The following is a 271,801-nucleotide window of genomic DNA, read 5'->3' as shown; positions in this document are numbered from 1 at the left end:
GTTTTGATGATCAGAATTAATTCATTTCTCTTCCTAGCAGCTCTCATGGCTTTCTGGTCTTAATAGAGCTATGAATCAAGGCACAGGCAGAGGATCCAAGCTAACCCAACCTGACTCTTATGCCTAGGGCATTAAATCTTGAGTAAGTGGGAAAAGAATAGGGAAAGATGTCTGGAACTCTGAAAAATTAAAAGATAAGATAAAAAAGAATTCTGGCTCTTCGGCCTTCCCACCAATTCTGTGAGCTCCTCCTACACTGCCTCCTTAGGTAGTCAACCCATCTCTTTTGCATGCAACTTCATAACTAAAACTGTTACGGCCACCCAGAGGAGCCGAGCAAACATGTCCTCTTGACATTGGGTTAAACCACAGCTTCAACAGGCGCTAGTTCTTCTTGTCAGACTCTCTGATAAAGCCTCGTGAGCTCAACTACCTCACAAGCCCACCCAGACTCAGGAGAAAGTCACCCACTTCAAGGGAACAGATAGGCCAATGCTAGCCCAGGGGACAAGCCAGGGCTGAGGTGCAGCAGCGCAACACACTCAGCTCTCCAGGCCATAAAGACAGAGTAGAAGGAAAGCTTTCATCACCAGGCTACAAGCACCCCTGCCATAGTCATACTCCAACCTAGAGAACAAGCTGCTTTCCTGGGCACAGGCAGACACATCTTCCTGTCAAGATGTCTCCTGGATGCTGAGTCATTAACACATGAAGTGAGCAAGGTTGGGCTTGGGAACTCATCTTGCTGAATAGCATTTTCACTCCTGTTGACATTCCTAACAAACAAGTTCAGAGTGTCAATAACCAGAATTACTCAACAAGCACCCTTCAGGCGATAAAGATGTCCTCTGTTTACTATGCTCCTCTACTCTTTGTAGTGAGGCACTGGGGGCCTCTTAAAGGCTTGCACCTGTGACCTCATCTACTGGGCCTGAGCCCTAGCAGGCAGGAGGTAGGACCTGAGGGAAGCCGGGTTGGGTTGGCTGTAGATGAAGTGTGGCCTTGTCCTTCCAGGGTCAGTCCCAGAACTCTGGCACTCCCCAGACTCATTTAGAAAACAAAATCCTTTAAATCCTTAGCTGAGTCTCATTGAGTCCTGGGAAGTCAAATTTCAGAGTTCACTGGAAGAAGTGACCCCAGACTAGGGATAAAAACTACAGCACTGTGGCAAGCACCTGAGGCCCCTGCTCCCGGCCAGTCCTGCCTCCTCTTCCCACCAGCGCATGCACACCTCTTTGGCCACACCCTTCTGCCCTGTTCCCTCCTCTCTAGTTCTGTGCCCCTGCCTAGGGTTTTCTTCCTCCACATCTCTTGTCCTTGCCAATCCCAAAGCCACCTCTAGAAGGTTTCTGAGCCATGTGATCCCTTTTTCTCATAGGAAGTATGTCTCCCTTGGTTTACCCCATATATTTCCTGTCCTGCTTTGGGCTGTGAGATCCAAGGACAGGCTAGCATCTATTTACTGCCCATACCTTGATGGGACCTGCTGACATCAATCAATGTTTGCAGACTTGGCACAAGGGGCATTTCTGGCCTCTCTCTGGCCACCTTACTCTGCCTACTGTCTGGAAGCTTCACAGCTACCTGGCTGCTAGGTTCTGACCCTGAGGCCAGCCTGTGGGAATCACATGGGGCCTGGACTAGAAAGCGGCATTTGGTGCCTCTTACATAGAGCTGTGGTGTCTGCAGCTGAGAGAGAGGCAGGGGAGAGCCCTGATCCTCTAGCTAGTGAATACGGAGAGCGAGCATGGCTGCCTCCTTCTCAAAGACTTATGCTCTCCTTGCCAGCCCATTTCCTTAGTTTCAGGGTTGTGGCTTCTGGAGCTCCAGATGCCAACTCATGGATTGGGAACTCTTGTCCTGGAGATGTCTGTTCCAGAAAAGAACTGAGCTGAGGTAAGGTGTAGGCTGAGCTAGTAAACCTAGCTCCAGGAGTGTGTCACAGCCAACTAGGGACAAGGAGAAGCCCTAAGAGGCAGGAGAAGAATGCAAGGGCCAGGAGCTGTGTTGAATGCCGGGCCACTGTTTTGCCCACAGATGCTGGGAGGCAGGCACAGCCTGGCACAGCAGAGGTGGCAATGAGTGAGTGAGTGATTGCCTGGCTGGGATCCGTGGGAGGGGACAGAAACTGGGGTCATAGGCAGAAAGAACACGCCTCCCTGCTGCTGCCCAACTGGAGACGGTTAATCTCCTGCAGGGCCCATTGAGCCCAGCTGCTCAGAACCCAGTGCCAAGCATGGGCCCCACAGAACCAGCCCTCCCCGTGGAGATGCTGGGGTCAAAGCCTATGCTGGAGAGAAGGGGGCTACTTCCAGGATTATGTGTGAACAGTCATGTGAGCTGCTCTGCATGTGGCTTGGAGGCAGCTCCCTCTGCAATTTGCAGAAGCTTGAGGGGGTCACACCCCCACACCAGCAGCCACAGGGAACCTACCACCAAGACCACCTCTCACTCAGATGATGAATTCTCACAGAGGGTTATTTTGTTTCTCCCCTGCCTTTTCAAACAGGAGAAACTGGATCTGAGTGAGAAGCTAACAGGGTGTGTGTGTGTGTGTGTGTGTGTGTGTGTCACCCAGACACCAAAGCTGAGCAACTCCCTCAGGGTCCCCAAAGACTACCTGAATCCTTGGCCTGGCCTGCCCTCTTCTCTCTCGCTCCTCCTTCCTGCAGAGGCTTCATAAAGCTATAAATAATGAGATGGTCTAAGAAACTCTGAAATCTGAGGGCTTTGCACTGGCCATGCTTTAATAAGGGCCTGGCCTCCCTGCTGGGTGCAGACACAGGGATCAGCCTCCCAGGAGGGTGGTGACAGCTCAATCCAGCCAGCCCTGGGCCCTGGCAGCTCCCCAGCCGGGACTGAACAAGTGGCAAGTAAGCTTAGCTGGAGTCCCTGAGTCACAGCCAAGATGGGAGGCTACCAGGAGGATGTAGGTAGGATGGAGCCTGCTCACTGCAGGACCGGGACTCAGGCCTCCTCTGCTGGGGTGCTGGTCCCAGAGAGCAGGTATTGGCTCTCAGTGCTCCTGCTGGCTACGTCCTTGTCCAGGGTTCCTACAGAAGGCAGAAAGATAATCAGCCAGCCCAAAGGAGGCAGAAGAGGCTTGGAGACCAGGCATGGGGACAATCTCTAACAAACGCTTGAGGTTCCGTTTGCATAATAAATCCCAAATCAGTCCTCTTTAGTGCCACCACTGTGGACTTGGCTCCTCCGGTAAGTGTCCAGAGCCTTCGGAGACCTCTCTGCCCCAAGTCTGGCACCCTGAATTCTGTTCTCAATTCAACAGCCCTGGGGATGAAAGGCCCTCAGGACCTCCCCTCTGGAAACTCACAGTGCCTCCTACCTCACTCTCAGGGAAGGCCACAGTCTGTCCAAGGATTTCCTCTGTGCTCTGCTTCCCTCACTCCCCCTATCACCCCCCTCACTCGGGCTACAGTCTCACTGGCCGCCTTGTCAGTCCTCAACACAACACACCAGGCACATTCCCACCACTGGCACTAGCTGGTCTCACCTCCTAGAGTCCCTTCCAAGAGACTGAGTCCTGGATCACCCCCTTTTCCTCTTTGCTTTTTCACTTCAATGTCACCACTGCAATGAGAACCATCTGTCCTTGTCAACCTTTTTCCCTGTCTTTTGTCTTTACAGTAGCACTTACATTACCCTTTTTCTGTTTCTGATCTGTAGCCACTAAAGCGTCAGCTTCATGAGGGCTCAGACTTGGCCTAATTCTGTCTCTCTCTGACAGTTGCTACCTTGCCTGGCATAGGGCAGGGCCATAAGAAATGCTCTGGAATGAGCCATCCAGAAGCAGAGGCAGTCACTCCCAGTCCAGAAGCGTTCAACCTGGAGCCTAGCTAGGGGATGAGGAGTGGGAGCACCTTTACCAGATCGCCTGGCCCGGGCCTGGTCTCCTTCCAGGTGCAGTGCAGTCAGCAGGAAGCAGCCGCCACCCAGTATGATGGCGAAGGCACAGCACAGCAGGCTGTGTTGCAGGCCAAGGAAGCGCTGCAGGTAGGAGTTGGGGCGCTCAGCCTGCAGGACACTGGAGATCTGCCATGAAAAGAGGGGTGTTTGCCAGGCCCACCAGGTGGCCCCAGGACCTTGTCAAGAACAGCACCTCCCAAATTCCTCCCCACTGCACACACTCAGACACTCCTTACAAGTCCAGCGAGGTAGGGGCTGCCAGCGTCTCCCAGGATGTGGGCCACGGTGATCTGGAGCGCCTCTGCTGTGCCCCGGCACCTGGGCACCACTACTGACTGCAAAACACACGCACCCAGAGGTAAGCTTCCCAGCTGGGGAAGAAGGAAGCCGCTCCCCCTCCTCCTGTATGCCCCTGCCCAGAGGGAGGGATTACTGACTTCCAAGACCTGAGTCCCACTCCAGGACTCAGGTCCCCCAAGGCCCAGACACCTCCCCAGGACAGGCATAGTGGGGAAGGAGCACTGCACTGAACAGAGACACTAGTGAGAGTTTATAGTTGAGCTGGGAGGACCTGCATGGCTAGGACCACAGTGGTAGGGCAGTATCTCAGTTTCGAGCTCCAGAGATCAGTTCAGATAAGTGTGCCCAGTGCAGGGCAGCTCACACAGCTCCATGCAAGAAGGTAAGGACATCAAGAATGTGGCTTCTGGAGTCAGACAGTCTGGGGTCCACTCCCGATCCCTACCCATTAGCTGTGCATCTCTGGGCAAGTCGCTTCAGCTTTTCCTGTCTCCTCTCTAAATGGGATAATGATAGTACCCACCTTGAGAACTGTGCTCAGTGTCATTCAGTTATACTCAGACGCTTCTCATGAACACCCGTCCTGCTAGCAGGATGCCCTGGGCATGTGTGCTTCCTGCGTGGAAGGCCTGCCCTCACTGAGCCAACAGGGGAAGCACTATTTATCACTTATGACTTACCCTTATGTCGTCTCCTCTGTGAAGTCCTCTCAGGTGCAGGGGCCTGCCTTTACACCACACACACACATACACACACACACACACACACACACAGAGAAGCACCACATTTAAATGAGTGTATGCCCCCTGGAACTGAGAGGGGTCCTTTCTTGAGCCATTTTCTTATCTTTCATTAATAGCAAAACCCCTTATTTCTCCTGTGTCTCTGGAGTACTACAATAAATTAGGAGCAGGGGGCCTAGTGAAAATCTGCTAACCAAGTCAGCCAAGCAGCCCATCCTGGAAGACTAGTCTCAGAGATACTCCGCACTGTGGCAGCCACCAAGGAGATGGTTGTTCTTGAGTCCGGTCCCCCAGACCTCAGGGGACCGGACTCAATAATAATAATAATAATAATAATAATAATAATAATAATAATAGCATTTAATGACTGCTTCCTGCATGTGCTTTTATATATCCACTCCAACAAGTCATAAAAGAGATACGATTATTTCCTGCATTTTATATATAGGAAAACCTTCCACAGAGCAAGTAATTAAATTGCCCAGAGCAGCCCAGCCAGGAAGCAGCAAGGCCCAGCCTGGATGGCAGACTCTTTCCTCGGAGGGACTGGCCTCCTGACCCCTGACCCTCTGCTGTTAGGAGCAAGGGGAGCTGGCATTTTCAGCCATGTTGATGTGTTCATTACTCAGCATCTGAAGGTAGACAGTGAGGCTAAGAAGACAGAGCAGGTTCTGGTGACTCACGCCTTTCACCCCAGCACTTAGGCTCAGGCAGGTGGATCTCTGTGTGTTGGTCTACACAGTGAGTTCTCTGACAGCCAGGGCTATATAGTGAGAGCCTGTCTCAAGAGAAAGAAAAGAAAGAAAGAGAAAGAGAATAAAGACCAGTGGAGATGGTACATGCTTTTAATCCCAGCACTTGGGAGGCAGAGTCAAGCAGATCTCTGAGTTTGAGGTCAGCCTGGTCTGCAGAGCGAGTTCCAGGACAGCCAGGGCTACTGTCTTGAAAAACAAAAGGCCCCTCAGTGGTCTTGCCTATGGGCAGGAGAATCAGTGTCTTATAGAGAGGGGTCAAAGGTGACATAGGAAGGTAGAAACCCAAAATTATGACTCTGGATTCCAGAACCCTACCAGACAGACACAGGAGGTCAGCTAGAAGAGGGGCTTGTGGGTGGGCAGGGCAGAGCTGGGGAGCCACTATGGGCAGTCACATGGTATGTGGGAGGTCACTGGGGCCAAGGTTCTCTCCCCACATGGTAAGGAAGCTGGGCACCCTGCCACCACCAGGACCTGCCAGCACTGGAGGAGGACCCGACCACAGCTCTGCACCTTCTCAGGATTTCCTTCTCACCCCATAATTATGTGATTAGTCATTGGTGGTTCTGGGGAGACAGGCTCAGCTTTGGCTTCCTAAACAAGGCCTCAAGGACCCACACAGGTCCGCTTCGGGCTGGGGCTGCAAGGTAAGGTCCCTGCAAGCTCACTCCATATCTTTTTGGTACAGGGAAACATAGGTCCCACCTCCCTGCTTCCTCTGGTGCCTACAGCTCTGCAAAGGCTGGGCCTAGCAGCACCTGGCAGGCCGGAGGGTGGGTAATTTTGAAAATGAGTGGCTTTGGGTTTCCAACATTCCAGGTTCACCAGCTTCTGAGACAAAAACACCTGTGTTGACTCTCCCTTCTCAGAAAAGCAGTTCCCTTTATAGCTGGGGGCGATTGAGGTGCAGCCAGCCACCACCTTATGGGAAGCTGGAGAGACAATCTCTATGGACAGATTTCCTGGCAGCTTGCCCTCTGTGCTCCCCAACTCAACCCCTGTGGCCAGACACCCCTGGAGAGTGGTGATGCTGCTGATCCTTGAACATCCTTGTGCTCGGGGCTGGGAGGAAGAGAGAGCCAATGAAGACCAGCCTGGGTGGGCAGCTGGAGGCTCCTGGAACACATTCAGGGACACAGAGAGACACCTTCTTGGTCTTTCCAGGAGAAAAAAAAATGCCTAAGGCATAGTCAAGCCAGGAGGAGATGTGTGGGGAGGGTGTGGGAGTGAGCTCCTCATGAGGATGCGTGAATGAGCAGAGGAAGAAGTTTGGAAGGAACCTGTGGGCTGGAGCAATGACTGCAAACCCATAAGCTATGCTGGAGACTGCTGGGTCTGGCCTCTGTGGGAGGCCCACTGGAAGTGCGGCTCCAGGACCCACTCTCCACCCACCCAGTCAGACGCTGAGGATGAGAGCCCGCAGTCAGTGGCCAGCTCCTCCAAGTTGTCTCAGGAAGAAGGAAGTATGAGAGCCCATTGGAGTAGGCGGCCCTTGACAGGTCTCTCATCTGAGAGACTCGATTCTCCCAGGTGGAGAAAGCAGTGTGCTGAGCAGGACTGCTGGGGACTGGATCCACCTCCTCAGGAACACAAATGGTACAGGCTTAGCTCCTTGCTTGCTTATGGCCTGGAGCACAGCCAGGGATAGCTACTTCTCCATCTATTGTACATTTGAGCTAAGTGAGAGGTCAATGGGTTGGCCAAGACCTCTATCTCAGCTGGTGGGTGGCGAGATAGGTATAAAGACCAGATTTCTAGAATGCCCTCAAGTTCTGTTGTCCATTCTCTCCCCTCTCACCTACACTCAGGCTCCAGCTCCCCAAGAACACACAGGCTCTCTACCTGTTTCCTTTTAGACCTCTTGGCTCTCTCTCTCGATTGAGAGCAGTCTCCCGCTGCAATACCCTCACAGCAACCCAAAGGAAGTTCAGCTGCCGCTTAGGAGCCAGTACAGCAGCCCTTCCACCACTTCCTGCAAACCTGTCCCCACATAAGTTCGTCCCCTGTCCTGTTTCCTCTATGGGACCCCAGTCTCCAAACCTGTCCCCTGCAGCTTGGCTTTCTGCCAGGTGTGCAGTGTACTCTCTCCTGTAAATTTATACCCCTACACTGGACAGAGAGCCCCTTCTAGGCCCTGAAACCATGCCTCCTGAGCCCAGTCCTGGTTTTCTGCCAGAAAGCTAGAAAAATGGGAGCTGAAAAGGTTTCACTCCTATCACCCCCAACCCTGTTTAATATAGAAAGATCATTGTGGGCTATTGGGCTTAGAGCAAAAGAGAAGGCAGAGAAAAGAGCATGGAGCTGGCTAGAGCAGAAGCCTCCAAGCCATGAAGGGCTTGGAGAGTTGTAGGCTGGGCTGCATGTGGTCAGCCCCCCCCCCATAAAGTCCAGATTCTAGCTCACCCCCAGAACTACCCTTTTCCTCGTTCCAAGTTGTGGGCACACTCCTCTTCAGCCCTACAAAGTGCCTGGCTCTGCCAGGTTAATGATTCCAGCAGAAATAGACTTAGCGATGCCATGCAGCCTTCACATATCTTCCGAGCTGTCATGTGGAAAAGAGATCCCAGCTGGGGGTGAGCAGAGGAAGCTGTGGGGGGTGGGTTCAGTACCGCTTGAATCGCCTGAGAGGGGATGAGCTATGTGGAGGGTGGATGTTCCCTCAGGCGGCCTCATCCACCCCACTAGGCAGGTAATAATTAGACTTTTCTATGGGCAAGGGAACTGAGGCCCAGGGCCATTTGCCAGGTCTGTGGCTGAGTCTGTGCTGGAGCCCCGGTCTCCAGTGCAGAGGAAGGGTCAGGGAAGGTTGGCCATTTCTGCAGCTGATATGTTCCCTAGAGCCAAAGACAGGGCTGAGCCTGGGCCATGGCAGGCAGTGAGCGTCCTATTAACATAGTGTTCAAGCAGCCCTTGCTGTCTGATTAAATGACATTCTAAAGTGAGATTCTAGGACCTCAAGACCACTTTAGGAGACAGAAGCTGAGCATGGAAGCCTCAGGGCCACAATCCCACCCATTAACCCCTATGCCTGATACTGGGCTAAACTTTCTACAGGTCATCTTTCCCTCCACTCTCACAACAATGGTGCTAACATTCTATCCCCATTTTTCTTATCAGGAAACCAAACAACCTGCCTGAAGTCACATGGCTAGTGAGTGACAAAGGGCAGGTGGAGGGCTGAGGCTCAGGTCTGTCTCAGGAGTGAGTGGCAAAGGGCAGGTGGAGAGCTGCGGCCCAGGTCTGTCTAGAAGTGGTTGCAGCCTGAGCTCCTCCTCCAGACAGCTTTCTCCCTGTGGCCAGGCCTCCCAGAACCCTCTGCCCTGTGCTAGACTGTACTAGTCTGCCAGGAGCAGCAGGAGGGCACTCAGGGCGCTCTTGGCTCAGGAGCCCTGTTATCAACAGAGGTTCAGACTTTCACAATGTCCAAAGTCCCCGTGTCTCCTCAGAGGCGGCTGAGAGGCTGAACACAGGATGGAGCTGGAGAAGGAGCGGCTGGACTCTGGACACCAAACTCACGTGGTGGGAACAGCGTTAGGTCTCATCTTAGCCCAGCCAGCCCTTGACATAATCCATGGGGTGGGATGGGCTGGAGCCAGGAAGGTTTCGTGGTTAAGTGCTCTAAGTCAAGCAAGCCTCTCTGTGACCCTAAAGTACAGAGCAAGGAGCCCACTTACTGAGAAGTAGCTTGCTGACAAAGCAAAGAAAACCTACGCGCCATTCCTAGCTCAGAGCCTTGGCATTGAATGACCTTGGCGCACACCTGCCCTCTCTGGGCTTTTATGCTCATGTGCAGTGGTAGAGGAAGCAGTTGAGACTGTTAGGAAGGGGGTACTTTGTCTACAGACACTGTGAAGTGACCTTAAGCTCCTGCCTCCGAAGTCCTCCCCAATCCCCAGGCTACTCAAAAGTTCTAGGTCCAACATGCAATCCATACCTACCAATAGGATATCAGCAACTACCGCCCAGTTGCAAGACAGAAGGAGCTCCCCGAGGGCCAGGAACACCTGTGGACAGAGGATGGCCTGGATGAGACTGTCCCCACCTCAGGCACCCATCCCTCCCACAGTTCCTCAGTTGCACAGAGAGGAAACTGAGGCTTCCCTGAGGAAGGCATTGTGGAGACTGGTGGGTAGAAGGGGTCTGGAATGGCAGGCCCCAGGACAGATTGGCAGGTTGCCACTGAGATCTCAAGATAAGCAACAGTCCCCTGGTTTGAGAACTCTGGTTCATAGCCCCCAAGACCCAGCCCTTAGGGGTCACCCAGGGAGCCCCAGAAGGAAGAAACAACAGGAATGCCAGAGCACTTCCACATGTGTGGCCTTGGGACAGAAAGGCCAAGGTCTCAGCTGGCCCACCTTCTGTGCGTTTTCTCCTGATGACTGCATGTACTCGAAAGGCTCCTAGGAACCTCTAGACCGGCTTCTCTCAAACACCTCTCCCAACCTCACCCCCCCACCCGGGCCCCCAGCAAGCGGTGGCATAGCCATTGTGCAAACAAAGGTAATTCCTAGCCAAGGCCAAGGCTTTTCTCAGGTCATAGCTGACCCAGGGCAAAGCCAACCCGAAACTCAAGGTTTCAAGCCCGTTCCAGTGCCCACCCCATCCCATCCCCCACCCCACCCCCGCCTTGCTCCCAGTGTCCTCTACTCCTGGCTGGCCGTCTCACTCAGCCCTCTGTACCGTGCTACCTGGTGCCAGCGGATTAGGACAATCCTCATTCCCCTCACTCAAGAAGAGCTTAATGAAGCAACCAGAGAAAGAGGAGGAAAGGCTCCCTTCTCTCAGCTCTGGAGAGCTTATTGCCAGGGTGGTATTAGTCATTCCTGGAGTCACGGGGCTATGCCCAAGGCAGCACAGGCTTGGGAACCCAAAGCTTCATATCCCAAAGGCAGAGAAATGAGAAAAACAGCACCAGAAAGAACACCACCTACTGTATGCTGGGCACTGCCACTCTGTTGCCCCCCTTGGGTCAGGTAATTTGATAGGGTTATCATCATACTGTGTCACAGACCAGGGCACCCAGGCTCAAGGGCCACCTTCCAGAGAGGCTCTCTCCTCCATATCTTGCCTGCACATAGTGAGATCAGGAAGGCCTTTGGCCTAAAGAACTCCCAGGGGCCTCCAGTGACTTCTGTGCTTTAAAGGCCAGTATGGGGAATCAGATGGGGAGGGAGTCCTGGACAGAAGGGACCCTGGCAGAGACATAGGGGCAGTCAGATGAGCTAGAAAGAGCGCAGGAGCCCACTAGGCAAAAGCTTTACAAACAGTGCCCAGCAGACAACCCTGTGAGCAGCAGCAAGAGGCTGGCATGCGCCGCCACGCTGGGTGGGCCGGAGAATGAGCCAATCTGGTGAAGAAGAGAATAGACACTAAGCGGCCTCTGTGAGCTCTCTACCTAACCTGGTTTCTTGTGGCTGTTGCTTCTGGCCCTTCATGCCCCAAGTACCAAGGAGGCCCTTGAGGTCAGGGTGGGTCTCCTTCTAGGCCTAGGAACAAGGGCTGGGAACCCACAGTAGTGGGAAGCAGGAAGTCACTGGTGGGCAGGACGCGGGTGAGGCCCAAGCAGGCCAAAGCCCTGCATTCCATTTTGACAGGGCCTGTCTACCCAGATTCTGGAGCACATGAAGGCATGGCCCAGGGCACCTGCCCTCGCTGTGGTATCCTGCATCGGTGCTCGTCTACCACGGCCAGAAGCCTCTTTCTCCATGTACTTCAGCCTGCCTCTGAGTCCTCTCTTCCTCCACACAGACTGGATACCTACAGCTACAGGGACATACTCTCCTGAGCGGTGTCACACACCCACCCCTGCCCTCCCCACACCCACAGGACACACTGAAATATACTTTCCCTTTTTCCAGCTGGACGAGGGTGGATCCTGGTCCCAAAATAGAGCCCCTCAGAGAGAAGCTGCCGCCACAATGGGGCCTTTCAAGATGATCAAGCTGCCTAGGGGTGCCAGGCTTCCTCAGACACACCTGGAAACAGGCACCATGCCACCAAATCCATCACTCTACTTGCGGCTTTGAGGGGCAGAGGGCCATGGAGACAGCCTGCCTTCTAATCCCATAATTACAGTCTCTTGAGTAGTGAAAGCCCAACCTTATGGACTCAAGGAGTGGCATTGCCACAAAGGGTGGGACACCTGCTGGGGACCTTGGGAAGGTCCTGCACACCTGCCTCTGGGCCTTGGTTCCCTCTCTGCATGGGGATGTGGGGGAACCTAGACAGACATATGGTGCTTCTGCAGCTGAAAACCTGGTCACACACAGTTGTGGCCTTCACAGGCAGGTACAGCCCAGTCCTCACTCAGTGACCATATGATATAGTCAGACTTGGCTTCAAATAAAGACCAAACAATCAGATGGTGTGTGCCTGTAACCTCAGCCATGCCTATAACCTTAGCACATGCCTGTAACCTCAGCCATGGTGGTGCATATCTGGAACTTTGGCCATGGTGATGTGTGCCTGTTACCTTTGCACATGTCTGCAACTTCAGCCATGGTGGCACATGTCTGGGCTATCTAGTGAGATCCTGTCAAAAGAAAGAAAGAAAAAAGAAAGAGAAAGAAAGAAAGAAAGAAAGAAAGGAAGGAGAAAGAAAGAGAGAGAGAAAGGAAGGAAGAAAGGAAGAAAGAAAAAAGAAGAAAGAAAGAAAAGAAAGAAAACGAGAGAGAGAAAGGAAGGAAGAAAGGAAGGAAGAAAAAAGAAGAAAGAAAGAAAAGAAAGAAAGCGAGAGAAAGAAAGGAAGGAAGGAAAAAGAAGAAAAAAGAAAAGAAAGCAAGAGAGAGAAACAGAGAGAAAGAAAAGAAGGAAGAAGAAGAAAGAAAGAAAAGAAAGAAAGCAAGAGAGAGAAAGAAAGGAAGGAAGAAGAAGAAAAAAAGAAAAGAAAGAAAGCAAGAGAGAGAAAGAAAGGAAGGAAGGAAGGAGAAGAAAGAAAGAAGAAAGAAAGAAGAGAGAAAGAAAGGAAGGAAGGAAGGAAAAAGAAGAAAGAAAGAAAGAAAGAAAGAAAGAAAGAAAGAGAAAGTAAGGAAGAAAGGAAGGAAAAAGAAGAAAGAAAGAATGAAAGAAAGAAAGAGAAGAAAAAAATGAAGGAAAGAAAGAGAAAGAAAGAGAGAGAGAAAGAAAGATAAAGAAAGGAAAGAGAGAGAAAGGAAGGAAGGAAAAAGAAGAAAGAAAGAAAAAGAGAGAAAGAAAGAAAAAGAAAGGAAGGAAGGAAAAAGAAAGAAAGAAAGAAAGAAAGAAGAGAGAAAGGAAGGAAAAAGAAGAACGAATGAAAGAAAGAAAGAGAAATAAAGAAAAGGAAAGAAAGAAAGAAGAGAGAGAAAGGAAGGAAAAAGAAAAAGAATGAAAGAAAGAAAGAGAAATAAAGAAAAAGAAAGAAAGGAAAGAAAGAAAGAAGAGAGAGAAAGGAAGGAAAAAGAAGAAAGAAAGAGAGAGAGAGAGAAAGAAAGAAAGAAAGAAAGAAAGAAAGAAAGAAAGAAAGAAAGAAAGAAAGAAAGGGAACAAACACACCAAGGCTGGCCAAGGTGGTTCACCAGGTAAAAGCACTTGCCAGCAAGCCTGATGACCCCAGGTTCTATACTGAGTTGGACACCAAGGGTGGAAGGACAAAGAGGATCAATATCTGGAAGCTGTCTTCTGACCTCCACACATGCGCCATGGCATAAGCACACCACACACACACACAAACACCACACACACACACACACAAACACTACATACACACACCACACACACACACACACAGACACACACACCACATACACATACACACACACACACAAACACCACACACACACAAACACCACACACACACAAACACCACATACACACACCACACACACACACAAACACCACACACACACACCACATACACATACATTAAATAAATATAAATTGTCTTTTAGTCTCTAATTTTGAAGAATTTGTTCAACTGCTCATCTCTCAGGTCCAAGTCCCTCTTGGACAGCCACATATATGTCACATTGGCATGTCCCCTAACTTGCTTTTCCTCAACCCTTCCTCATCAGCGTTCCTGCCCAGTGTGGCTGACCCAGCCAGGACACAGGACACAGCCGCCAACTGCTGCTGAGATGCTTTCCCTTAGGTTCAAGGAGGCAGACAAATTCCAGCACCGGCTGGCCCTGCATGACTCCTCAGTCTGCACCCTACATCCTCCTGTCCACGGCTCACGGCGTGATCCAGACCTCTCCATTTCCCAGGCCCTATCATCTCCTCTACACCTGCCTGGAGGGAGCTTCACAGGGGAAATCTGAGTCTGCCTTGGGCTCCTCCTCGGGGTCTGGTGGCTTCCCTGCACCCTGACTTAACTCCTGATGGCTATGAGGGCCTGAGAAATGGCCTGTGCTGGAGAGCCCCGGACCTCTGACATTTCATCCTTGAGCTGCGACAGCATGATCATACTCAGACTCCTGTGCATACAACTTCATATGTGCAGTGCATCACACATGTGCATGTAAGCTTCAGTGCACATGCACACACAACACTCACAAATCACATGTACACATACATGCAGGTAACAGAGGAGATACATAAAATGTCAAAGCAAGCATGGCACCAGGAATAGAAGGCTCCCTGTAAGGTCCGGCCACTTGGGAGGCCGAGGCAGTTGATCACGAGAGTCCAAGGGTTTGAGTCAGCCTGACCAACATGGCAAGACACCATCTCAGAAACAAAAACCAAACTTCACAGTGAATGCACAGCCACAGACTGAACAGTAGCTGCAGAGAAGCCTCCCATGCCCACACAGCATTGTGGTCTCAGAACAGGGCCAGTCACACACTCTCTCACACACACCCTCTGTACACATCCAGGCACAAAACATACACGCACTCGTGCCGTCACACACGTGCAACTCTCATCACAAAGGTAGGCACGCACACAGGAGGGAAGAGGACAGTACATCCTGGGCAGGGTCAGCCCCCACAGCCTGTGTCTTCAACCTGAGCCCACCTCAGCCTCCAAACTGAGCACTGGCTGATCTCTGAAGAATGGATTCTAAGACCCACTGGGAAGGAAGAAAGCCACTGTCCCCTCTGGACTCGTGGTATCCAGGAAAAACCAAGCAACCTCCCCTGCTTATGCAGAAATGCCACATGCAGCATGGCTGAGTCAGGCAGGACAGACTCAGAGTACAGTCTGGCTGCCAGCAAGCAGCCATGTGGCTGGCATGTTCTATCTGTAGGCCTGCCAACCTGTAATGGCAGGGACTGGCATGGAGCACAGGGCACTGACTGGTCTTCAGAGGCCATCAACCACCCAACCACCTGGTAAGCTGGCAGCCAGAAAACAAGGCCACATGCTCTGAGGTCCTCCTGGAGAATCTTGTCAGGGTGTGAGCTTTCCTGGTGGGCTGCGCTGCCACACAAGGAGAGACACCTGCTGGATCCTAGCAAGAAGATGCCTCTTTCAGCCCCACTGAGGCAGGCCTGGGGGTGGGGTGCTGATTACTCAAGGTCAAAGAGCAGAAAACAAAGGGTTTCCCCCAGAAGTCCTCAGGGGTGGTCTCAGGAAGTAGTAGGAGAGTTCTGAAGAGCTGAGGCAGCACTTTGAGCAATGTCTGTCCCAGAAGATGACTCTCAGATGATCCATGACCACAGCTCCAGGAGACACACACCCTGGTTCATCCCACACTGCCTCAGGAGTCCTCAAGGTCAAAAAGGACAGCCACCACAGCCCACTCTAGGTGCCTCAGAGATGCCCATGCTGGCTCTGCTCCATTCTACCTTGGGTAGGGAGCAAGTTCAATGTCAGGATCAAATCTGAGTTGGAAAGGGCCTTAGAGGTCATCTGGGGCAGCTCCCAGGTCAAGATGGTGGCTAAGCTTGCACCATGGACTTTCCTTCTCTCCAGAAGCCGAAAGGCAGAGAAAAGCATCTTCACCAAAGACAGGAGCAAAATCTAATGAAATAAACATTAAATGCTGGCAGGCATGCAGAAAAGCAGATGATTCTACAGTGTCTGCTCCTCAGTCTCCCCAGAGCCGCTCTACAAAGCCTTCCTCTCTGGAGGAGGATACAGCTCATCAGTGTCTTTAACAGAGAGCCGGTGGGAGAAGCTGCTGCAAAATGGGGAACCTGAACTTTCCTGCCCCACCTCCACCAGCAGGCAGCACCTATCCCAGAAGGGGCTGCACCCATCAATTACACAAGGAGCCCCGCTGACTAGGAGCCAAGCCTAGGTACCCCAACAAAGACTCCTTTCTACCTGGTTCTGTAATTCCCTCAGAAACTTCTACAACCTAATGCTCAACTCAAACTGCAGCCCCTGTGCAGAAGAGGACAGCGACAGAGAAGCCTGGACTGGAGTCAAGAACTCTGAGAGCACAGCCAGTGTAGTGTCTGAGCAGAGCTGCTCACACCTAGGACAGGGGAATGTGCTCTGTACACACCACAGGAACTACGCAGACATACAGGAAGGAAGGACGGAGGAAAGGAAGTAGAGAAAGAAAGATAATGAAAAGAAAGAGAAAAAGTATAGGGCAATGGGGGAAAAGGTGGAAAGAGAAGTTAGGAAAACCCTGTCTACAACCATCCTCAACGTACCTGCTCTCTCATAGGAAGGAAAGAGGGCTAGAGAGATGGCTCAGTGCTTAAGTGTGCTCTGCTCTTACAGCACCCATCAGACAGTTCATAAATGCCTGTAGCTCCAGCCCCAAGCAGTCTGGCAAGGGACCCTCTTCTGGTTTGCATGGGCACTGCATACGTCTCCACACAGCATGCAGTCCCACGCACATGGGCACTGCACACACGTCTCCACACAGCATGCAGTCCCACGCACATGGGCACTGCACATGTCTCCACACAGCATGCAGTCCCCACACACATAAAATAAAAATTATATTTTTTAAGGAAGGAAGGGATAGAAAGAACAGCAAACAAAGAAGAGAGAGGGAGGGAAAAGGAAAGAGTTAAGGGGAGGAAGTAGGAATAAAGAAGGGAGGGGAAAGGGAGAGAAACGGGGGCAGAATCCAACCTCGAAGGCAGTTGGTAGGAGAAGGGACACAAACAACCTTATCACTGTTTCAAACTGTGGAATAATTGAGAAGGATATGACACAGAACATGCTCACAGATAAAACCAGCCCTCAGCAGGAAAAGACACAGAGGGAGATGACTTACCTGAGGAAATAAACCAACTGGAGGAGCAAAACCACCACCAACAGCGACACAGAGCTAACACAGTAAAAACAACCTCACTTCCCGGTGGCTGCTAAGAGGACAAAAAACAAAAAAAAATCATAGAAGTGGATGGCATGGAGGATAGATGAGGATGAGCAGGGCGAGGGCGAACCAGCGCGAGTGAGGTATAGAGACATGCCACTGAGGAGCTGCCCACTCTTAGGGCCAAAGACTTACAAGTCTTCTCACATTCTTCTCTGTTGATGTCTGTTTGCCTCATGCAAGTACCAGTCCCAACCATGACCCAGCATAAGGAAAAGAAAACTGATAAGCCTCAGAGACACTCCGAGATAAAACGAGGAAGGACCAGCTGCGGGCCTGCAGCGGGAAGAGCTGTCATGACCGGCCCTGAGATGCTGTGATGCACCTCTGCGCACACTTCCTGGCTGTGGGAGTGGCTTCCTTAAGTCCCTCTCCCCCTGAAGTCAGGTGTACCTGGCAACTTGCTTTGAATGAGTAAATGACAGCAAAGGGGTGGGCTAACATTTCTGTGAGGGGACCATAAAAATGTCATCTCTTCCTTCTTAGTCATCCTGTCCTGTCCTCTTTGCTTTGATGAAGCAAACCGCTAAACAAAGGAAGCAATCGATGGAAAGTGTAGCTCAGTGGCAAAGACTGGGCCTATCTTGCTTGTGCCTATGATTGGTCTCAAGACTGTAAAAAAAATCCACATATATAGAAATTGAGAGCCAACAACCAGTAAGGAAACGGGGCTCGCCACCCAAAGGTCTGAATCCTGCCAGTAAGCACTCGTGAGCCTGCAGCCTTCCCAGCTGAGCTTGCTACAGTAAAGAGACCTTGAGCCAGTACCTCAACTGCACCTTGAGAGAAAAACCCAACTAAGCTGTGTTAGTAACCCACGCAACGATGAGACCACAACGCTTGTCTTATAGTGCTGTGTTTGGGAGTGATTTGTTACATAGCAATAAAGACTAATACACCCACAAAGGTATTGGATTTCAAGAACTAAATGAAATATCTTGTTATCCACAAGCCAGAAAAAAAATTAAAAGGGTCAACATTAAGAATTTTAAAGATCAAGGCTAGATGTGGTTGCATACAACTTTAATCCCAGCACTTGGGGAGTAGAGGCAAGTGGATCTCTGTGAGTTCAAGGACAGCTTGGTCTACATAGTGAGTTCCAAGACAGCTGGAGTTACACACCCTGTTTCAAAAAGCAAAAAAAAAACTTAAAAAAATTTTTTTTTAAAGGAGCTGGGCACCAGGGCACATGCTTGTAATCTTGAGTACTCAGAGGACGGAGGCAAGAAGATGATCACTTTGAGCTTGAGGCCAGCCTGGACTATGTAGTAAAAAGACAGAGAGAGGAGCCCAACTTTCCCTAGAAGCATTAGGCCTGGGGTTACATACAGTTAAGCATCATAAGAAGGTAATTGTTACGGATGCTAATTGGGGGGATAGCGAGTTGGCTCAGTGGTTAGGAGCACCAGCTGCTCTTTCAGAGGACCCAGGTTCAGTTCCCAGCACCTACGTGGTGTCTCACAAACATTAGTAACTCTAGTTCCAGGAAACCTGACGCTTTCTGAGGCCAGTTCACCACAGGCGCACATGGCCCACATATATATGCTTAGGAAAAACACTCATACACATAACATTTTAAAAAGAGAAAGAAAAAATTTTTAATTTTGGTGCTTGGGCCACGGCTCAGTCAGTAAAGTGCTTGTTGTATAAGCCTGAAGCCCTGAATTCAGATGCTCAGTATCCATGCAGAGAGTTGGGTGTAGGGGCTTCTAAGCACTCCCAGAACTCCAAATGCAGAGCTGGGAAAAAGGAGGACCTTGTTGGCAAGACGTCCAGCTGAGTCAGTGAGGTCCAGGTTCAGTGGGAGAGCCTGTCTCACCAAATAAGGCACAGAGCAACAGAGGAAGACAACCTAGGGCCTCGAATGCACACAAAAATGAATAAATAAATAGTATATTTAGGGAATGCTAATTTTGTGATAATTCTTTGAGATGTACTTCTTGATATTTATTTCCTTTGAATAAATTCAGCTATTTGGCAGCGAGCCGCTCAAACATTTGAGTGGCAGCTGTCAGGCCCTAGGAGCCCAACTTGCAAAGCTTAGGAGCTATATAACTATAACGCTGGCTGCTGCTGCTGCTGCCACCGCTGCCTCTCACTGGTGCTTAGACACCAAGCGTTTCACTAGCCGGGAGTGACCCACCCTGGCTATCAAAGGCCAGAGCAACGTTCCTCCATGCCTGGCTGCCTGCAGCAGGGAATGTCAGCTAAGCAGCCTGTTAGCAAACAACAGGGCTGCCTCCAAGACAGCCTAGTCATATCTGATTTTTGTTTTTGGTGGTGGTGGTGGTTGACCCGATTTGGTTTGTTGTTGTAGCTGGGGAGAGTGGTTTTGTTTGTTTGTTTGTTTGTTTGTTTTTAGATAGGGCCTCTGACAACCTTGATCAGGGTAGCCAAGGATGACCTTGAACATCTGATTCTCCCATCTGACAGAGGGCTGTGCCAATATTAAGTTTATGTAGAGTTAGGGATCAAACCCAGGGCCTCATGCATTTTAGGCAATTACTGTCAACTGAGATACATCCCCAGGCCTGGCCTTGCTGTTTTCAGTTAAGATCTCACTAGGTACCTCTGTCTGGCCTGGTAGTCCCTCTCTAATAGGATGGCCTTGGATTCACCCCTCCTGCCTCAGCAATTCTAAATGCTGGGATTAAAAGTATGTACACCACCTGATTATTTTAAGTCCTCTACTGCACTCTGAGAACACTCCATTTCAGCCGTAATGAGCTGGAGCTCTAAGCTAGGACTCCTGCTCCAGGAACCTGGGTCAGCAGCCCTGGCCACTCCGATGACCAGCTGACGCTGCGGCTCTTCTCTCAGGAAGGAAGCTCATGCCCCACGACGCTAGGCTGATAGCCTGTCCAGATAAGGCCTCTGTTGGTAGAACTTGAAGGTGTGCTGTGAATGCTGCAAATGATACCACTCCACTTTGCTGGCTACACAGGGTTGTTTGGCTCACTTTGGGGGACGCCTTCCCACGCCACCCAGAGAAGTTAGGACACAGGCCCCGTAGGAGGCTTCTCAAGTGCTCTTCCCTTGCCTTCTGGTCTCTACCGTGGTTAAAGGAGACTGAGTGGGTAACTTGATGATGATGGCGGTGGCAGCAGCAGCAGAGGCAGCAGAAGCAGTGGCCAAAGCTGTATGGTGGCAGGGGAGCGGCTGAACAGTGCCAGAAAATACCAAAGGCAGAAATGGTAGGGATCACAGGTGGTGGAAAAGGCAAAGGATGATGGGAATCCAGAGAAACAGAAGCTATGGAGCCAGAGGTCACATTTGGAGGGTCGTTGTCCCCTGAAGAGGTTCAGGGAGATGTCAAGGTTTTAAGAGCCCAGGGTCCCAGCATGCAAAGCTTAGGAGCTATATAACTATAACGCTGGCTGCTGCTGCTGCTGCCACCGCTGCCTCTCACTGGTGCTTAGACACCAAGCGTTTCACTAGCCGGGAGTGACCCACCCTGGCTATCAAAGGCCAGAGCAACGTTCCTCCAGTCCGAGCACCCAGTCCTACATCTCTGGCTTCTATGGCCTAGATGAGCTTGTGGGCTTTACAGCTCTTGCAATGGTTCTCAACCTTTCTAATGCTCTGACCCTTTAATGCAGTTTCTCTCGTATTGGGGTGACCCTAACCATAATTTGTAAAAAATTTGTCTTAGGGTTTTTGTTGTTGTTGTTGTTATTGTTTTTTTTTTTTTTTTTTTTTTTTTTTTTTTTTTTTTTTTTTTTTGAGAAAGGGTTTTTTTGTGTAGCCTTTGCTGTCCTGGACTTACTTTGTAGACCAGGCAGGCCTTGAACTCACAGAGATGGCCTGCCTCTGCCTCCCCGAATACCGGTATTACAGGCCTGCACCACTGTGCCCTGCTATAAAATCATTTTCATTGCTACTTTATAACTGCAAGTTTGCTACTGTTGTGAATCGCAATCAGCTATGCACGATAAGAGAGGGGTCCGGACCCACAGCTTGAGAAACAATGGCTTAGCGTGGTAAGGCCTTCTGTCAGCTCAGCCCCTGGCCTGTGGTACCCAAGGGTTTACCCATGCAGGGAGAGCTACTTCTCAAGTATTTGTGGTGTCCACCCAACTAGAGGAAAACTAATGAGACTCTGTCTCAGAACAAAACCAAAGCCCCAACTATGTTAACCCATTTAAGCCTGAAACTCACCCACTTAGAAGGTGACAAAATAAAGAGCTCAGTGACAGAGAATCTATATACACAGACTGATAATGAGCACTGACTGCGTTTACATATGGGACCACTGTCAGCAGCTACAGTGATTATCCACAGAGAACAGATTGTGGATGTTATAACTCTAGAAAATGTAAAAATAAAAATAACAAAACTTGGGAGGTTATGGAGAGGAGGGGAGAAATTCTCTTTCGTAGCTGGTATTTGTCAGTAAATCCAAACTCTACAACTGATTTGAGTTTAATGCTTTTGCCTTCACCTCAGTTTCTTCAGGTAGAACCATGTGAACAACACGTGCTCTGTGATCCTGTTTCTGGGAGGCGTCTAGCAAAGGCAAGCTACAGAGACTAGGTGCTTGCCGGCGACCGCCTAGACCTGAGGGGAAGCACACGCTTTAGAGACGGATGCACAATGGCTAACGCAGCTTCTAAGAGCTTAGTTTGGGTTTTACAGTTTCGGAGGTGAGCGTCCGTGAGCGTCTCTGTGGGGAGCATGGCGGCAGGCCTGGCGTTGGAGCTGACATCTTTGACAGCAGCCACGGCACAGTGTGCGCTACCCGGGAGTGCCATGGGCTTCTGAGATTTCCAAGTCCACCTCTAGGAACACGCCTTTCCAGGGGCCAGGGAATAAGATGTGGTGGTTTGGATGAGAATAACCCCTTTAGGCTCACGTGTTTGAACATTTGGTTCCCAACTGATGGAACTGTTTGGGTAGAACTAGGAGTTCTGCAAATTGTTTCCTAACCTCACATGCACGTCATAGCATGGGCACACAGGCTCACACATACATGCACATACAAGAAAGAAATAACTGCAAAGAAAAGGTGTTTAAGGTGCTGGAGAGATGGCTCAGTGGTTAAGGGCACTGGCTGCTCTGCCAGAGGACCTAGGTTCTATTTATAGCACCTACACAGTGGCTCTCAACTGTCTCTAACTCCAGTTCCAAGGGATCTAACATTTCTGGTCTCTGTGGCCACCAGGCACACACATAGTGCACAGACATGCATTCAGGCAAACCAACCATACATATAAAAAATAATAATAATTTGTGAAAGTTATTTAAAATCACATGACCCCAGTTGAATGAAGATACTTTTGACTAACTGAGGACTGTGACTCATGCCAGTAATCTCTGATGTGTAGAAGGTTGAAGCAAGAAATTGCCACAAGTTTGAGATCAGCCTAAGCTTCATGCTGAGTTTCAGGCCAGCCTGAGCTACAGAGTGAGACTATGTAGCCCAGCTACATATAACAAACATGTAAATTAACATATAACAAAATAACAACAGCAGCAAAAGTATCTCTACTGAACCAAAAGGAACAGAAAGACAAACAGAATGATGTTCAGCTAATAAAACAACATACATGGATGCAAACAGGCCGATATGTTAAGAGAAACTACTCGGAGCTGAAAATGTGTATAATTATTAGTTTCTTCTTTGTGCTTTCTAAATTGTTTTATTTATTTTCCTTTTCGAGATAGAATCTCACTGTAGTTCTGGAACTCAGTAGCAGCATAGAAGAGCAGGCTAGCCTCAAGCTCACAAAGATCTGCCTCTGATTCCTCCACCTCCGCCTCTCAGGTACTATCACACCTGGCAACCACTAAATATTCTAAGTTCCCCCCAAGTGAAATATCGATGTTGGGACTGGAAGGATGGCTCGGTGGTTAAGAGCACTGGTTGCTCTTGCAAAGACCTGGGCTCAGCTCTCAGCACCCACAAAACTAACAACTATCGATAACTCCAGTTCAAGGGGATCAAATGTTCTCTTCCGGCCTCTGTAGGCACCAGACATGCATGTGGTGTACATCCATCCATCCATGCAGACCAGAAACTCATATACATAGTATATGTAACTTGATACACTCTAGTAGTTCAGATTGTTGGCTGCAACTTGGTTTTCACAGTGGCAGTGCCATGGACCCCCGGCCTGGGGGGGCCTGGAAGGTTATCCCTGTGCTGTGGCTTTCCCAAACTACACTCACTTCATTCAAACAACTCCTGGCTTCAAGTCAGCAGCCTAAACCTCTGTCCTGACACACGGCACATGCCTCTTGGCATCTTCAGCTGGATGTCCCAAGAAGCAGCCTGTACGGGCACCTTGACCACCTTGTTGACTGGATTTGGGATCACCTAGAAAATAAGCTCTGGTGATGTCTGTAAGGCTGATTCTGGAGAGCTCCAAATGAGGATCATATGGAATGTCAATAGCACCCATCCATGGCCTGGGGTCTAGCACTGAATAGAAAGAGAAAGTGAGACCAATTGGTGGCACACCACACCTAAAACTCTCAGAAGGCAAAAGCCACCTCTGTGACTTTGAGGCCAGTTTGGTCTACATAGTGAGTGTGAGGCTAAGCGAGGCTACACAGTGATATTCTGTCTCCGCTTGGAGGAGGAGGAGGAGGAGGAGGAGGAGGAGGAGGAGGAGGAGGAGGAGGAGGAGGAGGAGGAGGAGAGAGAAGATGAGCAGAGCACCAGCACTCATCTGCTTCCTTACTACCAATGTGGTGTGTGCTGGCTAATTATTTCATCCACTTGACACAGCTAGAGTTCTCTGGGAAGAGAAACTTCAACTAAGAAAATCCCTCCATCAGACAAGACAGTAGGGCATTTTCTTGATGGATGTGGGATGGGGGAGGGCCCAGCTTACAGAGGTGATGGCACCCCTGGGAAGGTGGTCCTGAGTTGTATAAGAAAGCAAGCGAGCAAGGCGTGAGGGACAAACCAGTGAGTAACACTTCTCCTTGGCCTCTGCTTTGGTTCCGACCTCCAGCTTACTGCCTTAAGTACAGTCCCCGCCATGAATCCCTCGGTGATGCAACATGAAATAAGCACTTCTCTCCCCGAGTCGCTCTTAATCATCTTTATCACAGCAGTAGAGGCGTAAGTGAGACAGTACATCTGGCTGCCTCGTGCTTCTGCTGCATTGCTTCCCCACCACAGTGCAGCCTTAAACCGTGAAGCAGAAAATAAGCCCTTCCTTCCTCACCGGCTGTTGTCGGAGCAACAGAAAAAGCAACTAACATACATCCCAAATTTAACATGCCTAAATTGGAAGCCCACAGAACTTCAAAAGCAGCTACCCTGCCCTCCCTCAAACATCCCCTCAGTAAACAGCAACTCCCTGACTCCAGTGGCCCAGGCCCAAGCCACAGAGACACTCTGAACTCTTTCTCTCACTCTACACCCAATCTGGCAGGAAATCCTGTTACTCTACTTCCATAACACACCCAGAACCTGACCACTTCTCCACACTTCCTCGCTGGCCTGCATCATTGGAAAAACCTCTTCATTATTTCCTCTTCCTGACTTTGACACCTCCCATTCCATCTTAACACAGCAATCAGAATTCCCCCTGCATTCTTTATTTCAAGTTTCCCCCTTATCTATTTATCTGTGCTTGTGCAGGCCCACAGAGAGAAGTGTGTGCCTACCACAAAGCCAGAGGACAGCATCGTTCTCCTCTTCCGCCGTGTTGGTAAGGCTTAGCAGCTCTTTTACCTGCTGAGCCGTCTCACTGGCCCCAGAGAGAGGTCTGTCAGCTGTGTGATTGACAGCTGCAAAATGGCCCCCATTAATCCTGCGGCATCGTGTTCATGCCTTTGAATTGTGCCCTTCCTCGGTGAACCTGGGTGGCCTCTACATCACCTTAGCCAACAGAAGAAGGCAGAAGTGATGTTCGCTAAAAGGCTTTGCATCGTCTACTTTGGTCTCTTAGATACTGTTCTGAAAAGAAGCTAATCTACTCTAACAAAGGGTAAAGAGTCATATGGAAAAGAGCCTCAGGAGACCAGTGTGGGAATTACAGCACATGTCAGGGCCGTGCAGCCACATGAGTGAGCACAGGCAAAGATGGATGGATGGATGGATGGATGGATGGACAGATGGACGGACAGATGGACGGACGAATATAACAACAAGGTTGAAACCATCCTGCGATGAGAAGCAATTATTGAGCGCTAGGAATGTGGCTCAGATGGTGGAGTACTCGGCTAGCAGGCACACAGCCCAGCATTGTCTAAACTGTGTGTGCTGGTGCACACCTGTGATCCCAGACCTTGGAAGTGTAGGTGGAGGCGGGAGGATCAGAAATTCAAGGCTTGCTTGGCTACATAGTCAGTTCAAAGCTGTCGTAGTCAAGGTTACGGTTGCTGAGATGAAACACCAGGGCCAAAGGTAACGTGGAAACGAAAAGGTTTATTTCACTTCCGTTTCCACATCACCTCATCTTCAAAGGACATCAGGACAGGCACTCAAGCGGAGCAGAAACCTGGAGGCAGGAGCTGATGCAGAGGCCATGAAGAGGTGCTGCTTACTGGTTTGCTCCCCATGGATTGCTTAATCTGCGTTCTTATAGAACCCAGAACCACCAGCCTGCGGGTGGCTTCACCCACAATGGGCTGGACCCTCTCTCATCACTCACTAATTAAGAAAATGCCCCACAGGCCTACCTACAGCCTGACCTCACTGGGGCATTTCCTCAGTTGAGCTCTCCTCCTCTCAGATGACGCTTGCTGTGTCAAGTTGACATAAAACTGGCCAGCAAAGCGGCCACATGAGACTATCTCAAAATAATAATTATAATTACTGTAGTAGGCTCTTTTAAGCCATTAAATTTGGGAGTGATTTGTTAGGCAGCAAGAGATACCTAATTAGATCACCTCATTTGGATGCAGGACACATTCAGTGGTCCTCACTTCAAATCTGAAACCAAAGTCATTGTAGGTACAAGGTCTTACATGATCCACACCCCCACTTCCTGGCATTACTCTGAGCACATGTCCCACCTTGCCTTGGCTCACCCATCCCAGGCACGTTTCCGAGATTCCCATCAGTCACGTTCCCCGGAGTCTGGAGACCTGCGGGTTCCCTGCAGATTGCTCTCCCACTTCCGCATGACTCCATCCTTCCCTTGCTTCTGGTCAGTTCTGAAGCATTCATCATGGGGTCCTTCTATCCCCCAGCCCCTTGAATGTCATCCTGTGTCCTTTTCTCTACTGTTACCCCCACAGGTCACATCCTTCTCTGACATATATTTCTCTGACTCCACGTAGAGTGTGTGTTGTTTTGTTCACACTGGGACATACTTGATAAGGACAGGAGTCCCTGCAGCTCCTCCTGGCTAAGACATGGCCTCAGATCTACTCCTTGAAGACCTTGGACACATCAGTATATTATTCTCTCAGCTCAGAAAGCCCAGCCACAGTTGAACCCCAGGCCTCTCCCCTGTGAGAGTGTAAGAACAGAGTGGGGCCAGAGGCTCACACCTACTGGGCTTCCTGTCTATGTGCCCAGACTTGCTTCCCTTCAAGGCAAAACCTCAGAGAGACTCAGAGGGCAGGGGACAAGAAGACCTGAGCCACAGCAACCACTTGTAGTTTCCCAAGATGATAATATGTTGTTATCACATGCTTTTCAGGTCATTGATCCTCCCATCAAAGGATAAACTCTAGGGATCTGGAGAGATGACTCAGCAGTTAAGAGCACCAACTGCTCTTTCAGAAGACCCAAGTTCGATTCTCTACACCCACCCTGGACGGCTCACAACCACGTGTAACTACAATTGCAGGGAAACTGACACCTTTTTCTGACCTACTCAGGCACCCACCATGTGGCATATACTCTCTCTCACACACACACACATACTTATATGTCTATTTTTTTAAAACAGAGTCTGGGGCTGGAGAGATGGCTCAGAGGTTAAGAACACTGTCTGCTCTTCCAGAGGTCCTGAGTTCAATTCCGCAACCACATGGTGGCTCACAACCATCTATAATGGTATCTGGTGCTTTCTTCTGGCATGCAGGTCTGCATACAGACAGAACATTGTATACATTATAAAGAAATGAATCTTTAAAAAAATAAAATAAAACAGAGTCTGTTTCTCCAGCCTGCTATTTTGAGAAAGAAGTCAGAGTACAAGAGAAAGTATCACTTTCAAAGAAACTTTTCAGGAAAGTTTCATATGAAACTTTGAAGCATATGAAGCAAGACAGCTTCACCTGGCCAGCTATCCCTGGCTGCCAGTGCTTGGAATCTGGCCACCATGTTGTGAGGGAACCCAAGCTACACAGAGGGGCCATGGGCAAGTACTTTAGCTAAGTTCTCATCACCTGCCAGACAGCTCTGGCTTCCGGGATCCAGCCCTCCCATCTGCCTACCTGACTTCAGATAGAAAAAAAACGATGTCAGCTCCTCCCATCTCCAGCCTAGCCTTACCCAATTGAAAACTCTGTGAGCATAAGAAATGCTTTTGTTATTTTGAATGGCCAAATTTCATTACATAGCCATGGTAACTAGAACAGGCTCAAAAGTTCATTTATCTCCTCAGTGTGAGCACAGGTAAGTAGCCTCCCATCTCACTGCTGAAAAGCCGGAGGATCAGCAAGGTCAGGATCTTGCCCTGGGTAACACAAGCAGGAAATGAAGAAGCAGGAGTGACAGCCGGGTCTTTTAGATCCCCAGTGCGTACTCTTTGCTGTGCCCCAACACTGGCTACTTCATCCTGAGCACAAGAGCAAAACCCACCGAAAGTGGGGCTGCCAACCTCCAGCCGCACCCTCCAGCAACGGCTGAGCCCGCATCAGGCTCAGTCCTCCTGAGGACAACCTCCTTCTCCTCTGAAGGGCAACCACTCTGGGAAGAAGGCCAAGCAAGGGGTGTGAGCCAAGACCTGCTGGGCGTGTGTCTGGATCCTAATTAACGGCCGGGAAGTCCTCTTCCCTTGCCAAGAGGCCTGAAGGATGGGGGACGGAGTCTTCACACCTGCAGGCAGGCCGCAGGACCTGAGCTCCCACAACAGAGGCCCAGACCAGACTTTATATGCTCAGGAAATTTCATTCCATGGAACCCAGGAAAACTTGGTTTCTACCAATTTGGGAGCAGACACACTGTACTGCCAAAACCCCTCCTTCCCACGCAATGCAGTTACAGCACCTAAAATAAGAGAAGAGCTATGTTCAGCCACACATGCAGGCACACCCCCTGCACACGATTATCTGCAATTCCGGTACTCATGCACAGGCAGGTAGACAGTTCTAGCATAACTCAGTGTGTTAGCTTGATATATATATAACCAGAGCACACATGTGCGTAGGATTGTACACACGCAAGAGCACACATGCATACACACACCCTATTCATTTCAGGGTATATTCGCGCTGACGTGCAGGCACGCACCAGTGCGCATCACACGTAGACACAGTGGCGTGCGTGCCCCCACAAAACAAATGATTTTTGAAAAGAAAATAAGAAATAAACCCAAACCTGTAAATTGACATGTAAAAAGGGAGAGAATACTCAACTTACCAAAAGTGGGAATGGAGAGGACTGGTGTCAGTCCCACAGGAGTCAGAAGGAAATAAGGGAATACCATAGGCATTTATATACCAAGAAACTAGATTAGACTAAACATAAAGATCCCTGACACAATGAAAAGTGCTTCTCCTTGCAAAAGATGAAGACATTACAGAAAACCACGACCGATCAAAATGCAGAGTTGTGGAGCCCCATTCCGATTGACACATCCGCACACAACTCCCACACCTAAGGCTCAGGGAGCGTTACAGAGGAGGGGCTGAAAGCGTGACGGTCCAGAGGATCAGGTACCGTGAGACTGTCTCCCGGGAGAATCAGAACGTCAGAAAGTCTCACTAATATGACTCCCTGTGCTGAGCCACACAACAGGCACGCTAAGGTGGATGGGGAACATTCATGAGGCCTCAGCCCTCCACGGAGAGCTACAGGCAACTGAGGAAGGCTGAGAGCAGGAGGCTGTTTTATTCATGGCTGTATCCTAGCATTCGAACAATACTAAATGGCCAGCCCTAAAAACATGTGTGTGCGTGTGTGTGTGTGTATGTGTGTGTACAAGTGCTATTATGAAGACTAAGCAGGTTATATATTTATGTATGTAGGAATACACACAGTGGAAGGACAGGATATTCTAATCTCAAAAAGTAAAAAATAATTTAAAAATTAGTGAAAACTGATTTAATTTAAATTTTATTAAAATTTAATAAAAATTAGAAAAACTAGTGAAACTCAGTCAAAAAGAAACAGAAAAATCTGAACTGACCTTCAACAAGTAAATATCGAGTCCACAAAAAAAAAAAAAAAAACCTTCTCCCTAACAAAATCCCAGAACCAGATGGCTCCACTGATAAATTCTACCAAATGTTTAAAGACAAATTAACACAGATTCTTCCTAACTGCAAACACACAAAAAAGGAAGAAACGCTTGCTAGGCCAACCTGAAGCCATGGCCCTGCACACAAGAAAAACACAGATACAAATACACACATCCCTAAAACTCTTATCCACACAGATGCAAAAATCCTACCAAGTCACTCCAGCAACAGAGGAAATGATTATATGCTGTGACCAAAGGAGAATGCAGCCCAAGAACGCAAGGTGGTGAAGATGTAACTGTCAGTCAGTGTAACACCAGAGGAACAGACGAAAAGGCATAGCCACCTGCTCATCTCCATCCCTAAGCATACAACCCCATCCACTCTGTCCACCTGAGGTCCAAAGGCCCTCATCATTCTCCCTGTGCTCACCTCCCATTCTCTTTACACTAATGAGCTAATGGTCTCCTTGCCATTCCTCAGACCCTCTAGGCACACCCCTGACTCAGGCCCTTTAGAGTTGCTGTTCCCTATTGTTAGAATTCTTCTATCCCAAATACCTACACCATTGACTCCTTCATTCCTAGGAGGAGAAGAAGGGGTGCAGCACTTTCCCAGTGAGCCTCCTGGCCTCTGTGTGACAGGAGTCTCCTCTCATGGACACTCACCCTCTCACTATTCCTTCTCCGCTCTACAGTTTCCTACGCATTTATCATCGTAAAATAGCGTAACGTTTTCGCCTACGTAACTGTTTGTTTATTTGGTTGCTTTGAGATGAGGTCTTGGCATATGGCCCCGCCTGGCCTAGAACTCCCCTGCCTCGGCCTCCTGAGTGCTGAGATTCCACAGCTCCCCCACTAAGCCCTGCTTCTCCTCATGTATCTTGGTAGCTGCCTGTTTCTCCAGGCTAGAATGTAAATTTCCTCGGGACAGAGATACTTGAGGCGGTTTTATTCATGGTTGCATCTGTACCGTTTGAACTAGTAATCCAATGGCCAAAACTTAATAGGCTGGAATAGGAAAATGGATACAAACAACTTATCCTTCAACTGCTCGCCCAGCAAGCAGTGACTGATTCCCACCTTGCTCCTACATTCCCGATACTGCATTTGGGACTGGAGAGGTGAGAAGAGAAGGAACCAGGCCTGGGCCCTGCTAGAATTGAAGGCTGGGGCTGTAGAGTATCTCAATCACACTGGGTGTGGTGGCACATGCCTTTAATCTTAGAAAAAGCAGACAGCTCTCTGAATTCAAGGCCAGCCTGTGCTGGAAATGAAGATTCAGGGCAGAGAGAGAGAGCGCGCAATAAAGCTAACAGTGGAGGACTAGACCACTAATAAAAGACGCCTCCGAAAAGAGACAGTGCTAAGCTGGCCCTGCCCTGGAAGCCAAGAATGATTAGATACATGGACAAGGAGGGATGATGAGTGGATTAAAAAGGGACCAAGCACTGGGCATGCTCCAGGAATGAGGAAGGGCGGAAGTGCAGAGGAGGCGGGCCCGATGAGGCTGCCAAGGCGATTCACGAAGAGCTTTAAACGCGAGGATGAAGAGTTGGATCTTCTTTCAGAGAACCAGGGAACTGGCAAGGCTTTAGAGCAGGCAAGGCTCCAGAAGCTTCCCTGACCATGTGGGATGACCGGATTACATCAAGTAAACAGCAAGAAGTGGCTACTACAGAGGGCAGTTGTGGGAAAAGCTTGTAAGGCTGAAATCGGGCAGGGTAGAAAGTATGGGCAGGTGGACTGGGGCAGGGTAGTAAGCTTCATGAATGAGGGTTGGTAAGGGTAAGGTCCTCAGCTTGTATCTTACACAGAACTTCCAGTAGGCACCAGAACAGCAGCACAGACAGAGCTGTGGAGACTAAGGGCTCACAGAAGCACTGGAAGACTGGCACCTCCTCACTCAAAAGCACCTTCCTGCCCCCTCAACCAGGGCAGCCTGGAAAAGAGTTAAGAGTTCTCCCTGCTGGATTGATCAGCTGAGACCTGATATCACTTCTAGATGAGACACATAGCTCTGAAGCCTGCAGACTGCAGGACATCTGTGTTCCCCAAACAGCCAAAAGGCAGTGTGCTGGAGCAGAGCTGGCTGGCTCAGGAGCACGCCTCTGACAGGACCCCCATCCACCTAGGCCTCTGTCTATCTGCAAGCTTGGTCCCTGCGAGTCCCACCAGCCCTCACCAGTCCCCATCACCTCCTAGACAGTAACCACGAACACATCTTGGTGCCCAGCATGTGCCCGCTGCTTCTCTCCCACAGAATGACAAGGACACACACGTGAGATATCCAGGCCTGAGGCAACATTTGTTTGTTTGTTGATTTCTCTGGTCCTCAGTTTTCTAGTCTGTCAGATGAAATGAGAAAAACCTTCCCACAGCAATGTCAAGAGTCATTGAATGAGAGGAATGGCAGGCCTCTTTCAGTCTCCAGGAAATTCAGAGAAAATTCCCCTGTGCTGCCTAGTTTTATGTCAACTTGACAGAAGCTAGAGCCACCTGAGCCGCCTCCATCAGATCCAGCTGTGGGTAAGAGTGAAGGGTGTTTTCTCAGTCAGTGACCGATGCAGGAGACCCAGCCCACTGTGGGAGGCCCAGCCCACTGTGGGTGGGGACCTGAGCTAGGTCCTGGGTTCTGTATGAAAACAGACTGAGCAAGCCATGAGAACAAGCCAGGAAGCAGCACCTCTCTATGGCCTCTGCATCAGCTCCTGCCTCCAGGTTCCTCCTCTGTTTCAGTTTCTGCCCTGACTTCCTTCTGTGATGAACTGTGGCGTGGAAGTGTTAAGTGAAATAAAGCTTTTCCTCCCAAGTTGCTTTTGGTCATGGTGCTTCAACACAGGAATAGAAACCTGGAGACAGCCCCTGAAGAGGGCCCAGGTGCACCTGGAGGCTTCGGCAACAGAAAAAGATCTTTTGCCAACTGCCCCCCAGTGTGTCCAGGAGCAGGCTCCATATCAAGCCTGGAGTATTTTGGTTCTTTTTTTTTTTTTTCTTTTAAAAATGTATTTATTTTATGAGTATGCGTGTTCTATCTGCATTGTACGTACATCATGTGCATGCTGGTGTCCAGGAGGCCAAATCTGAGATGGCTGTGCCCCACCGTACGAGGGCTGGGAATTGAACCAGGTCTTCTGGAAGAATAGCCAGTGCTCATAATTGCTGAGCCTTCTATCTAGCACATGCAGAGTTAATATGAGGATTACAAAGATCAAACTCAGGTTGTCAGGGTTGGAAGCAAGTGCCTTCATCCACCAAGCCATCTTACCGGCCCACACGGCGTTTCTTAAAAGAGACTCTTTCTTGGTAGGCAGTGGTGGCACACGCCTTTAATCCCAGCTCTGGAGGCAGAGGCAGGGGGATCACTACTGAGTCCCCTTGGGGAACTCAGGGTGGAGTGCTAAAGGAAGCAGAGTGCACCACGGGAAAAGGAGAGCGACCAGGTGGGTTAGAAGGACAGCATGCAGGGAAGTCATGGAGGTCATGAGGGCAACCTAGCACTCACTACCCATAGGCCAGGCGTGTCCTGCTGGAGAGCTCACACCTGCCTGGAGGAATTAAGCAAGGTCAGAGCCACTCCAAAACCATAAAACTGTTCCCAGCCCTACCTCCTATCCCTCAGAAGGCAATGGCAGAAAAAACTCATTCTCAGGAACCCTTGTCCATTTTCTGCCATCCTTCACCTGCTCAGGCCTGCAGGAGTCCAAATCATGAGCAGTGGTGTCCATGGCAAAGGACTGAGCACTCCATGGGTCCCCAAGGGCAATTTTCTGGGCCTGGATAACCTCTGCTTTATTCAGAGGCAGAGTAGAAGCTGTGATTTAAGGGGAGCCTGACATTTTAAGTCCTCAAATGTGACTGACCACAACAGGACAGTCACCTGGACTGGTTGGAGAAGAGTAAAACCATCATTAGTTTACTCTCTGAGTCCAGCCAGCTCAGTGGACCAGATGCCTATGGGCAAGGGTACTGTGTCCAGCACCCAGGGGCAAAGCTGGTATTATCCTCCCAGGAACAGCAAGCCCTTCCCATTTGGCAGGACAGGGATGGGGAAGAAGGATGGGACATTGAATTATGACAGTATGCTTGATAGGATAATATGGGAACACTTTGGAGGAGGTGAATATGAAGGCAGGAAGAACAGAAGTTCAGACACATGAAGAGGAACAGTGCCCTCAGTGAACAGACACTAGCAAAGGCTGCAGCACACCTGTCCCAGGGGCCCAGATCTGGAAATCTTATGTTGGCCGTAATTGTCTTTCCAAGCAAGGTCTGAACCAGCCATGACCAACCTTCCTCAGCTGGAACTGGGGGAGCATTCCCAATGCCTCCCCATGCTTACACCACACCCTAGGGCAGATAAACACCCCCATCTCTACTCGAACTCCCAGCCAGTAGTATAGAGGGACTCAGTCCAAAGCCAGAAAAGAACTTGGGGTCAAATCTAGCCCTGGTCTTTTCTGGGCAGCCCCCTGTGAGCCTCTGTGTACTCACTAGAGAATCCATCTGGACTCATGCAGTAAGACACAACTTAGTGTGCGCCAGTGTTCACAAGGGCCCCTCCACTCCCAGCGGGGACCTCACTTACATAAGAAGCCACGAGGGTCCTTGAGGCCAGGATGAGAGCCAGGTAGAGGCAAGGAGCAGTGGCAAACAGACTGGAAGCACAGATGAGGGGCTCAGCCCTGGGGTTCACCTTCTTGTACCTTCTGGAGGCCTCTGCCCCCAGGATGACACCAATAATGCCCGTTGCGACAGTCAGTGCTCCAAAAATCAGGCTGATAGGAAAGAGCAAAGAGGACCAGGTCAGAGCCGCATTGCGTCCTCCTCCTGCCTCCAGGGCCAGGACACCTGACCCAGTTACAAGGCCGGATGCCGTGCAGCAGGAGACAAGCGCAGAACCGTCCGGGCATTGCACACATTCACCAGTTTTGTTGTTTGTTTTAGGGGCTGTTTGTTTGTTTGTTTGTTTGTTGAGATAGGGTCTTGCTATGCCTTGGCTCTCCTGGACTCACTTTGTAGACCAGCTGACTTTAACTCACAGAGATCCACCTGTCTCTGCCTCTTGAATGCTGGGATCAAAGCGTATGCTCCCATGCCTGCACATCCACTCTTGAATCATATCCGTCTACACCCTGGCCCCACATACCTTCCAAGCAGCCCCCATCAGCACTGCTTTCCTACCCATTCTTGTACCACTTCAACCCACCTATCTGATGGAGACCATCTCTCTGCACAGGCCCTCCGAAAGTGTTTCTTCAGACAGGATTGACGATGTTCCAACCGCACTCTGCCCAGCTCCTCCATGAGCTCTCAAACACCCAGAGGCCCAGCCCCTGCCCCTGGTCCTCAGGCCCCAGCTCTACACTCTTGCCCTCTGCCCTGCACCTTCATTCATTTCTTCATCTGGAACATTCTGCTGTTCCCTTGCTTGCTTTATTCTTAACTTTCCAAACTCCTATTCTGTCCACATGATTCTCACAAATATTCCCTCACTGGGGACACCATTCCCCAGTCTCTTGCTGGCTGCTTTATTTTCATTGGTCCCTGTAGCACTATCTACCATCCGTTCCCTGCAGATTCCTGAAAGCTATGAGCAGATCTGGTCTCCTTCCTGCTCTCTATGCTGGGAACGCAGAGCCTAGAACACAGGTGACACGTGCTAAGCAAATGAACTCTGACTTTCACCCAGAGTCCCAGACAGACAGATGCAAGGCCAAGAAGATGACGGCTGATGAGCCGACAGCTCCTAGACTCAGAGCCAGGATCTGCACAGATACTGTCATCCTCCTGCCCCACTCACGCTCCTTTTAAGGAAGTTTCGAAGCCTTACTGAGCAGTGACCAGAGTGGACTCAACAGCCGAGTCCAACAGCAGGCTCCCTGCTGTTCTCTCTCCAAGCCACTGGCCCACATGGCAGCCTACGGGACCGGCCCTGATGGCCGCCTTCTCTCCCAGTCCCTTACTCCCTTTGCACAAATGACACAATTCTCTGATCCTGTCTCATGGTTTCTGGCTAGCCTCTCTTCCTTGCTCTGCACTGTTCTCTGGAGCTCTGTGGCCCCAACACACACTTGCCTCCCCGAGTCATGCCCCCTCTCAGACACAAAAATTACAGTTATATGAGATAGCCAGCGCCCAACTATTACCCTCATGGGGGCTGAGGAGGATGGCTCAGTCAGTTAAGTGCTTTGTCATTCAGGTACAAAGACCTGAGTTTGTTCCTTAGCGTCAGCATACATGTCAGACAAGATGATGCCATGCTTTTATACTCCAGCACTGGGAAGGCAGAGACGGGCAGATCAGTGAGGCTTTCTGGCCAGCCAGCCCTGCCTAAAAATCAAGGTGGGCAGCTGCTGAGCTCTGACCTCCATATAACCCACCTACTCACGTAAAGTACATGACATGTGGGCTGGCAAGATTGCTGCCAAGCCTAGTAATCTAAGCTTGGTCCCCGTGCTCACATGGTGAAAGGAGAGAAATGACTATAGCAAGTTGTTCTCTAGTCTCCACACACATGTGAAAACACACACATGCACATACACATAAATAGTAACAGGGTATTTTATTTTATGTGTATGGGTGTTTTGCCTGCATATGTCTGTGCACCACATGCATTCCTGATGCCAGTGGAGGCCAGAGAGGACCCCAGAGCCCCTAGCACTAGAGTTAAAGACAGTAGTGAGCCACCATGTGGGTGCTGGGAATCAAACTCTGTCCTCTGGAGCAGCCAGTGTTCTTAACCACTGAGCCATCTCTCCAGCCCTTGTCACAATATTTAAAATAAAAAAAATTTTGAAAAGAATGTAGCCATGCAAGACCGGCAGCAGCAAACTGATTGGTGAGGCCCCAACAATCAACCTCTGGGAGCCGTCTATACCCAAGCTGAGAACCGATGGGGACACTCACGACGCAGCATGGAATGTGGAAACAGAGAAGCCCGGGGCTTGCCTCAGACTGCCTGGCGCAGCCTTTCCAGGGCAGGGCCAGAGCCCACCAGCTCTCTCCCACCAGGCAGACGTCTACGTTCCCCTGAGCAGCCTCCTCAGCCACACTCTGCCTCCAAGAAGTCAGATCTGAGTAAGTGGTGCCCATCTCTGAGCCAGCGGTGGTGGGTTCTGAAGATTGTCAAGAGGCAAGCTGATTAATCAGAAAGGCATCAGAGCCCATTCCCCACATGGCTCTGATGCCCGCAGAAAATATGCCTCAGCCTCTGAGACCTTCGGGCTCCCGCCTCCCAACACAGGGCCCTGTAACTCCACTTGCACACTCCCAGAGGTTGGACTCTCACTACCTGCCATGCAGCCATGCAGCTCCTCTGTGTCACTTCAGCTCCAGAGCTGGAGGTTCTCCTGTGGCTGCACAGGAAGCTCCCTGCCTGTGCTGGCTAAATTTTTGGTCAACTTGACACAGATAGATAAAGTCCTATGTATATCCGGAGGCCAGAGGACAACATTCCGCAACCTCGGCTAAGAGAATACCTCAATCAGATTAGCCTATAGGCAAGTCTGTGGGGCATTCTCTTTCTTTTCCCCAAGACAGGGTCTCACAATGTAGCTCTGACTACTGTTCTAGTACCCACTGTGTAGACCAGGCTGGCCTCAGACTCACAGAGATCCACCTGCCTGTACCTCCAAGTGTTGGGGTACCCACTATGCCAGGCTCTTTAAAAAAAAAATTGTTTGTTTTGTTGTTGCTTGTTTCTTGTTTTCATTATTTTGTTTTGTTTTGTTTTGTTTTGAGACAGGGTCTCATATTATGTAGCCCTGGCTGTCATGGAACTCACTATGTAAACCAGGTTAGCCTTAGACTCATACAGATCTGCCTCTCAAGTGCTGGGATTAAAGGCTTGCACCACCACTCCTGGCTTATTTATTGTTTGTGTGTGTGCTCCTGAGTGTATGTATGTGCACTGGTAACTGTGGAGGCCAGAAGACGGCGCTGAATCCCCTAGAGTTAAACACAGCTGTGAGCTGGCATGTAGGTGCTGCAAACCAAACCCAGCTTCTCTGCAAGAGCAGCAAGTGAACACTGAGCCATCTCTCCAGCCTCTGGCACTTTCTTGATCAAGGATTTCCATGGGAAGGAACTGGCCCACCCCAAGCAGGTGATCCTGAGCTGTGTAAAAAGGCAAGTTGAATGAGTCCTGGCGAGCAAGCCGGTAAACAGCACTCCTCCCTGGTTCTGCTCCAGCTCCTGCCTCCTCATCCCTGCCGGCATTCCTGCCCTGACTTCCCTCAATAATGGACTGTGACATGGAAGAGGAAGATGAAATAAACACTCTCTTTCCCCAGCGTGCTTTTGGTCGTGGTGTTTACAACGATAGAAAGCAAGCCTGGACCCTCCCGCGCATTCGGGGCTGATCCTAACCAAAGGGTTGTAGTAAGCCCAACACAAGGACTTCCGACATCCTTCCATGGCTAAAACTGTCACCTCACAAGACATTCCAGTCTAAACCCAGTGCAGTGGCGCACGCCTGTAATCCCAACACTCAGGAGGCAGAGGCAGGCAGATCCCTATGAGTTCAAGACTAGCCAGGTCTACAAAGCAAGTCCAGGACACCAAGAGAAACCCTGTGGGGGGGGTGGATATTCCAGTCTCTGGTGCCTTCGCAGATATGAAGGAGCTTTCCTGGGATGGCTACCCTCCCTCAGTCAGGTAAGCCCTAAAAGTCCTCCCCGCTCACTGGGCAACCTCCAGCCCAGAAGGACAATCATGTGACTTTGAAAGCAGAAATTAAGAGAGATGTGACCAAGAAATACTACTGATGACAAGGACTTAGGAGAGGCAAAGGCTCCACAGAACTCCAAGGAATATGACCCTGCAGACACCTCGATTTGGGCCCACTGGAAGTTCCACCTCTGAAATCACAACAAAACTAATTTCTGGGCTTTATGTTTTGTTTTTGAGAAAGGGTTTCTCTGTGTAGACCTGGCTGTCCAGGAGCTCACTCTGTAGGCCAGGCTGGCCTCAAACTCAGATTCCTCCTGCCTCTGCCTCCGGAGTGCTGGGATTAAAGGTGTGCACCACCACTTCCCAGTAAACTCTGGGTTTTTTAATTGGGCCTATTTAAGCACTGGGGCTGGAACCCAGGGTGTGTGCTTTAGCCTTTCCTTTTTTTTTTTTTTTTTTTTGGTAGAGCCTTGTGTGGCTCAGGCTACCAGGCTAACCGAACAATCCCTATGTAGCTGAGAATGGCCTTGAGCCATATACATATTTGCTTATGTGTGTGTGTGTGTGCATTCATGCATGCATCTGGGGCTGATCCTAACCAAGGGGGTTGTAGTCACCGCAACACAGGACTCCCTACCACTTCCAATCCTCAGAACGGCCATAGTGCACAAGTGGAGGTTGGGGGACAACTTGTTCCCAGTTCTCTCCTTCCACCAGGTAGGTTTCCAGGGACTGAAAATCAAGTGAGTCTTAATGGCACGTGCCTTTACCCTCTGAGCCACCTTGCAGGCTCCACCCCTGAGCTGGGTCCTCTCGCCGCCTCCTCCCAAGTGCTGGCACTAACGGTGTGGCCTGCTGTGCCAGGCTTGTGCAGGCTCCGCCCCTGAACTGGGTCCTCTCGCCTCCTCCTCCCAAGTGCTGGCACTAACGGTGTGTCCTGGTATGCCAGGCTTGTGCAATTCTGGAATTGAGTGCAGGGCTTGATGCACTCTAGGGAAGCACTCCACTGCCTGAGTCACATCCCCAGTCCAGGCCCACAGGTCCGCAGTTTTAGACCATTAAGTGTGTGGTCATCTACTGTACTAAGCACAAGAAACAAATATACCCACCAGTTCTCACACCAGTGGTGTGAAGGAGCATCAAGCCTGAGAGCAGATGCTGAGCAGACAGTGGCTCCTACAAGTGTCAGTTCCTGAGTGGACCATGGCCTCTTTGGGGCTGTTTGGTACTCCATCTTTGCCTCCAGAGAGACAATTGCACAGGGGAGCAAAGGCAAACCTCACATCTCTGTGTGCTTGTTCACAAGATTTCTCCGAGCACCTCCCATCGGCTGGGGGAGACTGACAGCTGGGGGGACCCTGTGCAAGCGACTGGCAACACCAGACAGTCTTCAATGGCAGCAGGACCTGGGCTTCAGCCAGCTTCGGCGTCAGGTAAGTGTGAATCCGGCTATTGCCTGTTAGCCTCGCGGCCTTAGACAAGCCACTTAACCGTGTGACCCCACCTCGTTTGTAACTCAGAGGCAGTGGGAATGCCTTCCTCTGCATAGAGGTTCTTTATGGAAAACTCTTGGCACAAGCCTGAAACAAACATTTGGCACTGGAGGTGTGGCTCAGTGATAGAGCCCTTGACTAAAATCTGCCAGCAAGAGGCTAGGAATGTGGCTCATCAGTGGAGCATTTGCCTAGAATTCACCCCAAAGAACACTTGCCTAGAATGTGCAAGGCCTTGGGATCACTCCTCAGAATGGCAAAATAATAATTCTCATCATTAATAAATAGTGATGAGAAAAGGATAGGAAAGTATGGGCAGAGTCGCACTGGGGCAGAAGCACAGACATTCTGGCCACCACACCAGTTCCCTCTGGACATCAGGGAGTAAACCTGAGGCAGAGAAAGGCTGGAGAAGAGGAAACAGAAGTTGGTGTGATCAGCAGAGAACCAAGCAGAGGGAAAAGGGGGGCTTTCGAGGTCCGAGGAGGGCATGGAGAAATGCACAATGGTGAAGAGCACCGGCTGCTCTTTCAGAGGACCCGATTTGGGCCTCAGCACCCACATGGCCCATTACAATCATCTGTAACTCCAGTTCTGGGGGTCTGATGCCCTCTTCTGGCCTCCTCAGGCACTGTATGCATGTGGTGCACAGTATATGCTAGCAAAATACTCGTATACATAAATTTTAATTTAACAACTTTAAAAAAAAGTCCAAGAAACCAGCAGGATCAAATTTGAAAAAGGATACAGGAGAGAAAGCATGCCACTAGGGGAGGGAGCAAGAAATTGGGGTATCAAGAAGGAGGAAAGACAAGGGAGGTAGGCCTAGATGTTTTTAGGTCATCAGGAGGTCACTGGAGTCTTTGGAGAACCTGGCTAGGGACAGCAGAGGAGCCCAGCAGAGCCAGTAGAAGTGAGGTGACACCTCTAAGAGACCCCTCCCATGCTTCTCCTAGGGGTCTAGATGCACTGGTGGAGCAGAGAAGAATGAGCACATCCTGACATCCCTAAGCCAGACACATGAAGAATCTTCCCAGTGTCTCAGTTTGCAATCTGTAAAATGGGGTGACAATTGAGTACCATCGAAAGACGAAGGGTGATCACCCAAGATTCCTGTCATCCCCTGAAGACCCACAGAAGCCTCACATTTGTTTCCCTCTGGTGCCTTCTGAACCCCCACAATATCCACAGGAGTAGGAAGACAGGGATTCCAGCACCCAGAAAAGCCAAGGAAGATGTCTGTGGCCACATAGAACAGCAGACTCAGTCAGAGCTGGACTGTTGGCCTGCCCCTGGGTCCAAAGCTCAGCCACCTTCACAGACTGTCTGGAAGGCTGGGCATGGGGCCCACATCCTCCCAAGAACTGCCCCCAGAAAGGCCTATGTGCCCTCTGGCCTGTCCTCACCTGTCCTGGCTGCCACACGGCTCCTGGAAGCAGGGAGACTGTAGCCCATGGACCACGCGAGCTTCAAACAGAAACTTAGGTGCCCAGAAGCCCAGAGCTCCGGTCACAAAAGCTATGGCCGTCACCCCAAGGGTTGAAAACACAAAACTCCAGCTGCAAGAGAAAGTGTCTTAGCTGAAGCCAAGATAAGGCCAGGACTATAAGGGCCTGGCCACTGCCCCAGGCAAGCAGTATCCAGCTTCCCTAATGTTCTGAGCTGCCCTCACGCTCCATGCTGCAGTGAGTCATGAGGCCTGGAGCGAAGTGAGGAGCGCCTGTCCTGCTTCCCTTCAGGACAGCTGCCAGTGAGCTGCCGTGCAGCTTAAAGAGGTGGATAGCAAACTCCAGCAGCCTGGGGAAGCAGGAGGGTCTGGAAAAATATGTCCACTGGATAAGGGAACACAGCACAAGCAAGGCTAGAGCTCACACAGCCTGCCCTACTGTCAGCCATATTCCTGCCACATGCAGAGGGGACCAAGTAACGGAGGGGCATCTCAGTAAGAGTAGAACTCAGGGAAGGAAGAAGGCCTCGAACACCAAGGTCACCCTAGAGTCAGAGAGATGGAGGTTGGAGTTGTTGGGCCAGAAAGAGGTTTCTTAGGACTGGCAATAGAGAGCAGGGACACTTACTTTCTTCCCAAGTACCTGACATCCTCACACCAGCTGCTCCTAGGAGCCCCCACAGCCACTGCTTCCTGCTTCTCAGCTGCTCCTCGGGGTAGGTCTGGAACCAGCAAGACGAGCAGAACCAAGGCCACAACATCCAAGCAGGGCATGATCTAGGAAAGGAGGGCCGGGGAGCTCAGCGCCAAAGAGCCCAGAGGGCAGGAGATGGCCGGCCGCAGGTCTGGCCTCCAGGTGAGCCTCGGGTCCCATGTGCCGGCTATACATACAGCCGGCACCTACTGTGACCTACGCAACCAGGCACCTAATGGTCTCCTTTGTACCTAACTAATGTCCTCCTGCCCAGTACAAACTCTCCTCTACTGGGACCAGGAAGCCCAAGATGGTTGAAAATGGGAGCTCAGACCACTGGGTTCTCACAAGCCCTCTTCCTGGCTCTGCCACACCAGGCCTCTCTGTCATTTTTTCCTAGCATCCCTGCCCATAGGACATGGATCTCACTCCCTACACCCTGGGGAAGCTTCAAACAGCTCGGACTATGAAAAGGCTCCTGCTCAAGGCAATCAGCCTGGATTTCTTGAAGCCCTGTCCTGGCCCAGGCCTCTTTCTCTGCCTTCCACGGCAGTTCAGCAGAGATCTGCCTGTAGGAGCAAGGCCCAGCCGCCTCTGCTACCCACTTGCTTCCTCTTCTGAGTGGTCCATGTCCCTTCTAATGAGAGCCACTGACCAGCAGAGCCTCCCAGATGTTCTCAGTTGTCCTGACTGCATTTTTCAAGTCACCCCAGATGGCAGTCCTTAAGGCTGCTGTGCCTGGCCTGGGACCTTCTAGTCCATGCCCAAATAATTCTTACGAGTCCACAGGTAGCTTTAACTTTTACAGCAAGACAGGCCGAAGTCCCAAAGAGGATGGCAACTTGCTTAAGGCCACGCAGCCAGCAAACTGAGCAGCTGGGATTTGACCCCAAGATCACAATTTCCAAAGCCCATGTTCCTCATGAGGGCCCAATTGGCCAGTAGCCAACACCCCCAATGGCGCCAGGTACTATGCCAAATGGCTAAGGCCACAGGCCAATGGAAAGTCCCAGCCGCCCCAGGGGGTAAAAAGGAGGAACAAAAAGGAAGTGAAACTCACTCGGAGGGCCCAACGCCAGTTCCCTGTCAGCTCCGCCACAGCCGACCCCAACACATAGCCCAGGCCACTGCAACGGTGGGGGAGAGAGATGGTAGTGAGGGGTGGAAGGCAGGGCCCAGGGCTGGCTGACTAGAGGGACCTGGCTATCCTGCCAGGAAGACAGCTCTCTGCAGCCTCAGAGCCTGTTCCCTGAGAAAGGCGCCTGGTTTGGCCCCTAGTGACCGCTGGCTCCTAGCCCAGGCCCTGTGCCATTCCCTCCATATAAGGATCTGCATACCCCACCATGAAACCCACCCCCAGTGTCCAAAGCCCAGCCCAGAGTCAGGCAGGGTCAGGAAATGAGGGTCAGTGCTCAGGGGCCTTTCGGTAGGGCTGCAAAGCACACTTCCTCACTAGTCTCCCGGAGCTGCCCTCCCCAGTGGGCCACACTGTCTCTGCACACCGCTTCTGGGAGTGCACTGACCTTCAGGGGCATAGTTGTCATCTCTAGCCTCCCGCAGCCCACTGAGTGACAGCCTTGTCCTGATTGACAGCCAAGGAAACAAGCTCCGCAGACTCAGTGGTGTAAGGAAGGAGTAATGATGAGATTCAGATCCCAGCCCTCCTGCTTTGAGAGTTCCTATGTCCAGCACAGCCCCTATTCTGTTTCCTTCAGCCTCAGTTTACCTCTTGGGGAAGTGGATCCAGGAGTGATACCAACCTTCCAACAGGGATGAAGATATAAAAGACAGCCAGTACACAGGTCCGCTGGTCCTTCACGAAGAGGTCACCCAGGACTGTGGGTGCGACGGTGGAGTAGCTTGCTGCACCGATACCCACGAACCCCCGGGACAGGAAGAAGAGCCAGGAATACTGGACAAACCAGCATAAGACCATGGTGAGGTACAAAATTTTCCCATGGGACGAGGGGCCAAAGGATGTGTCAGAGGGCCAAAAGGGATCTCATGACGAAGGCCCACAGAGAAGGAGGTAGAAACCAGGGGTGCAAGCATCCCTCCATCCTGGCTCCAGGCTCCCAAAAGCACGTGTGTCCCTCCTGGTGCTTATTGCCACTGCCTGTACAGAACATAGCAGAACCCTTCCTCTGGCTGTCGCTGTTAGGAGGAGCAGTTTCTCAAGACAGTGCCTGTTATACCAGCCTCCCCCGACCCCCGACCCCCAAAGAGCCCACCTAAGAGGGAAGTGAAATGGAGGGCCAGGAAGCCTCCTGTTAAGAAAGTCTAACAGGCTAGGCATAATGGTACACATAATCCGAAGCACTAGGGAGGCAGAGGCAGGCAGATGTCTGAGTTCAAGGCCAGCTTAGTCTACAAAGCAAGTTCCAGTGAAGCTAGGCTACATAGAGAAACTCTATCTCAAAAAAAAAAAAAAAAAGAGGAGGAGGATGAGGACCAGGAGGAGGACAGAAAGAGAGAAAAAAGAAAGAAAGAAAGAAAGAAAGAAAGAAAGGAAGGAAGGAAGGAAGGAAGGAAGAAAGAAAGAAAGAAAGAAAGAAAGAAAGAAAGAAAGAAAGAAAGAAAGAAAGAAAGAAAGAAGGAAATGTCTAATGGGCCAGGTGGATGTGGTGATTTCAGCACTTGGGAGGCAAAGACAGGCAGATTTCTGTGAGTTCAAGACTAGCCTCTTCTACATGAGGAGTCCAACCCAGCTAGAGGTACATACCATCTCAAAAACAACAGTCAGGTGTGATGGCACAAGCCTTTAACTCCAGCACTCAGAGCAGGAGCAAGCAGATCTTTGTGAGTTTGAGGCCAGTGTGTTCCAGGACAGCCAGAGCTATATAGTGAGAACCTCTCTTGAAAAAGTTAAAACAAAAACGCAAAACATGTCTAACGGCCGCCTTACTCGGGATTAGAGGCTGGACCACAGCTCCTGGCCCTGGCAGTACAATCCCACTGCTGGTTTGGGCCAGAAGGAAGCTCTGAGGCAGCTGGATGAGGGAGGAAGCAGATGGGGAAGCAGGGACTGGGCAGGGATGTGGGCCCTACCTGGGAGGAGATGAAGGAGCTGCAGAGGCCAGCCCCTGACCACAGCAGGATCCCGAAGCTCAGCGTGGCCTTGCGGCTGTGGCGGTCACCCAGATAGCCAAACACAGGCGCAGACACCAGCAGGCAGCCGATGAAGCCTGGAGGAGACACAGGGGCAGCCTGGATCCTCCAAGAGGGTGGCTGGGCAGACAGCCCTGCTGGCCCAGGGAAGAGCCTGGCACAGATGCCACAAGCTGGCACCTTGGCAGTGGGCCCAGGGCAAAGAAGGAAGAGATAAAAAGTTGTCTTATATTCCTGGTCCATTATACAACCCATGGATGGCCAGAGTGTACGGCACTGATCAGGGGCCAAATCTCAGCTCTGCCTCATGCTGTTTTGTGGCCTCTGAGCATCACTCCAGTCTTGGGAACCTGACACTCTCCTTCAGACAGCAGGAAAGGAATGTAGAGCCACCAGCACAGAGTGGCTGCTAGCCTTCCGGATATGCGAGAGTTCATAACTTCTATGAGCTTGCTGCAGGAACCAATCTGTCACTCATACACCTGATGCTGGCAAGAGGAAAGAGATGTCAGCCCTTTAGACCAGCAGAGAACGAACCTGAAATAAGCACATGGACTACAAATCAGTGATGATGCAGGAGGCGGGGACAAGAGCTGGTGTGACTCAGCGCACACACTGGACGCCTGTCTCTAAACCAAGATCTCGTATAGCTTCGGCTGGCCTTGAACTTGCTGAGTAGCCAAAAAAAACCTTGAGCTTCTGATCTCATGTCTCCACACCCCACTTTAAGGCATTGCTGGGGACAGAACCCAGGGCTGTGTGCACCCTGCACAAGCACCTTACCAAGCGAGCTACATCTCCAGCCTTCTGTACTGCCACAAGCCAGGCACAGTGCATGCTTGTAATTCCAGGACTCGGAGGCCGAGACAAAAGGACCAGAAGCTCAAGGGCAACCTGGGTTAGACAGCAGGGCCTTGCACAAAAACAAGGGGCCAGCTGAGAGGCCTCAGTAAGTAAAGGTGCCACCAAACCTGACCACCGAGGTCAATCCCCAGGAACCACATGGTGAAAGGACAAAATCAACTGCAAACTGTGCTCTGACTCCACACTCACACTGTGTCTGACTCCACACTCACACTGTGTCTGACTCCACACTCATACTGTGTCTGACTCCACACTCACACTGTGTCTGACTCCACACTCACACTGTGTCTTATGCATGCGCATGCATGCACTCAACACACAAAATGTAATGTTTCTTTTAGGTTTTTAAAACTTTTATTATTTTGTATGTATGGGCGTTTTCCCTGCATGTAGGGATGTGCATGTCTTGTCTGCAATGCCCGCGGAGGCCAGCAGAGGGCGCGGGGCCCCTTGAACTGAAATTACAGATGGCCGTGGACTATGCTGGGGAGCTGTGTCCTCAGAAGAGCAGCCAGTGCTCCTAACTGGTGGCCCGCTGTTCAGCCTATAACATTTTTAAAGGCTGTGTTTGCGCTTCTGTGAGAACAAAAGACCTGGCTAAGGGTTTGCCCAGCTGTGTGGCACATGGATAAACTCAAGTATGATTTCTGTGTCTAAAAGAAAATCTCCTTCTCCCTTGGAGGATGGCGAGTCCTGGCCTCCAAGTTGGGAGAGCTACCAGGTAGACAAATGGAGACCTGGAACCCCACTCTCTCCTTCACCTTATCCACCATCAAAGAGCCAAGACCTTGGAGGACCCCAACCTGGGACGCCGTTCACCAGCCACAGCTGACTGACATTTCCGGCACCTAGTGACGAATGCCCGGCTCAGGTCCCGGTCCCTCCCACAATCCCTCACCTGCTGTGCCACTAGGTTAAGCAATGTGCAATTGTGGAAATGAGGCCGCTTTTGACCTACAAAACCAGCAACTTAATATGGTTCAACCTAATGCTCCACAGAGAGTGATCTCCGATGTCAATGCTGTTTGAAATTTTAATAGCTACTTCCAAAATAGGGCTCCAAAAGGGCCCTATCAATTTACACTTGCATAGGTGCACATTGGAACTCTTGCCACCACTTTACATGAGCTAGAATTTTATTTTTGTCTGTGTAATGAAAAACAAATGGTATCTCGCTGCTTTTATTTCATTTTATTTTTTGAGACAGGGTCTGAGGCCCAGGTAGCCCCTTCTCCCTCTGTAACTGACAATGGCCTCAATTCCTCCTCCTGCCTCCACACACTGGTGCTCCACCCCCAGTGCTCTCCGTGATATTTTAGTTCCTTTCTTCTGTTTGAGACAGGGTCTCCCTTTGCAGCCCTGTTTGGCTTGGAGCCCTCTGTGTAGCCAGGCTGGCCTCGAACTCATAGAGGTCCACCTGCCTCTGCCTCCTGGCGTGTGTGCACCGGTCCCAGTTCATGATGTTATTACAAATCTGTGGGGTTTTTCATTCCCTCTAGAACTATTTATTCCTTCATATGCTGCCAGTTGACATTTTAAATGTTTTTATTAACCAGGCATGAAAGCACACATCTGTAGTCTCACCTCTGGAGAACTAGAAACAGGATGGATCAAGAATTCACCATTACTCTTGGCTATACAGTGAGTTCAAGGTCAGCCTGAGTTACACAAGACCTTATCTTGTGGATCAGAGTTAAGAGCGCTTGTCGCAAAAGCCTCAAGTTTGATTCCTAGCACCCACATCAGGCAGCTCACACATTCTGTGACTCCAGTTCCAGAGACTCCAATCCCTTCTTCTGACCCCCGAAGGCACTAGGCACACACACAGTACACACACACACATGCAAGCAGGACGTCACACACATGAAATAATAACAAACCTTCAAGAATAGATAAAGCTGGGCATAGTGGCATAGACCACTGGTCCAGCACTTGGGAGGCAGAAGCAGGAGGACGACAGGGAGTCTGAGGCCAGATCGCTCTACACTGGGAGTCCAGGTCAGCCCATGCTACGTAATGAAACCTTGCCTCAAAAAGCCAAACAGAATAAAAGTAAATACACCTTTAATAAAAAATAAAGAAAACACTTGTAGCTGAAGTTCAAAAAGCAATTACATCCACACTGACCATGCACAGACGTTTTTCCTTTTTATAAGCCCCTAAATGAAACACTGTGACAATGGTTTACATAGATTTATGTTAGTATCCCGAGTCATCTGCAGATGACCTGAATGGAGAGGGAGATGTAATAGGGGATCTGTGAACACTAGGCTTTTCTTTTTTTCTTTTTTGCTGTTATTTTGTTTTGTTTTTTTGAGGCAAGGTCTCTGTATACAGTCCTCAGCTGTCCCAAAACTCACTCTGTAGACCAAAGTAGCCTCAAACTCACAGAGATCTACCTGTCTCTGCCTCCTGAGTGCTGGGATTAAGGGTGTGTGCCACTGCACCCAGGCACTCCGCCTTCTTATTTTAGACAGGATCTGTCACACTGTGTAATAAATCCTGGCTGGCCTGAAACTCACTAGGTAGGTCACACTGGCCTGGAATTCTTGAGCCTTTTCAGACTGAGCAGCTATAGGGGTCCTGGAACTGGTCCCCAGAAGATACTGTGGGATGACTTTATTTTTGTTGACAGCATCTCCATCAGGAACTCTGAGGGGCAGATGGAGTTCAGTTTACGGGAAAGGCCTGCCATGAAACCCAAGCGGGAAAGTAAGCATTGCTTTGCCAAACTAACCCATGAAATCAGACAGTGTGGCTTGCCTTTAAAACTAAAAGCAGGCTGTTAACAACTATCTCAGAGACTACGATCTCATTTCTGAAGTTGAATTCATAGATAAGTAGCAGACAGCCGTGAACAGAGCTGCTAGATAACGCTTGGCTCCTTTCCAGGGGGGAGTGGCGTGGTGGGAAGATCACAGGAACATGTCTGTGAGTGAGCACTCTGTGCCCCGGCCTTCCTGCGAGGAGCACGTGAACGCAGCTCCTCTTTCCACTTCAGACAATGGACAGGTGGTTGTGCGGGAGTGGGGCAGGGGCGGGAGACAATGGCAAAGGGCTTTGTTCCAGCCCGCTCACGTTAGGAAAATGACAGGCAGTGTTGACTCAGTGTTCCTAGGGGGTCCCTGTGCCTAGTTTGAGAACCTACTACAAAACGGTGTGACAATGGGCAGTTGTAGGGGCCAGGTTACAGAGAAGAGCCCCAGTGTGCATGAGGTGTCACGTGCTATGACCATGGGTGTCCCTGTCCACATACACATAGGCTTGCACTTATCCATGCTTGTATGGAAGCTTAGCCTATGTTTCATGATCCCACAAGCCACCCTTGGAATGGGGCTGCTCCCTGACGATGGATTAGGAGGTTCTCTGTGGCCATTCTGCGTCCACCTGAGAATGAAGGACTGCCTCTTGGTGAGCTTCTAGCTGGATTTCTCAGCTCTGTGAGAGAAAAGCACACACTGGGGTTTCTTGTTTCTCTATGGACTGCTCGGCTGAGCTGCAAGCAGAACGGGAACTGGGAACGCTTAGGGGCCTTCCCCAGCCTGTCTCCCCCAGTGCACCCTGCAGCTGACTCCAGCCCAGCTTTCTCCCTCCAGAGACAGGAGCTGGAGCCAAAAGGGCCCTCTGGGAGTCCAGGGTCTAGGACTTGTTCCTTACCTGTCTGCAGCAAACCAGCATGGCTGTCACTGATGTGAAAATACTTCTGGACATCCAGTAACACTCCTGGGGACAGATGGACAGTGTTAAGGAAACAGGACATAGCCTGCTGGCCCGAGGCTGCTTCTTCTGACACTGGGCAGGCCCACGTGAGCAGCACAGCACAGGACATAGTAGCTGGGCCCACTGCCCTCGTCTCTCCCTGCCTGTAAACCACACAGCAATGGCAAAGCAGCAGAAAGTAAAAAGATGTCTACACTGAGCACACAGGAAAGCCAGGCATGGCAGCACTTACCTGTAATCTCAGCACTCAGAAGGTGGAGACAGGAGGATCAGGAGCTGGAGGCCAGTATAGACGTCAAAGCCAGCCTAAGCTACATGAGACCCTGAATGGGGGAGCCAACACAGGCTTCGCTGCCAAGGCTGTCTAGCTGTAAGAGCAGGGACTGCAACTCCGACAGAGGCAGCTCCACACCCAGCATCACTCCACGTGGGGCTCCTCAGACTGTCCCACCACATGAAGCCCTATGTCCACCTCTCCAATAGCCAGCAGCAGCCAGTGGATGAAGATCAAAGAACGAAAAGCACCAGGTAGGAGAGTTTATTTATTCATCTACTTTGAGCCCAATCACGAAAGCATCCAAACATACATATCTGCACATCCTTCTTACCTGGAAAATTATCATTTTGAGAAAAGACAATTCTCACATAGCCCAGGCTGGCCTTAAGTTCTGTATGTAGCCAAGGATGACCTTGAACTTCTAATACTCCTGACCCTATCCCAAGTACTAGGATTACAGGTGTGTGTCATACTGCTTCTGGGTGCTGACGGTGGGACCCAGGGCTCCACACGTGCCCAGCTGCCTCCCGGCTGCTACATTCTCATCCCTTTCTCATCTTCCGGTGACACCAGAGGCATAATTATTGCAAAGAAAAATAAGCAGCATAAGTTAGTGTAAAAAACAGGTACCCAAAAGTCCTCGGAGTATGCTTGTTTCCATTCTTAGGAGAGAGTCCCCGCGGCCCTGTCTTTCATGACCTCCACCCTTAGGTTGAAGGTGAATGACACCTCTTGTTTCCCAGCGGAAGAATCTTCAGTGCCGCACCACTGCCTAGGCCCAACAGCCAACAAGTGCCTCCCCCGACCCCCCACATACACACACACGCACGTGCACGCGCACGCACACACACACACATACATACAAACACACACATGCACACACTCACGGCCAGTTTCACTTCTCCAAGTCTTCATTCTCTGAGGTGACCACAGCCAACAGAAGTCCCAGGGGGGAAGTGACCTGGTGGGCAGGTCTTGGGGTCTGACAGCTCCACTGGGGGCCCTGAAGGCAAAGAGAGACAGAGACAGAGACAGGCATAGAGTCAGAGAGACAGAGAGACAGACAGAGAGACAGAGAATGCTGCAGGCTAAGAGAGAGAGTGGGCAAAGGCTCAGAAGACTGCCAGTGACCCTTCACAGCAGCCCTTTGCTTTTCTCCCCTCCTGCTTCTCCAAGCCCCCGCCCCGGCCTATACTAAGGCCCTGCTTCCTCACTGCCACCTGAGCCCCTTCGGAAGCCCCAGCTGAACTCCCCAGCTTTTCTTGCATCTTTCAAAGTCTCAAATCCTAGTATATTCTCCCACTTAAGTTTTTCTCCCATGGTCCCCATTGCCTGGACCAGAAAGTACATGCTCAGGCTGGCATCCAAAAAGCCTGCGACCTCACCCCAAACATCCTCTGGGGAGTTATTTTCTGCTTTCCCTCCCTCTTGCCACTTCTGAGCAGTGCACTCACTGCCTTGGTTCACCTCGCTCTGACCCCTGCCCTTCCAGCCATCCCAGTCTCCGAGGCCAGGCCGGGCACTCCCCCTCTGTGAGCTCTGTAGTCCTCAGGGCTGCTCTGCTGACACTCTCTCCACTCTGTCTCACTTCAGACTAAGCCCCTCTGAGTTCCTCAAAGACACAGCTCTGCTCTGGTAATGCTGCAGCCTCCAGACTCTCATCCATTCCACAGAGGTTCCCGGCTAGTCTAACATCTGGCTTGGGCATGGCCAGTAGCTGCAGGTGCTCCCCAGGCTGCCTGGCTCCTGTACTCCCCAGGCTGCACCAGCCCCTGCCTCTCTGCCTTGCATGGTCATTATTGGTAAGCTACTGGTCCCTGCAGTAGGAAGCACCTTCTGAGTTCCTCCGGGGTCCACAGGGAGGTCCTGCTCACCATGCTCACCCAGGAACACGTGGATGATGGAAAAGAAAGGTCAGCTACGTGTTGCGCCTGTATCTCAGCACTTGGGAGACAGAGTGGGAAGATTGGGAGCTCAAGCTCATTTTCAACTACAGTGAATTCAAAACCAAGAAAAGAGACATTAGCCAGTCAGGAGGGTGCTCATCCAGCATACACACAATCCTGAATCAGTCCTAGAACTACACGCTGCTGTGGTGGCCTGCAATCCCGCTCTCAGGGCTGAAGGTCACACCTGCAATCCCGCCCTCAGGGGTGAAGGCAGGGATATCAACTGTTCAAGCACACCTGCAGCTACACAGTGAAGGTGAGTCTCGCCTGCGCTACTCAAGGTCCTGCCTCAAGAAAGAAAAGAGGGCTGGCCAGGTGGCTCAGCTTGTGAACACATTTGAGCTCAAACTCTGGTTTCAAGGAAAGATGAAGAGAACGGGCTCCACCGAGCTGTCCTTGACCACCACACAAGCACCTGGACATGGTACATGTCCACATGTGTGCATGCACACACACACACATCTGCAAACACACATGCACACACATACATACTTACACACAAGTATACACACTCACACATGCACACACCCATGTGCACGCACACGCAGATACACACACAGATACGCACATACATAGATACACATATACACATACACGTTCACACGTGTGCACACACACACACACACACACACACTGAAATATTTTTAAAGAAAGGGCTGAGTGTGAGCTGCTGAAGGAATGAATGAGTAAATGAATGAATAACTGACTAGGTGGGAAAGGCAAGTGGAGCCCAGTCACCAAGGAATGCGTAAGTGAGAGAACAGAGGTGCGGGTTGTGCCCTGTTTTCTGTAGGAGGAAGGCACACTGCGCGAGGCAGGCCACCAGCCGATTGCTCCAGAAACAGTCAGGAGGAGCGGTCCTCCCTGGGGAGCGGAGCCGGGAGCCCGGCCTCACCACCTCGCCTGGCTCATCCTGAACCCGAGGCCTTCCTGCGGAGCACAACCCCATCGGTCTGCGCCCGCGTTCGCGCCTGCCACCCGCATGGTGTGCCCCACTCCGGCCTGGGACCGCTCAGGAGAGGCTGGTGAAATCAGAAGTGTGCTTCAGGAGAAGAAAAGGCGCTGGGAGGAGAGCCGCTAGGCCCGCAGTCGCGGTTCTGCAGAGTGGGGGTACGGGAGATGCCGCCCAGGCCACCCACCCTCCTCACCTGGGATGATGAACCAGTTCATGTAGTTCAGAAGGTTGATGTAGCAGAGGACAGCAGCAGCCAAGAGTGCTCGCCAGCGGGGCAGGCTCCCGGGGGCAGATGTGGAGGGAGGCCGACACCCATCTGAGGCCAAGGCCCCGTACTGCCCACCTGGGCTCGGGGCCTGGCTCTGGGGCCCCCCTGTCGGAGGACTGACACACTCTGTGGACATTCCAGACAGTGCCAGATGCAGCTTCTCAGCCGGGACGGGCGTCGGACAACGCCACCTCAGCTCGGGCCCCAAGGCACTTCCTGTGGCTCCAGCCTCCCAACCTCAAAAGCCTTTAACTGCTGGTCATCTTATCGCAGGCTCTTGCTGAGCACGCTTGCAACCGTGCTGCTGGAATTTCATCACCTCCAAGCCCCGTTGGGGAAACAGGGTCTCGCACTGGTGGTTGGATAACTCTGGCCCCCTATCTAGCCTGTGGCTGCAGAGCTGCAGTGAGAAAGGGAAGCTCCTGCGACAGGAAACGAAAGGAGTGTCCCCAGGCCCTGCTCACTGCAAACTGGCCTGCCTATGCAAGCAGGCCATGGACTGTGAGCAGGCCGTGAACCAGGTCAGATACAGAGGGTGGTGTCGGCTGGGAGACCACTGGGCTATGGTAAGAAAACTGCCAGAGGAGCAAGATAACAGCCGAAGCTGGAAACACAGGCAGCTTACGTAAAACCGGCGGGGCTGGCCAGACGGCTCAGCTGTGAAAGCACCTGCCACCACGCCGGCCTACGAATGTCTGATCCCCAGAGCCCGTACTGGTGGAAGGGGGAACTCCACAAGGTTGTCCTCTGACCTTCAAACATAACGCGTACCATGGCACACACGTTCAAGTGCAGGTACAGGAGCGCTAGCTCTCTCTCTCACTCTCTCTCACACACACACATTTTGACGTTGACTTTTAACAAACCTACTTTACTTAGGGTTATTAAACGCTTCTACCTCCCTTCCGCTCCCCAACACTAGGTAGGAGGGAAAGAAGGTTAGGAGGACAGGGGTCAGAGTTCTCTCTGCAACTTCCCGCTGGGTAGGCTCATACGATTCCTTAGGGGCAAGACGGAGACCAGTCGTCCAAAAATCCAGAAGTCCAGGTGAGCATCAAATCAGCAAGCAGTCCTCCTCCAGGCAGCTGCGCCTCCTTCCTCTGTCTTATTTATGCCCCTCAAAGTCCTCAGAATTAAACTAATTCCTCCTGGCAAAGACCACACCCCTCACAAGACACTTCACAGGTGTGGACAAACTAAAATCTTCAGCTTGGAATTTTAACAAAAACATGTTAAACCATAAACCAAAACATCCACACCACACACATACCACACATGCGCACACTTTCACTCACACTCACACACACAAAATAAACAATGTAATGAACACGTTTTCAACAGGGAATGATGTCTAGGGAAATGTTTGAGGGTGGCCTGACAGTGAGCCCAAAGTGTGTCTACAAATTGATCACCAGAGCAAGGGTGAAAAAGTAACTGTACCAAATACCTAGAGCCATCAGTAGGGGTCCCTGCCTATACTCCCAGCACTTGGGAAGTGGAGGCCAGACTGTCAGGAGTTCAAGGACATCCACAGCTACATGGTGAGTCTAAGGCCAGCCTGGGCTACATGAGACTCTGTCTCAAAACAAAAGAACATTAACAAAAGGTAAGTGCACAGGGCCAGTGACATGGCTCAGCGAGTCAAGGCACTTGCTGTGCAAGCCTGACAACCCAAGTTCAATTCCAAACCCCGCTAAAGATGGAAAGAGAAGCAACTCCACAAAGTTGTCCTCAGATCTCACACGTGTGCCATGGTACACTGTCTGCACACACATCCTGCACACACACAGTAATTTAAGTGTACAACAGCCGGGCATAATGGCCCATGCATGTAACTCCAGCCCTCGGAAACAGGGGCAGGCAAATCTGTGAATTTGAGGGCAGCTGATGTACAAACATGGAGAGCTCCAAGTCAGATCCACGTAGGGAGACCTGGTGTCAGAAGAAAAAGTATACAACAAAGGAATCCGACGTCTCGCTTCAAGGATGACGGTGGCACTGGGTGTCTCCAGGCAAGAAGCCCGGCACAGGTCACAGTGCAGGGGTCCAGCTGGATGTGCATGACAGAGATTTGTCTGCCTCTGCCTCTCCTGAGCCTGGAATTAAAGGCATGTGCCACGATGCCCAGCTAAAAAAAACGTGTGTGTGTGTGTGTGTGTGTGTGTGTGTGTGTGTGTGTGAAGGAGGAAGGTTTTGAACACCACTAGAGGTTAGAAGACAACTTTCAGAAGCTGATGTTTTTCCACCTTGGGATCTGGGAATCAAACTCAGATCCTCAGGCGAACACTGCAGACACCTCTGTCTGCTGAGCCAGCTCACCAGCCTGCACAGCCTGAACTCAGAAATGAGGAGACGTTAAACAAACTCAAACACCTCTCTCTCTCCCTCTCTCCCTCTTTCTTTCTCTCTCTCACTCTCTCGCTCTCTCTATTCCTCTCTTCCTCTCACTCTCTTTGTTTTGCTTTTTAATAGGCTCAAGCTGGAAATATGGCTCAGTAGTTAAGGGCGTTTGTTCTTGCAAAGGACCTGGGTTCAATTCCCAGCACCCACGTGTAGGCTCACAACCACTCATAACTCCAATCTCATGAGGTCAGACACTCTCTTCTGACCTCTGTGGGTACCAATCACACACATGGTGCACAGACATGAATGTGAGCAAATCACTCATACACATTGAATAGAATAAATAAATCTAAAAGAAATAAAGTCCCCCTATACACTGAAGGTTTGGCTCGAATTCAAAGGTCCTGTCTCTGTTTCCCAAGTGCTAGGATTGCAAGCGTGCACACCACAGCCAGTTTCGGACGACCTTTTTTAAGGGATTGTGTTATACCAAAGTATCAGTGGCTGACAGTGTAGCTCAGTGGTACCGCAGATGCATAGCAAGCCTGAGGGCCTGGGTTCAACCTCCAGCACAAAAAATAAAAATAAAATAAAAAAATAAACCAAACAAACCACCAAAGTCAGCTGGGCACAGTGGTGCTCTCCTTTAACCCCAGTACTCAGGAGGCACGCAGATCTTGAGGCCAGCCTGGTCTACAGAGTGAGTTTCAGGACAGCCGGGGCTACACAGAGAAACCCTGTGTCAAAAAAAAAAAACAATTAATAATAATTAATAAAAATTAGGAGTAAAAATAAACATTCCTGGGGGAAAGGTGTCAGCAATCAGCTCTGAAGAGGCTAAGGCAGAGCAATTACTAAGACTTTGAATCCAGCCCGGGCTACAGAGTCAGCTCTGTCTCCAGAAAACAGACACCAGGGGCTGGACATGTGGCTTAGTCAGCTGAGTGTTTGGCCAACAGGCATGAAGCCCTAGGTTCTACACCCAGTGCTGCCTACGCTGGGCATGATGGCTCCTACCTGGGACCCCAGCACTCTGGAAGTGGAAACAAGAGGGTCGGCAGTTTAAAATTATCCTTGGCTATCTAACAATTGGAGAGCAGCATGGGCAGCCTGTGATCCTGTCTCAATATATATATATATATATATATATATATATATATATATATATATATCACATATGCGTGTGTGTATATAGAGAGAGATAGAAAGGGGAAAGGTCAAGGTTATAGGAGACTAAAGAACACTGAGGGACTATTTTATATTAAAAAAGATGAAGAAGCTAGGTCGTGGCGCACATCTTTAATGCCAGCACACAGGAGACAGAGGCAGGCAGATCTCTGTGAGTTCGAGGCCAGCCTGGTCTACAGAGTGAGTCCAGGACAGCCAGAGAAAAACAAACAAAAAAGAGATAAAGGAAGGCTGGGTGTGGTGGTGCATGCCTTTGCTTGACAGGAGAGGCCAGCAGATATCTATGTTCAAGGCCAGCTTGATCCACAGAGCAAATTCCAGGACAGCCAAGGCTGCAAGGAGAGACCCTGTCTCCTATCTCCAGAGACAGAGAGACAGAGGGGAACTGACAATTCTGTGCAACCCAGGGCCCTCACCTGGCTACTGTATAGCAGGGGAAAACTCAGTGCTGGATGGATGGATAAAGTTAGAGAATACGGAAAGTAGGTCAGGAAGAAACTCCTTATTCGCGCAGTGAGCGTACTTAGGTTTAGAGCATCGTGTAGTTATGTAAACAAGTGTTCTTGATCGGAAGTGTCTACGGGCTACAGTGTCTATGACGTACTCTTTCCAGTGGTGCTGGAAAACATTAGTGAGCAAATGGGGTGCAGCTCAGTGGTTAAGGGTGATTGCCACCAAGCCTGGCTCCCTGACTTCAGTTCCGGGAACAACAAGATGGAAGCAGAGACTCTCACAAGTTGTCCTCTGACCTCCACATACACACACCCACACAAAAAATAATAATAAAAATACAATGCAAACATGTAAAAAATTAAATAAAGTGAATGAGGCAGAATGTTAGTAATAGATGAACCTGAGGCAAAAGTTACATGGACTTCTCTGTTTATACGGTAATTCTCTGTAGATTAGAAATTCTTTTTTTCTTTTTTAGAAATGACTTCTAAGTAAAAGTTCAGCCGGAAAAATGACAGTCCTGTTTAAAAAGTGAACAAAGCAGATGCTCCTCTAAAGATGCACAAATGACCAACAAGCTCTTGAGAGGTTGTTCAGAATCCTGTAGGGAAATGCAAGGCCAAACCACCAGGAGAAAGCACATCACACCCACTGAGCGGTGCAAGAGAGGGGAAATTACAAGCGTGGGCTAGGCTGCTGAAAAGCTGGCAACCGTGGCGATGCAGCCACAGTTAAAAGACTTCCGTGGTCCTCAAAGGCTGGCCATAGAATTGCCATGGGATCCAGCAGTGCCCTTTCCACAAATGTACCCCAAAGAATTAAAAGCAGGCAATCAAAGAGATTTCTGGGCAGCCAGGTTCACAACAGCATACCTAGGCATATAAATAAACGTGAAAATATAAAGTGAAACCAGAGCTAAGAATGCAGCTAGGAGCAGAGTGATAGTATTAACATGTGCACAGCCTGAATTCAGTCCCAAATAGGAAAACAAGGAGGGTGGGTGGAAGATGGGGGACAGAAGGGGAAAGAAAAGATGGCTGCTGCTGTACCTCCGTGGTAGAGTACTGGCCTAGCATGCAGGACGCCAACCCCAAACCCCACAATAGCGCCACTGAAATAATGGGTGGAAACCATGTAAAGGCTAACTAAACAGCTGGGACCAGGCAAGCTCGGGAAACACGACATCATCCAGCCGTGAACAGCAGTGACGCAGCCCATCACAGACGTCCTTGAGAACACCGCTGAGAAGCCAGTCACAGAAGGCCACAGCAGGCATGACTCCTAGGAAACACCTTAAACGGGAAAGTCCACGAAGGCAGCAAATTCATGGTTGCCAGGAGAGAGGAGGGGAGGGGAGCGAAGAAGGGAGAGAAGGGGAGAATGCTTAACGAAGTCTCTTTTGAGGGTGATGAAAACGTTTTGGAGCTAGCTATAAGTGACAGTGGCACAATCCTGTGAAGTAGTAAATGCCACTGGATTGTGTGCTTTAAAAAGTATTTGCAGGCTGGGTATGGTGGCACAAACCTTTAATCCCAGCACTCAGAAGGCAGAGGTAGGTGGATCCCTGTGAGTTCAAGGCCAACCTGGTCTACAAAACGAGTCCAGGACAGCCAAGGCTACACCAAGAAATCTTGTCTTGAAAAATAAAAATAAAAATAAAAAACAAAGCAAATATTTTCTGGTTCTGGAAATAGAATCCAGGAGCTAAATATGGCTCTACCACTGGGCTATCTGTCCAGCCCACATTATATAGACATATGTATATATGTGTGTGTGTATATATATATACACACACACACATATATACATATATATGTATATATGTATGCTATAGATAGATGATGGAGATAGAAATGTGTGTGTCTGTCTGTGTGTGTGTATGTGTACATATAAACATACCTACAATGTTGACCAGGCTAGCCCTGCTGGGGTCAGGCATTCCCAATGCCCCAGCCTCCCCTGTAGCTGAGACTACAGCTGTGAACCTCCATGCTTAAGACTTTATGTTCTAAAAATTTTCCCACAGTTCTTGGAGTTGTCTGTTGTTGTTTGTTTCTTTGTTTGTTTTGAACACAGGGACTCATTATGAAGGCCAGGCTGTTCTTCAACTCACAACTGGCCTTAGACTCCTTAAGTACTGAGATGACAGGCGTGAGCCTGACTCACCTCCACCCTCTGAAATGTTACAGCAGACCACCGTGGCAGCACAGGCCTGTGACTCCAGCTCCTCCGGGGACAGGGGTTTCCCGAGCCCAGGAGCCTGGGGCTCAGTGCACTCTGATACTGTCCACACTAAGTGTGGCATCAACGTGGTGACGTCCTGGAAGCAGGGGCCATCAGCTGAGCACAGACACTGTGATCGAGCACCATACTCCGGTGTGGGGACACGGGAGACTTCATTTTTCTCTTTTGATTAAAGTATTTCATTGAATTAACATTGTTATGTATTTTTATTAGTCCTTTGAGAATTTTGTACAATATTTCTGTTTTTGCTTTTGGAGTCTCACTGTGTAGCTCTGGCTGTCCTGTAACTTGTTATGTAGACCAGACTGGCATGGAACTCACAGCAATCCCCTGCCTCTGCCTCCCAGTGCAGGGATTAAAACTGTGACCACTGCACCTGGATGCCTGCTCCCTGTGCTTTATGTGCTGATTTGTGCTAATAACATTTTGTTTGTAAACCTAGCAGAGGTGGTGCTCGCCTTTAATTCCAGCACTGCAGATCTCTAAGTTTGAGGCCAGCCTGGGCTACAGAGCAAGTTCCGGAACACAGAGCTACACAGAAAAATCTGTCTTGAAAAACCAAAAAATAAAATAAAAAAGCGTCTTGGGGTGCAGCTCAGTGGCTAAGCAATGCTTAGGATGAGAGGCTCCAGGTTCAACCCCAGCATCCGAAGACCAGTAAATAAAGCAAACAAACTGAATTCACAAGACAGTGAGCTTTTCACGGTGGCAGGTCTGGATTCAAATTTTGCGGCTTGCTAGATGTGACCTCTCTGAGCATCCTATGTGACGGAGTAGGCTGTACTTCCGAGGTTCCCCATGAAGATGATCCATGACAAACACAAGCACCATTCCTAGCAGAGCCTGACCTGGAGGAAGCACTGAAGAGTGCAGGAGACACTGGTGCTGTGTGATAATGATGGGTTCTCGGCATCTGCCACTCAGTCACGTAGCCCTCGTGATCTGGATGGGACTCAAAGAAGCTCAACATCAGAGCCTGCAACTGGGGCACAAGCAGACATCCTGGCTAAGATGCTGACCCAGAATTAGTCTCACTACTCTGGCCTTGTGATTGTAGGCAAATCATTAATCTCTGTGGGTATTTCCTCATCTGTAAAGTGGAGATAACACAGGGTATATATCACGGGGCTTTTGCGGTGTAAATAGAACAATGTTTAAAGCCTGTCTTTTTGTCACGATACCTTGCTATTTTTTTTCTTAGAAAACAGAATCTCCTGGGTCAGTAAGATGGCTAAAGAGGTGCAAATCAATCGAGCTGGCTGAGTTTCATCACCAGAACCCATGTGAGGTGGAAGGCTGAAACAGCTTCTCCAGCTCTCTGCTCTCCACACCTGTGCCGTGGCGCCTTCACACCCATAGGCACACATACACAGACACACATTTTTTTTTTTTTTTTCATTTTGAAGAAGGGGCTAAGGGGGCTATGGCTGGGATACAAGTAAATGACCCGTTATTAAAATAAAAAATAATAAAAAAAGAAAGCACAAGGCCAAGGATATAGTCCCCAGCCATGCCAGGCTCACTGCCAAAAACTTTCTTATAAAGATTGTAAGAGCTGTTGAATGTAGTGGCCCATGAATGTGATCCCAGCACTCTAGAACTAGAGACACCTCGTTGTAAAGGTCTCCTGCAGAATAAATGCCTTTTGTTGTCTGCATGCTAAAAAAGGAGGGGGGGGCTAGAGAAATGGCTCACTGGTTAAGAGCACTTGTTGCTTTGCAGAGGATCTGACTTAAATTGCCAGCATCCACATCAGAGAGCAAAAAACAGATTCTAACTCTAATCCAGGAGTGGGACGCCCTCTGCTGGCATTTTTGGACACTGCATAAACACAGTGCACATACATATAAATAAAAATAAATTTAAAAATTTTTAAATAAATAAAAATAAATTTTAAAATGTTAAAAAGTAAAAAAGCTAGGAGTGAGTGGAGCATATCTTCAATTGAAGCACTTGGAAGGCAGATGCAGACATCCTTTTTGTGTAGGCCTTGTCTACGTACTGAGTTCTAAGCCATCCAGGGCCACACAGTGAGACACCATCTCAAAGAAAGAAATAAAAAGAAGCCAGGCACAAATTCCAGCACTTGGAAAGCAGAAACGGGTGGATCTACGTGAGTTCCAGATCAGCCTATCTACACAGTGAGTTCAGAGCTGTAACGTGAGACCCTGTATCCAAAAAGGAAAAAGAAAAAGAGAAAGGAAGGAAGATGAAGCATGGCCTCAGCCAGGTGTGGCGGCTCGTGCCTGTAGCACTTGAGAGGTAAAGGCTAGAGGTAAAGGATCCGGTGTCACCTCTGACTACAGTCAGCCTGTGCTACAGGCGGCCCTGACTCAAAACAAAAGAAACATCTCTAAAGCAACAACAAAAAACAAACAACAGAAAAAAGCAGTCTTCCAGCTCGACACAAGGATTCCTGTTTATAATCCCAACTCTGGGGAGGCTGAGGCAGGAGGATGATTTTGCATTCAAGTCCAGCCTGGGCTACTCTGTGGGATTCTGTCTTAACAAACAAAACTTAAAAGGAAGAAGTCTCCTCTCTTGCCCATGTTGGGGTTTGGTGGCTAGTCACTGGCGTGCACCCCAACACTGGTCAGACAGCAGCCTGGCTGTCCCTGCTTCCTGGGGACACCACACTGACTGCCTGGGATGGAGAAAGTACTGTGTAGTGAGAGTTTCGGTCTTTAAAACCCCAGTTATGTTAGGTGAACATGTTTTTGTTTTAATCTCGGGTGTGGGATATGGGGCAGCTTCAGATCGCGCACAGCCGCTGACTGTTTGCCGCCTGCATGCTCTGGCAGGGGCGTGATTCTGCCAGCTGAGACAATTTAATCCAGGGGGCTCTAGAGAGGGTATAAAAAGATCAGAGCCCCAAGAGGGGAGGTGTGGTTTTTCTGCCTGCTGGTTCCTGCACCTCCACCTCCCTCCTCCTCCTCCTGTTCCTCCTGCTCCTCCCTCCTCCTCCTGTTCCTCCTGCTCCTCCACCTCCCTCCTCCTCCCTCCTCCACCTGTTACTTCTGCTACTGCTTCTGCTCCTCCTTCCTGCTCCTCCTGCTGCTTCTCCTTCCAACCCCTGCTCCTCCCTTCTACTCTTCCTCCTCATGCTGCTGCTGCTGTTGGTTTGTCAGGTGGTCGAGAGGAAAGAGACAAGAAGAAATGGGAGATATCCTGACGAGAAGATTGGACTTGCTTCAAGAAACTCAGTGCCCTTAATCAGCAGGAAGTAGTCTAGAAAGATCTCAACGTCCCCTCTCCCCACTAACCTTCTGTCTCTCCTACCTAGTGGTGGGCATTGGGAGGGATTGGGGTGGGGAAAATTGGTAGATATAAGAACTAAAATAAAGTAGCTTTTAAAAACACCCCCACAGTGTTGTTTTTGTTAAATAAGATGGGGTTCCCCCTCACACATACTTTGGTCTCGGGCCCTAACATCAGCGACAAGCAGTAACAGGCCAGAGGCTGAGCTCTATCATTAGTACAAACACAGAAAGACAAGGCGCATGAGGACCTGCCTGCACTCACACGCTTGTGCAAGCTACGCAGCAGCACTGTCTACTGAATTTCAGAAGACAGCAGCCCCATCACGGTCATTCTGTTCAGCCACTCTGTTGTGAGAGACTAAAGTGGCCTCATGAGAACAAAGTCCCAGGAGTCAGTCAGGTCAGGGAGGTCAGCTGCTGTCCAGGAGAATGGCCTGAGAAGATGACCTTAGATCCTGGCGCCAGCTGTCCCAACACAGGTTCAGGGATGGCCCTCTAGGTTTGACATGAAAGAGGCTTTGCTTAGAGGCATCTTGGAAATTCCCTGAAGAGTAAAAGGGCGAGCACACGCACACACACACATACACACATGCACACATAAACATGCACACATACACACACAGAGACACATGCACACATACATGCACACACACAGACACATGCACACACACAAACATGCACCCACAGAGAGACATACACACACATGCACACACACATACATATACACACAGACACATGCACACACACACCAGGACTGGAGGATGACGCAGAGCCCTGGATGTGATGCAGCCAGGGTTCTCACACTGTGAGGGGACGTTGAATGTTTGCCTCGAGGGCCTCAGCTTCCCTATTTGAGCCTGAGGGCACGCTGGTGGAGGACTGTTTAGGCCTGGAGGGTCCACTTGGTCTATGGACATCTGAGGCTCCCAGAGGAAAGACATCCCTCAGGAGCTCCCAGCAACATCCATTCTGCCCGTGTCTCCCAGTGGGGACAGGAAATCAGCTCCAGCTGCCGTTCAGCAGCACACACAGGTGCTACTACCAGGAAGTCCTGCTTCCCAGAGAACAGAGCTGTCCACACGGCCATTAACAGAAATCAGCACTTCAAAAACTGAATGCATTTATGTAGTTGGGGGCAGGCAACAATTTCAGACGAGCCCCGCCTTGCTGAGGTCTCCCTGTGTAGCTGCACAAGCTACCTTCGACGTGACTCTCCTGTCCCCCATCTCACAGGACTAGTTCAGACATGTGCCACCCCCCCAGCTTTTGTGGTTGTTGTTTGGTTTGGTTTGGTTTTTCGAGAGAGGGTTTCTCTGTGTAGCCTTGGCTGTCCTGACCTCACTCTGTAGACCAGGCTGGCCTCAAATTCAGAGATCCACCTGCCTCTGCCTCCCGAGTGCTGGGATTGCAGGTGTGCACCACCATGCCTGCTGCACAGTTTTGTTGTGTTTTGTTGTGGGGGGTTTGTTATTTTTTTACATGGGTTTCTTGGCTAGACTGGTGGTCAGGTTGGGCAGCTCATACCTTTATCTGCTGAGCCATGTCCTCAGTCCTGGAAATATTGCTTCAAGGAAGAAAGCGTTGGCCTGGGGAGACAACTTGTGTAGGATCTGAAGCTCCCAACACAGAGGGACTGGGGAGGAGTGTCTCATGCTGGCTGCCAGTCCTTGTGGGATGGGGCAAACTCATCAAGCTATGTGATACAAGGCCCGTGGATTTGGCACACTGAGAAAAAAAAAAAAAAAAAAAAAAAACGTGCTCAGAAATTGCTTTTCCTTAAAAGTACATGTGTATTTCTGGTATGTACCCAAAAGGATGGAAGTGAAGCCGGGCATGGTGGTTCACTCCTATAAACCCAACATTTAGCAGGCTGAAGCAGGAAGATCCAGAGCTTCAGGACAACCTATGCCTGCCTCAAGAAAGAAAAAGTAAATAAATACTGATGAATGGATGTTTATATGTATTACATTCATATGAAATGTAATATATATAATTATATTTATATGAAATGTAACATATAAATATAATAGAATAGTATTCAGCCTTAAAAGGGAAAGATTCCAGCACAGTGGATTATATCTATAGTCCTTGCCATTCAGAAGGCTGGCATGGGAGGGTCATCTGTGTCTCCCAACTGACAGCCTGAGCACAGTGAGACCCTGTCTCAAAAAGAAAAGAAGGAAGAAAGAAACAAAGAAAGAGAGAGAAAGAGGGAGGGAGAAAATGCAGAAACATGCTATAGATTTTTTTTATTTAATTTCTTTATTTTTAATTAATTACAATTTATTCACTTTGTATCCCAGCTGTAGCTCCCTCCTTCATCTCCTCCCATGTCCCTTCCCAAGTCTACTGATAGGGGAGGCCCGCCTCCCCTTCCCTCTGACCCCAGCCCATCAGGTCTCATCAGGACTGGCTACATTGTCCTCCTCTGTGGCCTGGTTAGGCTGCTTCCCACTCAGGAGGAGGTGATCAAAGAGCAGGCCAAAGACAGTCCCTGTTCCCCTTACTAGGGAACCCACTTGGAGACTGAACTGCCATGGGCCACATCTGAGCAGGGGCCCTAGGTTATCTCCATGCATGGTCCTTGGTTGGAGTATCAGTCTCAGAAAAGACTCCTGTGCCAAGATTTTTTGGTTCTGTTGCTCCCCTTGTGGAGCTCCTGTCCCCTCCAGTCTTTCATTCCCCCCTTCTTTCATAAGGTTCCCGGCACTCTGCCCAAAGATAGATGGTTTTAAAAGTTGTCAGTTATCAGCTACTTGGTGGTGGTGGCAGCAGCACACACCTTTAATCCCAGCACTCAGGAGGCAGAGGCAGGGGAATCTCTGAGTTCAAGGCCAGCCTAGTTTACAGTGAGTTCCATGACAGCCCAGGCTACACAGAGAAACCCTGTCTCCAGGAAAGTAAGTTGTGAGTTGTCTCAGTTGATACAATAAGCTTCAGACACATCCCATCAGATGAATCTTAAGGACCTTATTGTGCTAAGTAAAAAATAGTTTATCACAGGAGGACAGTCCTTACATGAGGTCACATATATTTTCTATAATGTGCAAATTCAGAGACTGAAAGTAAAATGAAAGTTGTCAGGAGCTGAACCTTTGGGGATGGGGCAATCACTGTTCAATTGGTTGCGTTTCAGGCCCAGGACAATGAGAAAGGTCTAAAGAAACAAGTATTGACTATTGCACAACACTGACTATGCTGTTAAAGGCCATCAGAATCGAGCTGGGTGTGATGCCACATGTCTTTAATCCCAGCATTCAGGAAGCAGAGGCAGAGAATCTCTGAGTTCGAGACCAGCCTGATCTACAGAAGGAGTTCCAGGACAGCCAGGACTATACAGAGAAGCTCTGTCTCGGGGGAGAAAGAAAAAGAAAAAGAGAACCATGAAGTACAATTAGTGGCAAAGACCGCCCTAACCCACGGTGGCTGGAACCCAGTGACAAGAACAGTGGGAACTGAAGCTAGTGGAGCTGGTCACAGAGCCATGTCCTAAGGCTTTTCATCAAACATGTAAGAAAGGAGCAGGCTCCTCCCGACGCATATCTGTGTGTATTCATCAGAAAAAAAAAATTGTCCAAAACCTTTCCTGGAAGTCTCCCCCTCCAAGCGGCTCTCCATCAGAGCGTGTGGAGGAGGATGGAGCCATATGCTAATGTTCAGGCAGCGAGAGAAGCTGGGAACGTGGACACCTGCAAAGCCATCTCTCTCTGTCTGTGAGGAAGAAAATGGTTATTGGATAAGTCAGATGAGATGACCCATGCCTATGATCTCAACACTGGAGAGTTTGGAGGTTGGAAGATCAGAAGTTCAAGGTCATTCTCAGACACAAAGCAAGTTCAAGGCTGGGCTTCCTTGACTCAAAAAAAGGAAGGCCTTTAGAGGTGCTGGAGTCAACATTTACAAGCTTGCTGCTTTTGCACAGAACAGGAGTTCTATCCCCGGCACCTCCATCGGGAGACTCACAGCTGCCTGGTAACTCCAGCCCCATGGCATCCGACACCCACTTCTGAACTCCAGGGCGCTGAACTCACATACACAAACCCACACACAGCCAAACACATAGTGGGCTGGAGAGATGGTTCGATGGTCGAGAGCACCGGTTGCTCTTCCAGAGGACCCAGTTTCTGTTCTCTGCTCACACACACCAACCTCCAACCACCTGTAACTCCAGCTCCAGGGGGATGGACGTCCTCTTCCGCCCTCTTCCGTCCTCTTCAGATACTGCATGTATGGTGCACAGACATATATGCAGGCAAAATACAATACATACAAAATAAAAATAAATAAATTTTAAATAAAAATGGGGCAGGGAGCTGTGCAAGCCTCACGAACCCTGGAAGCATGTAAATGTGGGAGAAGAGCAGTGACTCACAAACTTCTCCTACTGGCCTCCACATGCACCGTGCGGCATTTGTGTACACACATAACGTTTGTACATACAGAGTAACAGGAAATAATTTTTAGTTAATAAAAAATAAAATCTCGTCAGGTGGTGGTAGCACACGCCTTTAACATCAGCACTCAGGAGGCAGAGGGCAGCCTGGTCTACAGAGTGAGTTACAGGACAGCCAGGGCTACACAGAGAAATCCTGCCTTGAGAAAACCAATAAAATACAATAAAATCTCAAGACAGATTCATATATATACATACATATATATATATATATATATATGAATGTGGATGTGGGGCACATGTCTATAATTCTACCACTTAAGAGGCCATAGCAAATTGATGGAGAGTTCAAGGCTAGCCGCAGCTACATTGTGAGTACTTCGAGAGACAAGAGGAGAATAGAGAATGAGAATGAATATATGTCCGCTGAGTGAGGAAACTTATTCTTCAGGTGGAGCCTACGGAAGCCTGAGAGGGTCACTTGTCTACAACAAGGAATGCACAGCCACATTCCCAGGAAAAGGAGGTGTGAACCCAACCTTCTAAAGCCTTTAACTCCAGCACATGAGAGGCAGAGACCAGCCTGGTCTATAGCGAGTTCCAGGCCAGCCAAACTTGAGGTGTGGATTCCCAAGGAAGAAATTTGAGGTGGCAGAAACTGGATGTGTTTTAATCAGGGTTCCTGAGACCAGGGTCCTCAACAGGGCTCCTGTTGGCATAAAGCGTACAGCAGAAGCAGCTACTGAATAGTGAGGCTCAGAGGCCCTCACACCAGGGTAGACTGCTTAATCCCAGGTTTCAATCGCACCCAGCATCCTGCGATCATTAAAGGCAACACAGATATGAACTAACTACTCTTGGCATGGTAAAACGTGAGAAGATTTCTTGGTAGATTCAGAGTGGTCTCAAGATGCTGGACCTCTCCCTAGGAAGACCTCTGTAACAGTGAGCTGCAAACTGTGAAGATCAGAACAGTGGCCATGTTGTCTACCCAGAGGTGAACTTGACTGCATTTCTATAGTGCATGCGCACGAGAAAAGCTTGAAAAGATGTGTCCCTAAGTGTTCACAGAACCTAACCCAGGCACGAAAGATGAGGGATTTTTGTTTGCTTGTTTTTTTTTTCTTTCAACAGTAGCAACAACAGCAATAATAATAACAATAACAACAACAGGTAAGGTGATACACGCCCTTAATCCCAGCACTCAGGAGACAGAGGCAGGTGGATTTCCGTGAGTTCAAGGCCAGCCTGGACTACATAGAGAGTTCCAGGACAGCCAGGGCTACTATATCATAGGAAGATATTGTCTTCAAAAAACAAAGAGAGAGAGAAAAGAGAGAGATTGAAAGAATCCAACATTCTTTCCTAACAGCTGGGGAGATGGCAGTTAAGAGCACTGGCTACCGTTGCAGAGGACTCAGGTTCCGTTCGCAGCGCCCACATGATGGCTCACAACATCCATAGCTCCACTTCCAGCGTATCAGTGCCCTCCTTCGACAGGCCCTGGGCATACACATGGTAAACATACATTTATGCAGACAAAACACACATAAAAATATACTTTAAAATCTAAATTAAAAAACCATAATTAGGGGTGACAGTATGGCTCACTGCATAGTGAGAACCTTTCTCAGAACTGAATAAACTAGCTGGGCTCAGTAGCACACGCCTGTAATCCCAGCACTTAGGGAGGCAGATGCAGGTGGATCTCTGTGAGTTCGAGGCCAGCCTAGTCTACACAGTGAGTCCAGGATAACCAAGGCTACACAGAGAAACCCTGTCTCAAAAAAAAGAATAAACTGGGCATAATGGTATAGATTTTTAATCCCAGAACTTTAGAGGTAGAGGAAGGCAAATGAGAGTTTGAGGCTAGCCTGGTCTACAATGAAAGCTCCTGGCCAACCTTGGCTATACAATGAGATCTGTCTCAAAAAAGTAATAATTCATTAATTAAGGTGGGGCACCATAGCTGACTTCCTTATCTTCTCAAACTCCGGATACAGAATCACAGAAACAAAAGGTTCCCATCCACCTCTCTCCAACACAGCACATCCTGGAACCTGCTTGAATCGGAGGGATTTGAGAATGTCACCTTTCCACTCAGTTGCATCAGCCGTGTACTCCCTAACCGAGTGCTGTTCTCCGCCATGGTCAGAGAAGCTTCTTCCTGAGGCGGGCTAATTCAGAGACTCATAACTGGTCAAAGCGCGGAGAAGTGACCAGAAATGCTCAGCCCCCAAAAGCCACGTCAACCCGCTGCCTCATTTCAAGGCTCGGGGGAAACTGCCGAAGAGGGGTTTCAGAGACCGTCCGAGCAGAAGGGCAGGAGGAAGGCTGGGAAGTGCTGTCTCACACAGCGCAGACGTGGTGCGACTGTTACCGTCCTAGAAAGGAGACTAAGCCGGTCAGATTCCAGCACAGGTCAGGGAGCGGCTCACCAGGCCCCACCCCTGCTGGAAGAGCTGTTGGCAGTTACTCAGAGTCATTTTTCTTTGGGAGTATAACCAAGGCTCCAGACAACGCCCCACAGCCGAGGGCACACAGGCCCTCCATGAGCTATTAAAAAGCAAAAGGCGTGGAGCTGGGAGGCAGGTCCAGGGAATTAGAGGAAGGGAGGAAAATAAAGGGTGGGTATGATCATTAGAAATATATGAACTTGTCAAAAATTGTAAATATATTAATTAAATTACATGTACCTCTAGTTTCTGTGAAGTTCACAGCCAGACTCAGCCATGCAAGGCCCCTCCTGGGCTCCCTTGCTACGACAGCTGTGGGCTTCCTAGTCAGCCCGAATCTCCCAAGACTTAGATATTAACTAGATTCTCTCTGTCTCCCCTGGTTCTCTCACCATACAGGTGATGTCACCAGCCACACTGATGGCCGCCCCACTGTCTGGACCTCTGGGTCCCCTTGTAACCAATCATCTTACCTAAGCAATCCCATGGCAATCACCCACATCAGCACCACCGTTAGACTCATGACTTAAAGCACATCCTCCCTTAGACCAAAACTCCCATTCTCCTCCCTGCTCCATGACACTCTGATTAGTCCCACTTCTCTTCATGGGACCCTTGAACCTCCTAAGTCCATTCCATGTTCCCTAGCCATCAGGACCTTTGCCAGTTCATGGACCTTCCCTATCGTCACCCATAGCTCCTCCCCCACACTTCTCCCTTGGCTGATCTCCAAAGCTCCTGCCCCAACCCTCCACTTCACACCTTCACCCTCACAGCTAGATGGAACGAAATAGGAAGAACAGAGCTCGCTTGCAGGGAGCTTATTGTAAAGTCATCCCACGGAGCTCCAGCAGGTGCAAGGCCGTGCCCGGAAACCCGTCCTCAGAGCCCCTCCCCGTCTCCCTGCGCCGCATGCCCCAGCCTCACACGTACGGGAAGAAAGAGGACAAGCGCCAGCGAAAGCCTTCACCTTCCACCTCATTTTAGGCCCTCTCTGTGTTCACCTCAACTCCCACCTCTCTCCCCTCGGTGTCACTACTCTGTCTCTCCACTCTGTTGGTCTCCCTCTTCCCACAAGTCATTCAACAGACTCAGTGGGACAGTATCAACCTTAGCTCGCATCTCTTGGTAACCAGGCTTCAGCAGCATCACCTTCTGTGGGACAGGGATGGAACTCAATCGGTAGAATGCTTGCCTGGAGTACATCAAGCCCAGGTTCCATGCCCAGCACGACATAAAACCAGATTTGGTGATGCATGGCTGTCATCCCAGCAGCTGGACGTGGAGACAGGGAGATTAGAAACTAAAGGTCAGTGTCTGTGAAGACGGCTCAGTGGTTAAGAGCACTTGTGCTCTTACAGAGAACCTGACTTTGGGTCCCTGAACTCAAGTCTGGAGACACAACTACCTGAACTACAGCTCTACATCAAATGCTCTTTCGGACGTCTACGGGCACTGATACCCAAGTGTGCATGTAGAAACAGACACAGACAGGCAGACAGACACCACACACACACACACACACACACACACACACACACACACACACACAGAGTTTAAGTTACCTCAGGGGTAGAGACATGGCCCAGTGGTTAAAAACACTGGCTGCCTCCTCTGTAACCCGGCAAGGCCTCAGGTGGAGGGATGGAGACACTAACCCAGCCACAAAACCGCTAAGCTGCGGTCTGTCATGCCTTCATGGTGTGCCAGGGCTGGAGCCCAGCATAATCAACATCAGAGAGACTAGAGGCGTCATCCAGCAGCTAATGAGGCAGATGCAGAATCCCACAGCCAAATACTAGGCAGAGCTTGGGGAGTCCTGCGGAGGAGGAAGAGGAAGGATTGGAGGAACCAGAGGGATCAAGGACACCATAAGAACATGGCCCACAGAGTCAACTGACCAGGACTGCAGTGAGCTCACAGATATCAGGGGACCCGTATGGGCTGACCTAGGTCCTCTGCGTACATGGTATGGTTGTGTGGCTTGCTGTTCTTGTGGGATTTCTAACAGTGGGAGAGGGAATTGTCTCTGATTCTGCCTCTGGGACCCTTTTCCTCCTAAAAGATTGCCTCATCCTTGATGTGAGAATGTGTGCCTGGTCTTATTGTAACTTGTTAGTCCATATTTGGCTGATGTCCCTGGGAAAGGCTTCCCCTCTTTTCTGAGGGGAGGTGGAAGTGGGGTAGGTCTGGGGAAAGGAAAGTGAGGAGGGGAATGGGAGACTGCAATGGGATATGATATGTGAGAGAAGAATAAACAAACCAGTGAGCGCTGGCTGCTCCTCAAAAAGAACCCGGTCCAACACCACGAAGTGGCTCACAGCCAACCAATTCCAGTCCCGCAAGATCTACTGCCCTCATCTGGCCTCTGTGGGCACTGCATCAATTTGGTGCAAAGCGCCCTTAGAATACAGTTCTTGGCTACATGGCAAGTTCAGAGCCAGCCTGGGCTATATAATACCTTGTCTCAAAAATAAAATAAAATAAAAATAAATAAATAAAAATAAAAATAAAAATAAAAATAAATAAATAAAAAATAAAAATATAATAAAAATAAAAAATAAAAATAAAATAAAATAAAAATAAAAAATAAAAAAATAAAATAAATAATAAAGATAAATAAAAATAAATAATAAAAATAAATAAAATATAAAATAATAAATAAAAATAATGAATAATAATGATAAATAATAAATAAATAATAAAAATAAATAAAAATAAAATGATAAATAAAAATAATAAATAATAATGATAAATAATAAATAATAAAAATAAATAATAGAGATAAAATAAATAATAAAGATAAATAAAAATAAATAATAAAAATAAAAATAAATAAAAATAAAAATGAAAATAAATAAATAAATAAAATAAAATAAAATAAAATAAAGGCTACTGGTGGTGTTCTATCATAGCCTTAGAACTGTGACAAATACACCTAGCACATGAGTTCAAGGCCAGCCTGGTGGGCTATAGAGCAAGACCCTGTCTCAAGTAGCAGAAATGTGTGAGCGGATAGTCCTCCCTTAGAGCTCCTTCCATTCTCAGGAACCCATTTTCATGGCTAAATACATGTTCTCTCTACTTTAAAAAAATCAACTCATTAGTTCTCTCCTGTCTCAGTCAGGTTTTTCCCCCCACAACAGCTCTTATAAAGCAAAGCCTTTTAGCGGAGTCTAGCATAGTTTCAGGGGTTTAGTCTATTACCAGCCTGGCAGGAAGCATGGCAGCACGCAGGCTGAGAGTCCTGCATCTCCCTCCCAAAGGCAGCAGGAAGGACAGAGACACTGGGCCTGGCTTGAGGATCTGAAACGCTAAAGCCCACCTCCAGTGACACACTTCCTCCAACAAGGCCACACATCCTAATCCTTGTCAAATAGCAACACCCTCTAATGACCAAGCTGCCAAATACATGAGCCTGTGGGGCCATTCCTATTCAAACCACTACGCATCCCCTTATTTTTATTTTATGAGAATGGATATTTTGCCTACATACAATGTCTGTGTACCGTGTGTTGTATTCCTGGTACCCATAGGGCCAGAAGCTGGCATCCCACCCCCTGGACCTGGAGTTACAGACAATTGTGAACTGTGTGTGTGTGTGTGCTTAGAATCAAAGCCAGGTGCTCTCCAAGAGCAACCAGTGCTCTTAACTGCTGAGTCGTCTTTCCAGGCCCCATTAGGCCCTTTCTCCTTCCACCTGCTTCAGATCCTACCTTTAAAACACACTTTGAGTCCATTATTTCCCCTTCCATCCCACTAGCCAAGTCCAGACCACCATCATCCCTCGCCTGGACCGCAGGATGCAGACTGTGCTTCCCCTGCCCATGCGGAGGGACCTGCGCAAAGGGACGTTCGGTGGGCACTTCCCTGCTCCACACACTCGCCAGGGAGAGAGGACAACTGAAACCCTTCCTCGAGCTCCCGGCCCTAGCAATGGACCCCATGTCCTAGGCCCCCTGCAAGTATGACGCCTTTCACCCTGCCCCAGTGTGCTGTGTTTCCACTATGCCAATGTCACCTTCTCTACTTCCGGAACAGGAAGCTGGTGTCCTGTTTCAAGCATCTCAGTAATACCTTCTGCCCAGGAACACCGCCTTCAAGAAGCCTCCCCAGCATCCCGTCAAGAGGTTCATAGATTCATTCTTCACACAGCTCCCTTCACTGTCCGGCACTTTTTGGCACTTTTCATGTTTGCCTGTTTTTCTATTTTCCTTCTCCCCTAGTCAGTTGTTGTGGTGCCTTGCTGGGTCACCTGCACCATGGTGCCTGACATTCAGGCTGTACTCACTCACACTTTAGGAACCAAGGGGGCCAGGCGAGGTGGTACACACCTGTAATCTCAACACTCAGGGAGGCAGAGGCAAATAGATTTCTGTGTTCGAGGCCAGGAGACACGAGACTACACAGAGAAACCGTCTCAAAACAAACAAACAAACAAAAAGGACAAAGGGAACAAGGGGAGGGAAGGAGGTGGAGAGATGGCTCTGCAGTCAGGAGCACTGGCTTCTCTTCCAGAGGACCCAGGTTCAATTCCCAGCACCCATGTGGCAGCTCAGCACTGTCTACAACTCCAGTTACAAGAATCTGTCACTCTCTTGTAGTCTCTGCAGGCACCTGGCACATAGGTGGTTCACAGGCATACACACACGCAAAACAACCACACACATATTTTAAGTTTTTTTTATTTTAAACTTATTTATTTCACTTTTATATGTATGAATGCTTTGTTTACATGTATGTATGTCACCTCTCATGTGTCTGGTGCCCCTGAAGATCAGAAGAGGGTGTCAGAGTCCCTGAAACTAGAGTTACAGGTGGTTGTGAGCTGCCATGTAGATGCTCAAAAGCAAGCCTAAGTCCTCTGTCAGAGCAACAAATATGCTTAACTAATGAGCCAGGTGTCCAGCCCCAGTTATTTCCTATCTATTTCTCATATATATGCACATATGTGAACATATATGTATTCTTCATGTAAATATAAAGAATGGGGGGATAGTGCTGGAGAGATAGTACATTGCTCAAGGGCACTGGCTGCGCCTTCAAAAGCAGAGGTTAAATTTCCAGCGCCTACACAGTGGCTCACGCTTATCTGTGACGCCAAGATCACAAGAGATCTGACACCCTTTTTGGGTTTCCTCAGGCCTCAGACACTTCATGACACACATAGTTCACAGACATGAGACACAAACAGGTGGGACATCCACACACATAAAAATGTCTCTGACAAGAATAAAGGACCAGGCATGGCTACGCACACCTCTGCTTCCAGCATTCAAGAGGCAGAGGCAGACGCGTCAGAGATTCAGAGCCAGCTGCCAGCACAAAGCAAGGACAAGTGTCAGTCTGGGCTATGAGGCTCTGTCCTTTAAAAAAAAGAAAAGCTGGGCACCAAAGCTAGGCCTCTAATCCTAGCATTTGGGAGGTAGAAGCAGGAGGATCTCTGTAAGTTCGAGGCCAGCCTAGTCCACATAGTGAGTTCTGGGACAGCCAGGGCTGTAAAGAGAGACCCAGTCTTGAAAAACGAAAACAGATACACACACACACACACACACACACACACACACACAGAACAACAAGCTAGTGAGAAAGGGAGAATCCTCTGCTGCCAAGCCTTACAACTCGAGGTCAGTCCCAGCGACGCTCATGGGGCCGACAGAGAATCTTCTCTGGAAAACTGTGCTCCCTGGCCACTGTGGCCACTGTGGCCCACTCCACCATCACTACCCACCACTCACCAAATCAGCTAAACAAATACAAGGATGGAAAAGAAAGGCTAGACCAGACAGACAGCACAGGTTAAAGGCACCTGCCTTAACACCTAACAACCTGAGTTCCATCCCCAACTCCACATGAAGATGGCAAGCAAGAGCCTACAGAGCTGGCTCAGAGGATAAGAGCTCTTGTTCTTGCGGAGTACTGAAATCAGGTTCCCAGCACCCAACTGGACAGCTCACTAACTTCAGCTCCAGGGCATCCCGTGCCCTCTGTAGCCATCTTCATGCACACGCGCACACACACACACACACACACACACACACACTTTTAAAAGAAAGGGTTTTCTTTGTTGTTATGTTTTTTTATATTTGTATATTTGAGTTTTTGTTTGAGAAAGGATGTCTATGTGGTCCTGACTGGATGTCCTGGAATTCAATATGTAGACCAGGCTGGCCTCAAACTCCCAGCAATCCTCCAGCCTCTGCCTCCTGGAATTAAAGTTGTGCTCCACCACTCCCGGTCCTTAAAGATTATTTATTTATTTATTTATTTATTTATTTATTTATTTATTTATTTATTTTAAAGAAAGGAGAGATTAGAGCTGGGCATGATGGCGCATGCCTGTAATCCCAGCACTCTGGGAGGCAAGAGACAGGCAAATCATTGTGAATTCCAGGCTAGCCTGGTCTACAAAGCAAGTCCAGGACAGTCAAGGCTACACAGAGAAACCAGGTGTTGAAAAGAAAAGAAAAAGGAAGGAAGGAAGGAAAGAAGGGAGGAAGGAAGGAAGGAAGGAAGGAAGGAAGGAAGGAAGGAAGGAAGGAAGGAAGAAGAGATCTTTTCTCAAAATTAAAAAAAAAAGAAAAGAAAAAAGAGGAAAAGAAAGGAAGGCTGAAGTTTCAGCACAGCGATGGCACTTGCCCAGCAAGTCCATCTCAGCGCTGCAGATACTGCTGGCCATAAAGAAGAGGGTGTAGCTTCGGGAAAGCTAGCACCGCCTTCCGCCTCCTGAACCAAAGGTAAGAAGTCCAATGAAATGGCTGCCTAAGTGTGTTGCGTCTCAGAAACCTTTAAAGGTAAATCAGAGCTATGTTGGACCGTGACCACCAGGTGGCATCAAAAACTAAGGAGCAAACGCGAACCGGCAGCCAGAGAGTGTAGTGGGGTCTGTACACCTGCCTGGCTCAAGTCATTGGAAGGCACAGTGCGTGCTACATAGTGGGAGTCTCCAACCACAGCCCCCCAGGTGCTGAGGTAGAGCTTTGACCCAGGCTAGACTCTGTACCCCAGTCTTTCCATCTGTCTATCTGCTGGGCACAGGTAGCCTCATTACCAAAGCTCCTCTACCTCAGAACCCTCCTTTGCATCAGGGTCAGTTTGGGACAAGGATGCTGGGAAAAGAAAACAGGCCCCCCCTTTCCTCAACCCCTGCTTCAGTAGTGAGGAGTGTAATGGAAGTTTTGGTTTCCTTGTATGTTATGTAAAGTGCTCTTGTTTTAATCCCAAATGTGGGATTTTAGCTGAGCTATAGTTTGGCGTGATCTTTGCTAGCTGGTAACAGCCTTCCACGTGCCGCACAGACAGGGGCGTGGACTAGGACTCTGAGAGTATAAATATGAGGCTGAGAAGAGACTGTGAGGTGTTCAGTAGAGTTCAGCGTGTGGCGTGGAGCAGTTCGGAGAGACCAGAGACAGTGTGCTGGTTTGGAGCAGACAGACCGAGAGAAACGTTCAGGATGCAGCAGCACGGAGGAAACTGCTAGCTGGTGTAGAACCCCTTGACCCTGACTAGTCAGGGGAAGTAAAGGGGTCTGGACCCCCTCTCCCCACTAACCTTTTCTCTCTTCTACTTAAGGTTGGGGGGTTGGTGGGAGGGAGGGAGAGGCCTAAACCCCCACATAAAGGAGAGTTTAAATGAGAGCACCACCGGTGGCTTTCCGTTACAGAGGCCTTGTCTGTTCCCGGTCGGCTGTGGTGCTCACGTGAGCCTTCCAGAACCGGGCGCAGCATTAATACTGTGAAGCCCAGCAGGAAGCAGTCCTCACACAACTGACCTGGAAGGCAGGGAGGTTCTTTCTCTTTCTTTCTTTCTTTCTTTCTTTCTTTCTTTCTTTCTTTCTTTCTTTCTTTCTTTCTTCCTTCCTTCCTTCCTTCCTTCCTTCCTTCCTTCCTTTCTTTCTTTCCTTCTCTCTTTTTTGGTTTTTCAAGACAGGTTTTCTCTGTGTGACAGAGCCCTGGCTGTCCTGGACTTGCTTTGTAGACCAGCCTAGCCTCAAACTCACTGAGTTTGCCTCTAACTCCCAGGTGCTGGGATTAAAGGAGTTCACTGTCACCACTGCCCAGCCAGAAGATGGACTTTTAAGTGGTAAATGTTATAAATCTGATGCTCTAGTAAAAGTACTTAGATAGTAATTATGCTCACAGTTTTGGCCAAAGATGTCCATTATAAATTGCTCTTCTCTGACTTAGCTTCCCAACCTCCAGACGGGCAGGGAAGTTTTGTTAGCCTGAATGTCCTTTATATCCACCATAAAAGTCAAAGACTCACTTATCTAGCATTCCTGCTGGTGGGTGAGTACACCAGGCCCGGGAGCACTCCGGTCTCTAGTGAGACTCAGAGCACTGGGCTCATGCGGAAATACGGAGCCCTGGAGGCAGAGGGAGTGGGGACACTTAAAGCTGCTAGATGTCTTGCCCCCTCTACCTGCGTAGCACTTGAGAGGACCCAGGCTGTATAACCTGTGTCCTGTTGGTATTTTTGTCACTTGACACAGCTAACGTCATCTGGGAAGAGGGAACCTCAACTGAGAAAATGCCTCCTTAAGAATGGCCTGTGAGCAAACCCATGGGGCAGTTTCTTGATTAATGAATGACGTGGGAGGGCCCAACCCACTGTGGACAGTGCTAGCCTTGGTCAGATGGTCCAGGGTTGTATAGTAAAGCAGGCTGAGATAGCCATGGAGGGCAAGCCATGAGCAGAGTTCCTCCCTCGCCTCTGATCTACTCCAGTTCCTGCCTAGGCCTCCTCTAAAGACGGACCATAACCTGCAAGTCAAATGAACTCTTTTCTCCCCAGGTTGTTTTTGATCATGGTGGTGCATCACAGCAATAGAAACCATTAAAAAGACACAAAACAAAAAACAAAGGAACTAACTATGGCAGAGCCCCTTGACCTAAACATTCGCTAGGGCCCGCCTTCCAGCATTGTTGCACTGGATTAGATTTTAAACACATAAATTTTGGTTATGAGAGCTAAGGATGCAATTTAGTTGGTAGAGCATTTTAGGTATTTGCCTAACAGGCAGAAAGTCTTAGGTTCCACATAAATAGGGCATAACAACACATGCTTGTAATCCCAGAACCAGAAAGAGAATCAGGAGGGTTAGTGGTTCAAGGCTAGCCTCAGCCATACAAAAATGTTAAGGCCAACTTGTGCTCCATGAGACCCCATCTCACATACACACGTGAGTTGCATCCCCAAAATAAAATGGGGGCTAGTAAAATGGTTCAGTGCACAAGAAATATCAAACCTGAGTCACCTCTATCATTTCTATTCAATACTATAAACGGGTGTTTGGAACCAGAAAGTCAGAACATTTTCTCACTCCCACTTTGTTTGCCCACCCACCCCCACCTCCACTACAGCCTTCATTACCACGAGGCGCCTGTGACATAATGACCTCGAAGGTGGCGCTTTCCTCCTAGGAGAGTGACCCCTCTCCTCTTCATCCTTCACTTCCTGTACACCAATTCTTTCCACACTAACCAGCTAAATAAGGCCAGGAGGTCCTCCCAGAGTCCCCACCTGTTAGAAAAGAAGCCAAGGGCACTTCCTGTCTTGTATTCACTCTTCTGAACACACCCTCCTTTTTTTTTTTTTTTTAATTTTTTTTGGGGGGTTGTTGAGACAGGGTTTCCTCCCTGTCCGGGATTAAAGGCAACCCCAGCAGACCCTCTTGGCCAAGAATAAAGTTTGCCTCGTCAAGACACTTCTGCTGAAGTGGCAGTCTCTTTTCTTGGCAGTTTCTATCAGTTGATAAAGATTTGCTGTCAAATCTGATGACCTGAGACCCACATGGCAAGAGAACTGACTCTGGAAAGTTGTCCTCTGATCTAGGCACGCATGCACATGCTTGAAGGTGCAAATACACACACTAAATAAATAAGTAAATGTAATTTAAATATAAGTAATGATAAACTGGTGTTAGGCCTCAGAACCCTGGGGTAAATGGCTGGGGACCTATAAACATATCAAGGTGGAGGATGGCCAGCTCTCCCAGCGGCACTCCGTACCCGTGGCTCCGCCCATCACTTCTCGCCCCGCCCCCTACCCTAAACCCTCCCAGAGGCAGGGCTTGGGCTTCCTTTTGCCCCTGCACCCCTGCCTGACGCCTTATAACTCAGCCGTTTTGGCTATCCCGCTCTCTTGGTCTCTCGGCCCTGGCCACCTGGCGGCTCCTCTCTTGCTCTCTCGCCCCCTTCTCTCTACTCATGGTCCGGCTTAGTCTGCAGGCCATTTTCAGCCTGGACTCTTCCCCCCTCTGCCTGCTTTCTCGCTTATAGCTACATTTAAAAAAAAAAAAAACTTCTCCATGGAGGTGAAGAGATGGCTCAGTTGCTAAGAGTATTGGCTGCTCTTCCAGAGGTCCTGAGTTCAATTTCCAGCACCCACATGGTGACTCAACCATCTATACTGGGATCTGATGCCCTTTTCTGGCATGCAGGTGTACGTGCAGATAGAGCACTCATATACATACAATAAATAAATTTTAAAATATATATCAAAAATTTAAAGGTATATTTTTAAAAAACTCCATATTTTAGGAGTAGTCATGTCCTCCTTTTATTTCATTCATTCGGTTGACACATTTAAACTACAGCAAATACAGTTTATTTATTCTCCTAGTTTCCATTTGAAACCACTAAATAAAACTGCTGTATGCTTTCTTTCTCTGCTCAGAGCTCTCTCTATCTCCAGTAAAGGCCTAGAACTTGCCTTTAGATCCACCTGCCTCTGCCTCATTAGTACTGTGTAAGAGGCATTGTGTCACTATGCCAAGCTACAAAAGAATTCCCTTTCCTTTTTAAAGACAGGATCTTACTATGTAGCCCTGGCTGACCTAGAACTCATTACATAGACAAGGTTGGCTTCAAGTTTGCAGATATCTGCCTGCTTCTGCCTCTCAGTACTGGGATTAAGGACATGAGCCATCACAGTGGGCAACAAATAAGATTTTTTAAATCATTCAAGTAACTGTAAATTTTAAACAAGTAGAAGACCCTGACAGTGGTGGAACCCGTCTTTAATCCCAGCACTCAGGAGGCAGAGGCAGGTGGATCTATGTTCAAGGCCAGCCTGGTCTACACAGGGAGTTCCAGCACAGTCCGGGCTACACAGAAAAACCTTGTCTTGAAGAAAGAGAGAGACAGAGCAGGAAGGACTAGGCAGAGACAAGTGTCTACCCCACACTCCATCTTTAGCAGAAAAAAGGGAGTGGCCTAATCCCCTAAAAGCCACCTCATGCAGGCGAACATTCACGGACATAAAATAAAAATGAATACATTTTTAAAATAGCAATGTCCCTCTTGCAAGTTAAGGAGGGTTCTGAAGGCTCAGAGTAAGGACAAGGTGGTGCTGGCTAGTTTAAGTCAAAGTGACACAAGTTAAAGTTGTCTGAGAGGAGGAACCACAATGAAGAAAACGCCTCCACAAGATGGGGCTACAGGCAAGCAGACAGTGCATTTTCCTGGTGATTGTTGGGGGAAGGCCCAGACCACCGTGGGTGGTGCTGTGTCTCTGCTGGAGATTCTGGGTTCTATAAGAAAGCAGGCTGAGAGCCAGGTGCCATGGCATCCCAGCACATAGGATGCAGAGGCAGGCGGATTTCTGAGTTTTAGTGAGTCCCAGGCCAGCAGGGCTACAAAGAGAAACCATGTCACTAAAAACCAAACAAACAAACAAACAACAAACAAAAATACAGGAGGGAAGGACAGACAAACAATAGACTGGGCAAGCCAATAAGCAGCCCCCTTACATGGCCTCTGCTACAGCTCCTGCCTCTAGTTTCCTGCCCTGGTTGTGTTCACATCCAGACTTCTTTCAATGATGAACTGTGATATAGAGGTATAAGCCAAACAAGAGGTTTCTTCCCCAAGTTGGTTGTTGGTTATGGTCAAGTGGTTTTTGGTTTAGCATAGCAATAGTAACTCTGACTCGGACAGTGGGGGAGGGGCGGGTAGCACAGTGTGTGGGATGTGGAATTGTAACAGGTCTGACAGAAATGAGGATATTCGAAAGAGACACTTGTGTCTTTCACTCTATCAGAATATTGAAACAATGGACCCCAAAGAAATGGGGACTTCCCCAGGCACCCATTCTGGAAGAAGCAGGTACCCCAGGGAATTCAGGGAGCTGTCTCCAGGTAAGAGAGCTCCCACAGTTCCAGCAGCTCACCTTAGGGGGTGTCACTGAAGCCCTACCTAGGATGGCTGAGAGGTGGGCGGTGCCTATCCTTGGCTCAATATTTAAATTTGGGGTGGAAAGATGGCTCATGGTAAAGAGCACTTACTGCCTCCCAAAGGACCCGGGTTCCACTCCCAGTGCCCACATGGTGGCTCACAACCACCCTGTAACTCTAGTCAGGGGATCCATGCCCTTTTCTGGCTTCTGCACACACCAGGAACATATATGGTGCACAGACACACATGCAGGCAAAGCACTCATGAAACACATAAAATGAAAAATAAATAAAATCTATAAAATAATGATAATGATGGTAAACAGCCTTAATTCCATCTCAGGACCCCAAAGATAGACTTGAGGCGGGTCACTGGATCCCTTTGTTTCTCTTCCCAGTGTGGCTATATTGAGTAAGGATTTATTGTTTTGTTTTTCTACTTTTTACTGTGACTTTGGCTGTTTTGATTGGCTTCTTGAGGAAGGAGAGTCAAACTTGACTTCTTGGGGTATGGCCTGTGGCCTCCAGTTTGGTAACAAGAGTAAACGCTGAGAGAAAAGGAGTCTTGCTCCCCGTTCCTCTAGCAAGCACTCAGGCTGGAAGTCCTGCTTTATCCTGTGGGGTGAGGGGCGTAGGTGCCTGGGTGCTCTGTGTGTGAGCATTTGCACCTGCTCTCCTGGCTGTGTGTGGAGGAGTCGCGGAGAGCAGCAGAGACTCCTGGTGCTCCAGAATGCCTCCCAGCCGTCCTCCATGGCCTGCCCTCCAGCCTGTAGATCAGGACTCAGGGTTGGAACCTGCCTAAAGGACCACACTATGTGAAATGCCACTTACACTGTCAGGGATAGACTTTTTGCCACTACAATCCCTTGGGTTTTCAATCTGTGACATACTGATAAGTGCTCGGACAGTCTTGAGCAGATTTTGCTGAGACGAGGACTTCGGGGCATGACCCACCCACCTTCCACACCCCAAACAGTCTGACACTCCACCAAGATAAGAAAAGTCTAGTTTGGCAAGGCAGTAATGGCACACTCCTATAATCCCAGCACTCAGGAGGCAGAGACAGGTGGTTCTCTGAGCTACAGGCTAGCCTGGTCTACAGAGCAAGTTTCAGGACAGCCAGGGTTACACAGAAATCATGTCACTAAACAAACAAACAAACAAACAGCAGACAAAAAGCAAGCAAACAAACAAAGTCTACCCTGATAATGTTTTATTTTTGTTGTTGTTTTTCAAGACAGGGTTTCAAGATCTGCCTCCAAGTGCCTGAACACCACCACCCAGCTGAGGTTCTAATAGTGTGTGTGAGACATTTGTAACAAGGGGATTTTAGGGGCATCTGGGGACTTTGTTTTAGATTTTACTGGGCTAGAGATGGGCCTCACATATGCTATGCCAGCAATGCACTCAACTTGGAGTCCCTTCCAAGTTCTCAGCACCTGTGTGTCGCATCAGCTTGTCTTCTCACATCCTTTCTTCTCGTCACCTTTTGTTGTTTTTGTTATTATCTGGAAGGGTTGGATTTTATTTTTTTGAAATAGAGTCTCTCTGTGTTGTCCTGGCTGCCCTAGAACTCCCTAGAACTCACAGAGATCCACCTGCCTCTGCCTTCTGAGGAGCACCGGGATGAAAGGCAAGGCGTGCTGCTTTTCACCTGGCTGGATTGTTTGTTCAAGGCTCTCTCCTGCCCAGGATGACCTTGAACATAATCCTCTCCTCAGCCTTCCTCCCAAGTATCTTGGTTATAGGCATGAGCCAATATGCCTGCCTTTTCTCACCGCCTCTAACAGAGAGTACAGGGCTAGAAGGATGGTGCAGTGGTTGGCAGCACTTGAGGACTTGCAGAGGACCCAGATTTGGTTGGCTCACAACCACTTGTAATTCCAGTGCCAGGGAACCCTTGGCACTGCACAGAGGTGGTGCACATACAGACAAACACACACACGCACACAAATAAATAAAACTGGAGAAAAATGAAAATATATTTTGGTAATTTATGTGTATGCCTGTACATATGTCTCTGTACCCCATGTGTGCATATGTGGTTTTTGCCTGCATGTATGTCTACACGTGCCTTCTATACCTAGTCCCTAAGGTGGCCAGCGAGGGCTTCTGATCCCCTAGAACTGGAGTAATTTACTGTTGTGAGCTGTCATGTGAAGGTATGGAACCCTGGTTTTCTTGAAGAGCAGCCAGTACTCTTAAATGCTAAACTGTCTCTCCAGCACCCCAGAAAATAATTTTTATTATTATTTTACTTTTTGCTTTTTCAAGACAGGATTTCTCTGTGTAGCCTTGGCTGTCCTGGACTTGCTTTGCAGACCAGGCTGACCTGAAACTCACAGAAATCCACCTGCCTCTGCCTCCCTGAGTGCTGGGATTAAAGGTGTGAGCCACTGTGCCCAGCTTAAAAAAAATTTTTTTTTAAATATTTTTTTAAGTAAAAAAAAATAAATAAAAAACAACCAAGATTTACTAAAAGTGCAGTTCTAAAGCCTGGCCTAGTGACACACACCTGTGATCCCAGCTCAGGATTCCAAAGCTGATAGAGTGTTTTAGGCCAACCTCAGCTACCTAGCAAGACACTGGTTTTTTGTTTTTGTTGTATTTGTTTAAAAACAATAAGTAAATTCAATTTTTTTTTTATTTATTTTTGAGTGTTTGAGGAGGGTCTCACCTACCTTGGTGCATGGAGCCGAAGGACACTCCCAATCGTCAGTTGGAGTCCCTGGATGAACCCAAGGGGTCAGGTTTGGCAGCAAATGCCTTCATCCGGCGAGCCGTTTCACCAGCCAGGTCTAGTTATGACTGTGCCTCTCAGTACTGCACCTATTTTGTCATGCACAGGAGGCAAGCGCTCTTGCACGGAGCTTTAGCCTCGCTCGCAAGATCTTGCGGTTGAGAGGGACTGCTCATACCCTTACCACTGGTGTTTCTTACGTTATTTTTTTTTCTAAAGATTCCCTGAAGTTCTTTACCGGCTTCAGCTTCGCGGCTGGCACTCTGTAAATTTTGAAGGCAAAAAGACTACGCGCTCCTGTCCCACGCTACCAAAAGAGGAAGGAAAACTCTTCAACCCACGGATTTGGGGCCTGACTCTGCTGACTGAGATGAGGACCTGAGGTGAAGGGCCCGAAATCAAACATCTGGTGAAAATGATTCATTTTGATCGCGTTCTTTCCAACTCCTAGGCCCTTGGCAGGTACCCGGAGCCCCGGCCCTCCAGATGTCCCTAACCCACCTGTGGCCCGGGCTCTCATTTCCCTTTCACCGGTCTGATTCTTCACCTGCAGACTCTGGCTGGACACAGACTGGTCCTACCACGGGGAGTTCCGTCCCGCAGTAACTGCGGAGGACTGTAAACCCGCCGCCCCTGCTGACCCACTAGGGAGTGGACCTGCGCTGCGCGCTCAGGCGGGCCGGCGCCCAGCCAGTCCAGCCGCCACCTATAGGTTTCTGGCAGCTGGCCCGGGCAGAGTCGAGTTATCCACTTGACAAGAGAAAACCCCGGAAACTTCCCTGGGTGGTTCAGGCTTCTGGTGTCCCCACCTGCTTCCTTTATCATGCTAATTAACTGCCCGGAACACCCTTTGTCAACTGTGAAGTTATGCAAATGACTGAGGGTGGTATTGTTATTACTAAAAGGCATTTGGGGGCAAAACTGCTTTGACTATTCTAGAATCAAGTCCCCTCCATTCTGCACGTGTTGGGGGGGGGTCTGCTCTTCGCCCCACCCTCTTTGAAAAGCTATTGTATGGGAGGGAGTGCTCTCCTAGCAGTCTGGGTGTTCACAGAGGGAACTCAGTCAAATAAGCCACGGCCCTTCGCCTTTTTTAAGGTCTGACCTCTAAAATCGCTTGCTTCTAGGTGACACAGATTCCCTAGCCTGAAGAAAGGAGAGCACCAAGCCAACGGTAATGTACCTGCTCTAAAGAACCAAAGCCTGGAGCAGGGGCATCACCAGTCAGAGCAGGAGGGAAGCAGGGAAAGAGGGGAACAGGGAAGGGAAAGGGAAGGAAAGTTGGAGAGAGAAGAAAAAATGTATTGTGAATGGTCTAACTTGAATTTTGCAATAAACAAATATATATCTCACAAATGGATAGCAGAAAACTTTATGAATGAAAATTTAAGTTCACCTAACTCTAAAAGAGACTTTACTGCCTTGAACATTTGAAATGTTCATTTTGGGTGGGGCGGGGGCAAATGCGGACCTTTACGTATACTAGACAGGTACTTTCACCTAGGCACACCCTCCCTCCAGCCTAGAATCCGTGCCCCGTCATAGTCTCACTCTGTAGCCCTGGTTGGCCCCAAACTCACTGCAACTCACTGCTGGAGATATACCTGCCTCAGCCTCCGGAAGGCCGGGAGCAAAGGCGTGCGCACCAGGACTGACTGCAGCGATTGCTTTTTGTGTTTGGGCACACACGGGGGGGGGGGGGGGTGCTAAGTTTGGGAGCATGTGTGGACGCCAGAGGTCAAGGGCGTCGCCCTTCGTTGCTCTCTTAGAGCAGGGTCTCTCAGCGCGCCTGTGCTAGGTCAGAGCTCAGCCCCACAGCGGGCGCTCTTATTGCGCTTGAAAACAAATCTTTTGAGACTGGGAACTCTGGGAAAGACAAGAAGGTAGAAAAAGAGCGCGAGAGAAAACAAAAACTCAGAAGCTGTAAGGACAGTGGCCCAGGGCCTGGCCTTCCAGCTCCGAAGGATCTGTGCCCACCAGGCTAACGGTCACTCTCCACCCCACCCGTCCTGTCTAGAGGGACATCAGCATAGAGGAGGAGCCCAACGTGGTAAGCCAGGAGGGAACAGCCCTGAGTTAACCTTCCTAGGAGCTGGGTTGTGTCTCTGTAGAAGCCAAGAGAAGGACACACCCCAAAGCTGATGTGGCCAGGTTAGCAGTATTCACTACCCTCCTTTGGACATGTGACCATTCCAATCCGATGGCCTCTAGAATAGTCAACTAAATCACATTTTTCTTGATCCATCCTGAAGACAAGTTCCAACTCAACTCCTGCCCGAACCCCTCCTTGTCCCAGGATCACTACCTTACGAATTTATCCCTGGGGAGCATTGATGCGCCCTGCATTACCCCCTCCCCGTCATCCTCCCTTTCCGCCCTTACCCAGCACACTCATAATAAAAGCAGGTCTTGTCTTGCCACACCCTCCCCAGCTGCAGAGCTTTCCATCTTTGCCTCAGCCCCGAGGAGCAGAAAAGCAGGACAAACCAGGGCAGCTGAGTAAGACAAGCTTCTTCTAGTCTAGCAGGAGACACTGTTACTCCAGGAGAGGGAAGAGCTGAGGACCAGGCTCCCAAACAAGGGGCTCTATGACTCATCTTGGGGTAGCTGCCAGACTTTACCCAGTTACAAACAGACCTTGGAGTTTCTATTAAAAAAAAAAAAAGTGTGAAGCAAAACTATAAGACATGCTGGGTGGGTGTGGCCCACGCCTTTAATCCCAGCGGAGGGAGAGACAGAGACAGGTGGATCTCTGTGAGTTTTGAGGCCAGCCTGGTCTACAAAGGTGTCCAGGACAGCCAAGAGCTCTTGTTACACAAAGAAGCCTTGTCTTGGAAAACAAAAACAAAAACCAAAAAATCTATGAGACATGCAGAGCAGTGGTGGTGCAGGTCTTTAATCCTAGCATTTGGGAGGCAGAGGCCAGAGGATCTCTGTGAGTTTGAGGCCAGTGCTACACAGAGAAACCCTGTCTTGAGAGAAAAACAAAACAAAACTGAACAACAACCAAAAAAAAAAAAAAAAAAAAAAAAGGATGAGAGGACATTTTCACCCGTCATCAAGGGGCACGACAAATACTAAGAATGACCCCAGCAGGTCCCTGACACAGACTCTAAGGGAGGCTAAGTTCATGCTGCAACTGTCAAGTTAAATGCCTTCTTTCTTTGCTTGTTTGTTGTGTTTTTGTTTTGTAGTTCTGGGGTTTATACCCAGAGCTTTGAGCATGTTAAGCAAATGTTCTGTCACAGGATTGTGCTCCCAGCCCACCTACGTATTATGCTTTCTTAAAAAGAACGAGGGGCTGGAGAGAGGGCCCAGTAAGGTGCCTGTCAGGCATACGTGAGGACCAGAGTTCAAATCCACAGCACCCAGTCCTGGAATTAAAGGCACGTATCAGCATGCCTGACTTTTTGGTACTTTAAATTTTTTTTGTGTTGTGTGCCTGTAATACCAGCACTCCAGGCAAGCAGATCTCTATGAGTTTGAGGCCAGCCTGGTCTACAAAGTGAGTCCAGAAGAGCCAATGCTACACAGGAAACCCTGCCTCGAAAAATATGCATAGCTATATTACATTTATAATTTATGTATTAGATGTATATATAATTTTCAAACAGAAGCAGCTGTCCAGCCTTGCCTGAGCCAGGCCCTGTCCTCTCCTCAGTTCTATACAATAGGACTTTGGAGGGAGAAGAATACCCTGTCTAAATATTCCTGCTAATCAGCCATTAGTAGCAGCCACGAGTCAGCACTTGATGGCATGGGGGACAAGGCAAAAAGGAAAATGTCATAGGTGAAATCAGAATGTAGTCCAGCTCACTTGTCACCTAACGGGCAGAATCTCTCCTCTGGCTCTGGACAGAGAACTGGACTGGAAGACCCAGGACCCTGAGAACTTGTGCAGGCTTCCCCAAGCTTGCCCCTGCCTCTGTCCATGGGCCCTTGGGTGGCCCAATGAAAGAGCAGAGGCCTGCAGGAGCAGGGTTGTGGCACCTGGGTATGGGCTGTCCTGACCACACGCTCATCTTAGCGTGAGCGTACCTCCCCCTAAAGTAAACAAATAAATAGTCCTGTATGATGGCTCACACTTCTTTTTTTTCTTTCTCGAGACAGGGCTTCTCTGTGTAGCCTCAGCTGTCCCGGAAAAAGCTCTTGTAGTCTAGGCTGGCCTCAAACTCACAGATCTGCCTGCCTCTGCCTCCCATGTTATGAGATTAGAGGTGTGTCCAGCGGATGACTCACACTTTCAGTTCCAGCCCTTGAGAAGCAAATCTCTGAGAATTTGGGGCTAACCTGGTCTATCCAGCAAGTTCCAGGCCAGTCAGAGCTACATAGTGAGACCCTGCCTAAAAACCAGTAACAATCAAAACCAAACAAAGCCTGAAGTAAATAAATAAATGTAATTAAAAAAAAAAACTTTCTGTAAATTGGGTGTGATGGTGTATGCCTTTGATCTCAGCACTTGGGAGCAGAGGCAAATAGATCATATCTCTGAGTTTGAGGTGAGGTCAGCCTGTTCTACATAGTGAGTTCCAGAACAGCCAGGGTATGTTAGAGAGACCCTGTTTCAAAGAACAAACAAACAAAAAACTTACTTTAAAATGTAATTACAGGGCAGAAGTTAAGAGGACCCAGCTGAGCTCTCCCCCGTCCTCACATCAGGCAGGTTCCTGCTTCCTGTAACTGTGGCTCCTGGGGATCCAAGGCCTCTGGGCTCCATGGCACCTGTACTCACAGCACAAGTCCACCACGCATTCACACATAATTTTAAAATAAAATAAAAATAAAGCCTTGAAAATAAACAAACAAACATGTAACTAGAATCACGTGCTCATTGTTGTCTTGGGATGGGGGCATGCAGGAGAAGGGGTAAGCATCCTGGCCTCTTGGCTTCCTCTTACTTCTACACTAGGCTCTAGCTTTCACCTGCCTGTACCACAGTGTATTCAAAGGAGCTGGCTCCATCCCATGCTAGAGAGCCATGATCCTACCCATCAACCTCTTCGAGTGAGGTCTCTTTAACGGTGTCTGTGCAGGTGGCTGGCAGTCTTAAGTGCCAGCTCCCTTGGGTCTCACTGGGAAATAAGAGAAGATGATGGGAACTCAGAGAGGCCTGACCTCGAAGGAGGCTTCGTCCTTCAAAGGTTTCTGATAGACTCAGTATTAGGCCTTTCTCTTGATATTGGAGCAAAGGGAAAATATTCATGGATTGGAAGAGGAGAAGCACCCCAGTCCCTCACCTTCCTGGGCTTCAGACGCAAAGGACTGAGTGGGTTTTATTTCATTTTCATTTCAAGCTGAGCAAGCACTCCAACTCCTGTGTGAGAGGAGCCCTGGCTATCTGACCAAGGCACTCCCCTGCCTGGGGCCTCATTGGCAGGAAAGGAGCTTGGCTCAGAAAGATGCCTGTGATCAGGTATCTCCAGGCGGCTCATGTACAAGAGGCCAGTCAACAGGCTTTAGGAGGTGGCCTTCTGCCACATCTGCAGAGATGAGCTTTTCCATTCTTCTTGAGAATCCCATCCAGAAGCTGAAGATTGCACCAAGCAAGCTGGGGCTCCTGGGCATACAGCACAGGTTCTCTGGGTGGCTTTCACTCACAAAGCTGCCAGTGGTTCAGCTCCTGTGTGAGGCTGAGAGAGAAGCCAACAACACAAGAGCAAGTCCAGCAGTGCCAGAAGTGCCAAGGCCTGGGATATCAGAACCTGGATTGAGTCAGACAAGCCTGCCTTAGCCTGAGGTCAGGAAACCCAATATATTGTGTTTGCTATAGCAGTAGGGTAAAATGTGGGGTATCTCTAGTTGTTTGCAACCAAAGAATGGACACATTCTACTCACATTTTAAAAATAAGTTTTTTTAAATTACATTTATTTATTTAGAGTTGTGGTTATTATTTGTTTGGTCAAGTTTTCTTGCTTTCTCTTTGTTTCTTTTGAGACAGGGTCTCAGTCTGCAGCCTGGGTTGCCCTGGAAGCTCCTGAAGTACTTCAGACTGGCCTAGTGAGCCACCTGCCTCTGTCTCCTGAGGAAGTGCTGGGATTAAAAGCATACGCCACCATGCCCAGCTATTTGTTTATTTCTCTTGGTGGGGTAGCACACGCGAGCTAAGGTGCACATGTGGAGGTCAGAGAACAGCTTGCAGGAACTGATTCTCTCCTCCCACTATGTGGTCAGAGAGAGCAACCTCAGCTTACCAGGCTTAGTAGCAACTGCCTTTACTCACTGAGTCATCTTGCTGGCCCTATTCATATTTTTAATAAGAACTTGACAGTGAGAGTTTCATAAACTCCTATCAAAATAGCTTAGGCAGGGGCTAGAGAGAAGGCTCAGGGGTTAAGAGACTTCCTGCTCTTCCAACACAGTTGGGTGGCATACAAGCATGTGAAACTACAGCCCCAGGGAATCCAATGCCTCCTTCTGACCTCTGGGGCACACAAATGCCAGGCATGCGTACACACACACTTTAAAATAGATCTTAAACAAACAAACAGGAACCCCAAAAGGGCACAGTCTGGTCAAGCCTGGCCCAGCAGCTCAGCTGCTGGGAGGATGACAAGCTCAAGGCTAGCGCGGGCCCCAGAGTTGAACTCAAGGCCAAACTGGAAAACTGAGTGAGAAGCAGTCTTAGAATAAATAGCTGGATCCTTAGGGCTCATTTGCCACTCACTCTACCTCAGTCTGTGCGCTCCAGGCTAAAGGAGAGACTGTTTGTTGTTGTTTTACTTACACTTTATTTACTTTGTATCCCCCCATAAGCCCCTCCTTCCTCCCCTCCCAATCCCACCCTCCCTCCCCCTTCTTCATGCATGCCCCTCTCCAAGTCCACTGATAGGGGAGGTCCTCCTCTCCTTCCTTTTGATCTTAGTCTATCAGATCTCATCAGGAGTGGCTGCATTGTCATCTTCTGTGGCCTGGTAAGGCTGCTCCCCCCTCAGGGGGAGGTGATCAAAGAGCAGACCAATCAGATTATGTCAGGGGCAGTCCCTCTTCACATTACTATGTAACCCAATTGGACTCTGAACTGCCCTGGGCTACATCTCTGCAGGGGTTATAGGTTATCTCCATGCATGGTACTTGGTTGGAGGATGAGTCTCTGGGAAGACCCCTATGTTCAAATTTTCTGGTTCTGTTGCTTTCCTTGTGGAGTTCCTGTCCTCTCCAGATCTTACTATTTCCCAGTTCTTACATAATATTCAATGCACTCTGCCCAACAGTTGGCCGCAAGTCTCAGCGTCTGCTTTGATAGTCTGCAGGGCAGAGCCTTTCAGAGGCCCTCTGTGGTAGATTCCTAACTTGTTTCCTGTTTTCTTCTTCTTCTGGTGTCCATCCTCTTTGCCTTTCGGGATGGGGATTGAGCATTTTAGTCAGGGTCCTCTCTCTTGATTAGTTTCTTTAGATGTACAGATTTTAGTAGGTTTATCCTATATTATATGTCTATATGAGTGAGTATATACCATGTGTGTCTTTCTGCTTCTGGGACAGCTCACTCAGAATGATCCTTTCCAGGTCCCACCATTTGCTTGCAAATTTCATGATTTCCTTATTTTTCATTGCTGAGTAATATTCCATTGTGTAGATGTACCACAATTTCTGCATCCATTCTTCAGTTGAGGGGCATCTGGGTTGTTTTCAGCTTCTGGCTATTACAAATAAAGCTGCTAGGAACATGGTTGAGCAAAATCCTTGTTGTGTACTTGAGCCTCTTTTGGATATATGCCTGGGAGTGGTATGGCTGGGTCTTGAGGAAGCGCTATTCCTAGTTGTCTGAGAAAGCACCAGATTGATTTCCAGAGTGGTTGTACAAGTTTACATTCCCACCAGCAATGGAGGAGGGTTCCCCTTTCTCCACAACCTCTCCATCATGTGTTGTCACTTGAGTTTTTCATCTTGGCCATTCTGATGGGTGTAAGGTGAAATCTCAGGGTTGTTTTGATTTGCATTTCCCTAATGGCTAATGACGTTGAGCATTTCTTTAAGTGTTTCTCTGCCATTTGATATTCCTCTGTTGAGAATTCTCTGTTTAGCTCTGTTCCCCATTTTTTAATTGGATTACTTGGTTTGCTGCTTTTCAGCTTCTTTAGTTCTTTATATATACTGGATATTAGCCCTCTGTCAGATAAAGGGTTAGTGAAGATTCTTTCCCAATCTGTAGGCAGTCGTTTTGTTCTGATGACGGTGTCCTTTGATTTACAGAAGCATTTCAGTTTCATGAGGTCCCATTTATTTATTGTTGCTCTTAAAGCCTGTGCTGTTGGTGTTCTGTTCAGGAAGTTGTCTTCTGTACCAATAAGTTCTAGGGTCTTCCCCACTTTTTCTTCTAACCGATTTAATGTGTCTGGTTTTATGTTGAGGTCTTTGATCCACTTGGACTTCAGTTTTGTGATAAGTATGGATCTATTTTCATTTTTCTACATGTAGACATCCAGTTAGACCAGCACCATTTGCTGAAGATGCTATCTTTTTTCCATTGTATGGTTTTGGCATCTTTGTCAAAGATCAGGTGTCCATAAGTTTGTGGGTTTATTTCTGGGTCCTCTGTTCGGTTCCATTGATCCACCATTCTGTTTGTATGCCAGTACCATGCAGTTTTTATTACTGTTGCTCTATAGTACAGCTTAAGATCAGGGATGGAGATACCTCCAGAAGATCTTTTATTGTAGAGAATTGTTTTAGCAATTCTGGGTTTCTTGTTATTCCATATGAAGTTGAGAATTTTTCTTTCCAGGTCTGTAAAGAATTGTGTTGGCAATTTGATGGGAATTGCATTGAATCTGTAGATTGCTTTTGGTAAGATGGCCATTTTTACTATGTTAATCCTGCCAAGCCATGAGCATGGGAGATCTTTCCATCTTCTGATATCTTCTTCTAATTCTATCTTCAGAGATTTGAAATTTTTTTCATACAAGTCTTTGACTTGGTTAGGGTTACACCAAGGTACTTTATGTCATTTATGGCTATTGTGAAGGGTGTTGTTTCCCTAATTTCTTTTTCAGCCCTTTTGTCTTTTGTATACAGGAGGGCTACTGATTTTTTTGAGTTAATTTTGTATCCGGCCACTTTGCTGAAGGTGTTTATCAGCTGTAGGAGTTCCCTGGTAGAATTTTTGAGGTCACTCAGGTATACTATCATATCATCTGCAAATAGTGATAATTTGACTTCTTCCTTTCCAATTTGTATCCCCTTGATCTCCTTCAACTGTCTTATTGCTCAGACAAGGACTTCCAGAACTATGTTGAAGAGATATGGAGAGAGTGGGCAGCCTTGTCTTGTCCCTGATTTCAGTGGGATTGCTTTAAGTTTTTCTCCGTTTAGTTTGATGTTGGCTATAGGCTTGCTGTATATTGCCTTTACTATGTTTAGATATGTGCCTTGTATCCCTGATCTCTCCAATACTTTAAACATGAATGGATGTTGGATTTTGTCAAATGCTTTTTCAGCATCTAAGGAGATGATCATGTGTTTTTTTTTTTCTTTCAGTTTGTTAATATGGTGGATCACATTGATGGATTTCCGTATATTGAACCACCCCTGTATACCTGGGATGAAGCCTACTTGGTCGTGGTGGATGATATCTTTGATGTGATCTTGTATTCGGTTTGCAAGTATTTTGTTGAGTATTTTTGCATCAATGTTCATAAGGGAGATTGGCCTGAAATTCTCTTTCTTTGTTGGGTCTTTGTGAGGTTTAGGTACCAAGGTGACTATGGCTTCATAGAATGAGTTTGGTAGTGTTCCTTCTGTTTCTATTTTGTGGAATAGTTTGAAGAGAATTGGAGTTAGCTCTTCTTTGAAGGTCTGGTAGAATTCTGCGCTGAAACCATCATCTGGTCCTGGGCTTTTTTTGGATGGAAGACTTTCGATGACCGCTTCTATTTCCTTGGGGGATATAAGACTATTTAATTGGTTTACCTGGTCTTGATTCAGTTTTGGTAAGTGGAATTGATCAAGAAAATTATCCATTTCATTTAGATTTTCAAATTTTGTGGCATATATACTTTTGAAGTAAGTCCTAATGATTGTTTGGATTTCCTCAGTGTCTGTAGTTATGTCCCCCTTTTTATATCTGATTTTGTTGATTTGGATGGTGTCTCTCTGCCTTTTAGTTAGCTTGGCTAAGGGTTTGTCTATTTTGTTGATTTTCTCAAAGAAACAGCTCTTGGTTTCATTGATTCTTTGAATTGTTTTATTTGTTTCTAATTGATTGATTTCAGCCCTGAGTTTGATTATTTCCAGCTGTCTACTCCTTTTTAGTGTGTCTGCTTCTTCTTTTTCTAGGGTTTTTAGGTGAGCCATTAAGTTGCTTGAATGAGCTGTCTTGAATTTCTTCTTGAAGGTACTTGAACTTTCCTCTTAGCACTGCTTTCATTGTGTCCCACAAGTTTGTGTATGTTGTGCCTTCATTTTCATTGAATTCTAGGAAGACTTTAATTTCTTTCTTTATTTCTTCCCTGACCCAGCTGTCAGTTAGTAGCAAGTTGTTCAGTTTCCATGTGTATGTAGGTTTTTTGCTATTTCTGTTGTTGTTGAGGTCCAGCTTTATTCCATGGTGATCAGATAGGATACAAGGGATTATTTCAATCTTCTTGTATCTGTTGAGGCTCGCTTTGTGACCCACTATATGGTTTATTTTGGAGAAGTTTCCATGAGGTGCTAAGAAGAAGGTAAATTCTTTTGTGTTTGGGTGTAAGGTTCTGTAAATGTCTGTTAGGTCCATTTGATTCATGACCTCTGTTAGAGATATTGTTTCTTTGTTTAATTTCTGTTTTGTTGACCTGTCCTTTGTTGAGAGTGGGGTGTTGAAGTCTCCCACTATTAATGTGTGGGGATCTATGTGTGGTTTAAGTTTTATCAATATTTCTTTTACATTTGTGCACATCTTCTTCCCTCCCATTGTTTATAAACCCCATCACACTGGATCAGAGATACAGTAGGAGCAGAAGTCCCCAAAAAAGAAGAAAATGATCTCTTTCTATTTGGGGCATAGCTGTTCAGGATTGTGATGTCTTCCTGGTGGAATTTTCCCTTGATGAGTATGAAGTGTCCTTCCCCATCTCTTTTGATTAATTTTGGTTGAAAGTCTATTTTATCAGATATTAGAATGTCTACTCCTGCTTGCTTCTTGGGTCCATTTGTTTGGAAAACCTTCTTCCAGCCCTTTACTGTCAGGTAATGTCTATCTTTGGCTGAGGTGTGTTTCTTGTATGCAACAGATTGCTGGGTCTTGTTTACGCCATCCATTCTGCTAGTCTGTGTCTTTTTATTGAAGAATTGAGTCCATTGATGTTGAGAGAGATTAATGACCAGTGGCTGTTAGATCCTTTGATTTTGATGTTGGCTGTGGTCATAAGTTTGTGTACTTGGTTGCTTTTTGTTTTACTGTAGTGAGGTTAATTATTTCCTGTGTTTCCTTGAAAGTATCTAGTTTTCTTGGGTTGTATTTTGCCTTCTAGTGTCTTCTGTAATGCTGGATTTGTGTGTAGGTATTGTTGAAATTTTTTTTTTTTTTTTTTTTTTTTGTCATTGAATATCTTGTTTTCTCCATCTATGAGGACTGAGAGTTTTGCTGGGTATAGTAGCCTGGGCTGACCTCTGTGTTCTCTTAGGGTCTGTATGATATCTGTCCAGGCCCTTCTGGCTTTCATAGGCTCTGTTGAAAAGTCAGGTGTGATTCTAATGGGTTTGCCATTATGTGTTACTTGGCCTTTTTCCCTTGCAGCTTTTAGTAGTTTTTCTTTGTTCTATATAATTATTGTTTTGATTATTATGTGGCGGGAGGATTTTCTTTTGTGGTCTAATTTATTGGGTGTTCTGTAGGCCTCTTGTATTCTTATTGGCCTCTCCTTTAAGTTGGGGAAATTTTCTTCAGTGATTTTGTTGAAAATATTTTCTGGGCCTTGGAGGAGGAAATCTTCTTTTTCCTCTATTCCTATTATTCTTAGGTTTTGTCTTTTTATGTTGTCTTGAATTTCTTGGATGGTCTGTGTCAGGAATTTTTTAGATTTAACATTTTCTTTGACAGATACATCGATTTCTTCCATTGTATCTTCCACACCTGAGATTCTTTCTTCCATCTCTTGTAGTCTATTGGTTATGCTTACCTCTATAGTTCCTGTTTTCTTTCCTAAGTTCTTTCTCTCCACAATTTCCTCTATTTGTGTTTTCTTTAATTTTTCCAATTCTGTCTTCAGGTCTTGAGCCATTTTGTTGATTTCCTTCACCTGTCTGACTGTATTTTCCTGTTTTTCCTTCAATTCCTTCAGTTGTTTGTTTGAACAATTCTCTGTTTCTTTTATTTCTTTCAGTGATTTAAGTGTTTCCTCTCTAAAGGCCACAAACTGTTTGGCTGCAACTTCCTGTATTTCTTCATGGATGGCCATAATCTGTTTTTCTTTATCTTCCTCTATTTCTTTACGGATTGCCATAATCTGTTTGAGTTTATCTTCCTCTAGGTCTTTACACATTTTATTCGTTTCCTCTGTTATCCTCTTCATGAGCATAGATGTTAGGTCATCTTCTTGAATTTCAATTATGCTGGGGTGTCCAGGGCTACTTGCCCCTGGATAACTGGGTTCTGGAGATGCCTATTGCTCTGTCTTTTGTTGATTGAGCTTTTATGCTGGCCTTTACCCATTGGGCTATCTTAAGTGTTTGGAGTTAGTTTCTGGTGGTTCCTGGGATCCTGTGGTAGAGAGAATCCCCTTGGCAGAAGATGGTTTATCCTGAAGGAAGCCTCCTCAGCTTTATGGGTATAGTCACTGTATGGCGGGTGTTTTTCAGGAGTTGCTGCTCACCTCAGGCATAGAGATCTGAGTGGCAACTGTGGTCCTTGTTAGTCGAGAGGGCTCTCCTCTCATCCAGAGAAGTCCTGGAGACAGCTGCCCTGCTTCTGGGTTTCTTGCTATAAATTTAATGAGCTGCTGCTACAACCTGGGTGTCCTGTGGTTTGGTCGGTTTTGTTAGGGATAACTGGTTGCCCCTTGGAGCAGTATCTGTGGGTTGATCTTGGGTATCCCGGGCTTTTGTAGGTCTGAGGTTGGGGCTCTATGCCCAGTACTCAAGCGGTAATCTGTAGCTGGTGAGTACCGCTCTCCTGGTAACAGCAGGCTATCTGGTGCCCAGCAGGTTCCTGGGTTGGGCCAGTCTTTGGGACCTTTTCCAGTAATATACTGGGAGGCCTAAGCCCCATCCCCTTTGCTCCGTTCCCTGTGAGGATTTCTCCCGACAGTGACCCCAAGTCTCTGGTGTCCTGGGGCGCACAGTTCTGTCTGTGAGGAGTGGTTGGTACAGTGCAGGTCTCTGGGCTGGCAGTGTACCTGCCCACTAGTCTGCAGGAGCTTTTCCAGGGGTAGACTGGATGACCTAATTCGGGTCCCCATTTCCTTCCTTCCCTGTGGGGTTTACTCCCGACAGGGCCTCCCAATCTCTGTTGCCATGGGGCGTGCAGCTCTGGCTGTGCCCGAGAGCTGAGCGCACAACAACTCCCTGTGCTCATGGCTTGAGCCCAGTTCAGCGATGGCGGCTGGTACCCAAAGGTCTGCGAGACCTTTCCCAGGGAAAGCCTGGGTGACCCAAGTCAGCACCGTTTCCTTCCTTCCCTGTGGGGCCCTCTCCGGGCAGGGGCTCCCAGTCTCTGTTGCACTGGGGTGCGCAGCTCCATCTGTGCCGGAGAGCTGGGTGCGCAGCCCCCTCCATGCTCACGGCTTGAGCCAGTTCAGTGATGGCGGCTGGTACCAGCTGGTCTGCGAGACCTTTTCCAGGTAAAGACTGGGTGACCCGTGGCCAGTCCTGTTGCTTTCCTTCCCCGTGGGTTTTTCTTGAGACTGGGACTCCCAGACTCTGGTGTTTTTGTGCCCACCGATCAGCCTGGGAAGGTGATCAGGACATGCGTGTGGCTCTGCTCCGGCGACCTAGTGCCTGCTCGACCCGGGATCTCTTCCAGTTCTGGTGGGTGACCTGAAAGTGGACCCGACTGATTCCCACGCTGTGGGGGTTTCCTCTTACCTGGGAAACACGATCGCTGTTGTTTTAGGGCCCAGAGTTCAGTCTCTTGGTCGCTGTACAGAAAATGTTATCCTGCTCCTCAGACACAGTGTTCCCCTGGCGCCGCCATCTTGTCCCCCCCCTTGTCGTTGTTTTTTAAAATAAGGTGTTAAGATGGGTGGTGGAGGTACACATGACTTTAATCCCAGCACCTGGGGTGAAGCAGAAGCAGGTGGATCTCTGAGTTCGAGGCCAGCCTGGTCTATAGAGAGAGTTCCAGGACAGCTAGCGCTACATAGAGAAACCCTGTCTCAGAAAAGAAAGAAAGAGAAAGAGAAAGAAAGAAGAAAGGAAGGAAAGTGTAGAGGGGCTGGAGAGATGGCTCTGTGGTTTAGTGCACTTGTTCTTGCAGAGGTCTTGGGTTCAGTTCCCAGAACCCATAAAAGAGGCTCACAGCCATTCATACTTCCAGTTCCATGGAATCGGACAGCCTCTTATGAGTTCTGTGAACCTCAGGCACACATGTGGTGCACAGACATATATGCAAAAACAAAAAACAAACAAACAAACAAACAAACAAAAAACCACCTGTACACATACAATAAATTAAAATAGACAAATAAGGTGTAGGCTGGAGCAATGGCTCAGTGGTTAAGAGCACTTGGTGCTCTTCTGGGAGATCCAAGATCATCTCAACACCCATATCAAGCTGCTCACTGCTCCATGTAACTCCAGTTTCAGGATCTCCACAGGCACCCTCACAGACACGGGTGAGGGTAATCACAAACACACACACATACACATAATAGTGTACTTAAAAATTTTTAAAATACTGTAATAGTGTAATTAAAAAAGAAAAAATTTAAAGCAACAAAGAAGACATCTGTTGCCAAGCTCTGGACTCCTGGCTCATATGCTCACCTGTGCATGTGTTGCTATAAGAACATGGGTACACATATGTGGACACATACATACCATATACTATAAACATACATAAACATTTAATAAATAAATACAAAACACCAAGACCAGGCATAGTGGCGCATACTGTAACAGCCCTAAAGAGGCAGAGGCAGGATGATGAGTTCTCGGCCAGCCTGAGCTTCATAATGACACCCTGTCTAAAAATGGAGCAAGTATGGGGCTGGAGAGATGGCTCAGAGGTTGAGAGCACTGGCTGCTCTTCCAGAGGTCCTGAGTTCAATTCCCAGCAACCACACGGTGGCTCACAACCATCTATAATAAGATCAGGTGCCCTCTTCCAGAGTGCATTTGTGCATGCAGGCAGAATACTGTATAAGTAAAACATCTTTTTAAAAAAATGGCACAAGTACTTCAAGGAAAATATGTAGATACCAAATACATATTTGAAAAATATATTTGGGCCGGACAGTGTTGGTGCCCACCTTTAATCCCAGCACTGGGGAGGAAGAGCCAGGTGGATCTCTGTGATCTCAGAGTGAGTTCCAGGACAGCTAAGAGTACACAGAGAAACTCTGTCTGATGCCCCCCCCCAAAAAAAAATAAATAAAAAATAGATCTGGAATTAATCAAAGTAAAAGGCATTACTATAAAGTCAAATTAAAATGTCATACAACTAGAATTGCTAGAAATGTTGGCATTTCTTTATGGAGTGTCTCCTACTGGTGTTATCTCCAGAGTATTGGGATTATAGGTATAAACCACCACACCCAATCCTCACTATTTCTAAAGTCACACGTGCAGAGCAACCTTGCCAGTTTTCATATTTCACCCCCCAAATAATAGAAGCATAAATTAACACAAAATGGTGCTCACAGAAAGTTCATTATTGATAACCCACAACCAGAAACAATCCAAACATCCACTAACTGATGTCGGGATTAAAAACCTGTAGCACCTGTCGTCAGAACAAAACGATTGGGAAAGGATCTTCGCCAACCCTCTATCTGACAGAGGGCTAATATCCAGAATATATAAAGAACTAAAGAAGTTAAAAAGCAACAAATCAAATACCCCAATTAAAAAATGGGGTACAGAGCTAAACAGAGAATTCTCCATAGGGGAATATCAAGTGACAGAGAAACACTTAAAGAAGAAATGCTCAACATTCTTAGTCATCAGGGAAATGCAAATCAAAACAACCCTGAGATTTCACATTACACACATCAGAATGGCTAAGATCAAAAACTCAAGTGACAACACATGATGGAGAGGTTGTGGAGAAAGGGGAACCCTCCTCCATTGCTGGTGGGAATGTAAACTTGTACAACTACTCTGGAAATCAATCTGGTGCTTTCTCAGACAATTAGGAATAGGGCTACCTCAAGATCCAGCTATACCACTCCTAGGCATATATCCAAAAGAGGCTCAAGTATACAACAAGGACATTTGCTCAACCATGTTCCTAGCAGCTTTATTTGTAATAGCCAGAAGCTGGAAACAACCCAGATGTCCCTCAGCTGAGGAGTGGATACAGAAATTGTGGTACATTTACACAATACTACTCAGCAATTAAAGACAAAGAAATCATGAAATGTGCAAGCAAATGGAGGAAACTAGAAAAAAATCATTTTGAATGAGGTATCTCAGAAGCAGAAAGATACACATGGTATTTACTCACTTACAAGTGGATATTAGACATACAACATAGGATAAACATTCTAAAATCTGTACACCTAAAAAAGCTAAGCAAGAAGGAGGACTCTGGTTAAGAAGATCAATCTCATTCAGAAAGGCAAAGGGGATGGATATCAGAAGAGAGAGAAAACAAGGAACAAGACAGGAGCCTATCACAGAGTGCCTCTGAAAGACTCTACCCAGCAGGGTATTAAAGCAGATGCTGAGACTCATAGACAAACTTTGGGCAGAGTGCAGGGAATCTTAGGAAAGAAGGGGATGATGAAAGACCTGGAGGGGACAGGAGCTCCACAAGGAGAGCAACAGAACCAAAAATCTGGGCCCAGAGGTCTTTTCTGAGACTGATACTGCAATCAAGGACTAGGCATGGAGATAACCTAGAACCCCTACACAGATGTAGCCCATGGCAGCACAGTGCCCAAGTGGGTACCCTAGTAAGGAGAACAGGGACTGTCTCTGACAAGAACTCATGGCTGCCTCTTTGATCATCTCCCCCTAAGTGGAGAGCAGCCTTACCAGGCCACAGAGGAGGACATTGCAGCCAGTCCTGATGAGACCTGATAGGCCTGGGGTCAGATGGAAGGGGAGGAGGACCTCCCCTATCAGGGGACTGAGGGAGGGGCATGAGAGAAGAGGGAGGGAAGGTGGGATTGGGAGGAGATAAGGGAGGGGGCTACAGCTGGGATACAAAGTGAATAAATTGTAATTAATAAAAAAAATAATTAATTAAAAGCAAAACAAAGGAAAAAAAACTTGTGGCATGTCCATACAATGGAGTAGCACTCAGCAATGAAAAGGACAAATATCTCACAGAGCAGAATACTTCAATCTTCTAATTATGTTAATGACAGCCTACATTCTATTTTATTTTATTTATTAAAAAATGTAAGAAAGGATTAGTAATTTCCTGGTGCTGGAATGGAAGAAAAGAGGAGAGACTATAAAAGAGACACACAAAAATATTTAAAGATAATGGAGGAATGATCTTATTGGGATGACATTTTCATGTATGTATATATGTCAAAACTCATGACATTAAAATTACACTTTAAGCCAGGCATGGTGGTGCACGCCTGTAATCTCAGCACTTGGGGAGATAGAGGCAGGTGGATCTCTGTCTCAAAAAACCAAAACCAAAACCAAAACCAAAAATTACACTTTAAATATGAGTGCTTTATTCTATGTCAATTGTATTGTAATCACATAATAAATGTGACGTGTTAAGCACATCCTTGGTGCATGCAAACACTGAAAGTATATAAAGAAACTGCTTCTCATGTGTTTAAGCAGAGGGAGCGGAAATGTTCAGCAGGAATTCCAGAAGCAATAAGGAACTGTATTATCTCATCTACATGGAAGGCCAGAGGCTATGGTACAGTCTGATTGACCCCACTTCTAACACCAGACAGTGTATTTACCTACAGTTATGGAAATTGTCATGGAACTCAGCTCCATCTAACAAAATCTACTCTAACCAGTTTTTAAAGGTATAGGTGGCCCTCACAGTTGCTGACTGGGGGTGGGAATTTGGAGAACTGGGCACAACCGGGTATAGCCAGGAACAATATCTAAATTTTATCAGCAGAAAGCCTCCATTTGTTTATTTTATTTTATTTTATTTCTTTTGTCTGTTTTTGAGACAGGGTCTTTCTGTGTAGCCTTGGCTGTCCTGGACTTGCTTTGTAGACCAGGCTGGCCTCGAATTCAGAGCAATCTGCCCCGTCTCTGCCTCCCTGAGTGCTGGAATTACAGCCGTGAGCCACCATGCCCCGCTTATTTTATTTGTTGAAACTGGTTAATTAATTTAGTGCTGTGCTTGAGATGAAACCCAGGGCTCTGAGGGTGCCTGGCAAACGCCATGCAGAAAGCTTGTGTTTTGCTCTCGTTATTCACTCTGTAGCTCACACGGGAAAGAAGAGTTTCTGCTCTCAGGGTCTCCACTGCCATTGTTCCTCCAGCGCTGCTTTCGCTGCTTTCATGGCATCCCGTTTCTCCTGCAGCTGTCCTGAGTCAAAGACCGCTGTCTGCAATTGGATGAGCCTGCGCCACCTCCTGGGGCTCCCAGCTCAGAGGAGGGAGGGAGAAGACTGCTTCGCCCTGGAGGGGTAGAGCTTATCTGGAGACACTATTGCTATAGGAGGACTTTCTGTATTGGTGGTCACATCCTAATAAAGACTCACACTCTGGGAGAGAAGATTATTTATTGTCGCTTTACAGTTAAGGAAACTTAACTGTAAAGCAGGCCTGATGCTACCCACCATGGTTACAGCAGAGCCTTCCTCTTGGGTTCAGAAATTCTTCCTGCCTCAAAGGTAAGATGAGTGGAGAAAGCATGGCCCACCACTGCCTGCTCTCTCTTAAGTCATGGCTCTTCCCTTGATCCAAAGTTCTGGAATGCAGGTACAGACAGTCCACGGGAGGGCCTGGGGGATCAGCCACATAAATTAGAAATGGTAAGCCAGCATTTTAATTGTCCCTAAACAGTGTAACACCTCCAGCTCAAGACAAGAACTGAACTACAAAGCCTGGCATGATGATACACACCTTTAATCTAGCACTTAGGGGCAGAGGCAGAAGCAGGCAGAACTCAAGGCCAGCCTGGTCTACAGAGTGAGATCCAGGACAGCCAGGGATACACAGAGCCCTGTCTTGGAAAACAAAAACAAACAACAACCTAGAATATAGAGAAACACAAATAATTTATTTTTCCTAGCTATACATTCTCTTTATTTTTATACAAATAAGTATTTTTAAAATATTTGTTTTATGAATGTATGTATATGAATGTTTTACTTGCATGTATCAATGTATATCACACGTGTGCCTAGTGTGCTTGCTGTCAGATCCCCTGCAACTGAAGCCACAGACAGTTGTGAGTCACCACATGGGTGCTGGGAATTGAGCCATAGTCCTCAGCAAGAGTAGCCAGTGCTCTTACCTGTGGAGCCATCCCTCAGGAAGCCTCAGAAGCAAACAGGACACATCCACATGTGCAGAAGGGCATGCCAGGCTAGGCCTTCTCCTTATTCCCATTTAAAAGTCTCTGCCTTGGGGCTGGAGAGATGGCTCAGCGGTTAAGAGCACTGTGTGCTCTTCCAAAGGACCCAGGTTTAATTCCCAGCACCCACATGCCAACTCACAACTGTTTGTAACACCAGTTCCTAAGGGATCTAATACCTTCATACTAATGCACATAAAATAAAATAAATTATTTTTTAAAATAAATAAATAAAAGTCTCTGCCTCTGACTCAAAGATTTAAAACTGAGTAGAAGTGATAGAGTGTATATCCAACTTTGTTGCATGGCTTCTGTGATTTGTTTTTGCTTCTTTGAGACAGGGTCTCACTGTGTTTTGTTGGTTTGTTTGTTCTTGCTTTTTTTTTTTTAAAGATTTATTTATTATTTATACAGTATTCAGTCTGCATGTATACCTGCACGCCAGATGAGGGCACCAGATTTCATTATAGATGGTTGTGAGCCACCATGTGGTTGCTGGGAATTGAACTCAGGACCTCTGGAAGAACAGCCAGTGCTCTTAACCTCTGAGCCATCTCTCCAGTCCTGTTTTTGCTTTTTTGAGACAGGGTTTTGCTGGACTCACTTTGTAGACCAGGCTGGCCTAGAACTCACAGAGATCTGCCTGCCTCTGCCTCCCTGAGTGCTGGGATTACAGGTGTGCCCCACTGCACCCAGCTAGGGTTTCACTGTGTATGGCTGACTAGAACTCCAGAGATAGTTCTAGTCTAGAACTCACAGAAATCTACTGCCTAGCTGACAGTTTTGTCAACTTGGCACAGTCTAGAATCCTGTGGGAAGAGTCTCAGTGAGGGATTGGTCAGATTAGGTTGGCCTTTGGTATGGACACATCTGTATGAGTGTGTATGTGTGTGGGAGGGGTGGGGTGGTTATCACGATCATGTTAATCAAGGTGGGAAGACCCACCCTCAGCAGGGGATCTGGGCTGTGTAACAGTGAGGAGAGCACCTGCATGCTCTTTGCTCCTGATAGTGAAGAAGGTGCATAAGTGGCCAGCTGCTTCCAGTTCCCCACAGTGATAGACTGTGACCTGCAATTGTGATGCAGACTCTTCCTCCTCTCCTTGTTTTTGTTGGGATGTCTTACCGAATCAATAGGAGGCTAATAGAAGTGTTTCTTTGCCTCTGATATGAGTGAGCCAACCACAAAGCTAAAATTCTTGACTGGCGGACAGAAGGCTGCTTGAGATAGAATGAGGATCACTAGAGGCTTTCGTCGATGCTTACTGCTGCATCTGTAGTTTACTTTGGGTTGTCATAGATACAGACCCTGAAGATACAGACCTAAAGATGAGTACAAGAGGTTTCTTCAGAAGGTGGTGCCAGGTATATTGGTAGAGGAAGGGAAAGTCTTCCCACAGGAAGCACAATGAACCGGGGTAAGTAGAAAGCACAGAGAATATCGAGGGGCTAGAAGGACATGTTCATTCCCCTTTGATATTAGCCCACCTTGCTAACAGTGTTCATTCCAGCCAGAGAAAGTTCTTTACACAGTGTGGTAGGAGCAATGTACTGCCTTGAAATGCCCAGGGCACCTTTCAGCACTTTCTGCAACTCCTTTAGAAAAGTTATTCGGAGAAAACTGAAGAAAAAAAAAAAAAGGTACTGGGAGGGTTTGCGGAAAGGAGTTGGGCATTGACAGAGTCTTAGCCTGTCTTTTAGACTGGCCTAGAATTTACAAGTGTAGCCTAGGCTGGCCTCATTAACATGGCAATCCTGCTTTAGCTTCCTGAATGCTGGGATTACAAATATGTACCGGCTACTGTACCTGCTTCTGTGTGGATTTTGTTTGGGACAGGGTTTTCATATAGAGGGTCCCAGGGTCTCCCTGGCTTGCCTGGTACTCACTATGTAGCCCAGGATAGCTTCAAATTTCCAGCAATACTCTCTGAAATTATAAGTATAACACTACGTCTGGCTAATGTTCTTATTTGGACAACAGGGTTATAATACCAGACATATTTCCATATCAGCTAACAGGAAAGCAGGTGCAGCTGTAATGGCTTACACTGAGTGTTTTGGAGAGCATTTGTCAAAGGGAGATGAAGATGGGCATACTTTTGTGTGCAATTTCACATGTACTTTCTAGATTATGGTGCTATGCTGGGGACACCACTCTGCAACATGAGTCCTGTTGAAGAGCAAAGGTGCAAATTTTCTCTCCTTCAGAGGTCACTGGTTTCAAGCCTTTGATTTTCTTCAGTAATAATTCTTTGATAGCAAGATTTATCTCTGAGTGTCAAAGTAGAAACTAGGTCCTGAATGTTCCAGGGTTGCTGTTTACTTCCAACCTTGTCTCATTTGCATACACCTGCTGAATGAATACATGAAATATACACGTGTTGAATGAATAAGGAAATGACTGGTTTCAACCTTCAGCAACACGACTGTCATCCTATGTGAGCTGTCTTTGATCTCCCTGAAGGAAATGGGTCTAAGGAAACAGGATCTGTTGTTTAGAAATATTAGCTTCCACAGCCCCTGCTCTCAGGATTGAGCCACTAAGGAATCACAGCGTTTTTAGAGTCAACAGATGATGAGTGTCTCTTGCTAAAGTGTCTGTGTGAGTGTGGGCAGGAAGGTGCTATGCTTAAAAAGAGATAATCAGAGAAGGGTGCCCCACACCTCTAGTCCCAGCATTCCAGAGGCAGGACCAGGAGGCATCACTTTGAAGCCATTCCGGTCTACGTATTGAGTTCTGAGTCAGTGTGGAAGACCCAGGCACTAAACTAAACAAAACAAAAGGCTGACATATACCTGTAATCTCAGCACTCAGGAGGTAGAGGCAAAAGGATCAGGAGTTCAAGATCAGCCTTTTCCACATGAGACTCTGTCTCAAAGAACAAGATGAAGAAAAGAGTCTGGGGAGATGGTTCACTAAATAAAATGTTTGCTGTGCAGAGATGAGAACATAGGTTCAGATCCCTTGAAACCCCATAGAAAGGAAGCTTGAGCTGCTGTTACCCCAGCACTGTGCACTTAGGTGGCACAAGTGGATTCTGGGACTCTGACCAGCCAGCCTACCCAAAAGAGCAAACTCCAGGTTCAATGAGACCCTGTCTCAACAAAAAGATGAAAAGCAACCAGGCATGGTGGTGCATACCTTTAACCCCTGGTCTCAGGAGGCAGAAGCAGTTTGATCTCTGTGAGTTCAAAGCCAGCCTGGTCTACAAAGAGAGTTCCAGGACACACACAGAGAAACCCTGACTTGAAACTACTATTCCCCCCTCCTCCCCGCAAAATGGGAAAGCAGTTAAGGAGGAAGACATTCAACTTCCAGCCTGGACTCCACATTAATTGCTGTAGATGACAGCAGCAGCAGCGTGCGCGCGTGCACACACACACAGACACACAGACACGCACACACGCACGCGTGCACACGTGCACACGCACACACAGAATCAAGTCATGCCACACCTAGTATTGACTTAAATAAAATTAGTAGCTTTTTTTTTTTTTTTTTTTTTTTGCTAAGACTGGCAAATACCTGGGACAGTGAAGTGACCAGACCTTAGAGATGAGGGGCACTTGGGATAAAACTAAACAAAACTTCACAAAAACAAAACCCAAAACTGAAACGGAAATGTGTTTAGATGGCAGAAACAAGGTCCCAAGGGACAAAGCTGCTAATGAGTATTTATGGTGTCTATGGGCATCTGTGTGCCTTACTTTATCTTGACCTTAAAAGGATCAAGGCATGGTGCCATAGGCCTCTAGTCTCAGCTACTGGGAGGTTGAGGCAGAAGTAGAGGCAGAGAGTTCAAGGCTAGAATGGACAACTTACAGAGATCCTTCCTGTCTGGAAAAAGAAGAGAGGAGGAAGACAAAAAGGAAAAAATAGGTTTTCTCAGATGTGTGCCTACTCCAATTTCTCTTCTTCACAGTCAAAGAGAGGAGAGACTTCTCTCTAGACTCTACATGACTTCATACTGCAGTTAGGCTAGAATCCACTCTTCACTACGGTGTAGAAAGTCTACTAGGTTCACTGTGGTCTAGAAACCATACTGGTCTTTTTTTTTTTTTTTTTAATTACTTTATTTACATTTACATTGTTTGCCCTCATATATATCTGTGTAAGGATGTCAGATCCCCTGGAACTGGAGTTACATGGCCATGTGGTTGCTGGGATTTGAACCTGGATCCATTTGGAAGAGCAGCCAGTTCTCTTAACCACCGAGCCATCTCTCCAGCCCCACCATCCTGGTCTTAATCTATTAATGCAGAATTTGATTCTCTAGTGATAAACTAAGCTTAGATTCCTAGACATATCCAATTCAGACACCAGGGTTTCTTTTTGCATACTGTCACTCATCTTTTTCTTTAAGATTATAGGAACTAGAGAGATGGCTCAGTGGTTAGGAGCACTTCCTGCTTTTACAGAAGACTTGATTTCAATTCTCAATTACATGGCTTACAACTCCAGCTCCAGAGGACCCTACGCTTCCGGTGTCTGTGGACATCTGTGCTCATGTACCATGTACACATACCTACATGCACACATACACACATACACACACACTCTCTTTAAACTAATCAAAATACAAATTTTAAAATGAATTTACTAAATCTTTTTTTAATCCTTGATTTTATTTACTTGAGATAGTGTCTCGCTATGTAGCTAACATGGCTTGAAACTTGTTCTACAGCCCCACATTTTTTGATGTTGATGTTGTTTAGTTTTGTTTTTGTTTTTGAAACAGGGTTCTTCTGTATAGCTCCTCTGTCCTGAAACTCACTCTGTAGAGCAGGCTGGTTTCCAACTCATAGAGATCCTCCTGCCTCTGCCGCCCAAGGGCTGGGACTACAGGTGTGTGCCACCACCATCCAGCTTATTTGTTATTTTTGTTGCTGTGACAAAATATCTGAAAAAAGCAACTTAGGAAGGGTTTCATTTGGCTCTCAGTTTACCATGGTAGAAGAATGACAAATGGTCGACTGAGGCAGCTCGGCACACCTCATCCACAGTCAGGAAGCAGAGGGGATGAAAATTGTGTTTGATCTCTTTCTTTTCTTTTTTTTTTTTTTAATACAAAAATTGTAGATTGGTATAGTGGCACACATCTGTTTGTTTGTTTGTTTGTTTGTTTACTTAAAGGGTGTGAGTATTTTGCCTGCCTGTACATGTGCACTAAGAGTCTGCCTGGTGCCTACGGAGGCCAGAAGAAGCTGTTGGGTCCCCTAACATTTGAGTTACAGATGATTGGGGACTGTCACGTAGGTGCTGGGAGCTGGTCCTTCTGCAACAACAGCTAGTGCTCTTAACCACTGAGCTATTTCGTCTCTTCAGCTGCAGGAGGTGTTTGCTCCCCGAATTCTTTTCCATCTAGTCCAGGACCCCTGCCTTTGGGACAGTACTGCTCACACTTAAAAAGGTGGGTCTCCCAACCTCAGTGAACTCAGCGTAAAAACTCCTTCTTGGACATGCCTTGAGATTTGTCTCCTAGGTTATTCTAGAGGTTGTCAAGTTGGCAACATCACACCTGGGCAGGCTTCAAACCCTCAGTCTCGCTGCCTCTGACTCGAGGGCTAGAGCTATGTAGGTGCCATCACAATTGATTTTTGGTGTGTGTATATGTGTAGTGCGCTAACCATGTGGAAGTTTCTGTGTTCTTTCAAAACACCAAAAAGGAAAAGAGCCTGAATACTTCATGAACTAAGTATTTACTATAAAAAGTTAGGAAACAACTAGTAAAATGAGCCTTGTGAACAATGCCGAGACATCTGGGTGTTCATAAACAAAACGTTAAAGCTAGACCCTCACCTCACAGCATATGTAAAACAACTAAACATGGAGCGAACACAGATCTAAGTGCCAAGATAATAACACACCCCTAAAGACAGCTTTTCTTCTTCTGTAACAGAAGATTTAAAGTTATGTATCTTCAGTCATTTTTCACTTTGAAAGTTATTTTGAGATTAGGGTCTCATTCTCTGTAGCTCAGGCTGATCTGGGACATTCATATAGCCCTGGTGGTTGGCCTTGGCTTGAATTCATGATGATCCTCCTTTCTTGGACTCCTAAATGCAGGTGTGATGGATCACCAGCATGTGTTTTACCTTTTAATTTTTAAAATCTTATTAAAATTAACAATGGGAGATGTTTTACTCTGGCTTCAAGAACACCCTGGCATGCCAGTCTGTACCACCCTCAGTACACAGTCTATAGTGATTTGAGAGATTATGCTGTCATTAATTTTATAAGTAGGATTAACTTGGGAGGCAGAGGCAGGCAGATCTCTGTGAGTTCCAGGGCAGCCTGCTCTACAGAGTGAGTTTCTGGACAGTCCAGAGCTACATGGTGAGGCTCTGTCTTGAAAAAAACAAAACCCCAAAATTTTAAGATTGACTTTCTTTTTTTTCTTTTTTTAGATTGGGAATCAATTTTTTCACCCAGACTGGCCTGGGACTCACTATGTAACCCTGGCTGGCCTCAAACTTCTGTTTTTTCTGCCTAAGTCTCTTGAATGTTGGAACCTCAGGTATAAGTCACCAGACATAGTTTAATGGATATCTGTTGGATGTCTGATCTATAACATTCTATTAAGATCTGAAAACAGAGAGGTGTTAGAGAACTTTGCCAGCACATGCTTATAGACAGTTTAAAAGGAAAACAAAGCAGAAAACCACAATTGTAATGCTGCTTGATAATGCTAGGATAAGAAATGTAATACATGGTAGAAATAGAAGGCAGAGGGAATCAGATAAACTTTGCAACCAAGAAAGGCATGTTAGGGGCTGGAGAAACGGTTCCGTGTTGAAGAGCATGCACTGCTGTTGCAGAGGACCTGAAGCTAGTTCCCAGCACCCATGCTGGGTGGCCCACCACCACCTCTAAGTCACTCCAGCTCCAGGAGGGTCCTATGCTTTGGCTTTCAAGGTGATTTCTACTCACATCACAATTGTGCTGGTAAGTGTAAGCCAACACACACACAGACACACACACACACACACACACACACACACACACACACACACACACTCAGGCACTAGGGAGGAGAGGAGAGGCAGGCAGATCTCTAAGTTTGAGGCCAAACTGGACAGTCAGGGCTACCCAGAGAAACCCTGTCTCAAAACAAAAACAACAAAAACAAAAATCTTAAAAAAAAAAAAAAAAAAAAAAAAGAGGCCAGGGCAGTGGTGGTGCATACCTTTAATCCCAGCGCTCAGAAGAGTGAGTTCCAGAACATCCAGGGCACACAGAAAGAAACCTTGCCTTGAAAAACCAAACCAGACAAACAAATAAACAACAAAACAAAACAAAAAAGAAGCTGCAGAGATGGCTCAGGGGTTAAGAGCACTAGCTGCTTTTCCAGAGAATCAGGGTTCAATTCAGGGTTCAATTCCCAGCACATGGCACATTGTCTGTAACTCCAGCTCCAGGACTTCCAACAGCTTCACACAGATGCATATGTAGCAAAACACCAACGCAAATAAAATAAAAATCATTAACAAAAAAAAAAAAAAAAAAAAAAGAAGCAGAAGAAAGGCATTTTAGGGAAGTTGTTTCCTTTACAGATTGGGAGGCTCTACACAGGTATTTACAGAAGAGTGTGCTAGGACGCTGGAACAGCAGAAGGACACACCTTCAAGGGAGGGAAAGATGTGCAATGTATCAGGAGCAGAGTGTGAGGATGAGGTCTACAGCAAGTCAGGATGGAGACGCAGTTTTGGGATACTCGATGGTAAAAGGCTTCTAAACCATAATGGAGAACTTGCACCTTGTCACAAAATCAGGGCTAGGGGAATTGGGAAGATGGGGAGGAAGGGAGATCGACATTTTAAGTGGGAGTGAGACAATGTCAGGCTTTCATTTGAATACATATGCTGTGTCTATAAAGGCTGGAGAAAGGAAGAAGCCCTGGGCCAAGCCAGTGGCCAGCAGACTCCTCGTGAGGTAGTGGAGGCCATTCAGGTTTGGACTGAAAAGAGTCCCTGGAGCTGGGTGCAGTGGCGCACACCTTTAGTCCAAGCAGAGGACCGCTGTGAGCTAGAGGCCCATGGCGATGACCTATCCAGCACCGTCTAACACCTACTTGATGTCCTGCCTTCCTCATGCCACCAAACAGCCTCCCCCAAAGACAATCTCGTTAGCCATAACCACACCACACCCTATTTCAAGCCGCCTATTCTAACCACCATTTCCTGCCCTTCTAGACCACCTGAATGTTCACAGATCTCCCACAGCAAGTCCCTATTATCTGCACCAATTTTTCATTATCCACCACCTCCCTCTTTTTCTTTTTTCTCTTCCTAGCTTAGTTCACTACTATAACCCTCTACCCAACAAATCCACAAAAATTTACTTATCTTTCCCTCTCACCCCATTTTACTTGTCTGGCTGACCCTTAACCTTAATAAAGTTGTCAGCCATGGCTCCGCTGAGCAGTCATGTACGGAGGATTACTGGTAAACACACCCTCAAGACTTCCACTAGTTCTGTTGTTTGCATTTTCCGCTCATGACGTAAGCCTCACAGAAGCAGTCAGTCACTACTGAGGTCACCACTACCTTGACTTACCTTCAGCCTAGCCCACTCTGCTCAGATTTTTAGAAGTTAGTCCAACCCTTCTATTACGGTAAAAAAGTAACCTCTCACGTTCTACACTCAGTACACACTTCCAAAGCTCAGTTTCCTCCATCTCTCAGGGCATGTGCAGTTCACCGATCTTCCCTTTCGAGAAGCATTCTCCTACCTCGACTTTTGTGATAACTGCTATACACTGGACTTTGTTCTCTTGCAGATTTTTGTCGGCCACTGCTGGCTCATCTTTCTGATCTCTGAATGTCTGAGTGCTTCATAGCTTCAGCTTGGTCTTCCTTCTTTTTCTTTCCTTCTTTCCTTCTTTCTTTCTTTCTTTCTTTCTTTCCTTCCTTCCTTCCTTCCTTCCTTCCTTCCTTCCTTCCTTCCTTCCTTCCTTCTTCCTTTCTTTCTTTCTTTCTTTCTTTCTTTCTTTCTTTCTTTCTTTCTTTCTTTCTTCCTTCCTTCCTTCCTTCCTTTCCTTCCCTCCCTCCCTCCTTCCCTCCCTCCCTCCCTCCTTCCTTCCTTCCTTCCTTTCTTCCTCTTCCTTTTTCCTTAATAAACAAAATAAGAGCACAGTGTAGTGGTATGCATAGTACTCAAGAGCATCCCAGCCCTCAAGAGGCAGAGGGAGCAATGTCTCTGAGAGTGTGGGAGCACTCCAGTCTACATAGTGAGTTCCAGGTCAGTCAGAGACACACTGCCAGAACTTGTCTAAAAGAGCCAAAATAATAATGATGGTAATAATATATATTGTATTATTATATAGTGTGGTGTGGTTATGGCTGTTGAGACCGTCTTGTGGGGCAGCTGGTTGGTGGGGAAGCGTGAAGAAGAGAGGACATCAAGTAGATGTTAAGCCAGGGTACTGGCTGGGTCATCTCCACGGTGGGTAAGTCCCCTAAAGGACTGGGGCTGAAGTATAAATATTTATTAATTATTTAATAAAATAATTACACAGTATATATTTTATATATGTGATGTATATAGTGTAAAACAGAACATGTCCCTCCCAGAACTTCCTGCTTCATGGATTCCACACACTCTGTGTGAACTGGTCTCTGCTTGTAGCCCCAGCTCAGAGCCTCTTGTTCACTGTACCAGAGGAGCTGCCTACTTTGCTAGCCTTTTTAAAAATCTGGATAAACTGAGCTCTGAAGCACTTCAGAATCTTCACAGTTGCTATTTCCAGTTTCTGGAATGTTCTTTATTAAACTCTTCAAATGCTACCTCTTGTTTATAAACTAAGCCCAGGATCAATGTCCTCAGAGTGCCCTCCCTTGATTACCTTATCTAGAAGAGACCCCTTTTTAGAGACAGGGTTTCTCTGTGTAGTCCTGGCTGTACTGGAACTTACTATATAGACCAGGCTGGTCTCGAACTCACAAAGATCCACCAGCCTCTGCTTCTGGAGTGCTGAGATTAAAGGTGTGCACCACCACTGCCCCACAAAGAGACCTCTCTTCTAATGTGCACTTGTGCTATTCATGTCCATTATCTCAGTTCAGGTAACTCAAAGTGACACATTTGTCATTTGTTTTGGGTCTCACTATGTAGGCCTGGAACTTGCTCTGGCTTTCTACTCACAGAGATCTGCCTGCCTCTGGTTGCCAAATGCTGGGATTAAAGGCGTGTGCCACCACCACTGGTGCTACCGCCAACATTTAACAAGTTTGCTTGTTCACTTCGGTTCTGAGTAACCCCTCCTTTAGCTGCCAGTGCCCTGAGAGTAGAGATGTGGCCTGTCTGGTTCACACATGGGCCTCAGGTTCTGGAGGCGTCTTCAGCTGAAAGCAGGCACGTAGTCAGTGTTTATTAAACAAAACCACTGCACATGCAAATGAGCTTCTGGTAAGAAATAACGGCTAGACGTATGGACTTAGAAATATTATAAAAATGTGTCTGAAGTCTAGGTATGGTGGTACACATTTGTAACCCCAGGTTAGGGAGAGACAAAAGCATCTGGAATTTGAGGTCAGATTGAGCAGTATAGCGAACTTCTACCTAAAACCAAACCAAAACAAAATAAAATACCAGTGAGCTGTTCAGTTGATTTCAATGCCCTACGACTCACATGGTAGGAGGAGAGAACAGACAGCCAACAGTTTCTCACCCACATAAATAGATAATGTAATTTTAAAATTTTGCAATACACTGTAGATTAGTGAGTTTATTTACCTAATATTGATGTGTCTCTTGGTTCTATCACTAGTATATATAATATAAATAACAAACTAGGAAAAGAAAACAGTATGAGCCATAATACTGAAACATCAAAACCTACCCTTCTAAGAATGGAGCAAGAACCTCAGTACCTGGCAGCACTTTTGTTTTTCTTAGAGAGACATGAACAGATATGTTCATCCTAGACAGGCACCAATGTCAGAGTAAAGAAACAATTCTGTCCAAGACATGGTGACCAAATAGCCTCTGTGGTGACTTGCAGGGACATGGGCAGCTTATGGGTGGCTGTACCACAGTCTCCTTGAAGAAGGGGAGGCCTCGTGGGACACCTCATTTGTCCTGCTGTGTCTTGTGAGTCCTTGCCAGCTTCAATGGGGAAATGTTAGTAGGCCCATCCTGTGAGAGTCTCATTCGGGAACTTCACAGTTCTTTTATTTCAAAGTGGTGACGGCCATGTGCCTGCAGGACAGAGCTCCACAACAGTGTGTTTATCTCTGGGAATGGGGAAGACCAGGGTGTTACCCCACCCTGCACGTCTGTACCGAGGCCAGCTGGAAAAACTTCATTAATACATCACATTAATACAAATTTATTGATTTATTATGTATTATTTAACATGTATTATTTAAATAAAGCTTAGTGAGCTTGTACAATCAATATAAAAAAATCAATTGATTTTGAAAGCATTTTGAAACAGGGTCTTGCTACACAACCCTAACTGCCAGGAACTAGTTCTGTAGAGCAGGCTGGCCTGAAACTCCCAGAGATCCCCCTGCCTCTGTCTCTCAAGGGCTGATATAGTAAAGGCATGTATTGCCATGTTGTCATTTTTAAAAATTCTTTATTACCGTGTGTAGGAGTGGGCATGTGTGTGTGTCTATATATGTATATGTGTCATGGTATGAGTCACAGGATATCTTTGTGTAACTGTTTCTGTTCTTCCACCTTTACATGGGATCCAGGGATTTACCCACTAAGCTATCTTGTCAATTCCTTTCAACTTATTTTAATCAATCAATCAATCAAGCAAGCAAGCAATTAACTAATTTAGAGATAGGGTCTCACTTTGTAGTTCTGGTTGTCCTGGAGCTAAGTACCTCAAACTATCCATGAACTCAGAGGTACACATGTCTCTGCCTCTGAAGAGCTATGATTGTAGGCATGAACCATCACAGTTGACTCAAATGCCAGTTTTTCATTGGGTGTTGGATACTGAATACAGGGCTTTTTTGTTCTAAGCACTTGTTAAATCACAGAACTGTGTTCCCAGGGGCACAAAATTCATTCTGAGCACAAGCACATGAATTTAACAACAAAGACATATACACTAAGGAATATTACAATTTTAAAATATAAAAAGTAATGTTTTTAGCTGATTGTGGTAACACAAGCTTTTAATTCCAACATCGAAAAGGCAGAGGCAGAGGCTGAGAGGCAGAGGCAGAGGCTGAGGTAGAGGTAGAGGCAGAGGCTGAGATAGAGGCAGAGGCTGAGGTAGAGGCTGAGAGGCAGAGGCAGAGGCTGAGAGGCTGAGGCTGAGAGGCAGCTGCTGAAGTAGAGGCAGAGGCTGAGAGGCAGAGGCTGAGGCAGAGGCAGAGGCTGAGGCTGAGAGGCAGAGACTGAGATAGAGGCAGAGGTTGAGGTAGAGGCAGAGGTTGAGACACAGAGGTAGACAGATCTCTATATAAAATAAATGGTTTAGTGAACTTGTAGGATCAATGAGTTTGAGGCCAGTCTGGTCTACACAGAAAGTTCTAGGCCAGCCAGGGCTATATAGTGAGTCTCTGTCTCAAAATAAAGAATAAAGGGGCCTGGAGAGATGGCTCAAGTGTTTAAGGGCACCTGTGCTGTTTTAGATGCCTGAGATTCAATATGGAGTCCTGGAGCTGGAGTTACAGGTGCTGGCTGATACAGGTGCCGGACTGAACCTGGTCTTCTGGAAAATATCAACTGCTCTTAAGTGCTTAACCATATCTCCACCACAATTATTTTATTTTAAACTATATATGTTTATGTTTGTTTGTGCGTTTTTTGGTTCTTTAGGGACAGGGTCTCACCATGTGGCTGTGGCTGTCCTGGGACTATGTAGACTAGGCTGGCCTGAAACTCAGCAGTCTGCCTGTTTCTGCCTCTGAGTGCTTATATCAAAGGCATGTGCCACTTCACCTGGCCTAATTTTCAAATTTTAATATTTATTTATATGTTATGTGTATGGGCGTTCGTCCTTCATGTGTCTGTGTACCCTGTCTGTTTGTGCCTGGTGCTCTTGGAGGCCAGAAAACAGTGTCAGAGCCCTTGGAACTGGAGTTACAGACAGTTGTGAGCCTTCATGTGGGTTGGGACTCAAACTTGGGTCCTCTGAAAGAACAGCTACTGCTTTTAACTGCTAAGCCATCTCCTCACTTCTAAACATAAAACTTTATCCCTGCTAGATTGGTATTATTTATAGGTGTTTAACAACAGAAACTTGGGTGTAGTCCTGAGGTAGAGCACTTGCCTATCACATGTAAGCCCTGGGTTCAATTTAAACACAAATAAATAACAAAAACCTTTTCATATTTACATACTCAAGATTTGCCTGAACATCCTTATCAGAATTTATATGCCAGTGTTCTCCAGCAAATAAACGTATTAAAAAAAAGATTTAATTTTATATCTAGGACATACTATTCCCTGTTATTTTTATAAAATCTGTTCATTTCTCAGTTTCTCGCTTAACCTGGCTATCACACAAATAATTAAGACCTTTATATTTGTTTAATAATAAGCTTCATAACACAATAACTGAGCAGTTATTACTCTACTCTTAACATTCTAAGCTAATCTGGTTTTCTCAGACATACTTGCACTTTGTAGCTTTACTTGCTCTAACTCCTCTTCTGAGATCACCTGGACCTCTCCTGGCGAGTGAATCCCCTACTTCTTCTAACTCTTCCTCCCCTGATTGGCAGGAAGTCAGCCCTATTCTCTCCCCTGCTCAGCCACTGGGTGTAAGCTGCTTTATTGGCATATCAGGGGACAACTGGGGATCAGTGTTTACACAATATTGAGACAAGAGATTTTCAGAACAAGGATTGCAACCAGATATGAGGGGTACAAAAATCAGCATTTGCAATAACCTTATGCCTACAGGTCTCAGAATGGGAGAAGCAGCTAAAGAAAATCCTAGGAGCTGACCATATAGTAAGCATGGATCTGTCAATCAGCCCAGACTAGGTAATATAGTGGGTTCCAGGAAGAAGGATTCTAAGAAAAAGATGCCTTAATAGGATCATGCACTACTCTGGGCAGAGTAGTGAAGTAAAAGAGATAATTATATTTAAGGTACTGCCAAAAAAAATATGTATATATATAATTGGAAACTGCAAGCCAAAGACAAATTCGTGTACAGAATAAATGTAATTACGATACATTACAATAATTGGCTCTCCTTTTCCAAATTTATAAAGTCAAAATAGTATAGAAACAATTTAATGAAATAATTAAATATGATAATCGAATTTAGGGAAATGAAATATGGAAGGTAATATAAGACATTTAAATCTACTGATCGCAGCAGCAATGAACACATGAGGTCTAAACTGATGCCTGAGAAAATGATCATAGGACTTCGCCTTATTTATTTATTTATTTACTTACTTATTTCACGCGTATGTGGGAGGGAGATACACATGTATGTGGTGGTCAGATGACAACTTGCAATCTTTGGTTCTCTCTTTCTATCATATGGGTCCCAGGGATCAAACTCAGGTCATCAGACTTGCTGACAGAACCTCTCGACTGAGCTTCTCAATGCATTCAAGCGTATGCTTTAGAGAAATGAGGTAATTAACACAAGAATATACTCATGAAATGAAAAACACTGAGCCATGGCAAGGATTTACAAATGAGAACGAGCTACTATGCAGCATTTTTGTTTTTCACTATAAGCCATCATACTTTGATTATGAATTATAACTGTGTCTTGCTTCAGTATACTTTTAAATAGTGTTGGGGGTGTAGCTCAGTTACTAGAACACTTGTCTAGCAGACAGGAAGACCTGAGTTAACTCTTCAGTGCTGCCTTAAAACAAACAACAAACCAAACCAAACCAAACCAAAACGAATAAAAGATCCTTTATTATTATTATTATTATTTTTGAGATAGGGTTTCTCTGTGTAGTCCTGCCTGTCCTGGAACTTGCTCTGTAGGCAAGGTTGGCTACAAATCCACAGAGATCCACCTGCCTCTGCCTCCTGAGTGCTGGGATTAAAGGTGTGTGCCACCAACATTTGGCAAGATACTTAAATTGTAAAAAAGTTTTTTTTGTTTGTTTGTTTTTTTTTTTTTTTTTTTGCTTGTTTTATGAGACAGGGTTCTTGTGTATCCCTAAAAATGATTTATTAGGGCTGGAGAGATGGCTCAGCAGTTAAGAGCACTGGCTGCTCTTCCAAAGGTCTTGAATTCAATTCCCAGCAACCACATGGTGGCTCACAACCATCTTTAGTCAGATCTGGTGCCCTCTTCTGGTGTACAGGCACACATTGCAGGCAGAACCTGTGTACATAAAAAATAAACCTTTAAAAAAAAAAAGATTTATTAGCTAGGTGGTGGTTGTGCATGCTTTTAATCCCAGAACCTGGAAGACAGAGGCAGGTGGATCTCTGAGTTCGAGGCCAGCCTGGATTACAGAGAGTTCCAGGACAGCCAGGGCTAAACAGAGAAGCACTGTTGGTGGCAGGGAGTGGGGGAAGGAGGGGAGATTTATTTATGTACATGAGTACTTTGTCTGTGTAGTTGTATGTGTACCATGAGCTTGTCTAGCAAAGACATAAGAAGAGGTCAGATCCCAAAGAACTGGAATTATGATCTGAGCTGCCTTTTGGGTAATGGGAGTGAAACTTGAGTTCTCTGTAAGAGCTGCACAAGTTCTTAACCTCTGAACCATTTTTCTAGCTTTGCCCTGGCAAACAAAAGATATTTTAAAATGAACATTCTGGTCTGGAAAAGATTTTTTTAAAGTTTCTTCTTCTTCTTTTTTTAATTTTAACAACTATCATTTATTTATTATTTACAGATCATTCTGCCTGTGCATCAGATCTCACTATAGACTCACATGTGGCCACCATGTGGTTGCTGGGAATTGAACTCTGAACCTTTGGAAGAACAGCCAGCATTCTTAACCTCTGAGCCATCTCTCCAGCCAGATTTTTTTTTTAATTTTTTGAGATAGGCTTTCAGATAGTCCATCCTGGCCTCCAACTCACTTTACATGTTACTGAGGAGAACTTTGGACTTCTGTGTTCCACCTTCAAGTGCTGGGGTCACAGGCATGTGCCACCATGCTCAGCTGAGGGGAAGTGTTTTCTGAAATGAACACATAGAAAAAGTAGTAGATCTTCAAGGACATCTTCCCCATTTCCGTAGGTAAACATTTTCAGTGAGATGAGACAGATTGCAGTAGGCAGCATTTCTGATGAGTTCAAAAAATTCTCAGAGAAAAGGATCTATTCTTTCAGCCTACCATTATTTTTACTGATTTTATTGATTTTTCTCATTCTGACATAAAAATTATTTATTTCAGGCAGAGATAGCATACCTCTAATTCTAGGACTTGGGAGGCAGACACAAGTGGATCTCTGAGGCTGAGGCCAGTCTGGCCTACAGAGCAAGTTCCAGGACAGCCAAGGTGACACAGAGAAGCTCTATTTTGAAAAACCAACCAACCAACCAACCAACCAACCAACCAACCAATAAATAAATATGGGTATGAGTGTTTTGCCTGTATGAAGTATGTATGTATGTATGTGTGTGTGTGTGTGTATGTGTACTATATGTGTGCCTGGTGCCCAAAGAGGCCAGAAAAGGGTGTTGGATTGATTCCTTGGAACTGGAGTTACAGACTGTTGTGAACCTATATGTGGGTACCGGGACTTAAACATGGGTTCTCTGGAAGAAGGGCAGTGCTCTTAACAACTAAACCATCTTTCCAGTCCTAAAACATACACTTTTATACCCAGCTAAGGTGGTTATTATTTCTGAGTGTTTTAAACTAGGATCTGGGATATAGTTCTAAGGTAGAGTACTTACTATTATGTGTGAAGCCCTGGTTTCAAACCATAAAACAAACAAATAAAGACATTTTCACATGGTTAAGTATTTTTAAGATTCACCTACACATCCTCATCAGAATTTATGCCAATGTGCTTCAGTGAAATAAAGGGGGTACATAGAACAAACATGTAAACAAAACACCCATACACATGAAATAAAATAGACATGCAGACCAGTGGAATAAAATAGAGGACCTAAAAATAAAACCACCGAATGTAGCTACCTGATTTTTGACAAAGGTATCAAAAATATGCATTAGAGAAAAGGCAGGCTCTTCAACAGTGCTGCTGGGAAAACTGTTATCCACAGGCAGAAGACTAGAACTAGATAAGCTTCTCAGTCTGTACTAAAGTTTATTCAAAACAGATTGAAGACCTTGATTTAACAATCATTATTATCATTATTTTTTTCTGAGACAGGGTCTCACTAAGTAGTCCTGGCTGACTCACAGAGATACACCTTCTTTACCTTCTGAATGCTGGAAGTAAAGACATGAACCATTATGCCTGGCTCTTTATTTTATTTTTATATTTTCAAAGACCTAAATGTAAGACCTGAGACTCTGAAAAGATTTTGAGATATAGAGATATAGGGCTTTCTGAAAGGATTCCAATAACCCAGAAAATAGCACAAATTGACAAATGAAATTAAAACAACAGAGGAAACAATTATAAGGGAAGGGACAACCTGTAGAATCGAAAAAAATCATTTCAGGATATATATATTTCATAGATAATAGCTAGAATCTATAAAGAACTAAACCTAACCCAAAACAAAATTGCCCACCCCCCAAACGAAGAAAACTCACCCAATCAATAAACAAGAAAAATGGCTGGGTGCAGTGGTGCATGCCAGTAATCCCAGCACTCTGTGAGTTTGAGGCCAGCCTGTTTTATGAAGCAAGTCCAGGACAGCCAAGGCTACACAGAGAAACCCTGTCTTAAAAAATAAAAAAAAAAATTTTTTTTCAAAAGAAGTACAAATGGCCAATAAATATATGAAAAATTGTTCAAATGTCTTTACTTGTCAGGGAGATAAAAATCAAAGCTTGAGACTCCATCTCTCTCTAGTAAAATAAGTATTATTAAGGAAACAACAAATGGGGTGAGATGGTAAAGGAACTTGTCAGTACCTCTGACTACCATCTCTGGAAAGAAGAACCGACTCCTCCAAATGTACTCCACAGTACATTTGTTTTCTGACCTTTACAGATGTACTGTGGCATATATGCATCAGCATGATTGTGAGAACAAGCACACACTAAAAACAAATGCTGTTGTAGGATGGGTGGATAGGTTAGAGACCCTTATCCTGTTGGAACATAAATTAGTGCAGTTGCTGTGGAGATCAGTTGGGAAGTTTTAAAGCAAAGGAACCTAGAGCCAGGTGCGATGGCACACGCCTGTTAACACCAGCACTCAGGAGGCAGAGGCCAGTGGATCTTGGTGAGTTCCAGACAGCCAAGGCTATGTAGAGAGACCCTGACTCAAAACAAACAAATAAACACACAAATCAAAAACAAACCTGAAAAATAAAGGGGCTGGAAAGATGCCTCAGTGGTTAGAGCACTTGCTGCTCTTGCAAAGGGCCTGGGTTTGGTTCCACCTGTCTGTATCTCCATTCTAAGGGACTTTTTTTGACCTCCAAAGACAGTGTCCACATATGGTGTGCATCCATCCATGAAGACAGTCACATACACCTAATAAAAAGAAAAAGTAATTTGAAAGAAAATGGATGGACCTAGAGAGCATCACACTAAAGAAAACAAGCCAGACTGAAAAAGACAAATGTTTTTTTCTCACATATGGAATCTAAATTTCTTTTAAAAAATAATTTATTTTATGTATGTTGGTGTTTAGCCTGCATTTGTGTCTGTGTGAGGATGTCATATCTTGGAGTTACAGACAGTTGTGAGCTGCCATGTGGGTGCTGGGAATTGAACCCAGGTCCTCTGGAAGAGGAGTCAGTGCTCTTAACTTCTGAGCCATTTCTCCAGCTCTTAGAATCTAAATTTTAACAAAATTAAGAAATGAAAGTAGAATGGAAATATTTTGGAAGAGGAAGGGAACCGGTGCAGAGGGATGTGGGACAAGAAGATAATCAAGGATGTGTATGAACGTCATGTATGAAAATGTCATAATGAAACTCATCGCTCCGTTTAATGAATACATTTAAAAACAAAAATACAGGGGCTGGAGAGATGGCCAAAGATTAAAAAAATTATTGTTCTTGCAGAGGACAGGATGGTTTCCAGCACCCATATAGTGGCTTAAAACCCTCTGCAACTCCAGTTCCAGGGCATCTGATGCCTTCTTCTGGGTTTTGGCCACCAGGCATATACATGGTACACATAAATTCACAAGGGCTCATACACACACATTAAAACAAACAAAAACTTTAAAAACAAAACCAAAGCTGGGTGTGGTGGTACCCAACTTTAGTCCAGTCCAGGCAGAGGTAGGCAGGTCTCTTAAGTTGGATGAGGCCAGTCTGGTCTGCAGAGCAAGTTCCAGGACAGCCAAGGCTACACAGAGAAATCCTGTCTCCTGGGGCAGGGGTGAGGGTGGGGGAAGAAAAAAAAAAACACAACAAAAGAGAAACCCTGTCTCAAAAAATAAAATAACCACAACAACCTCCCCCACCCCAAAAAAACAAAACAAATCAAAACAAAAAAACCCACAAAACACTGGCTTATTCCCTAGGTGGGTGCTATTTCAAAATAACAGATTCTCTCAATGTTTATTTGTGCCTTTGGTGTGGTAGAACAGGGCCAGGGAGGTTAACTCAGGGACTTGTGCCTGCTTGTGGAGTGATTTTTTGTTACACACCTGTTGGAATTCACTTCTCTTGTTCCCTTGGAGCTCACAGAAGTTGCAGGCTTTTGTGGGTAGAAACATCGCTGACTTCCCGTGCGGAACTTTTGCTTTCTACGGTCCAGGTACGGGGAACTAGGGACTGAATAAACACTTTTCGAAAGAACAAACAAAATGGGCTGTCATGTTTTCCTTCTCTCTCTGACTCTTCATTGCTACGGAGTAGACAAAGTACCAAACTGCGAAATGGGGAAGACTCTGAGGTTGATTTTTCCCTAGCCTTGGGTTTTACAGCGTGGACTTCACATAGTGGATGCCTGTCTGGATGAGTTTGATTATGAATCCCCATCCCCAGATGGAGACTGGACCTAACTGCAGCGAAGGGGTCCTCTGTCCTTCCATCTCAGCCAGTGCTGGGATTAAGGCGGATACCACCACGTATCAGACTGTAAACCACAACTCCGCATTTTACTCGCAGAGTAAATCTATCTAACCGTGCTCTGCTACGAGATTCACAACGCTATTCCAGGACATTACCACCGAGCACTCTCGCCCTCTCGGCTGCTTAAAATGGGGCTCGCCAGCACTGAACCCGGCTTTGTAACGATGACTACCTCGCACCCTCCGGACGCCGGGTTCTCGCCAGCGTCCCCGCGGCGGTCCTGCCACGCTCAGACCGCTGCCTGCGGCGAGAGGCAGCGTCCTGACCCTCTGACCTCTCTGTCATGGCGTCCGCCGGGCGTCCACCCGCCGAGGCGAGCGCGGCGAGCGCGGACCTTCCCAAGATGGCGGCGGGGCGCGGGGGGCGGGGCTCCGCCGGCGGAGGCGGGGCGGCGGGCCGAGGGGCCGGGCCGGCAGGCGTGCCGCTCCTCAGGCGGGCGGGCTCAGCGCGCTTGCGCGGCGCGGCCCTGCGCGCAGTGAGGCAGTGGCGGGGGAAGGCGCCGGTGGGGCCGGCGGGCGGGCCGAGGAGGGGAGCGGGCGAGCGAAGTCCCAGTGCGCGCCGCGGCGGCCCGGATACCCTCCCCTTCCGGGCGTGAGGCGCCGAGAGGAGAGCCGAGCGGAGCGGACTCGCACGGGCGGCGGGGCGCTTCTCGGGCCGCGCCGGACCGGCCTCCCGCGGCTTTGGCGCTCCCGTCGCGGGGCCCGGGTTCCTCCGCACACCGAGCTCCGGCCGCCGCCGCCGGAGCTCGTCCCCGGTCCCTCGGAGCCCCGGCGGCAGCCCGGGCTGTTGGTGGGGAGGATGACGGAGCTGCAGTCGGCGCTGCTGCTGCGGAGACAGCTGGCAGGTGAGCGGCGGGGCGCCGGGCCGCGATCGCGGGCTGCCGAGCCCCTCGGCCCGCCCGGAGGCCGGGGGGCGGCGGGCCGCGAGGGCGGGACGCCGCGGGTCGCGGCCGGCCGGCGACAGCGCCGGCCCGGCGGCCGAGGGGGTTGGGGGCGGGGACGGGCCGGGCGCCCGGGCGGCCGCCCCCTCCCCCACGGCTCTGGGGCGTTGCGGGGGAGGGGCGTGGGTCCCGGCCGGGCCGACCCTCCCTGAGGGGCGGGCCCCGGGCTCAGGTGCGCGCGCGGCCGCCGGCCCGGGCCGCGGCGGGGGGGTAGGGGGGGAGCGCGCCAAACTTCTGGCCCGGCGGCGCGGGGTCCGCGGAGTTGGGGCGGACAACAAAAGCGGCGGCGGCGGCGGGGCCGGGCTGGCGCGGGGCGCCCGGGGCTCGGCGGGGAGCGCGGCTCCGCGCCGCCCGCCTCCGCCGGGCGCGAGCTCGGGCCGCGCCGCGCGTCTCGGGGACGGTGGGCGCGGGCCCCGCGGAGAGCCGCTCGCTGAGCGGCCGGGGCTTTGTGCTCCGTGCGGCTCGGGCTCCCGCGCGGGCCCGCGCCCACCGGGCTGCGGCCGGCCCGGGGCCGTTCCGGGGCGGCGGCCCGGTGCCTCCCCCGCGTGCAGCCTCCGGCCCCATCCCCCATTGTCCCGGCCTCCGGCCGTTTGCGGCTTCCAGGTTGACTTTTTAGGGGGTTGGCTGCTACTCCGCTAGGACTGTGCGAGCGGAGCATGCGCGCTGGAGGCGTACGTGTGCGCAGGGGAAGGGGGGAGGGAGGAGGCGGGTTGGTGGCTTCACAATGCCGCCCCACGTGCTGCCAGATTTAAAGAGAAATGAACCGGCGCTCACCCCCGCTGTCCAGCGCCAGGCGTGTGCCCTGCTCGGGGCAGGCGATCGCGCCCCTCCTGAGTTGGTAGCCAGAGGCCGCCCCTCCCCTCCCGCCCCCCTCCCCGCCGCTCCCCTCCGATCGGAGCGCCGAGAGCTGCGAGGAAGATAAAGGAAATAGATTTCTGTGAGTTTGAGGTGTCAGTTAAATCGCCTTTATGGCTTCTTAAGGAAAAGGTCGACAGGGGCTGTTCCGGATTGTATAATTAGGTTTATTATTAGATCGTGAGCTGGCAGGTTTGGACAAGTATTAAAATTCTAGATGGAGCAGTGACTTGAAGAGAGTGGAAAAGTTAGGATACCCATCAGAAATATTATGTGCGAAAGAAGCGAAATACTTTATGGCATCTTGTGGTCTTTTCCTCGATTTATTTTGTTTTGGGGGAAGGAATTAAGACTTTTTTCCCTTAAGAATTCTCTGAACTCAAGGTCTGCCTGATCTATGGTAGAGAATTCCAGGTCAGCTATGGCTATGTAGAGAACCCCTGTTTCAAAAAACGAAAACAAAAAAAAGCAACAAAATCAAATTTGTCAGATTAAGTTTTTATTATGCGCCAAGTTATTAAATTGTAACCACTAAATGTTAGAGCAGCAGTCTTACATTTTAAAAGGTGCAAAAGATTTTTACAGTTCAACAATACCACTATGCTAAAATACTACCCATTTGTGAGTATATTCTTTTTTTGGTGGGGGAGGGGCGGCAGGTTTTCTCTGTGGAGTCCTTGGCTCTCCTGGAACTCACAGAGATCTATCTCTGCCTCTGCTTCTTTCTTTATCTTCCTCCCTCTCCTCCCCTTCAGGGTTTCTCTGTGTAGCCCTGGCTGTCCTGGAACTTGTTGTGTAGACCAGGTTTGCCTCACTCAGAGATCCGTCTACCCCCTTTTCTTGTCTCTCAAGTGCTGGGATTTGAATCTTTGTTTCTCCCCAGTAGGTTTGTGCAATTGTTGTTTCACAGATAACAGTAAAAACATTTTCAAAGGTTTTTTAACCAATGCTTGATTTTTTTTTCTGATGAGGTATTTTAAAATATACAGTAAGGGAGAATAGAAAATGATTAACTTTCCATGCTATCTTATAAAGTTACTTACTTTTCAAGTAGATTATTTTACAGAGACAGTATAATAGTTTGTCATTTTTGGGAAGTTTTAATTAACTTGCGCAAAATGTACAGAACAAAGTTGGTTAATTGAAATATGAAAATATTAAATTTATTTGGGAAGATTTGATAAGCACCTAAAAAGTAAACCTTTTCACTTTAGTAGCATTTAAAAAAAATGGGTTTCTAGTATAAAATAGTAAAAAATGATAAAATGCAATCTCTTGAAATTAGTGAACTTGTATAGGGTTTAATTGTAAATGCCTTAAACTACTAGAATTAACTGAGTAGGTTAACAAACCTGGTAAGTATTCTCACTGTTAGAATTTCAGTGCCTGTGTTTGTTGAGCTTGAAGAGTTGCCAGTGATAAAAATTTTTGATTCATTACCTAGGAAGATTTATCCTGTAATGAAGAAGAGCTTTGTTACTTCAGAAGTTGAGGATGGTGCCCCGGGTTACAGAATTTCTCACTTCTGGTACCATGACATGTAGAGCATTTGTTGTCTGGTGGGTTGTACCTGTGCAGTAAAGGTTACAGCATTTCTGTTTTGTATCCACCAAATACCAGTAGTATTTCCCCTCATTTGTAGCAGTGAAAAATACAGCTATTGCCAAAAGTCCCCTGGGACAAAATTAAGGTGTTTGTCCATAGGGAAGCCAGTAAGAACACCCTACACACAGACATGAAATCAGATAGCTTGTGTATTTCTTTGTGATATTATTAGGTTATGACTTACCCCTTAACCGATTTAGTTACAGTTTGTATGTGTGTGAGAGAGATTAAACACCAAGAAGTCCCCTTAGTACAAGAGACCCATTGTAAACATTTGAAAGGTACAATAAACATAGGTTGAAATAGAGTACAGACCTGGGAATGGTGGTACATGTCTTTAATCCTAGCATTTGGGAGTGAACTTTAGGCCAGCCTGGTCTACATAGATCCAGGATAGCCAGGGGTACATAGAGAGGCACTTTAAAAAACAAAACAACAAAAAACCCCACCACCAACAACAAAATTCAGAGTACAAAAGTTAATCATTTTTCCTCCTGACCAAGAGTCCTCTTTGAAGGATCTTGTCTTTACAGAGATATTTTTTATGTTGTATTTTATTTGAGACTGTTTTGCTTTGCCAGAACAGTTGACCTGCCTGCCTCTAACTCTAGTCCAGGTTGCGAGCCTCCACCCCAGCTGAAGAGGTGGTACACCTAATGGCTTCTTTGCTGCCATGTGCCAGCCACTGTTACCTCACACATTGTCTCATTTAATTCTCCCCAAAGAAAACAGGCTTATCCAGGTCAAAAATAAACTGCTGAAGGTCAAATGAACGCAGCTAATATAATTGCTAGAGCCAGGATCTTCTTATTTTATAGACTTGTTTTCAAGTGGGTGAATTGCTCCCTTGGGATCAGTACTTGACACAATCAATGAAGTAGAATTTTATTTTATTAAATTTTTTTCACATGTGGGTGTTTTGGCTGTATGTCACGTGGGTGCCTGGTGTGCTTGGTGCTAGAAGAGGGCATCAGGCCTTTTGGAACTGAAGTTACAGGTGGTTATGAGCTGCCATGTGGATTCTAGGTAGCCTGGATTCTCTGACGAGCAGCTAGTGTTCTTAACTGCTGAGCCATCTATTCATCCTCATGAAGTCGAATTTAAAGATTAGAAACCATCTGTGATGGTGCACTCCTTTGATCCCAGCACTTGTGTGGCAGATGCAGATGAATCTCTGAATTCAAGGCTATCCAGGGCCACGTAAGACCCTGTTGAGGGCACTGGGGTTGGGTCTCAAATACTCTAAAATTAGCTTACTCATTAAATACACCTCCCTTTTCAGTAATTCAGCTGCTCCTTTTTTTTTTCCTTATGTATTTTATGTTTATGAGCACTCTGTCTGCATGTATACCTGCATACCAGAAAAGGGCATCAGATCTGATTATAGATGGTTTTGAGCCACCACGTGGTTGCTGGGAATTGAGTTCAGGACCCCTAGAACAACAGACAGTACTCTTAACTGCAGGGCCATCTCTCCAGCCCCTATCTTAGTATTACTGTTTTTCCATCTTAGTAAAACTTATTGTATAAAATAATATAAAATCTTAAGTAAGGGCATGAGAGATGGCCCAGGGTTTAAGAATATTGACTGTTTTTCCAGAGAACCTGGGTCTGATTGCCTGTACCCATAAAGTGGCTAACAACTGTCTATAATTCCTGTTCTAAGGGATGTAATGCCCTCTTTTGGCCTCTGTGGGCACTACACACATTTATAGACATACAAAACTTCATTATGTATAAAATAAAAATAAATCTTAAAAGATCTTAAGTAAGTTAAGTACTTTCATATGTATAAAATAAAAATAAATCTTAAAGATCTTAAGTAAGCTAGGTAGATATAGTAAATCCAGCCTGTAAATTCCAGATTTGGGAGAGAGGCTGAGGAGAATAATCAAGAGTTTGTTGGCAGCCTATCTCAGAACAAACAATAACAAATGAGTAAGTAAAAAAACAAAACCAAAAAACTTATACACACACATTTAAATAAATAAATATGTATTTCTAATGTATCCAGGGTGTATCCAGTGATGGCCTGAAGTTCTGATCCTATAGCCTTCATCATGGGAAGGTTTGGATTACATGTATGTGTCATAATGCCTGGTTTTATGTTGTTCTAGGTATTGAATACAGAACTGCAACCTAGACAGGCACTCTACCAACAGAGCTACAGCTTTACACTCTACTTTTCCTTTCCTTCACTTCTTCGTTATTTCATAGAAATTCTGAAATAGGAAGAATCCCTATGCAATAACAACTAAATTGTGGCTTTTAGGTAATTATCAGCATGTTGATATACTTACTATAGAGTAGTACCAATAGTTCTATATGTAGCTTACTTAATACATAATTGTATTGCGATTACTTCCACGTGTTTGCTTATAATTTAAGGGTCCCTTGATTATTACTAGGATGAAAGTGTAATCCATAGGCGAAAATAAACATCATCAAAACTGAAACCCTTTTGGTGTGTGAAAACTTTGAGGGAGATGAAAAGAAGACTATAGTGCTGAGAAAGATGGCTCCCAGAGGGTAGGAATGCTGTGTTCAAGCTCCTAGGCACCCATATAAGAACCTTATGTCTTCGAGGATCTGTAACACCAGTGTCGATGAGGATGGAGAAAGCCTCATGTCTGGCTCCGTGGGCTTCCCTGGCTAGCCTCTTCTAGCCTAGTGAAAACCGGAGGCTTTAGTGTAGGCATCCTTGGTACCGAGTGCACCAACGCTCATTCATTTTATTCACTTGTCACCACTCGATATACATCACACATACACACTACATATGCGCAGATAGTATCTGTGAATTGGAATGACTTTTGTTTCTTGTGTATGATATGTGATTTGGGTGCATGTATGCCAAATACCAACTTTGTGGAGTCTTTTTTTTCCCTTCCACCTTTGTGTTGGATTCAGGATCACTATCACACTAGGTCATCAGGCTTATACGGCAAGTGCTTTTATCCACTGATCCTCTCTAGCTCTTGAATATCAATTCACGACCACTGGGTGGTTGGGTGGGTCAGACTCCCTTTCACAGGATCACCTAAGACCATCAGAAAGCACAGATATTTACAATTTATAATTAGTAAAATTACAATTATGAAGTAGCAATAAAAATAATTTTATGAGCCGGGTGTGGTGGTACACGCTTGTAATCCCAACATTCAGGGAGGCAGAGGCAGGTGGATCTCTGTGAGTTTAAGGCCAGCCTGGTCTACTAAGTGAGTCCAGGATTGCCAGGGCTATACAGAGAAACCCTGTCTTGAAAAACAAAAAACAAACAAACAAATAATAAAGTTATGGTTGGAGATCACAACAGGAGGAACTGTGTTAAAGGGTCATAGCGTTAGGAAGGTTGAGAATCATAGTGTTTACAAGATATATTTGGCAAAAGCCAATGTGAAAGAAACTGTACTGTACAGTAGAAATGACTCCACTTAGAAAAGGTGCAAAAGACAGATGTTTCACTAAAGAAGGATACACAGATGGTAAATAAGCAAATGAAAAGATGTTATCAGTAGACATTAGGGAAATGCAAATTGAAAGCACAATATGGTATTACTATATAACTATTAGAATAGCTAAAATTAAGATGTGTGTTCATATATATTCATTAAATGTTGGTAAGGATACCAAGAAAGTCTATTACTGGTGGGAATATGAAATGGTGCAATCATAGAAAATCTGTAGTTTTTTTTCTTTCCTTTTCTTCCCTCCCTTCCCAGTCTGTGGTAGCCATACCTCTGGTCCTCCTCTTGTCTTCACATCCTAATGGCTGGGGTTATAGGTTTGTGCAGCTACACAGAAGATGTTTTTGTTTCTTTGATTTGCAAAACAGATTTACTCTTGTTGCCATTTTAAAGCTTTAATTTTAAATTCCTTTTTTGTTTGTTTGTTTGTTTGTATGGGTCTGGGCACATAAGCCTTGTATGCTTGTGGAGGTCAGAGGGACGACTTGCTGGAGTCTCTTTTCTCCTACAATGCAGAGCGCCAGGATTAAAGTGAGGTCCATTAAGCCACCCTGCTGGCTCCTGGTCTTTTTTTCTTTTTCCTTTTTGATACAGGGTTTCTCTTCCCCTGTATAGCTTTGTTTGTACTGGAACTCCTTTTGTACCAGACTGACCTCAATCTCGGAGAACCGCCTGCTTCTGCCTCCTGGTTGTTGGAACTCCAGGCGTGTGCTTTTACACCCTGCTGGTTTCCACTTCTTGCTCTTGTGATTAGTGCAGCTTTTGAATATATACACAAGGATTGTAAGACTCTGCTTTCATTTCTTTTGGATTTGTATGGTCTTTCCTATTTTATTATTTTTTGGGACAGGTCCTCAGTGTATTGCCTTTGCTGCTCTGGAATTCACCATGTATAGCAGGCTGACTTTGAACTCAAAGAAATCCACTTTGTCTCTGCCTCTTGAGTGCTGGGATTAAAGATATACACTATACCAACAAGTCCTGTTCTAATTTTTATTAGCATTATTTTTGAATGTAGGTTTTCGGTAAATTTGAGCAGTAGATTATATTATGCTGCCTTTCTCAGGAATAAACAGGTTCTTCTATGATGTGCATTATTTACAAGAATGTAATTAACATTTGTTATTAATAATGGCTTACAGAAAGCTCGATAACTGCAGAAGCAGCCAATGCTTCCTTTTCTAGGAGCCACCAAGATGGCTGAAGTGGAGCAGAAGACGTGGACCTTTGCAGATTCACCTACCACACTGTGGACCTGGACCAATTGCTGGACATGTCCTATGAGCTGCTGATATAGTTGTATAGCACCAAAAGTGACTGCCAATAGCAGAAGCAGCATTCACTACTCAAGTGCCTGAGAAAGACCAAGTAAGAGGTGCCACCCATGGAGACCCCCCACCTGGGGGACATGATCATCCTGCCAAGATAGTAGGCAACATGGTGGGCATATATAATGGCAAAACCTTCAACCAGGTGGAAATCATACTAGAGATGACAGGTCACTACTTGTGCGAATTCTCTTATCACCTATAAGCCTGTGAAGTGTGCCTTGCCTGGTTGTTAGTGCCACTCACTCCTCCTGCTTTATCCCTCTCAAGTAGCTGTGTCAAATAAAAACCCATGTTTATTCCCTGGGGGATTGTGGGGGAGAGAAAGTATGGGTTACAGGTGGTGGTTCAGATATTCAACAGTGGCTGTTACTGATGGCCATCAATCCTGGTGGTTATACAGTTCACAAGAGAATTGTCACAGGGGTTCCAACTTGAGGATTCCTAGAGAGTTGCTATTCTTTAGTCGTTTTTTTGAATCCTGATGATAGTTTCTTTTTCTTTTTTTTTTTAAGACAGCGTTTCTTTGTGTAGCCTTGGTTGTCCTGTACTCACTTTGTAGACCAGCCTGGAACTCACAGATCTGCCTGAGTGCTGGGATTACAGGCATGTGCCACTGCACCTGGCAAAGATTTATTATTTATACAGCATTCTGCCTGCATGTCTGCCTGTGTAACAGAAGAGGGCACCAGATCTCACTGTAGATGGTTTCATAACCACCATGTGGTTGCTAGGAATTGAACTCAGGACTTTTGGAAGAACAGCCGTTATTCTTAACCTCTGAGCCATCTCACTAACTCCTGAAGTTAGGTTTTAATGCCAGTGAAGGAATGCTTCTAAAACAGGATAGATGAAGTTGCAGTGAGGTCAAGCAGGCAAAGAGCAAAAACGGATTTCTTCTGTGTCCTTTATGTGGGCTCTGGCAAGAAGGTGTGCTCCAGATTTAAGGTAGATCTTTCCACTTAAAGTGATCAAGTCAAGAAAATCTCTCCAGGCCTCTTCCCTCTTCCAGAGCTCCTGAATTCAAATTCCCAACAACCACATGGTGGCTCATAAGCATCTATAATGAGATTCGGTGTTCTCTTCTGGCCTGCAGGCATACATTTTATATATAAGTAAGTAAATCTTAAAACAACAACAACAAAAACCTCACAGGTGGGTCTCTGTGTGTTCAAGGCCAGCCTGGTAAAGACATGCCACTATACCTGGCTGCTTAGTTTTGTTTTGTTTATGAATATACTTGCCCTTTGTTGGATAGTAACTAGTCGGCCTACTATTAGTATCCCATTTCCTGTCTCCCTCTCCCTCCCCCCTGTCCTGCAGACAGAGTCTGTCTTTAGCTTGGACTGGCCTAGAACACTGTGGAGCCTAGGCTGTTCTTAAAGTCTTGCTAACCTTACTGCCCGCCCCAAACTCCCCAGTGCCAGAGTTTCAGACATGAGCCACCACTTCCAACTTAGTGTCCCATTATCATTCTCTTACTCCAATCTCTTATTTATTTCTTTTATTGTATATGTATAGCATAGTTTATGGGATCATTAGAAAGGATTATAAAAGCCAGTCATGGTGGTGCACGCCTTTAATCCCAGCACTCAGGTAACTTGAGTTTAAGGCCAGCCTGGCCTACAAAGCCAGTCCAGGACAACCAAGGTTACACAAAGAAACCCTGTCTTAAACCAGAAAAGGGGGGAAAAAAGGATTATAAATGAACATTGGGAACTTGACAGAATGGTTCATGATAGCCATGTGAAAAAACTGGACAAATGCTTATATATTTGAAGTTAAACAGTATTTAATAAGTATATGGTTAACTGGCATGAAGATTGTATTTGTAGCTTTGTATCAATGTTCCTCAATTTGGGTTGATTTCAAAATACTTGGAATTACTTTAAGACCTTGCTATATATAGTAAGGTTGTACCAAGAACAAGAAGGGAATAATCAATTACTAAGTTTTCTATATGTTTCAATAGGTAGTTTTCTAAAAATTAATAGAATGATGTATTATGTCAATGTTTTACCAGCATTAGGTCAGATACCTAGTCATAGGTAACCTAGTAATTTACAAATAGCCTTGTATTTTTTTTTTCTTCTGGTTTTTTGAGGTAGGATTTTTCTGTGTAGTCTTGGCTGCCCTAGACTTGCTTTGTAGACCAGGCTAGCCTTGAATTCACAATTTGCACTCCCTGAGTGCTGGGATTTACAGGCATGTGCTACTGTGCCTGTCTGTATTGATATTTTTTTTAGTTTAGTTTTTAAAAATAACTTTTGGTATTTTGAGACTGGGTGTAGCTCTGGCTGTCCTGGAACTCACTCTGTAGGCCTAGTTGGTCTTGAACTCAGATCTACCTGCCTCTGCCTTCAGAGGCCTGGGATTAACAGCATGCTTCACTATCCAGCCTTTAAAAAAATTTTTTTTTTTATTTTTAATTTTTGCTTATGTGCATCGCTGTTTTGCCTCCATGTATGTCTGTATGAGGTCTTTGAGTACCCTGCAACTGGAACTACAGATAATTGTGACCTGTCATGTAGGTACTGGGAATTGAACGTGGGTTTTCTGGAAGAGCAGCCAGTGCTCTTAACCACTGAGCCATCTCTTTAACCCCTTGTATTGATTTTGTGTATATATGTGTACACTTACTAGTGAGCTTTGAATTACTTTCAGGAGCACAAGCATCTTACCAGTGGCTAACCTCCGAAGAAAATGTCTCTTCATTCTCCAGCAGCTAGTAATCCTTAGAGAGGGGTTTCGTGAAGCCCTCCTCCAGCAATTGATAACTGCTTATAAATGCTCAGGGAAGGGTGGGGATTCACAAGCCTTAAACAAAACAAAACAAAACAAAACGCTAAAAAGCTTCAAATATCCCTAAGCTCTCAATGGTTTAAAACACAGGAGATTATTTATTTGTTGAGGTTGGCAAGCATCTCTGATCCATGATGTTACTTACTAATAGAGCCACCACCATCTGAAATGTTGTCAGAGCCTTCTAGAAGCTCCTGCATCAGCAATTTAAATACCCTTGCAACAGCTGATTTTGATGCGTTGTGACTTTTAAGTCACAGGTAGCATCTGGCCACAAAACTGGCTACAACCATGTTGAGGCCCAGAAAGATAACTAGCTGTTAAGAGCAGCATTGATGACTTCTACATTAAATTATAACATATTCCTAGAACTTGGCATATAGTAGGCACACAGTAAATATGCTAAATGAGTTGCAGTGTTAAGAATCTGCTTAATTTTTAATCTTTGTTGGGGATGTTAGGAAAAGAATACCTGGACGACTGGCATATTCTATTGGAGGCCAGAAGAGGGAATCATTCTCTGGAACTGGAATTGTAGTTGGTTGTGGGTGCTGGAACTTGAATCCTGGTCATTTGGAAGAGCAGTCAGTGCTTTTAACACTGAGCCATCTCTCTAGCCCCTACGTAATCTTTTTGATAACAGAATTTCCACAGCCATATTTGCATTCTTGGTGTCTTTTTTTTTTTTAAGCAGAGCATTTATTTTATGACTGACAAGATGAACTGGATGCTGCAGCAGCTGCCCTCTTGGGTTCAGGTATTGTTCTTCACGGAAACCCTGTCTGAACCTGCAACAATTTTTAGGTGCTTCATCCCACCAGAACCGGTGATTTCACCTTGGCGCTCCAGTTATGCTTTTTCTTATACCTTTGCCACAGGCTGACTTCTGAAGGCGGTTGGCGGCGTCACAATGTGTGTGTCTTATTGCTGTTCCTTTCTTTTTTTTTTTTATCATTTATTACAATTTATTCAATTTGTATTTCAGCTGTGGCCCCCTCCCTCGTCCCCTCCCAATTTCACCCTCCCTCCCTCTTCTCCCACTATGACCCTCCCCTAGTCCACTGATAGGGGAGGTCCTCCTCCCCTTCTCTTTGACCTAGCCTATCAGGTCTCATCAGGATTGGTTTCATTGTCTTCCTCTGTGGGATGGCAAGGCTGCACCCTCCAGGTGGAGTTAATCAGACAGCCTGCCACTGAGTTCATGCCACAGAGAGCCCCTGTTTCCCTCACGAGGGACTTCATTTGGAGACCGAGTCTATGGACAATATCTTAGCTGAGGTGTTAGGTCCTCTCCATGCATTGTCCTTTGTTGGGGTATCAACTCTTGAGAGCCCCCAGGGCTCAGTTTTTTTTTTTTTTTTGTTTTTTTTTTGGCTCTGTTGGTATCCTTTTGGAGCTCCTGTCCTCTCCAGGTTTTTCTCTCTCTCCCTTCTTTCACAAGATTCCCTGCACTCTGCCCAAAGCTTGGCTATGAGTCTTAGCCTCTGCTTCAATACTTCGATCAGTAAAGTCTTTAAGAGGCGATCTGTGATAGGTTCCTGTCCTGTTCCCTGTCTTCTGCTTCCAATGTCTATCGAATTTGGATGACGTTCCTTTCTGCTGCCAAGGCCAAAGAGCTCCAAGACTTTTTTTCTCATACCTCTTTATTCCTTCTCCTCCTTCATCCCCTCTTCCTCATTATATTCACGTTGATTCCTATTAAAATTGTAAGCTGTACATACGAAATTGCAGCAACTCTTCTATTGTGATGGACATTGGGACCTGAGCATGATTGGTTGTCTAAACCAGGTATTTAATGTTCATGCGCCAGCATTATTAATATGTCGTATTTATTGAATCAGTATAAAAGCACTTCATGTAAACCTTTTGAGAAGTTAGAAAGCGTTCATAAGATTTAAAATTAATTTTCAGATTAATGCTATAAAATCAGTTTATAAAAAATAAGTTATATTGGGCTGATGAGATGGCTTAGCAGGTAAAGGCATTTGTCACCAAATCTGAGTTAAGTTTGATTCCCTGAACCCACATGGTGGGTAGGAGAGAGAGCCTATTGCTGCAAATTGTCCTGACTGTGGCATGCTGTGCATGCACAAGCACACATAAAAATAAATAATGCAGTTAAAAATAAAAGAGTCGTATAGACAAGCAGTTCTGAATAGGATATTGTTGAATAGTAGTAACAGATGTTAGAACTCTTTCAGTAAAACTTGTTTAAAAAATACAGTGGAAGACTGGAGACGTGGGTTAGAGGTTAAGAGCACTGGCTGTTCTTCCAAAGGTCCTGAGTTCAATTCCCAGCAACCACATGGTGGTTTACAACTGTTTATATTGAGATCTGGTGCCCTCTTCTGGTGTGCAGACAGAATACATTATAAATAATAAATACATCTTAAAAGTACAGTCGTTATTCATCACTTTTAATGCAAATTATGTGAAGAATCATCTCCATTTTATGGTTTTGTTATGTGTTCTTCTGCCTTCTCATTTTGAAATTCTGCCTTCTCATTTGCCTGAAATTTGTTCTATTTTTACTTGTGGATCTACATACTAAATCCATCTGATTTCATGCTTTGATGATCAACAAGGCATACTCCCTTGTAAGATGAGAGTTGTGTAATAGGTGACTATTACAAGTCTTAGTAAATCAGGAAATTTTTTTTTTCAGCAGTAGCAATGTAATACCAAATGCTTGTTGGTGCTATGACTAAGAAACTTCAATAATAAATACAGTTGCTGACTGACAAGTAATTATTAGACATAATCAGTTTTTGTTTTTAAAATTTATTTACTGTTTATTTGTGCAGTGTTGGTGATCAGGATTTTGTGCTTTTCTAGGTCAGAGCTCTGTCACTGAACTATATTCCTAGCCATGCGTACTTAATGCTTTAAATCACTTATTAAGACATCCAAGGGAGGGACAGATACGGTGGCACATGTGACAGGTGGAGGCAGGAGGACCTCTGTGAGTTTGAAGACACCTCATTTATTTATGGAGTTCTAGGATAGCCAGGCTATCTATAGAGAGACCCTGTCCAAAAGAAGAAAAAAAAACCCTACTATATCCTCATTTTTATTATAAAATGACTGCTGGATAGAATTAAAATCTAGATTGAGCAGCCTTTAAACTTATTAGGCCATTAGACTCTGGTCAAGGCTTACATTGAAAATGTTGATTCTTTATTTTTATTTTAAAGGTTATCTTTACTAAATATTATGGAGTACATCTAATGATATGCCCAGTTCTTTTTTAATTTTATGAACTATAAAAATTTTTGCAAATAAATTAAAAACATTACACAACAAAATTAACCAGACACAAAATCTGCATAATTCAGTGAACTTTCCTTTAAAAACAAAAAACCGTGGTCTAACTGTGTATCGTTATCTGGCTGGTCTGGACCTTAAATAGATCATCAGCCTTTGTCTGCCTCTGTCTCTGAGTCTCAAGTGCTGGAATTAAAGGCATGGCACTTTCTTGTATTTATGCCTGGCTGCTTAGTGTTGTCGCCTCACCTGTCTCCTCTGGATGCCTGGATTATGTCAGACCTTAGCATGGCTTTTGGAAAGATTTTTAGTTATGTCTACATGTACACCACATGTATGTATGCAAGTGCCTCACAGGCGAGAATGGAGTCAGATTCTTTGTAGCTAGAATTATAGGCAGTTGTGAACAACCTTGACATGAGTGCTGGGAACAGAATCCAGTTTCTTTGGGAGAGCAGCATGTGTTTCCTGTCTGACTCTAATAATCAAATAATTTGTTTGTGAACTGATTAAATATTTTTTTACAGAACAACTAATTTATTTTAACTTCATTGCCACTTCCGATTTTTTTTTTTGATGATTATGTTTGCACATTGAAGCTTGATCTTTATCAGCCATATTGAGTGTCTATAACAAAACGTATCTGAGTTTTGAATAATGGTAAATTTCTGAGGGCAGTTAAGTACTTAGAACTTTTAGATATCTTATTTTTTACCTTTACAATTTTGGATTTTGTGTATGTCCACATTTGTTTTTTGAAAAAGTATGCTCAACCCTTTATTTTTACTATCCCGTCCTTCTCTTTTTAATATTTAATTTTGTATTTTATGTATGTGTTTTGTCTGCTTGTAGGTGTGTATGCACACCAGAAGAGGTGATCTGATTTCATGGGATTACAGTTGTATGGTTGTGAGTTGGTGTGTGCATGATGGGAATCGAATTCAGGATTTCTGGAAGAACGAGTAGGGCTGCTAACCTCTAAGGCAACCCTCCAGTTCCCTTTCTTAATGAGTGTTAGCATTTAGTGAATTTCTCCGTGTGTCTTCTAGCCTCCACGACATGGGCACCCACAACATCCTTAATCTTTTCCTCAGCTCTCGTGCTGAAGCATTTGCTCTTCAGGATAACAGGCTGCTTAAGGAGCTTTCCCTTCCCTACACCTTTAAAGTAAGTTGTACTGTATCAGTGATGGGAGCAGGTCCAGTCTTGTTTTAGTAGCATTTACTTTCTAACCATTGTTCATGATTTATCAAAGTTGAGCATAAGCTCTGGTTCTAGGTGGCAATGCCTCACATCAGTTTTCCCAAAGTAACCTGCATGGTATTTGTTGTAGTTGATCCTATGGTGATATATGTTACCAGCATTACCCTGGCCTCTTGGGTGTTTACCAGCATAGCTGTGACTGTGGTTTGTATGATGTGGTAAATTTTGAGTTTTCCTTAGTCAGGGTGTCATGGTAGCTGCAGAAAGGAAAAAAAAAAAAAGCTTTACTGTGTTTTTTTAAGTTAAAGCATTTTCCTCTGAGTTTTGCCTTTCATTTCCTCACCCCCCCAATCTATAATAGTTTTATTAGATTGGAGCAGATTAGCTTTATGCAGGGCTGTCTTATTAGTTAGCTGGATGCTTTATATTGACTCTAAAATAAAGAGAAATAAAAATAAACTTGCTGGAGAGATGGCCTGTTAAGAACACTTGTTGCTCTTATGGAAGACCTAGATTTTGTTCCCAGCACCTAACTCCAACACCAGAGGATCTGATGTCCTCTTCTGGCCATTATGGGCACCGCAGACATTTGGTGAACAGATATACAAGCAGGCAAAACACACACACCCCTCCCACCCCTACTACCAGAGAGAGGGGGGGGGAGAATTTCAAGAGTATGGGCCGTAGACTACAACAATAAGTCTAGGACTGGAAATATTTAGAACACCTTGTCAAACACAGTAAAAGCAAGCAAATAATTAACGATCACTACTGGAAGCTTGAAAGACATCATATTGGGCAGATTAGACTGAGATAGTTATGGGCAGATAAAAGAATAATTCCTGGGATTTGAAACACATTGACTTTAGGATTATTATTAACTTAATACTGATAAAGTTAATAACGGCACACCCTTAAACATCTTAAGATGTTTTAGAATCAAGTTACTTGAGGGCATAGGAAAGAACCAAGAGTTTCAGTGTATGTTTTTGTATGCACGTATGTGTAGGTCAGGTAGCTTCCTCTGTTACCTCCAACTTTATTTAGCACTCTCCCCCCCCCCCCCACGCACACTTAAAAAAAAAGACAGACAAGACAGATGGACAGACAGGGTCTCACTTAGGAGCCCTTGCTGTCCTGAACTCAATATGTAGCCTAGGCTGGCTTTGAACTCAAAAGATAAAAATCCACCTTTCTACACCTCATGAGGTTTCAAGGTGTGATACACCATGCCTAATTCACTTTTCTTTTTAATTGTTTACTTTTATTTTACATGTGTGAGTGTTTTGTCTGCATGTATGTTTGTGCACCACTTCTGTGTCTGGTGCCTAGGAGGCCAGAAAAAGGTGTTGGATTCTCTTAGAGTTATTACAGCTGTGTACAGAATGACAGCCATGTGGGCGTTGGGAACTAAATCCAGGTTCTCTGGCAAAGTAGCCAGTGCTCTTAACAGTTAAACCCTTCCTCTCCCACTTTCTTTTTCTTTTCTTCTGCTTCTCTTGTTTTTTTTTTTTTGTTAAGGTAGTATTTTCCACTGAACCTGAACCTGGAACTTGCTGATTATGATTAACTGGACAAGCTGGCTGACATCCACAGGAATTCTACTGTTCCAACTTGTGCAGGGATTACAAGGGTATACTGCCACACCCAGCTTTTACTCTGAGTGCTAGGATTCCGAACTAAGATTGCAATCATTCAGCAGTCTGAACCATCACATTAACTCATGTCAAAAGCATTGTTTTTTTTTTTTTTTTTTTTTTTTACAAGACTCTTGGGTAACCAAGTACAGTATCTTCTTCCTTCTCCAAAGTTTTACTTTCAGAAAACAAAACTTTATTGCATTTACCTGAAATAAACTTCAGTAGATGAAAGCTAACAGAAAATTCCATTAAACTATTTTTAAGTTTTAAGTTGTACACCATTCTGACTATTAGGATGAACTCCCAAGTTGTCCTGTTTTATTTCCACCATGACACAGACCATCCTTTCATTTGATGTATTCATGCTTATAGTCACTTAAGTTGTCCTGCTTTCCATGTACTCAGATAACCCTTTACTTAATAATGGTGGAGAAAGCGTAAGAGCCATGATGCTGATGACTCAGACATGCAGAAGAGCTGCCAAGTACTTTGTTTGAGCAAAAAGTTCATTTTGTTTTGTTTTCGTTTTTGTAGATTTATTTATTTACTTTATGATTGTTCTGACTGTATGTACACCTGTATGCCAGGGGAGGACATAAGATCCTAGTATAGATGGTAGTGAGCCACCATGTGGTTGCTGGGAATTGAACTCAGGACCTTTGGAAGAACAGCCAGTGCTCTTAACTTCTGAGCCATCTCTCTAGCCTCTTGTGGATTTTTTGTTTGTTTAAAAAACAGTAACAACAACAACAACAACAAAACCCTGTTCTGGCAGGCTGTTGATGCAGGCCTTTAATCTCAGTGCTCAGAAAGCAGAGGCAGGCAGAGCTCTGAGTTCAAGGTCTACGGAGCAAGTTTCGCTACAGCCCGAGCTACACAGAGAAACCCTGTCTCAAAAAACAAAACAAACAAACAAAAAGCTTTTAACTTAATAAAGAAAGGAAAATCATAATGCTTAGATTGTTTAGATACATGGTTAGGAATTAACATTCAGTTTGTGAAATTGTGAAAAAAGAAAAAGATCGTGCTGTTTTTGCACTTTACACTACAGAAATTCCTTTCCCAGTGGCACTCACACACATCATAAACATAAGCAATTATGATTTAAGAAATTAAGAAAAGATCTCTAATATTTCTTGAATGGGTTTTTTGTCACACTACTTATTTCCTATTAATTCTTCATATAAACAAATCTATTTTACTTTTGAGTAGTAAATTGGCCCTATCTTAAACGAAAGCCTTAGTATTGTTTTAGAAACATTTAGATATTTTTTGTTTTAGAAACACACACACACACACACACACAGACACACACTCACTCACTCATATATATTTTATTCCTGATGACCATTGCTGTTTTTTCCCCCAGAGATAGCAACTCTAGAGACAAAAGCCCTGGGACTATCTGTCGCAGTTGAGAGAAATTTGCCAGTGGAACCCCCACCTCCTCCCCCCCCCCAAAAAGAAAGAAAGAAAGAAAGAAAGACAAAAAGACAAAAGTTTGAAAACCTTTCTCATATATAGGCCAGGGTTTGCTTGGTCTTGTTCTAGTCTTGATATCTTAAGTTGTAGGATCATGTGAAACTTTGACTTGCTAGCAAAGTTTCTGTATCAGGTTCTGATATGTAAAATGAATCTTAGATTTAACTCCAAATTTAACAAAAAAATCTTAAAAAATTTTTAGTGACTAGCACACACAGTTCTTGCTAGAATAAGAGAGATAGCAAGCCTGACAATTAAGTTAAAAGACCAAACCTGTTACTGATAAGTGTTCTTCAGGGAAAGTAAAATTGGGCATGTGGGTGTGCTGAGGGGGTGATATGTTGATTGTTCGAGGGCCTAGCTTTCTAGGTAGAGATAGTAACAAGCATAGAAGCCCTAGAGTGGGCTGAGGGGCTTCCTCTGACTGGGGCAGCTGAAAGTGAAGGAAAGAGTCTTGGTGTTAGTGGGTGAAAGTGTTGGCCTTTACTTTCTTTTTTTTTTTTTTTTTTGGCCTTTACTTTCAATGAGACCTGTTAGAGGTGTTTCCATTAGAAGTGACACAATCACACACAGGAGTGCCATTTTTACAAGTTCATTCTTTGACTCACTGTGCTGAGTGTATAGACTGTAGCAGAGCAGGGCTGTGCAGAAATAGAGAAAAGATTGTTCCTCACACTTACTACATCAGCTGAGAAGTGAATATGTTCTTGGGCATCTGTCCTAGACTTAGTTATTAGGATTTATTGGTTGACATTTGCTGTGGAGGGTGGTGGAGTGGAGACTGCATTAAGAATGATTTTAAGGTTTCTTTTTTAAAAGTTTTTTATTTTTAAATTACGTGTATTCATAGCTGTGCTTATATATCTGCAAGTGCCTAAAGAAGCTAGAAGGGTTTAGATACCTTGGAGCCGAAGTTACAGGCAATTGAGAACCACCTTATGTGAGTGCTGGAAGTCAGGCCTTCTGCAAGAGCACTGTGCTTTAACCATTTCACCATCTGTCTGGCTCTGATTTGAAGCTTTTTAGTTGAGTAAATGAAAGGATTGAATTGACATTATTTAACTTGGAAAAGAACAGTAAAGCTTTATCAGTGGCTTAGTTTTTGAGTTTGCCAAATTTGAATTGCCAATTAGAGTTAAAAAGGAGCAAGTTGGTTTGGCCTGGAATTCAGCAAACTCCAGGTATGGCTTTAAACTATATAAACCAGGGCATTGTTAACAGCTCTGTCTCACTGTCTGTCTGTCTCTCTTGTTTGTCTGTTCCTCTTTCTCTCCCTTTCCTTCTCGAGGCTGGATGGGTTCAATAGAAAAATAAGCAGTAGATACAAAAAATTTGTGCTTTAGCTTTCTTTTTCTTTTTTTTGAGACGGGTTTCTCGTGTAGTCGTGGCCATCCTGGAACTCACTCTGTAGACCAGGCTGGCCTCGAACTCACAGAGATGTGCCTGTCTCTTCCTCCCTAGTGCTGGGATCACAGGCATGTGCCACCATGCCCAGTTGTGTACTAGCTTTAAGAGTTAAAGAAACTGGTGTAGGATGGGAAATGGTGACAAAAAAACAAAACAAAACAAAAAACATTTGGTTGGTCAAGCAAAGAAAGTTTCACATGGAGGTCAGGTAAGGTAGGGGTGAAGTTGCCACTGGAGATGAGTGGTCCTTGAGGAAGGCAGTTTCAGTGAAGTAGGCTAAAGCTTCATTGCTCTGAGCTGAGAGAGTGAGAGGAAAGTGAATCTAGGAAAACAACTCTGTACCTCAAAGGGCAAAAAGAAGCACCTGATGTTAGGTTGCTTCGTTTTTGTTTTGATAAAGTTGCAGAATTGTTAGTATATTTAACATTGAGATTGAATTTAGTGGAGGAGGAATGATTGACATGGGGGGGTTGGTAATGGAAGTTTTGAGGCAGTTTCTCTGAGGAAAAAAAAAACCTGTTTTGGAAGCTTTATTTAGCTAAAAGCATGATCTAAAGCAACAAGAGAGATGTTATTATATGGGTAGCTATTACATGGATAGAGAGTTAAGATTAAATATTTAGAATATGGAAACAGTTTAGGGCATGAATAGAGGCTTTTCATGACCATTAGCCAGTATTTGTTTTTCCCCCCGAGATTTATTTTTATGGGGCTAGAGATAGGCTTAGTGGTTAAGATGGCTTGCTGCTCTTGCGAAGAACCTGGCCCCAGCACCAGGGCTGGGCAGCTCATAACTGCCTGTAACTCAGCCCCAGGAGATCTGGCACCCTCTTTTTTCCTCCTTGGACACCTGCATAAACATAGCACACACATGCAAGCACATAAATATAAATAATACAAAGAAATTAAAAAATGTATATTACTGTGTGTGTTTGTGTGTGTGTCTGCATGTCTGCCTGCCCACAGGGGGCAGATGAAGACACTTGCTGCTTTTTACTACTGAGCTATTTTCCGCTCACTGTTAATATTTGTAAAGTCATTATTATGGAACACAAGTACACATTAACTACTTACCGATCTCTTCAGTTACTTTAGCTAACATTTGAAGAGGTAACTGAGATTTGCTATTTGAAATGGTGAGAGTTTGTGTTGCTTGTAAAATTACAAAGTGATTCCTATAGCTAGTTTATTTTAGTCACTTTTGGAAATTCAGGTCAGGTGAATGAGTCCAGAACTTCTAGTCATCTTTTCTTTGCCAAGGTGCTGGCCACCACAGGTGCCACCTACCTAGAATATTACAGCATATCCTTGAAAGACAGAGTTTCATAGTTTTAATCCAAAATAAGATAATTTTTAAGGTCTTGAAGGGTGTTTAGTTTTCTTCGGCATCTAGATAGAGGTTCTTCTAGAAAAATTGTAACTGTAATAGAAAGTTGAATTCTTTCGGGGGAATTGGAATTCAGTTGCTAGCACCCACATGGGATGGCTCACAAAGAAATGGATCAATAGATAAAGGCGTTTGCTGCCAAGCCTTGCAAGCGAAGTTTGAGCCATGGCTTGAAACCCCCATGGTGGAGGGAGAGAACTAACTTCCACAAGTCCTCTGACATCCATACACTCAAAGTGGTGTGTTTACTGTGAACACAGAAACACAAGTAAATATGTACAATTTAAAATAAATAATCCTTAATAAAAGATAGTGTTTTAAGTATATCCATGGTACTAAATTATTTTAATGAATCGCTTTCCACAATACTTTGTTTTAGTGAAATGTTCAGTATTTGAATTAAATGGTATTAAAAAAATTTATGTATTTATTATTTATACAGGGTTCTGCCTGCATGGGTGCCAGCAGGCCAAAAGAGGTCACCAGATCTCACTATAGATGATTATGAGCCACAATGTGGTTGTTGGACCTTTGAAAGAATGCCAGTGCTCTTAACCTCAGAGCTCTCTGCAGCCCCCCCAAATGGTATTTATTTATTATAAATGAGTTAATTGGATCCTGTAGTGTACAAAAACATTATAATAAGGCTGTAAGAAATATTTTAAAAAATTACAATACCATTATCAATGAGGAGACTACATCTGTAGAAATATTTAAGGTGACAGCATACTCTTTGAGGTAGGAAAGAGAGTATCTGAACAGGATAGTTCAAGTTAAAATTAAATACATATAAAAGAAATTTCTGAAAGCAGTTTATACTCCTCAACTTCCAGTGAGCTCTTAGAAGTTTATAGGTTAACAAGCACTTTAGAGGCAGAAGCAGGTGAATTTTTTTTAGTTCAAGGCCAGCCTGGTCAGCGTTTTAAGTTCCAAGCTAGCCAGGACCCTGTCTCAAAAACGTTTATGGTTGGGGCTGAAGATATGGCTGAGAGGTTAATAATACTGGCTGTTCTTCCAAAGGTCCAGCAACCACATGGTGGCTCACAACCATCTATAGTGAGATCTGGTGCGTAGGCACACATGCAGGCAGAATGCTGTGTAAATAATAAATGAATAAATCTTTTTTTTTAAAGTTTATGGTTTAAGTAAAGGGAAAAGGTGAGAGTGAAGCACAAATAAAATTTACTTTAATATAATTATGGAAGAGAACATACTTAAAGCCTAGCAACATAGAAATGTAAAAAGTTAAGTATAGAAGAAAATACTGTGAATAAAATTTTATTTAAAGAATGTAGGAACTTTAGCATTTATCTCTTCTCTGTTCTCTGTGGACAGAGGTGGATACTCTGTATGACCACCTGCTTCAGATTCTTGCCACTGTGACGTCCTCTCTCTAATGGACTTTATCCCTTCAAACCAGGGAAATCAAGGCAGTATTACAAGTATAGCCATTTAATACAGCCCTAAAACTAGTTTTAAATAGAAACTAAATGAGCACAAGAACCAAATAGCAAAGTGGAAAATGGACAACAGGCATAGTTTTTCCTTTTTGGGGGGGGTGAGAGGAGGCAGTTTCTCACCACATAGCCTTGTCTTAGCTGAAACTATTTATTCACTCGTCCATCCATCCATCCATCCATCCATCCATCCATCCATCCATCCATCCATCCATCCATCGAGTATGAATTGCTCTGTCTTCACACATACCAGAAGAGAGAATCAGATCTCGTGGTTTTGGAATTGAACTCAGGATCTCTGGAAGAGGCAGTCAGTGCTCTTAACCACTGAGCCATCTCTCCAGCCCTGCTCATGTATTTTTAAAAGAGATTTAAAAGTTGTGTGTGTGTGTGTGTGTGTGTGTGTGTCCATCTTAATCACTGTTCTCTTGCTGTTTAAAAAAAAATCCACATGCATTGGTGAAGAGACACCATGATCATGGCAACTTTTTATAAAGGAAACCATTTAATTGGGGCTTACTTACAGTTTAAGAGGTTAAGTTCATTGTCGTGGTAGGAAGCATGTTTGCAGGCAGGCAGGTAGACATGTACTGGAGAAGGAGCTGAGAGTTAAACATCTGTATTGGCAGGCAACAGGAAAAGACTCAGAGTCTGGTTTAACATTTGAAACCTCAAAGCCCACTCCCAGTGACACACTTCCTCTAACAAGACCACACTGCCTCCAACAAGGCCTTGAACTTAGGTAGGGCTCATGTTTTGTTGGCCGGGATGGAAGTCAGAAAGCTCCAGTGATTCTTTTGGAGCTGGGCTTAGTGATCTGTATACAAAACAGCAGGCTTGTTATGTGGGTGGCTATGATCTGAGCTTCTGCTTCTCATGAGTTAGCAAACAGCCTTAAATACTCCATTCAGCAAATTATTGTTAGAGCAGTGAGTTGATATTTATATTTGTTAATTTATGAAACAAGGTCTCATAGCTCAGACTGGCTTTCAACTTACTATGTAGTTAATGATGAACTTTAACTTAAAAAAAAAAAACACAAAACACTGTTTTTTTGAGAAAGGATTTCTCTCTGTGTATCCCTGGCTGTCCTGGAACTCATTCTGTAGGCCAGACTGGCATCAAACTCATGGAGCTCCACCTACTCCTGCCTCCTGAGCACTGCTGGGATTAAAGGTTTGCGCCACCACTGCCTGGCTTTTCTTAAAAATTTCTAAAAATTCCATGTGCATTGGTGTTTTGCCTGCAGGTATGTCTGTGTGAGGGGTCCTCTGGAACTGGAGCCACAGCCATGTGGGTGCTGGGGACTGAATCAGGGTTCTCTAGAAGAAAAACCAGTGTTCTCAAACACTGAGTCATCTCTCCAGGGCCTTTATTGTTTCTAAAAAACTGGGTCTTAATGTGTAGGCTTGTCTGGCCTGGAACTACTTTGTAGGTGAAGCTGTCTCCAGAGAGATCTGCCTACTTCTGTCTCTTGAGCACTAGGATTGAAGGTTGTGTGTACCACACTTTGCTTTTAATTACATTTTATTTGTGTAGGTCTGTATATGTGTCCCAAGGACATTTGTGAAGAGGTTAGAGGACAACCTCTGGAAATCAGTTCTTCTGCCATGTGGATTTTTGGTTTTGTATTCTGGTCCTGTGGTTTAACAAGCACCCTTACCTGTCTAGACTTCTCACTAGCCTTAGCTCCCAGTTCTTAGCATCTGCTCCCTGAGTTATTTAAGACATTTTAAAATTCCTTTAGTGTGAATTTTAGCCTTTTTATTTTCTACCATGTAATTGAGTGCTCAATACTTAGTTTTCATTTCATGATCAGTTGAAAGTACTTTGTTTGGAGATCTTTTTTATTTTTTTCCTTTTTGTTTTTATTTTTCAAGACCGGTTTTCTCTGCAATAGCACCCTGTAGACCAGGCTATCCTTGAACTCAAGAGATCCGCCTCCCTCTGCCTCCTGAGTGCTAGGATCACAGTCCTGTGTGTCACTCCCAGCTAGGTTATGGGTCTTAAAAAATGTTGTTATTGAAGGCATTACCATGTTGGATCCGTATTGGTCTTGAACTCTGGATCATCTTCTTCTAGATTACTGGGATAAGAGGTTGTAGGCCACTGTGTCTGGCTAGATTTTAATTTTGATCACTAGGAAAAGTGACTGTCTTTTAGCTCTTTTAATGTTTCATTTTTAATTTAATGAGTTTTAAAAGTGTTTATATCTGCCTGATTGATTCACTCTTTGGTTTAACCTTTTACTTTTAACTTTTCAAAGTCTCCTGTTTAGGTTTGTCTCATGTAGACCCTCTATAGTTGGATCAAGGTTGGTCTTTTTGGACCCAATTTAAGATGCTGTTACTCATTCACATAATGTGTATGTGGGTTTACTTCTGTAATACTAGACTTTTTGTTGTTGTTAGCTGTATCTCTGCTTGGTTTTCATCATCTTTTAAAACTACTTTGTAATTTGCTCTCATTCTTCTCATCTTACAAACATACTTTATATCGTTTTGTTTAGGATACCATCAGTTTTTGAATGCTTTAGTATTTTGTAATAAAGCTAATAAGATGTGATAAACTGCTAACATGGTTAAATGCTGTCAAACCATGGCATCATTTGTAATGTGCATGTGATTTCAGATAAACTAAAATATGAAAACAGTGCATTTTACAACTGCTGAACTTGGTAGTTCATAGAAGACCTGTGGTTATTACTGTAATGCTGAAGCCTTAATACACTTCAGTCTAATATAAAGTAGATTTTCTGAGAGTGATTGCTTGAATGCTGTATTCTCAGCATTCTTATGTTTGAAATACTATTCATGACTTTTAAAGTGAAAGGGTGTTTTGTCTGGTTATAGAATTTGGAGCTACATTTCCCTTCCCTTAATACTCAACAGACTGTTCCCTTGTCTTTTGGCATATAGGGTTACTATAGAGAAGTCTGGGGCCAGCCAGCCTGACTGTTTTTTTCCCTTTGTAGGTGACCTACTTCTGCCTGGGTATTGGCAAATTTCTTTCTTTATCCTTGAAGTTCAGTAACTTCATCAGAATGTACTGGTCTTGGTGTGATTCTCTGTTACATTTTCCTGTTAATGGTAAGCCATTTCAATCTGTGGGTTCAGGAGAGTTTCTTGGATATCTTTTACTATGCTTTAATTTTTGGATTTCTTTCTTGAGCATTAGTTTTATAATTGCTCATCTTCATTTCCAGTTTTCCATTTCATTATTTTCTAAGTGCTTTCTTTCTTTGTTCTGTTCTGATGTATGCTATTTTCTTGATAATCTTTCCTAAGTTTGTTTTCATCAATATCAGGACTGCTTTGTTTTACTACTTCATTCTGTTTTTGTTATGTATGTCTGTGAGCAGGCTTTTCAGTTTACCTTTTATTTACAAATGCTTTTACTATTTGTGATGGAAAAAAGAAGGTAAAACTATGTTGTTTTTGAGAAGATGAGTTCAAAATAGTTGCAGAGTAGCCATGCCAAAATCTGTTCTCCAAGAATACAAAATAAATTATTAATAAATGATTTTGATCAAGTCTTTGTGTCATATACTGTGTTTTGTTAATGACATGAGATCTGGAAAAAGCTTAATGATAATTCTTTCTGAAGATGTATGAACTGCTTTTTGTACTTGGTATGTATGTACTTATCACGTGTACTTCTGTGTATCAGTAAAGAGTGGTTAATTTCTTTTTTCTTATAATTAATCATTAAAAGTTTTTTTGTTGTTGTTGTTTTGTTTTTCAGGACAGGGTTTCACTGTAACAGCACCCTGGTTATCCTGAAACTCACTTTGTAGACCAGGCTGGCCTCGAACTCATAGAGACCCGCCTGCCTCTGCATCCTGAGTGGTGGGATTAAAAGCATGCGCCACTTCAGCCTGTCTAAATTTTTATTTCACAAGTTACTGTGTAGAGTAGATGAAATTCTTTGACATTATGACTGATGTATTATCTGTCATCAATGTGGACTACAATGAAAAGATCTGTAATAATTGCTCCTGAATACCAGTTTGCTCTTTATGTGGTTCTGGGGGAAAAAAAATAAAGATGAACAGTGTGCTCCTGATCTTTATTCAGAGTTGAAGTCAATAGTGGACATTGAGGCCATGCCGAGCTGTGGTTAATGAGTGAGATTATTACTGTGACTTTAAATAAAAAGGTCATCTCATCTGTTGAGGAAACAGGTCCTCCAGTGAGCAAAGTTGTGCTCAATTTTTCAGTCTCCTTTCCTCTGAGATGCAAATATGCTTCCCAGGATTTCTTAAGGGATCTAATCTATTTTACTTAATTATCAATAATGCGGTTTCTTCCTGTGATGTTAGTTTTTTTGGTGTTTTTCGAGACGGAGTTTTCTATATAGCCTTGGCTGTCCTGGACTCAATTTGTAGACTAGGCTGGCATCGAACTCAGAGATCTATCTGTCTGTTTGCCTCTGCCTCCCTGAGTGCTGGAATTATAGGCGTGTGCCACCATGCCCAGCATCTTTTTTTTTTTTTTAACTGTTAGTTCATTAAACACTTATTGTCAGAAATAATAGATCCGTGGGCTTCAGTAAACAAAAATTCATATTCCTTTAGAGCTAGCATTCTAGGTAGAGTAAAAGAATGAAACATAGTTTTAAAATATTAATAAAAATGTAGTAGAATACTAAGTGGGAAATAAAAGAGGAATGGGGAATAAAATCTTCTAAGAATATGAGTTAAAGTTAAGGTGACATTTGATTGAAGAATGTTCAGTGAAGGAATGAATGTGTAAAGGGTACTACAGACACAGCATCTGCAAAGGATATAAGCTCGAGTGTTCCAGGAAAATGTAGCTGAACCCAGAGACAGAAGGTTGGAGTGGGATTCTGGTAAATTCTGAAGGACCTTGTTAGGCCCTCATCATATGAGTAGCAGCATGATTTGGATTTTATGGGGTTTTCACTGGCTACTAGACTAATATAGAAATAGTAAGGAAGGCCAAGCAATGGTGGTGCATGTCTTTAATCCCTGCACTCAAGAGGCAGAGGCAGGTGGATCTCTGAGTTTGAGGCCAGCCTAGTCTACAGAGCAAGTTCCAGGACAGCCAGAGCTATACAGTGAAACCCTGTTTCCAAAAACAAGCAAAAAAACCCATAATAAACAAAAGCCCAGTAAGAAAGGTATTTTGCCCGGCACCTCAAGTATAAACATTTAAGCCAATGTTTTACAACTGAAATGATACTTTTATCAGCAATACTCCTATTTTGTGTTTGTTTTGTGATAGGAAGAAATTCTGGTCAAATTACAGTAGATTTCTTTGATAATTTATACTTTATAGGTGAATAACACTGTCAAATAAGTTATAGCTGTGATTTAGGAAGTAAAATTATGGTTGTGTATTCAAACAAAATGAAGAAAATGCAAAATTAAAAAGAACAAAAGCTTAAAAATCAAATACCTATTATTCTACCAAACTGCTATTAAAGAGTGCTGCTCTATAGGGACAGCTGCTTTCATAAAACCTTTTTGGTTCAGATTTCCTGGGGGTTTTACTCCATGCTTCTAAATAATATGTTTACAGTGTCTATTTTTTTGGTTTATCAACTTTAGACATTCTCTCTTGACTTCTTGCTATGACAGATGTTTTCAGTCCCACTTCTCACTACTGATCTTCCTCGTTCATCGGTCACTGACCTGGCGCCTCTCTGGGGTTCTGCCCAGAAGATTTAGCCTTCCTCCTTCGCCTCAGCCCCTCTGTGAGTATTTTGCTCCCTCCACTTTGCTGACCAGTTCATGTTCTTCCATCTGTCTCCATCTTTCAGAACCATGGACACGCTGTATAGTCTTTGAAAAAAAAATTTATTGGCTTAGGTTCATACTGCCACTTTGGAACTCTTGAAAGATAGACTAGAATATTAGGCCAAAATTTTGTTTTGCTTTTTATTTATTTTTTTAAAAGAATTATTTATTTATTATGTAGACAGTGTTCTACCTGCATGTATGCCTGCAGGCCAGAAAAGGGTACCAGATCAGATAGGAGCCACCATGTGGTTGCTGGGAATTGAACTCAGGACCTCTGGAAGACCAGACAGTGCTCTTAACCCCTGAGCAAGTTCTCCAGCCCTGTTTTGCTTTTTAGTGTATAGTCTTAAGCTTTTACATTTTTGTTTTGCTATTAAAATTTTTTTGAAGATTACATTTTTTTTTTTAATTTGATTTTATGTATGTGAATGTTTCGCCTGAATGTATGTCTGGGCACCTCCTGTGTGCCTGGTGTTCACAGAGGTCAGAAGAGGGTTTCAAATGGAGTTACAGATGATTGTCAGCCCATGTTGATGCTGGGAACTGGACCCCAGTTCTCTGCAAGAGCAACAAGTGATCTCAACAATTGAGCCATCTCTGCACTGTGTGTTTCTTAAAGAGGTAGATGTATTTACAGTATTTTGTTCTTCAACTGAAAGTTCTCAGGTCATCATCTTACTTTTTCAAAGTTTACTAAATAGGTATATAATATTCTTTATATCCTGGTGCCGTAATATTTCTTTCATTTTTATGTTTTAGTTTTTCGAGACATGGTCTCTCTGTGTATCCTTGGCTGTCTTGGAACTCTTTCTGCATACCCAGGCTGGCTTCAAACTCAGAGAGATCTGCTTACCTGTCCCTCCCTGAGTGCTGGCCTTAAGGACATGCACCACCACACCCAGTTTCATTTTGATTGTTTTAAAAGTTGTAATTAAAATTATTAGAGTTAGCTGTATCTGAATTTTTCCAATGAAAAATATTTGTATGTAATCTTCAGTAATTTCTCTTGTCATAAACTTGTAGGAGTAGCTATTGTAAGTCAAGAAAATAGACTGCTTTTTAGAAAGGTTTTGCAGGACAGCTTTCTTTCCCCGTTTTCTCACCTGTACTTTTTATGGTCAGGGAACAAGAGAGTGAATTTTGAGCAAGATCTTAGACATTGCTGTATCTTTTGTTAGTTAATATTTGTTAATTCGCTGAACATTTGATTATGTTCACTGAACCATTCATTTCAGGGAAGGCTTTTTAAAAATGTGCACAAGGTGTTTAAGTGCTTTTATAGATAGCCCAGTATGTGGAGCTATAATTTTAGTTTGTTCATTTACTTAAAAAATTAATCTGTGAAACATATTTTTAGGTTTGTTTAGCGTATTGTCATGCCCTAGTTTTGTTTTGCAGCAGGGCAGCCAGAACAGTCACTATTATTCTAGTGGAGGCCTTGAGCTCCTTACTCTGTAAAAGAACGGCTCACAAGTTAGGGGAATTTAATGTTTGGATCCATTTGAAGTTGTTTCAGCTTTCAGTGTCTTTAATAATGAGACTAAAATGGACCTTTTGGTGCTGGGGAGATGGCTCAGAGGTTAAGATCACTGGCTGTTCTTCAAAGGTCCTGACTGAGTTCAATTCCCAGCAATTCCCAGTGTCTCATAACCATCTATAATGAAATCTGGTGCCCTCCTTTGGCCAGCAGGCACACATGCAGTCAGAGTACTGTATGAATAATAAACAAATAAATCTTTTTAAAAAATGGACCTTTCCTGTAAGGGAGAAACTCCACAGAAGCCACAGGAGGAACTCACATAGACATCCACATTAAAGAGTCTTTGCTCAGGTTGGCCTGAATCTCTTTCTTCTTTAACCTCATGAGTGCTGAGATTGCAGGCATGAACCACCACACCTAGCTTTTAAAAATGATCTTTTATGGGGGGCTGGAGAGATGGATGGCTCAGTGGTTAAGAGCACTAGCTGCTCTTCCAGAAATTCTGAAATTCCCTGCAACCACATGGTAGCTCACAAACATCTGTAATGGGATCTGATGCCCTCTTCTGGCGAGAAGACAGAGCACTCATGCACATAAATAAATAAATAAATAACAAAGCTTTTAAAATTATTTTATGTATATAGTTTCATGACTGAGTGGTGTGTGTCTTTTATCCCAGTACCCAGGAAAACAGAGACAAGCATATCTCTCAGTTCAAGGCCAGCTTGGGCTATATAGCCAGTAATTGCTCTTAATCACTGAGGTATCTTTCTAGCTCCACATTTTATTGTTTGTCTCTGTGTGTGCACATGAAGAGGCCAGAAGACAGCTTGAGGAGTAAGGTCTCTCCTGCTGTGTGGGTTCCAGGGATTGAACTCAAATAATCAGGATTGGCAGTAAAAGCACATTTACCCCAATATTTTAACATTCTGTAGTGTTAGGTGAGAAAACTCAGGAATGAGTGAGTCTTCAAGTTCTGAGTGAGGGTAAATGAACTAGTTGGATAAAACTCCTAGAATACACTCAGGTGTTACATGACACTTATTATTGGGGTGGTGTTAACAAATGTCTTCTTATCCCAGATAAGTAGACTGATGACAGGCCAAGTAAAGATATCAACAAAGTCCAACTGGAAGTTAGAGGAATATACATGAGCAGAAATGACTCAAGAGACACTTTATCACCAAAGCACACCAACAAGGCTGACAGCTCTTGAAAACTCTTAAGTCTGAAGTTCATTGTACAACCTGCTGGCAGCTCAACAGGTTGGAGAGTATCCTTTCTAGTTTCTTCTGGGCAATTCAGCTGGTTTCTGCCTCTTCTAGGTAACTCCGCATGTTTAAGAGTAACGCTCAGCAATCTTTACTTGAGAAATGAGGTGCCTAGTGAATCTAGTCAGTTTCAGGGACTTCCTGAAGTGATTTTTATACTCCCAGAGCTTAAGGAAGTTTCCTGCTGGATGCAACGTTTTCACCTCTCTATAAATGTCCTATTTTAAAATACCGTGTTGTTTCGCCTTTTTTTTTTCTCATCACATGGTCTTAAAGTGTTTCCCTCCCATTTGGAAGGTTTTAATGTAGAAGGAAACTATTAGACAACATGAGAATGTCAGGAGTACAGATAAGTAGAGGATGAATAGGATTGAGATGTAGTAAAATCTTAAAGGGTTTGATCTGTTGAATTTGGTTACACCCCATGAGAGAATAGAGACTCAGAAAGGCCTTTCCTTTTTAAAAGTTGTAGTAAAGTATTTATACCAGGCAGCTTAGGCAGTTTTGAAGTATATAGTTTGGTGGTGGTAGGTATGTTCATATTTTACAACTGTCAGCACTATCTAGAAACATCTGGGGCTGTAGCTTGGTCAGAATGTTTACCTTGAGTGATTTGCTCCCCAGTACTCTCTAACCTAAGCTTGGGTACTAACTCAGCAGGAGGATCAGAAGTTCACAGTGCTGCACAGTGAATCTCAGGCCAGCCTGGGAGATATGAGACCCTTTCTCTTTAAAAAGTTGATTAACTTGGCAGGTAGGCTGTGCACACCTTTACTGCCAGCGCCTGAGAGACAAAGGCGTATGTAGTGAGTCCCAGGCCTGCCAGCTGATAGAGAGACCTTGTCTCTCAGAAACCCTGTTCTCAGAAATTGCTTAAGGGGTTTTTTGTTGTTTGTTTGTTTTGTTTTTGGGAGGGGGGGTTTTGTTTTTTCTCTCTTTGAGTTGTTAACACTAGCATTTTCCCTTTCTTACTTGGTTTATGGTGGCCTATTCAGATTCTTGGACTACATTTATTTCCATGTGTGTTCCCACTAGAAGACTTTGTAAACTTTTTGTTGAGATTGTAAATTTATTTTTAATTTTTGTTATATTTATCTGTGTTTTAGTTTTCTTCTAATGTGATAAAATACCTTGACCAAAAGCAATTTAGAGAAGGGAGAATTTATTTTTACTATGGTTCCAGAGTCTATAATGTTGGGTTTAAACCACATGGCAGCACATGGCCAAAACAGGAAGCAGAGAACAAGAGCAAAATGCCAGGGAGGTGAGGTTATATAATAATCAAATTTTCACCTGTTAGTGTGTGCTTTCAGCAAGGTCACATCTCATAAAATTTTCATAACATCTCCCAAAACAGCAACATCAGCTGTTGATGAGGTGTTCAAATACGTGGGCCTAGTTAGTGTCTAAGGAAGCCAGAAGCCAGAGAAGAGCATTCCAATGTGGGTTTTGGGTACTATGCAAGAGCAGCAAGAACCAATGTGCCATCTGTCCAGTCCCTTTTATTATTTTAAAGATCTCTTAAAAGGTGGGTATGGTGGTGCATGCTTTTAATCCTAGCACCTGGCAGGCAGAGGAAGATGGATCTATGTGAGTTTGAGGCTAGCCTGGTCTACAAAGCAAGTTCCAGGACAGCCTGGACTGTTACACAGATAAACCCTGTCTCGAGGGAAAACAAAAGATATCTTTAAGTAAGGCTGGGAATAATGGTGCAGTTTGCAATTTATCTTTTTATCTTCTTTATCAGTGTTTGCTTTGTATATTATCTCTTTGTATTTATGAGTATTATATAGTTAAGTGAAAATAGGATACTACTTAGAAATATAAGTATTTTTACCTTATTCTTCAAATTGATATATTTCTATGTAGGTGACTGTCATTCTGATTTATATGACCTGAGTTTTCATGTCATGCTTATTTCACCAAAAAAAGTTGAGCCAAATTATTTTGGTACTTACCAATTTACTTTTTAAATAAAAGCAATATCTTAGTAATCAATCATCAGTCAGCTAATTTGCAGTTATGGAGATTGATCTGTCTTAAAATTTTTATTTGTAGGCATGCTTTGTATGCATATATTTTTGTACATTGTGCGCATTCCTGGTGGCCACAGAGTCTAGAAGAGGGCATCAAATTCCTGAAATATGAAGTTACAGATGGTTATGAGCCACCTTTTGGGTGTTGGAACAAACCCACGTCCTTTCACAAACAACAAGTTGAACAATCTTCTCCAGCACCTGCATATATTTTTAGGCTTGTGATAATTGATTTAGTTTTGTGTATTTATATGGACCTAGTAACTATCATCTGTGTTTCCATTACAAAATTTATTTTCAGCAGTTACAAGAAGCAGGCCAGAAAGATGGTTTATTGGGTAAGGGTGCCTGTGCCCAAGCCTGACCACCTGAATGCAGTCCATGGTGTTCACATGGTAGAGGGGGTAAGCAGCTCCTGAGAGCTGTCCTTTATTCCCACATGTGGAGGGCACACACACACTATAAAGAATGGAGAAAAGGAGGACTCGACAGACAGATTCTAAGATCATTCATAATTCTTACTGCCATCCTAGTTTGATTTCTTTGGCTTCATTCTTTGTATCATACTCCCCTTAGAATTCTGTAGTTTTGTCACTTGCCAACTATTTGAATTATTACGGAGAAATATGAGAGGCTAACCTGATTTTTTTTTTGTTGTTGTTGTTTTTGAGACAAGGTTTCTCTGTGTAGCCTTGGCTGTCCTGGACTCACTTTGTAGACCAGGCTGGCCTTGAACTCAAAGAGATCTGCCTGCCTCTGCCTCCCCAAGATTACATGAGTAAGCTAACAGGCCCAGCTTTCTTTTCCTTTTTAATAATTTGTTTATTTTTATTTCATGTGCATCGATGCATTGATGTTCTGCCTGCATGTGTGTCTGTCTCTGTGAGGGTGTCAGATTCCTTGGAAATGGAGTTAAAATCAATTTTGAGCTGCCATTACCTGCGGAGGCATTTCTCCAGCCCCACCAACTTGAGTCTTTTGCCCCCATGTATTTTTACTTGTTTTCCTCTTTCCTGGTTGCCCATGTTATTTCTTAAAATTTAATACTTCTTCCTCAAAATATGCTTTGTTAATTCAGTATTTTTATTTTCTTGTGGCTTGGTTTAAGCAGCGTTTATTATGGAAAACTTAACACTATGACTTAGATATTCTGATCCCTTAAGGAACATCAATTTAACTTTCACGGTTTTTAATTTTACTTATTCATTTTATTTTATGTGTGTTTTGCCTTCATGTATGTGTGTCATGTGTATATTATTGGTGTCCAATAATTATTGGGACACCAGTAATATACACAGGTCAGAAGAAAGCATTGGGTCTCCTGAAATTGGAATTAGAGATGGTTTTGAATTTCCACTGTGGATATTGGGAATTGAACCTGGGTCCTCTACAAAAACAAGTGTTTTAACCAATGAGCCATCTCTTTAGCTGCAACTTTTCTAGTTATTATTCTTTTCAACTATATTTTAAAAATAAACATAGATTCTTATTGTCAGCCTTTTGAGATACAGGTAAAGGAGGCAGTTTTACGCTGTCAACCTCAACAGCCTAGTATGTGCTCAAAGTTTTAGGACAATTGACTCAGGCCAAACCAGGATTTGTGGATTTGACACTGAAAAGAGTCAGTACTAGCTAGCATATTATGAAACAGTTGGTGATTTTAGTAAATACGTTTTAATACAGCCTTAAGCATAACGGTTGGAAAAATGTGTGCATTTATAGGTTTGGTTTGAAGCTACTATCAGTCACTGCGTGTTTCCTGTGGGACAGTTGCTTTGTAGGTTTCCATGTGACATGTGAAAGACTTTCCTACAGGAACATTGGAAATTACAATATCTGTACTGAAAACAGGGTGTGTGGGGAGGTAGGGCTCCCAGCAGTTCTCATTAGAAACAAGTAGTACTTTTCTCAAAGTGAATGGTGGAAGCTATAGGCTTGTTCTTGAGTTTCCATTTTTTTTGTTTCTGTTTTTTGAGACAAGGTTTCTCTTTGGCTGACCTGAACTCGTCTGCCTCCTGGGATTATAGGCTGTTCTTGAGATTCTAAAGAACACTGTATTTCGAAGACAATAGATAATTAACATTTTCTATATACTAAGATGGGACAGTATTTTACATTACAGTGTCCCTTTTTGTGATGAGGAAATGCCTCAGTCAGTAAATTGGCTGTTTATATAACCCTGAGAAGACCTCAGTTTGGATTCCTTGCAGACATTTAAAGACTAGGTGCGTGTGTTAAAGTCTATGCTGGAAGGGTAGAATCAGGTGGAGCCCTGGAGCTCATTGGCTAGCCAGCTTAGCCAAATCAGTAAGCTCCATATTCAGTGAGACCCTGTCTCAAAAAATAAAGTGGAGAATAATTGAAATCACCAGGTGTTGGTCTATGACACTTTCATACACGCACATACATCTCTCCTTTCTGTTTTACAACATTACAATGGGTTTTATCCTACTTTATGGATAAAAATTTTCTTATCTTTATGGTTAATAAAAATGAAACTTGGGGGGAGAAAAGAGAAATGACTTAATTTGTCAAGGCTAAGGAGAATTGAAATGTAAACCTAATCCTGATTTATATATGCCACCATATACTACACATAGCATCTTAAACTGTGGCCCAAATGTTGTCAAGTGAGATTCAGACTTTCCCAAATGTCCTATCTTAAAAAAAAATTAGTCAGATCAAAGTAGGTTCATGTTTATGTGAACAGTTTTTCCGTCTCTAGGGATTCTTGTGTTCTGCCCAGTTCACGAACCCCAAAAGACCAGGAATAAACAGACTCTGCTGTAAATACATGAGGTTCTTTTTATTGTAAATTACAAGCTGCAGCTTGGGCCCACACCCCCCACCACTGAAGCGGTGGGAGCTGAGCGCGCCGTGCCCAGGTTAGTTGGGTCATTTAAAGATTCTGGTCCATCCCAGCATGCCCAAGGCAGGGGCAGTTCCTGCCTGGCAAGCATCTATTGGTCAAAATGCCACATTTTTAATTGATTGGCTATAGGAAGGTTCCCAGACCATTAATGGTCTGGTGTCCCTCCCTAGGGGGATGCAGGAAGGCAGTCCTTCCCCTCAGGGCATTACTGTACTTTACTTACCTAGTTTAGGCCTTAATTAATACTAGTTGCTAATTTTTAATCTTTTGGTCTCTCATTTCCCCCTTTCCCATGATCATTTGAAGACCCAGTCTTGGGTCTTCCAGATATGACACCTTGTATCCTATAGATTTGCCTTTTTACAATGAGATCTGAGTACCATTAATGTATTGCTCTCAAGCATTTCTTTATGAAAGTATTTCTTTATTAAGCAATTTAAAATACAAGGCCCAAAAGTAGAAATCAAAATGAGTAGGGGTCCCTTCAGGGTGGATATAGGGGTAGTAAGCCAAGGAGAACTATTATCCTTTCTCTCTAGGGTCTTTCTAGGCTTTTAGCTCAGTTGCTGCAATATTAGTTTCCATTTCAGCTAAGCAGATGCCCAAGATAATAGCTAATGTCAGGGAGCCCCTTTTGACTTAGCATTTCAGCCTGCTAGGTGGGATTTTGGGCCGGAGATCCATCTTCTGGAGCTTCTTCAGTGCTGACCATTGGACCATTGGCATCAGGGGCTAGGGAGGCTTAAATGCCCATCAAAGGCTGGGCAATGGGGCAGTCACAAGCATCTGGTTAGTTGATCCACCCGAAGAGGCAGGGAGCAACCATGTCAGTTTCCAGGAAGTCCAGCTAGTCCACAGCTGATCCGGGAACAGAGTCAAACAGGTGAAAATCTGCTGAGACAAATTCAGAAATTAGCAAATCTAATATAACATTCTGAGAGTAACAGGTAAAACTTCATCCCACTGAATGAGTATCAGTTAGCTGTTTGTTTTATAACCTTTATAAACAACTTAAGTGTGTCTAAGGTAACATTTCTTCTGTGGGCAAAGCTGTTGGTAATCAGCCATGAATGGAGCTCAGCCATTTTTTCATACATTCAGCACCTACTTTTAGCCCCCATTTTCATGTTTACACTGGAAAGTTAGGTAGAAATACATTACTGGCTTTAGTGCTAAACCCTGATGCGTTTTCTCATATTAAGCCCTTAGTATGTACGTCAAATCTCAGTAGAGAAGTTTGCTGATGTATATTGATGGATTTAAGCACATACTAAGGGCTTAATATGAGAAAACTCATCAGTAAATGTTTAGAAAGCTGAAGAGTCACCTAATTTTGTAGGGAGAGATAAAGAACAAGAATTTAGAGGACTTCAACAACAGGACAGCCTTATTTAAGATATTTAAGATGGTATATCAGGGTCTGGTACGCCATGGTCAGATGTAATATTGCAGGCGGTAGAATGTTATTGTTATTTTAAGGAATGTGGTCATAAATTTTGTCAAGAAAATTCTTCTGGCAGAATATTGTAGATACTATGTCTGATTGGTTTTACTTGTCTGCTTCATGTTCCAAATGTTTTTTGGTTACAGTTTTCTGTAGCCTATGACTCAATGTAAAGAAAGGGATTCTAATTGTATGCAGTTTTAATATTGATTAGTAATCTATAAAGATGATTAGATTGATGGATCTTAAATCTATAGTAGGAGTGTGATAATTTTTTTGCAGTTTGTTGGTTAGTTACTTTTCTATTGCTGTGATAAAACACATGACCAAGGCAGTTTATAAAAGAATGTGATGAATTGGGTTTATGGTTTGAGAGGGTTGGAGTTCATGACTGTTAATGAAAACATGGTAGCAGGAACACCTTGAGCATTTGAAAACAGCAAACAGGAGATGCAGGACCAACCTCAAAGCCCACTGCCAGTGACATACCTCTGTTGTGCTCGTTTTTTTAAAACTCTGTATTGTTTGGGGTTCCTTAAAGCCTCTCCCTTCCTACCTACAACCCTAGGAAGGAGAGAGGCCAGTGGGAAGAGGGGTTACAGACTCCTTTACTTCTTCCAATTGTTTAGGGTCAGTGGGTTCTTTTGGGGCTGTACCAGGCTCTGTCAACAGCAAAAGCAGAAAGCAGTCTCCGCTGTCTTTCTCCTCCAAGCTGCTCCAAGCTCCACGAAGCATCTCTCTGATACTCTCCAAACTGCCACACTTTCTTTCTGGGCTCTCATATTTATACCCTTATAGTCCTAGGCAATGCCCCTCTCCATGCTGGCAAAGACCACACCCTGAAGGAAGCAGTTACCAGACAAAGGAAAGTCCAAACTAAAATCCCACACTTGGGATTAAAACAAAACATATTTACATAACATAACTGAGTTTTTAAAGAAACCAAAACTTCCACTACACTCCTCCTCCAGTAAGGCTTCACCTTCGAATTCTTCCCAAACAGTTTCACACACTGGGACCGAAGTATTCAAACATGAGCCTATGAAGGCCATTCTCGTTCAAACCACTGCTGATACCTTTCCAATATTGATTAATTATGAGTGTTGAAGAAAGGTTTTTGTAGTTATAGTAATTAGCTGTGTAGCAATTGATAAATTTATTTTGGTAAATCTTATATTACTTAAGAGTAACTGCATAATATTTAGATAAAAGTTAGTTTTGTTTCGTTTTGAAACAGGATTTCTTTGTGTAGCCCTGGCTGTCCTGGGCTGGCTTTGAGGACCAGGCTGGCTTTGAACCCACAGAGATCCACCTGCCTCTGCCTCTCTAGTGCTGGGATTAAAGGTGTGGGCCACCAAGCCTGGTCTTAGATAAAAGATCTTACCCTAATAGTTGAAAGAATCAGGCATGATAATACACTTCTGTAAATCCAACTAATTTGAAGGAAGGTTACAAAATCAAGGCTAGCTGGAATACGTAGTGAGACTGTGCCTCAGAAAACATGCAAAAATGGGGGGGGGGAGTTTCAAATAGGTTTTGCTGTAAAGATGTCTCTGTAACTTGGAGGTGAGGTACATGCCTTTAATCCCAGTACTTAGTAAGGCAGATACAGGCTAGCCAGGAATACAGAGGAAGATGGCTATCCAGAAAAAAAATAAGGTTTATTTCTATTTATAATAATATTATACTCTTTATATTATTATTAGAATAAATATATTTTATTTATAATAAATTTTATATACAATGAATTTTATATAATAATTTATTATTATATTTATTATTACTATTATTATCGTTTTTTCGAGGCAGGTTTTTTTTTGTGTGTGTGTGGCCCTGGCTGTCTTGGCACTTGCTCTGTAGACCACGCTGGCCTTGAACTCAGATTCGCCTGCCTTTGCCTCCTGAGTGTTGTTATTAAAGGTATATGCTACCAACTCCTGGCAAATGTTTATTCCTTAATATTATCTAGTATCTAGTCAGACTTCATTTTCAGTTGAGTCATAAATACCCCTCCCCCTTTGATGTTTAGATTCACTTATTGTCTGTAGAAAATTTGCTTACAATTCCAGGTCTTGTCTTCATAATTTCTCACATGTAACCTCTGCTAGTTTTGTCATGGGGATTCTCTTAACATGTTTTCCTGAGTGCTTTGTATTTGTCTTTATATCTATGAGCTTGAACAGGTTCAGTTTTGTTAGGTGAGATTACCTCATAAGTAATGACTTTATCTTTTAAAAGATTTGTTTGGCTTTCTTATTTTTACCTAGGGACTTAGAATGTAGACAAAGTGATAGAATAACAACATTTTCAAGACTTTTCAGCTGATGTATTTTTATATTTTAAGCTGGAGGACAGTCTTACTTGAATTTTAAAAAAAAAACAAGATAGGTAAGGCAAGCAGGAAGAGAGAAAGCCGTGCCTTTTGAGTTAGCCATGGAGGCTAGCAAGCCACAAGGCAAATGAGCAGCACCATAGCAAGGGTGGTGAGGATTTCAGAGAAAGTGAGAAAATCCAGAGAGCCCAAGAAAGCATGCTCAGGCTTTGATAAGCATCTGAAAAAAGGAGAAAGAGAGAAAAAGAAAAACTTGTTTCGTAATTCAGAAAAGTGGGCATACGCACTCTAGCGCAGGGGTTCCATAACAACTGCCGACCTGGAGGTTACAGAAAGAAATGTTACTTGATAACGTAATTATTAATGGTTCTGTTGCTTTTCTTTGGTTTTCAAAATGTGTTACTTTCACAGAGTGAGCTAAGAATGGGTTGGCGAGATGGCTCTGCAGGAAAAGATGCTGATACCAAGTCTGCTAATCTGAGGTTAATTCTTTACATGGTAGGATTATTTTTAATTGCCTGACTTTTCCCCCAGTACTGTGAAATAAAACCCACATAAAAACCAAAATGACAAGATGATTTCCTAGCATCTAATAATAGCAACCAGGTTTGTTTTAAATAAATGTTACTCATTATTTAAACTGATTTGTCTATCCTTTATGGTTATAATTCATACTAATACTCAACTTGTAACATTTTTGGCCAATAGAGGCCCCGTCAAGTTGGCTCTTGTTCTTCAAACAAGACCAACTTGTTTGTACCATCTGATAGCTTTTGTTTTATTGGGTATTGAGAAGAGCTGATACCATCTGATAGCTTTTGTTTTATTGGGTATTGAGAAGAGCTGAACACGTTTTTTTTATGCCTTAGACTTAGAATCTGTCATTTCTTCTTCACAAAGCCCTGCTCCTCTGTTAGCTCTGTAAATTTGTATTAGAAGACCATATTGTGGATACTAGGAATGTTCTTTATACTAAGTAACTGTTTCTCTAAAGCTTTTTAGTGTATAAGCCCAGTTATTAAAAGTGTTTCATAAAATTTATATTGATCCTAATAATTTTAATGTGTGTTCACTTTTTGTATGCTCTCACCTTTTTTGAGACAGGTCTTACAGGCTTGACTGGAACTCTTGAATCTTCTTGTCCCTTCTTCAAGTGCTGGCATTAGAGGTGTACACTATTACACTTACTCTTTTAGCCTTTTGTGCCTCCTCCTGCCTAAAATTAGTTGATTATTTCTCAAGACAAGGTCTGATTCTGTAGCTTGGACTACAAGAGAAGACCCTATTTAAAGTCACAGCAGCAATAACAACAACCATTATAATGTCATGTAATGACACTACATAAAGACAAATACTATTGTCTTACTTAGTAAAGAGGATAGAGGTTAAGGCGAGCCAAGATGAGCTCATGTCTAAAATACTGAAAAACCAATCAAATAAAACTGCTTGCTTGGGCGCTGGAGAGATGGCTTAGCAGTTAAGAGCACTGGCTGCTCTTCCAGAGGTCCTGAGTTTACTTTCCAGCAAACATGTGGTGGCTCACAACCATCTGTAATAGAATCTGATTCTCTCTTCTGGTGTGCATGAAACCAGAGTGCTCATATACATTAAATAAATAAAGAAATCTTAGCCTGGAGAGGTGTCTCAGTGCTTAAGAGCACTGCCTGCTCTTCCAGAGGTTCTGAGTTCAATTCTTAGCAACCACATGGTGGTTTATAACCATCTATACTGGGATCTGATACCCTCTTCTGATATTTAGCTGACCTATAGATACAGCATTCATATATGTAAAATAAGTAATTCTTTTTTTAAAAAAGGTACTTGCTTGAGTTTTATTTACCTGTCTATGGCTACTGCAATCTACCACATCCTTAGAGAAGCAGCTCCCACTTGTACTTTTCCACCTTACTTTCTCCTAGCTTAGTCAGTGTTGTTTGTATAGATTTATCTTTACTACTCATGATGGAGGGCAGTTTTGGCTTTCTTTTGTGAACCTAATGGCCTTAATTTAGAGAGCCTCTTCCTTCTATAGAAGTATAAACATAACATTGTTGACTGTTTGCTCTGCTCCACATGTTATTAGCTTCTTTATTATAAATTTCCTGGTTTTCTCTTTGGTTTCCTCTGAGGATGTCACTCAGTAGTAGAATACTTGCTTAGCATATGCAAGGCCCAGAGTTCAGTCTCTTAACTCTGCAAAGACAGTCTTTCTCCCAGCATACACATCCACAACATGTGCGTTGGCATTTCAGGTTAAATCATTTTCCCCTAACCCTTCAAACAGGTATCTCCCCGTATGTTTCCTATTTTAATACCTTTGAGTCATTTTAAGAGTTAAGATGGGGGAAAAGTTAAGACGGGATTTACTATGTTAAAATGTGCCATTCAGTGTTGGTTAGTTTATTGTCAGTATTATACAACCGTTAACCTCTTTCTGGTTTCAAAACCATTTCACTACTTAATCAAAATACCTTATATACCTATGAAATAATCACACATACTTTAGATATTGGGCTCTTGATATTGTAACCAAGGGCTGGTCTCATACTTGTCATGATAGTGTTACTATAAGTTATGCACCAACATGCCTTGCATGCCTTTTTTTTTTTAATGACTTATTTTAACTATATATAAATGTGTGTGTCTGTATGTGGGTTTGTGCATTTGAGGCCAGATGATGACGTTGGCTCCCCTGGAGCTGGAGTTACACCTGATGTGGGTGTTGGGAATCAAACTGAAGTCCTCTGCAACTGCTGTACCGTTTCTTAACTTCTAAGCCATATATCCATCTTCTAGATTGGTTTTTGAAAATTTAAATCTCGGAAGCTCACCCTATTTTCTTGAAAATATAATAAGAACAAACACTGTCCAACTCTTCCAAGGGTTATCATTGCACCATGGATGAAGTTGGAACTTAATGTGACTAACAAGGAGCCTTTATTTTCTAGCTTTTTCTATCTTGTCTTGTTTCATTGTGTCTCTTTATTAAGTCATAGGCCCAGCACTCTCTTCTCTCCCCTTTCCCTTCCTCTCTCCTCCCCTTCCCTCCCCTCTTGCTGTTAGTTTTGAGACAGGGTTTCTCTGTGTAGCCTTGGCTGTCCTGGACTTGCTTTGTAGACCAGGATGGCCTCAAACTCACAGCAGTCCACCTGCCTCTGCCTCCCTGAGTACTGGGTTTAAAAAATACACAATCACACTCAGCATAGGCCCAGCTCCTTAATGTAGTTTTCTATGCGTCTTTTTTCTTTCTCCCTTCTGATGCAGGGTCTCACTATGTAGCCATGGCCAAATATCCATCTACCTCTTCTTCCCATGTTTTGGGATAAATATGTGAGCCTTTTCTGTGCCTGGTTCCTTCCACCCCCCTTAAAAAAAAAAAACTGGCTATCACAGTATAGACCTGGCTGTCCTCGTATTTGTAGTTTTCTTCCTGTCTTTAAAGTGCTAGAATTACAGGTGTCTGCCACCACACCAGCTCCTTTTATAGCTATTAATGATTTGTGATATGCTCTTCCTTTGTATTTCATTACCCCATTTCTTGTACTACTTTTAGATCACCTATTACATTACATATTGTCATATTTCTGGGAATAATGAACCTATGATGGTCATGCTTATTAATACAATATAATAGGTTGCACATACAATGAATAGGATTTTTAGTCAGAGTATTTTTTTTAAGGAAGACTTCACAGAGATGTCACTGAGATGAGCTACACTTTGAAGGAATCATTCATGAATACATAATGTTAAGTGTTCATGCATCTAGACAATCCATACACCAGGGCAAACCCTGTTAAAAGTGAGATATTGGACATTTTTCTGACTTTTTTTTTTTTTTTTACATTTCTTTCATGAAATAAGCAATGGATGCTCATATGTAGATGTTTCGGGATTTAGGGTACATTAAAAAAAGTGAGAGCTGGGTGTAGTGCCACACACATTTAAGCTGAAAAGATTGGAAATGAGATAGTGCATGTAGAAAGTGATTACCCATAATCCTTATGCCTTCACTACACATGCACCTTTCACTGATTCCCAACTATGTTGCAGGTACTGCTAGAAAAGAATATACACATATGCTCTAGTGTTGATGGGAATTTGGTGTAGTGACTTTTACTTTGTGTTGTTGTTGTTGGGGTGTACATTAATTCTTGTTGCTGTGATAAAGTTGATCAACTTAAGGAACAAGTGTTATTTCAGTTTCTGGTTCGTCAAGTGTGTTTACTATGTAGTTCATCATGTCTGGGAAGATACGATAGCTGGAGTGTGACAGTAGTAAGATAATGGCAAGAGGTATGGATCCTGTTACTCTCTCTCTCTCTTTTTATCTCTTCCCTTCTTATGCATCCTTGGAACCAGAGTGTATAGAATGGTTCCAACCACATTCCAAGTTAAACTGTTTTGGAAACACCTTCAGACATGCACAAGAGGTGTGTCTCCCAAGTGATTACAAATTCAATAGGTTGACAAATGAAGGTAGACCCTGATATCAGTGTATGAAGTTATAGTTGGTTAACTAGAACCACCTTTGGTTGCTCAAAAAGATAAGGCTTTCTCAGTTACCAGCATATTCTCTGATATTTTACAGTACTCTGAATTGCATTACACTTGCTTCCATGATTAGATGGCTTATCTTGAGGATGGTGGCAAGTGCTGTGTGATAATCATGTACTACCCATTTAGATTTCTGGCAAGTCCTTTCTGAACTGATGTTAAACCTGTTTTGTCCTCACTCACTGCCCAATTTGAACCACTCAGCTCTCTTGACAGATGAAATAATTGATAGTTTTTCTGGTGTTGATGTTTGTATTCACTATCATGATTGTGATGGTTGCTTCAAAGGTGATAGTATAGTAAAATTCATCAAATTATATAGTTGACATAATACTCTAATGTCAGTTATACTTCCTTAAAGTTATTTTAAAAACTCATGTGATTTGCCTGTTACCAATAAGTCCTTTTGTCTGTCTGTCTGTTTATCTGTCTGTCTAGGTTTTTTTAAAATAAGACAGGCTGTGTGTGTGTATGTGTAACAGAGCTCTAGTTGTCCTGGACTCTTAGGTAGACCTAAGATTGTGGGATCAAAGGCATGTGCAACCATGCCTGGCCTAAGTCCTTATTTTATTAAGCTCCATCTCTGTAAACTCTTTAAGACTTCATACTCCTCACCTGTTCTTTGATGATCCTTTGTTGCCCTTTGTTTCCTTAGCTTACTCTATTCTTATTTTCACTTTCCATGCTAGAGCACTGTTTAGAACAGTCTTATGATGCCATTGCCATTTCATAGCCAGCAGCTATTCTTAGAAAGCTGTTTGTTGCTGGTGAAAGCTGTGGAGACAGAGGGTTCAACACACATAAGCAGAAGAGATGGAGCCTCTTCTCTTTTCCAGTTCAGAGACTTTATGCTCCACACAGGAACTCCACCTGGAGATTTTTTATACTAAATGCATCATGGCAAATTGCCAGATGTTAATGTAAGAAAGAGTTGATAAAACTTAGCAATTCCAATTCAAAGTTACCTTTGGTTGTTTATAAAGGAATTGTCCTAAAGGCTATAGCAAAACATTGCCATTCCTGATTTGATCTGACTTTTGGTTTTCTTTGAACTAAAATTTTACTCTGTGGTGACCCGGCCTTATTTCCATCTTAATAGGCTCTGTGAAAATTTATCTAGAAAGCTAAGAGCTTGGTTGGGTCCTAGGGTGGATGTAGGAAGACAGAACAATTCCATGTGGATAGTTTGCTGTACCCCCGGCTTCATTGTAGTATGGAAATATTGTGGTCATAAGGCAGCATTTTAATACTTTTCATAGGTTATGATTTACTTGTTGGAAAAAAACTATTTTAAAGTTTTGATTGAAATTTTCTTTTTCCACAGAACTCAACAAAAACCCAGTGGAAGGCTTTTCAGCAGGGTTAATAGATGATAATGATCTCTATCGATGGGAAGTCCTTATTATTGGCCCTCCTGATACACTTTAGTAAGTATACTGGAACTGATGTGTTCCAATAGTTATTCCTTCAACTAAAACTTAACTTTGAAAAATAGAATTTTTTTTTAAAGGAGCAGGCAAAATTGTTATATCTGATATCATTTGTCTTCAAGTTGATCATGTGTAGAGCCTTTGTGTTTTGCTTGAAGCTCTAATGTCTAAAATGTGTTTTAAAAATACAGGTTCAGAAATATACTTTCTTGGTGGTGGAGTAAATCTGTTATGAAAACTAGTAAGGCCATATGCAAATAAAATTTATTTATTTATTCATCCATACACTTGTTTATTTTTTATTTACTTATCCATCCATCCATTCATTTTCAAGACAGGGTTTTTCTTTGTAGCCCTGGCTCTCCTGGAACTCACTGTATAGACCAGGTGGGCTTCAAACTCAGAGCTCCTGCCTTTGCCTCCTGAGAGTGGGATTAAAGCATGTAGCAGTACTGCCTGGCTGTAAATAACTTTAAAATATATATATAGAAATTCTAGAAATATAGGAGATTGATTTCTCAAGATTGGAGAAGAAAAAATTGTCATCTTTGATTATCTGACTTGTGTGGGATTATGTTCATGTGAATGAAGATGTTCTAGGAGGACATAGATGTTGAATTTCCTGGAGCTGGAGTAACCGGTTGTTAGGAGCCACTTGATTGGATGCTGAGAACAAAACCCTAGTCCTTTAGAGGCTCTTAATTGCTGAGACATTGCTCCAGCCAAAGAAGAAAAATTCTTACTGAAATGTTTTTCCTTCTCTTGTGCCTACTGTGCCTTGACCCCAAAGGAAACACCATAAGTTCTTTTGTTTATTTGTTTTTTGTTTTTGTTTTTGAAACAAGTTTTCTCTGTGTAGTATTGGCTGTCATGGAACTCATTCTGTAGACCAGGCTGGTCTACTCAAAGGGATCTTCCTACTCTGCCTCCCTGAGCACTGGGATTACGGGTGTGTGCCACCACACCTGGCTAAATTTACTGTTCTTAATGCCTTACTATTTATTAAAGAGCAAGACTGCAGATTTTGGGGGAATTTTTTTTAAAGAGTTTTTTTTTTTAATTTAATTAACTCAATCAATTAATTATTTTCTCTGTATGTGAGTGTTTTGCATGCATCCATGTGCTTAGTACCTAAAGAGGCCAGAAGATAGCTTGGAACCTTTAGAACTAGAGTTACAGATGGCTGTGACCTACCCACCATGTGGGTACTGGGAATTGAACCTAGGGCCTCTGGAAGAATACCCAATGCTCTTAACTGTTGAGACATCTGAGATTTTTACGTAGAACATAATCTGTATGTCTGTGTCTTAAGAAGACTTGAAGGGAACTTTCAAAGTCTGTTTTAGTAATTTTGTTACCTGGTCTCCACAGAATATATTCGGGGGGGGGGGAGGAGGTATTCTGACCCTAATAAGAAGTAATGATTGCTTTTCTCTAGTTTATAAGACTTAGAGTTAGAACATAAAATAACTTATTAACTGCAAGTTGTTGAAAACAAGGGAAATGAGGTGGTGTTTTCAAGTTCTGTTGCTAAGCAGTGTTAAGGACAGACCTAGATGTCCAGATCTGCAGTTCTTAGGGGCTGCACTTCCATGTTGTACCCCCCACCCCACCCTCAGTGCACAAACAGGTTTTTTTCCACCTACAGCTGGTGAAAGTGTATTTGGAAAATAAAGGGCAGGTCAAGATGACTGAGCTGGTAAATGTTTGTGTAGAAGTATTTTTAAACAAAATCCCAAACATTTGATTTTTACCAATAAAGACTCAGGAGCCAGATGCTGGGGAGAAAGCCTACTAGCTTAGAGAGGCAGAGAAAGCACCCAGTTGACCTTTCTTCCCAGAAGGAAAAAGCACCCTTTCTCCTCCATACTGTCTTGAAAACCCTTTAGACTGAAGGTCCCTCCTTTCTACTTTCTGTGTCTCTATCCGTCCTCCTGACTTCCTCTCATTCTATGTTCACTTCCTGTCAACTGGTTGCTTGCTTGTCCTCTTGACTTTATTTAATCCTGTTCACAGAAAGCTCTTGGTGTATACTGGGCCTGAGCCACACCACAATTAGAAAGAGGTTTTTTTCCAGTACAGAATCTCAGGGTTTACAATGTGATCAAATATCCTGCAACATATAAATGTGATGACAGTCCCCAGAACAGATTTTTAAAAAGTTTAATGTAGTGGCCTGTGTTTAATCCCTGTTTTTTTGGAAGATGGGAAGTAGAGACAGGAGAATCACCCAGTTAGCTTTGAGAAGTAGTAGTAGGCATTATAGCAGAAATGAGAGAGATGCTGCCTCAAAAACAAGGTGGAAAGAGAAAAAGTCAGTGTGTACTTGTGTATTTTATGTACTGAGGAAAGGCTGGTTCAGGCTTACAGCTATTAGCAATCATATTTGTTGCTCGTCTGTTTCTCTGAAGTATATTTGCATTCATCAGTTTTACAAATTTATTTAAGTGAATTTGTTCATGTCATTAGAATTCTTAGGTATTAGAATTCTTAGGTAGCTGCTGTGAGTAGCCCCTAGAAACCAGTTTGGAAATACACCCTCAGAATCATTGTTATTTGAGGTAAATTTCTTTTCTTTTTCTTTTCCTCTTTTGAGACAGGGTTTCTCTGTATAGCCCTGGCTGTCTTGGACTTGCTTTGTAGACCAGGCTAGCCTTGAACTCACAGCGATCCACCTGCCTCTGCCTCTGTGAGTGCTGCATTACAGGCATGTGCCACTGTGCCTGGCTTGAGTTAAATTTTTTAAATTCTACAAACCATACTATATAAGTAACCTGTTCTATGAACCAAGCACAGTTCTTGTCTGTTTTTCATGTTTATTCTTCTGAGTTTAAAATAGTGTTGTTGTTTCTTTTTCTCCAGACACAGTGCTTCAAGGGGACACATAGGAACATTTTGATGGTAGTAATCTATTTACTCTTAGTATAGCTATAAAATAAAGAGAGACATTATCCTAAATCAAGTCCTTAAGGACCACTATTTAGAAATCTAAGCTTAATCTTCAATTCTTATGAGCTCACTGAATTTTTTTATCCTTTCATGCATTTGTGGCATGTTATTATTAGCTAGCTGGTCAATGAAGGCATCACACATACTTTTGGATTTTTTAAAGATAACTACTTGAGCATGTGGTGTAAGCTTTTAATCCCAGCAGTAGGCAGCAGGGCTTAAATAGTTAGACCCTGTCTCAAAACAAAGTCTAGTTTGTAAGGCCATTTTGTTAACAGGCCATTCTTTTTCATAACATACCCCATTTCGTTGTTCTCTTCCCTCCCAGCCCCCACTTTCTTCTCCCTCTGCTTCTCTTCCCTTCCCCTCCCTCTCCCCCTCTCTGTCTGTCTGTGTCCCAGCCCAGGAATTTTTCTTCATTCTTTCTTCATTCATTAGGGTTTTTTTGTTTGTTTTATTGTTTTTTTTTTTTTTTTTTTGTTCTGTTTTTGAGACAAACCTTTGTGCAGCCTTGATTCAATCTATAGACCAGGCTGGCCTCAAACTCAGAAATTCTACTGCCTCTGCTTTCTGAATGCAGAGTGTGCACCTCCACTGCCTGGCTTGTTTTTATAATTTTTAATTATGTGTACATATGTGTGTGTGGGGTATGTGACTAGTAGACACATTTGTGGCAACTTTGGACTTGTTAACTATAGACACTGGTCACTTCATGTACACAGTGGTTTTCTGAAATCTGTAGCCTATGTTTAAAGAAGAAAGCACAGGTCCTAAGAAAGTAGTTAGAAAGTTGCCAGGACAGAGGGCAAAGAAAGGACTCTGTAAATGGATTTTTTTAAATGTTAATTTTTGGGGAGGTAGACACTAGGGCAATTTTATCAGAGTTTGAAAGGAAAACCTTAGATCAGGCAAACTGTAAATCTTAGCAGCTTCTTAGTAGAGGAGAATGGAGAAGAGAAGGAAAAGGCCATGCCATTTAAGCTGGCATAGAGGTCAGTAATGTGGCAGACAAACAACCACATAGTAGGGAAAAACTTAGAGAAAGGAAACCTAAAATGTTGGGGAAAAGACCCGATGAGTTAAGGCAGTGGTTCTCAACCTGTGAGTCATATACCCTTGCAGTTGTTGAATGATTCTTTCACATATGTCACATATCAGATATCCTGCATATCATATTTCTATTGATTTATAATAGTAGCAAATTTACAGTTAAACCAGCAGCAAAAATAATTTTATGGTTGGAAGTCATCACAACATGAAATGTATTAAAGAGTTTCAACATTCGGAAGGTTGAGAACTACTGTGTTAAGGAAAGCATGCTTAGAAAACTAAAATAACTCAAGAAAAAGCGGATAGACTTAAATGATGTTTACAGGGCTGCTAATTCTAATTAAATGCTTTATAGAATATTTTATTTAAACTTTTAGTTTTGTTTTGTATTTGTTTTGTTTTTTGACACGGGGCTTTTCTCTGTGTGACCCTGGCTGTCTTGGAATTAGCTTTGTAGACCAGTCTGACTTGGACTTAATCTGTAGTCCAGGCTGACCTTGAACTCAAGAGATCCACCTGCCTTTACCTCCAGAGTGCTGGGATTGAAGGTGTCCACCACCACTGCCCAGCTTTTCAAGTTCTTAAAAAAAGTGGCTTATCGACTTAAGTCTAAGGAAGTGGTCTTGTAGTTGTTTCAGTAGTGTGAGGAAGATGGAGGGATAGAGAATTAGCTGTCTGGAGACATGGCTCATCAGTTGAGAGCACTGGCTACTCATCCAGAGATTCTGAGTTCCACATGGTGTCTCCCAACCATCTGTAATGAGATCTGATGTCCTCTCCTGTCATACGGGCGCATGTGCAAATAGAGTGCTTATATATACAAGTAAATCTTATATATACAAGAAAATAAGTTAGCATGGGTTTAGGTGATATTTAAATCTCAGTTCACCACTAAGTAATGGCCTGAGGTGTTAGCTCAGAAAAACTACTATGCAAAAATTCTGTAAAAATATGTTGTGCTGTTTCGTGATGATATCACAAACCTTCATTTAGTTACTAGAGGGTACTCCACACTATTTACTGTTTGTGTACGTTCAAGTACTGCTTTGAGACCAATAGTTGCCAGGGCTATTACTCAGAGAAATCCTGTCTGGCTTGGGGAGGGGAAAATGATAGTTACTGTACTGAGTATTTGTTTAGTCATTTTACCCATCTCCACCCAGCGTACGTTTATTACCCCTGTATTCAATTTTTTCCAGTGTTGTCAAAGATAGAATTTTTTAGCCAGGCATGCTAACCCCAGTACTGGGGAGGCAGAGGTAGGCAGATCCCTGAGTTTGAGACTGGCCTGCTCTAAAGACTGAGTTCCAGAACAGCCAGGGCTACACAGAGAAACCTATCTTGACCCAGACCCCTTCCTCCAAATAATTTTTCTTGTGTGTATAATGCTTAGAAAGGAAGCAGAACCAAGGTTCCTAGGCAAGTGCTGGACCACTGACAGACTCAGCCCCAGAATAGAGTTTTAAAAATTGAAAAATGGGTTTTGATATGTAGTCTGAGTTATTTTAAATTCAACAGACCTCCTGTCTTCTTTCCGGTTGCTAGATTACAGGCATGTACTTTATCCACTTAAGAGTTTTGTGATTTAATATTAAAAAAAGAAGTAGAAGGAGGTTTTGTGGCAGAGACATGACTTTGGTTTTTCAAATGTTCAACAGTTGGTTATGTACCTTTTTAACACTATGCTAATTGTAATAATACTTTGGGTATTTTGAGAGATTTTGAATTTACTGATACTTTAACATTCTTTTCCTCACCAAAGTCACATCATTTTGTGTTTGAACAATAGTAAATACATTTTATCTACTTTGTTATTTTACCCTATGAGTTTTGCATTCCTCTGTGCTAATTTGGCTCCCAGAGTTTGTACCCCCACAGATTGGCTGCCACTAAGTAAATTCTGTTTTGGGGGTAAGGTGGAGTGAGAGAGGAGCAGGTAGACTCTGAGCAGTAAGTAGAGGATAAGTGAGCTCATAAAAAGAAAGCACCTGAGAATGAACATTGTTGTTTTGGGATCTTCTAGAAAAATAGAAAAATGTGCTTTAAAATTTTAGGGCAACACTATTATAATTTAGAGGAGTGTTGGCAAACTTTTTAGCATGAGAATTCCAGTCAGCTATTGAGAAGCTTTTGAATGAATTAAATCCACCAGAATTAAGTGACCTAAGAGAGGAGATGCGGTGCAGGGATTTTGTGGAAGCTATTTTAATGGCCTTTAAAAATACTCTTGGCTATTTTCTGGATTTGTAGCTTCCTCAAATTCTCTGTCCATTCATCTGTCTGTGTTCATTTGCCTGTCTACCTGACCACTTATTTTCTACTCTAATTATAAAATACTTACCTCTAAAAGTAACTACTTGCAGCGTATCACCAGTGATCTGATCTGGACGCCTCCATTTCCAAGGGTTTGTTTCTCTCTCTCTCTCTCTCATCTCCTCTCTCTTTCCTTCCTTCCTTCCTTCCTTTCTTCCTTCCTTCCTTCCTTCCTTCCTTCCTTCCTTCCTTCCTTCCTCTCTCCTTCCTTCCTTCCTCTCTCCTTCCTTCCTTCCTTCCTTCCCTCCCTCCCTCCCTCCCTCCCTCCCTCCCTCCCTCCCTCCCTCCCTCCCTCTCTTCCTTCCTCCTTCCATCAGTCCCTCCCTCCGTCCCTTCCTTCCTATTTTTGTTAACCACCTGAGAGTTTACTGAAGCAGTATTTATGTTGGCTTATTAAACTGTTTGTTTTTAGGGAACAGTAATTATATTTTATCTACCTTTTTGCTGTTTTATGTCCTGTATCCTTTTATTTGTCTGTGTTCTTGTAAAGAATAACTTAAATGCATGACTTGTTTTTCTTTTTTCTTTTTCAGTGAAGGTGGTGTTTTTAAGGCTCATCTCACTTTCCCAAAAGATTATCCCCTCCGGCCTCCTAAAATGAAATTCATTACAGAGATTTGGCACCCAAATGGTAAGCTTTTAAGTTTTATTTTCACATTTGCAAATATGATTTGTCACTAAAGATTTCATAACCGTCTAAGTTTTTTTTTGTGCATATGGTCTTATACTAGACTCTAAAGAGATAAATATGAAGAATTCTTTTTTCTTGGTTTTCTGCTTTTTTGGAGATGAGGATTGGCAGGTTAGTACCTCACTATTTAGATCATGCTGGCCTTGAACTTTTGGTAATCTTCCCGTCTTAGGTTGCCAAGTGCTTGGGTCACAGGCAGGAGCCATTACTACACTAAAAAAACTTTTTTGGACAGGCACGGTGGTACATGCTTGTAATCCCAACACTCAGGGAAGCAAAGGCAGGTGGATCTCTTGTGTTTGAGGCGAGCCAGATTTACAAAATGAATCCAGGACAGCCAAGGCTACATAGAGATACCCTCTCTCTGGGTTGGGAATATAGCTCAATTGGTGGAGTGCTTATTTAGCATGTACAAAGCCTTGGATTTGATCCCCAACATTGCATAAACTGGGTATGGTGATTCAAACCTGTAAAAATTCTAGGTACAAAGCAAAGAAAACTCTAAAGGTATATCCCAAAATCTTATTAGATAGCAGCATTATTCATTCATGTTATCTAAATAGTAGCAATAATACAGTGTCTTATCAGTTGAACATAAAAACAAAATCTGCATGTACATGTAATGTAACACTATTTGGTAAAAATAAAAGAAATGATGTGTTTGGTATGATTTGATAATAAAAGACATGAAACCTGATGCCTTTGGAATCTGTCTTCACATGCACAGTCACAGAAGCATATTCATATGTAATAAATACTTTTTTTTGAAGAAATGGAGGTGATCATTTAGTAATTCCATTTATATGAAATGTCTAGAATATGCAATTCTGAAGACTCAAAGCATATTCATAGTTACTTAGACCTGCTGGAGATTTTGGAGGAGAGAAGAAGGGTCAATATTGATTGAACAAGATTTCTTTTTTGGGCTGATGAAAGTTTCTAAAATTGAGTGTGATTTGGTTGTGTAACTGATAAAATGTACTATCAATTAGATTGTATGCTTCAGATAGCTGAATAGTATGATGGGTGTTAAAGTTATGAGGATACCGGTGAGATTGTGCAGTGAGTAAAAATTCTTGCCATGTAAGCCTGGTAATCTGAGCTGGAGGAGAGCACATATAGAGGTGGAGATACCATTCCACTAAGTTATCCTTTGATGTCTACACATGGGCTGTGCCCATGTTCACACATGCAATAATAATAATTTAAAAAATAAGTTTAACTACATGGCAAATAATAGTTTGTGTAGCTTAGATGTATTCCTTTTTTTGGGGGGGGGGACGGGACAGGTTATCACTTTGTGACTTTGGCTGCCCTGAAATTACATATGTAGACCAGGCTGACCTTAAACTCAGAAATCCTCCTGTTTTTGCCTTGTAGTATGCTGGGATTAAAGGTGTATACCACTATGACCAGGCCTCATAAAGGATTTCAAGTAGATTTAGTATTAGGATTAAAGTCATTTCTAAAAGACATTGAGATGAAAGGAGGAAACAGACAAAACATTTATATGGGGGAAATAAAGCATTCTGGCAAAATAAGTATAAATATTAAGTGTACAGCTAGCTATAGAGTTAATGATAAACATCTCACAGAGAGCGTAGTTGTCATCCAACATACATTTGGAAAAGTTAATAAATCAGAGATTACTAGAATTTAAACTATCAGCATGGAAGAACCCTATCCCTGAGTAAGACAGCCAATGTTGGTGCTAGTATGTATTTCTGATGGATATATAAATGACATACTTCTTTAAAGGTGTGATTTGGCATGAATCTAATTTTAGTCATGAAAATATGATCTCCACCTAGAATGCATCCTACCAACATTTAATATATGAATGAACCTTTAAGACATAACTGAAAGACACATTTAAAAGAACAAAAAATGTCTGATTCTGGTTTTATGAGATACTTCAGTAATTAAAATAGTGAGAATGGGGCACTTCTAGATACTCAAGATTTGGTGAAAGTGAGGAGTTTGTTTGTATATGCAGTGTGAGTTGAGGAAGATAAATGATGGCTATAATTGATTGTGATTTCTGTGTGTGTGTGTCCTGTCCCGTCCGTTCCCCCCCCCCCCCCAAGGTTTCTTTCTTTCTTTGTGTGTCTCTGGCTGTCCTGGAACTCAACAGGCTGGCCTTGAACTCAAGAGATTTTACTTGCCTGTGCCACTATGCCCTGCTCATTGTTATTTTTAATTCTTATCTGAGAAATGGTAGAAATTCTAATTTTATCCTGTGTAAATATTACAATAAATGAAACTCAGGTCAAATGCAAATCTTAAATATATTTTAATTCTTTTAAGTGATGTAAGAAAGTAAAAAATTTTTAAATTCTAAAGACTTAAATTAAAATGTAAAATGATTTAGGAGTATAGATTAGTGATGGTTTTGTTTTTGAGAAAGGATTTTTCTGTGTAGCCCTCACTTTCCCACAACTCCCCCCACTCCCACCCCCACCCCTGGAGACCAGGTTGGTCTCTTTAACTTGTAGAGCTCTCCCTGCCTCTGCCTTCCGAGTGCTAGGATTAAAGGGGTGTGTTACCATGCTTGGCTATTTATTTATTTTAAAGAAATAATATTATTAATGTAAATAAAAATTTTATATTAAAGATTGATTTTTTTTAATGAATGTTCTGCCTGCATGTATATGTGTGTGTACCATGGACCCTCAAACTGGAGTTACAGATGGTTGTGGATTGCTATGTGGGTGTTAGGAATTGAACTTAGGTCCTCTGCAAGAGTGACCAGTGTTCTTAGTCACTGAGACATCTCTCTAGCCCTTTAATTTATAGATGTTTTGCCTTACATGTATGTCTATACATCATATGTATGCCTGGTGTCCACAGAATACAAAGGAGTATGTCAGATTCCTTGAGACTGTAGTTTGTGAACTGCTTTATAGGGGCTGGGAATCACATCAGGTCCTCTGCAAGAGCAGACAGTGCTCTTAACTACTGAGACATCTCTCCAATATGTGTGTCTGTTTGTCAGTAGCGCTCCCACCCCCAATTAAAATTTTTACTTACTGAACTTTGAGGTCCATCTTATTAGAATTTGAGAGGAAAACAATAGAATAGGACAGGCTAGATGTGAATGCTGGGAATAAAGAGATGGAGAATTAAAGAGAGAAGGAAGGTATATCTTTTGAGTCAGGGCAGCAGTAGAGGTCTGCAATCAGCTGTAATTTTAAAGAATGTAAAATACAGTTAAATATAGCTTATATTCCTATTTGGTTTCTGAGGTGGCTCCTGTGCATTTGGTAAAATCTGTAGAATTCTTAAGTTAGTAAATTACATTTGGGAAATCTACATGTAAGTAATGTTTTATACATACACTACAGATAAGTATCACATTTGTAATAGATTATGTATAACCATTCTTATTCTATAATTTTACAGTTGATAAAAATGGTGATGTTTGCATTTCTATTCTTCATGAACCTGGGGAGGATAAATATGGTTATGAGAAGCCAGAGGAGCGCTGGTTGCCTATCCATACTGTGGAAACCATCATGATTAGTGTCATTTCTATGCTGGCGGATCCTAATGGGGACTCACCTGCGAATGTAGATGCTGCGGTAAGGTTTGTTTGCCTGACAGCTGCTGCTTCCATCCTTCATCCTTTCGTTCTCTCAAAAAAACTCAACTTGAAGTTTAATATATTTTCATACAAGTAAAAATTTATCATGTATAATGAAATATGTAGATATTATGGAATAGCTAATTTGAACTAGTTGATTTTGCATTACCTCACTAGTGTTTGTAGTGAGAACAATATCTATTTCATTAGTATACAAAATAATTTAACGATTGAATGATGACATCTAATTGTAACAGTATATGTGGTTTTTCTTGGTTTGAGGACTTAAAAGAAGTCCTCAAAAGGCTTTGAAAAGCAAAAGGCTTTGAAAGAATGAGAAATAAAAATTACTTTTGTCTCTGCTGTCTTTAAATGTTATTATAAAAAAGAAATACGATCTATTATTTTTGTGAACATTTCCTAGTGTCTACTTGTTTGATAAAAACTGGTTTTGTCGTAATTGAAGTTTGCTGTTGTTTATGCTGGTATGGTGCCGTCCCAGGATGGTGGTGTGACCACCATTGCTTCTACTTCTGCCTTACGGTTCTCAGCACCTCCATATGGTGCACCTCAGTTGTCTTACTTAGGAGACAACCTTCATGTTGATTGTTTTCTAATTGTTTACAGTAGAGGGAGAAACTAATTTTCTAATTTTAATGTTTTATTTATAATTGAAAATTGTGACTTTTTAAAGGTCTTTCACTTAAAAGTGTGTTTGTATGATACCTATTTTGTGATTGATTTCTGCTTGTTTGGGCTAGGCACATTACTTATTCTGGCTCTTTAGAGGGCAAAGGACAACTTTTGGGAGTAGATTGTCTCCTAGCATGGGTGTCTCTGATCACTAACTCACGTCATCAAGCTCAGTAGTCAATTAAAAAAAAATAGGTGTCATGTACACAAACACTTTTAAGTGAAATACCTTGAAAAAAAAATCAAAATTTTCAATTTAACTACTTAGCCATTTCACTTCCCACCCCTTTCTTTTTTAAGAGATTTTTTTTCAGTAGTTACAGTTAGCATAAGAGCTTTCTATTTGTAGTTTCCAGCCTAGTACTTTATGAAAGCTTGTTCTTCTAACTCATCAACTTTGTTGGGGGTGGGAGTGGTGTTGGGGATTGAACCTCAGTCCTCATACATACTAGCTTAGTGCCTGACCTTTATTTCTATGTGAAAATACTATGCCTTGAAAGAATTGTGGAGTGTTTGGGATTGATTTAAACCCAGGTCCTTGCATAAGCGAGGCAAGCATGTGACTACTGAGCTGCAACTTTACTATACTATTTTAGGACTGCAATTATAAAAGGATAACATTTAAAATTAAAATAAGTTTTGATTATAATAGGTTTACATAAAATAATTTGGTTTTATTTTTTTCTATCTACAGAAAGAATGGAGGGAAGACAGAAATGGAGAATTTAAAAGGAAAGTTGCCCGCTGTGTAAGAAAAAGCCAAGAAACTGCTTTTGAGTGATATTTATTCAATAGCTAGTAACTTCACTTATTTCAGGGTAAGTTCGTTTAAAACCGTACAGCTCTTTTGTCTTTTGTGGTCAAATGCTAATTTTTGAAGATCATTTGATTTATCTATATGACTTGTATTTATTGGCTTCATTTTATTCCTCCAGTTTTACATACTGAAGTTTGCTGCTTCTCAAAGCTATTGTATAATTACATGGTTTTTTGGTTTTCGAGTCAGTGTTTCTTGGTGTGTAGCCCTGGCTCTCCTGGACTTGCTCTTTAGGTCAGGGTGGCCTTGAACTCACAGAGATTGGCCTGCCTCTGCATCCTGAGTGCTAGGATTAAAGGCATACCCCATCACTCTCCAGCCTACTCAAGTGTTTTTAACTAGATGTTCTGTATTAAAATAGTTTTATGTTAATGGTCTTATTTTCACTCTTTTTACATTCTTTTCTACTGTTGGGTGCTAAAGTATTTTGTATCCTATTGAATATTATATATGGTCCCCCCCCGTTTTTGTAGTAAAAAAAAAAAAAATAAAACAAAGAAAGATCCTAGAGCTAAGAATGAGCCCAGTTGAGCTTTCCTAGTATTCGTGAAGCCTTGAATTCAGTCTATTCTTGTTAGCTTTTTTGTTGCTGTGATACAATGCCAACATGGTAAATGTCTTAATTAGTGTCTGTTGTTGTGATTAAAGCACTGTGACCAAACCCAACTTGGGATGGAAAAGGCTGAATTCATTCTCAAACTCTAAGGGTACAATCCATCACTGAGGGAAGTCAGGGCAGGTAGAGAACTTGGAAGCAGGAATTGAAGCAGAGACCATGTAAAAATTGCTCATTGACTTTCTCCTTATAGTTTGCTCAGCTTGCTTTTTTTTTTTTTTCTTTCTTTAATACAAGTTGAGGCCACATGTGTACCACCTCCCTCTCTGACTCTACCACATCAATCATTAATCAAGAAAAAGCCCTACAGACCTGTTTCCTTGCAATCTAATGGAAGCATTTTTCCAATTGAGGTTTCTCTTACCCAATAACTCTATAGCTTCTGTTGACAAACAACAACAAAAACACAGCTAGAAAAGGCTTTATTTCAGCTTACAAGTTATAATCTATCACAGAAGGAAGTCAGGGGAGGAATGTGGAGGCAGGAACTAAAAGCAGAAACAATTAGAAATGCTGGTTGCTGCTTGCTTACAATAATTGGCTCAGCCTGCTTTCTTACATAACCTATGACTACAAGCTGAGATGTACCATCATCCACATTGGGCTGGGCCTTATCAACCATTAATCAAAAAATGCCTCAGCTGGGCACAGTGGCACACACCTGTTATCCCAGCACTTGGGAATGCAGAGGCAGGCAGATCTCTGAGAGAGTCTAGGACAGCCAAGGCTACACAGAGAAACCCTGTCTCAAAACCAAGGAGATAACTTTAATGGTAATGCTCGGTGGCCTGTAATCCTAGCCCTCTTCGAGGCAGAGACAGGTGGATGGATCTCTGAGTTTGAGGCCAACCTGGTCTGCAAAGTGAGTCCAGGGCAAACTTAATTGATGTTCCGTTTTCCTTGGGTGACTCTAGCACAGTGATTCTTAACTGTCCTGATGCTGCCATCCTTTAATATACAGTTCATTTGTGGTGACACCCAGCCATAAAATTATTTTTGTTGCTACTTCATAACTATAATTTTGCTGTTAATGAATTGTGTCTGATATGTGACCCCTGTGAAAGGGTTGTTTGACCCCAGGTTGAGAACTACTACTCTCATTTATAACAAGTTGACAAAAACTATCACAGATCTACAGCCCCACATAAAATCAGGTGGTGTTGTACATGGTTTTGTTTCTGTCGCTAACAAGAGGACCAGAAGTTCAAGGTTACCTTTGGCTATGTAGCATATTTAAGGCCAGCAGGGAATACCTGAGACATTTTCAGAAACATCAAAATCATATTATATTCCTAACACCATTGGACGTCGTTCTTTTTTATTTTATTTTTCTTTTAGCTGCTCTTTTTTATCTAGGGGCCAATAGGGTAAATTTTCTCTCTTGTATAATTTCTAGCCACAAATATCTTATACCTAGTACAGAGTCAAAGATGAAGGACCCCATCTGACATATACAAGGACATAATATAGATGAGTTGATCTCATTTGTCATTTGAATTAAATGTTGAGGTGATTAAAAACTGAAATGAGTGGTAAGTGTGCTGATACATACATGCCTGTAATCCCAGCCCTTAGATGCTAAAAGCTGGAGGAACAGTGCCAAGGTTGACCTCAAGGTCTTCTGCAGCACGTTGCATCACTGAGCTACATTTCTAGCACAAAGCTCCTCCTTGTCTCATTGACTCTTTTCTTCTCTCTTCTTTTCCCTTCCTTTGCAATTCCTTATTTCTCTTCTTTTTGTTCCGTTTGTATCTTCTTTCTGATCCAATCTGACCTAAGGTTTCTTCTACCTTAGGTTCCCAAGGGTTGAGATTACAGGTGTACACCACTTTACCTAGCTTCTTAAACTGCATTTTTAGTCAGAATTGCAAAGCTGACAAAAGTTAATGTCTGAGAAATCCAACTACTTGTGCAGATTTGGCAAAAGAGTGTACTGCGAATACTGACAAACAAATTTTTATTTTATTTGCAGTAATAGTTAGGGGAGAAAAAAACAAGTCAATTTGAAAACACATGTCCTATGGTTTAGTTGTAGAAGGTGGAAAAGCTGTAGCGCATGTCTTCAGAGAGACATATAAGCTTGTAGCACCACAAAGTCATCTCAGTAGAACTGATAAGTTCTAATTGATGAAATAAAATATATCACCCAGCAGCTAGAATGTATAGTATAGTTAGCCACATAGCTATATCTCAGAAGCACAACTTAATCTCCCATCTATTCACATGTACACGTGCATGCTTGAGTGCTTGCTTGTGTGTATTCATTTTGTTTGTTTGTTTTTAAAGAGAAGTGAAGCCACACATGGTGGCACACACCTTCAGTACCAGCACTTTGGAGACAGAGGCAGGTAGATCTCTTGAGTGAGAGGCCAACCTGGTCTACAGTGTGAATTTCAGGACAGCCAGGGCTACACAGAGAAACCCTGTCTTGAAGAAAGCAGAGGGAGACAGTAGGATAGTAGCTATTTACTGGTTTTACTTGAATGGTAGAACTTACTGGAACAGTGAGAAGCTACCTGTATTGTGCTTAACAGCAATTTGGGAACCCATTGGTCTGCTTTTTTTTTTAAAGCTCCTTTTAAAATGTAGTATAAAGCCATAGAAAATTAATGATATCATTCTATTTCTAGTAGTAAATGGAGGAGTAAACTTGAAGATAAACATCTTCAGATTTGTAGAGTAAGAAATAAGAATAGGGACGGAGCAATAGCGTAGTTAATAGAGCGCTTGCTGTGTTCAGGCATGAGTACCTAAGTTTCAATTCCTAGCACCCAAGTGTTGGAGCACTTACTTGTAATTCTGGTGCTGAGGAGATGAACATGAGCAGATCACCCTGGAGGTTATTGGCCAGCCTGCCTTGTGAAATTGATGAGCTCCAGGTTCAGGAAGAGACCCTGGATCAAAAAAATAAGGTGGAGAAGGTGATACAATGAGGTGATACAATGAGAGTGTGATTCCCATAACCAACATGGTTTAAGAAGGGAACCTTTTTCTGCAAGTTCCTACTTTACTAACCTGCACATGTACACATTCCTCGATGTATACACATATAATAATAATGTATTTGTAAAATTTGGGAGGGGAAAAGCTGGAGAATGACAGAGGAAGACACCTGATGTCAACTTGTAGTTTCTCCATGCATGAACATGTGTGCATGAACCTGTAAACCCTTACCTCCTCTTCCCTTATGAAAGAAGCAGGAATAAGGAAGAGGCTGTTTGAGGTAAACAAGATGTGCATTTGATATATTTGCAGTTTTTTTGTTTTGTTTTGTTTTGTTTTGGTGTACTATTTAACAATAGAGACTAGGATTTATAATTAGGACGTGGTTACACAGCTTTCTGGTCAGCACCATTACTTGAAATGATATATGGGCTATTAAGTTTTCGCTTTTATCTTTTCTAGAAAAAAAAAATCAGACTTTTGGGGTAAAGTTTTTCTTTTGGCTTAATTTGACTGAAGGGGGTTTTGGTAGTTGTAGTATATGTCTTTGTATTTATATATCTCACAAATAGTGGAATGTGACTCTGAGGAAGGTACATATTCTTTTCTGGTACATCTCATTCTTTGCAGTAGTAGGTTGGGCAACTGATTGGCACAGCTCTATTGCCAAGAAACTTAGCAATGGTTGTATGTTTTAGACTTTTCTAGGAACTCCCAGTTTGTGAATTAGCCATATGTAATCTTCAAATTGTCTTATACCTTACTTTCTCCAGTAGTGCTTTAGGAATGGTTATAAATTTTACTCTTGCCTTTATAAGATTCACTAAACTTCACGTCTTATGTGAGCTGTCTTTTCTATTTAAGCTTTATTATTTGAATCTCTAGAGATTTCTTCTACTAGCAGTTACCCAAAATTGTTCTTGGCATTAGATGTAGGTTTTGGGGAACATTTGTTGTATTTTAAATGAGAATAACCCCACCACCACTGTTAGGATTGAATGCTTGGTTCCTAGTTGGTGGAACTTTTTGGAAAAGATTAGGAGATGTTGCCTTATTGGAGGAGGTGTGTGTGTTCATCACTGGCAGAGGGTTTTGAGGTTTCAAAAGCCCCTGCATCCCTACTTAGCTCTCTCTCTCACCACCTACTTGTGGATCAGGATGTAAGCTCTCAGCTGTCTCAGTGCCATGCCTGTCAGCCTGCGGCCATGTTCCCTGCAATGATAGTCATAGACTCGCCCTCTGAAACTGTAAGCCACTAATCAACTCCTTCATATCTAAGTTGACTTGGTCATAGTATCTTACATAGAAAAGCAGCTGAGACATGTGGTCTAAAAATGGAGCGGTAATGGAAGTTGTTTTTGTGTTCTGTCTCTGCAGTGTGTATTCTCAAAGTCCACATTGCTAGAGTAAAGACTCTGCAAGGGTCTACTCGTGAAACTCGAACCTTGTGTGACTAGAAACTCTCATTGTTAGCTGTGTAATAACTTACTTTTCTGTACAGAGGGGGGAAACTTCATGTGATTTTTACTTACTGAAATTTGTGAAACACCTAACAATACCTGGCACATCATAAGGATTTGCTAAGATGGTAGGGTGTGTTTGTTTGTTTGCTTTAAATACATGTGCTTCTTAAATGTTTTTGACATTTGATTTTGTTTTATGTGTTTTGTCACCATACTTGTGCAGTGCCTGTGGAGGCCAGAAGAAGACACCAGATACCCCTGGAACTGGAGTGTGAGACAGTTAATTGTTAGTCTCCACGTGGGTTCTGGGAACTGAACCCAGGTGTTTGTTTGTTTGTTTTGTTTTTTTTAAAAGAGGACTCGGTGCTCTAACTGCTGAGTCATTTCTCCAGCCCCCTACATGTATTCTTGATTCACAGTCTGTTTGATTTGAGGCCATCATTTGTGGGAGGTGCCATGGAAAAAATAGATTTGAACTGAATGCAAAATGTTGGATAAAATTAAACAAGTTGAAAAGTATAGTAATCTTAAATTGTTTTTCCACACATCCTCAATATTTCCAAATTTTCAAATTACTGTATTTTTATTACTTTTAATGTGTGTGTATGTGTGTACAAGTGCAGGTGCCCACATAGCCCAGAGATTTCACATCCTGTGGACCTGAAATTTTAAGCCACCCAACTTAGGTGCTGGGAGCTTACCTCAGGTGGTCTGCAGGGGCAAGATGCTGAACCATCTCTCCAACCTCCACATCACTTTGTTTTTAAATAATCTGTTTGTGATTCTGGGTGTGATATAAATGAAAGACATTTGGATTATTGAAAAAATCTAAAGTACTGCTGTAAAATGCAGCTGATTATTATCTGTATTACTCAGTGTGCCTGTCACTAGCCATATGAGGCTGGCCTGATCAAAGAACCTACATTGACTTGTAAATTTTATTTAATTTAGGGACTTACTTGAAATTTTCTTCAGATATTTTATTTATATATGAGTGTTTTGCTTTCATGTTTATATGTGTGTCAGAAGGTATCAGATTCTTTGAAACAAATGGTTGTGAGATTCACTAGAAGAGTAACAAGTGTTCTTAACTCTTGAGCCCTTACTCCAGCCTGCAAAGATTTAATTTTTTAAGACAAGGTCTTGCTATGTAGCTCTGACTGGCCTCAAATTCATGGTTTTGGTGTCTCAATTTCCTGAGTGCTAAGATTAGAAGTGGGTGTCACCTTTGTAGCCCTTCATTTTTCAAAAATTTTGTAATAATGTAAAAGTATATAGGTGTGTGTGGTTAGTAGCCACTGTATGATAAACAAGCACAAAAGTGTACTTCAGATGAAATCATGAATATAAATAGTAGTTCGACCCAGTTATTTACTGTAGTTTATATATTTATTACATGATGCTGTTTGTTCTGTTGTAGGTCTCCAATTGAGAAACACGGCACTGTTTTTCCTGCACTCTACCCACGTATTGCTGGACTTCTGTTGTAACAAGTTGGCAAACTCTGGCTGGAACTGGGCTGCAATAAAACATGCCAGTCATTAATGCTGACAAGAGCCTAACAAGTGCCAACTTACAGATGATTACGCATTTTGAATTCTAATGAACTGTTTTAACCTTCAGGAAGAATTGTAAAGACCTGTACATAGCACAACATGATCCGGATAATATATATACTATTCATGTACATCCACAAACACACCTTGTACCAAATAATGCTTTCTTGTAGTAGAATAAGAATCGTGTAAATTCTAAAAGACTTTAGCAGGTTTTCTTTACCCATTCATTGTTTCTTATCAGTTCGAAAAGATTCCTTAAAGCATGTCAGGTGAAAACCAATAAGGATTAAAAGTTTCCATATAATTTCCTTTAAACCATTGAGTCTTCATTATACTTTTTCCATTTACTAATCTTTTGTATTTTCTTTGTTTTGACATACTCCCCTTTTCTTTTATCTCCTCTGCCAGAAAGTTCTCAAATCATTTAGTTAAAATACTGAAATACTAGTAAATTACTTGATTTTTTCATGATGACTTCAGAGTTGGGGTCATCACTAGGTGCTTTGTCCTTTTTGTACTCTGATTCACCTGTCTTTTGGATTGGATGTAGCAATAACATTTTCTGGCTGTTGAGAGCTCTTGATCCTAGTCATTATCTCCTGAGAACTTTAAAAGGAAAAAAGGAAAAAAAAAAAGTAAAGTCTGTTCTAAGTTCAACTTAGTGAAATTTATTCCCAACAATACAAAAATCCAGATTTGGTTTTCCCTTAATGTTGCCCAATATTAAGGTTGGATGAATACAGCATGCGCAGCTACAGGCTTTCTACATCTGGGACTGCTATTAAACATGCTAGGTGTCCTCTTACCTTCTTCTTACTCTGTCATATTTCTTTGTTTCTTCTTTACTGCAGATTTTCCTCACCTATTGTACAAAGAAATTGCGATGTATATTTTCATGTAATTTGATTTTGGAATTTTGTCACCTTATGTAGTGAGTTCTTCCAAAATATAATTTTTTTTCCAATAATTGTCAAGTTGTTGGCTTTTATTGTATTAAATGAAGGTTGTAGTACTGAATACCAGAGAAGTGAAGTTTAAAAAAATCTCAGGTTGATTTCTTATGCAAACAATTTTAATACTTGAAAATCTATGGCCATGGCAGTATACATACTGGGTTCTGTCAGGGTTCTTTATCTGAATCTGAAAGCATTACAGGGGTGAGTCCTTTGTTAACTGACATACAGATTTTGTCACTGACATAGATTTGAGTTTTGTTTGATCATAAGTATGTTTTCTTAACAGTTTTCTGAAACAGCTTTGGTGATGGGTAGCGTCAGTACACTCAGTATTAAAGACAGGCCTCCTTTCCTGTTGTGGTTTTAGCTGAGAATAGGAAGTACTGTTTGGCATGTAAGGGCTAGAGCGAAAGACAGTGCCTGTCACTTGATGGTGTTTGACTGTGAGGATAGGTGTGGCTCTGCCCATGGGGTTTGCATAAGTCTTTTGGCAGAGGAGGGAATGAAAGGATGCCTGTCAAAGTCAGACCTTTCAACCTCTTAGGTCTTTTTAGAGCAGAGAGGAAATCAATGGAGATGGAGTTATAACAGTGACATTTTTCAATGACAGTTTTCTCAGAAGCACTGTAAAATCCTCTTAACATCAAAACCCACAAACGTGAAGAAACTGTGAACACCTTGTTTTAATTTTATTGGAGCCTAATTCTCTTCAAGAATTAGACACCTGCCCCCGCCCGAAGCCTAGAAGTGTTATTCTGCAGTGCTACTGTCATCCTACAAGGGATTGGGAATGCAATCCTCTTGACTCTCCAATCAGAAATTGTCCCCACAGTGCTTGCTTTGGCAAATGTGGAGTTAGATTTTTGGTCTCCTGCTGCTGTAACTATAACAGTCTGTTGAAATAAAATCCAGGGTTTGACTGCTCAGCAAGTGGTGAATGACCTAGTAACTCAGGGACAACTATTTCTGAACTTACAAGTATATAATGTATTTACTTTAGGATAACTGTGGTTCTTTGGGCTAGATAAGGACTACTGGAAAGCTAAGAGTGATTGCCTTTCTCCAGAAGCTCTTTCCCTGACCATGCTCTACACATGAAACAGAAGCCTGTTAGGACTTACTTATGTCAGAGGTGTCAGCTGTGCCTTTCCTACTGTTCAACTGATAATGTGGATTTAAATGCCTCTACATTTGATTTAAAACTCACACTCAGGTGACACTAAACCAAGTGGCTTTTGTCTCACTAATGTTTCTTTCATCATTAGTGTGAGGCTATTTTAGAAAATGTCCCATCACTACCCCAAACCCCTGCCACCTGTGCCAACCACCAGCTGCACCCACAGAACCCTTTTAGACATAGAACTGTTGGCTGTTACTTAATTTGTTCCTAGTTCTTGTAGAGGCTTTCAAATTTTAGTCTGTTTTTGTAATGGGGTGATATTGGTGGTTTTATGGCCTCTTGAGTTTAAATTCATATGAGGTTGATTTTCTTGTCATTAGAAGGTAATGCTCAAACATTTGGTTTTTCTATTCTGTGATCACCTGGGTGTCATAGTATAATTTAATAGCCTTTGTTCCCAGTTGTGAAATTTTATTTATAAGCTCATTCACTTTCTACCAAACTACTCACTTTGGGTCTTGGTGCCTGTGTTTCTTTGTCTGGTCTGTAGTTGGTGAATTACCCTTTTTTGTACTGCTGCTTCTCAACATTTTTGAAGTTTGACATACTGTTGCTTCATTCCAGTTTTTCTTTTTAGTTCTGTAATTTGTTGACTGTATTTATGTGAGTTATGTTGTGATGTTTACTGTATTGTAAAGCACCTTAATCATGTGATGGGTGCTCTATAAATCAATAAATGATGACTTAGAGGCTGTATTATGAGCTATTTTGGTTTTAGGTTGTAGGTCTCAAGCAAGTTGTGGGATGCTTTGTATATAAACAGCATATAACACCAAATGATACACACAGAAACTTTGATGGATTCACAAGCTTTATTTAAGGAAGGAATTTGAAAGCAGGAGTTAACTTGACTTCAATCTGGCAAAATGCTCTTTAAATTTCCAATACATGGCCACATTTCATCAGAGTTTCTGTTAATGGTGACTCAGATGCTTAAAGTGAGCATTTGGCAGAACATTATCGGGGATCTGTCTTGCTTAAACTAGACTGGATTTGCTAATCTACGAGGAACCTAGACTTAAACGTGAACTGGATGAAACCACCTACCCTCTAAGCAAATTGCCATCTCTGCTGGGTGTGACTTAGTGGCTAAAGAGACATGCTGAACACTTGCTTTCTTTTAAAGATAACAGTATGTGGCCTCTTGTCTTGAGTCCTCAGATAGTTTATGATTTAGTGTAAAAACATAACTGATGTGATGTTTGATGCTCATCCATAAGTTCCCAGTAGCTGTTTGGCCTCTTCCTTACTAAGTGAAAAAAATATGGAGCCTTAAAGCTAAATTAGATACAAGAAAAAAATTCTAACCCTGATAAATATGTTTTGAATGAAACTGTTACGGAAGGAACTAGATACTGCTCCTGAACTCAATTTTATACATAATCATCAGTAGGTAAATAATGTTTATTTGCATGCAGTTTCAAATGCAAATGAACAGGTTGTTGACTCTGGCATTAAGTTCTGTGTGCTAGGCACTAGGCTTCTAAGGAGTTTTTCTTTTCCCTTGCCTTCAAGAAAATGAGGAACCACCTTATGCAATTTAAACTTCATTTTCTGGAAGCCTGCAGAACTCGACTCACCAGAATTTAGTTTGCAGAGAAAATTACTTTCTGGTTGGTTGGTTTCAGGTGTGCAGTCTGGCTGCCAAGGTAGGATTATTTTGGCTTGCTGAATTGGTATCTTTACTGACATGATAACCGACTTTTGAATCCTGTTCACATAAATGAAGTGGGTCAGACATCTTTTGACAGCCAGATACACGTTGCACAGAAAGCCTAAGGCAAGGAAAATGACTTTCTGCAATAGTATCTATTAGAAATAATTTTAGGGCTGAGGGTGTTATCCTAGTGTCAAAGACCTGCGTAGTGTTTAAAGCCCTGGGTTTAATCCCTAGCACCACAAAAACAAAAAGGGCTGGAGAGATGGTTCAATTTGGTAAAGTGTTTACCATGCAAGTGTGAGGATCAGAGTTCAGATCTCCAGCACAGCAGTGTTTGCCTAAAATTCCAGTGTTGGGTAGATGGAGTAGGAGGCACTTCTTGGTCCGTTAGTCCAGCCAAATATGGGAGCTCCAGTTTCGGTGACTTACCAAAAAATAAAAGTAAGCTGGGTGTGTTGGGGTACATCTGGAGCAGCACTGTGGAGGCAAAGGCAGGTGGATCTCTTGAGTTTGGGTCCACCCTGGTCTACAGTGGGAGTTCAGGACAGCTAGATCCTCTTAACAAATGTGTGTGTGTTTGTGTATGTGTATGGTAAAGTGCAAATGAAGATACCTTGACCTTTGGCCTCTGCAAACCCATGCTACACCTTCACACACACCCTATTTAAAACATGGCACTTGAGTGTTCATAGTACCACTAGAAACCCTGTTTCTGTTAACCAAGCCCCTCTTTATAGCAGCTTTTGTTACTTGCATCAAAAAGGATGTCAAATTCGTAGAATGATCATCCAGGGCAATAGTATTTCAAGAGGAAACAAGTCTGAACCAGTGCCTCTGATATCACTGCCACTTGGTTGGGAAGTGGGAGTTTGAGACCAGCTTAGACTACAGGAGAACTGCCCCCCCCCCCCAAGAATAAAGAAACAGACTTAGGTTAATTTACTGGGGCTGCAAAGTAAGGTAAAGAGAACATGATGCAAAACATATCAGCTATGAGAGCACTTTTCAACCACTTAAGTCAATTTAGTGTTAGGAGCTTGAGTATCTTTTTTCCAAACAAGTGAGTTTTTATGCCCAGGGCTGCCTCACCTAGCCACCTGTAGGTTTCATAAGCTCAACATTTGAAACACCTATGAGCCATTCTCATCAGACAGAGAAACTTTGAGCTCTGGCACTTCTACTGAAGCTAGTAAATACTGTGTCCCTTACCCACCTGCGGCTTGCCCACTGCAGTGCTCTAAACACCGCCCTGCCCATATTTTCTTTCCTCTAGTCTGCTACAATTGGCATATCAGTTTTTAGCACATAATTGTTCTTAATGTATTCCAGTGCTCTTCCCTCTTCCATTTTCTGTTTTTCAGCCAGGGTTGCCTCCTTTTCAAATTTTTAGCCCTTGGCCAACGTTTTTATGATCAACTCCAAATTCCTCATCGCTCCATTTCATTACCCACTATAATTGTGGTAGATCTTCCTAAAATCCTGGCTGCCCTCTAAGGCACCACTTCCGTAACTGTTGCTACATTATTATTCTTTTTTTCTCCTGAATATAAGAAACCTTTTTGTTGAACCAGGGGCCTCAAGTGTGCTAAATATACATGTTAAACAGGCCAAGGGAAAGTATTTAAAGCAGGTGTGGGGGCGCATGCCTTTAGTCCCAGGACTCTCCCAGGCAGAGGCAGGCGGATCTCTGTCGGTTCAAGGCTAGTCTGTTCTACATAGTTCCCGGACAGCCAGGGTTATGTAAAGAAACTATCTCAGTCTCCGACCCCACCACACACAGCCGGGAAGGAAAAAAAAAAAAAAAGTTTTGAAAAGGCTACTGTTATCTAGGTATATTACACCCTTTTTTTGTTATCAAATCATCTACTCATTCTCACATTCAACAGAGGCTTACAAATCTGCCTTCCTTTCCTGTGTTTCCTTCTTCCAACATCCACTTATTCTTGCTTTCTCATTTCTATTCCATGGTCCTGTCCTGGGCCTTATTAGCTCCCAGGTTTATTTGGCTTTCCCACTTTGACCTCATGGGTCTCACAATTTTGCTTACACAACGTTGGTCTTTAATTATATAGCCTTGCAGTTTTCGCAGCCTATACTTAAGTAGCCAGTGTGCATGCGGTGTTTGACAGCCGAGTTGTAGTCTGCATCTGGCCAGAAAATCCCCAAAGCCCTGGACAAAATGCTATCATTCAAGTTTTCTGACAGCGTCTCACATGGATACAGTTTAACTTAAAGATCAGCAGGTTCTGCATCAGAGTAGTCCACATTCGCTGTGCCCTGAAGATCGCCTGGAATAAGAGACCAGTCTGCGTTTGGCAAATCCTCCAAAATACATAGTGGGAGAAAAAAATCTCTGCTCTACCGGGCGTTCCTTTCCCGCTTCACGCTCATTCAACTCTTGTGGTCTTGGTCTCCTCCTTTTGCCACGCCTCTACTCAATTCTCGCGAGACTTGGTGACTGTTCCACCGCCACCTCTCGCGAGGCTGCAGGCAGGGCCCGACCCGACATGGCGGAAGGTAGGGAATTTGTGGAGCGGCGCGGGAAGGCGCGTAGCTGCTGGGGCGCTACTAGCTGAGAACAGAAGGCCGGGGAGAGGTTGTCCGGGTGTGGTCGCACGGGGCACCGCGTGTCTCGCGAGCCCTCCTGTCTAGCGTCTCGGGGCTCCCTGGGCCTGGGGCCTCTGCGCCGTTCCTATGGCAACGCCCCTTCAGCACTCTGGCTTCCCGGGACCCGGGGGGCTCAGAACGGGAGCGAGCTCCGGTGACGGGGTGGAGCACAGCCGCGAGGCTCGGGAATGCTATAGAGGAGGCTCCTTGTGCCAGCGATGCTGGAAAGGCGAGGGAAGTGCCCCTCTTCTTAGGAAATCGAAACTGCTGTCATGGCAGGTCCTGCATCCGGAAGGGGTGCATCGCTTGCCTGCGGAAGAGCTTAGGAGTTTTCCTTGCTAGAGATCGGGAAGAGCTGGGTCTGCAACTGGGCGGCAGGCTTCTAGGGCGCGCGCTGTAGGGTCTGGGCTTTTTGGCAATCCCGGCAGGCGGACACGCCGAGATTGTCTGGAGTTTACAAAGGGGGCAAGAGAAGAGGTTTCCTTAGTAAGGGAGTTAACCAAGGTCACACTGCTCGTAAGAGGTGTGCTAAATAGCCAGACCTCGATTTCTTTACCTCCTGGTTTAGTCCTTACCGTCTCTTCTAGCGTACTCTTTACGACACTGCAGGTAAAGGCATCTGGTCTCTCCCGTGCATCCTCCCTTCATGTGATGTTAGGATCTTTGCTTGTCAAAGCTTTCCTGTACACAGAGGGAAGAAAGCCCGGAGATGGCCAGTTACCTACTAGGGATACCAGTGGTATTAGACCTGGCCTGTGTGTTCTTCGTATGTACCTCATTGTTGGAGGAAAACACTTCTTATTGGACTTTATTGAGTGGCTGAAGGGTGCTTCATCAAGACCTGGCCTATTTTGGATTTTTTTGTTTGTTTGTTTTGCCTTTAAGCTTTGACCAAACCTATCATTTATTGAGCTAAGATTTGAGTAGCAGGACAGTTTGTAAAGGCTTCTCTGATTTAAGTTAGGTTTAAAACTAATAATAGGAAGAGCCAGGCCTGGTTGGTCACGCCTGTAATTCCAGTACTTGGGGAGGCAGAGGCAGGCCGATCTCTGAGTTAGAGGCCAGCCTGGCCTACAAAAGGAGTCCAGGACAGCCAAGGCTACACAGAGAAACCCTGTCTTGAAAACAAAAACAAGAAGAATTAGGCCTGTCAGGTATGTTGTTTGCCCTTTATAGCTAAGTGAGCTGAAGCCAAAGTTATGGCTGGGACTGGTCACAGTTTTCATTTTTACTTTTTCTACCATGTTAAACATCTTGGAGATGGAACCTCAGGTGAACACTGTCCCAAAGAAGAGGAGGAAGCAAAGGGACTGAAAGAGCTGGGTGTGGTGATTTCATGCTTGTAGTTCATTCAGCATTTGGGAGATTGGAGGCAGAAGGATCAGGAGTTTAAGGTCATCCACAGCATGCCTGGGATACAAGAGACTGTGACCAAAAAAGGAACTAGATGATGTGTAAAACACAGGATGTTGAACACTGGAGGCAGCCAGTGAATTGTATCTTGTTCAGCAGTAAGGTGTGAAGAAGGTTCAGGAGGACTTGCGTGAGATCGTGAGCAGTAAGTAGAGTGCTTTAGGAAGAAACGAGTATTGGGGAAATGCATTTCCAAGTTTCAGGTCATGGAAGGTATAGTTTTTCATTCAGTACTTTTATTTGAGCACGTACTGTGTACACAGGTTCCGGTTGTGGGGGTTCTTACAGACTGAGGTCAGTATACTGATTGTTTACTTTTGGTTGCTTTGAGCTGATTAGAAACATATATCTAGCCAGTGGACCATATATATACCTTAACCTCAAACAAAACATCCTTCCAGGAATAAATTTGTTGGAGGGATGAAGTGATAGGGAGATAATAGATAATCTTAGGCTAAATACTTTACCCTATTTACACTCCTAAATCCCAGCTAAGACTATTTAGAAGTGATGTTGCAAAGTTCACCTAGGAAAATTTGAGGAAAGCAAAGAGAAAGGAAATTAGCTAAAGATATTTTGTGGAATATTTCTTATGCTGCTCATGTTTTTGTTGTTTGTATTTTAATCAGAATTGTCAGAGCTGGCTGCTGTCCAGAAAAATTCTTAAACACAAATAGCAAATTTTTGTGAGATGTAACGCTTAGATTATTTGTCAGCATACTCTGGAAATTTTCCTGGTAGTTGATTATTTGGTGGTGGTTCATGTTTAGGAATTATAGCTCAGGAATAGTTAGCAGAACCTTGAGAAACTATGTACTCAAGTCATACAGTAACTTATCTGACCTGTATAGAATACTTTTTCCTTTGGCTGTTCACTTGGCTGAATACAGGTACTTAACTCAAGTCTATTCTAAAAGCAGATTTTTCCCCCTTTTTAGTTTTTTAACACAGTGTCCCACTTTTAGCCCTGAGGGCCTGGAACTTGCTGGGTAAATAAGGTTGGCTTGGAACTCACAGAGATCTGTCTGCCAGTGTCTTCCTAGATTAAAAGAAGGGGTTTGCTACCATACCCTGTCTCTAAAAGTGATTTCTATTTCCAGTTTGTACAACCTATTTCCATTAGAACAACCTTTACAGTTGTTCTAATCCGTGTTTTCTTCAAACTTGAATGAATTATTTTAAAAGTGTCCATGTTCTCTTTCAGTTCACTCATCCACAGCCTCTTTTCAGTTTTTTACATTCTCTGTAAAACAAATCTGACCTATGGCAGACATGGCGGCTCCCACCCTTGGGAGATAGAAGCAGGAGAATCAACAGTTAAAGGATAGCCTCATCTGCATGGCAGGTTCAAGGCCAGCTAGGGCTACACCAGACATTGTCTCAAAAAGAATAAAAATCACGGCTAGGGCAATAGCGCAGTGGCTACAGGCTTGCGGCTAGCCTGAACACCTGCTCTTGGACCAGTGCGGTGGGTGAGAACTGGCTTCACAGGTTGTCGCACTGGCCTCCTAGTGCTCAGCAACTAGGACAGCCCCTCCAAGTGAAAGAGTGAATGTAATAGACCTTACACACAAACTCAGACCTTACCTCTCCTTTTCTTTTAAGAATTTTATATTTTTTATGTTATGTGTATGGATGTTTTGCTTGCTCGTATGTTTTGTGTACTGCATGAATGCCTGATGAGGCCAGAAGAGGGCATCAGATCTTTTGAACTGGATTTACAAATGGTTGTTAGCCACTCTGTGAGTGTTGAGAATTGAACTTGGGTTCTCTGGAAGAGCAACCGGTGCTCTTAATCACTGATCTCTCTCTTTAGCCCCACCTCTCCTGTTCTTGACCCCCTCTCTTTCCAACTCTTGTGGTATCTTTCAGATAACCTTGAATTCTCAAGAGAACTGGTCCTAGTTTATACTGAAACTTGTTTCCTGCCTCTTGCTTACTGTGCCCCTGCCACACTAACTGGCTGTTTTCTAATGTTTCCAGCATGCTTCTACCTCCAGCGTTGTCCCTGCAAAACCATTTCTCTACATGGCTCATGAGCTCTTCTTCAGATAATTGTTACTTTGTTGTTTCTGAGAGCTTTCCTGCTTGGGAATGCTGTGAAGCAGAAGCTTTTCTTGTTTTGTTCCGTGCTCTGTCTTCAGCCTAGAATCATGCCTAGGTTTGAAGGCTCTGGTAACTTATTGATCATCCCTTAAGTTGCTTGGGACCTGAGGGTCTAACTCCATAGTTGAGCATGTGCTGAGTATGTTCTCAACATGGGTGAAGTACTTAGCACGCAGACAAGCTGCTTGGGTAAACCTTCAGTTTGTCACCTGTGTTGGCTTGCTTTTTTTTTTTTTTTTTTTTTTTTTTTGTCAACTTTACACAAACCTAGATGTATCTGGTTAGAGGGAATCTCACTTGAGGTGTTGCCTCCATCATATTGTAGGCAAGTCTGTTTGGCATTTTCTTGATGGATGATTGATTTGGGAGGGGTCAGATCACATGGGTGTTGCCACCTCTGGGCAGGTGGTATAGGAGCTCTTGGGTTCTCTAAGAAAGCAGGTTGAGCAAGCCAGTATTCTTCCATGGCTTCTGCTTCAGTTCCTCCCTCCAGGTCCCTGCATTGGCCTTCCGTAATAAACTGTGGTAGGAAATATGGAAGCTAAATCAACACATTGCTTCCCAAGCTGTGGTTTTATCACAGCAATAGAAAACAAACTAAATCATGTAGACTGATGCGTTCAACTTTATTACTCTGAAAAACAACAGTTTGCTAGGAGTGCCCTAACCAACACTCAGTACTTGGTTTTTGAGATGGTGTCTCCTGTCTTACAGATATGTAAACCATACTTGGCTTTCTTAAACTACTTTCTAGTTACTGTTCTATTGCTGTGAAGAGAGACCACAACCGAGGCTTTTTGTTTTTTGTTTTTTGTTTTTTTAAGGTTTTTTTGAGACAGGGTTTCTGTGTGTAACAGCTAGTGTCCTGGAACTCACTCTATAGGTCACCAGGCTGACCTCGAACTCACAGAGATCTACCTGCCTCTCCCTCCCCAGTGCTGTGATTACAGGCATGTACCACCATGCCTGGCATGACCAAGGTATTTAATTGTGGTATCTTGAAACTTGCTTATAGTTTGAGAGGCTTAGTCAATTGCCATCATGGTAGGGAACATGGTGGCATTCAGGCAGGTGCTTGGAGAGGAGGTAAAAACACTACATCCCAATTCCTAGGCAGACAAAGAGAGGCAGAGAGGGAGAAATCTCAAAGTCCACCCCCCAGTGACACACTTCCTCCAAGAAGACTATACCTTCTAATCATTGTAATCCTCTCAAACAGTTCCACTCACTGGTGACTATGTATTCAAATATATGAGCCTATAGGGCCAATCTTTCTTTTTTAATTAATTAATCATTTATTTACTTATTTATCTGTTTAGTGCATTGTGTTTTCCCTGCCTATATGTCTGTGTGTGGTTGTCAGACCACAGGAACTGGAATTACAGGCAGTTGTGAACTGCAGTGTGTGTGTTGGGAGTGGAACCTGGGTCCTCTGGAAGAGCAGCCAGGGCTTTTAATCTTTGAGCCCTCTGTTCAGCTTCTATAGAGCTGTTTTTAATTCAAGCCACCACAATTTTTTTTTCCAGCACATTTAAGTCTTAGCAAATAAAGTGTAATTATTTTTTTAAGGTTTTTATTTATTTATGTATATGAGTACTCTATTTGTTTGTGTGCTTGCCTGACAGAAGAGGACATCGGATCCCATTATGTGATGGTTGTGAGCCAGCATGTGGTTGCTGGGAATCCAACTCAGGACTCCTGGAAGAGCAGCCAGTGCTCTACTACTGAGCCATCACTTCAACCCTCATAAAGTAATTTTTGAGTTGAAGATACAGAGTGTTTGTCTTGGGTTTATTCCCAGCACATCAAAAATTTTTTTTGAGATTATAATATTCCCCCTTTATATATTTCTCCCTTTCCTCCCTCCAAAGCCGTTCATAAATCCCTCCCTACTCCTTCAAATTTATGGCATTTTTTTTATTGTTACTGTGTGCATGTATATATGTATGTAAGCATAAGTATTCCTAAATATAACCTGTTCAGTTTGTATAGTGTTAGTTGTATGTATCTTTTCTGGGCTGACTATTTGGCACTGGATAACCAGTTGGTGTGCTCCTACCTGGAGAAGACCATCTCTCTTCCCAGCTTTCCTCAGTTGCCTATAGTTCTTTTTGTAGGGTTGAGGCCTTGTGGGCTTTTCTCAGTTCACTTTGGTGTATCCATTGATGTCATCCTTGTTCAGCTCGTATTTGGGCAGTTTGTTTGTGAGACTTAATGGGTGTAACTTCTGAAAATTGCTAGGGGACACAATCTCACAGAAAACTTACTGATCTTCTGGCTCTTAAAATCTTTCTCTCCTCTTTTCTAAAATGATCCCTGAACCTCAGATGCACGAGTATTTTGTAGATATAGCCATTAGGGCTTCACAGCTCTGCATTTTGATTAGTTGTAATTTTCTGTAATGGTCTGTTACAAAGAGAAGTTTCCTTGATGAGGGGTGAAAACTGTACTTATCTGTGAGTATAAGGACAAGTGTTCATAGGTTCTTAGGGATTATGCAGGGTTAATAAATTAGTGATTGTGGATTCTCCTGTAATAGTCTTGCCTGTGCTAGCACTGAATAGTTATATTAGGTTCCATTACCGGCCATGGTTTCTCTTTTATTGAGTGAGTCTCGAATCTAATTAGAGTGCTGTTGGTTGCTGCCACAGTATTCATGCCACTGCTGCACCCTTGAGGTCATCTTGCCATGTTGGTCCCTAATATCATTTCTCTATGTCACAATGGGGAGAAATTTGTTTTTGTTCTTTTGTTTTGTTTTGTTTTGAGACAGAGTTTGTCTTTGTAGTCCTGGCTGTACTTTTCTTTGTAGCCCTGGCTGCCCTTGAACTTGCTCTGTAGATCAGGCTGGCCTCAAACTCAGAGATCCACCTGCCTCTGTCTCCCTAGTACTGCAATTAAAGGCATGTGCCACCACAGCCTGAGAGAAAAATTTTTAAAAGAATGTTTAATTTCTATGTCTGTAGTGTACAGCTTGCATGTGTGTATATGTACCACGTGCATACCTGGTACCCAGGAAGGTAGAAAAAGGACATTGGATCTCCTGGAACTGAAGTTACAGATATTTGTGAGGCGTCATGTGGGTGCAAGAATTGAATCTAGGTTCTCTGTAAAACTAGCCAGTGTTCTTAAGCACTAAGGCATTGCTCCAGATCCCACAAAGTGAAATTAAAACAAACAAACATAGAAGTGGTTTGTTACATAGTTGATTGTGGACTTTTACTAATTTAGTGGAATTTGGTCAGGAAAATATCTGGGACAATTGTATAACGTATAACCAAAAGCCAGAGCAGCCACTTGAACTTAAAATTGACTGCTAGTAAACACTTAGTTCCCAGGGACATTAGTCGAATTCCAAGTGCTCAGTAGCAGAGGCTAGTGGCGCCCTGAGATAAGCAGATCAGTAGAACATTGTGCCACCCAGAAAGTTCTGTTGGAGAGCACTGCTCCAGAAGGCCTTCTTCAGCATGGGCAAAGAAACTCTACAGGTTTGAAGTCTGTCTTCACTCTTCCAACAAACGTTCCTGGCCCTTGATAATTAATTGATCTAGTCTGTTGATATTTGGGACATTATCCCTTCCATACCATCCCTCCTTATCTTTACACTTCCCTTTCACTGTGCCACAAGCTGTGCCTGTTAACTTTATTTTTATGAATGTTTTTGTTTGTGACTGTTGAACTCTTGGGCTCAAATGATCCTTCTAGGTTACCTCCTGAGTAGCCTGGGCTATATAGGTAGGTAGTTCTTGGGAAATTTTCTTTCACAAAGAACAGAGATTAGCAATTTACTAATGATTAGGTACATCAGAGTAGAGCTAATGAATCTTGCTGAGTCAGGCTTTTGTGATGGTATTTAGACCTGGTATTTGTTAAGCTCCACCTACTAGGCCTTGTAGGGAGGAAGATGAGAGAAACTTGGAGTGGAGGGTGGAGCCTGGGGTGGAGCCTGGAGTCAGTGGTAGAAAGAGAGTAGCCACATGTCAAGTCTGTTTTCAAAGAATTCTGAAGTCTAAGAAGCAGCAACATAAACTTGTTAGTTAAAAGGTGAAAAGTGCTTAGGATTTTATTTAAAAATTCAGAATTGATAGAGATTTTTCTAGGAAAGTGGTGGGAATTGTATTATGGGTAGTCATTATTTCAGGAGCTAGTGGTTAAGGCAGGCTTTGAAAAATGGTGTCTTTCAAAATGTAGGGCTGTGAGACCTGGGAAAGATCAGTGTTCTCAGTGAAAAGAGTAGTGGGATTCATGAGGTTGGAAAGGTATGTCAAGGGCCAGCTTTGGAAGGGCATTGATTAAGCATTGGAGGTTGTGTTCTGCAGGCCAAAGAGTAACAGCTGAAAGGTTCAGCCAAGGGAGTGGCTGACTACCTTGTCTAACACATGCCTCGGTAACTGCAGTCTAGGCATAGATTTGGGAAGTCAGAGAGCAGGCTGTAACAGTTGATGAGTCATTTGGTTAGAGACATTGGAGCCTCTGAGACTGATGTGAGAGAGACTGTTGAAACCTGCTTGGATATTGGAAAGATGTCCAGAGAGTTCTGGAAGACGCAGATGATGGCTAGGCTGCTAACAGGGTATCATAGCTAAGAACAAATACTTTTCATTTGCAGAGGAGGAAACATGTATTTGGGTCACAGTTTCAGAGGATTTTCTTTGTGTCTCCTGGCTCCGCAGAGTATCATGGCACAGGAGTGTGTAGTAGAGGAGTTGTCCACTTAGTGGTTTACCAGGAAGCAGAGAATAAGAAGGAAGTGGCCACACACCCCTAAGCGCTTGCTCCCAGTGGCTTACTTCCTTCATCTAAATTCCTTCATCTAAGTCCTGCAGCTTGAAGCTTACACATTTTCTCCATTGATGCCACCATCTGGGGACCAAGCGGAGAACAGACATCTGGACCTCACTCAGGGACTGTCGTCTTTTTTTTTTTTTTTTTTTTCCCCTCCTATTGCTGTGAAGATACCATAGCCAGGGCAACTTATAGAAGAGTTTATTGGGGGCTTACAGTTAGAGGAGGCAGGAAGCATGACAGCAGGCCGGCAGGTATGGCACCGCAACAGTAGCTGAGAGTTCACATTTCCATCCACACAGAAGCTGGAGGCAGACAGCTCATTGGGAATGGTGCTTTCTTTCGAAATCTTGATACTCACCCCCAGTGACACACCTCCAACATGGCCACCCTCTGAATCCTTTCCAGACAGTTCCACTAGCTGAGGACCAAGCATTCAACCATATATATGAGTCTCATTTGAACCACCGCAGGGACATACTTTGCTGCTCCCAGTACACCACTACTTGATTATATCTAGCAGGAAACATTTCTAGGTTACAGCAGTTTCAGGGGAAACGAGCTACTTAAGTAGTGACCTTTGCATTATCTCCTATAAAACTAGTCATATCAGTGCTTTACAGTGTTGAAAAATGTGTGATATGCCACTTATGCCTGCTAAAGCAGACAAAACAGTTACCTGAAATCAGAAAAACCTGTTGCATAGTCAGTACAAACTAATATGTTAGGAATGAGAAAATGAATGAAACTGAAACTTTGTGTTCAGTTTTGTTTGTTTGGTTGGTTGGTTTGGTTTTTGAGACAGGATCTTGCTATGTAGCCCTGGCTAGAAATTACTGTGTGTAGATAAGGCTGGCCTGAAACTTACCGAGATCCACCTGCCTCTGCCTCTGAAGTGCTAGGATTCAAGGTGTGCACTACCACACCTCACTTTGCAGTTTTGTTTTTAATGTGATTTCCAGAAGAGAATGGGGCTGGCTAGTCTCAGTTGTCAACTTGATGAGCTCTAAAGTCACCTGGACATGGAACTTTTGGCATGCCTGTGGGAATTATCTGGATGAAGTTAATTGAAGTGAGAAGATCTGCCTCTGTGGGTGGCATTGTTCCCTAGGTTGGGATCCTGGGTTGTATAAAAAGGAGAAAGTGAGCTGAGCAGGAGCATTCATTGCTCTCTGCTTCTTAGGTGGATGCAAAGTGACCATCTGCCTCAAGCTCCTGCTGCTGTTACTTCTCCACTCTGATGGATGCAGGTGACCCCACACTGTGAGCCAAAATAAACTCTTTCCCCTTTAGTTGCTTTTGCAAAAATTTTTTATCACAGCAACAAAGAAAGTAACAGGGGAACACTGGGGAAGGCAGAATTCTTGGCTAGCCATGTGTGTTGTGCTCTTCATTGCTTTTCTGTCCTGCATTTATTAGTAGCCAGGAGTCATTCCTGAGTCCCTTCCTTCTGCCATCGGTCACTTCATCCTGTGGTTCCTGTCAGCTCTTGCATCTCAGATTAGTGCTTCTGAGCTGGAAAGGCCAGAACATTAGATACATGGAGAAACTTTTTAAAGCTCGAATTTAGCCTTTTGCACCTTTTATTGAATCCGTTTCTAAGCAAATACCCCAGACTATGTATATTATGCTGTAACTTAAATTTTTTTTTTCTTGAGAGTTTATTCATTTTTATCTCATGTGTATGAGGGTCTTGCCTGAATGTATGCTTGTGTGCTGGTGCTTGTGGAGGCCAGAAGACAGTGTTGGATCCCCTGGGAGTGGAGTTACACTCAGCAGTAACTTTCATCTGTGTTGGAGTGAAATTATTATTATTTTTTAAAGCAAGCTTGATAGCTCTTAGAATTTGTCAAAGCATGCAAGGCTTGAACCTGCAATGGATCCTCTTACCTTGGTTTCCTGAATGCTAGGATGATGAGCATGAGCCACAGTGCCTAGCTTCCTAGATTATTTTTTTTTAAGGGTGGAAACCTAGAATATTAAATATCTACTAATACCTGTTTTAGTTGGGGTTACTATTGCTGTTACAAAGCACCATGACCAAAAGCAGCTTGGTCACTCACCTTCCATGTAACAACTTGCCATCAAACGCATTGAGGATAGGAACTCAAGCAGGGTAGGAACCTGGAGGCAGGAGCTATTGCAGAGGCCAGAGGAGTGCTATTTACTGGTTGGCTCTTGTGGCTTGCTCAGCCTGCTTTCTTATAGGACTCAGAACCACCAGACCAGGGATGGCACCACCCACATTAGGCTGGGCCTCCGACATCAATAACTAATTTTAAAAATGCCCTACATTCTTTCCAGTAGCCTGATCTTATAGAGGCATTTTCACAATTTAGGTTCCCTCCTCTCAGGTGACTATAATTTTGTCAAGTTGACATAAAACTAGCCAGCATAGTACCACTGTATATTTACTACTATGTGGACAGTTTTCCAGGAAAGGGCAAGATGCAGAAGAGCAGGTTGCTAGGACCCTGAGTACTCCTCTGCGCTACCCTCCCAGCAGTATTGTAGTTTTGTCTGCTGCTGCTTTCACAGGGTGCCAGTATGCATCTTCAACCATTAATACATTGTTATTCTCTTACTCTGATGAACAGATGTTTACTATCCTTGATTCATGAATACTCCTTTATCAAACTGATTGAATAAATCAGCCTGCACTCTCACAGGTCCAGTGAGGAGCAGCGGTAGTAATGAAGTTCCAGTGACATGCTCTTTTATTTTAACTGCCATGAGAAGAGAATGACGGTATATATGTTCTCACTGTAATGAAATGAAGTGTGTAGGAGATCCTGAGATGAGTGTTGGAGACACTCATTATTCTTATAGCTCTTAAAATGCTATTTTTAATATAGCTTTAGAGCACTTTTATTTAACGGGCATCATTAAAATAGATTAAGGATAGAGTAATTAGTCAATATATTATACAGAAAAGTTTACTGTTACAATCATGAGCACTATGTAAGAATTATGAGTATAGAGAAAGGAAATGTGTGTGTTTGCTAATCGTAACAGACTTGTTAGCCTAGCATAGTGGTGTAAGCTTCTTGGGAGGCTGTAATGGATCTGTTAAGTCCATGAGTGCTAGACCAGTCTGGGTAACATAGACTTCATCTCAATTTTAAAGGAGGGAGAAAAATGGACAGGGATATAGCTTAGTCATACAACAGTTGATTGTTATTCATGAGGCCCTTGGATTCAGTCTCAGTTCCACTCACACACACACTCACGCACACATGCACAGACTTTTTGAACCAGTGTAGGTTGGAACTGTGGTAGCAGAAGAGTATATAGACTGACAAATTAGATAATGATATTAAATCTTTGATAGTCTGACAGTGTTTTGTTTTTTGTTTTTTTTTTTTTTTAATCAAATGCTATGGTATAGTGAAAATGGGTTTAGGTTTAAAAATCTGCTGGTTGATCTAAGATAGTTTGGTGGGTAGTGGAGGAGCATGCTGCCCTAAGTATGACAACACGTGTTCCATCCCTTGGATGTACATGGTAGAAGGAGAGAACCTTTTTCTGAAAGTTGTCCTCTGATCTACTCATCCACATGTAAACCCACAAACGTGCACATACAGATATATTAGGCATCTGTGGTTGTAAGAGATAACAGACACTGTTCAGGGAGAAAGGAAGGATTGGCCTGGGGCTGTGTTCTTTTGCTTACTTGGAATATCAGTTTGATCCTTTGCACTGCATGAACCAGGTGCAGTGGTACACACCTGTGTGCTTGGGAAGAAGGGACTAGAGCAACATTATTTTGGCTCAGGGATTCAGAAGGTATAGTCCAGAGTTGACTGGCTTTCTTATTTCTGGGCCTGTGGTGAAGAAGATCATCATGGAGGAAGGGTGTGGTGGAGCAGAGCTGCTCATCTCCCTATGGCCTGGAAGAAGACAGATAGTAAGAGGCTGTGAACATGTTCTGTCTTCTTGTCTCTAGGATCCCACTTCTTCTAACAAGGTCCTGCCTTCAAAGGTTTCTGCTAGCTTCCAGTAATGCCATAAAATTATAAATTCATCATCAGACCTGACATAACTACTCATCTTTCCATAGCAATACCAGCTGCTCACCATGCCCTCAACAAATAAGCCTCCTAGGGGGCAAACTGTAACAGACCCGTCTTTACTCTCACCTGCTATTGTGTGATTTTAGGCAATCTACTTAACCTAAGTGGGTTTCAACTCTAGGAATGTGTGCCTAGCATGAATTAGGCCCTAGAATAAAGCCATAGTGCATGCACATGCACATGCACACACTCCCAGAAAGAGAGAAAGCGTGATGGCATATGCCCATGATCCCAGTATTTGGGAAGTTGGAGGACCAGAAGTTCAAGGTTATTCTCAGCTAAAAAAACAAATTCAAGGCCACAAAAACAGTAATATTTTTGGATACACATGTATGCTTTTTATCCCTACCCCAAGTGGTGAGATTACCACTACGTGTGTGTGTGTGTGTATGTGTAGCCTTGGCTGTCCTGGACTCGCTTTATAGATCAAGCTGGCCTGGAACTCACAGAGATCCACTTGCCTCTGCCTCCCGAGTGCTGGGATTAAAGATGTGTATCACCGCACACCGATTACATGCAACTTTTTAAAAAGACGTATTTTCACTATTTTTAATTATACGTAGGGTGAGTCTGCACATGGGAATGTCCATGGGACTGCAGGTGCCTACAGAGGTCAGAGACGACAGATCCTCTGGAATTGGAGTCTCAGGCAGTTGTGAGCCACTTGACATCGGTGCTGGGAACATCAGCTCCCCTGGTAGCAAGAGCTCCTGACAGCTGCACGTCTCCAGTCTGTGCATCCAGCTTTTACAGTGGGTTCTGGAGAACCAAACTCAGGCCATCAGGCTTGAACACCTAGCGCTTTTTACCACCAAAACCCCAGGCACCTACCTAATTTGACTATTTCTATCATAATTAAGTTTTTCACATTCATTGTCTCAAAGTCTAGCTATATTTATAGTAGCATGCTACTTAACAGTTGAAACCCTGCAAAGTGAATAAACTAATTCATAAAAAGCAAGAAGCCCTGCTTCTTCTGCGTGTTGTCTTGAATACCCCTCAACTCATAGTCCTCTTCAGTCCCTGTCAGCTGTTTTTTTGCTCCACCTCTTGATTTTGGATTAACTTTATTAGATCCGGTGTGCAGAGAGTGCTTGGATTAAAGGTGTGTGCTAGGGCTGGGTGAACCACCCCATAATCACCTGTTACAATAAACAGAAAGTTCTCGGATTAAAGGTGTTTTAGGGCTCAACCAAACCAAACAAACAGGATTTTACAGTTCACAATATGGAGGTTCACAATGGGATCAAATATCCTGCAACAACACACTTTTATGTAATTTAAAATAATAAAAATATTTAAAAAAGTTATTAGAGATTTAAAATCTTGTCTGTTATGCAGTTTTTTGTAAGGATAGGTATATCAGTTCCACTGGCAACTGTAACAAATTTACGAAAGCTGGGGCCTTAAAACAGGTGGGCTAGGCTGTGCATGATAGCACACACCTTTAATCCAGGACCATTACTCAGGAGACAGAGGCAGATAGATCTTTTTGAGTTCAAAGGCTAGCTTGGTCTACAAAGAAAATTCCATGACAGCAGAGAGACCCCGTCCTGAAAAACAAAACAGAAATACAAGTGGGCCAATGTCTTGCCACCAACCCTGAGTTTGGCTCTTGGAAGTCACATGATGAGAGAACCAAGTCCTGAAAGGTATCCTTGGATCACACATGTGCCATGGAACTCCAGTGCACAGCCACCCCACCTCCCAATAAGGTTGTTTTTGTGTGTTTGTTTTTTGAGACAAGGTCTTCCTGTGTGGCTCCAGCTGCCCCCTGCCAGCCTCTGCTTCCCAAGTGCCGGGAGGAGGACTTTACCATGCCTGGCTACTTTTAAAACAATAAAACTGCATTCTGTCATAATTCTGGAGGACAGAATAGCCTAAAATTAGTAACCATTTACTCAAAATCAAGGTGTCAACAGCGCAGATCTCCTGTGTTGCAGGATGTTTGATCTCATTGTGAATCCCAAGATTGTGAACTGTAAAAACTGGTGTGGCTTAGCTCTAGCACACACCTTTAATACAAAAGCTTTCAGTAAAAAGGATTAAATAAAGTTAATCCTAGGACAAGAAGTGGAGCAAGCAACCAGATGACAGGAAGTGAACATGGAAAAAAAATCTGAAAAGAGTTAGAAGAAGTCTGGAGGACAGTTAAAGAGATGCACAAGAAGTAGAAAGGAGAGGCATAGAGTTGAAGGGTATCCTGGAGAAAAGATTTTTCCTTGTGGGACATCAGCTGAGGAGGAAGGTCAGCTGGGTGCTTTCTCTGCCTCTCTGAGCTAGCAGGCTTTCACATCAGCATGTGTCTCCTGAGTCTTTATTGGTAAAATGGAACGCTTAGGATTTTATATAAAAATAACACTCATGTCTCTAGGGAAATAGCCTGTTTCTTTAAACAGTTTTTAAATGTAAAACCCATTTTCTTTATTTGTATATGTATGAGTGCAGTGCTTGCAGAGGGCAGAGATACCAAATGCTTCTTCAGAGCTGGAGTTTCGGGCAGAATGAGCTGCCCCCTGGGGGTGCAGAGAGTCGACATCTTCTGCAAATGTAGTGTTCACTGTCATCACCGAGATTTGTCTAGCCTGCTAGGTTTTTTTTTTGTTTGTTTGTTTTTGTTTTTCTTTCGTTTTCTTGATAGGGTCTCACTAGTTAGCCTGGACTGTCCTGGAACCAAGCTAGCCTCCACTCACAGAGCTCTGCCTGCCTCTGCCTCTGTGGGGTTTGAAGGTGTTTGCCACTGTCCAGCATGGTAATCTGGTTCTTGACCCTACTGTCTGCTCTCTGTTGACGTCTCTTTGTGGTACATTGCTGCAGTCTTCACATGGCCTTCTGCCTGTATGTATCAAATCTCCCTCTGCTTTTTGTGTTCATACTTGAATTTTGAAAAATCCTTTTTGAAAGTCAGAGCCAAAATTTATTCAAAGCTGACGATTTTATTAAAGTGTAAAAGGAAAGGCCAGGGAAGGTAAGCTGTAACTCTCAAAGCTTTTGAAGGAATAGGATGGAGAAAAGAAGGGGGGGAAAAAAAACAAAAACCAACAACTCTTGTGGTTTGAGTTAAGCCTGCATAAAAATCAGCTACAGGGGGGGGGGGGGCTTTAGGAAAAAAACAAGGAAGTCCAAAGTACCAAAAACAAACAACAGCTAAAACATCAGTTCTAGTCAGCATCTGAAAGAGACTGGCCCAACAGAAAGAAAAATGTGAAGCTGCATCTCTGGCTCAGGACTCAGAAAGACAGGCAGATCCAGCCCATCATCCCGGCACTCATGGGGACTGCCCCTTTGCTCCTTCCCTGAGGACTCGTGGTCTGCCTCTGAGCTGCATCCTCAGGCCACCTCACACTGCAGACACCATTCACAGGGGCCTTGTGTTTTACTTGTTCAGTTGTAAGATTTCTAAAGTACCTTTGTATTGTTTCCATGCTTGAGGACCGTGATGTACAGGTCACAGAACTGTAGAAAGAAAGAAGTCACTTCTTGCACTAAAATTTACTGAGGAAACCAAAATGCCAAATTAGGAAGTTTGTGTTTAAAAATTACTGTTTGGGTGGGTGCATGCCTTGGAATTCAGAAACTAGCTTGCACAAGTTGGTCTTTCTTTCCACCTGTGGGCTCTGAGGATCAAACTCAGCTTGGCAGGCTTGCATGGAAAGTGCCCTCCCCCTACCCCCATGGAGCCATCCTACTAGCCTGGAAATTTATACTTTGTAGGCAGTGGGAAGCAATTAGGGTAGATTGGTTGGTTATTTTGTGTTTTGGAAATATTGATAAAATGAAATAGGAAGACTAAGAAGGGTAAGTGGTTACATGTGTGAATGGTGCTGAGGCTTCAAGGAAATGTCACACTAGAGTTCAGATCAGCAGGAAACCTCCATTCCCGAGAAAGATGTTGGCATCTGTAGCTTTATCGAGGGATAACTAATTAAACAGATTCATTGTTTTAACTGTTAGTTGACAGGTATCTGCAGTCATGTCACCTCTGCCATAATTATGATGGAAGATTTCTCACCCGGCAAGTGTTACCTTGAGCTTCTTTGAAATCATTCCCAAGCACACGGCCTCTGGCACTCTTTCTGTCCTTATCTGTAGTCCACCCTTGTGTTCATGTGGAATCATGCAGTGTGTAGTATGTCTGGTTTTTCTTTCACTTAACACAGTGCTATGTGAATTTTTGCATGAATAATGCAATTTTTAATGAATAATTGCATTATTTTTTTAATTTTATTTTATTTTTATTAATTACAGTTTATTTACTTTGTACCTCAGCTGTATCCCCCTCTTCTTCTCCTATGCCCCTCCCGCTATTGCATTATTGTTTTTTATTAGCAAGGAGTATTTCACTGTGTGCATGTCTAACAATTGTAGCCATTTTCCAACTAGATTTTGAGATGTTTGCAGTTTTTGTGAGTACAACTTTATTAAATGTTTAGATACAGGTCTTCATGTGGGCATATGTTGCACTTTCTAACAAGCTTGTTGGAAAATGACATCAGCCAGATGTCATTTGGGACTCATGGGAACCTGAATTGAGGTAGGCAGCAGGGTGGGAAAGACATTGTCCTGGCTTAGCACTTGCTTTCTGAGTGACCTGAGGCAAGTCAGTTAACTTGTCTGAAACTGCTTTTGCTCAGCGGTTAGACAGGAATAGTGATATCCAGTGCTAAGTTGTTGCTGTGATTAAATGAGTTGACTTGGAAAGTGTCTGTCTTTGAATGTTAGACATTACCCTTCCTTCCACCTTCCCCTTGAGGAAGGTCACACAAACATTGCTGACTAGTCTCTCTTTAACTTCCCAGGCACCTCCCTGAGATGATATTTCTTTGGTCAGACCATTTTACACAGTCACTGTGCCCTCATATTCCCATCAACAGCCTAAGAAGCTTTTAATTATTCTTTTCTGTGTCCATATTTTTAATTTTTGTGTTTGTTTTTCTCTTTTTTTATGTTTACCAAATATTTCTTTTCTTTGAAGTATGCTAAGTGCTTCCCCCCACTTTTAGTGTGTTGTCTGGTTAAGCCACAAGTTTTTATTGGGTATTTTTTACAGTCTTTGACTTAACTTTCATATTCTTGTGTCTTTTGAAAGAATTTTAACAAATAAGTTAGAAAATATAAAAAATAGAGAGCAGATTATAATTTTTTCCTGTAAATAATTTTTTGGTCCAGTTTAAGACATTTTTGCAGAGCCCAGTGACATATCTTTAATGTCAGTATTTAAGAGGCAGAGGCATTCAAATGTCTCTGAGTTAGAGTCCAGCCTGATAGATACATAGTGAGTTAAAGGTCAGCCAAGGCTACATAGTAAGACCCTGTCTCAAAAAAGTAAAAAGTGAAAAAATGAATCTTTGCCTAATGGGAAGCTAATCTTTTTTTGTGTGTGTGTTTTTTAGGCATATATTCTATAGGTTCATTCTGTTATTTTGAGTTCATTTCTGTATACAGCGAGATAAAAGTTGGTGTTTGTGTTTTCATGTGGCTATCAATTTGCTCAAGACTGTTCTTGCTTATTGAAGTATTGTGCCACTGTTGCTGAGCTATTAGCTGTGCTTGTGAAGGTCTGTTCTTAAGGGTTTTTGTTGTTTGTATTGCATTTCTCTAAAATCTGTGTTGATGCCAGTAGTATACTGTCTTGATTACTATAGCTCAGTATGGGAGAGCAGGCGCTGCACCTCACCTGGACAGCACAGCAGAGCTGCCGCTGGTGGTGGGCTTGCACGTGAGCCAGCCCTGCATGGTAGACCTTGTATGCTTATGGTGACAAACCCGATGCTCTCTGCCCCGTTGCTCCTCATACTTCATTGGTTGGGAGAGCTGGTTCTGGGGTCTTGAGAGTGGGTAAGCTGGCCTTGTCCCTCGCTGGCTTCAGCACTTGGGAAAGTGGGGGCCCTGTAGCTCACCTGGGCAGCACAGTAGACCTAGTGGAAGCAGGTCTAGGTTAATCAGCCCAAGGGTGAGAGTGGGGGAGAGCTGACCCAGCCCCTGGCAGGCTGCAGCACTTGAGAAAGTGGGCCTTGCACCTTGACTGGGCAGCACAGTGGGGCTGGCTCTGGAGGTGTAGGTACCAGTGAGCTGGCCCTTAGGGCAGGAGAGCAGGAGAGCTGACCCTGCCTCCTGTCGGCGGCAGCATTGGGTGATCTAGCCAGAGCAGCGCTGAAGAACTTGCCCTGTGGAGTGGCTAAGGGAGAACCAGCGGCTGACCAGCTCAGCCACCACCCAGGCCCAGATCCGGGGCTCAGAGTTGGCCCCTCCCACAATCTATATCCTCTGTGAATGGTTGGATTGTGTGAAAGGGCCAGTCCTGCTTCTCCAAGCTGCAGGATCTCCACAGCACAGGGCAACAGCAGGATAACCAGGAGGAATCTCAGTGAGGATCCAGTATTGATGGTGTAGAAGCCAGAGATCTCCAACCAGACCAATGACTCATTGCAATGAACATTTACAAGTGAAGACGTGTGTGCAGAAAATGTGTGGACACTGTGACCCACTGCAGCTTCCACAGTGAGATGTTTTCTTTCTTCTTGCCTTTTTTTTTTTTTTTTTTTTTTTTTTTTTGAGACAGGGTTTCTCTGTAGCCCTGGCTATCCTGGAAGTACATAGACCAGGCTGGCCTTGAACTCACAGCTATCCACCTGCCTCTGCCTACCTGCGCGCTGGGCTCACAGGCATGCACCCAGTTTAATGAGATGTTTTCTATGCTTTGTATTTTGGTGTGTGTGTTTGAGGGTGGTTGCCAGGCCAAAGGGCAGATATGAGAGGATAGGGAGATAAGTAGGAATGGAGTGCATGATGTGAAACCCAAAAAGAAGAAAAAATTAAAAAAAAAATATAAGAGATGGTACATGGCTTAAGGGCAGATGCTGATGTAAGGGGCAAGCAGTCCTAGGAAAAAGAAGACACACATCCAAGACATGAGTACAGGTTTCTCAAGAGAGTTGGGCTTAGAGATCTGTATGGTGGTTGTGTGTTTTAAGTTACATTGCTTAAAAGAAATACTTTACAGCAAGATCTAAAGATTAAGTGAAGGGACTAGGTGTGGTGGTGGCACACACCTTTAATCTCAGCACTCAGGAGGCAGAGGCAGGGTAACCTCTGAGTTTGAGGCCAGCCTGGTCTATGTACTTCCAGGATAGCCAGGGCTATGTAGAGAGCCTGTTTTAAATAAACAAGCAAATAAATAAATAGATAAATAGATAAATGAATGAATAAAGTGTAGAGGAATTTTAATTCAGAATGAAAATTGCTACTCTGTCAAGAGATCACATCCAAAGACCTAGGTCTGTGTGATCTGGCTGCAATACAAACATGCCTGTAATCTGGGAGACAGAGGCAAGGAGACCTCATTTCAAGGCCAGCCTGGTTTAGAGCAACTTTCAGATAAAGAAAAGCTTAGGTTCATGTGTGGTGGAACATACATACCTTTAATCCCAAATAATAAAGGTAAAGGTTGTAGAACGAAGCATCCCTATTTGAAAGTGTTGTCTAATTGAGTGGCAGAAAAAGTGATGAATCAAAGAAAGATTTTACAGACTAGGATAAGCCCAACTCTCACGAGAACAGAGAACACTTAAGGGAGCAACACAGAGAACGAGGAGAGAGGGTCCAGTTTTACCCAGACAGTAATAGAGAGACAGGTTGCAGAGAGAGAACTCAGGCCAGAGAATGAGAAGGAGCCAGGAGATTAGAGCAGATTGCTGGAGTTAGTTTGAGGCCAAGCAGAGCAATTCAGAGGCTAAGAGAAAAGCCAGATTGACTAAATTAGCTGGGAGAGGAGTTTGAGCCAGAACAGCTGAATTGAATGTGCTCAGAGGCTGAAAACATTGTAGGCCTAGGTTAGATTGTATGGAGGCAAAAAGCTTCCTTTAGTAAATGAAATTGTCAGGTGGTTTTATGAGGTATATTTTTTGGCTTTAGGAATAAAAGAAACATTCATAGGATTAAACCCAAGGTCACAAACATTCTGGCCCTAAGTAAGCAAAATATGATGTTTTAACATTCTTGTTGCAATGTCTTGACAAGTATCTCAGTAGGCAAATTTGCATTTATTGTTTGGAATGTAGACTAAATTCTAGGGTCAGATTTTTCTTTTTATCCACCTTGATATCTCCCTGCTCTATGAGATGGAGTTTGTATTTCTCGTGCTAGTGTTGCATTCTCTGTGCTCAATATTTCTGCCTTGGAGGTCAGTAGTCTTGAGTCACTATGATGAGCTCTTGAGAGCCAGTGATCTGGGCCTAACTCGAGGTGCTCAGTGTAATTTTAAGTCCAGCCAGCTGTTTTCGTTGTTGTTGTTTTGTTTTTTGTTTTTTGGTGGTGGTGGTGCACACCTTTAATCCCAGCATTGGCAGAAGCTGGTGGATCTCTGAGTTTGAGATCATCCTGATTTGTAGAGCATGTTCCAGGACAGCCAGGACCACACCGAGAAGCCCTGTCTTGAAAAACAAAAACAAAAAAGAGAGGGATAAAAAAGAAAAATAAAAGAAAATGTTTGGGGGGCTGGAGAGGTGGCTCAGCAGTTAAGAGCACTTGCTGTTTAACCCAGGAGACCTGGGTTCAGTTCCCAGAACCGATAGTGCTAACACCTGTCTTCAACTTTACTATTAGGGGATCTGGTGCCCTCCTGACCTAGGCATGCATGCAGTACACATACATACATATATACTTACTTACTTACATACGTACATGCATGCAGGCAAATAACTCATACATATGCAAATAAATACATATTTTTTAAAAAAAATGTTTGGTTTCGATATTTGTAGGGCAAATAATTGCAAAATTAGGAAAAATGTTAATGTCGTCATCTTGTAAATTCTTTTCGTTTTTATTTTTCTGGGAATATTGACTTATCCCTGAGATGGGTGAACATCCATTTCTGTACTCCAGGCATTTATTGAATGTGCATACTCTAAATGAGGAGAAATAGTGGACACATATATACATGATGTGTGTACGGGAATGAAGATCATAGTGTATTAGCATTTAAAGTATATCTTTTAAAACACTTCTTTTTTCACTTTTTCTAATTATGAAAGCAGGACATATTTGCTATAAAATGACAAAGTACAAAAAAGATGTCATTTTCAGGAGGATTTGTTATTTGCTAATATAATTTGCCTTTTACTCTGCACATGTGAATATTTACATTAAATTAGAATTAGAAAATGTTGAGTTTTACATCCTGCTTATTTAATTCTTTTTACATTTTTGTATGTGTGTATCTGTGTGTTTAGTATGCATGTCTGGACCCATGCCATATATGAGAGTAGAGGTCAGAGGACAACCCAGGGGTGTTGGTTCTTTCCACCATGTGAGTCCTAGGGATCAAACTCAAGTTGTCAGGCTCAGCAGCAACTGCCTTTATCTATTGAGCCATCTCACTGCCCCCCACCCCTGTCTGTCTGTCTGTCTGTCTGTCTGTCTCTCTGTGCAGCCCTGGCTGTCCTGGAACCTGCTCTGTGGGCCAAGCTGGCCTCAAACTCACAGAAATCTGCCTGCATCTGCCTCCCAAGTGCTGGGCTTAAAGATAGGCACCATCACTATCTAAAAGGCGCATGCTTGTTGAGCTTGTGACTTCTCTTGTTTGAGCCTTGCAGGTAGTAGAGTACTTCATGGTTTTTTTTTTTCAATTGCATTTTTTTGTTATTTATTTTGTGTGTTGAGTATGTGTGTAGGCATATGCATGTCACAATGTTTGTTTTGAAAGTCAGAGGAGTAAGTTCTCACGTTCTGTCATGCGGATCCTAGGGATTAATCTCAGGTCCTCAGGCTGTGCTTGCAAATGCTTTTATTTTCTGAGCCATCTTGATAGCCCACAAAGTCATACTTGATTCTTTCAGATTATGCAGAAACAGACCACATGGCTGGGGGAGTGGTGAATGTGGTTTGCCTTGCACCTGCAATGTAAACTTTCCTTGTTTCTCTTGCAGAGGAGGTGGCCAAGTTGGAGAAGCACTTGATGCTTCTAAGACAAGAGTATGTCAAGCTGCAGAAGAAACTGGCAGAGACGGAGAAAAGATGCTCACTTTTGGCCGCACAAGCGAACAAGGAGAATAGCAGTGAGTCTTTCATCAGCCGCCTGCTGGCCATAGTGGCAGGTCTCTATGAGCAGGAGCAGTACAGGTGAGCCTCCGGAATCAGAAGCTGGACCTTCTGTTTCCTCTCTGGCCATGTCAAACACATTACAATGTCTTCTCATTCTCTCTTGTTTTGTACTCCTTGGGGTTGAAACAGGCTCTGTATATATTGGGTAAGTGCTGTACTGCTGAGCTGTATCCTCAGCTCTTTTCCCCCTTGTTCTGAGACAGAGTCTTACTAGGTTGGCAGGCTGCCATTGAACTTGTGATTTCTTCTGTTTGAGCCTCTGAGGTAGACAGAATTAGACCTGCCTACACTTCTGGCTTCTCGTTCATTTTCTTGCCACATTTACTTCTCTCTAATCAAAATTATCAGCAGTGAACCAGGTGTGGTAGCTCAAATTTGTAATCTCAGTACTGAGAACACTAAAAGGATTATCAAAAGTTTGAGGGCAGCCTCAGCTACGTAGTGAGGTCCATTCTAAGTGTGGGCTATGTTGAGACTGAGCCTTCATTTCATAACAACAAAAATAAGAGCTGGGCTGATGTCAGTAAGGTACACAAGAACCTGAGTTTGATCCAAGAACCCATATGAAAAAAATTAGAACCTGATGGCAGGCACTTGAAATCTTAGTACCAGGAGGACAGAGACAGGCAGAGCCTGGGGCTCATCGCCCAGCAAGCCTAGCCTAAGAGGGCGTATTCAGGGAAGTGAGAGACCCAGTAACAGGTAGATGGCAGCCGAAGAATGGCATCAAAGGTGTTCCTCTGGCTTCCACATGCACACCATCTGCATGCTCACCTGTGCACGAACCAACACCAGACCAATCAAAAGATGAGCAATGTCCTTGTCTGTTAGAAGCTACTAACTCGCGCATTGCCTTCAAGCTATGGCTCTTTAGGTTCCTGATCTACAACAAGGGGTGATCAGTACCATTCATTTTAGGGTCTGAGTAAAGATTAAATTAAGTCGTAGATGTTTAATACTTAGAATAGTTGGCACATACCAAGGATTGATTGTTTTCAGCTCCTTCCTTCCTTCCTTCCTTCCTGCCTTCCTTCCTTCCTTCCTTCCTTCCTGCCTTCCTTCCTTCCTTCCTTCCTGCCTGCCTGCCTGCCTTCCTTCCTTCCTTCCTTCCTTCCTTCCTTCCTTCCTTCCTTCCTTCCTTCCTCTCCTTCCTTCCTTCCTTCCTGCCTTCCTTCCTTCCTTCCTTCCTTCCTTCCTTCCTTCCTTCCTGCCTTCCTTCCTTCCTTCCTTCCTTCCTTCCTGCCTTCCTTCCTTCCTTCCTTCCTTCCTTGCTTCCTTCCTTCCTTCCTCTCCTTCCTTCCTTCCTTCCTTCCTTCCTTCCTTCCTTCCTCTCCTTCCTTCCTGCCTTCCTTCCTTCCTTCCTTCCTGCCTGCCTGCCTTCCTTCCTTCCTTCCTTCCTTCCTTCCTTCCTGCCTGCCTGCCTTCCTTCCTTCCTTCCTTCCTGCCTGCCTGCCTTCCTGCCTTCCTTCCTTCCTTCCTTCCTTCCTTCCTTCCTTCCTTCCTTCCTTCCTTCCTTTTCTCTCTCTCTCCTTTTGTTCGTCTCACTAAGTGTCCCTGGCTGACTTGGAACTTGCTATTTAGCTCAGATTAGCCTCGAACTCGGAGATCCTCCTTCTTCCTGAATATTGGAATTACTGGAATATAGTAGTTATTTATTTATTTCTGTAGCTCAGGATGGCCCTGAACTTGTCTTGTGGTTAAGGATAACCTTGAATTTTTGATCCTTTTCCCACTACATCTCCAATGTTGCAGTTTTGCTAAATGCTACATTTTGATGGAGACAGGAGTCTAGGTATTAGGTTTTGTTTTCTTGACTGCTTTGTGTGAACTAATTTGTTCATAGTCCCTCTTTTTAGCATTGTTTGATGTTATTGTGGAACAAAGCAATAGCATAGTCTCACAGCCTTAGTTGTCCACTTTCCTACCCTGCTGGTTTTGATTTTGGTACATTCTGCATAAGACATCTTATCGTTTGTGTATAACTAGTAATCATCCTCTTTAACTTGTAGGTTCACCACAAGAATCCTGTTAGATATATGTGAGAGTAGAGCATCCCATGGAACTGAGGTAGAAGTTAAAATAGTCCCAGCAACACAAGAGAATGGTCCAGCATATGGAAATGTCACTGTGATTTATTTTTCCTTTTGCAGATTCATGTTGATAATCATATTCCATGTGGGAATAATATTAATGTTCTTATTCAGGTGGGAATCCTAGCTTGCCTAGTTAGGATGACATTTTTCCTTCTATATCTTTGGCTATTTTCCTCATCAGTGATTTGAAGATCAAGGTTGGGGCCAGGCACATCAGTGCTCACAAGTTTGTCCTGGCCGCCCGCAGTGATAGCTGGAGTCTGTCCAACTTGTCTTCCACGGAGGAGCTAGACTTGTCAGGTGAGTCTGACTATCAGAACACAGAACGAACACCACACAAGACAAGCTATGTATCCATTTCTGTCTGTGCACCACATTCATGCAGTGCCCAAGGAGGTGAGAAAAGGGTGTCAGACCCCTTGGTACTGGAGTCACAGATGGTCGTGATCCACCTTGGGGTGCTGGGGATTGAACCCACATCTTCTGGTGCTTTACCGCTGAGCCGTCTCTCCATCTCACCAGTCTCAGGTTGTTCTTCACCGTTATAGTTAATCCTTGGATGACAAGTCATAAATATTGGAGTACTATTATGTTCTTAGGTTTAGAAAATATAACACCAATAAGCGTGTATCTTTAAAATTATTATCATCCTTATTATCATTATGTGCACACATGTGTTTGGAGGTCCAACTTTGTGGAGTTCAAGGGATTGAACTCTGGTTTCTCTGTTTGAATGGCAAGCATCTTTACCTGCTGAGTCATCTTGCCAGGTGAGCTGATTTGTTGTTGTTTTTATTTGCATGTGGTGTATGTACATGTCCTTGTAGGTATGTGTCTATGTGTGTGGAATCCCAGAGTTGATGCCACAACACTTCCTCAGTCATTCTTTGTATTGACTAATTGAAGACAGGGACTCATGTAGCCCTGGCTGGCCTGGAACTCAGATATGCCCACTTCTGGTTTTTGACAACTAGAATTAAAGGTGTACTGCCGCTTTTACTATTTTTCTCTAAATATTGTGTGTGTATGTGACTGAGTGTGTGCATGTGTGTTTGAGTATGTGTGTGTGTAGGTCAGAGATCTGCTTGTAGGAATCGGTTCTCTCTTTCTACCATGTAGGTTCCAGCTGACTGAACTCAGATTGTCAGGCTTGGCGGCAAGTGTCTTAAATGGTGGGCCATCTCTCTGGCCTGGTAGTTTTCTATAACACCAAAAGATGGCTGTCAGTGTTTAGAATTTTAGTAGTACTTGTGAGAGATGGTGAATGTTCATTTGTTTCAACATGGTAATTTCTCCTCCACCCCATGTCTTGGAACTCTTTGTGGACCAGGCTGACCTCAAACTTAGGTATTCATCTGTTTCTGCCTCCTAAGGTCTAGGATAAAAGGTGAATATACCACCATGATCAGCTCACTATGGTAACTTTTAAAAAAGGATTTATTTCATCTTTTTAAATATTTTTATTTTTTACATTCTGTGTGTGTGTCTGTATATGGGTATGTGCATGAGAGTACAGTGCCCTTGGAGGCATCAGATTTCCCTGTGGCTGCAGTAACAGGCTTGTGAGCTACCTGATACGGGTCTGGGAACCTAACTTGGATGGTCTGCAGTAATAAAATGTGCTTGTAACCACCGATGCATCTCTCCAGCCTGACTTATTTTTGGTATGTATGTGTTTGTGTGTTGGTACATGAGTGTGTGCATGGGTACCCAAGGAGACAGATCTCCCTGAAGCTGGAGCTAGTATATAGTTGTGAGTCTCTTAGTGTGAGTACTGAGAACCAAACTCAGGTAATCTACAAAGGCAGTATATGCTCTTAATTGCTGAGCATGTCTTTATTTACTTATTTGAGATGTCTCACTGTATAGATCATGCTAGTCCTGAACCCTCCATGCCCAGCTATATGTGTATCTCCTAATAATAAGCTAGGGACCTTAAGCATATGTAGTAAACTTTTTTAAAAAGAATTTTCATAGGGCCTGGGAGATGGCTCAGTGAGTAAAGGCATTTACCATCAAACCTAATAACCTGAATTTGCTCTCCAGGATCCACATACTAGAAGAAAAGAGCTCCACATCAGGTTGTCCTCTAACCCCTACATAGCGTCGTGGCATGTATGCTCATTGTACACAGACACAAGTAATTTTAAGAAATGTTTTTAATAGATATACCAAATTATTTATATTGATATTGTGCTTTTTTTAAAACTGTATTTATTTTTTATGTATATGATCTGTCTTCACACACACTGGAAGAGGAAATTGGAGCCCATTACAGATGGTTGTGAGCCACCATGTGGTTGCTGGGAATTAAACTCAGGACTTCTGGAAGAGTAGCCAGTGCTCTTAACCTGTGAGCCATCTCTCAATTTCTGATATTGTTTTATGTTACAGTGAATTTATAGTTTTGGCTAAATGTGGAAGTAAATGGACTTAAAACATTGCTTTCAAAAGTTCACCTGAAATAGTATTGATTAGGATTTGCTTAACTGCTCTTGAAAACAAGGCATGAAACAGTTTTCATGAACTTTGCTGTTGGTAATTATTGCAAGAATGATGACATGGAGACTGTCGGGGTATTAACAGAGGACACTGTGCTAGGAGCGCTCGTTGGTAGATTGCTTGCTTAGCATGCATGTATTCATGTGTGCGTCCCTGGTTTGATCGGGAGCATTAGGAGAGAGAAGGAAGGTGGAAGTGAGTGACTGTTCAGAGGCTTACCAGTGTAGAAGGTCTATTTCCATGTGCAGTGACAGGAAAGGAAAAGCTGAATGAGTGTGATACAGTGCCTGCTCCCGAGCTCATACTCTGGGGGAAGTAATGGACTGTTGACAAATCATTTTGGGCCAGGGCCACGAATATAGCAATGTAGTTACTCTGTGTGCTTGCTGCAGCAAACATTTGAATTGGGTTAATCAGGGGTACACTTGAGCCGTGTTGAGGAGCAAGAATTGGTGTTGATCTCCTGGATTTAGGAGAACAGAGCTTTCATGTTTCTTGTGTCTTTTAGTTGTTGTTGTTTTTCGAGACAGTTTCTCTGTGTAGCCGTGGCTTAAAGCCCTTAATTCTCCCTTGTGAGCACAAATAAACACACATAAACGCAGATGCATGTGCATGCGCCATTCACGCCTGGAGTGAAAATGCCTGCGTGCAGGGTCTCTACCATAAGGCCCCAGCCCATGTGTGCACACTCAGAGCTGCAGCTTTTCTTTTTAAAAATAGGATCTTTGCAGCTGCGTATCTCTGACCACCTATAGAATAAAATTAGGATTATTTCCAAGAACCATTTGATGAAGTGTTCTTCACAAAATGTATGGTAGTATTACAAAGACTATTACAAAGGATGATAAAAATTTGAAAATTATTCACATTTGTTAGAAAGATGTTGGGTAGGCTACCACCTTTGATTCTTCAGTTATCAAAAATTTTGATGCCAGCAGTTGCGAGACTCACGAAATATACTTTGGTGCATTGTCAGTGACATTCTGGTCAGGGCTCTATGAGACCCTGTTGTTTTATGACTCAGTGTTTATCTGTCTCTGGGAATATACTGTGTGCATTTGGAAGGAGAATGTACTTCAGTCACTGGATATGGTGCTTTGCTTATTAACAATACTGAGGTTTGAACTCAGGCATCCCACAGGCTAGGCAAGCGCTCCACCACTGAGCTAGACCTCTACCCCATTCATCCATCCATCCATTCACTCACCCCACCATCCATCCATCCATCCATTCACTCACCCACCCATCCATCCATTCATTCATTCATTCATTCATTCATTCATTCATTTGAGGTACAGCCATGCTATGTTACCCAGGCTGGCGTGGAGTTCACTATACAGTTTAGACTGATGTTCAGCTTATCATCCTTCTGCCTATGTTCTATAATAAATAAATATTTTATGATCCTGCACTGTCTCGAGTGCTGGGATCACATCTGTGTGTACCAGGAATCAGGTAGATGTAGTATTCTCTAAATATAATTATGTTGTTCATTGTTTCTGTATGTATATGTGTGTATATACTTTTTTCCTTTATGCTACTTTATCAATTCTTTAAAATTTAGTGCTCCATTTACTGTGATTTTGGATAGAAATTTTAGCTGGGTTGGTGGCATATTCATGTAATCCCAGTACTTAGGAGGCTGAGCTAGGAGCGTATGAGCTCCAGGCCAGCTGGGGCTATCTTAACATAACCTTGTCTCAAAAAATCAAAAACAAAGTGAAATGAAAAGTTTTCAGTGGTATTACTACATTACTGAGGAAGAAAAAGGAAAAAAGAAACAGCATTGTTTATTTTTGCCCCACCCCTGTCTATCTGGTTGTTTTAGCAGGCATTAATCTAATCTTTGAATACATCAGGTTTTCAGTTCTGCTCAACAGCGCTTCCTTCAAACCCATCTTCCTCACTATGTATAGTTGGAATAGAAAGTTAGTGAAAGTTAATCTGTTGTTGCACAGTTACTAAGAATGTATTCCTGGGACTTATTGTATTTTTTCTTGATAACTGAGAATTGACTATAGTCTCCCAAACTTTAGTGAGCATCACAATAATGTAACGGACTTGTTAAGGGCAGATGCTGGGTCCATTCCCAGTTCTCTTCAGTGTGTCTGAGTGGGCTTAAGAGTTGAACTGTTAGGAGTCTACTTGTTCAGGATTAACTACTCTTAGAGGACGTTTATGCAAACTGTGGCTTTAGCTTGTCTCCTGGATATCACTTCCTATACTCTGACTAATTGAGAGCTGATTTAATATTTAATAGAAATAACAGTATTGGGGTTTTTTTGTTTTTTGGGTTTTTTTTTTTTTCTTTTTGAGACAGGGTCTAGTAGTCCAGCTTTGCCTGGAACTCAAAATATGTAGTCAAAGATGACCTTGAACTTGATCCTTCTGCTTTCCGATTGTTCATATTACACCTGGTTTTAATCATTTAGGGATCAACCCAAGGCTTTTTGCATGCTAGACAGTCTTTAACATTAAAAATTTACAAATATATTTACTAAATAAAAATCAAGGTAAAGATTAGCTAAAAGAAAAATTAATCATGAATTATGCTTGAGTTGATATTTTAGTTTATCTCCTTCCAGGTTTTTGATTGATTGGTTGGATTGATGATGGGCTGCATGAGTGTACAGTATGTTTAGAGATATGTGCGCACACAGTGGCACAGTTATACTCTCAAATATGTATGAGAGAAATGAGACTATACAAAATGTAGTCCTAGCTTTTAAAACAGCTGTAAATACATTATCATGCATATATCTATATAATCTTAATTGTTGCAGATTTTCATGTGTGTATATACTATGTTTTTTTTCAACTTTCTCTTGGACTCGGTATTTTGTAAGCGGAGTGTGTAATCCCACAAACTTGGGTGGCTGAGACAAGAATGTTGCCCTTACTTCCAGGCCAGCCCATGCTACAGGGTCAGAGACTTTGTTTCAAAAAATAAACATTTTGATTCAGTTCTTCCTTATTAAAGAAACACACTTATGTGTATTTGTCCTATTGTTTGCGTAGGATAACACTGTTTGCGTAGGATATTTAATTGCTGTGGAAAGTTTACTGCTCTTCCAGAGAATCTGGGTTTGATTCCCAGTATCCACGTGGTGGGATTCAACCATCTGTACCTCTAGTTCCAGGGTCTTCAGCATTCCCTTCCGGTCTCCTTAGGCCTGGGACACATTTGTTGCACAGCTCTACCTGCAGGCAAAACCCCATACACATAAAATAAAGTCTTCCTAACACCCAAAACTGCAAATAAGTGATGAAAAATGAATAAATAAGCCAGGCAGTTGTGGTGGTGAATGCCTTTAATCCCAGCACTGAGGAGGCAGAGAAGTAGGTTGAACTCTTGAGTTCCAGGCCAGCCTGATTTACAGAGAGTTCCAGGACAGCCAAGGCTATACAGAGAATCCCTGTCTCAGAATGAATGAATGAATGAATGAAAGAATTTTTTTTTATTTTTTTATCTTATTTCTCAAATATTTTCCTTCAGATATTTTCCCAATGAATTTGACCTATTATGGTTTCCTCATACAAAAGTTCTAACAATTTTTTTTTTCCTGGAGTCAGACAGTCATCATTTTTAGTGGCTGTGTTGTTAGGAAGTATTCACCAGAGAAGATCACCTGGACACTGTTTAAGTTGGCCTACAATTTCACTGGGTGTTTGAGACCCAAATGCATTTCTGAGCCTTTCTCAGGGTAGGATTTTAAGCATAAAAACCATATCTGGGGTCAACATACCTTGGTTAGCAAGAATAGTTAGTCAGAAGCAGAATCGTAGAAGCCAAAAAGCAAGGGACTTTTTTTTTTTTTTTTTCATTTTGTCAGGTGTTACTGTCTACATTCCAGGGCCTAAACAGCACCTTGTCATGGTGTCAGTTGTGCTAAGGTCTGGAAGCATACCAAGGTGTGGGCCCTGTTACATTGTGTTTCCTTGAGTTCGATATACCTAATTTTTTTTTTTTCTAACCACAGATTTTAGGGTTACCTCTAGAAGGCCTAAGCATGTCATCTGCTTTCTTTTTCTAACTAGATGCCAATCCTGAGGTGACAATGACAATGCTTCGCTGGATCTATACGGATGAGTTAGAGTTCAGAGAGGATGATGTGTTCCTGACTGAGTTGATGAAACTGGCCAATCGCTTTCAGCTCCAGCTCCTTAGGGAGAGGCAAGTCATAGCAGAAGTGTTCAAGCTCCTATGAGGTGGTAGCTAAGCTTACTTCTGCCAAGCTCTGGGAAAGCAGCTTCTGCCGTGGTAGTAATTGCTAGGGTTCTTTAAAGGTGATGTGGGAGAGGCTGGTTTCCCCTTGCTTTGTGTTACTGGTGAGCTACATTTTGCTGGTGCTGTTTGTTGTTCTGTCTGTCTTCTTCTGTTTGTTACCTGACATTATGTGCTTGTGTAAACTAACCACTGGATATGAACAAATAGAATCCAGCGACCAGATTCTTGACTTCGCCTTTCATTATATTTTCTTCAATATTTTATTCTGCCTTTGGATTTATCTAGTCAGATGAAGTCTTTGGTCAGACACTCCTTTTGGGAAGCACATTAGTGCCTAAATTAACCTAGGAGTCCTCAGTACTTTTTGGTTCAGTAGGTTTTGTACCAGTATTAATAAATGCTTACTTTATTTGCGTTAACTGCTTTTTTAAAAGTAGCATGGTATGTTTTTGTGGTGTATTTTTCTGTTCCTCTCCCAAGTTGGCATTTTAGAACAGTAGGAAAGAAATTGCTTATCAGATGGTGTCAGGCAGAAGTCTTTGTCCAGAAGGTTGTAGTTGTGGCCCTTGGTGGCCAGTTTGGTTGATGAAGAATCTTTTTACAGTAATACTTCATGATTTCCTTTTATTCTCTTGGGTACATGGAAAAAAATTGGCTTCTCCCCTGAGTTGTTGATGTGCTGGTTCCAGCCATCAAGATAGTCTATTTGTTGCTCTATTGCCCTCACCCAGGAGATTAAAGAGAGATTTGGCTACAGGAGCTTCTTGCTCTGTTTTTACTGTGAGGGGGTCTTCCTCTAGGATGGCCTCACAGTTCCACAGGAATCCATAGACAGAATCCTTCTAGCTTCCTATGAGTGGCATTGGCCTGAGAACTGTTTTAATATAGAAATCTAATTTAAACATAGACAGACCCAGGCTGTATAAGGCTACACTGTTAGCACAACTAAGTTTAATATTGAGGTCCTTCATGAACTCAGGGGCTGGCTCTTTGATCACTTCCACCTGAAGGGAAAACAGTCTTACCAGTCCACAGAGGAAGACAATGAAGCCAGTCCTAATGAGACCTGAGAGACTAGGGTCAGATGGAAGGGGAGGAGGACCTCCCCTATCAGTGGACTGGAGGAGGGACATAGGAGAAGAAGAGGGAGGGAGGATGGGATTGGGAAGGGATTGGGGAGGAGGCTACAGCTGGATACAAAGTGAATAAATGTAATTAATAAAAATAAAATAAAATATTAGGGTCCTCTATTATGTTTGCTTAGTGCATTTTTTAATTACCTAAGAGTAAACTCACACTAATTTTAATTAGATTGTTTATATTTTCCCCCAGATAGCCTAAACTTTCTCATTTCTTATATCAGACTTGCTTATAAATTGCTTTTTATTTTATTAAATAAAATTTAATTTATTTATATATGTATTTATTACAATCAATTCACTTTGTATCCCTGCTGCAGCACCCTCCCTCGTCTCCTCCCAGTTTCGTCCACCCTTCCTCTTCATAAATTGCTTTAATAAATGTTCTGGGATTGATATAGATAATTGTAATTGGTATAATGGATTCTTTAATTAAGATATTTTTGTCTGTTGATTGATCAAGCCTCTGAACTATCGACATTATTGAATGCTCAAATTTGTACTGTTGGATGTAGGTATTAGGTTGTGGGTATCATGACTATTAAGAGCTGGGATGAAGAAACCAGCATTGGAGTGAGTGCTGGTGTTTACTGAGGTCCCAGAGTGCCCACTGCTGTCAGGTGGAGAAGGGACACCTGTAGGATGCTAAGTCGCAGGCTCTGGCCAGTACATGCAGCTCCGTGGGAAGTCAACGCAGTAATTGCTGTGCTAGAGAGGTCCTGGTGGTTTGGAAATGTTATCATTTAATTTGATGAAAAAGAAGGGCTTTTTAAAAAAAGTATCAGAAAACTCTGTTAAAAAGAGTATGTATAAAAATGACAGTGTCTCTCCTGATTACAAATACATGTTCCATGTATGCAATTTAGAAGACCTTAAGTTATATAAAGAAGAAGTTAGTCATCCACAGCTCAACATTGGTCATCTGTGGGGTTTTTTTCTCTCAATAATTACTACTTCTCACATACATGAGTTGATACAAAAAGGGCATAGCACATGCCTTTAATCCTAGCACTTGGGAGTCAGAGGCAGGTGAATCTCTGTGAGTTCAAGGCCAGCCTTGTCTACAAAGCGAGTTACAGGACAGCCAGAAAGAAAGAAAAAAGAAAAACAGACAGGAGTTTGGGCTGCCTGATTTATACTTTTAAAATGAGATGTATGGGCTAGAAAGATGTCTCAGAGATTAAAAGCCCTTATTGTTCTTGGAGAGGACTGAGGTTTAGTTCCTAAGGATGCACAAATGGCTTTGACTCCATTTTCTGGGGTTCTTATGCCCTTTTCTGGCCTTGTTGGGTTCCTAGGTGCATATGGACTTACATAAATACATGTACATAAAAATAATAAATAAGTATATCTTTGCTGGGTGTGGTGGTACATGCCATTATTCCCAGCACATTGGAAGTAGAGGAAAATGGATCTGTGAGTTTCATTCTAGTCTGGTCTACAAAGAGAGTGCCAGGCCAACCATGGTTATATGGTGAGATTCTGTTTCAAAAACCAAAAACAACAACAAAATAGATTATTTTGTGCTTTTGTGTGCTTTGTGGATATAAAATTATAAAGATAGACTAATAACTATTATTTTTCCATAGGAAAACTAGCCTGCCTTGCTACTTTTCAGAGAGAAAGTTTGAGCTGAGAACTTAAAATGTAAAATAAAATTATGTGTTCTTTCGCTGTATAAATCTTATTAGGTGCTAGTTATAGGCAATCCATTGGTCAGTGGCATTCTGGGGACTCAAGTGAGTGGAAATGGACTGTCTTCCTTTCTTTTTCTTTCTTTCTTTCTTTCTTTCTTTCTTTCTTTCTTTCCTTCCTTCCTTCCTTCCTTCCTTCTTTCCTTTCTTTCCTTTTTCTTTCTTTCTTAACAGGGTTTCTCCCTGTAACAGCCCTGGCTCCTTACTGTCCTGGACTATCTTTGTAGAGCAGGCTGGCCTCTGCCTCCAGAGTGCTGGGATTAAAGGTGTGTGCCACCATGCCTGGCCTGTTTGTAATTTCTAAGAAAACATTTATTGTCATGAAATATGCTCAAGTTCCTTGGCAGTGAGAAGGAAGTTCAGACCACTGTGTGGACAAATGTGAAGGTGCCCTGCGATGTGAGCTGAAACTCTCTGTGGTCCTCCTATGCAGAGGCCCCTGTTAGTAGGACACTGGCATGGCAAGACCATCATATTGGGCATTGCTAGTTTCATCTATCAGAAAGGTTTTTTTGTTTTTGTTTTTTTTTTTTTCCTTCAACACTTACTCCATAGCTATGGTCAGTGACATTGTTGCCCATTGCTGTGGGATGCTGTGTACTTGGAGACTTTAGTGGCACAGAAAAGTGAGGTTTGGTAGTATACTGATTTAATTTTGAGGTAGTGTTATATGCCCATGCTGCTTGGCACTCATTTTGTAGCCCAGGTTGTCTTCGAACTCTTGAGAGTCTTACCTCAGCCTCCCAAGTGTTGAGATTTGAGGTATGGGCCTCTATTCTGAAACTTGTAGGGTTTTGTTTTGGTTGGTTTTGTTTTTTTGAGACAGGGTTTTTCTGTGTATGCCTGGTTGTCCTGGGACTCATTCTGTAGACCAGGCTGGCCTCAAACTCAAAGATCTGCCTGCCTCTGCTCTTGAGTGCTGGGATTAAAGGTGTATGCGACCACAGCTGGCTGTGAATTAATTTTTAAAGTGCTCTGGGAGGGGTGCTTCTTCGTACCAAGTCAGAGCACATATGGACAGATATAAAATGGTTGCCTATTCCTATTGACGGAAAACAGCTATGTTCTTGTTCTTGGCCTGCTTTAACATGTAAGGTTTGAAAATTTGCTTTTTCTTTTTTCCAGGTCTGCTGTACTGTGGCTTTGTTTCCCTGTTTCCACTCATGGTCTCTCATTGCCCCTTCTTCCTTACCTCTCTAACTCTTGTGGTCCTTCTGTCCTTCTGTTACATAATGTTGATCTGCTGATAGTGAGAATTATCTGCTACTCGTTGTTTATAGTAGTTTTGAAGTCCCTTAATATTAGCTGTTAAAGTTTTTTTTTAAGGATTTATTTATTATGTATACAATGTTCTTTCTGCCTGCATGTATGATGCCTGCATGTCAGAAAAGGGCACCAGATCTAATTACAGATAGTTGTGAGCCACCATGTGGTTGCTGGGAATTAAACTAAGGACCTCGGGAAGAGCAGCCAGTGCTCTTAATCATTAAGCCTTCACTCCAGCCCAACCGTTAAAGTTTGCTTTGTCCCTTTTCTGTTTTCAGGAAGAGAACGAAGGGCCTTAGAAGCAGGCATGTGAGTAGAGGGGAAACAAACTTAATGTGCATATCTGAGTGTCTTGTGCTCTGCGGAGTAAGTCTAGCTTCCCTTCGTCTTAAACCCAGAGTCCCAACACCTCTTATGCTGCAGAAGAGGAGACAGGCATACAAAGACTTCATTTTCTGTTGTCACCAAGTTCTGCTGTATGATTAAAAAGTTTTTGTTGAGGCTGTGGAAAAGAGAAACGGTAGACACCAGGGCCTATGACTAGGTTACCATTGAGCCTCTGTGGCTACTTTTGGAGCTGAATCTGGTTTAAAGGACCATGTCTTAGCCTCCTCTCTCAGTAGGCCTTATGCTGTGGAAGACACAATAAGTTTACCAGGAATTCTGTCACAAAATAAACTCTTTAGGTCCTTTGGAGACAACTTTGTACTGTAGGGATATAGTTGATGTCCTCTTGTGTGTGTATGGGACAGGCGCCTAGGGAAGCTAGAGGAGAGTATCAAATCCCCTGGAACTGGAGTCACAGGCAGTTTTGAACCACCTGGCATGTTCTTTGGAAGAACAACTGTGCTTAGCTGCTTAGCTATCTATTCAGTCCACAAGCACAGCCCCTGCCCCTTCACCCTTTACGCCCCAGTGTCGCTAACGATTGAACCCAGGGCTTCCCAAATACAAATACATCCTACACAAACATTCTGCCACTGTCCTATTTTCTAGACCCTGAATTGTAATTTGTTAATTTATTTTAATCATTATTATTGTACATGTTTAAGTGTTTTGTCTGTGTGTATATGTGTGCACTGTATATGTGCAGAACCCATGAAGGTCAGAAGAGGGCATTGGATCCCCTAGAACTGAAGTTAGATGCTTATGAACTTGCATGTGGGCACTGGGAACCAAATCTGGGTCCTCTGGAAGAACAGCCAGTGGTCTGAACCTCGGAGCCATATCTCCAGCCCTCTGAATTACAATCTATACAAAATACAAATGTATCTTTTTGGGAGGACTTTTAAGGGGATACTTATTAAGCATACACCCTCATATTTGAAACATTGAGAGCAATGAAGGTAGCATAATAGCGCTGTCTAGAATCTGCAGGCGTGTGCCATAAAATTCAGTGCCAAAGAACGGAAGCCAATCTGTTTTGTGCTTGAGTTCAAAATGGCCTATGCATGTGATCAATGGGTTTCTTGTGATTATTTTTGAGGTTGTTGAGGTTTTAAGCTTCATGGGTTTTTTCCAGGTTATTTTCAACTTGCTCAGAACATTGCTTACATATTGTCTAGTATAAGATGTCAAAGCACAGTGTAATCCAAGGCTGAGGCCAAAAGAACCTAACTTCACAGCTAGCCGGGCTGGCATAGTAGACATCCTGTCTCAGAAATGAATGGTATATGACAGTTGTAGTAAAATCATAATAAAAATGGGTTTCAGTATTAAAATCCACACATAAACAAGATACAGGAGCCCAACCATACTTCCTTACCAAGCATGGTACTCAGCCTTACACCTTAGTTTTACTAGACATACCAAGTGCAGTAGTCATTAACTTTGGTTTACTTATTAATGTATTTGCCTTATTAATACTGTTCATCATTAATCTCTTACAGATGTGAAAAGGGTGTTATGTCTCTGGTGAATGTTAGGAACTGTATTCGCTTCTATCAAACTGCAGAGGAGTTAAATGCCAGCACACTGATGAACTACTGTGCCGAAATTATTGCAAGTCACTGGGTGAGTAAGAGGTTGAGTAGCGTGGAAGAGCCTTCGCACGGCAGTGTGACTCCAGCGTGAGCCGAGCTCTCACAGCCACCCCTCTGACACCTGGTCTTTGTGGCGCGCAGTCTTGAAAAATAAGCAGTTGGGTTAGATGATCTGTGAGGCTTTTTTCAGTTCTGAAAGTGTGCTGAGGGTCTGGTGTAGAACAGGCAGAAGTGGCTCAGGTTCAGGAACAGGCGTCAAGAAGGAACACCTGCCTTCAGCATCAGCTGTGAGCCAGCATTCAGCTGACCGTGGAAGAGGTTTCTCCACTAGAAGAGGCCTTCTTAAATGTCAGCTGCTTTTCTTGGGTTTTTATCATAAATAACAGCTTTTACATTTCTTTGTTGCTGTTGTTGTGTGTGCGTGGGTGGGTGGGTGGGTGCACATGTGCTCTTGTTGGGGTCAGAGAACAGTGAGGGATTACTCAGGTACTATCCACCATATTTTGAGACAGGGTCTTTCACTGGTCTAGAACTCACTAATCACTGGCTGGCCAGTGAGCCCCAGGGGTTCTCCTGGCTCCTCCTAACCACAGGTTTTACAAACTGAGCTTTTTTTTTTTCCTGACATTAAATGAACAAACAAATAAAATAATCTGTTGTTTTATGAGCCGACTTTTGTGATTGTTTTGTATAAAGTGTTATGGGAGGAACTTTAAAATTCTAAGAAAAAAACTTCTAACAGAGCTGGCCTGTGTGTGCTTAGTGCTTGTGCACCTGTTACCCTGGCTACTTCAGAGGGTAACAGCAGGAGGAGGCTGAATCCATGGTCTGCCAGAGCTGCAAAGCAAGTTCAGGACCAGCCTGGGGAACTTGGAAAATTTTTAAAGGACTGGGATTGCAGCTGAGTGGCACAGTGCTTGCCTAGCATGCACAAGGCCCTTAATTTAATCCCTAATACCACTAGAAAATTGGGGTTGTTTTTGCTGCTTTAAGATAAGGTCTCACACTATAGCTCAGACTGACCTGGAATTCACTCAGATTGGCCTCAAACTTATGACAAACCTCCTGCCTCAGGCTCTTAAGTGTTGGGATTAAAGGCATGTGCAGCAATCCCTGCTAACAGAGAGGTAACCTCTTGCTGACAGGGCTGCAGTCTGGAGAACAACTGTGATTCGGTGAATTGTGTGTTGTATTCTGATTTGTTTTGAAATTTTTGTAGGCTTAGGGAAAGGACTCAGAGCTCATGGTTCCTGTTGAAGATCAGCACTGATGGTCAGCTGTCCAGTGTCTGGGGCCCAGCAGTGCTGTGACTGGTAGAGGGTGGGGGCAAGGCTATCTTGAATAGAGATCCTGACTCAGCCATTTCCTCACTGTCACACTGTGGGAGCTCTCTAGCCTCTGTAGGCTTCACATATTTCGCTTGTAAAAGAAGCAAAGATTGAGTTAGTTGGAAAATGTTAAGTCCCTGACACATGCTAAGTGCTTAATAAATGGCAGTTGTTTTTAACACTTCATTGTTTTTAACCCCTAGGATGACTTACGAAAGGAGGACTTCAGTAGCTTGAGCGCTCAGCTGTTATACAAAATGATCAAATCCAAGACAGAGTACCCATTACATAAAGCAATCAAAGTGGAGAGAGAAGATGTGGTCTTCCTCTATCTGATTGAAATGGATTCCCAGGTATTGTAGAAGCATTTCCATTTTTTCCTGTCTGCCCAAATTTGAATGCTATTCATATTTCCTGCTTCTGTCATCACTGTCATTTTGCCATCACTGGACATTCTGTGAATATACTTCTAACATGTTCAGGATGCTTTTTACATTTTCTGTTCTGCTTCTCAGAATGTGCCAGTCTTAATCCAATCCAAAGCCATATTCCCAGTTCCAGGCTGACACAATAGTGTGTGACTTCTGGTCTCAATCGTTTTTATTTCCTTTTTTTTTTAATATTTTATATATTATATATACAGTGTTCTGCCTACAGGCCAGAAGCAGGCACCAGATCTCATTATAGGTGTCTGTGAGACACCATGTGGTTGCTGGGGATTGAAATCAGGACCTCTGGAAGAGCAACGGGTGCCCTTAACCTCTGAGCCATCTCTCCAGTCCCTACAAAGCTGTTTTTATTGCTTACCAAGACAAGTTTCCATAAATTCAGTAGCCTAAACCAATGCACATTCTGGGCTAGTTGAGAGTACTTCTTGTTTTTGCGGAGGACAAAACACTCACATGGCAGCTCACCACCATTTATAGCTCCATCTTCTGACCTCTGCAGGCATCAGGCACACTTGTGGCCCCCATATTGCATGCAGTCAAAGCACTCATACACATAAGAGTACATTTTAAAGCAAAAATACACCAGTTTATTGTTTGACGCTATTGCCTACTGGAGGTCTGAGCCAGAAGTCACAAGACAAAAATCAAGTTGTTGGTAGGCTGAGGTCTTTATGGAGCTGTGGGGAAGAATTCATTTTCTGCGCATAGAGTTATTGTCAGAATTCTCTAGTGGGCCAAAGCCTTTATTTTCCTGTGATCTGAGAATTATTCTCAGCTTTTAGATCTCCCCACAGTCCTTAGCTTCAAAGGAACATTGCTTCCATCTCAGGCTCTTAAGTGTTGGGATTAAAGGCGTGTGCAGCAATCCCTGCTAACATAGAGAGGTAACCTTCTCATGCTGACAGGGCTGCAGTCTGGAGAACAACCTGACTCCGTGAATTGTTTGTTGTAGTTCTGATTTGTTTTGAAATTGCCATCTTTGTAGGCTTAGGGAAAGGACTCAGCAGTGACACATCAAGTCCTTATTTTAGCCATTAATGACCTCCTCTACATTCCTGTTCACTTTTAAGAATGAATTTTGTTAGAGAGTGGGTCTCTGTAGGCTGGGCAGCCTGCAATTAGCCTTAATCACATCTTTAGAGGTACTTGTTGCCATGTATCTGACAGTCTTGCATTATCTGGTAATTAGGGCAAGAACATCTGTGGGGTGGGGTTGGAGGACATTATTCTGCATACCACACTGCCTTCAAAGGTATTAAAGTATGGTTAAAGTATGGTTTATCGTGGGTGTTAGTGTGTAAGGAGACATTAAACTGCTAAAGAAGACTCTGTTGAGACTCCTTTCATGAAATCTTACCTTTTGGGGGGGTGGGTTTCAAGACAGGGTTTCTCTGAGTAGCCTTGGCTTTCCTGGAACTCACTCTGTAGACCAGGCTGGCATCAAATTCAGAGATCGTCTTCCTGTGCCTCCTGAGTGCTGGGACTAAAGGCATGTGCCACCACTGCCCAGCTTTATCTCTTTTCATAAAGTTTTTTCATAAAGTTTTTTGTCCGTCCCCCAACACACACACACACACATGCACACATGCACACACACATACTCCAGTGCTGTATTTTTCCTGTGGTCCTTAATCACCTTCCATATTGTTGACATCTGATTTCTAATCACTAATGTTTGTGTGATATTGAAAGCAAGTGCTCTCAGGATGGAAGTCTGTGAATGAAGTTGAATTTGGACTGTAAGCAATGCCATAGCACTAGAACTGGCTCTTGTGTTAGATGTGTGACACATGCCTTATGGGAGGAGACCGGTCTGGTCCACATATTGAGACCTGTCTCAAAGTTAGGGCAGGGGCTGTCGATTGGGAGAAATCAAAGAAGGTTGTATTTTCTACTGCCTGAGTGCTGATTTCCAAATTTCTCTGTGCAGCTCCCCGGGAAGCTGAATGAAATGGATCATAATGGAGATCTTGCATTAGATCTGGCTCTTTCACGGAAACTAGAGAGTATTGCCAGCACTCTGGTTAGTCATAAAGCTGATGTGGACATGGTAGACAAGAGTGGCTGGAGCTTGTTACATAAAGGGATCCAGAGAGGTAAGGAGAAATGAGTTTTATGTTTTTCTCTGTATGCAGTATACTTTTTATATTTATAGTTTTGAAGTTCAGTTCTAGGAATTCCCCCAAAAAGTCTTGAGTTTATATGCTAGGCCTGCATGGCTTAGAACTTCTGATTGTTGGGTCAGAGGGACTAAACGCTGTTGGCCTTGTCAGTTTGTCTATCCATAGTGCCACCAGGAACTAAGGAAGAGAGGCTAGACAGATGGCCTTTAAAATGTACCTTGGAGCCAGCATGATTTCTATGAGGTCAAAGCCAGTGTGGTCTATACATTGAGTTCCAGGATGAATAGGACTACATAAAGAGACCCTGTCTCAACATCAACAACAAAAATATAACCAAAACCAAAAAACAAAACAAACAAACAAACAAAAAAAAAAACAACAACAAAACACCCTGTGGGGACTTAGTAGTTTGGGAATACCTGCTGCTCTTGCAGAGGACTTGATTCCCAGTAATTCAAGTTATGAAGTGGATTCATAACTTCTTGTAACTCAAGCTCCAGAGGTTCTGATACTCTCTTCTGGTTTTATAGGCACATATATGACATTCACCCACACAGACAATTACACATAAAGTTTAAAAAACACTTTTTTAAAACTTGTTTTAAAAAAAAACTTGTACCTTTAACTTGGGAGCAGCATATGTCTGCTTGTTTTCTTTTACCAGAAGATTTAACATTCTTAAGACAGTATTAAATTCTTACGATAGATAAAGTAATCTTTAGCAGAAAGAGCAATGCTGGAGGTATCAGTTGTGATACTTGATCTCAAATTATGTTGTAGAGACATAATAACAAAAAAAGCATGGTACTGGCCCAAGAGCAGGCAGGAGACTGATGAAATTTAAAACAAACAAACAAAACCGAAGACCCACCAGGTGGTGATGGTGGTGCACACCTGTAATCCCAGCACTCTGGAGGCAGAGGCAGGTGGATCCCTGAGTTCAGGCCTAGCCAGGGTAGAAACACAGAGAAACCTTGTCTTGTAAAAACAAAACCAAAACAAAACAAAAAAAGAGGGCCCAGAAATAAACCCATATAGTGTGCCAATTTTGAGAACTATGTCAAAACATAGTTTTTTGGAGTGGCTAGAGAGATGGCTCAGTGGTTTTAGAGCACTTCTTGGACTTGCCAACAGCCACATGGCTGCTCACAGCTGCCTGTACCTCCAGATTCAGAAAATCCACCAACTTCTTCTGGACTCCTTGGGCCCAGACACACATGTGGCACACACAGACACATATTTTAAAAATAATAAAAATTTAAAAGAATACCTTGGAGAAAAGACAGCCTCTTTAACAAAGAATGAACCTACATCCACACCTCTTACCTTCACAAAAATCATTTCAAGATGGGTTAGTGACCTTGATGGAAGACGTGAAACTTGGAAACTGCTAGAGTGGTGAGTCCAACCTGTGGACATGTTAGATGTCCTGTATGTCAGATATTCCTGTTATGATTTGTAACAGGAGCAGGATTATAGTTATGAAGTAGTAACAAAATAATTTTATGTTTGGGGTCACCACAACATGAGGAGAAGGGTCACAGCACTAGAGAAGTTGAGAACCACTGGTCTAAAGGAAAGAGGTGTAGCTAAAATATCTCAGGGTACAGGCAGAGGCAAGGATGCTCTGAAGAGTACTGCAGCAGCAAGGAAGCAGTCTACAGAATCAAAATAGAGAAGCTTCTGGACAGCAAAGGAAGCAGTCACCAAATGGAAGACACACTGGGAGAATACCTTTGTAGGCCACGTATCAGATGGATAATATTCAGAAGATGTAAAGAACTTCAAAAATTAAACTTTAAAAAAAAAACACATTCAGTCAATTAATGAGCTAAATTGTCAGGTCTCAAAAAAGGATATACAAAAGGTGAATAAAACTTCAAAGTGTTCTGCATCTTCACTCACCAGGAAAACAGACATTAAAACTGCTCTGAGAGTCTGTCTTATTCCAGTTTAGAATGGTTGTCTTCAGGAAAATAAGTGACAGGGCAGAGAGATGGGTCAGTAGGTAAAGGCACTTGCTGCCAAGCCTGATGACCTGAGTTTGATTCCCAAGAGCCTCATGGTAGAAGGAGAGAACCGATTCCAGAAAGTAAGTATCAAAAACATATAAATCTTAAAAATCCTCACAGGTGTTAGTGAGGACATGGGGAAAGAGGAAATGTGTTTTCTTTTTTGTTTTAATTTTTGAGACAGTCTCTCTATGTAGACCAGTTGGCTGTGAACTCATAGAGGTCTGCCTTTTCCTCCCAACTTCTGGGATTATTGTCACTGATGGCAATGTAAAACTTGGACAGCCACTATGAAAATCCAGTGTGGAGATTTCTGAAAAACAATGAAAATAAAGCTACTGTATGGCACAGCTATACCACTCTTGGTGTACAGGGGAAAGCGTCTAAGTTAGCATACCACGGAGGTATTTGCATATGTTTGTGGTTGCATTTTTCTTACTCGCCAGAACAGGGATGCCCATGAACAGAGGACACTGCTGTTCTCTCAGCCGCAGTCTGTTCCGTAGCATGATAGACTGTTTGAATGTTGGTGATGCTGCAGCTGTGGCTTTCTCCCCTTTTTGGGCGAAAGTTTTTAATGTCCTTTTGAACTGTGTAGAGTGTTGAGCTTGTTTGCTAATAGTCAGGAGAGTTTTACTCATCGCTGGGTAGGGAACCCTTAGGACAAGTCAGCTGTGGAAAGCAGACACATTTTCCAAGTACGCACAGCACTTAGCTCTGGGTTTGTGCTCATTGGGGAAAGTTTCTCACATAGGGAATTGTTCTTTCTCACTCCGGTTAGTGTCTGAGATGTTTATTTTGGAAACAGATTCACTTGTTCTTAAAAACCAATTAAGTTCCTTTCCTCTCTGGGAGCTGAATTCTTATGTTTTATGAAGAAACAATCTCTGGTGAGTTATTAAATATTTGGGTGATTGCTTAGCTACAGGAATTACCAAGTTAGTTTTGATGAGTGTTCTAGAGTGATTTAATCTTTCATTCTGATTTTGTGAAATGTCTGGAAGTATGTGGATTACAGTCTAGATATAACAGACTTTAAAGGAGGCTTAACTGTGGACGGAGCACTGACTTTGGCTTGAATCCTGGCTCATCTGTTGCTTTGACAGTCACTTGTCCAGACTGTTGTCTTTTCTTGTTTGTGAAATAGGAAAGGATCTTCCTGCTTTACCAGGCTGTTTGTTAGCACAGTGAGACAGCAGTGGGTTGTGCCCCATGCGAGACTGCCAATTGACTGATAAAGTCGACAAAGCTGCCCTTACCTTGCCTGAGCAACGGAACACCAAAGCTAGGCTCTGCAGGGGTTGTTTTCTTTTCCTTGAGGGCCCAGTGAAACATTGGCTGGCCCACTCTCATACCTGCAGTGGTCCTCCCGCCTCTGCCTCCTGTGCTCTGGGTTTTACATGGTGCCATCACACCCTTCAGAGGAATTATTTGACTTTGCCTCCTTCAGCTTGCTGTTACTTGGTTAACTTTACCCAAATGATTGAGTGCTACCTTTAAGTTTGCCTAGTGACCTTGCTTTTAGTTCACTATGAGTGATGGAGGTTTGTTAACCTATGAATGAGGTGTAGGTATATTTTGAGTTGCACGTTTGAATCCATAAAACGTTAATTAGTCATCCTACCAAGCAAGAAGAATTGGGTGGTGTTAGGGTTGGTGAGACCATAGGGTACCCACGTGGAGTGCGTTACCATCTCCCCGATTAGCCTGACCTAAGCAAGATGATGAGTCCTTTCACAACAATCCAGTTTTTCCGCTTCTTAAAAAACTAATAACCCACATAGACCAGTAGATTTCCAACTCTCCCGGCCAATTATTTGTAGTAAATTATAAAACAAGAACTATTAAATATGGTTTGTGTTAATTAAATGATGAAGGTTACTGGCTGTTCCCTGAACAAAGCTGTCATAAAACTGAAAGAAATGTTGTATGTGCATTTTAAAATTGTTTAACACTGGTTAGGAATATTTTTATATAGAAAAATTATTACACTAATGCCTCAGTTTCCTGGCGTTGATAGTGAATGAGGACAGCAAGTGGCTGCAAGTTTTCAGTGGGGAGATAAGTGTTTTTCTGGTACTGAGTCTTGAACTCAGGGCTTTAGGCACCCTGAACACTGCAAGCCATTCCCTCGACCTGTTCAGATTGAAGTGTCTGGAGTACTTTTTGTTTCCTTGTTGGTAAGAATTTATCCTAGGGCTGGGCTTCTAGTTCCTGCCTTGTCCTGTTCTCTGTTTACCCTCTGGACTGACTTCCCTTCGCTGATTAGACCCAAAAATCAATTCATAATGTATAATCACATATTGATGTGTGTGTTCATAGAATCCATAAGAGGATGTCAGATCCCTGGGCCTGGAGTTGCAGGCAGTTGTGAGTCACCATGTTAATGCTGGGATTTGAACTGGGGTCCTCTAAAAGAGCAGCCATTCAGCTACCTCTCACACCCAAGTCTGTTGTTAGACAGTCACAGCATCTTGAAGGAGGAGCCAGGGCAAATCATTACGTGTGATCAAAAGATGGACAAAGAGCTTTAGAATCGGGGTAGAACTTTCTAGACTGTCATGGATTTCCACCTACAGCTAGCCAAGAGATCGCTTCAGACATCACCAGCTGTCCTATGTCTACAGTTATCCACTACTGCCTTATGAGGAGGTACTGGCCGCAGTAACTGGTTGTCGTCATGACATTGTGTGTTCTGTTGTTTCTTTTCAAGGAGATCTCTTTGCTTCTACATTCCTCATTAAGAATGGGGCACTTGTCAATGCTGCCACAATTGGGGCCCAAGAGACCCCATTACATCTTGTAGCATTGTATAGTTCAAAGAAATACTCAGCAGATGTGATGTCTGAGATGGCGCAGATTGCAGAGGCCCTCCTGCAGGCTGGTGCCAACCCCAACATGCAGGATAGCAAGGGCAGGTAAGTACACTAACTCCAGAAGAGGATTTTTATGGTGGCGCATAACTGACACAGGCAGTATTATTATTATTGTTGTTGTTGTTGTTATTAAATCTGATGTTTATTTGTTGTGCAAACAAGTGTCATGACTAGTAGTATTGCGGAAAACATTTGCAGCCTGGCTAAATAAAGTCTGAGTTTCTAGGCAGTTTTTATCATTTTCATGTTGAAAGCAACCAAGGTGCTCAGTCAGCATTTACAAGGACTTTCTTCATTTTAAGGATCATTTGGATAGTTTGAGGAGGAGCCACTACCTCGAGGCTACCTGTTTGATCTCTGTGAGGTCTAATGATAGAAAATTCCTTAATTTAAACTCATTCTGTCTTAAAAAGGCCTTTCCTTTTAACGCCTCGCTGCCTCAGAGCTTGTTACCATCCCGGCACGGCCCTTCTTAGATTTGGCAGTGTTTCTGGGTTCTACTTTATGTTTTACATTTTTACAAGCTTTTATTTACTAATCATTTTATGTGTATGGGTGTTTTGCATGCATGTAGTGCCTGTGGAGGCTTGAAGAGTGTGGAGGATTCCCTGAAACTGGTCCTTGGGAGCCATCATGTGGGTGCTGAGAATCAAACCCAGGTCCTCTGGAAGAGCTCTTAGCCTCTGAGCAATCTCCAGTAACATTTTCTTGTTTTTGCATCTTCCCAGAAGGATTGTTTGGGGTTTAGAATTGTGGGAGGAGGTGCCTGTCTTTGAGGCAGAGTGTGGGAGGCTCTGAAGTGCAACTCAGCTCTTATCCCACCAGCCGTGGCCAGGCCACAGGTGCCACCATCAGGTCACTTCAGCATTTTGAGAACCCACCCAGGAAGTAAGATTTCTGTGAGGTTGGCTGTGTTTGTTCCCTCCAGCTATAGTAATCTTGGGCAGCCTGTCCACCTGCAGTGGAGGCCAGGCTGCAAGTCCTATGCGCTAGTGGCAACCTTCCCTCCAGGCACTTGAGAACTGAATAAACAGTTGGTGAAGAACAAGTTCAACTTGACGCAGTTCTGTCTTGTTGCTGCTGTGCTCCAGTGTTAACAGAACATTACAGTGAAGAGCAAAGTTCCTTTTCAGATTGGCAGGGGATAGGCGAGAGAAAGTGTGACAAAAGCCCGTTTGCCACAGTCCTCCAGGAAGAGTTAGAACAGGAGTAGAAAGCATAGGCCGTCAAAGCTAATTCAGTTTCGTATTTTGATTCTTGTCTAGCATTTTGGAAAACAAAGTGATGGAACTGGTTGTAGATGTGATTCTACGGAGAATTGTAGTCTGTGCCAGCTCTGAGCGTCTGTCTGTCCGCAATTGACACCTCTTTCATTTCCCTGTTTTACCCTCAGGACTCCCTTACACCTGTCCATCCTGGCCAGGAACGAATATGTGTTCAGTCAGCTGCTGCAGTGTAAACAGTACGTAGGGCGGCCTGGAGAAATGAAAAGCGGTTGTGAGGGTGGGATTGTGAGTGAAAAATCTTTCCTTATTAAAAAAAACAAAAACAACTTTTGTTCATTTCTTTGTTTAAGATGAGGTCTTTTTATATAAATGGTCCAGGCAGGCCTGGAATTCAAAGTCCTTCTGCTTCCATCCCCCAAGTGCTGAGGTTACTGGCTGTCATGCCTACTCTGAAGTTGTCTCTTAAGATGCCTTTTACAGTTACAGACTTTAAGTGGAGTAACAGTCTGTCCTTTAGAAAGTGCAGGAGGGAAGCTGTTGGCAGCACAGAGCAGCTGGCAGCTGTACCTGTCGGTCACACTGCTGCGTTATTTCAGATTAGATTTAGAGCTGAAAGACCACGAGGGCAGCACTGCGCTGTGGCTCGCCATCCAGTACATCACTGTGTCTTCAGACCAGTCTGTGAACCCCTTTGAAGACCTCCCTGTGGAAAATGGGACATCATTTGATGAAAACAGCTTTGCAGCCAGACTCATTCAACGTGGCAGCAACACTGACGCTCCTGATGCAATGACAGGTAAAACGCGTTGGTCCCAAGGAATGAGGTCAGGGTCTGGGGGCGCTGGGAAACCGTACAGCATTGAGTTTCTTACTGTGTTTTGGTTGTGAATGCAATGCTGGCCTCAGACTTGCAAGACAAGTTAGCCTTGAGCATGTGACCCTCCTACCTTAGCGTGAGTACCGGAATTACAAGCCTGTGCCCCCTTGTAAATGTTTTAATAAAATTACAGAAGTGGAATGGCTTACTATTATGAGAATTATTTCTTTTGTTTTTAATTTTAAGCTCAGTAGCTCAGTAAAATCCTAAATTGTGACTTTTTCTTTTTAAAACTGTGCTCCAGATGATTTAAGCAGACATCAATTTAAGTCTTGTTAGCTAAAACATACCTGTTAAATGAAGGCAGCAATTCTTAGGCTCTGTGGACCCACAGCTTCTTCTACTCTACGTAGAACTTACACGTCAAATAGTTGTTGTTTCCGTAGTTAGACCTTAGTGTTTTCTACAGTTGGAAAACAATAATGAGAACTTTTATTTTTGGTTTTGAAAAAGTGTCTGTTTGGTACATGTAGCTCAAGCTGGACCTGAACTAGACGTTCTCCTGCCTCAGCCTCCCAAGTAGTTAGATTACAGGCACAGCCTGCCATACCCAGCTTATAAAGCCAAGAAACTTTTGTTTTTAATTTTGTTTTTTATTTTTTTAGATTTATTTTATGTGTATAAGTGTTTGCCTTAATGTATCTTTGCCACACGCTTGCCTTGGAAGTCAGAAGAAGCTGGTACTGGGCACCCGGGCATTCTGGAAGAACAGCGGGTGCGCCTAACTTCTGAGCATCTCTCCAGCTCCAGAGCTGAGACACTCCTAAGAGCTGGATTAGTCATTCAGAGTGTAAAGATGCCTGTAATGAAAATAACTTGAGATACAAGTTATCAGAAGAGCAGGAAGTTTCTTGTTCAGTCTCCTCAGGGGACACATTTCATACAAAAATCACAACCAGTTTGTGCTTTGAATGAATTGTTCCTCTACACGTTGTTCTAGAACACAATGCCTTAGTCATTGGAGTCTTGGATCACTGTGTTAGAGTCTCCAGTGTTTCAAATTTCAGAACTTCACTTACTGATAGCACTGCTGATCTCATCAGAAGTCTTTTCCTGTAAAGAAATTATCAAACTTGGGGTTTCAGAGTTTGATTTAAATTTTTATGTTAAAGCTTACTTTATATCATTACGTAAAAAATATCAATTATTTTTTTAAATTGTTTTTCTTAAAGAGACAGGCTCATTTTGCTCATTTTTAGGAGAATGAGGACCAGATCAAGTTTAAATAATAATAGTGTATTGGAAGTCATTCTGAGTAAAAACCCTGTTTCGTGACACTTTGCTGAGATTTTTCCTGTGCCGTAACACAAGCGTGCCCCCTGCAAACAGTGTGCTCTGCAGAGTAGCAGCAGCTCTGTCCGTACTTCTCATGTGGCACCTGGGCTCTTTCAGACATGGTGCTCAGTGCTGAGAGTTGGTGAAATTATTAGTTTCTACAGAATCGAATACCATGGTCAGGGAAGGTTGTTTTTGGTTTTTCAGTCCAGTCCCTTTCTTCATTTTGTTTTAGCGGCAGAAGTGTAGACCTCTTGCCTGTGAAAATGAAGGCACAGCCTGCGCCCCAGGCCTATAGTGGCATGTAGTGCTGCCATGACCTCTTAGCCGCTCGAGCTCCTCCTACCACCGACCTTGCAGCGCCAGTGCCAGTGTCAGCACAGTGCAGGGAGGAGTGAGGACTGTGTGAGAATATGCCTGTGACTGCCCCGCAGGGCTCCCAGGGGCCTTCAGGGATGCACACACACACCTGGGACGCCCAGTGGTCACGTAGTTCCCTAATCTGGGTAAAGAAAACATGGTAGTGTTTTTTTTTCTCTCTCTCTCTTTTTTTTTTTTTTTTTTTTTTAGGCAGGGGTTTTATATATAGCCCTGGCTAGTACCTGCTACCAGAGCAGTATGGGAATTTTTTGAGGACAAGGAATCCATACGTACGTATTGAATACTCATAGAAAGCGTGAGTGGGGAGCCACTCAGATGGCTCAGTGGGTAAATGTGCTTGCCACCAAGCCTGATAATCTGAGTTGGATCCCCAGAACCCACATGGTAGGAGAAAACAGACTCCCAAAACTTGCCCTCTCACCTCCAGATATGTTTAATTCACTGTCTTATTGACCTTAAACATGCACTCAAGACACACAGAAATAAATCAATGTCAAACATAGGTAGGAACCATTAACACTGCCTTCCAGCTCCTAGTCATCCTACCACAGGTTAAGATCACTGCAAGTGAAAGGCCAGCCTGATTTACACAGTGAGTACTAGTCAGCCAGGACAACATAGCAAGACATTGTAGAAAGAAAGAGAGAGAAGGGAGGGAAGAGATGATAATGAGACAGTACTTTACACTAGATTTATTTTGGTTTTGAGGGAGGTTCTAATGTAGCTAGACTACTCTCAAATTTGGTGTTTTCACCAAATATTCAGCAAAAATATTCCTGAACTAACCCAAAGATAACCTTAACTATTTAATTCTTGTCATTTTTGGAATTATTTATTTTATTTTATTAATATGAGTATTTTGCTCACATGTATTTATGTGCATCAGATGTGTTCCTAGTGTCTGTGGAGGCCACAGAGGGTGCAGGGTCCCCCAGAAGCGGAGTTGCCCTGTGCTGAGCCATCACACACCACCGGTGGTTTCTAGATTCACAGTGGTGTCTCAGGTGTTTAGTCTCCACTCTTAGCTCGCTGAGCAGAGCTTACTGCCTTTAGCTGTCATTACTACTGTGGGGGTTTCTTCCCCTTTCTTTCTTCCTTTTCTTCTTTCTTTGAGACAGTGTCTGGGTCTGTGCTTGCTGCTGTGGCGCCACCACATAGGGCTAGAAGAACTGAGCCAGGTCATCTGCAGGAGGGAGCAGTGCTCTCAACTCCACACCTCCCGCCTCCCTAGAGTCCTTACCTCCCAGCAGCTGAGATTCTGGGCATGTCTGTGCCCAGCAGAAGTTGAGTTTAGAACAACTATAAACTATAGGTGAAGCCTCTTTCTGTGAAGGGAAAATATGAAAACAAATATTTTGTCCATTTTCTTCTTCCTTCAGATTGAAGGCGCATGCGTGAACATGCGTGTGTGCATACAATTGAATATTTGGAAGTCAGGTAATAACTTTTTGAATTTGGTTCTCAAGGCAGGGTCTCTTTCTGCATATTCCAGTGTAGCTAGCCCTAGAGTTTCCATTCCTCCTTTCTCCTTTCTGGCTGTAGAGATGCTGGAATTACAGATGCATCTAGTGCTCGTTGTGTAGTTGTGGGGATGCCCGAGGCTGGTGGCACACAGCTTTAACCCTAGCACTGAGAAGCGAAGGCTGTCAGTCTACGGTACATAGCAAGTTCTAGGTCATCCAGGACTACAATACTAAAGCCATATTTTAGAGACAATTAAAATTGAAAACACAGCTCTGGAAGTGGATGCGGGTTGTTAGGCTACACAGCAAGCATTTTCCTGGCTGAGCTCTCTCCTTGCACTGCTTTATCCTATTTTTTCTTTTCTTTTTTTTTTAAGTTTTTTTTTTTAATTTACCTTTATTTTATGAGCATTGGTGTTTTGCCTGCATATATGTCTACGTGAGTATTGGGTCTTGAGGTTACAGACAGTTGTGAGCTGCCATGTGGATGCTGGAGTTTGAACCAGGTCCTCTAGAAGAGCAGACAGAGCCCTTATCCATCTCTCCAGCCCCTCACTTTTCAGTTTTAATATTTATTTTATTTGAATTTTCAAGCAACACAGCTTCAGAACATGAGAGTGTTATTTTCAAAGATCTATTTTTATGAGTGCCTGTGTGTCTGTATGTGGGTATGTTCACATGTGTGCAGGTGCTTGCTGAGGCCAGAAGAGAGCATCAGATCCTGTGGGGTGTGGGTTACAGGCAGTTGTGAGCCACTAGACTAAACAAACTCAGGTCCTCTGTAAGAGCAGTGCATGCTCTTAACCACTGAACCATCTCTCCAGCCCCTAAAACATGAGATTTCATGCTGTATTTAGAAATGGAGTTAGAAGTACTGATCTGGAGCCAAAAACCATTTGGAGAAGATTTAATTTTCCTAAGGTTTTTATTCAGAAAATAATTACAATATGAAGCATAAATATTCCTGAGCTAACATCAAGCTTATTGAAGGCTATAGGGATAGAACTGAGGTATCTGGTGGGCATTTCCTAACAAAGCTAGAGCTCATGAGGCCTGGGCATTGCTGCTTGCACCCCATCTTCCTCAGAAAATTTGGAAGCATCTCTAGACTTTTTTTTTTTTTTTAGAATTTATTTTATGTGTTATGAATGTTTTGCCTTTATGTATGTCAGTGTGCATGTCTGGTGCCCATGGAGACCAGAAGAGAACATTGGGTCCCCTGGAACTGGAGTTGTTGACATCTGTGAGCTGCCATGTCAGTGCTGTGAATCGAACTTGGGTCCCCTCGAAGGACCCAGTGCTGGACGAACAGCCGGTGCTTTTGACCACTGAGCCCCTAGACATTTTTGAGTATCAGAAGTTGAGAGGTCCTCTGGCATCTGGTGGGTAGGAACCAGGGATAGTGCCGGATATTGTACAACTTATAGAACAGGCCCCTATGGCAAAGGAAATGCCATAGAAAATGACAGCAGCCCTGCTCGGGGTGGAATGGGGGTACTTTACCCTTACCAAGCCCCACAAGGAGGTACAGCTTACTGTCAGGAAGACTGATGAAACAATACTACTGTCTGGTGTGGGCTGGACAGTAAGTAGTGAGGAAGGACGCAGTGTGGTATGATAGAACTTGAGCTCATTTTCCTGTGAATGGAAGAATGAACATGGCTTCTTTCTTGTAGGAAATTGTTTACTACAGCGGGCAGCTGGGGCAGGAAATGAGGCTGCCGCTCTCTTCCTAGCAACTAGTGGTGCCCACGCCAACCACAGGAACAAATGGGTAAGTTGGAAAAGGAAGCTGGGTTATTTGTGGTCTTGGAAAAAATGGCAATCCTGAGTGTACAGGAAAAAATGAAATAGTCTTTTTTTTTTTTCATTTTTGTAAGTTTACATTTATATGACCAGTGTAAAGGGAACTGATTGATTGGTTGATTAATTTGGTCAGTACCCATTGTCGAAATCTTTGTTGTATAACCATGTCCTGAACTAGAACCTATAGACTCTGTAATGTAATAGAAATTAGCAAATAAGAATGTAAGCAAGTTCTGTACTAGCTTCTTGATTCTTTTGGGTTTGAGACAGTTTTGTAAGCCAAGCTGGCCTTAACTTGTTCTCTAGAGGCTGGCCTCAAACTTGTGATCTCCTGTCTTAGCCTCTGCAGTGCTAGGATTACAGGCATGTGCTATTCTGTCTTGCTCTTGATTCTTCAGGTCTCCTGTGGGAGTGCTGACCCAATCATGGTCTCCTCTTGCTGAAGTTTTTCCTTTAGAGTTCAGTTTCTGTGGTCAGTCATGGTCTGAGATAGTAAATGGAATATTATGAAAACAAGCCATAAATTTTAGGTTTTCTGCCAGAGTACCATCATGAAATCTCCCGTGATCTTAGTTTGTGATCACCCCTTTGTCCAGTGTGTCTATCCGTGGTGCACATGTTGCCTGTCTGCCAGTCTCTTAGCTCTTTCTTATGAGGTGGTCTGACTCAGTGTTAGTCCTTTTTTCATTGAGACAGGTCCTGTATCCTCTCAGCTACCTTCAGTCACCGTAGACAGCACATCCTCACAATAGGGGGAATAGAGAGCAGAAGCTACTTTGAGCGGTCACATGTAGAGTACGCTATTACAATTGTTTTATTGTTGTTAGTCCCCTGGGCCTAAATGATAAGCTAAATGTTGTAGACATAGGGTTTGGCACTCCCCATAGTTTAAGGAATCTCTGGAAGTGTCAGAGATTCTATAACCTGTAATAAGGCAGCCATGTTAGGCCCAGCAGTAGGGCTTTGGGGTCAGACAATACTGAGTTTATTAGCTTTCCCACTTCCCGCATGTAGTCTTAGACAGTGTTCTTCACTTTGTGAGCTTCAGTTTCAACAGCAATAAAATGGAATTAATCTTGATGTCATAGGGGATGGGTAAGATGAAAAGAAATCGTGGCTCACTGCTCAAAAGCACCACCTGCTCTTCCAGAAAACCTGAGGTTGGAGGTTGGTTTCCAGCCCCATGCTGGACAGGCTCCCAGCTGTCTGTGACTCCAGCTCTGGGGTATTTGACACTGGCTTCTGCAGGCGCCTGTACTCCATTGCATACACCCATACACCCACACACAGTCTACACAGTTAAATACAAAGTAAGTCTTTTTTTTTTTTTTTTTTTTTTAAGAAATGAGGCATTTAAATGTGTGTTAGCATACTGTCTGGAACATTAGATACTAAATTATCAGTTTTTGTTTGCTTCCCCCAGGGGGCCACTTTTTTCCTTTGGCTTTCCCATTTTCAGAAAGAGGGGATGTGTTTATCTTTAAGGTCACTTATTACCTGTGCTTAGAGCTTTAAGAATATCAATCCTAGCTGGCAGTGGTGGCGCATGCCTGTAATCCCAGCACTTAGGAAACAGAGGCAGGCAGATCTCTGTGAGTTTGAGGCCAGCCTGGTCTATAGCCACAGCTACACAAAGAAACTGTCTCCAAAAAAAAAAAAAAAAAGAAGGAGAGCAGGGGCATTCACTGGCATGAACTCAGTTGCCTGCTCTCTCATCAACTCCCTCTGATGAGGTGTCCTTACCAGGCCACAGAGAAAGAGGATCCAGACAGTCCTGATGAGACCTGATAGGCTAGGGTCAGATAGTAGGGTAGGGGGACCTCCCCTATCAGTGAACTAGGGGCAGGGCATAGGAGGGAAAGAAGGAGGAGGGGTGTGACTGGGAGGAGATGAGGGAGGGGGCTACAGCCAGGATACAAAGTGAATAAATTATAAATAATAATAATAGGGAAAAAAGTTACAGAGAAGTAGCTGGAAGTTAGTTACTACTGCTTGCTGCATAAGTAGGAAAAAATGTGAGAACAAAGTAAAGGGATAACCAAGGTGGTCATGGGAGAGAAAAAACAGAAAGATGCTGGGAAGACACTGAAGAAATTAAAGGTTAATGGTGCTGAGGGAGGGAGTCAGTCGTGAGGTAGCTGGTGACAGGAGGAACCCCAGGCTGTGGCTGGCAGTGAGCCCGTTTTGGTACTTCTACTGCCTGTAACCTTTTGTGACAGGAACTCCTAATTGTCTTATAAGGTGATGTGGGTTTCCATTTCATTCAGGGAGAAACTCCTTTGCATACAGCTTGTCGGCATGGCCTGGCCAACCTCACAGCAGAGCTCCTGCAGCAAGGTGCCAATCCAAACCTGCAGACAGAGGAGGCGCTGCCTTTGTCCAAAGAGACTTCGAGCCTGACGGGTTCTGCAGATGGTGTCTACCTGCAGACACCATTGCACATGGCAATTGCCTATAACCATCCAGATGTGGTTTCTGTCATCCTGGAGCAGAAAGGTAGGTGGTTGGGTCTGTCCACATTGTGAGCTGTGCACAGAGTTGTTTGGGCAGTTGATTTCAGAGGCTGTTGCTTCCATTCATGACTACTATTCACGTATTTATTTATTTATTTATTTATGTGATATTTTTTATTTTTTTTTACTATTAATTATACTTTATTCATTTTGTTCATGACTACTTTTGTAGTTACTTACATTGTAGTCTCAGTAGTGGAGTCGGCTTTGATTGTGTGGGGAATGTTTTAACTTTTACACGAATTAATTTATCTTAACATTTTACCCCCAGATAACAGACTTTTGGCCTTTAACTCCCCACAAGATTTGTCTGTTTGTTCCCTTTGAAAAGCAATTATACTCTGGTTCTGATTGACTAAGTCTTATGCTCTTGAATGCCGTCAGTGTGATCAGAGGAGCCAGGTGGGTGTCCCGTGCCTATGACCCCATTATTCAGGAGTCAGAGACAGGAGGAGCTGCACAGATTGGAGGCCAGGGCTGCCAGTGAAGCGTGGTTCCCTTCTTACTGCCACCTTGCAGAATGGTGAAAGCAGGTTTCTTTTCCCTTTAAAACTATTTAGCTAATGCTCTGCATGCCAACAACAACTTACAAATTATCCCGGACTTCAGCCTCAAGGATTCCCGAGACCAAACCGTGCTAGGCTTGGCATTATGGACTGGTAAGCTATGCCAAAGTCTGTTGCTCTCAGATAGGTGTGTAGGTGGGTAGAGGAGGGGGAAGGGGGAAGTGGCGGGGCTCATCATTTGCTGTAAAATAACTTACCTGTTAACGTCCCCTAAAAAATTGGTGCCTTTGAGAAGCTTAGAGGGTCAGTTTGTTGTCAGGGAAGTGGGAACAGTCAATCATGCATGAATTGGGGGTTGTTTATTTCCCAGGCATGCACACAATTGCTGCCCAGCTGCTGGGCTCCGGAGCGTCTATCAATGACACCGTGTCAGATGGACAGACATTGCTACACATGGCCATATGGCGGCAGGACAGCAAGAGTGCTCTCTTCCTCCTGGAGCACCAAGCTGATATAAACGTCAGGTGGGATGAAGTGTTGTGCTTTGTTGTAACTCCAGGTCATATTTAGTTGAGATGTTTCAAAACCAGGAGGATAGTGAAAACCTCCTTGAGCAAGTTAGAAAAACTATTCCAAAATGAACACTTTTAGAGAGGATAGGAACTGAGCATGGTAATACACACCTTTAATACCAGCACTCTAGAGGAAGAGGCAGGCAGATCCCTGTGAGTTCAAGGCCAGCCTGGTTTATACAGTAACACCATGTCCCTAAACACAAAATATAAAAAGAAACTGAATGCAGTCCTCAAGTAGAGAGCTTGCCTAATGTACTTGACCCCTATGTCCAATCCCAAGACGTCAAAGGGGATGGTGTACAAAAGGGGGATGGTGATGTACTCAGCGGTAGAACACTTGCTGGATAGCTCTGATGCTCAGGTTCAATCCCTAATTCATGTCATCATGCACAGAAAGTGCAGATGGGCTTGTAATTGAGTGTGATCCATGGAAGTGTTCAGCCACAGTCAAACTGTACTCCGTCCTTATTGGCGGTATCAGGGCCAGTGCACAAATTCACACAAATCTTGTTATAAAGGACGGTCCAAAAATCAATCTTGAATAGGGATTTCAGTTGTAACAAAGAACAGCCAATGACTAAGCTACGAGCTGGGTTAAAGGAGAAACAGGCTTTAATGTTTAAATATATATATTTCTCTAGCACGTGTATTATGCACCCACACCTGCCACAGTGTTATAGAAGTTGGAGGGCTAAAATCTGTACACCCAAAGAAGATAAACAAGAAAGAGGACCCGGAGCAAGATGATCAACCCTCACTTAGAAAGTCAAATGGGATGGACATGGGAAGTAGGAGAAAACAAGAAACAGGACAGGAGCCTACCATAGAGGGCCTCTGAAAGACTCTACCTAGCAGTGTGTCAAAGCAGATGCTGAGACTCATAACCAAACCTTTGGCAGAGTGTAGGGAATCATACGATAAAAGGGGGAATTAATATGACGGGGAGAGGACAGGAACTCCGCAAGGACAAAATATATCAGGGCACAGGGGTCCTCTATGAGACTGTTTCTCCAAGGACCATGTATGGATATAACCTAGAACCCCTGCTCGGATGTAGCCCATGGCAGCTCAGTATCCATGTGGGTTCCCTGGTAAGGGAACAGGAACTGTTTCTGACACGAACTCAACGACTGGCTCCTTTACACACACACACACACACACACACACACACACACACACACACACACCCCAGGGAGGAACAGTCTTGCTAGGCCACAGAGGAGGACATGGCAGCCAGTCCTGAAGAGACCTGATAAGCTAGGGTCAGATGGAAGGGGAGGAGGACCTCCCCTAGCAGTGGACTTGGAAAGGGGCAGGAAAAAGATGAGGAAGGGAGGGTGGGATTGGGAGGGAAAGAGGGAGGGGCCTTTGGCTGGGATACAAAGTAAATAACCTGTGATTAATATAAAAAAAATAAAAATTAATTTAAAAAAAAGAATTTGGAGGACTTGTGGGAGTCGATGCTCTCTTTACACCTGAGGATCAAACTCAGGTGTCAGGCTTCATGACAAACCTGCTGAGCCATCTTGCCAACTCAGACCTTAACTTTTATCACTGTATATTCATAGGATCCTTTCTGGATTTCCGGTGTCAAATGACACTGAGTTAAAGTGGGAGAACTACATGGGTTTTGTTGTTTTCCTTTTGAGACTGTCTAGTGTATTCCAGGCTCCCGACTCTGAGTAGTTGAGGATGACTTTAAATTTCTGATCCTGCTCCCTACTTCTCCCAGGTGCAGGCGTGTGTGCTGGGGATCAAGCCCAGGGCTTCATGAATGCCAAATAAGCACTCCCTACAACCATGCTGTATCTCTAGCCCTGTTTGTTGCTTTTTGAGTACAATAGAGAGAAGTGAACTGTATTTTCTCTTTCTTTGTCTTGTTTTGTTTTTTTGAGACAGGGTTTCTCTGTGTAGCCCTGGCTGTCCTAGACTCACTTTGTAGACCAGGCTGGGCTCTTAACTCACAGAGATGCAGCTGCCTCTGCCTCCCTAGCACTGGGATTAAAGGCATGCCCCACCCGCCACTACCTGGCTGCTATATTTTCTTAATTGGCATGAAAGACAAATGCAAGTTTGCTTTTCTTGAGGCTATTCTAGAGACTAAGTGAAGTGAGTATAATGGCTCCATTGGCATCTAGGCTTTGGAAGATCTGGAAAGTGCTGTTTTCTTTGGCTTCCGTTATAAGCACTGGTTTTGATTGTGGTGGTTGTGTCTTAGTAGGACTCGGGATGGGGAGACTGCCCTTCAGCTAGCCATCAAAAATCAACTTCCACTAGTGGTTGATGCCATATGTACCAGAGGAGCTGACATGTCTGTGCCAGATGAAAAAGGAGACCCCCCACTGTGGCTTGCTTTGGCAAGGAATCTGGAGGATATTGCTTCCACTCTGGTGAGTCATATTCTGCTTTCAGATGAGCATATTGTGTCAGATACAGATTTGGTGCCCGTGTAGCATCACAGAAGCAAGAGGTCAGCCAAGTTACAAATCAGGTCAAGGACAAACAGTGGAATGTCATGTTAAAAAGTCCAAGATGATGGGGCAGTAAGATGGGTTAAAAGCACTTGTAGTCGGGGCTGGAGAGATGGCTCAGAGGTTAAGAGCACTGGCTGTTCTTCCAAAGGTCCGGAGTTCAATTCCCAGCAACCACATGGTAGCTCACAACCATCTATAATGAGATCTGGTGCCCTCTCCTGGTGTGCATGCACGCTTGAAAGTAGAATACTGTATAAATAATAAATAAATCTTAAAGAAAAAAGCATTAAAAAAAAAAGAGAGAGAGAGAGCACTTGTCACAGAGGACCCAGTTTTGACTTCGAGCACCCATATAATGGTTTACAGTCCTAACTCCAGTTCAGGGAATCTGGTGCTCTCTCTGACTTCAGCAGGCACCAAGCATGTATATGATAAACAGACATATATGCAAGAAAAACACTCATGCGTAAAAGTTAAGTTAAGTCTGAGGTTCAGCAAGGCATGGATGTGTTCAGCTTTAATCCCAGCCCTGGGTAGGTAAGGCTGTGAGTTCAGGGTCAGCCTAGTCTACACAGCAAGTCTTTGTAAGTGGGACTCTCTGGGGTGGGAGGAGAGGCACTGTGAGATCCACGTTGGTGCTGGCCAGCACTTCTGTCTGGGCTGTCTTTAAAAGACAACACAGGAGTGACACAGGAGTGCTAGAATAGAAGGATTGCCTCAGGCATCTCCTGAGAGGGGCAGATTTGATGCTGTCACCATATTAGTAAATCCCCAAATCTTAGGTTTGTCTGTGTTGTGGACAAGACAGACCTAAAAGGTGAGATAAACCTGGGGTTTCTCATTTATCGCTGTGAGGGCCTGCAGTATGACACTGAGGCATTTTGCACCTGAGGTTTTTAATCAACTGTTTCGGGATGTAATTTGATAATTACTGGAACATATTGCTGGGGATTTTGGAGCACACAAACACAGTAATCCACAGCTGTAGAACACACAGCCGTAGAGGCACTGATTTATACTTCTGAAAACCACACTCCTCGGACCTAGTTTAAGAATTTACACGGAGAAGATCATATTAATTTAAATTTTTAATATGTATGGTGTTTTGCCTGCATGTGCACCATGTGCATTCCTGAAACTCATGCAGGCCAAAAAAGGGCATCAAATCCCTGGAACTAGAGTTAATAGATGGCTGTGAGCCATAGCCTGGGGATGGGGATCAAACCTGGGTCATCTAGAAGAGTAGCCAGTGCTTCTGATGAACCATCATCTCTCCAGCTCCCAAAGAGCAGATTTTAATCAGTGTGTATAAAACTAATGAATGAAGGATATAAAGTGAATAAAAAAATAAATTAGAAAAAAACCCTAATGAACAATTATGATAATAATTACTTATTGACCAAGCCTTATGTAATGTACATATTGCTTAGAGTTGAAAATAAACATTTTTTCTTTTGCTCGACAGCCTTTGTAAGGAAACTGTGTTTCTCTGCAGGTCAGACATGGCTGTGATGCTACATGTTGGGGCCCAGGACCCAGTGGGTGTCTTCAGACACTTCTGCATAGAGCCATTGATGAGAACAATGAGTCCACTGCCTGCTTTCTTATTCGCAGGTCTGAGAAACCAAAGCATTTCTCTTTTCATTCAGCTTACTGCGTACCACCTCTTTGGTAACTCACCTTAGTCTTGACATGCCTGGATCTGGCCTTGACTTTAATAATTATCAGGAGGGCGGTGGCCTTTAATCCTAGCAGAGGCAGGCAGATCTCTGTGAGTGCTAGACCCGCCTGGTCTACAGATTGGGTTCCAGGGCATCAAGGACTGTTACAAAGAAACCCTGTCTCAAAAAATAAACAAATAAATAAATAGAAATTATCAGAGGATCACTATTCTGTCATGTCAAGTCAGCTAAGAAACAAGCTAGGTGGGGAACCAAGAATCACACAGGCCTGGATCAAAACCATCTTCTGCTTTGGGGACTGCATTGACCCCTGTTAACTTCAGAACAGCGCCCACTGTGACATCAGGAGGTTAGAGTAAAGGAGACCATATGGACTCATCTGGGCCCCACCATGACATGTGAACTGTATAAGAGTGGGATATGGGGAGGCAAGGTAATCTGGGAAACTTTGCAAATAATTGTTTTCAGCATTTAAATATGTGCCTATTCCTATGGAGTCTGCAACAGTTCTGAGTCCCAGGTTGCCTGAAGACCAATTGCAAGAGAGGCTACGTCAGTGGCACCCAGATCCTGGAGCTTGATGCCGGGGTCCAGGGCTGGCAGTGGTGACTTTGTTAGCATGGGTGGAGCTGCTGCTCTCTAGCACATGCTGCTAAGTGAGGTGGAGGGTGACCTTCTGTTTCCCTACTTTAGTGGCTGTGACGTCAATAGTCCCAGACAGCCAGGTAATGATGGAGAAGGAGAAGAAGAGGCACGGGATGGGCAGACCCCCCTGCATTTGGCGGCCTCGTGGGGGCTAGAAGAGACGGTGCAATGTCTTTTGGAGTTTGGTGCCAATGTCAATGCACAGGTATATAGTTTTCTTTCCTGGGGAAGTGAACTCAGAAGATGAGGGACCTTGTATGTTCCCCAGTTCTAGAGTTTTGTTTACCACAAAGCAGCCTGTAATATGACAGATAGTGACTTTCTGAGTTTACAGCCTGTCTGGTAATTGGATTGGTTTCAGGTTAATTCTCTTCAACATAAAGAAGGTTTTTTTTTTTCCTCTATTGTACCTTACTTCTTAGTCCCCTATAGATTTCACATAAATCAGGTTAGTCTCACACTAACCTGGGACCGTGTCCCATTAGCTCATTAATGTTCTTCAGCATTCAAACCTGTGGAGTGAGTGTGTGTGTGTCGGGGGAGGGGGGTAATGAGGGAGAGGGGGAGAGAGTTTGTGCATGAGCACATGCATGCCTTGGGTGTTTTTATTTAGGCGCTGTCCACCTAATATATTTTTAAAGATTTGTTTACCTTTTATTTTATGCGTATGACTTCTTGCCAGTATGTACATAAGTATATTGTGTGTCTGGTACAAGAAGAGACCAGAAAAGGGTACTACACCCTTGAAATTGGAGTTACAGACTCTGTATGGATACTAGAGACTGAAGTGGGTCCTCAGAAAGAGTAGCCAATGCGCTTACTTGCTGAGCTGTCTCCCCAGCCCTAGCCCTACCTTATTCTTAAGACAGGGTTTCCAGTTGGCCTGGGACTTGGACAACCAGGCTGCCTGGCCAGTGAACCCCACAATCTACTTGTCTTCCCCTCCCCTCCACTGGAATTACAAACCCATGCTTTTTACGTGGGCCCTGAGACTCAAACCCCAGTTGTCATGTTTGTAAAGCAAACACTCTACTGCCTGAGCCGTCTACACAGCTCTAGAAACCTGTAGAGATTTGCACTGAGTTGTATAAAGGAGAACCGGGATGATTAGCTCTTCTCTTCGGAAACAATGTGGCTGTGCTGGGCTCTTGTTGCCCCTGGGGCACTGTGGTCATTGCAAAAGTGTGGGGGAGAGCAGTCATCTTTCTGTTTTGCCTCTTTAAAGCTGATTTCAAGCACAGGGTCTCCTAACTGAAATTGATCTTAAAAGCTACCACCCTTCGTATTGTTCCTGAGTTCTGTCTTTCAGTTAGACATGGAAATTTGTGCCCATCTCCATAGGATGCGGAAGGAAGAACGCCTGTCCATGTGGCCATAAGCAACCAGCACAGTGTCATCATTCAGCTTTTGATCTCTCACCCTAACATTGAGTTGAGTGTACGAGACAGACAAGGGCTGACCCCTTTTGCCTGCGCCATGACTTACAAGAACAATAAGGCAGCTGAGGCCATTCTGAAACGGGAGTCTGGGGCTGCTGAGCAGGTCAGTGACCAGCCACCATCGTTCTCCGTAGCAGAACTCCTCATATTGTGACTAACCAGGCTGCTAACTAAACAGGTCCCTTGTGCACAAAGACACTTGTTTTGAAGTTAAACCTCCCTTTTCTGAAAGTGTAGCTGTTCCGGTATCCTGTGTCTGCTGGCTGTGGCGTGAGTGTGCTCCCCTGTATTTCAGCCACTCGGTAGGGACGTGGCTGGGGAAGGGAGCTCAAGTGAATGCCTAGCCTTAGCATTCTGTGGGTGTGCAGCTGAGCTCACTGTGCATTTGCTGGGAGCGCTAAAACTGAATAGGCAATGTTGGGCAACCATCCTAGACTTTCAGTTATTACTTAGAATGTGCATTTTCCATGGTTTTTGCCATTTCTTTATCATCTTCTAAATCCTGTTTGCAACTTGTTTATCTACCACAGTGTATGGGAAATGGTAATGACTGATGTGTGGTAAAAGATAGAATAGGTTTGTCTGGTCAGTCCCACAGAAACCTGATTTCAGCTAGCTTAAAGAATGTTGCCAAGATTTAGTAATAGCTATTATAGATGACATGAGATATGGGTCCTGAATGAAGTGCAGTCCTGGCATGACGGTGGCTGCTTGCTCGCACAGGCTTTGCTATCTCACCTCATTTTCCTAAGTGTGACTGGGTGTATAACTTTAACTTTGCCTATGCTCAGACTGATAGTCACGAACAGGGACAGATCTCTCACGTTTCTTCTCCATCTAGTGTGAAACTGGTACTACTGATGTGAGCCCTGCAGACTTTACTTATCCCAGCACACATTAGATGTGTGTGTGTGTGTGTGTGTGTGTGTGTGTGTGTGTGTGTGTGTTAATGCAGAGTGTGGAATGTGCTGTCCTCTCTTGTACTAAGGATTCCTGTAACTGCCGTGCATGCTAGGGTTTGCTGTGAGGAAGCTTCTGGCTTCTTCATGCTTGTCTGGCATGCTGCTGGCTTCCTCCCATTGTGTTACTCTGAAGCCTGTCTGGCTGCTCTGGCATGAGATGGGTATTTAGTTTGACCAGAGCAGATGCCTTGCAGTGAAATTGTCACATTTGCTTGTTCCTGAGCAGTCAGCTATTCCTGAGCAGTCAGCTACTCAAATACCTTCCATCTTCACCTGGTCCCGTCTTGGGTTTCCAAGTCTAGCTTCTGCTGTAGGAGGGTGCCAGGACATGCATGTGTGCACAGAGTTGTGTTGGAGGAGGGTGGCATGTTTGGCATTATTCCTCCCCGCAGTCTGATGAGCTTGTGGGCATGCAGGAGGACCCTGTTCTTAAGAACTGACTAATAGTGTGTTTCTTACTTCTTTGTTGCCGTAGGTAGATAATAAAGGTCGGAATTTTCTTCATGTGGCAGTTCAGAACTCTGACATCGAAAGTGTCTTGTTCCTGATCAGTGTCCAGGCCAATGTGAACTCCAGAGTTCAGGATGCTTCCAAGTTGACCCCTCTACACCTTGCTGTTCAGGCAGGTTCGGAGATCATTGTCCGAAATCTGGTAAGCCACAAGCACATGAAGCCAAGCGCGCTTCAGAGCATGTGCAGAACTTGTCTTCGAAGCTGTTGTGAGTGAAAGGCATCAATCTGGGAATACACCAGTCCACCCAGGAAGACAGATGTGTCAAGAGGTTGCAGGTCTCAAGCGCTCTGGTGGACATGCTGGAAAGAGACCTAGAGATAGGGAGTCAGGCCTTGAGGGCCCAGGAGGATTTGACAGACAACAGCAAGGGGCTGGAGGTCAGCTGCGTTGTTTGCCTGCTGTCAGGCTCTCAGCTGAGACTTTCCCTCCTTCCTCCTCTTCCCTCCCTCCCTTTCTGTATTTTTTTCCTGGAACTCTATGCAGGTTAAACTGGCCTCAGAATAACAGAAATCCATCTGCTTCTGCCTCCCCCTCCCAAGTTCCACCATGCCCAGGCTAGGTGAGACTTTTAAATGAGCTGTCTCATAATTCTCCAAAAGGAAACTTAAAACTTTAAGCTATCTCTTAAAACTCTGTAAGGGGAATTTTATACATTTCCAATAAAGAGGATAGGTTAGAAAGAGCTTCCCCTAGGCTCTTGGATATTAATTTGTATAACTAGATTTGAGCTTAACTCAAAAGCCTGATTTTCCAGCACAACATGATGTCAGGCAGGGAACAAGCCCAAGAAAGAAAGGGTGTGATGGTTGGACAGAGTGTATGTTGGTATTTAGAACGGGGAGTTTGTTTAAAATTTGAGAATTATAAGAAGGCTTGGGTAGGTCAGTTGATAAGGCTCCTGTCCCTGAATCTGAGAATTATAAGCAATATGGACATTCTTGCATAGTACAGTGAATATGATTGCATTACTTAGAGGTTTTAATACACTAAAGTCTTAGAATTCTTATATCCTAAGGAATAGTCATTGAACACACTGGTAGATAATTTGCCTTTGACACAGGTTTTGTTGTGTTTGCCTCAGTAGGACGATGTGCAGGATCCTCCTGCATTCAGGCTGTGCCAAGACGGTAGACTGTCAGTCTGTGGATTAGAGAAGACCTGTGGGCTTGGCCCTACTTGGCCCTTGGGGCCTTATTGAGTAATCATCTTTAACAGCTTCTTGCAGGAGCTAAGGTGAATGAATTAACCAAGCATCGTCAGACTGCTCTCCATCTTGCTGCCCAGCAGGACCTGCCCACCATCTGCTCAGTCCTCCTAGAGAATGGAGTGGACTTTGCTGCTGTGGATGAGAATGGAAATAATGGTACTTGCTAGGGAACACTGCTCTGCAGTGGCGTCCCACTGCACCCTTGGGCTGTCCCCCTGGTGAAGGTTGGCTCTTACAGGACCAGAGCGCTGCAGAGGCAGCACGTCTGTCTTGTTACTGACTAGCTTCCCAATTTGATTGCAACACTGGTAGTCTAAAGTGGTTGGGCTGCTAAGTACATCTTAAAAAATGATTTTTAAATTATTTTACATTAGGTCTGGGTAGGGGAATGTACATGTGAATGCTATTGCTCTCAGAGTCCAGACATGTTAGAATCCCTAGAACTAGAGTGAGTTGCCTGACTTGGCTGCTAGGAATTGAAGTAAGGTCCTCTGCAAGAGCAGCATCTTAACTTCTGAACCATCTCTATAGCCCAATGACTTATTTTTTTTTATATATGCGTTCCTAGAGGACAGTTTTCAGGAGTTGGTTTCATACATGTGGGTTCTGGGGATTAAATTTAGGTCTTCAGGCTTGATGGCAAGTGCCTTTACCCAGTGGTCCACGTGGCCCGTTTTAAAAAATTGTGTGTGTCTGTTGTCATTACTTTTCACTATGACCATCATAGCAGAGAGCATGGGAGCAGGCAGGCAAGCTCTGTGCTGTAGCAGTAGCTGAGAGCTTACAACTGAGTCACAAGTATGAGGCAGACACAGACAGACAGCACTCCAGAGAGTGCTAGCTGGGAATGGCGTGCCCGTCCTGAGTGACCATGTCCTCCAACAAGACCAGATCTCCTAGTCCTTCCCAAACTGTCGTACCAACTGGAGACCAAACATTAACATAGATGAGAATGGGGCCCATCCTCATTCAAACCACAGTGAGAGACAGAGCAAGCATGGAGACAGAGGCGGCTTTCTTTGAAGCCATGAAATCTCATCTTTGAAAACTCCAGCATAGAGAGCAAGGCTCATGAGATTACATTGATTACTGATGGTGGGAAGGGAAGGGAGGAGATACGAAAGGATGGTTCTGTACTTGGCTGCTCAGTTGCTCTCCTGAGTGTATTTAGATGGGGCAGACAGATTTCTATCTGTGCTTCTGGACTTGCGCAGTAAGCAGATTTGCTCCCCAGCTCTCCATCTTGCGGTCATGCATGGTCGGCTCAACAACATCCGGGCTCTTCTGACAGAGTGTACAGTGGATGCTGAGGCCTTTAATCTGAGGTGAGTGTGTCTGGTCCCTGTGGCCTAGACCATTGCTTCCCCTTGCCCCAGATGCATGAACAGTGTTGGGTTCTATAGTAATTTTGATTTTATAATAAATACTGTCTAGAAAACTTTTATGGTCTATTGTATGTCCTTTAGATTTAGTTAAGATCAGAGAGTTCAGAAAATTCCTTCTTTTGTGAAACAGTTGTGACATGTCTAACCCTTGCAACTCCTTTCATCAGAGGCCAATCACCACTGCACATTCTGGGACAGTATGGCAAGGAGAACGCAGCAGCCATCTTTGATCTCTTCTTAGAGTGCATGCCTGAGTATCCTCTGGACAAGCCAGATGCAGAAGGTAACACAGGTATGTAAATTTAGATGTCTGACTGTTTGCATCTGTTGAAGATCCCTACTATGAATTTGGTGTCTGACATTTGAAGTGCTTCAGGTATTCCAGAACCACATACCTGTGACCAAGTAGACCATTACATTTCTTGTAATTGCCCTCATCTGCCTTTTATTTAGTTGACCAGGACCTTTCCATGTTCCCGTTTCAGTAGAGATAAGACATAACCAAGATTCAGGGCTCCAGTACCTGTAACGTGCTTTGAGGAAGTGGCAAGTTATACCCAGGGGCCTTTTTTCAAAGTGTAATGCAGGCCCCTCTAGTAGCTCACTTTCAGTTTTATAGTCTACTTCAGGAGCATCATTGCCCGTGTGGTAGCTTAAGAGGCAGGTCGGGAGAGGCTAGTAGTGTCCAGGGTTTTGATTCGTGGAGACTTAGCTTTAGGTGTCTCGTTGGGTTACTGTTAGTAAGGTCACAGGATAAGCTGTTGGCCCCCCATACCCGTGCTCTCATTTGATAGGGCGGTTAAGAGCCCTCCTGTTACTGCATCATTTTGAGTTAAAAATTTAATGAAGTGTCTGGTAAGGGGAAGCCGAGGGAACTTGTAGTTATGACTTTGAAGAGAAGAGTGAAGTAGCCAGATCATAGCCTGGCTTGCTGCTTAGCCAGCGTTTCAGAAAAAGAGAGGCTCCTTTGGGTGGAAGAACATTCTGAAACCTGTTCCCTATACCGATTTTTATATCTCTGTCCATGCTGAAATCACAAGTCTCTTACATTCTTACATTTAGTTATATTGCAAAGAACTCTGATAAAAACAATGACTTTTGGTTGGGGAAGGCAACTGAGAAAAGTGGGTGGGTTTTTTTTGTTTTGTGTGTTTGTTTTTTGTTTTGGTTTTTTGTTTGTTTTTGTTGTTTCCTTTATACAGACCTTAAGGTGGGAGAGCATGTGCAATTGTAATGTGCACCTGGCTTCTGACTGGACCCTTTTTTGGAAGACATTCCAGATTCTCCATGAAATTGTTACAGTCCTTCAAACTCCTTTTTGTCTGCAGACTTTCCTAACAGATGTCCTGCCAGTGTTGTGCTATGCCCACCCTTTGGCAGTAGCCAGCTAGAACTGGTGGAAAACAGCCTTACCTGTGATTTTGTTTTCTAGTGTTGCTCTTAGCATACATGAAAGGGAATGCTAACTTGTGTCGTGCCATCGTTCGATCTGGGGTTCGCCTTGGGGTGAATAATAATCAAGGAGTCAACATTTTCAACTACCAGGTTGCCACTAAGCAGCTCTTGTTTAGATTATTAGGTAAGTAGCATATACTCTCTGTACCTCCTCTACAAGCACGATAATGATGGTGATTGTCTAAGTATTGGTGATCTTTAAATCTCATAATTTACTCTCATCTGAACCTGCTGTTTCCAGGCACCATGTAAGGCGATATCTATGAAAAGGGAAGTGACCTCCCTGTCATTTTCCCACAGTCTCTCAGCTGATCATATTGACTGTGCATCCTGGCTGGTCTTTTTTACTTAATACTTTTTAAAGACTTATTTATGAGTGTTTTGCCTGCATGTATATATGTGTACCATATGCATGCTTGGTGCCTCAGAGATCAGAGGTCATCAGGTCCCCCGGAACTGGAGTTAGGGATGATATTGAGCCATTTCTCCAGCCCTGAACCCTTGATTCTTACTTGTGTGGTTTTATGCCTTTCTTTTGACATGGTAGCAAGAATGAGAATGTCCTAAGCTAGGTGCGGTGATGGCCAACATATAATCTCAGCAGGAAGATTAGAAGGCTGTGTGCTGTGCTGGAGAGACCTGGATTCTATTCCCACATTGAAATCCAGTGCCCTTTTCTGGCCTCTATGGGCACTGCACACATGTAGCATACATATATGCAGGCAAAACACCCATACAAATTAAAAGAAAGAAAGAAAAGAAAGAAAGAAAGAAAGAAAGAAAGAAAGAAAGAAAGAAAGAAAGAAAGAAAGAAAGAAAGAAAGAAAGAAAGAAAGAGAAAGAAAAGGCAGTGGTGATGCACTGTAATCCCAGCACTTGGGAAGCAAAGGCAGGTGGATCTCTATGAGTTCGAGGCCAGCCTGGTCTACAGAACAAGTTCTAGGGCAGCCAGGCTATACAGAGAAACCCTGTCTCAAAAAACAAAAACAAAACAAACAAAAAAGTTGAAGGCCAAGGGCCATCAAAATGGCTGTGTGGGTAAGGGTGCTTATACACAAGTCTGAAAACCTGAGTTCAACCCCCAGAACCCTTGTAAAGGTTGTCTTAGTTTGGGTTTTATTGTTGTGAAGAGATACCGTGACCTCGGCAACTTTTATAAAGGAAAACATTTAACGGCCTGGCTTACAGTTCAGAAGTATAATCCATCACTGTCATGTAGGGAAGAGTGGCGGTGTGCAGGCAGACATGGTGGAAATGGAACCACAGGCAGCAGACACACTGGGCAGAGCTTGAGCGCATGAGACCTCAACACTGGGCCCACCGTGACACACTTCCTCCAACAAGGCTCCTCCTGAGAGTGCCACTTCCTATTGGCCAGGCATTCACACACGAGTCTCTGGGGGCCACACTATTCAAGCCACAAAGGTACAGGAGAGAACTAACCCTACACAGTTGTTCTTGACCTCCACAGGAAGCTCTGCTTGTATATAAAACACCCTCCATCCCACTAATAAACAACTTTAAAAACTGTTGAAGGCTCATCTGAGCTTCAGGAGGTGGCAATAACAAAGAAAATGAAAATGGTGAACACTAAGGAAGAAAGAAGGAATAGAGCATTTTGGATGCAAGTAGAAAAAGGAATTCATGTGTTTGTGACACAAAGAATGAGTAAGTGTTAAGGTCAGGAGAAGGATAATTATCTTGATTTGATCGTTACATATTGGTAATATCAGATACCATATCCCAGAACTGCAGTTTATCAGCTGTCAATTTAAGATTTTTTTTTAGAAGGCCAGCAAGATGGCTCAGCAGGTAAAGTGCTTGTTGCATAACCCTGATGATCTGAGTTCTACCCCTGAAACCCATAAAGGTAGGCGAGAAATGACTCCCCAGAGTTGTCTGACTGTCACAGATACCATGAAACGCTCACACATGCTTTTTTGGGGGAAGAGGGGTTTCAAGACAGGGTTTCTCTGTGTAGCTCTGGCTGTCCTAGAACTCACTCTGTAGGCCAGGCTGGCCTCGAACTCACAGAGAAATGCCTGCCTAGGTGCTGGGATTAAAGGTGTGTACTATCATGCCCAGATGACACATGCTTTATTATTTTTTTAAAGATGTATTTATTGTGTATACAATGTTCTGTCTGAATGTTTACCTGAACTCCAGAAGAGGGCACCAGATCTCCTTGTAGATGGTTATGAGCCAACATGTGGTTGCTGGGAACTGAACTCAGGACCCTTGGAAGAGCAGCCAGTGTTTTTAACTAACTCTAAGTCATCTCTCCGGCCTCACGTGGTTTTTTGTTGATTTTTGTTTTGTTTTGTTTTGTTTTGTTTTTTTTCTATTTTTTAAATTTGGGCTAGAGAAATGGCTTAGTGCTGACTGCTCTTTGAGGATCCAGGTTCAATTCCCAGCATTCACATGGTAGCTTACAACCACTTATAACTCTAGTTCCAATGGCTCTGACACTCCTTTATACCATCTTCCATGCATGCACATGGTACAAAGACAGACATGCAGACAGAATGTTATACATGTAAATATAAAACGAAAGAAAATATTTTTTAAGAAAAATACATTTATTTTTTTAAAGATTTTTAAAATGTATGTGAATGTGTGTACCTGTGTGAGTACCTCTTTTATACAGGTGCCCTTAGAGACCAGAGGGTGTTGTATATCAGACCCCCTGGAATTTGAGTTCTTAACCACTGAGCCATCTCTCCAGCCCTGCTATTAATAAACTTATTTATTAGTATATTTATTTTTTAAAAGCTTTGTAGTGTTGAATGTAGTCTTAATATGTAGTCTTAATTTTCCTTTTGCTGTATACTTGCTCAGCCTTTTCAGCACTCAGCAGGTGCCTTGGCTGTGCTGGCTGCATGTGACCGACCCATTTGCCACCCGTCACTGTCCAGAGCAGCATTGCTCTGCCCAGGAGACTGCCTACTTCTGAGATGCTGCTGCAGCTTCTCTGCAGTTCTTCAGGCCATCCGTTGGCTGAGTCACTCCAGAAATCTTGGAATCCCATATGTCTTTGCTGTTCATATATCCTACATGTCTGTTCAAACTGTCCCCAAACTTCACAGATTCTTCCTCCTTGATTCCATTGTCTTGGTTTCCTCTATTGTGTTTTCCAGTCCTTCGGGCCCTGACAACTTTTCTGTGGTGTGATCTGTGCTTGCTTCGCTGCATGTCGCCCTGTACACGCTGCTGATTCACACCTCCAGCTGGGTTTCCTTTTGTTCCAGCCTGCGTGACAAGTGCTGATTCTCCAGGCTTCTCTCTGACGGTCCCTTGACCATTTGGAATGCCTAATGCAGCCTGCTGCTTCAGGCCTACTCCCGGAGCCTGTCCAATCAATACGTCACGGTGTAACAAGTAATCTTCTGTATTACAGATATGCTCTCCAAGGAGCCTCCGTGGTGTGATGGCTCCAACTGCTATGAGTGTACTGCCAAGTTTGGAGTCACAACTCGCAAACATCACTGGTAAGACCCCGTCATCATTTGCAGAGGACTAGGAGTGTCAGCTGATGTCTCTTCCATACTTGTCCTCCATGAGCCATGAACCCCTCAGGCCTCTGCTGGGCAAAAGAACGGGGAGATGATAGAGCTGAGCAGCATCCCACCGAAGCGAGAGTAGGGAAAGCAAAAGCACTCAGACTTGTGGCTTTCCTGGGCGCTGAGGGTCATCACTGCCTCACAGGAAGCCAAGGACTAGGTGGCAGTTCCCAGCCAGGTGAGGCAGCTGTGCTTAACTTTGTGTTTGCTTTAGCTTAGCTACTAGTCAGTGTTTTGTTAAGAACTAAAAGTTATATTGAATTGGTATGACTTGACTGGTAGTTGGCCACAGATGCCAGTCAGAGACTGGCCTTAGCTGGCCATTTGGGATCAGGCTGCTCCTCAGTGCCTCTCATACTTCTTTCTTTGCCTCCACAGTCGTCACTGCGGCCGTCTTCTTTGCCATAAATGCTCGACCAAGGAGATTCCTATTATAAAGTTTGACCTGAACAAGCCTGTGCGGGTTTGCAACATTTGTTTTGATGTACTGACTCTGGGTGGAGTCTCTTAGTGAGGCCTACAGGAGGGTCCAGGCCTGTGTCGCCTGACACCTCCCCAGCAGCTGCTCTACTCACCAGCCTGCCTCTTACGTAGAGCAAGAGCTGGCAGTTGTCTTCCTGTGCCAGAAGACTGGAACAATTACGGACCATGGTGTGATCCCTTTTCAGATGATTCTATATGACTGCCAGTGTGTCAGACTGTGGTCTATTACACTAGATGTCTCGCTGGCTGGACCAGGCCAGTCTAGCCTGTGTGGAAAATGTGATAGGAATCAGCTAACAGCACACAAGGACACTTGGAGACAATTTCCCCTTCCGGTAGCCTACCGTCCGTCTTAGCGAATTCACAAAGTCTTCCTGCCTGGGCTGACAAGAGGCAGAGCCTGACAGAGTAGAGAGCAGCTGCTGGCTGAGCTGGTTACTCTAGGGTGGTGGCTGCTCTAAGTGGCCGTGGCCTTTAATGCACAGCGTTTTCATACATGTAATAGGAACCACTTGCCCTCGAGTCTTTTCTTTCTTTAAGCTAAGCTGTATTTTTTAGTAAGCTGCCCTTTTCAAAAGGTGGAATCTTTCTAAACAGGGTTCAAAGATGAGAGCTGAAAAATTGTGGCCTTAACAACAGAAAGCTTTACCAATGTTGATGCTGTTGGGTGTCAAAGCACAGTGGCAGCTTGACACCTAGCAGCTGTCTCATTCTCTCGTCTTGCTGCGTCCTGTCTGTGGAGTCCTCAGTTGCTGCCACTTGAGTGGTGAAAGAAATGCACTTTGATTGTGCTGCACTTTTTCTAAAGCTGCATCATTAGTAAATCCAATTCAAAAATTCATGTTCAAAAATACCATCACATAACCTTCTCTCAGTGGTTCTGATGGTCAGCTTGGGCTGGACCTCAGCACACACTAAAATTAAAGGGAAAACTGCCAAGAAGGAAGAAATTCATGCTGACGAGAAAGGAGATGTGTGTGACTTCGGTCCAGGTCCCCTTTCCCTGACACATCCTTCCTGCTGAACCCTTGCCTTGCATGCTGATGCTGTTGGTGCCCATTCTGAGGAGTGCCCTGCCTCATCAGGGCCAGCAGCCAGAGCCTCTGGCTGAACTATGAACAGTCTGTTTTGGAAGTCTGGCTGTGATGCTGAACAGGGCTGCAACATTACAGGGCCTTGTTTCCTGATACTGCCTGTACTAACCCTGGGGACACTGGGCCTCCTTCTTTTTAAAGTTTGCCCAGTGTTTGGGGTTTCTGTTTCAAAATTTTAATTTTTTTAAGATTTATTTTATTGCACACTGAAAGAGAAACTTATGCCACTGATTTTGTTTTAAGAAACAAAAACACAACTACTCTGAGATGAACAGTATCTGGTAATACAGTTACAGATTAACAGTGTCAATCACGCGCACTGCTTTGAGACATTTGGTAACCCTGCACTGTTTGCATGAATGGAGTATGGATGTCTGAATGAAAGGGACTCTTTTGGCATCACTTTCTTTCTTAGATAGTGGTGTGTTCTCTATTGCTGTAGAGTTAGTTAGTCATTTTACTGCCTAAATATGTATAAAATGTGCTGATAACCAGTGTGCTACTTTCTAAAGATACTTCTGTGATTTATATGTATGCTTTTTATGTTAACCTTAGCTTGTGTGCAGTGTTTAAAAAGGAGGAGTTACTTGGAGGAGTGCCATTGTCCCCAGCCTGTGACTTAATTCAGACGGACTTTTTATGGAAAAATTTAGTCAGTCTTGGCTAACAACTATATGAAATATGTGGTCAGTTTCCTTTTTTTTTGTTTGTTTGTTTTTTGTTTGTTTGTTTGCCTAAAGAGGGTCCACAGACCTAGAATTTAGTTGGTACCTTAATTCTTTAATGAGGGAGATAATTATGGTTCAGCTATGAGCCAAGGTGGCCAGTACACACACATTTATTCTTTTATTTTCACAGTGCAGAGGGGGAAATAGGGAATCAGGATGAGGTTGATCCTTCTGTCCTTGACGACCACACCAGTTTCAGTAACCATCTTGCCTATAACTGTACTTGCAATCTGAAGATCATGCCTAAAAATGTGGCTTCAAGCTTCTGTTCTTTCAGAGGTCAGCATTGTGACTAGCTGTGGATGAGAGGGGCTGTGTGGCGTGGCCACTGGTACTCATGCCGTAGGTGTGGCTCATGCCTCAGCCCCAGCTGCCAGACCATGCCATGCTCATTGCGCTAGAATCCTGCTGTACACTGCCCTGGCTAGGACCAGACTTACTGTGTCTCCTGTGCTCTCTCCATGCTGACCAGATTTAACCATGAAATTGCTTAGCTATTCTTGTTCAGTCTTAATCAGTACCTTGAAGTTGCAGCAAAACTTCATTTATTAATTCAAAAAGTTGCCAGTTGTGAGTGAGCAGAGCAGAAAGAATCAACTTTACTGAAACACAATTGCTGCAACAGTGCTGATCTGAGCTCACCTCGCTTTTTAACTGCCTCTGGTTCATCACGACTCTTGCCATTCGGTGGATCATTAAGGTGTTTGTTTGCTTGCTTTTAAGACAGGTGCAAACCATGTGCTTCAGCTCGTTTGCTCTGACCCTCTAACAGCAGTGTCCCTCAAGCTTAAGTGCCTACACTGAGGACTCCTTTGTTTCTCATTGCTGTCTCACTCAGTGATACGTTAACACGAGTTTGGGGCCTATTCCACCCCAACAACCAATTCAGTCAAGGCTGAATCATAGGCTGCTCAGTTCACCTGCCATATTCTCTCCAAGGAGTGGGGTCCACATGACGCTTTTGTCCTCTACCTCAGAGCCATGAGTTGCTTCTGACTACCCATCAGCATGAAGCTGGGCATGTGGGGTCCGACTGCCCTGCTGAGTTAGTGCACATCCCCATACCCAACTATGCCAGCACTAGTCTTGTTCGCAGGCAAGGGCTGGAGGACAGGCTTCCATCTAGGATTTCCTTACCTGGAAAAAAGAAAAGTGGCTGAACTGCCAAATGCTTAGACCAGAGAGGCAGCAACAGCGTGTACAAAAAAGTGTATGCTTCCCTCCTGACACAGGCCTCCCTCAGGGCCAGCCCGAGAGCTCCCCTGCCAGCCGAGCAGACGAATAGCTCAGCAAGGGCCTCTGAGCCATGCTCACTCCACAGAACTGGTCTAGTGAAAACTGAGTGTGTGACCAGTTAGCTAAATAGTAAAATGCCCAGATGTCGTAGATGCCTTAAAGACTTTCTCTGGAGGCTCACTGCCTATCCTGTGGCATAAATTACATGTTAACTGTTAGAGCTGACGACATGGGTGTTCTCTAGAGAGGGGGTCTGGGAACGGCTGGGACCTACTGACTTGGCTGTTTGGCAGCTGTGTGGAGCAGGATGTTCTGTGACATCCTTGTGTTACCAAGGACAAGGCAGCAGCTGGGCCAAAACTGCAGGCACATGTTTGGAGAGATCATTTCTCTGGTGGTGCTCAGTGTGGGAATGCCAGCATCATCTGGGACCATGGCGCTTAGCAGCATTGTTTCTTTGGAGTCTGTGTAATGGAATGTATTTTTCAAATTGATATTTTCATTTTCTGTAACAATTCCTTATAATAAAAATGAGGTAAAATTAAATTTAAAGTGGAAATTTTAATTAAAGACATTTGTGACTACTTCTAACCCAGAAGTACCAAGAAACATTAAAAAACAATCTTTAAAAATTGGTATGTGAGGCCTGGAGAGTTGGCTCAATGGTTAAGAGTAATTGTTGTTACAAAGGACCTGGGTTCCATTCCCAGCACCCACGTGGAAGCTTACAGCTTCTTTGGCACCAGTGGTACACAGATGGACATGCAGGCAAAACACTCATAAACTAAAGTAATAAAAATAATCTAAAAATGTATTTAAAAATCGATATGCAAAGAAATGTCTTTACATTCCACGTGGCACACAAGCATTTTGTGCAGAGTGAGCAGCTGCTGCCCTCCTGCCTCCCGGACACAAGCTTCAGGTTATGGTGCCCTGTGACTGCTGATGCAGCTTCAGCTGGAAGTTCTCCAAAGCATCCGGGACTCCTTTACCCCATTATTTCAAAGCCGCTATGAGGTCACTGTGAGCTTCCCACTGGCCAAGATTTAAAAAGGCAGGGGCAGGGGCGCTGTCACCGAGGCAAATCAGCTCAATGAAGCAGAAACTAGCACAGTGCTGCTAGAGGGCTTGCTTCCTCTGACATGGTGCTGCCTCTTTCTTCTTCCCCATTTTCCCTCTCCTTTTTCCCCTTCCTCTTCCCTTTTTCCTCCTCTTCTCCTCCTTGCTTCTTCCTCTTCCTCCTGTTCCTCCTTCCTTTTCCCCTTCTTCCTCCTAGTCTTCCTCCTCCTCCTCCTCCTCCTCGAATCTTGCTATGTAGTTTTGGCTGTCCTGGAACTCTGTAGAACTCAGAGATCCCCCTGTCTCTGCCCTGAGGTG

General features: G+C 44.1%; 3 protein-coding genes, 1 long non-coding RNA gene and 1 pseudogene across 11 annotated transcripts; 3 read left to right on the top strand and 2 right to left on the bottom strand.

The window, feature by feature from the left end:
- Nucleotides 1-2,715: 2,715 nt before the first annotated feature.
- On the bottom strand, nt 2,716-53,160 carry Spns3 (SPNS lysolipid transporter 3, sphingosine-1-phosphate (putative)). 3 transcript variants are annotated; one of them, XM_060387342.1, is made up of 12 exons: nt 52,652-53,160; nt 49,215-49,280; nt 44,634-44,770; nt 43,346-43,497; nt 42,646-42,712; nt 41,520-41,668; nt 40,851-41,003; nt 33,867-34,056; nt 9,661-9,726; nt 4,161-4,259; nt 3,879-4,050; nt 2,716-3,053 (listed from the first exon to the last, which is right to left on the bottom strand). In XM_060387342.1, exons 1-12 carry the CDS (start codon nt 52,860-52,862, stop codon nt 2,968-2,970), a joined length of 1,548 nt encoding a protein of 515 aa, XP_060243325.1. In that variant the 5' UTR covers nt 52,863-53,160; the 3' UTR covers nt 2,716-2,967. The 3 variants fall into 3 exon arrangements, with proteins under 3 accessions (XP_060243325.1, XP_021513073.1, XP_060243326.1); XM_021657398.2 differs by having other exon boundaries at nt 3,885-4,050; nt 52,652-53,155; XM_060387343.1 differs by lacking the exon at nt 40,851-41,003 and having other exon boundaries at nt 52,652-53,159.
- Nucleotides 53,161-119,304: 66,144 nt separating this feature from the next.
- LOC132655213 (uncharacterized) lies at nt 119,305-123,953 on the bottom strand. 3 transcript variants are annotated; one of them, XR_009592922.1, is made up of 3 exons: nt 123,236-123,953; nt 121,216-122,106; nt 119,305-121,094 (listed from the first exon to the last, which is right to left on the bottom strand). It is a non-coding gene; the product is annotated as an uncharacterized LOC132655213 (long non-coding RNA). The 3 variants fall into 3 exon arrangements; XR_009592923.1 differs by having other exon boundaries at nt 119,305-122,106; nt 123,236-123,362; nt 123,835-123,953; XR_009592921.1 differs by having other exon boundaries at nt 119,305-122,106.
- A 120-nt stretch (nt 123,954-124,073) lies between these two features.
- On the top strand, nt 124,074-191,194 carry Ube2g1 (ubiquitin conjugating enzyme E2 G1). The gene is made up of 6 exons (XM_021657414.2): nt 124,074-124,506; nt 169,580-169,682; nt 176,531-176,628; nt 180,091-180,269; nt 181,659-181,782; nt 188,224-191,194. Exons 1-5 carry the CDS (start codon nt 124,461-124,463, stop codon nt 181,743-181,745), a joined length of 513 nt encoding a protein of 170 aa, XP_021513089.1. The 5' UTR covers nt 124,074-124,460; the 3' UTR covers nt 181,746-181,782; nt 188,224-191,194.
- On the top strand, nt 125,115-140,882 carry LOC132655212 (small ribosomal subunit protein uS19-like; annotated as a pseudogene).
- A 3,432-nt stretch (nt 191,195-194,626) lies between the features above and the next one.
- On the top strand, nt 194,627-270,970 carry Ankfy1 (ankyrin repeat and FYVE domain containing 1). Of its 4 annotated transcripts, none has more exons than XM_021657442.2 (25): nt 194,627-194,675; nt 217,072-217,264; nt 219,521-219,639; nt 225,880-226,015; nt 232,058-232,181; nt 233,682-233,831; nt 235,858-236,023; nt 240,776-240,980; nt 242,332-242,400; nt 242,761-242,960; nt 247,837-247,934; nt 250,234-250,462; nt 251,040-251,138; nt 251,356-251,509; nt 253,782-253,950; nt 255,530-255,648; nt 256,410-256,566; nt 257,703-257,903; nt 259,238-259,414; nt 260,492-260,639; nt 261,718-261,808; nt 262,036-262,160; nt 263,301-263,447; nt 266,721-266,811; nt 267,262-270,970. In XM_021657442.2, the coding sequence occupies exons 1-25, from the start codon at nt 194,666-194,668 to the stop codon at nt 267,392-267,394; spliced, it is 3,510 nt and encodes a 1,169-aa protein (XP_021513117.1). In that variant the 5' UTR covers nt 194,627-194,665; the 3' UTR covers nt 267,395-270,970. The 4 variants fall into 4 exon arrangements, with proteins under 4 accessions (XP_021513117.1, XP_060243351.1, XP_060243352.1 ...); XM_060387368.1 differs by having other exon boundaries at nt 253,779-253,950; XM_060387369.1 differs by lacking the exon at nt 194,627-194,675 and adding an exon at nt 213,191-213,643 and having other exon boundaries at nt 253,779-253,950.
- The last annotated feature ends 831 nt before the right edge of the window (nt 270,971-271,801 follow it).

Source organism: Meriones unguiculatus, chromosome 7 (assembly GCF_030254825.1).
Source record: "Meriones unguiculatus strain TT.TT164.6M chromosome 7, Bangor_MerUng_6.1, whole genome shotgun sequence".
NCBI lineage: Eukaryota > Metazoa > Chordata > Mammalia > Rodentia > Muridae > Meriones > Meriones unguiculatus.
Note: the sequence above shows the minus strand (reverse complement) of the source record. Positions and strands in the feature narration are given on the sequence as shown.

Bases quoted from the DNA above. Each gene is read 5' to 3' on its own strand.
- Ube2g1 (XM_021657414.2), top strand. From the start codon at position 124,461: ATGACGGAGCTGCAGTCGGCGCTGCTGCTGCGGAGACAGCTGGCAG. The intron at 176,629-180,090 runs GTAAGCTTTTAA...ATAATTTTACAG, and splicing joins AGAGATTTGGCACCCAAATG to TTGATAAAAATGGTGATGTT. The intron at 180,270-181,658 runs GTAAGGTTTGTT...TTCTATCTACAG, and splicing joins CTGCGAATGTAGATGCTGCG to AAAGAATGGAGGGAAGACAG.
- Spns3 (XM_060387342.1), bottom strand. From the start codon at position 52,862: ATGTCCACAGAGTGTGTCAGTCCTCCGACAGGGGGGCCCCAGAGCCAG. The intron at 43,498-44,633 runs GTAGGGCCCACA...TGGTTTGTCCAG, and splicing joins GCTCCTTCATCTCCTCCCAG to TATTCCTGGCTCTTCTTCCT. The intron at 9,727-33,866 runs GTAAGTGAGGTC...CTCTGTCCACAG, and splicing joins GGACCCTCGTGGCTTCTTAT to GTGTTCCTGGCCCTCGGGGA.
- Ankfy1 (XM_060387368.1), top strand. The intron at 219,640-225,879 runs GTGAGTCTGACT...TTTTCTAACTAG, and splicing joins GGAGGAGCTAGACTTGTCAG to ATGCCAATCCTGAGGTGACA. The intron at 242,961-247,836 runs GTAAAACGCGTT...TCTTTCTTGTAG, and splicing joins CGCTCCTGATGCAATGACAG to GAAATTGTTTACTACAGCGG.